The sequence below is a fragment of the Rhinoraja longicauda genome, chromosome 2 (assembly GCF_053455715.1).
Source record: "Rhinoraja longicauda isolate Sanriku21f chromosome 2, sRhiLon1.1, whole genome shotgun sequence".
Classification (NCBI taxonomy): Eukaryota; Metazoa; Chordata; class Chondrichthyes; order Rajiformes; family Arhynchobatidae; genus Rhinoraja; species Rhinoraja longicauda.
This window is the reverse complement of record NC_135954.1, coordinates 111841548-112129905: the sequence shown is the minus strand read 5'-3', so window position 1 is coordinate 112129905 and position 288358 is coordinate 111841548. Positions and strand designations below refer to the sequence as shown.

General features: G+C 45.8%; 1 protein-coding gene across 1 annotated transcript; it reads right to left on the bottom strand.

The window, feature by feature from the left end:
* Positions 1-98006: 98006 nt before the first annotated feature.
* On the bottom strand, positions 98007-208174 carry LOC144610841 (uncharacterized). The gene is made up of 21 exons (XM_078429805.1): positions 208020-208174; positions 205713-205790; positions 201338-201379; positions 198617-198679; positions 171369-171830; positions 167229-167297; positions 164595-164645; positions 162904-162930; positions 153040-153087; positions 150238-150273; positions 147723-147770; positions 146319-146342; positions 146149-146220; positions 136010-136090; positions 127000-127062; positions 118762-118794; positions 112562-112633; positions 108981-109085; positions 107538-107663; positions 103830-103862; positions 98007-99596 (listed from the first exon to the last, which is right to left on the bottom strand). Exons 5-21 carry the CDS (start codon positions 171787-171789, stop codon positions 99160-99162), a joined length of 1746 nt encoding a protein of 581 aa, XP_078285931.1. The 5' UTR covers positions 171790-171830; positions 198617-198679; positions 201338-201379; positions 205713-205790; positions 208020-208174; the 3' UTR covers positions 98007-99159.
* Positions 208175-288358: the final 80184 nt, after the last annotated feature.

The following is a 288358-nucleotide window of genomic DNA, read 5'->3' as shown; positions in this document are numbered from 1 at the left end:
TGTGAAAAGCTTTGTTTTGCATGCTATTTAATCAGATTTGGTACTGTACATGAATCCAATCACGTTACACTCAAGGATAATAAGTAGAACAAACGGAAAGATACAGAGTGCAGAATATAGTTCTCAGTGTTGGAGTGCATCAGCTCCAGAGATAAAGCCCAACGTCCACAATGAGGTAGAGGTGAATTGAACAGTACCCTAACTTATAGTAGTACCATTCAGAAGCCTAATAACAGCAAGGAACAAGCTGTTCCTGAGTCTGGTGGTGAACACTTTCAAGTTTCTGTATCTTCTGCCGAACGGGAGCTGGGAGAATGAGTGACTCTGCTCTTGAGCATTGTTGCAGATGGCCTGTGTAGATGGCATTGGAGCGATGCTTAGCCACACAGAGAGCAGGGGGTCGGCTGGAATATTGATAACTCAATAATTATGATGGCATAGTGGCGTAGTTGGTCGACCCACTGTCTCCCAGCGTCAGTGACCCGAGTTTAATCTGATCTCTCGTCCTATCTCTGTGGTATTTGCATGTTGTCCCTGTGAGCACGTGGACTTGCTATGGGTGCTCTGGTTTCCGCCCACATCCCAAAGACCTGTGGGACTGTAGGTTAATTGGCCTCTGTAAATTGCCCCTAGTGTGTAGGGTGTAGATGCAAAAGTGGGATAACGTAGAACTAGTGTGAATGGGTGATCGACGGTCAGCGTGGGCTTGGTGGGCAGAAGGGCCTGTTTCCATGCTGCATCTCTAAACTAAACTAAACGTGGGCAGCACGGTAGCGCAGCGGTAGAGTTGCTGCTTTACAGCGAATGCAGCGCCGGAGACACAGGTTCGATCCTGACTACGGGTGCTGCACTGTAAGGAGTTTGTACGTTCTCCCCGTGACCTGCGTGGGTTTTCTCCGAGATCTTCGGTTTCCTTCCACACTCCAAAGACGTACAGGTATGTAGGTTAATTGGCTGGGTAAATGTAAAAATTGTCCCTAGTGGGTGTAGGATAGTGTTAATGTACGGGGATCGCTGGGCGGCACGGACTTGGAGGGCCGAATAGCCCTGTTTCCGGCTGTATAGATATGATATGATATGATAAACTCATGGGTAAAAATCAACCAAGTCCTCCACTGGCACACCCAGTCAAGAAATTTTCGAGAACCTTTGACAGGAATGGAAGTTTAGAAATTGGTCTGTGGTTGCTGGGCAAGGTGGGGTCTAAATTAGGATTTTTCAGGAGGGGCTGGACCACTGCGTGCTTGAAGCAGGTTGGAACGGTGCCAGTGGCCAGAGAGCTTTTGATAATAGAAATGATGCTGGGACCGGCTATGTCAAAGACATCCTCCAGGAGGGCAGTGGGGACAATGCCAAGGGAGCAGGTTTGCAGGTTTCATGATTGAAACAAGCTTTGGAAGGGCAGATAGCAAGATGGGTTGGAAACTATCCAATTTAGATGAACACACCAGGGAGACTGATAGGTCACGGGTGGGAGGGGAAATGTTCATTCCAATGTCCACGAGTTGGAGCGATATTGACACTGGATGGTGATATGCAGTAGTTTTTGGTAGGTGGATACCGTGAACCTTAGTCGTTCTCTCTTCTTTCTCAATTGCTTCAGGACACGGAGCCAGAAGAAGCAGCTCCAGGGGAAGTGGATTGTCGACGTCACCACAACCAGGAGTTTGTGCTCTAGGACAGGAGCGCCAGACCGGTACTGCTGTTAGACCCACTTTCCCTCTTAGCTTGTGGATACACAAGGATGGCGGCTTCTGTGGTCATATTCTCTTCCCAGCTCCTTGGGACGTTGGAAATGGGGATCCGTGGCACTAGACTTTGGGCTGAGCACCTCTCTTGGTTTCCGCCTGACTTCAATGTTTAGGATTATATTGTTATGTCAACTGAGGTATTGTGAAAAGCTTTGTTTTGCATGCTATTTAATCAGATTTGGTACTGTACATGAATCCAATCACGTTACACTCAAGGATAATAAGTAGAACAAACGGAAAGATACAGAGTGCAGAATATAGTTCTCAGTGTTGGAGTGCATCAGCTCCAGAGATAAAGCCCAACGTCCACAATGAGGTAGAGGTGAATTGAACAGTACCCTAACTTATAGTATTACCATTCAGAAGCCTAATAACAGCAAGGAACAAGCTGTTCCTGAGTCTGGTGGTGAACACTTTCAAGTTTCTGTATCTTCTGCCGAACGGGAGCTGGGAGAATGAGTGACTCTGCTCTTGAGCATTGTTGCAGATGGCCTGTGTAGATGGCATTGGAGCGATGCTTAGCCACACAGAGAGCAGGGGGTCGGCTGGAATATTGATAACTCAATAATTATGATGGCATAGTGGCGTAGTTGGTCGACCCACTGTCTCCCAGCGTCAGTGACCCGAGTTTAATCTGATCTCTCGTCCTATCTCTGTGGTATTTGCATGTTGTCCCTGTGAGCACGTGGACTTGCTATGGGTGCTCTGGTTTCCGCCCACATCCCAAAGACCTGTGGGACTGTAGGTTAATTGGCCTCTGTAAATTGCCCCTAGTGTGTAGGGTGTAGATGCAAAAGTGGGATAACGTAGAACTAGTGTGAATGGGTGATCGACGGTCAGCGTGGGCTTGGTGGGCAGAAGGGCCTGTTTCCATGCTGCATCTCTAAACTAAACTAAACGTGGGCAGCACGGTAGCGCAGCGGTAGAGTTGCTGCTTTACAGCGAATGCAGCGCCGGAGACACAGGTTCGATCCTGACTACGGGTGCTGCACTGTAAGGAGTTTGTACGTTCTCCCCGTGACCTGCGTGGGTTTTCTCCGAGATCTTCGGTTTCCTTCCACACTCCAAAGACGTACAGGTATGTAGGTTAATTGGCTGGGTAAATGTAAAAATTGTCCCTAGTGGGTGTAGGATAGTGTTAATGTACGGGGATCGCTGGGCGGCACGGACTTGGAGGGCCGAATAGCCCTGTTTCCGGCTGTATAGATATGATATGATATGATAAACTCATGGGTAAAAATCAACCAAGTCCTCCACTGGCACACCCAGTCAAGAAATTTTCGAGAACCTTTGACAGGAATGGAAGTTTAGAAATTGGTCTGTGGTTGCTGGGCAAGGTGGGGTCTAAATTAGGATTTTTCAGGAGGGGCTGGACCACTGCGTGCTTGAAGCAGGTTGGAACGGTGCCAGTGGCCAGAGAGCTTTTGATAATAGAAATGATGCTGGGACCGGCTATGTCAAAGACATCCTCCAGGAGGGCAGTGGGGACAATGCCAAGGGAGCAGGTTTGCAGGTTTCATGATTGAAACAAGCTTTGGAAGGGCAGATAGCAAGATGGGTTGGAAACTATCCAATTTAGATGAACACACCAGGGAGACTGATAGGTCACGGGTGGGAGGGGAAATGTTCATTCCAATGTCCACGAGTTGGAGCGATATTGACACTGGATGGTGATATGCAGTAGTTTTTGGTAGGTGGATACCGTGAACCTTAGTCGTTCTCTCTTCTTTCTCAATTGCTTCAGGACACGGAGCCAGAAGAAGCAGCTCCAGGGGAAGTGGATTGTCGACGTCACCACAACCAGGAGTTTGTGCTCTAGGACAGGAGCGCCAGACCGGTACTGCTGTTAGACCCACTTTCCCTCTTAGCTTGTGGATACACAAGGATGGCGGCTTCTGTGGTCATATTCTCTTCCCAGCTCCTTGGGACGTTGGAAATGGGGATCCGTGGCACTAGACTTTGGGCTGAGCACCTCTCTTGGTTTCCGCCTGACTTCAATGTTTAGGATTATATTGTTATGTCAACTGAGGTATTGTGAAAAGCTTTGTTTTGCATGCTATTTAATCAGATTTGGTACTGTACATGAATCCAATCACGTTACACTCAAGGATAATAAGTAGAACAAACGGAAAGATACAGAGTGCAGAATATAGTTCTCAGTGTTGGAGTGCATCAGCTCCAGAGATAAAGCCCAACGTCCACAATGAGGTAGAGGTGAATTGAACAGTACCCTAACTTATAGTATTACCATTCAGAAGCCTAATAACAGCAAGGAACAAGCTGTTCCTGAGTCTGGTGGTGAACACTTTCAAGTTTCTGTATCTTCTGCCGAACGGGAGCTGGGAGAATGAGTGACTCTGCTCTTGAGCATTGTTGCAGATGGCCTGTGTAGATGGCATTGGAGCGATGCTTAGCCACACAGAGAGCAGGGGGTCGGCTGGAATATTGATAACTCAATAATTATGATGGCATAGTGGCGTAGTTGGTCGACCCACTGTCTCCCAGCGTCAGTGACCCGAGTTTAATCTGATCTCTCGTCCTATCTCTGTGGTATTTGCATGTTGTCCCTGTGAGCACGTGGACTTGCTATGGGTGCTCTGGTTTCCGCCCACATCCCAAAGACCTGTGGGACTGTAGGTTAATTGGCCTCTGTAAATTGCCCCTAGTGTGTAGGGTGTAGATGCAAAAGTGGGATAACGTAGAACTAGTGTGAATGGGTGATCGACGGTCAGCGTGGGCTTGGTGGGCAGAAGGGCCTGTTTCCATGCTGCATCTCTAAACTAAACTAAACGTGGGCAGCACGGTAGCGCAGCGGTAGAGTTGCTGCTTTACAGCGAATGCAGCGCCGGAGACACAGGTTCGATCCTGACTACGGGTGCTGCACTGTAAGGAGTTTGTACGTTCTCCCCGTGACCTGCGTGGGTTTTCTCCGAGATCTTCGGTTTCCTTCCACACTCCAAAGACGTACAGGTATGTAGGTTAATTGGCTGGGTAAATGTAAAAATTGTCCCTAGTGGGTGTAGGATAGTGTTAATGTACGGGGATCGCTGGGCGGCACGGACTTGGAGGGCCGAATAGCCCTGTTTCCGGCTGTATAGATATGATATGATATGATAAACTCATGGGTAAAAATCAACCAAGTCCTCCACTGGCACACCCAGTCAAGAAATTTTCGAGAACCTTTGACAGGAATGGAAGTTTAGAAATTGGTCTGTGGTTGCTGGGCAAGGTGGGGTCTAAATTAGGATTTTTCAGGAGGGGCTGGACCACTGCGTGCTTGAAGCAGGTTGGAACGGTGCCAGTGGCCAGAGAGCTTTTGATAATAGAAATGATGCTGGGACCGGCTATGTCAAAGACATCCTCCAGGAGGGCAGTGGGGACAATGCCAAGGGAGCAGGTTTGCAGGTTTCATGATTGAAACAAGCTTTGGAAGGGCAGATAGCAAGATGGGTTGGAAACTATCCAATTTAGATGAACACACCAGGGAGACTGATAGGTCACGGGTGGGAGGGGAAATGTTCATTCCAATGTCCACGAGTTGGAGCAATATTGACACTGGATAGTGATATGCAGTAGTTTTTGGTAGGTGGATACCGTGAACCTTAGTCGTTCTCTCTTCTTTCTCAATTGCTTCAGGACACGGAGCCAGAAGAAGCAGCTCCAGGGGAAGTGGATTGTCGACGTCACCACAACCAGGAGTTTGTGCTCTAGGACAGGAGCGCCAGACCGGTACTGCTGTTAGACCCACTTTCCCTCTTAGCTTGTGGATACACAAGGATGGCGGCTTCTGTGGTCATATTCTCTTCCCAGCTCCTTGGGACGTTGGAAATGGGGATCCGTGGCACTAGACTTTGGGCTGAGCACCTCTCTTGGTTTCCGCCTGACTTCAATGTTTAGGATTATATTGTTATGTCAACTGAGGTATTGTGAAAAGCTTTGTTTTGCATGCTATTTAATCAGATTTGGTACTGTACATGAATCCAATCACGTTACACTCAAGGATAATAAGTAGAACAAAAGGTAAGATACAGAGTGCAGAATATAGTTCTCAGTGTTGGAGTGCATCAGCTCCAGAGATAAAGCCCAACGTCCACAATGAGGTAGAGGTGAATTGAACAGTACCCTAACTTATAGTAGTACCATTCAGAAGCCTAATAACAGCAAGGAACAAGCTGTTCCTGAGTCTGGTGGTGAACACTTTCAAGTTTCTATATCTTCTGCCGAACGGGAGCGGGGAGAAGGAGTGACTCTGCCCTTGAGCATTGTTGCAGATGGCCTGTGTAGATGGCATTGGAGCGATGCTTAGCCACACAGAGAGCAGGGGGTCGGCTGGAATATTGATAACTCAATAATTATGATGGCATAGTGGCGTAGTTGGTCGACCCACTGTCTCCCAGCGTCAGTGACCCGAGTTTAATCTGATCTCTCGTCCTATCTCTGTGGTGTTTGTATGTTCTCCCTGTGATCACGTGGACTTGCTATGGGTCGTCTGGTTTCCTCCCACATCCCAAAGACCTGTGGGACTGTAGGTTAATTGGCCTCTGTAAATTGCCCCTAGTGTGTAGGGAGTGGATGCAAAAGTGGGATAACATAGAACTAGTGTGAATGGGTGATCGATGGTCAGCGTGGGCTTGGTGGGCAGAAGGGCCTGTTTCCATGTTGCATCTCTAAACTAAACTCATGGGTAAAAATCAACCAAGTCCTCCACTGCCACTCCCAGTCAAGAAATTTTCGAGAACCTTTGACAGGAATGGAAGTTTAGAAATTGGTCTGTGGTTGCTGGGCAAGGTGGGGTCTAAATTAGGATTTTTCAGGAGGGGTTGGACCACTGCGTGCTTGAAGCAGGTTGGAACGGTGCCAGTGGCCAGAGAGCTGTTGATAATAGAAATGATGCTGGGACCGGCTATGTCAAAGACATCCTCCAGGAGGGCAGTGGGGACAATGTCAAGGGAGCAGGTTTGCAGGTTTCATGATGGAAACAAGCTTTGGAAGGGCAGATAGCACGATGGGTTGGAAACTATCCAATTTAGATGAACACACCAGTGAGACTGATAGGTCACGGGTGGGAGGGGAAATGTTCATTCTAATGTCCACGAGTTGGAGCGATATTGACACTGGATGGTGATATGCAGTAGTTTTTGGTAGGTGGATACCGTGAACCTTTGTCGTTCTCTCTTCTTTCTCAATTGCTTCAGGACACGGAGCCAGAAGAAGCAGCTCCAGGGGAAGTGGATTGTCGACGTCACCACAACCAGGAGTTTGTGCTCTAGGACAGGAGCGCCAGACCGGTACTGTTGTTAGACCCACTTTCCCTCTTAGCTTGTGGATACACAAGGATGGCGGCTTCTGTGGTCATATTCTCTTCCCAGCTCCTTGAGACGTTGGGAATGGGATCCGTGGCACCAGACTTTGGGCTGAGCACCTCTCTTGGTTTCCGCCTGACTTCAATGTTTAGGATTATATTGTTATGTCAACTGAGGTATTGTGAAAAGCTTTGTTTTGCATGCTATTTAATCAGATTTGGTACTGTACATGAATCCAATCATGTTACACTCAAGGATAATAAGTAGAACAAAAGGAAAGATACAGAGTGCAGAATGTAGTTCTCAGCGTTGGAGTGCATCAGCTCCAGAGATAAAGCCGAACGTCCACAATGAGGTAGAGGTGAATTGAACAGTACCCTAACTTATAGTAGTACCATTCAGAAGCCTAATAACAGCAAGGAACAAGCTGTTCCTGAGTCTGGTGGTGAACACTTTCAAGTTTCTGTATCTTCTGCCGAACGGGAGCGGGGAGAAGGAGTGACTCTGCCCTTGAGCATTGTTGCAGATGGCCTGTGTAGATGGCATTGGAGCGATGCTTAGCCACACAGAGAGCAGGGGGTCGGCTGGAATATTGATAACTCAATAATTATGATGGCATAGTGGCACAGCCTGTAGTCCCACTGTCTCCCAGCTTCAGGGACTCGAGTTTAATCTGATCTCTCGTCCTATCTCTGTGGTATTTGCATGTTGTCCCTGTGAGCACGTGGACTTGCTATGGGTGCTCTGGTTTCCGCCCACATCCCAAAGACCTGTGGGACTGTAGGTTAATTGGCCTCTGTAAATTGCCTCTAGTGTGTAGGGTGTAGATGCAAAAGTGGGATAACGTAGAACTAGTGTGAATGGGTGATCGACGGTCAGCGTGGGCTTGGTGGGCAGAAGGGCCTGTTTCCATGCTGCATCTCTAAACTAAACTAAACGTGGGCAGCACGGTAGCGCAGCGGTAGAGTTGCTGCTTTACAGCGAATGCAGCGCCGGAGACACAGGTTCGATCCTGACTACGGGTGCTGCACTGTAAGGAGTTTGTACGTTCTCCCCGTGACCTGCGTGGGTTTTCTCCGAGATCTTCGGTTTCCTCCCACACTCCAAAGACGTACAGGTATGTAGGTTAATTGGCTGGGTAAATGTAAAAATTGTCCCTAGTGGGTGTAGGATAGTGTTAATGTACGGGGATCGCTGGGCGGCACGGACTTGGAGGGCCGAATAGGCCTGTTTCCGGCTGTATAGATATGATATGATATGATAAACTCATGGGTAAAAATCAACCAAGTCCTCCACTGGCACACCCAGTCAAGAAATTTTCGAGAACCTTTGACAGGAATGGAAGTTTAGAAATTGGTCTGTGGTTGCTGGGCAAGGTGGGGTCTAAATTAGGATTTTTCAGGAGGGGCTGGACCACTGCGTGCTTGAAGCAGGTTGGAACGGTGCCAGTGGCCAGAGAGCTTTTGATAATAGAAATGATGCTGGGACCAGCTATGTCAAAGACATCCTCCAGGAGGGCAGTGGGGACAATGTCAAGGGGGCAGGTTGCAGGTTTCATGATGGACACAAGCTTTGCAAGGGCAGATAGCAAGATGGGTTGGAAACTATCCAATTTAGATGAACACACCAGGGAGACTGATAGGTCACGGGTGGGAGGGGAAATGTTCATTCCAATGTCCACGAGTTGGAGCGATATTGACACTGGATGGTGATATGCAGTAGTTTTTGGTAGGTGGATACCGTGAACCTTTGTCATTCTCTCTTCTTTCTCAATTGCTTCAGGACACGGAGCCAGAAGAAGCAGCTCCAGGGGAAGTGGATTGTCGACGTCACCACAACCAGGAGTTTGTGCTCTAGGACAGGAGCGCCAGACCGGTACTGCTGTTAGACCCACTTTCCCTCTTAGCTTGTGGATACACAAGGATGGCGGCTTCTGTGGTCATATTCTCTTCCCAGCTCCTTGGGACGTTGGGAATGGGGATCCGTGGCACCAGACTTTGGGCTGAGCACCTCTCTTGGTTTCCGCCTGACTTCAATGTTTAGGATTATATTGTTATGTCAACTGAGGTATTGTGAAAAGCTTTGTTTTGCATGCTATTTAATCAGATTTGGTACTGTACATGAATCCAATCACGTTACACTCAAGGATAATAAGTAGAACAAAAGGAAAGATACAGAGTGCAGAATGTAGTTCTCAGTGTTGGAGTGCATCAGCTCCAGAGATAAAGCCCAACGTCCACAATGAGGTAGAGGTGAATTGAACAGTACCCTAACTTATAGTAGTACCATTCAGAAGCCTAATAACAGCAAGGAACAAGCTGTTCCTGTGTCTGGTGGTGAACACTTTCAAGTTTCTGTATCTTCTGCCGAACGGGAGCGGGAGAAGGAGTGACTCTGCCCTTGAGCATTGTTGCAGATGGCCTGTGTAGATGGCATTGGAGCGATGCTTAGCCACACAGAGAGCAGGGGGTCGGCTGGAATATTGATAACTCAATAATTATGATGGCATAGTGGCACAGCCTGTAGTCCCACTGTCTCCCAGCTTCAGGGACTCGAGTTTAATCTGATCTCTGGTCCTGTCTCTGTGGTGTTTTGTATGTTCTCCCTGTGAGCACGTGGACTTGCTATGGGTGCTCTGGTTTCCTCCCACATCCCAAAGACCTGTGGGAGTGTAGGTTAATTGGCCTCTGTAAATTGCCCCTAGTGTGTAGGGAGTGGATGCAAAAGTGGGATAACATAGAACTAGTGTGAATGGGTGATCGACGGTCAGCGTGGGCTTGGTGGGCAGAAGGGCCTGTTTCCATGTTGCATCTCTAAACTAAACTCATGGGTAAAAATCAACCAAGTCCTCCACTGCCACTCCCAGTCAAGAAATTTTCGAGAACCTTTGACAGGAATGGAAGTTTAGAAATTGGTCTGTGGTTGCTGGGCAAGGTGGGGTCTAAATTAGGATTTTCAGGAGGGGCTGGACCACTGCGTGCTTGAAGCAGGTTGGAACGGTGCCAGTGGCCAGAGAGCTGTTGATAATAGAAATGATGCTGGGACCGGCTATGTCAAAGACATCCTCCAGGAGGGCAGTGGGGACAATGCCAAGGGAGCAGGTTTGCAGGTTTCATGATGGAAACAAGCTTTGGAAGGGCAGATAGCAAGATGGGTTGGAAACTATCCAATTTAGATGAACACACCAGGGAGACTGATAGGTCACGGGTGGGAGGGGAAATGTTCATTCTAATGTCCACGAGTTGGAGCGATATTGACACTGGATGGTGATATGCAGTAGTTTTTGGCAGGTGGATACCGTGAACCTTAGTCGTTCTCTCTTCTTTCTCAATTGCTTCAGGACACGGAGCCAGAAGAAGCAGCTCCAGGGGAAGTGGATTGTCGACGTCACCACAACCAGGAGTTTGTGCTCTAGGACAGGAGCGCCAGACCGGTACTGTTGTTAGACCCACTTTCCCTCTTAGCTTGTGGATACACAAGGATGGCGGCTTCTGTGGTCATATTCTCTTCCCAGCTCCTTGAGACTTTGGGAATGGGATCCGTGGCACCAGACTTTGGGCTGTGCACCTCTCTTGGTTTCCGCCTGACTTCAATGTTTAGGATTATATTGTTATGTCAACTGAGGTATTGTGAAAAGCTTTGTTTTGCATGCTATTTAATCAGATTTGGTACTGTAGATGAATCCAATCACGTTACACTCAAGGACAAAAAGTAGAACAAAAGGAAAGATACAGAGTGCAGAATGTAGTTCTCAGTGTTGGAGTGCATCAGCTCCAGAGATAAAGCCCAACGTCCACAATGAGGTAGAGGTGAATTGAACAGTACCCTAACTTATAGTAGTACCATTCAGAAGCCTAATAACAGCAAGGAACAAGCTGTCCCTGAGTCTGGTGGTGAACACTTTCAAGTTTCTGTATCTTCTGCCGAACGGGAGCGGGGAGAAGGAGTGACTCTGCCCTTGAGCATTGTTGCAGATGGCCTGTGCAGATGGCATTGGAGCGATGCTTAGCCACACAGAGAGCAGGGGGTCGGCTGGAATATTGATAACTCAATAATTATGATGGCATAGTGGCACAGCCTGTAGTCCCACTGTCTCCCAGCTTCAGGGACCCGAGTTTAATCTGATCTCTCGTCCTGTCTCTGTGGTATTTGTATGTTCTCCCTGTGAGCACGTGGACTTGCTATGGGTGCTCTGGTTTCCTCCCACATCCCAAAGACCTGTGGGAGTGTAGGTTAATTGGCCTCTGTAAATTGCCCCTAGTGTGTAGGGAGTGGATGCAAAAGTGGGATAACATAGAACTAGTGTGAATGGGTGATCGATGGTCAGTGTGGGCTTGGTGGGCAGAAGGGCCTGTTTCCATGCTGCATCTCTAAACTAAACTCATGGGTAAAAATCAACCAAGTCCTCCACTGGCACTCCCAGTCAAGAAATTTTCGAGAACCTTTGACAGGAATGGAAGTTTAGAAATTGGTCTGTGGTTGCTGGGCAAGGTGGGGTCTAAATTAGGATTTTTCAGGAGGGGCTGGACCACTGCGTGCTTGAAGCAGGTTGGAACGGTGCCAGTGGCCAGAGAGCTTTTGATAATAGAAATTATGCTGGGACCGGCTATGTCAAAGACATCCTCCAGGAGGGCAGTGGGGACAATGCCAAGGGAGCAGATTTGCAGGTTTCATGATGGAAACAAGCTTTGGAAGGGCAGATAGCAAGATGGGTTGGAAACTATCCAATTTAGATGAACACACCAGGGAGACTGATAGGTCACGGGTGGGAGGGGAAATGTTCATTCCAATGTCCACGAGTTGGAGCGATATTGACACTGGATAGTGATATGCAGTAGTTTTTGGTAGGTGGATACCGTGAACCTTTGTCGTTCTCTCTTCTTTCTCAATTGCTTCAGGACACGGAGCCAGAAGAAGCAGCTCCAGGGGAAGTGGATTGTCGACGTCACCACAACCAGGAGTTTGTGCTCTAGGACAGGAGCGCCAGACCGGTACTGCTGTTAGACCCACTTTCCCTCTTAGCTTGTGGATACACAAGGATGGCGGCTTCTGTGGTCATATTCTCTTCCCAGCTCCTTGGGACGTTGGGAATGGGGATCCGTGGCACCAGACTTTGGGCTGAGCACCTCTCTTGGTTTCCGCCTGACTTCAATGTTTAGGATTATATTGTTATGTCAACTGAGGTATTGTGAAAAGCTTTGTTTTGCATGCTATTTAATCAGATTTGGTACTGTACATGAATCCAATCACGTTACACTCAAGGACAATAAGTAGAACAAAAGGAAAGATACAGAGTGCAGAATGTAGTTCTCAGCGTTGGAGTGCATCAGCTCCAGAGATAAAGCCCAACGTCCACAATGAGGTAGAGGTGAATTGAACAGTACCCTAACTTATAGTAGTACCATTCAGAAGCCTAATAACAGCAAGGAACAAGCTGTTCCTGAGTCTGGTGGTGAACACTTTCAAGTTTCTGTATCTTCTGTCGAACGGGAGCGGGGAGAAGGAGTGACTCTGCCCTTGAGCATTGTTGCAGATGGCCTGTGTAGATGGCATTGGAGCGATGCTTAACCAAACAGAGAGCAGGGGGTCGGCTGGAATATTGATAACTCAATAATTATGATGGCCTAGTGGCGCTGCTGGTCGACCCACTGTCTCCCAGCTTCAGGGACCCGAGTTAAATCTGATCTCTGGTCCTGTCTCTGTGGTGTTTGTATGTTCTCCCTGTGACCACGTGGACTTGCTATGGGTGCTCTGGTTTCCTCCCACATCCCAAAGACCTGTGGGATTGTAGGTTAATTGGCCTCTGTAAATTGCCCCGAGTGTGTAGGGAGTGGATGCAAAAGTGGGATAACATAGAACTAGTGTGAATGGGTGATCGATGGTCAGCGTGGGCTTGGTGGGCAGAAGGGCCTGTTTCCATGCAGTATCTCTAAACTAAACTCATGGGTAAAAATCAACCAAGTCCTCCACTGGCACTCCCAGTCAATCCACACGATTGCATTTGATTCCATGGCATATGACATTATGTTGTATTATATTATATATGATGATGTATTATATCGCATAATGGACCATACACTATGCATGTAGATCACACTTTGATTGATTGACAGTTTAAACTGAATTCCGTTCTTAGTCTACACATATGATAGTCTTCAGAGACTGGGGGCAGGTGAGTGGTGACAAAGGCAGACTGTGGTTTTGGTCAGATTGTAAGGCAGTGTTGGGAAGTGGGTTCCGTAAGTCTCTTTGAATAATCAAGCTTGTTATGGGCAACCAGGATGGGTCAGTGCTGGGTCTGTGGGCTATTTGGATTGGCCTTGGTTCCAGTTCCTTGCTTCTGGCCCGTGGATTATCTTAGGTATCACTTCCCTCTCTAGAGAGAGAGAGAGAGCTGAGAGACTTTCTCAACTGCCTCTATTCACCACTTGGCTTCCCCTTGACCCACCTCCTATCCCATGTGGGGAAGTGGTGAAGGAGGTGGTGTCAGAGCCAGCGAGAGGTCTGGTCATCATCTCCTGTGGTCCAAGGTGGTTCCTGTGGATTGGAGATGTGACTACTCCTTGAACAAAAGACCAGTGAGCGAGAGAGAGGAAGGAGGGATGATACTGGGGTCAAAAATAAAAGATGTGGCAACAGAACATCTGATAAGGACAATGAGATTGAGCAGAATTAGCGTGGAGCCAGGAGAGGACCATGTTGATCAGAGGGATAAAAAGTCTGTTCCCATCCATTGTCTATCCCCGTCTACAGTTCCCCCATCCAGCCCTCCCACCATACACCCGTTATACTGTCCGTCTCCATCCACATCCCAATCCACAGTCCCCCTCACCCACAGTAACCCCCCATCATGCTGCTCGCTAACATCTGTCTCATGAATTGCCGTGGGTTGTTGTTGATTTCCACTCTCTGTCTCACTGGCAGCTGCTCCACCTCTGGACATGTCGTTCTATCCAGCTGTCCCAAGGTGCAGGTGAGTGAGAGACAGATGAGCTTCAGTCCTTGACAGACTCCATGGGCGAGCGGCATCTCTCTCTCTCTCTGCTGTACCAGACCACACTGCGATGCTCTGACTGTGCAACAAAGAGCAGCAAAGGTACGAGGGGCTGAGAATAGGTGAATGTCGTAGACCAGAGATTCCCAGAATTGGTGGCAGTGTTGTATTTGAGGCTTTCAGAACATCATAGTGTGCTGTGCTCGCTTTGCACTGAACCACTGTGTCTCCCCCCACCCCACCTCCATCCGCTACTTTGGGTGGGTGGCGGGTACTGTGACGAAGCCTCAGTGGTGAGACGGAGCCCAACAGTGCACTGACCCTCTCGGGGGTTGGGAGGTCAGCCACAGCTCGATGCATTGGAGTTACCTCAGCACCAACCTGCTTCTGTTCTCGCTCTTCCCATCAGGTGCATCAACGCCACACCCGTTATCCGGACGGCAGCTGACTTCGCCGAGACATCATGCAGGTGAGTGGCTCCTTCCCCTGATGGGGCCGGGGCGGGAGGAGGAGGCGACAACGGGCACGACATCCTGATGACAGGAACCGGAGGGGCAATGTTTTACACATAGGGTAGTGAGTATATGGAATGAGATGCCAGAGGAGGTGCCTGAGGCAGGTACTATTACAACATTTAAAAGACATTTGGACGGGTACATGGATAGGAAAGGATTTGAAAATAATATTTGAAAGAAGCAGTTGCCTTCCTCACACCATGGTCCATTCCACTCTCCTCTTCACCAACCCACCCCCCCCCCCCCCTTCCAGCAACTGCAGGTCATGCCCCATCTGTCCTTTCACCTCTTCCCTTCCCACCATCCCGGGACCCAAATAGACATTCCAAACAAAGAGTGATTCATTGCACCATGGAGTCCTACAGCATGGAAACAGGCCCTTCAGCCCAATCCGCCCAGACCGACCAATATGTCCCATCGAAGCTAGTCCCACCTGCCCCCATTTGTCACATGTGCCTCTAAACCTCTCCTATCCATGTACCTGTCCAAATGTCTTTTAAATGTTGTTATTGTATTTGCCTCAAATATATCCTGGCAGCTTGTTCCAATATATCCACCACCCTCTGTGTAAAAGATTGTCCCTTAGATTCCTTTTAAATCTCATCTTATACTTGGTTGTTTATTCCCCTATCCTGGAAAAATACTGTGCATTCACCCTATCTATTACTCTCATGATTATATACACCACTATATGATCACACCTCATCCTCTTGCACTTCAATTGATAAAGTCCTGGCTTGCCCAACCTCTCCCTACAGCTTAGGCTCTTGAATCCTGACAGCCTTGTAAATTTTTGCTGCACACTTTCCAGCTCAATTACATCCTTCCTATAACAGGGTGACCAGAACTGAACACAATTCCTCAGGTTCGGCCTTACCAATTCCTTGTAAGCTGCCACACAACGTATAATTTAAGTCAAGTCAAATTTATTTATAAAAGCACATTTAAAAACAACCCACGTTGACCAAAGTGCTGTACATTAGACCACGTACTAAAAACACAATCAGAAACAGACATCACAGCACACTGACACAAGAAAAACTGTTCAAAGGGAGCAGCACAAAACAAAAATCAGCCCCATCAGAAGGCTCCAAAACGCTAGAGAATAGATGTATGTTTTGAGCCTGGATTTAAAAGAGCCGATGGAGGGGGCAGATCTGATAGGGAGGGGGATGATGTTCCACAGTCTAGGAGCTGCAACCGCAAAAGCACGGTCAGCCCTGAGCTTAAGCCTAGACCGCGGGACAGCCAGTAGCCCCACGTCAGCCGACCAGAGGGACCTGGAGGTAGAGTAAGGGGTTAGAAGGTTTTTGATATGGGGGGGGGGGACAGCCTGTTTAGGGCTTTATAGACAAACAAGAGAATCTTGAAATCGATTCTGAACCGTACTGGCAGCCAGTGGAGAGAGGCCAGAATAATGGTAATATAGTCCCTCTTTCGGGTACCTGTAAGGAGCCACGCTGCGGTGTTCTGGACCAATTGCAGGCGGGACAGGGATGACTGACTGATCCCAGTATACAAGGAGTTGCAGTAGTCCAAGCGACAGGATATAAAGGCGTGGATGACTTTCTCCAGATGTTGGAATGAAAGGAACAGCTTGATTATAGATATGGTGTGAAGCTGGAAGAAACTGGCTTTTACCCACTGAATTTACTTGCTTGTCAAACTTAAAGGCGGAATCAAATATCGCACCAAGGTTTTTGACATGAAGTTTAACGAGGGTGGATAAGTTACCAAGATTGTTGGTTATCACATTGATGGAGGTCAGGAAGAAACCGGATGGCACAGACACCGGAGTCGATAGAGAGGAGCAGGACATTGTACACTTTCAACAAGGCAAACTCTGTGCTATAGTGAGCCCCAAAAACCTGACTGGAAACTTTCCAAAATGTTATTTTGGTGCAGGTCGGGCAGTAATTGAATGAGAATTACCTTTTCGAGAACCTTTGACAGGAATGGAAGTTTAGAAATTGGTCTGTAGTTACTCGGCAAGGTGGGGTCTAAATTAGGATTTTTCACGAGGGGCTGGACCACTGCGTGCTTGAAGCAGGTTGGAACGGTGCCAGTGGCCAGAGAGCTGTTGATAATAGAAATGATGCTGGGACCGGCTCTATCAAAGACATCCTCCAGGAGGGCAGTGGGGACAATGTCAAGGGGGCAGGTTGCAGGTTTCATGATGGACACAAGCTTTGGAAGGGCAGATAGCAAGATGGGTTGGAAACAATCCAATTTAGATGAACACACCAGTGAGACTGATAGGTCACGGGTGGGAGGGGAAATGTTCATTCTAATGTCCACGAGTTGGAGCGATATTGACACTGGATGGTGATATGCAGTAGTTTTTGGCAGGTGGATACCGTGAACCTTTGTCGTTCTCTCTTCTTTCTCAATTGCTTCAGGACACGGAGCCAGAAGAAGCAGCTCCAGGGGAAGTGGATTGTCGACGTCACCACAACCAGGAGTTTGTGCTCTAGGACAGGAGCGCCAGACCGGTACTGCTGTTAGACCCACTTTCCCTTTTAGCTTGTGGATACACAAGGATGGCGGCTTCTGTGGTCATATTCTCTTCCCAGCTCCTTGGGACGTTGGGAATGGGATCCGTGGCACCATACTTTGGGCTGAGCACCTCTCTTGGTTTCCGCCTGACTTCAATGTTTAGGATTATATTGTTATGTCAACTGAGGTATTGTGAAAAGCTTTGTTTTGCATGCTATTTAATCAGATTTGGTACTGTACATGAATCCAATCATGTTACACTCAAGGACAGTAAGTAGAACAAAAGGAAAGATACAGAGTGCAGAATATAGTTCTCAGCGTTGGAGTGCATCAGCTCCAGAGATAAAGACCAACGTCCACAGTGAGGTAGAGGTGAATTGAACATTACCCTAACTTATAAAATTTAGTAGCCTAATAACAGCAAAGAACAAGCTGTTCCTGTGTCTGGTGGTGAACACTTTCAAGCTTCTGTATCTTCTGCCGAACAGGAGCGGGGAGAAGGAGTGACTCTGCCCTTGAGCATTGTTGCAGATGGCCTGTGTAGATGGCATTGGAGCGATGCTTAGCCACACAGAGAGCAGGGGGTCGGCTGGAATATTGAGAACTCAATAATTATGATGGCATAGTGGCACAGCCTGTAGTCCCACTGTCTCCCAGCGTCAGGGACCCGTGTTTAATCTGATCTCTGGTCCTGTCTCTGTGGTGTTTGTATGTTCTCCCTGTGACCACGTGACTTTCCTCCGGGTGCTCTGGTTTCCTCCCACATCCCAAAGATGAGTGTAATTGGGTGATTGTAAGAAAATAACTGCAGATGCTGGTACAAATCGAAGGTATTTATTTCACAAAATGCTGGACTAACTCAGCAGGTCAGGCAGCGTCTCAGGAAGGAAGGAATGGGTGACGTTTCAGGTTGAGACCCTTCTTCAAACTGATGTCAGGGGGGGCGGGACCAAGGAAGATTAATGGGTGATCGACAGACAGCATAGGCTTGGTGGGCAGAAGGGCCTGTTTCCATGCAGTATCTCTAAACTAAACTCATGGGTAAAAATCAACCAAGTCCTCCACTGGCACTCCCAGCCAATCCACATGATTGCATTTGATTCCATGGCATATGACATTATGTTGTATTATATTATATATGATGATGTATTATTTTGCATAATGGACCATACTCTATGCATGTAGATCACACTTTGATTGATTGCCATAGTTTAAACTGAATTCCGTACTCTGGTCAGATTGTAAGGCAGTGTTGGGAAGTGGGTTCCGTAAGTCTCTTTGAATAATCAAGCTTGTTATGGGAAACCAGGATGGGTCAGTGCTGGGTCTGTGGGCTATTTGGATTGGCCTTGGTTCCAGCTCCTTGCTTCTGGCCCATGGATTATCTTAGGTATCACTTCCCTCTCTAGAGAGAGAGAGAGAGAGCTGAGAGACTTTCTCAACTGCCTCCATTCACCACTTGGCTTCCCCTGACCCACCTCCTATCCCATGTGGGCAAGGTGGTGTCAGAGCCAGCGAGAGGTCTGGTCATCATCTCCTGTGGTCCAAGGTGGTTGGACATGTTTCCTGCCTCTAATGTGTCCAATCCCCTAATTATCTTATATGTTTTAATAAGATCCCCCCTCATCCTTCCAGTGTATACAAGCCTAATTGCTCCAGCCTTTCAACATACGACAGTCCCGCCTTTCCTGGGAATTAACCTAGTGAACCTACGCTGCACGCCCTCAATAGCAAGAATATCCTTCCTCAAATTTGGAGACTAAAACTGCACACAGTACTCCAGGTGCGGTTTCACCAGGGCCCGGTACAACTGTAGAAGGACCTCTTTGTTCCTATACTCAACTCCTCTTGTTATGAAGGCCAACATTCCATTGGCTTTCTTCACTGCCTGCTGTACCTGCATGCTTCCTTTCAGTGACTGATGCACTAGGACACCCAGATCTCGTTGAACATCCCCTCTTCCTAACTTGACACCATTCAGATAATAATCTGCCTTTCTATTCTTACTTCCAAAGTGAATAACCTCACACTTATCTACATTAAACTGCATCTGCCATGTATCCGCCCACTCACACAACCTGTCCAAGTCACCCTGCAGCCTTATTGCATCTTCCTCACAATTCACACTACCCCCCAGCTTAGTATCATCTGCAAATTTGCTAATGATACTTTTAATCCCTTCATCTAAGTCATTAATGTATATCGTAAATAGAATGCCCACACACTTCAAAGAATGCCCACACACTTTTCACAAAAAACCACTGAACCACTTTTAAAATATATATTTTTAATATAGCTATTAGTAAACTGGAAGTAAATCCGGTTTATTCCCTGTTTTTCAAGTAACCCATATAAGGTGTTATAGTTCAAAATTCTCAAGTACTTACCGACTTGTCAGTGATTTCAGCGAAATCCAGGACGCCGGAGAAGCATTGACGGCGTGGGAATTTTTGCGATGTTTCAGAAGACGCTGTAATCTCGGCCTGACTCGGCATTGTCGTGGTCATTGTCGTCGGGTAAAACAAAAATTCGGCGATCTGCTACGACAATGACAGACGGCGGCTGTCGCCAAAAAAATCGCCTAAGTGGGACAGGCCCTTTAACCTCCGATTCCAAAGCACAAGGGGCTGAGAATAGGTGAATGTCGTAGACCAGAGATTCCCAGAATTGGTGGCAGTGTTGTATTTGAGGCTTTCAGAACATCATAGTGTGCTGTGCTCGCTTTGCACTGAACCTCTGTGCCTCCCCCCACCCCACCTCCATCCGCTACTTTGGGTGGGCGGCGGGCACTGTGACGAAGCCTCAGTGGTGAGCCCCACAGTGCACTGACCCTCTCGGGGGTTGGGAGGTCAGCCACAGCTCGATGTCATTGGAGTTACCTCAGCACCAACCAGCGTCTGTTCTCGCTCTTCCCATCAGGCTCAACATGTGGAAACCCGTTATCCGGACGGCAGCCGTCTGCTCCGAGACGTCGTGTAGGTGAGTGGCTCCTTCCCCTGATGGGGCCGGGGTGGGACAATGGGCACGACATCCTGATGACAGGAACCGGAGGGGCAATGTTTTACATATAGCGTAGTGAGTATATGGAATGAGATGCCAGAGGAGGTGCCTGAGGCAGGTACTATTACAAGATTTAAAAGACATTTGTACGGGTACATGGATAGGAAAGGATTTGAAAATAATATTTCAAAGAGGAAGTTGCCTTCCTCACACCATGGTCCATTCCACTCTCCTCTTTACCCCCCCCCCCCCCCTTCCAGCAACTGCAGGTCTTGCCCCATCTGTCCTTTCACCCTTCCCTTCCCACCAATAGACATTCCAAACAAAGAGTGAATCACTTGCACTTAGAGTCACGGAGTCATACAGTATGGAAACAGGCCCTTCAGCACAATCTGCCCTGGTCGATTCATGAATTGCCGTGGGTTGTTGCTGATTTCCACTCTCTGTCTCCCTGGTAGCTGCTCCACCTCTGGACGTAATGTTCGATCCACACCGGCCCCTGCGTTGAGTCATACAGCATGGAAACAGGCCCTTTGGCTCAACTTGTCCATGCTGACCTAAATGCCCCATCTAAGCCAGTGCCATTTCCCCACGTTTGGCCCATATCCCTCTAAATCCTCCCTATCTATGTACCTGTGCAGGTGTCTTCTTGTCTTTTAAATGCTGTTATAGTGGCTGCCTCACCTACCTACTCTTCCATATACCCACCACAAAAGGTTACCCTTCAGGTTGAATACAAATGTTCCCCTCCCACCTGAAACCTATGCCCTCTGGTTCGTGATTTCCCTACACTGGGTAAAAGACCTTGTGTATTCATCCTGTCTATTCCCCTTTCGATGCTTGTGATGGTGGAGTGGGCTGAGCCCACGATGGACTGGGTTGAATCCGCCACTCTTTGCAGCTTCTCACGTTGCTGTGCATTAGAATTGACGCACCAGGTCATGATACAACCTGTCAGTATGGTTTCCACTGTACATCTGTAGCAGTTTGTCAGAGTATTTGGAGACATACCAAATCTCTTGTAACCTCTCAGAAGGCTTGTACACCTTCTTCAGGATTACATGTGTGTCCTGGGTCCAGTGAGATGGTAACGCTCAAGAAGATGAAGCTGCTAACTCTTTCCACCACTGATCCACCAATGAAAACCGGCACCTTGTCAAACGCCTTCCCCTTTCTGAAACCAATGATTAGTTCTTTGGTCTTGTTGACCGTGAGTGAGAGGGTGTTATTGAGGCACCACTCATCTAGGTGGATGCTGACTCTTCATCACCCGTGATTCAGCTGGCAGTAGTGGTGCTGTCAGTGAATGTGTAGATGGCATTAGAGCGATGCTTAACCAAACAGAGAGCAGGGGGTCAGCTGGAATATTGTTAATTCAATAATTATGATGGCCTAGTGGCGCTGCTGGTCGACCCACTGTCTCCCAGCGTCAGGGACCCGAGTTAAATCTGATCTCTGGTCCTGTCTCTGTGGTGTTTGTATGTTCTCCCTGTGACCACGTGGACTTGCTATGGGTGCTCTGGTTTCCTCCCACATCCCAAAGACCTGTGGGATTGTAGGTTAATTGGCCTCTGTAAATTGCCCCGAGTGTGTAGGGAGTGGATGCAAAAGTGGGATAACATAGAACTAGTGTGAATGGGTGATCGATGGTCAGCGTGGGCTTGGTGGGCAGAAGGGCCTGTTTCCATGTTGCATCTCTAAACTAAACTCATGGGTAAAAATCAACCAAGTCCTCCACTGGCACTCCCAGTCAATCCACACGATTGCATTTGATTCCATGGCATTTGACATTATGTTGTATTATATTATATATGATGATGTATTATATCGCATAATGGACCATACACTATGCAAGTGGATCACACTTTGATTGACTGCCATAGTTTAAACTGAATTCCGTTCTCAGTCCACACAGATGATAGTCTTCAGAGACTGGGGGCAGGTGAGTGGTGACAAAGGCAGACTGTGGTTTTGGTCAGATTGTAAGACAGTGTAGTGTTGGGAAGTGGGTTCCGTAAGTCCCTTTGAATAATCAAGCTTGTTATGGGCAACCAGGACGGGTCAGTGCTGGGTCTGTGGGCTATTTGGATTGGCCTTGGTTCCAGTTCCTTGCTTCTGGCCCGTGGATTATCTTAGGTATCACTTCCCTCTCTAGAGAGAGAGAGAGAGCTGAGAGACTTTCTCAACGGCCTCTATTCACCACTTGGCTTCCCCTGACCCACCTCCTATCCCATGTGGGGAAGTGGTGAAGGAGGTGGTGTCAGAGCCAGCGAGAGGTCTGGTCATCATCTCCTGTGGTCCAAGGTGGTTCCTGTGGATTGGAGATGTGACTACTCCTTGAACAAAAGACCAGTGAGCGAAAGAGAGGAAGGAGGGATGATACTGGGGTCAAAAATAAAAGATGTGGCAACAGAACATCTGATAAGGACAATGAGATTGAGCAGAATTAGCGTGGAGCCAGGAGAGGACCATGTTGATCAGAGGGATAAAAAGTCTGTCCCCATCCATTGTCTATCCCCATCTACAGTTCCCCCATCCAGCCCTCCCACCATACACCCGTTATACTGTCCGTCTCCATCCACATCCCAATCCACAGTCCCCCTCACCCACAGTAACCCCCACCATGCTGCTCGCTATCATCTGTCTGATGAATTGCTGTGGGTTGTTGCTGATTTCCACTCTCTGTCTCACTGGCAGCTGCTCCACCTCTGGACACATCATTCGATCCACACCGGCCCCTGCTGTCTCGAGGTATAGGTGAGTGAGCAGACAGGTAAGCTTCAGTCCTTGACAGACTCCATGGGCGAGCGGCATTTCTCTCTCTCTCTGCTGTACCAGACCACACTGCGATGCTCTGACTGTGCAACAAAGAGCAGCAAAGGCAGATTAGCAAGACCAGGTCAGCAGCCTTTGTTGTAACCTCACCTGCATGGTCAGTGTGGTCAAGAGGGAGCACCTGAAACTCTGATGATAACATACAACAAAAGCACCCATCCCAGCTCTCTGCCCTGTCTGTCTCTGTCCAACATTCGGGAAAGGTCTATCACAGGAGTCACGTATTCTAAAGGGCCTGTCCCACTTAGGTGATTTTAAGGCGACTGCCGGTGACTAGGCTGTCGCCGACAGTTCGTCGGGGTGTGGCGGGCATGATCGTGAGGAGTCTTCCAAAGATCGTAGTGGATCATGGCGCGTCAAAAGGTTTGAAATTTCTCGGCGACATCTGGCTTGCCGCCAGGTATCGTTGCTTATTGCGGTCGCTGTCGCACGCTGTCCCCAGGTTTGATAGGTTCTCTTAAAATGCATTTAGAAGCACATAATATTAAAATAAGTAAAGTTTTTTCAAAATACCATAAAATGCTTGTGTTTAACCAATTTATTTACCGTCAGGACATTTGACAGTTAGATTGGAGGCGACAGTTTGACGGTCAAGTAAGCGTGGGAATTTTCACAATGTTTTTGGCTTCAGCCATTACATTTAAAGTGGGCTCCAAACCCAGATATGCAACCCAGAAACCAGATATGCATCTCCCTTACATTTTCAAAGAATTCCCACACACTTTTCACAAAAAACCACTGAACCATTTTTAAAATATATATTTTTAATACAGCTATTAGTAAACTGGAAATCCGGTTTATTCCTTGTTACAGTGAAGCTTGGTTTTTAAGTAACTCATACAAGGTGTTATAGTTCAAAACTCTCAAGTACTTACCGACTTGTTAGTGATTTAAGCGAAAACCAGGACGCCGGAGAAGCATTGACAGCGTGGGAATTTCGCGATGTTTCAGAAGACGCTGTAATCTCGACCTGACTCGGCATTGTCGTGGTCATTGTCGTCGGGTAAAAGAAAAGTTTGGCGATCTGCTACGACTTTGACAGTCACCGGCAGTCGCCAAACAAATCGCATAAGTGGGACAGGCCCTTTAACCTCCGATCCCAAAGCACCTGGGGCTGAGAATAGGTGAATGTCGTAGACCAGAGATTCCCAGAATTGGTGGCAGTGTTGTATTTGAGGCTTTCAGAACATCATAGTGTGCTGTGCTCACTTTGCACTGAACCTCTGTGCCTCCCTCCACCCCACCTCCATCCGCTACTTTGGGTGGGCGGCGGGCACTGTGACGAAGCCTCAGTGGTGAGACGGAGCTCGATGTCATTGGTGTTACCTCAGCTCCAACCTGCATCTGTTCTCGCTCTTCCCATCAGGCTCAACATGGCGAAACCCGTTATCCAGACTGCAGCTGACTTCGCCGAGACGTCATGCAGGTGAGTGGCTCCTTCCCCTGATGGGGCCGGGGCGGGAGGAGGAGGCGACAACGGGCACAACATCCTGATGACAGGAACCGGAGGGGCAATGTTTTACACATAGGGTAGTGAGTATATGGAATGAGATGCCAGAGGAGGTGCCTGAGGCAGGTACTATTACAACATTTAAAAGACATTTGGACGGGTACATGGATAGGAAAGGGTTTGAAAATAATATTTGAAAGAAGTTGCCTTCCTCACACCATGGTCCATTCCACTCTCCTCTTTACCACCCCCCTCCCCCCCTTTACAGCAACTGCAGGTCATGCCCCATCTGTCCTTTCACCTCTTCCCTTCCCACCATCCCGGGACCCAAATAGACATTCCAAACAAAGAGTGATTCATTGCACCATGGAGTCATACAGCATGGAAACAAGCCCTTCAGCCCAATCCGCCCAGACCGACCAATATGTCCCATCGAAGCTAGTCCCACCTGCCCCCGTTTGTCACATGTGCCTCTAAACCTCTCCTATCCATGTACCTGTCCAAATGTCTTTTAAATGTTGTTATTGTATTTGCCTCAAATATATCCTGGCAGCTTGTTCCAAATGCCCTGTGTAAAAGATTGCCCCTTAGATTCCTTTTAAATCTCATCTTAAACTTATGCACCCTGGTTGTTTATTCCCCTATCCTGGAAAAAATATTGTGCATTTCCCCTGTCTTTTCCTCTCATGATTATATACACCACTATATGATCACACCTCATCCTCTTGCACTTCAATTGATAAAGTCCTGGCTTGCCCAACCTCTCCCTACAGTTTAGGCTCTTGAATCCTGACAGCCTTGTAAATTTTTGCTGCACACTTTCCAGCTCAATTACATCCTTCCTATAACAGGGTGACCAGAACTGAACACAATTCCTCAGGTTCGGCCTTACCAATTCCTTGTAAGCTGCCACACAACGTATAATTCAAGTCAAGTCAAATGTATTTATAAAAGCACATTTAAAAACAACCCACGTTGACCAAAGTGCTGTACATTAGACCACGTACTAAAAACACAATCAGAAACAGACATCACAGCACACTGACACAAGAAAAACTGTTCAAAGGGAGCAGCACAAAACAAAAATCAGCCCCATCAGAAGGCTCCAAAACGCTAGAGAATAGAAGTATGTTTTGAGCCTGGACTTAAAAGAGCCGATGGAGGGGGCAGATCTGATAGGGAGGGGGATGATGTTCCACAGTCTAGGAGCTGCAACCGCAAAAGCACGGTCAGCCCTGAGCTTAAGCCTAGACCGCGAGACAGCCAGTAGCCCCAAGTCAGCCGACCAGAGGGACCTGGAGGTAGAGTAAGGGGTTAGAAGGTTTTTGATATGGGGGGGAGGGACAGCCTGTTTAGGGCTTTATAAACAAACAAGAGAATCTTGAAATCGATTCTGAACCGTACTGGCAGCCAGTGGAGAGAGGCCAGAATAATGGTAATATAGTCCCTCTTTCGGGTACCTGTAAGGAGCCACGCTGCGGTGTTCTGGACCAATTGCAGGCGGGACAGGGATGACTGACTGATCCCAGTATACAAGGAGTTGCAGTAGTCCAAGCGACAGGATATAAAGGCGTGGATGACTTTCTCCAGATGTTGGAATGAAAGGGACAGCTTGATTATAGATATGGTGTGAAGCTGGAAGAAGCTGGCTTTTACCCACTGAATTTACTTGCTTGTCAAACTTAAAGGCGGAATCAAATATTACACCAAGGTTTTTGACATGAAGTTTAACGAGGGTGGATAAGTTACCAAGATTGTTGGTTATCACTTTGATGGAGTCAGGGGGGCCAAATAGGATGACTTCAGACTTGCTCTCATTCAGCAGTGGGAGATTCTGTGCCATCCAACATGCTATGTCCTCGAAGCAGTTCATGAGACTGATTAGATTGGACCGGCTGTTTGGTTTCAGGGGGAGATCAAGCTGTGTGTCATCAGCATAGCAGTGGAAGGAAATGTCATTTTTTTGAATGATTTAGCTGAGGGGAAGCATGTACATAGAGAAGAGAATGGGGCCTAGGATGGAACCTTGTGGAACCCAGCAGGAGAGGCTAGCTGGGGAAAAGAAAATGTTGCCTATGTTGTTGGAGAAGCTCCTATTTTTGAGGTGAGATAGGATGTGAATCAGTTCAGGGTAGTGCCATCTACACCAACCCCGTACTGGAGACGGTCAATGAAGATGTTATGATCCACTCTATCGAATGCCGCGCTGATGTCAAGAAGAAACCGGATGGCACAGACACCGGAGTCGATAGAGAGGAGCAGGTCATTGTACACTTTCAACAAGGCAAACTCTGTGCTATTGTGAGCCCTAAAACCTGACTGGAAGCTTTCCAATATGTTATTTTGGTGCAGGTCGGGCAGTAATTGAATGAGAATTACCTTTTCGAGAACCTTTGACAGGAATGGAAGTTTAGAAATTGGTCTGTGGTTGCTGGGCAAGGTGGGGGTCTAAATTAGGATTTTTCAGGAGTGGCTGGACCACTGCGTGCTTGAAGCAGGTTGGAACGGTGCCAGTGGCCAGAGAGCAGTTGATAATAGAAATGATGCTGGGACCGGCTCTGTCAAAGACATCCTCCAGGAGGGCAGTGGGGACAATGTCAAGGGGGCAGGTTGCAGGTTTCATGATGGACACAAGCTTTGGAAGGGCAGATAGCACGATGGGTTGGAAACTATCCAAATTAGATGAACACACCAGTGAGGCAGCTAGGTCACGGGTGGGAGGGGAAATGTTCATTCTAATGTCCACGAGTTGGAGCAATATTGACACTGGATGGCGATATGCAGTAGTTTTTGGCAGGTGGATACTGTGAACCTATGTCGTCCTCCCTTCTTTCTCAATTGCTTCAGGACACGGAGCCAGAAGAAGCAGCTCCATGGCAAGAGTATTGTCGACGTCACCACAACCAGGAGTTTGTGCTCTTAGGCAGGAGCGCCAGACCGATACTGTTGTTAGACCCACTTTCCCTCTTAGCTTGTGGATACACAACGATGGCGGCTTCTGGTGTCATATTCTCTTCCCAGCTCCTCGGGACATTGGGATTGGTGGCACCAGACTTTGGGCTGAGCACCTCTCTTGGATTCCGCCTGACTTCAATGTTTACGTTTATATTGTTAAGTCAATCGTGAGGTATTGTGAAAAGCTTTGTTTTGCATGCTATCCAATCAGATTTGGTACTGAACATGAATCCAATCACGTTACACTCAAGGACAATAAGTAGAACAAAAGGAAAGATACAGAGTGCAGAATATAGATGTGGCAACAGAACATCTGAGAATGACAATGAGATTGAGCAGATTAGCGTGGAGCCAGGAGAGAACCATGTTGATCAGTGGGATAAAATGTCTGTATCCATCCATTGTCTATCCCCATCTACAGTTCCCCCATCCAGCCCTCCCACTAAACACCCGTTATACCGTCCGTCTCCATCCACTTCTCAACCCACAGTCCCCCTCACCCACAGTGACCCCCCACCATCCTGCTCGCTAACATCTATTTGATGAATTGGGAGGAGGAGGCGACAACGGGCACGACATCCCGATGACAGGAACCGGAGGGGCAATGTTTTACACATAGGGTAGTGAGTATATGGAATGAGATGCCAGAGGAGGTGCCTGAGGCAGGTACTATTACAACATTTCAAAGACATTTGGATAGATTCTCTGGATAGGAAAGGATTTGGAAATAGTATTTCAAAAAGAAGCAGTTGCCATCCTCGCACCATGGTCCATTCCACTCTCCTCTTCACCAACCCCCCCCCCCCTTACAGCAACTGCAGGTCATGCCCCATCTGTCCTTTCACCTCTTCCCTTCCTACCATCCCGGGACCCAAATAGACATTCCAAACAAAGAGTGATTCATTGCACCATGGAGTCATACAGCATGGAAACAGGCCCTTCAGCCCAATCCGCCCAGGCTGACCAAGTTGCCCCATCGAAGCGAGTCCCACCTGGCCCCATTGGGCACATATGCCTCTAAACCTTTCCTATCCATGTACCTGTCCAAATGCCTTTTAAATGTTGTTATTGTACTTGCCTCAAAAATATCCTTTGGCAGCTTGTTCCATATACCACCACCCTCTGTGTAAAAGATTGCCCCTTAGATTCCTTTTAAATCTTACCTTAAACCCATACCCCCTGGTTCTTTATTCCCCTATCTTGTCAATAGACTGTGCATTAATCCTGTCTATTCCCCTCATGATTATATACACCACCATATGATCACACCTAATCCTCTTGCACTTCAAGGAAAAAAGCCCTAGCCTGTCCAACTTCTCCCTACAGTTTTGGCCCTTGAATCCTGACAGCCTTGTAAATTTTCTCTGCACTCTTTCCAGCTCAATTACATCCGTCCTATAACAGGATGACCAGAACTGAACACAATGCCTCAGGTTTGGCCTCAACAAAATGCCTTGTAAGCTGCCACACAACGTATAATTGGAGTGATATTGACACTGGATAGGTGATATGCAGTAGTGTTTGATAGGTCGATACCGTGAATCTTTGTCGTTCTCTCTTCTTTCTCGATTACTTCAGGACATAGAGCCAGTAGATGCCGCTCCAGAGGAAGAGGATTGTCGACGCCACCACGACCAGGAATTCATGTGCAAAGACAGGAGCATCAGACCGGTACTGTTGTTACACCCACTGTCCCTCTCAGCTTGAGGATACAGAACGATGGCGGCTTCTGGTGTTATATTCTCTTCACGGCTCCTTAGGACATAGGGAATGGGGATCCGTGGCACCAGACTTTGGGTTGAGCACCTCTCTTGGTTTCCGCCTGACTTCAATGTTTAGGATTATATTGTTATGTCAACTGAGGTATTGTGAAAAGCTTTGTTTTGCATGCTATCTAATCTATACATGAATACTATACATGAATCCAATCACATTACACTCGAGGATAATAAGTAGAACAAAAGGAAAGATACAGAGTGCAGAATATAGTTCTCAGCGTTGGAGTGCATCAGCTCCAGAGATAAAGACCAACGTCCACAATGAGGTAGAGGTGAATTGAGGTAGAGGTACCCTAACTTATAGTAGTACCATTCAGAAGCCTAATAACAGCAAGGAACAAGCTGTTCCTGAGTCTGGTGGTGAACACTTTCAAGTTTCTGTATCTTCTGCCGAACGGGAGCGGGGAGAAGGAGTGACTCTGCCCTTGAGCATTGTTGCAGATGGCCTGTGTAGATGGCATTGGAGCGATGCTTAGCCACACAGAGAGCAGGGGGTCGGCTGGAATATTGATAACTCAATAATTATGATGGCATAGTGGTGTAGTTGGTCGACCCACTGTCTCCCAGCGTCAGGGACCTGAGTTTAATCTGATCTCTCGTCCTGTCTCTGTGGTGTTTGTATGTTCTCCCTGTGATCGCATGGGTTTCCTCCGGGTGCTCTGGTTTCCTCCCACATCCCAAAGACCTGTGGGAGTGTAGGTTAATTGGCCTCTGTAAATTGCCCCGAGTGTGTAGGAAGTGGATGCAAAAATGGGATAACATAGAACTAGTGTGAATGGGTGATCGATGGTCAGCGTGGGCTTGGTGGGCAGAAGGGCCCGTTTCCATGCTGCATCTCTAAACTAAACTCATGGGTAAAAATTAACCAAGTCCTCCACTGGCACTCCCAGTCAATCCACACGATTGCATTTGATTCCATGGCATATGACATTATGTTGTATTATATTATATATGTTGATGTATTATATCGCATAATGGACCATACACTATGCATGTAGATCACACTTTGATTGATTGACATAGTCGAAACTGAATTCCGTTCTCAGTCTACACAGATGATAGTCTTCAGATACTGGGGGCAGGTGAGTGGTGACAAAAGCAGACTGTGGTTTTGGTCAGATTGTAAGGCAGTGTTGGGAAGTGGGTTCCGTAAGTCTCTTTGAATAATCAAGCTTGTTATGGGCAACCAGGACGGGTCAGTGCTGGGTCTGTGGGCTATTTGGATTGGCCTTGGTTCCAGTTCCTTGCTTCTGGTCCATGGATTATCTAGGTATCACTTCCCTCTCTCTCTCGGGAGCCGAGAGACTTTCTCAACATTGCCTCCATTCACCTCTTGGCTTCCCTTTGACCCACCTCCTATCTCCTGTGGACGAGTGGTGAAGGAGGTGGTGTCAGAGACAGCGAGAGGTCTGGTCATCATCTCCTGTGGTCCTGGGTGGTTCCTGTGGATTGGAGATGTGATCATTCCATTACCAAAAGACGACGAAGAGAGACAGAGTAAAGAGGGACGATACTGGGGTCAAAGGTAAAGGACATGGCAATAGAACATCTGAGAAGGACAATGAGATTGAGCAGAATTAGCGTGGAGCCAGGAGAGAACCATGTTGATCAGAGGGATAAACAGTCTGTATCACTGGCAGCTGCTCCACCTATGGACACGTCGTTCGATCCACACCATCCCCAGCTGTCTCAAGGTGCAGGTGAGTGAGCAGACAGGTGAGCTTCAGTCCTTGACAGACTCCATGGGCGAGCGGCATTTCTTTCTCTCTCTGCTGTACCAGACCACACTGCGATGCTCTGACTGTGCAACAAAGAGCAGCAAAGGCAGATTAGCAAGACCAGGTCAGCAGCCTTTGTTGTAACCTCACCTGCATGGTCAGTGTGGTCAAGAGGGAGCACCTGAAACTCTGATGATAACAAACAACAAAAGCACCCATCCCAGCTCTCTGCCCTGTCTGGCACTGTACAACATTTGGGAAAGGTCTATCACAGGAGTCACGTATTCTAAACCTCTGATCCCAAAGGCACGAGGGGCTGAGAATAGGTGAATGTCGTAGACCAGAGATTCCCAGAATTGGTGGCAGTGTTGTATTTGAGGCTTTCAGAACATCATAGTGTGCTGTGCTCGCTTTGCACTGAACCTCTGTGCCTCCCCCCATCCCACCTCCATTCGCTACTTTGGGTGGGCGGCGGGCACTGTGACGAAGCCTCAGTGGTGAGACGGAGCCCCACAGTGCACTGACCCTCTCGGGGGTTGGGAGGTCAGCCACAGCTCGATGTCATTGGAGTTACCTCAGCTCCAACCTGCTTCTGTTCTCGTTCTTCCCATCAGGCTCAACATGGCGAAACCCGTTATCCGGACGGCAGCTGACTTCGCCGAGATGTCATGCAGGTGAGTGGCTCCTTCCCCTGATGGGGCCGGGGCGGGAGGAGGAGGCGACAACGGGCACGACATCCTGATGACAGGAACCGGAGGGGCAATGTTTTACACATAGGGTAGTGAGTATATGGAATGAGATGCCAGAGGAGGTGCCTGAGGCAGGTACTATTACAACATTTAAAAGACATTTGGATGGGTACGCAACGCAACGTATAATTCAAGTCAAGTCAAATGTATTTATAAAAGCACATTTAAAAACAACCCACGTTGACCAAAGTGCTGTACATCAGACCACGTACTAAAAACACAAAAAAGAAACATACATCACAGCACACAGACACAAGAAAAACTGTTCAAAGGGAGCAGCACAAAACAAAAATCAGCCCCATCAGAACATGAATCCAATCACATTACACTCAAGGATAATAAGTAGAACAAAAGGAAAGATACAGAGTGTAGAATATAGTTCTCAACGTTGGAGTGCACCAGCTCCAGAGATAAAGCCCAACGTCCACAATGAGGTAGAGGTGAATTGAACAGTACCCTAACTTATAGTAGTATCATTCAGAAGCTAATAACAGCAAGGAACAAGCTGTTCCTGAGTCTGGTGGTGAACACTTTCAAGCTTTTGTATCTTCTGCTCAATAATTATGATGGCATAGAGGCACAGCCTGTAGACCCACTGTGTCCCAGCGTCAGGGACCCAAGCTTAATCTGATCTCTGCTACTATCTCTGTGGTGTTTGCATGTTCTCCCTGTGATCGCGTTGATTTCCTCCGGGTGCTCTGGTTTCCTCCCACATCCCAAAGCCCTGTGGGATTTTAGGTTAATTGGCCTCTGTAAATTGCCCCTAGTGTGTAGGGAGTGGATGCAAAAGTGGGATGACATAGAACTTTGATTGATTGCCACAGTTTAAACTGAATTCCATTCTCTGTCTACACAGTTGGTAGTCTTCAGAGACTGGGGGCAGGTGAGTGGTGACAAAGGCAGACTGTGGTTTTGGTCAGATTGTAAGGCAGTGTTGGGAAGTGGGTTCCGTAAGTCTCTTTGAATAATCAAGCTTGTTATGGGAAACCAGGATGGGTCAGTGCTGGGTCTGTGGGCTATTTGGATTGGCCTTGGTTCCAGCTCCTTGCATCTGGCCCGTGGATTATCTTAGGTATCACTTCCCTCTCTCTCTCGGGAGCTGAGAGACTTTCTCAACATTGCCTCCATTCACCTCTTGGCTTCCCTTGACCCAACACCTATCTCCTGTGGATGAGTGGTGAAGGAGGTGGTGTCAGAGACAGCGAGAGGTCTAGTCATCATCTCCTGTGGCCCTGGGTGGTTCCTGTGGATTGGAGATGTGACCATTCCATTAACAAAAGACCACGAAGAGAGACAGAGTAAAGAGGGACGATACTGTGGTCACAAGTAAAGGACATGGCAATAGAACATCTGAGAATGACAATGAGATTGAGCAGAATTAGCGTGGAGCCAGGAGAGAACCATGTTGATCAGAGGAACATGGTCTGTCCCCATCCATTGTCTATCCCCATCAACAGTTCCCCCATCCAGCCCTCCCACCAAACACCCAATATACTGTTCGTCTCCATCTACTTCTCAACCCACAGTCCCCCTCACCCACAGTAACCCCCCACCATCCTGCTCGCTAACATCTATTTGATAAATTAGGAGCACGAGGCGACAACGGGCATGACATCCCGATGACAGGAACCGGAGGGGCAATGTTTTACACATAGGGTAGTGAGTATATGGAATGAGATGCCAGAGGAGGTGCCTGAGGCAGGTACTATTACAAGATTTAAAAGACATTTGGCCGGATACATGAATAGGAAAGGATTTGAAAATAGTATTTCAAAGATGAAGTTGCCTTCCTCACACCATGGTCCATTCCACTCTCCTCTTTACCCCCCCCCCCCCCCCCTTTACAGCAACTGCAGGTCATGCCCCATCTGTCCTTTCACCTCTTCCCTTCCCACCATCCCGGGACCCAAATAGACATTCCAAACAAAGAGTGATTCATTGCACCATGGAGTCATACAGCATGAAAACAAGCCCTTCAGCCCAATCTGCCCAGGCCGATTGATGAATTGCTGTGGGTTGTTGCTGATTTCCACTCTCTGTCTCACTGGCAGCTGCTCCACCTCTGGACACGTCGTTCAATCCACACCGGCCCCTGATGTCTCAAGGTGCAGGTGAGTGAGCAGACAGGTGAGCGTCAGTCCTTGACAGACTCCATGGGCGACAAAATGTCCCTCTCCCAACATGCCCAAGTACGTTTGTTCCTGAGACCACGAGCATTGAGGGTTTGCTTAACTTCCCTTTCATCCATTCTATCTCTACCCATCATTATTTTATACACCCTTATCAGGTTTAGTTTTGGGAAAGAGATACAACATGGAAACAGGCCCTTCAATCCACCAAGTCCATGACCAATGATCACCCATTGAACAGCAATTTCTCACAGCTATTTGTCTCATGCTGCCTATATCTTTCTCCCGCCACCCCGTCACCTTGTTCCCTCCTCCTTATGTTATTCTCCTAACCGAAACCGAATCCCCATTTCTCTTTTATCACCCATTCTTTACTCCCCGTCCCCATCCACTTCCACACATTTCCCTCCTTTCGTCTTTACTTTCCATTCCTCCTGTCCTCTCCTTCTCTGACACCCTTTTGTCTCTCCCTTTCACCTCTAGCCTTTGTCACAATCCACCCATCTTCCAATCACCTCTGGTTCTGGGGAGGGGTTCTGACCCAAATGAGTGCCTATCCACATTCTCCAACGATGCTGCCTGACCTGCCAGGTTACTCCAGAACTTTGTATCTTTTTTCGTAAACCAGCATCTGCAGTTCCTTATGACTGCCAATCACCTCTGCTCACCTGAATCCACTTATCACTTCTGCTGCACACAAAGTGCTGGAATATCTCAGCAGGTCATTCCAGATACAGAGTACCCTATGAGTGAAAAAGTCCTTCTTCAATCCCTCCTCCCTCACTGAGCCAATGCCCTATAATTTTAGAATCCTCTCCCCGGGGAAACAACTGTGAGCATTCACTTTACCATGCTCCTCATGCTCTGCACACCTCAGTAAGTTCACCCCTCAGCCTCCTACACTCGAAGGACCAAAGACCTAGCCGAACCAACCTCTTTCTATAATTCAAGCCCACAAACCATACATAAAATGAATATTATATACAAAGGTAATGGACTGTAAATTTCTTCATGATCAATCACGTTACACTCAAGGACAATAAGTAGAACAAAAGGAAAGATACAGAGTGCAGAATATAGTTCTCAGCGTTGGAGTGCACCAGCTCCAGAGATAAAGCCCAACGTCCACAATGAGGTAGAGGTGAATTGAACAGTATAGTATAGTATAGTGAATTGAACTTATAGTAATATCATTCAGAAGCCTAATAACAGCAAGGAACAAGCTGTTCCTGTGTCTGGTGGTGAACACTTTCAAGTTTCTGTATCTTCTGCCGAACGGGAGCGGGGAGAAGGAGTGACTCTGCCCTTGAGCATTGTTGCAGATGGCCTGTGTAGATGGCAATGGAGCGATGCTTAGCCACACAGAGAGCAGGGGGTCGGCTGGAATATTGATAACTCAATAATTATGATGGCATAGTGGCACAGCCTGTAGTCCCACTGTCTCCCAGCGTCAGTGACCCGTGTTTAATCTGATCTCTGGTCCTGTCTCTGTGGTGTTTGTATGTTCTCCCTGTGATCGCCTGGGTTTCCTCCGGGTGCTCTGGTTTCCTCCCACATCCCAAAGACCTGTGAGATTGTTGGTTAATGGGCCTCTGTAAATTGCCCCGAGTGTGTAGGAAGTGGATGCAAAAGTGAGATAACATAGAACTAGTGTGAATGGGTGATCGATGGTCAGCGTGGGCTTGGTGGGCAGAAGGGCCTGTTTCTATGCTGCATCTCTAAACTAAACTCATGGGTAAAAATCAACCAAGTCCTCCACTGGCACTCCCAGTCAATCCACACGATTGCATTTGATTCCATGGCATATGACATTATGTTGTATTATATTATATATGATGATGTATTATATCACATAATGGACCATACACTATGTATGTAGATCACACTTTGATTGATTGCCATAGTTTAAACTGAATTCCGTTCTCAGTCTACACAGATGATAGTCTTCAGAGACTGGGGGCAGGTGAGTGGTGACAAAGGCAGACTGGTTTTGGTCAGATTGTAAGGCAGTGTTGGGAAGTGGGTTCCGTAAGTCCCTTTGAATAATCAAGCTTGAACCAGATCCCGGTCCACCCGGAGGATGTGCCCAAGACGGCAATCATCACGCCGTTCGGACTGTACGAGTTCATACGGATGCCGTTCGGCCTCAAGAACGCCGCGCAGGCATTCCAACGGTTGATGGACGGCGTGTGTCGCGGGCTTGATTTCCTGTTCGTCTACCTCGACGACATCTTGGTAGCCAGCCGCTCGCGGCAGGAGCACTGTGCCCATCTCCGGCAGCTCTTTCAGCGGCTCAGCGAGCATGGGTTGGCTATCAATCTCGCCAAGTGCCACTTTGGTGTGACCAGGATTGACTTTCTCGGCCACCGTGTCTTCGCAAGGCGCAAGGCCGGACAAAGTCGACGCCATCCACCGGTTTCCCCGTCCATCCTCGGTGCGTGGCCTGCTGGAGTTTGTCGGCATGGTGGTGTTTTATCACAGGTTCCTGCCATCCGCGGCCCACATCATGCGGCCGCTATACGAGCTGCTGGCGGGGAAGCGTAAGAACGTCGTGTGGACCGACGAGGCGGTAACAGCCTTCGACGGTGCGAAGGAGGCCCTGGTTCGGGCTGTGCTGTTGGTTCACCCACGGGAGGATGCCCCGACAGCCCTTATGGTGGATGCCTCAGAGTCGGCGATTGGTGCCGTACTGGAGCAACTGACGGACGGGGGTTGGAGCCCCCTGGCCTTCTTCAGCCGGCAGCTCAACAACGCCCAGAGGAAATACAGCGCATTCGACCGCGAGCTCCTAGCTCTGTACCTGGCCGTGCACCATTTCCGCTATTTCCTGGAGGGCCGCCTGTTCACCGCGTACACTGACCACAAGCCCCTCACGTTCGCCCTGGCAAAGGTTTCCGACCCGTGGTCCGCCCGACAGCAGCGCCAATTGGCGTATATTTCAGAGTACACCACCTCCATTCGCTTCGTCGAGGGGAAGGAAAATCGGGTGGCCAACGCATTATCTCGCCCCGCCGTCAATGCCGTTTTCGAAGTGGCGCCCGGCATTGATTATTCTGCCCTGGCGGAGGCCCAGCTAACGGACAGGGAGATGCCCGCCTACCGGACTGCCATCTCAGACCGCCGCCTTGAGGATGTTCCCCTCGGCCCCGGAGGAGCGACGAGATTGTGATGTGTCGTCAGGTCAGCCGTGCCCCATCGTCCCTGCCACCTGGCGCCGGAGGGTTTTCGACGTGGTCCACGGGCTGGCTCACCCATCCATCCGGGCGACGACCGCACTGGTAGCTGCGCGGTTCATGTGGCATGGTCTGCGCAAGCAGGTTGGCCACTGGGCCCGCACCTGCATTCCGTGCCAGACGGCGAAGATCCAACGCCACGTCTAGGCGCCACTCCAGGAGATCGGTCTACCCTGCCGGCATTTCGACCACCTGTACGTGGACATTGTGGGCCTGCTCCCGCCGTCCCGGGGCATCACCCAGCTCCTCACGGTGGTGGACAGCTTCACGCGGTGGCCGGAGGCCATACCGCTGGCCGATACATCTACAGCCACATCTACATGCGCTCGTGCGTTGGCCACACACTGGATTGCTCGCTTTGGGTTGCCGGTGGACATCTCGTCGGACTGGGGGCCACAGTTCACCTCTGAGCTGTGGTCGGCCATGGCCCACCTGTTGGGCGTGCGGCTGCACCACACCACGGCCTATCACCCGCAGGCAAACGGCCTGGTGGAGAGGTTCCACCGGCAGCTGAAGGTAGCGCTGAAGGCGCGACTCTCCTGCCCGGACGAGCTACCATGGGTCTTGCTGGGCATCCGGACTGCGCCCAAGGAGGACCTGGCCTCATCTTCAGCGGAGCTCGTATACGGGTCCCCGTTCATGGTGCCCGGGGAGTTTGTGCCCTCGTTGCCGGGGCGAGAGGAACCACCCTCATCCACCCTACAGCGCCTTCGAGAGCGAGTTGGCAAGCTCGCACCCGTGCCGACGTCCTGCCATGGGACATTCCGCCCTTACGTGCCATCGGCCCTCCGGGACTAAACCTTTGTGTTCCTGCGCCGTGACGCCCACCGGATGCCACTCCAGAGGCCGTATGAGGGCCCGTACCGGGTGCTGGAGCACGGACAAGACAACCTTTGTCTTGGACATGGGGGGCCGGTCGGAGGCCGTGTCAATTGACCGCTTGAAGCCGGCGCACTTAGATATCAACCAACCAGTGCGGGTTGCCCAGCCTCATCCATGAGGTCGCCCCCCTTTGCGGGTCCCTCCACCTGTCCCTCCAACTGTGCCTCCGCCGACCGATTTTCGTACGCGGTCCGGTCGGGTTGTGCGACCACCAGTGCGTTTCGTGCCTCCGGTTCTGGGGGGGGGGGGGTCTTGTGGCGGCTCCCAAGGGTCGGGCCATACCACTACCGACCCCTCGGCATGGGAATGGACCAGTCCAGGGGGGGCGGTCCTTTGCTACGTATATAAGGACGAGGTTTTGGGCGCGAAGTCATTCCAGCAGACCCATTGTCTGATAACTGTGAAATAAAACCGAACGTCCCGAAATACCCGGCTCCTCGCCTTTATTTCGGGCCTCTTTCGACGCGCAACAATGGCATAGTGGCGCAGCCTGTAGTCCCACTGTCTCCCAGCGTCAGGGACCCGAGTTTAATCTGATCTTTGGTCCTGCCTCTGTGGTGTTTGTAAGTTCTCCCTGTGATCACGTGGATTTCCTCCGGTTGCTCTGGTTTCCTCCCACATCCCAAAGACCTGTGGGATTGTAGGTTAATTGGCCTCTGTAAATTGCCCCTAGTGTGTCGGGAGTGGTTGCAAAAGTGGGATAACATAGAACTAGTGTGAATGGGTGATCGATGGTCAGCGTGGGCTTGGTGGGCAGAAGGGCCTGTTTCCATGCAGTATCTCTAAACTAAACTCATGGGTAAAAATCAACCAAGTCCTCCACTGGCACTCCCAGTCAATCCACATGATTGCATTTGATTCCATGGCATATGACATTATGTTGTCTTATATTATATATGATGATGTATTATATCACATAATGGACCATACACTATGCATGTAGATCACATTTTGATTGACTGCCATAGTTTAAACTAAATTCCGTTCTCAGTCTACACAGATGATAGTCTTCAGAGACTGGGGCAGGTGAGTCGTGACAAAGGCAGACTGTGGTTTTGGTCAGATTGTAAGGCAGTGTTGGGAAGTGGGTTCCATAAGTCTTTTCGAATAATCAAGCTTGTTATGGGCAACCAGGACGGGTCAGTGCTGGGTCTGTGGGCTATTTGGATTGGCCTTGGTTCCAGCTCCTTGCATCTGGCCCGTGGATTATCTTAGGTATCACTTCCCTCTCTCTCTCGGGAGCTGAGAGACTTTCTCAACATTGCCTCCATTCACCTCTTGGCTTCCCTTGACCCACCTCCTATCTCCTGTGGACGAGTGGTGAAGGAGGTGGTGTCAGAGACAGCGAGAGGTCTAGTCATCATCTCCAGTGGCCCTGGGTGGTTCCTGTGGATTGGAGATGTGACCATTCCATTAACAAAAGACCAGGAAGAGAGAGAGAGAGTAAAGAGGGACGTGGAGCCAGGAGAGAACCATGTTGATCAGAGGGATAAAAAGTCCGTCCCCATCCATTGTCTATCCCCATCAACAGTTCCCCCATCCAGCCCTCCCACCCCAGCCCAATCACCTATGGTTCTGGGGAGGGGTTCTGACCCAAATTAGTGCCTATCCACGTTCTCCAACAGTGCTGCCTGACCTGCCGAGTTACTCCAGAACTTTGTATCTTTTTTTGTAAACCAGCATCTGCAGTTCCTTATGACTGCCAATCACCTCTGCTCACCTGAATCCACTTATCACTTCTGCAAAACACAAAGTGCTGGGGTAACTAAGCAGGTCATTCCAGATACAGAGTACCCTATGAGTGAAAAAGTCCTTCTTCAATCCCTCCTCCCTCACTTTGAGCCAATGCCCTATAATTTTAGAATCCTCTACCCGGGGAAACAACTGTGAGCATTCACTTTACCATGCTCCTCATGCTCTGCACACCTCAGTAAGTTCACCCCTCAGCATCCTACACTCGAAAGACCAAAGACCTAGCCGAACCAACCTCTTTCTATAATTCAAGCCCACAAACCATACATAAAATGAATATTATATACAAAGGTAATGGACTGTAAATTTCTTCATGACCATAGCTAATGGTTGTGGGAAGAAGCTGTTGTTGAACAGCTTGTTAGACAATAGACAAATGAGGAGGCCATTCGGCCCTTCGAGCCAGCACCACCATTCAATGTGATCATGGTTGATCATTCTCAATTAGTACCCCGATCCTGCCTTCTCCCCATACCCCCTGACTCCGCTATCCTTAATCCATAAACAGAACTGTCCCGGCAGACCCATTGTCTCTGCCTGCTCATGTCCCACCGAGCTTATTTCCACCTACCTCGACTCCATCCTATCCCCCCTGGTTAAATCACTCCCCACCTACGTCCAAGACACCTCACACGCTCTCCATCTCCTCGATAACTTCCGGTTCCCAGGCCCCCACTCCCTCATCTTTACCATGGATGTCCAGTCACTCTACACTTTCATCCCCCACAAGGATAGTCTCGAAGCCCTCCGTTTCTTCCTCGACCGTAGAACCAGCCAATCCCCATCTACTAACACTCTCCTCCGCCTAGCAGAGCTGGTTCTTACCCATAACAACTTCTCCTTTGACTCCTCCCACTTCCTCCAAACCAGAGGCGTAGCTATGGGCACTTGCATGGGCCCTAGCTATGCCTGCCTCTTTGTCGGGTACGTCGAACAATCCCTGTTCCGGGTGTACACCGGTCCCATCCCCGAACTCTACTTGCGCTACATCGACGACTGCATTGGTGCTACCTCTTGTACCCATTGAGAACTCACTGACTTCATACACTTCACTTCCAATTTCCATCCTGCCCTTAAATATACCTGGTCTATCTCCGACATCTCCCTCCCGTTTCTGGACCTCACAATCTCCATCACAGGAGACAGACTAGTGACTGACATCTACTATAAACCCACTGACTCACACAGCTATCTGGACTACACTTCTTCCCACCCGGTCTCCTGCAAAAAGTCTATCCCCTAATCCCAATTCCTCCGTCTATGCCGCATCTGTGCCCGGGATGTGGTGTTTCACACTGGGACATCAGTACAGTACAGTACAGAACTTTATTGTCATTCGGCACAAGTACCGAACGAAATTTCAGCAGTCACAAAACACAACAAAAAAAAGAAAAAAGTACACAGGACACACGACCCCAAGACAAACATCCATCACAGTGAGTGCAAACACGCCCTCACTGTGATGGAAGGCAACAAAACTTCCACTCTCTTCCCCCCCACGCCCACGGACAGGCAGCTCGACCCCTAACGAGGCGACCGACACGCACAGCCCCCGCAAGGGGATGGAAGGCCTCGCGGCCGAGCCGCACCGGACACAAACGTCCCGCGGCTGAGCCGCGCCGGCAATGTTAAGTCCAGCGGCCGAGCCGCACCGGGTGATGGAAGGCCCCGCGGCCGAGACGCACCGAGCGCTGAGACGTCCCGCGGCCGAACCGGGCGATGGAAGGCCATGCGGCCGAGCCGCGCCGGGGACTTTTAGGTCCCGCGGCCGAGCCGCGCCGGCGATGCCAAGTCCAGCGGCCGAGCCACGGCGGGCGATGGAAGGCCCCGCGGGCGATGGAAGGCCCCGCGGCCGAGCTGCGCCCCGGGGAAGAGACCCAATAAAAGAAAGATTTCCTCCACCCCCCGCCCCACCCCTCCACCCCCCGCCCCCCCCACCCCCCCCCACACATACACAGCCAAAAACAGAAACAAAAACCATCCCAACACCGACACAAAACAAAAAAAAAAGAAAAAATACAGACAGACTCCCAGAGAGCCGCAGCCGTTAGGCGCAGCCACACGTGATGTCCTCATTCTTCAGGAAACGGGGCTTACCCTCTTCCATTATAGATGAGGCTCTCACTAGGGTCTCTTAAAATAGACCCAGCTCCGCTATCCTTAAGAGCTCTATTTAGCTCTCTCTTGAATACATTCATAGAATTGGCCTCCACTGCCTTCTGAGGCAGAGAATTCCACAGATTTACAACTCTCTGACTGAAAAAGTTTTTCCTCATCTCCGTTCTAAATGGCCTACCCCTTATTCTTAAGCTGTGGCCCCTGGTTCAGGACTCCCCCAACATTGAGAACCTGTTTCCTGCCTCTAACGTCCAACCCCTTAATAATCTTATATGTTTCAATAAGATGCCCTCTCATCCTTCTAAATTCCAGTGTTTACAAGCCTAGTCGCTCCAGTCTTTCAACATACGACAGTCCCGCCATTCCGGGAATTTACCTAGTAAACCTACGCTGCACACCCTCAATAGCAAGAATTTCCTTCCTCAAATTTAGAGACCAAAACTGCACACAGTACTCCAGGTGTGGTCTCACTAGTGCCTCACTAGAAGGACCTCTTTGCTCCTATACTCAACTCCTCTTGTTATGAAGGCCAACATTCCATTGGCTTTCTTCACTGCCTGCTGTACCTGCATGCTTCCTTTCAGTGACTGATGCATTAGGACAGCCAGATCTCGTTGTACGTCCCCTTTTCCTAACTTGACACCATTCAGACAATAATCTGCCTTCCTATTCTTACCTCCAAAGTGGATAACCTCACACTTATCCACATTAAATTGCATCTGCCATGCATCCGCCCACGCACACAACCTGTCCAAGTCAACCTGCAGCCTCATAGCATCTTCCTCACAGTTCACACTACCACCCACCCAGCTTTGTATCATCTGCAAATTTGCTAATGTTACTTTTAATACCTTCATCCAAGTCATTGATGTATATTGTAAATAGCTGCTGTCCCAGCACCGAGCCTTGCGGTACTCCACTAGTCATTGCCTGCCATTCTGAAAGGGACCCATTTATCCCCACTCTTTGCTTTCTGTCTGACAGCTAATTTTCTAACCATGTCAGTACCCTACCCCCAATACCATGTGCTCTAATTTTGCCCACTAATCTCCTATGTGGGACCTTGTCGAAGGCTTTCTCAATGTCAAGGTACACTACATCCACCGGCTCTCCCCTGTCAATTTTCCTAGTTACATCCTCAAAAAATTCCAGAAGATTAGTCAAGCATGATTTCCCCTTCGTAAATCCATGCGGACTCGGAACGACCCTTTTACTGCCATTCAAATGGTCTGCAATTTCGTCTTTAATAATTGACTCCAGCATCTTCCCCACCACTGATGGCAGACTAACTGGTCTATAATTTCCTGTTTTCTCGCTCCCTCCTTTCTTAAAAAGTGGGATAACATTAGCTACCCTCCAATTCACAGGAACCCATCCTGAATTTATAGAACATCGGAAAATGATCATCAATGCGTCCACGATTTCGAAAGCCACCTCCTTAAGTACCCTGGGATGCAGACCATCAGGCCCAGGGGATTTATCAGCCTTCAGTCCCATCAGTCTACCCAACACCATTTCCTGCCTAATGTAAATTTCCTTCAGTTCCTCTGTCACCCTAGGATCTCTGGCCACTAGAACATCTGGGGGATTGTTTGTATCTTCCTTAGTGAAGACAGATCCAAAGTACCAGTTCAACTCGTCTGCCATTTCCTTGTTCCCCATAATAAATTCCCCTGCTTCTGTCTTCAAGGGACCCACATTTGCCTTAACTATTTTTTTCCTCTTCACATACTTAAAAAAGCTTTTACTATCCTCCTTTACATTATTGGTTAGCTTACCCTCGTACCTCATCTTTTCTCGCCGTATTGCCTTTTTAGTTATCTTCTGTTGCTCTTTAAGAGTCCCCATCCTCTGGCTTCCCGCTCTTCTTTGCTTTGTTGTACTACTTCTCTTTTATTTTTATGCTGTCTTTGACTTCCCTTGTCAGCCACGGGTGCCTCTTACTCCCCTTAGAATCTTTCCTCCTCTTTGGGATGAATTGATCCTGCAACTTCTGCATTAATCCCAAGAATACCTGCCATTGCTGTTCGACCGTCTTCCCTGCTAGGGCCTCCTTCCAGTCAAATCTGGCCAGCTCCTGCCTCATGCCTCTATAATCCCCTTTGCTATACTGTAATACTGACACTTCTGATTTTCCCTTCTCCCTCTCAATTTGTAGATTAAAACATCATATTATGATCACTGCCTCTTAATGGCCCTTCTTCCCACAAGGTCACGGCTCTTAGGATCTTGTACCTTCTTCTCGATGGTAGCAGAGAGATGAGTGCGTGGCCAGGGTGGTGTGGGACTTTGATGATATTGGCTGCTTTTTTGAGGCAGTGCCTCCTGTACTCGCAACAAAATGTTGCCCCTCAAGTTCCTGGAAAAATGCATTCCTCTCACCTTAAACCAAAATCCTACAGTTCTTGATTCCCCCACCCTGGGTAAAAGACCACGTGCATTCACCCTATGTATTCACATGCCTTTCGCTGCTTTCTGTAATGTGGAGGGCTGTTCCCGTGATGAATCGGACCGAGTCCACCATTCTCTGACTCTTGAAGAAGTTCTCTTCCTCTCTCTGATGGGAGTTCTGTGAGAGCCTCTCTGACTGCTCTCCCTCAGTACTAGACAACGCCACCTGACCCGTTGAGTTGCTCCAGCATTTCTTATACATTTTTTTAATCAAACCAGCATCTGCAGTTCCCTCTTTCTACACTTTAATGCTGAGTTTGTTTTTACATCTTGGCAGGTCGAAGATCAGCAACGCCAGCAATGTCCATTGCAAAAGTGCCAAATGTTTTGTCAGCGCCCAACCTGTCGATCTCTCTCCACGCGCTTTCTGAGGAGGAGGAAACGTGTCCAACTGGTATTGGCAGCAGTAATGCAAGGCCCTACAGTGCAGGTGACTCACATAAGGGACTGTGCCCAGGTCAAACTGAAGCGTATAGTGAGGTGGGATAAGAATGGGAGCAGGGAGGATGGGGTGGGGGTTGGTGGGGAGAGGGGGAAGGGAGGGGGAGCATTGTGGAAGCAGGGATTCTCGGAGAGGTCTCCTCTGGTGGCGGTGAGGAGCCAAGGTCCACAGGGAAAGGGGACAAACTCTCACCGGGTCCAGCAGTAGCGGCTGGGGAGAAGCAGAATCAATGCTTCAGGCAGAAGCGCAACGAGAGGTCCAACACCATTGATCCAAAGCCAAAGCTCGAACCATTTAACAAATCCTCATGAAAGCAGCGTCTTGCGTTGAGTCATACAGCATGGAAACAGGCCCTTTGGCTCAACTTGTCCATGCTGACCTAAATGCCCCATCTAAGCCAGTGCCATTTCCCCACGTTTGGCCAATATCCCTCTAAATCCTCCCTACCTATGTACCTGTGCAGGTGTCTTTTAAATGCTGTTATTTGCCTGCCTCAACTACCTACTCTGGCAGCTTGTTCCATATTCCAACCACAAAAGGTTACCCTTCAGGTTGAATAAAAATGTTCCCCTCTCAACTGAAACCTGTGCCCTCTGGTTCGTGATTTGCCTACACTGGGTAAAAGACCTTGTGTATTCATCCTGTCTATTCCCCTTTCGATGCTTGTGATGGTGGAGCGGACTGAGCCCACAATGGACTGGGCTAAATCCACCACTCTTTGCAGCTTCTCACGTTGCTCTACATTAGAATTGATGCACCAGGTCATGATACAACCTGTCAGTATGGTTTCCACTGTACATCTGTAGCAGTTTGTCAGAGTATTTGAAGACATACCAAATCTCTTGTAACCTCTCAGAAGGCTTGTACACCTTCTTCAGGATTACATGTGTGTCCTGGGTCCAGCGAGATTGTAACGCTCAAGAAGATGAAGCTGCTAACTCTTTCCACCACTGATCCACCAATGAAAACCGGCACCTTGTCAAACGCCTTCCCCTTTCTGAAACCAATGATTAGTTCTTTGGTCTTGTTGACCGTGAGTGAGAGGGTGTTATTGAGGCACCACTCATCTAGGTGGATGCTGACTCTTCATCACCCGTGATTCAGCTGGCAGTAGTGGTGCTGTCAGTGAATGTGTAGATGGCATTAGAGCGATGCTTAACCAAACAGAGAGCAGCGGGTCAGCTGGAATATTGATAACTCAATAATTATGATGGCCTAGTGGCGCTGCTGGTCGACCCACTGTCTCCCAGCGTCAGGGACCCGAGTTAAATCTGATCTCTGGTCCTGTCTCTGTGGTGTTTGTATGTTGTCCCTGTGATCGCCTGGGTTTCCTCCGGGTGCTCTGGTTTCCTCCCACATCCCAAAGACCTGTGGGATTGTAGGTTAATTGGCCTCTGTAAATTGCCCCTAGTGTGTAGGGAGTGGATGCAAAAGTGGGATAACATAGAACTAGTGTGAATGGGTGATCGATGGTCAGCGTGGGCTTGGTGGGCAGAAGGGCCCGTTTCCATGCAGTATCTCTAAACTAAACTCATGGGTAAAAATCAACCAAGTCCTCCACTGGCACTCCCAGTCAATCCACACGATTGCATTTGATTCCATGGCATATGACATTATGTTATGTTATATTATATATGATGATGTATTATATCGCATAATGGATCATACACTATGCATGTAGATCACAATTTTCCTAGTTACATCCTCAAAAAATTCCAGAAGATTAGTCAAGCATGATTTCCCCTTCGTAAATCCATGCGGACTCGGAACGACCCTTTTACTGCCATTCAAATGGTCTGCAATTTCGTCTTTAATAATTGACTCCAGCATCTTCCCCACCACTGATGGCAGACTAACTGGTCTATAATTTCCTGTTTTCTCGCTCCCTCCTTTCTTAAAATGTGGGATAACATTAGCTACCCTCCAATTCACAGGAACCCATCCTGAATTTATAGAACATCGGAAAATGATCATCAATGCGTCCACGATTTCGAAAGCCACCTCCTTAAGTACCCTGGGATGCAGACCATCAGGCCCAGGGGATTTATCAGCCTTCAGTCCCATCAGTCTACCCAACACCATTTCCTGCCTAATGTAAATTTCCTTCAGTTCCTCTGTCACCCTAGGATCTCTGGCCACTAGAACATCTGGGGGATTGTTTGTATCTTCCTTAGTGAAGACAGATCCAAAGTACCAGTTCAACTCGTCTGCCATTTCCTTGTTCCCCATAATAAATTCCCCTGCTTCTGTCTTCAAGGGACCCACATTTGCCTTAACTATTTTTTTCCTCTTCACACACTTAAAAAAGCTTTTACTATCCTCCTTTACATTATTGGTTAGCTTACCCTTGTACCTCATCTTTTCTCCCCGTATTGCCTTTTTAGTTATCTTCTGTTGCTCTTTAAGAGTCCCCATCCTCTGGCTTCCCGCTCTTCTTTGCTTTGTTGTACTACTTCTCTTTTATTTTTATGCTGTCTTTGACTTCCCTTGTCAGCCACGGGTGCCTCTTACTCCCCTTAGAATCTTTCCTCCTCTTTGGGATGAATTGATCCTGCAACTTCTGCATTAATCCCAAGAATACCTGCCATTGCTGTTCGACCGTCTTCCCTGCTAGGGCCTCCTTCCAGTCAAATCTGGCCAGCTCCTGCCTCATGCCTCTATAATCCCCTTTGCTATACTGTAATACTGACACTTCTGATTTTCCCTTCTCCCTCTCAATTTGTAGATTAAAACATCATATTATGATCACTGCCTCTTAATGGCCCTTCTTCCCACAAGGTCACGGCTCTTAGGCTCTTGTACCTTCTTCTCGATGGTAGCAGAGAGATGAGTGCGTGGCCAGGGTGGTGTGGGACTTTGATGATATTGGCTGCTTTTTTGAGGCAGTGCCTCCTGTACTCGCAACAAAATGTTGCCCCTCAAGTTCCTGGAAAAATGCATTCCTCTCACCTTAAACCAAATCCTACAGTTCTTGATTCCCCCACCCTGGGTAAAAGACCACGTGCATTCACCCTATGTATTCACATGCCTTTCGCTGCTTTCTGTAATGTGGAGGGCTGTTCCCGTGATGAATCGGACCGAGTCCACCATTCTCTGACTCTTGAAGAAGTTCTCCTCCTCTCTCTGATGGGAGTTCTGTGAGAGCCTCTCTGACTGCTCTCCCTCAGTACTAGACAACGCCACCTGACCCGTTGAGTTGCTCCAGCATTTCTTATACATTTTTTTAATCAAACCAGCATCTGCAGTTCCCTCTTTCTACACTTTAATGCTGAGTTTGTTTTTACATCTTGGCAGGTCGAAGATCAGCAACGCCAGCAATGTCCATTGCAAAAGTGCCAAATGTTTTGTCAGCGCCCAACCTGTCGATCTCTCTCCACGCGCTTTCTGAGGAGGAGGAAACGTGTCCAACTGGTATTGGCAGCAGTAATGCAAGGCCCTACAGTGCAGGTGACTCACATAAGGGACTGTGCCCAGGTCAAACTGAAGCGTATAGTGAGGTGGGATAAGAATGGGAGCAGGGAGGATGGGGTGGGGGTTGGTGGGGAGAGGGGGAAGGGAGGGGGAGCATTGTGGAAGCAGGGATTCTCGGAGAGGTCTCCTCTGGTGGCGGTGAGGAGCCAAGGTCCACAGGGAAAGGGGACAAACTCTCACCGGGTCCAGCAGTAGCGGCTGGGGAGAAGCAGAATCAATGCTTCAGGCAGAAGCGCAACGAGAGGTCCAACACCATTGATCCAAAGCCAGAGCTCGAACCATTTAACACATCCTCATGAAAGCAGCGTCTTGCGTTGAGTCATACAGCATGGAAACAGGCCCTTTGGCTCAACTTGTCCATGCTGACCTAAATGTCCCATCTAAGCCAGTGCCATTTCCCCACGTTTGGCCAATATCCCTCTAAATCCTCCCTACCTATGTACCTGTGCAGGTGTCTTTTAAATGCTGTTATTTGCCTGCCTCAACTACCTACTCTGGCAGCTTGTTCCATATTCCAACCACAAAAGGTTACCCTTCAGGTTGAATAAAAATGTTCCCCTCTCAACTGAAACCTGTGCCCTCTGGTTCGTGATTTGCCTACACTGGGTAAAAGACCTTGTGTATTCATCCTGTCTATTCCCCTTTCGATGCTTGTGATGGTGGAGCGGACTGAGCCCACAATGGACTGGGCTAAATCCACCACTCTTTGCAGCTTCTCACGTTGCTCTACATTAGAATTGATGCACCAGGTCATGATAGAACCTGTCAGTATGGTTTCCACTGTACATCAGTAGCAGTTTGTCAGAGTATTTGAAGACATACCAAATCTCTTGTAACCTCTCAGAAGGCTTGTACACCTTCTTCAGGATTACATGTGTGTCCTGGGTCCAGCGAGATTGTAACGCTCAAGAAGATGAAGCTGCTAACTCTTTCCACCACTGATCCACCAATGAAAACCGGCACCTTGTCAAACGCCTTCCCCTTTCTGAAACCAATGATTAGTTCTTTGGTCTTGTTGACCGTGAGTGAGAGGGTGTTATTGAGGCACCACTCATCTAGGTGGATGCTGACTCTTCATCACCCGTGATTCAGCTGGCAGTAGTGGTGCTGTCAGTGAATGTGTAGATGGCATTAGAGCGATGCTTAACCAAACAGAGAGCAGGGGGTCGGCTGGAATATTGATAACTCAATAATTATGATGGCATAGTGGCGCTGCTGGTCGACCCACTGTCTCCCAGCGTCAGGGACCCGAGTTAAATCTGATCTCTGGTCCTGTCTCTGTGGTGTTTGTATGTTCTCCCTGTGATCGCCTGGGTTTCCTCCGGGTGCTCTGGTTTCCTCCCACATCCCAAAGACCTGTGGGATTGTAGGTTAATTGGCCTCTGTAAATTGCCCCTAGTGTGTAGGGAGTGGATGCAAAAGTGTGATAACATAGAACTAGTGTGAATGGGTGATCGATGGTCAGCGTGGGCTTGGTGGGCAGAAGGGCCTGTTTCCATGCAGTATCTCTAAACTAAACTCATGGGTAAAAATCAACCAAGTCCTCCACTGGCACTCCCAGTCAATCCACACGATTGCATTTGATTCCATGGCATATGACATTATGTTGTATTATATTATATATGATGATGTATTATATCGCATAATGGATCATACACTATGCATGTAGATCACACTTTCATATCATATCATATCATATATATACAGCCGGAAACAGGCCCTTTCGGCCCACCAAGTCCGTGCCGCCCAGCGATCCCCGTACATTAACACTATCCTACATCCACTAGGGACAATTTTTAAAAAAACATTTACCCAGCCAATAAACCTACATACCTGTACGTCTTTGGAGTGTGGGAGGAAACCGAAGATCTCGGAGAAAACCCACGGGGGGAACGTACAAACTCCTTACAGTGCAGCACCCATAGTCAGGATCGAACCTGAGTCTCCGTCGCTGCATTCGCTGTAAAGCAGCAACTCTACTGCTGCGCTACCGTGCTTTGATTGATTGACATAGTTTAAACTGAATTCCGTACTCTGTCTACGCAGTTGATAGTCTTCAGAGACTGGTGGCAGGTGAGTGGTGACAAATTCAGACTGGTTTTGGTCAGATTGTAAGGCAAGATTGTAAATAAAAGCTGTGGCAAGAGAACATCTGAGAACAATGAGATTGAGCAGAATTAGCGTGGAGCCAGGAGAGGATCATGTTGATCAGAGGGATAAAAAGTCTGTCCCCATCCATTGTCTATCCCCATCTACAGTTCCCCCATCCAGCCCTCCCACCATACACCCGTTATACTGTCCGTCTCCATCCACATCCCAATCCACAGTCCCCCTCACCCACAGTAACTCCCACCATGCTGCTCGCTAACATCTGTCTGATGAATGGCCGTGGGATGTTGGTGATTTCCACTCTGTCTCACTGGCCGCTGCTCCACCTATGGACACCATCCCCAGCTGCCTCAAGGTGCAGGTGAGTGAGAGACAGATGAGTTTCAGTCCTTGACAGACTCCATGGGTGAGCGGCATCTCTCTCTCTCTCTCTGCTGTACCAGACCACACTGCGATGCTCTGACTTTGCAACAAAGAGCAAGACCAGGTCAGCAGCCTTTGTTGTAACCTCACCTGCTTGGTCAGTGTGGTCAAGAGGGAGCACCTGAAACTCTGATGATAACAAACAACAAAAGCACCCATCCCAGCTCTCTGCCCTGTCTGGCACTGTACAACATTTGGGAAAGTTCTATCACAGGAGTCACGTAATCTAAATTCCGATCCCAAAGCACAAGGGGCTGAGAATAGGTGAATGTCATAGACCAGAGATTCCCAGAATTGGTGGCAGTGTTGTATTTGAGGCTTTCAGAACATCATAGTGTGCTGTGCTCACTTTGCACTGAACCTCTGTGCCTCCCCCCACCCCACCTCCATCCGCTACTTTGGGTGGGCGGCGGGCACTGTGATGAAGCCTCAGTGGTGAGACGGAGCCCCACAGTGCACTGACCCTCTCGGGGGTTGGGAGGTCAGCCACAGCTCGATGTCATTGGAGTTACCTCAGCTCCAACCTGCTTCTGTTCTCGTCCTTCCCATCAGGTGCATCAACGCCACACCCGTTATCCAGACGGCAGCTGACTTCGCCGAGACATCATGCAGGTGAGTGGCTCCTTCCCCTGATGGGGCCGGGGCGGGAGGAGGAGGCGACAACGGGCACGACATCCTGATGACAGGAACCGGAGGGGCAATGTTTTACACATAGGGTAGTGAGTATATGGAATGAGATGCCAGAGGAGGTGCCTGAGGCAGGTACTATTACAACATTTAAAAGACATTTGGACGGGTACATGGATAGGAAAGGGTTTGAAAATAATATTTCAAAGGGGAAGTTGCCTTCCTCACACCATGGTCCATTCCACTCTCCTCTTTACCACCCCACCCCCCCCCCCCTTCCAGCAACTGCAGGTCATGCCCCATCTGTCCTTTCACCTCTTCCCTTCCCACCATCCCGGGACCCAAATATACATTCCAAACAAAGAGTGATTCATTGCTCCATGGAGTCCTACAGCATGGAAACAGGCCCTTCAGCCCAATCCGCCCAGACCGACCAATATGTCCCATCGAAGCTAGTCCCATCAGCTCCCGTTTGGCACATATGCCTCTAAACCTCTCCTATCCATGTACCTGTCCAAATGTCTTTTAAATGTTGTTATTGTACTTGCCTCAAATATATCCTCTGGCACCTAGTTCCAATATATCCACCACCCTCATTGTAAAAGATTGTCCCTTAGATTCCTTTTAAATCTCATCTTAACCCTCGTTCTTTATTCCCCTATCCTGGAAAAACGACTGCATTCACCCTATCTATTCCTCATGATTTTATACACCACTATATGATCACACATCATCCTCTTGCACTTCAATTGATAAAGTCCTAGCCTGCCGAACTTCTCCCTATAGTTTAGGCCCTTGAATCCTGACAGCCTTGTAAATTTTCTCTGCACTCTTTCCAGCTCAATTACATCCATCCTATAACAGGATGACCAGAACTGAACATACCCCAGGTTTGGCCTCACCAAATCCTTGTAAGCTGCACACAACTTATAATTGGAGCAATATTGACACTGGATGGTGATATGCAGTGGTATACCATGAACCTTTGTTGTTCTCTCTTCTTTCTCGATTGCTTCAGGACAAAGAGCCAGGAGAAGCAGCCCGAGGGGAAGATGCTTATCGAAGTCACCAAAACCAGGAATTCATGCGCAAAAACAGGAGCGCCAGACTGGTACTGTTGTTAGACCCACTCTCCCTCTTAGCTTGTGGATACACAACGATGGCGGTTTCTGGAGTCATATTTTCTTCCCAGCTCCTTGGGACGTTGCGAATGGGGATCCGTGGCACCAGACTTTGGGCTGAGCACCTCTCTTGGTTTCCGCCTGACTTCAATGTTTAGGTTTATATTGTTATGTCAACTGAGGTTCTGTGAAAAGCTTTATTTTGCATGCTATCCAATCAGATTTGGTACTGAACATGAATCAAATCAAGTTAAACTCAAGGACAATAAGTAGAACAAAAGGAAAGATACAGAGTGCAGAATATAGATGTGGCAACAGAACATCTGAGAAAGATAATGAGATTGAGCAGATTAGCGTGGAGCCAGGAGAGAACCATGTTAATCAAAGGGATAAAACGTCTGTATCCATCCATGCTATCCAATCAGATTTCATACCTCAAGTTAAACTGAGGGACCACCTGAGAGTGGTGACACACTACCCCAGGGGGCTGCTCCCCCAGGGAGTGCGTCCGCTGGCTTAGAGGGTGACCAGGGGAAGATTGATGGGGGGGACTTGAGTGTGGGGGTGGGTCCCCAGCCTGTGCTCCCCGTTGAGGCTACGAGTCCTATTGAGGGGTGTGCTGCCCCACCGGCTGATGGAGCAGGGGAGACTCCGGGAACATCGCCCCCTGAAGGCCAGAGCGAGGTGATTCCCCTGGTGGTGGGGGACGGGGACTCTCTGGGTGACGGTGCTGGGGCGGGTGCCCTGGGTGCGAAGGAGGACAGGGTCGTTTCGGATTGTGTCCTTCGGTCGGACTCCAGACGTCCCGCTCACTGCCCGACCCGGAGACGCGGTTAACGCAAGAAGTGACCGTGCTGTTGAACACCATCGATCGGGGGAGTGTGTTTTCCTTGGGGGTGATTTTAATTGTACCCTTGAGGCGAGAGATCGCTCTGGTGTTCAGCGCGATCTGGCAGCGGTAAAGACATTAAGGGAGTTGGTGGACTCTTTTGAGCTAGTAGATGCTTGGAGGAATTTCCATCCCGACTCCGGCGCCTTCTCGTACAGGTTTAAGGGGGGTGGTTCCCGTATTGACCGTGTATACGTGTCTGAGGCCTATGTGTCCTGTGTCTCGGCAGCCTCCATGCGGATGGAGACGTGCTCGGACCACTGCCTGTTGCGAGTGGACTTTATCCCGACGCGCACACGGGCAGGGTCCGCGTACTGGCACTTCAATAACCGGCTGCTGGAGGAGCGCCAGTTCCGGGATTCATTCAAGTAGTTCTGGGCAGAGTGGAGAGAAAGGCAGAGGCGTTTCCCTTCCCTAAGGCAGTGGTGGGATGTAGGGAAGGCTTATGTCCGTCTGTTTTGCCAGGACTACACGAGGGGGTCGACCAAGGGGCGGGACTCTGAGATCGGACGGCTTGAGAGAGAGTTGCTCGACTCGGAGTCTCGCCTGGGTCAGACGGAGGGGGACTCGTGTGAGTGGGAGGAGTACCAGGAGAAGAAAGGGGCACTGAGGGTCTTGCAGCTGAGGAGGTCCCGGGGCGCGTATGTGAGGTCGCGAGTCCAGATGTTGCACGATCTGGACCGCGCCTCCCCCTTTTTCTTCTCCCTGGAGAAGTGCCGAGGTGCCCGCAGGCAGTTTGTCGAGTTGCTTGCGGACGATGGCTCCTCCGTCACGGATCCGGAGAGGATCGGCGCCTCAGTTTGGTCTTTCTATGACACTCTGTTCTCCGAGGGTACATCTAGTGGGGAGGCACAAGGGGTGCTGTGGGAGGGCTTGCCCGTAGTGTGCAGGGAGGTGGCTGAGTGCCTCGATGATCCCCTAACTCTGGAGGAGTTGACTGGTGCCCTGCACCAGCTCAGGAGGGGCAATTCTCCGGGGCTGGATGGGCTGACGGTGGAGTTTCTTCGTGCCTTCTGGGATGTCCTGGGGGGCGACTATGTGAAGGTGTTGGGGGAGAGCCTGGCGACCGGGGAGATGCCCTTCTCGTGGCGCAGGGCAGTCGTCGTCCTGCTGCCCAAGAAGGGCGATCTCCGCCTCTTGAAGAACTGGCGCCCTGTCTCTCTTCTCAGTACGGATTACAAAGTTTTTGCACGAGCATTGGCCAATCGCCTGGGGCACGTGCTGTCCCATGTCATCCACCCTGACCAGTCCTACACAGTCCCGGGCCGGTCCATCCAGGACAATATCCATCTGTTCCGGGACCTGATCCATCTGTGCCAGAGGGCTGGTCAGTCAGTAGTTCCAATATATCCACCACCCTCATTGTAAAAGATTGTCCCTTAGATTCCTTTTAAATCTCATCTTAACCCTCGTTCTTTATTCCCCTATCCTGGAAAAACGACTGCATTCACCCTATCTATTCCTCATGATTTTATACACCACTATATGATCACACATCATCCTCTTGCACTTCAATTGATAAAGTCCTAGCCTGCCGAACTTCTCCCTATAGTTTAGGCCCTTGAATCCTGACAGCCTTGTAAATTTTCTCTGCACTCTTTCCAGCTCAATTACATCCATCCTATAACAGGATGACCAGAACTGATCATACCGCAGGTTTGGCCTCACCAAATCCTTGTAAGCTGCACACAACTTGTAATTGGAGCAATATTGACACTGGATGGTGATATGCAGTGGTATACCATGAACCTTTGTTGTTCTCTCTTCTTTCTCGATTGCTTCAGGACAAAGAGCCAGGAGAAGCAGCCCGAGGGGAAGATGCTTATCGAAGTCACCAAAACCAGGAATTCATGCGCAAAAACAGGAGCGCCAGACTGGTACTGTTGTTAGACCCACTCTCCCTCTTAGCTTGTGGATACACAACGATGGCGGTTTCTGGAGTCATATTTTCTTCCCAGCTCCTTGGGACGTTGCGAATGGGGATCCGTGGCACCAGACTTTGGGCTGAGCACCTCTCTTGGTTTCCGCCTGACTTCAATGTTTAGGTTTATATTGTTATGTCAACTGAGGTTCTGTGAAAAGCTTTATTTTGCATGCTATCCAATCAGATTTGGTACTGAACATGAATCAAATCAAGTTAAACTCAAGGACAATAAGTAGAACAAAAGGAAAGATACAGAGTGCAGAATATAGATGTGGCAACAGAACATCTGAGAAAGATAATGAGATTGAGCAGATTAGCGTGGAGCCAGGAGAGAACCATGTTAATCAAAGGGATAAAACGTCTGTATCCATCCATGCTATCCAATCAGATTTCATACCTCAAGTTAAACTGAGGGACCACCTGAGAGTGGTGACACACTACCCCAGGGGGCTGCTCCCCCAGGGAGTGCGTCCGCTGGCTTAGAGGGTGACCAGGGGAAGATTGATGGGGGGGACTTGAGTGTGGGGGTGGATCCCCAGCCTGTGCTCCCCGTTGAGGCTACGAGTCCTATTGAGGGGTGTGCTGCCCCACCGGCTGATGGAGCAGGGGAGACTCCGGGAACATCGCCCCCTGAAGGCCAGAGCGAGGTGATTCCCCTGGTGGTGGGGGACGGGGACTCTCTGGGTGACGGTGCTGGGGCGGGTGCCCTGGGTGCGAAGGAGGACAGGGTCGTTTCGGATCGTGTCCTTCGGTCGGACTCCAGACGTCCCGCTCACTGCCCGACCCGGAGACGCGGTTAACGCAAGAAGTGACCGCGCTGTTGAACACCATCGATCGGGGGGAGTGTGTTTTCCTTGGGGGTGATTTTAATTGTACCCTTGAGGCGAGAGATCGCTCTGGTGTTCAGCGCGATCTGGCAGCGGTAAAGACATTAAGGGAGTTGGTGGACTCTTTTGAGCTAGTAGATGCTTGGAGGAATTTCCATCCCGACTCCGGCGCCTTCTCGTACAGGTTTAAGGGGGGTGGTTCCCGTATTGACCGTGTATACGTGTCTGAGGCCTATGTGTCCTGTGTCTCGGCAGCCTCCATGCGGATGGAGCCGTGCTCGGACCACTGCCTGTTGCGAGTGGACTTTATCCCGACGCGCACACGGGCAGGGTCCGCGTACTGGCACTTCAATAACCGGCTGCTGGAGGAGCGCCGGTTCCGGGATTCATTCAAGTAATTCTGGGCAGAGTGGAGAGAAAGGCAGAGGCGTTTCCCTTCCCTAAGGCAGTGGTGGGATGTAGGGAAGGCTTATGTCCGTCTGTTTTGCCAGGACTACACGAGGGGGTCGACCAAGGGGCGGGACTCTGAGATCGGACGGCTTGAGAGAGAGTTGCTCGACTCGGAGTCTCGCCTGGGTCAGACGGAGGGGGACTCGTGTGAGTGGGAGGAGTACCAGGAGAAGAAAGGGGCACTGAGGGTCTTGCAGCTGAGGAGGTCCCGGGGCGCGTATGTGAGGTCGCGAGTCCAGATGTTGCACGATCTGGACCGCGCCTCCCCATTTTTCTTCTCCCTGGAGAAGTGCCGAGGTGCCCGCAGGCAGTTTGTCGAGTTGCTTGCGGACGATGGCTCCTCCGTCACGGATCCGGAGAGGATCGGCGCCTCAGTTTGGTCTTTCTATGACACTCTGTTCTCCGAGGGTACATCTAGTGGGGAGGCACAAGGGGTGCTGTGGGAGGGCTTGCCCGTAGTGTGCAGGGAGGTGGCTGAGTGCCTCGATGATCCCCTAACTCTGGAGGAGTTGACTGGTGCCCTGCACCAGCTCAGGAGGGGCAATTCTCCGGGGCTGGATGGGCTGACGGTGGAGTTTCTTCGTGCCTTCTGGGATGTCCTGGGGGGCGACTATGTGAAGGTGTTGGGGGAGAGCCTGGCGACCGGGGAGATGCCCTTCTCGTGGCGCAGGGCAGTCGTCGTCCTGCTGCCCAAGAAGGGCGATCTCCGCCTCTTGAAGAACTGGCGCCCTGTCTCTCTTCTCAGTACGGATTACAAAGTTTTTGCACGAGCATTGGCCAATCGCCTGGGGCCCGTGCTGTCCCATGTCATCCACCCTGACCAGTCCTACACAGTCCCGGGCCGGTCCATCCAGGACAATATCCATCTGGTCCGGGACCTGATCCATCTGTGCCAGAGGGCTGGTCAGTCAGTAGTTCCAATATATCCACCACCCTCATTGTAAAAGATTGTCCCTTAGATTCCTTTTAAATCTCATCTTAACCCTCGTTCTTTATTCCCCTATCCTGGAAAAACGACTGCATTCACCCTATCTGTTCCTCATGATTTTATACACCACTATATGATCACACATCATCCTCTTGCACTTCAATTGATAAAGTCCTAGCCTGCCGAACTTCTCCCTATAACAGTATAACAGAGCTTTATTTGTCATTCGGTACCGAAGTACCGAACGAAACTACATAGCAGTCATAGAAAAAAAGAACACAAGGCACATAGCCCCAACACAAACGTCCATCACAGTGACTCCAAACACCCCTCACTGTGATGGAGGCAACAAAACTTCCACTCTCTTCCCCACGCCCACGGACAGACAGCTCGTCCCCGACCGACCCGCAAAGTCCCCGCAAGGGGATGGAAGTCCCCCCGGCCGAATCGCACCGGGCGCTGAAACGTCTCGCGGCCGAGCTGGGCGATGGAAGGCCCCGCGACCAAGCCTTGCGCAGCTAAGTCCCGTGGTCGAGCCGCACCAGCGATGTTAAGTCCCGCAGCCGAGCCGCACCGGGCAATGTAAAGTCCCGCAGCCGAGCCGCACCGGGCGATGTAAAGTCCCGTGGTCGAGCCGCACCAGCGATGTAAAGTCCCGCAGCCGAGCCGCACCGGGCGATGTAAAGTCCCGCAGCCGAGCCGCACCGGGCGATGTAAAGTCCCATGGTCGAGCCGCACCGGACGATGTTAAGTCCCGCAGCCGAGCCGCACCAGCGATGAAAAGTCCCGTGGTCGAGCTGCACCAGCGATGTAAAGTCCCGCAGCCGAGCCGCACCGGGCGATGTTAAGTGCCGCGGCCGAGCAGCACCGGGCACTGTTAAGTCCAGCGGCCAAGCCGCACCGGGTGATGTAAAGTCCAGCGGCCGAGCCGCGCCGGGCGATGTTAGGCCCCGCAGCCGAGCCGCACCCCGCGCCGTGAGGAAGAGAAAAGTTTCCCCCACCCCCCCCGCCACCCCCCACACATACACAACCAAAAAAAATACAAAAACCATCCCAACACCGACACACAACAAAGAAAAAAGGAAAAAGACGAACAGACTGCTAGCGAGCCGCAGCCGTTAGGCGCCGCCACTTCCGCTTCTTCCTCTGTCTTCCTCTCCCCTGACTCTCAGTCTGAAGAAGGATCTCGATCTGAAACTTCATCCATTCCGTCTCTCCAATTCTCTGTCGCTGTGTTGGGCACAATCAGAGAATCATCCTTGTGAGATAGTTTGAATGCTAGATACTCTAGTTGCTTGGCAGGTAGAATGTTGCACGTCTTTGGTCGATGCTTCCATTGGGGACCTTTGGCAACACCTCCCAGCTCACAATGTCTGTGCATGGGGCTATTACTGGGGTTACTGGCTGTTCGTTTGGCAGTATTTCTTCTCGAGTTGCGTGCCTGTTCCTCTCTCTTGCATCCGTTCTTCTTTCCGACTTTCTTCTTGACTGTGTCCGTCTTAACTTGCCTGCTTGCGTTCCCTGCAGGTTTTCTTCTCGAGTTGCCCTCAGTTCCGACTCCCCTTGAATCCTGACAGCCTTGTAAATTTTCTCTGCACTCTTTCCAGCTCAATTACATCCATCCTATAACAGGATGACCAGAACTGAACATACCGCAGGTTTGGCCTCACCAAATCCTTGTAAGCTGCACACAACTTATAATTGGAGCAATATTGACACTGGATGGTGATATGCAGTGGTATACCATGAACCTTTGTTGTTCTCTCTTCTTTCTCGATTGCTTCAGGACAAAGAGCCAGGAGAAGCAGCCCGAGGGGAAGATGCTTATCGAAGTCACCAAAACCAGGAATTCATGCGCAAAAACAGGAGCGCCAGACTGGTACTGTTGTTAGACCCACTCTCCCTCTTAGCTTGTGGATACACAACGATGGCGGTTTCTGGAGTCATATTTTCTTCCCAGCTCCTTGGGACGTTGCGAATGGGGATCCGTGGCACCAGACTTTGGGCTGAGCACCTCTCTTGGTTTCCGCCTGACTTCAATGTTTAGGTTTATATTGTTATGTCAACTGAGGTTCTGTGAAAAGCTTTATTTTGCATGCTATCCAATCAGATTTGGTACTGAACATGAATCAAATCAAGTTAAACTCAAGGACAATAAGTAGAACAAAAGGAAAGATACAGAGTGCAGAATATAGATGTGGCAACAGAACATCTGAGAAGGATAATGAGATTGAGCAGATTAGCGTGGAGCCAGGAGAGAACCATGTTAATCAAAGGGATAAAACGTCTGTATCCATCCATGCTATCCAATCAGATTTCATACCTCAAGTTAAACTGAGGGACCACCTGAGAGTGGTGACACACTACCCCAGGGGGCTGCTCCCCCAGGGAGTGCGTTCGCTGGCTTAGAGGGTGACCAGGGGAAGATTGATGGGGGGGACTTGAGTGTGGGGGTGGGTCCCCAGCCTGTGCTCCCCGTTGAGGCTACGAGTCCTATTGAGGGGTGTGCTGCCCCACCGGCTGATGGAGCAGGGGAGACTCCGGGAACATCGCCCCCTGAAGGCCAGAGCGAGGTGATTCCCCTGGTGGTGGGGGACGGGGACTCTCTGGGTGACGGTGCTGGGGCGGGTGCCCTGGGTGCGAAGGAGGACAGGGTCGTTTCGGATCGTGTCCTTCGGTCGGACTCCAGACGTCCCGCTCACTGCCCGACCCGGAGACGCGGTTAACGCTAGAAGTGACCGCGCTGTTGAACACCATCGATCGGGGGGAGTGTGTTTCCCTTGAGGCGAGAGATCGCTCTGGCGTTCAGCGCTATCTGGCAGCGGTAAAGACATTAAGGGAGTTGGTGGACTCTTTTGAGCTAGTAGATGCTTGGAGGAATTTCCATCCCGACTCCGGCGCCTTCTCGTACAGGTTTAAGGGGGGTGGTTCCCGTATTGACCGTGTATACGTGTCTAAGGCCTATGTGTCCTGTGTCTCGGCAGCCTCCATGCGGATGGAGCCGTGCTCGGACCACTGCCTGTTACGAGTGGACTTTATCCCGACGTGCACACGGGCAGGGTCCGCGTACTGGCACTTCAATAACCGGCTGCTGGAGGAGCGCCGGTTCCGGGATTCATTCAAGTAGTTCTGGGCGGAGTGGAGAGAAAGGCAGAGGCGTTTCCCTTCCCTAAGGCAGTGGTGGGATGTAGGGAAGGCTTATGTCCGTCTGTTTTGCCAGGACTACACGAGGGGGTCAACCAAGGGGCGGGACTCTTCTCCTCTATCTGGGGATCTACCTGAGTCCCACTGAGGGGGCTTGGCCGGCGAATTGGCAGGAGCTGGAGGCGAAGGTCGTCGCCCGTGTGGGGCGCTGGTCAGGCCTCCTTGGTGTGTTATCATATCGGGGTAGGGCTGTGGTCATGAACCAGCTGGTGGCCTCTCTGCTGTGGTACCGGCTGATCACTCTGGTCCCGTCCTCACGTTTCATCACCATGATACACAGGAGGTTAGTTAACTTCTTCTGGGGTGAGAGGAACCACTGGGTTTCTGCTGGGGTTCTGAGTCTCCCGTTGGAGGAAGGCGGTCAGGCGCTGTTCTGCGTCCGCACTCAGGTGGCGGCCCTCCGAATCAGGACCCTGCAGAGGTACGTGTACTCCGAGTGCCCTCCCAGATGGCACTCGCTGGCCACGTACTTTTTCTGCCGGAGCGCTGCCTCCAGGAGGGATCACGGCTCCCCGTAGCGGGCATAAATCAGCGCGCTAGACGGGAGTTGCCTGGTTTTTACCGTGATCTCCTGAGAGCCAGGAATTTGGTCACCTTCAGCCAGGGCGCTGTTCCTCAGGGGGAGGGGGGTGCTGTGGTTGTGAGGGGGGCTGGTCCTCACCCTGTCACGGTGGGTGTCGAGGAGAGGCGTGTGCTTGGAGCGATTCCGACCGGGCTTACCCCCGCTCCGTCGGAATTGCTCATCGGGCCCACGGCCCGGGTCCTTTCCCAAGAGCCAGCCCCACGCAACATGAGCCGGCTTTCCCAAATGCCCAGCGTGCCGTTCCGTGACGCGGAGAGGCGCGTTTTGTACAGGCTGCTCCTGCACACTCTCCACTTCCTCGCTCTTGTCTTCCGTCCGAACACGCCCTGGTGGTCCGTGTTACCACCTGACGGCGGGAGCGGTCCCCAGTGGAGGTCTCTCTATAAGGGGGTCCTCCCGCTTTACATCGGGGACCTGGGGTGGAGAGTGTTGCATAAGGCTGTGGCCTGTAACAGGTACTTGAGCCGGTTCACGGTCTCGTCTGCCGCCTGTCGCTTCTGCGGTGAGGAGGAGACCGTGTACCATTTATATACAGAGTGCGTGAGGTTACAGCCCCTGTTCCAGTATCTGAAGGGGCTGCTCCTCAAGTTCTGGCTCCATTTTAGCCCTACGCTTTTAATTTTTGGGCACCCGGTACAGAGGGGGGAGGGTCAGGAGGGAGGAGGGGGTCTCCCTGTCGGTCTGCTCCTGGGCCTGGCCAAGATGGCCACCCGCGGGTCCAGGCAGCGGGCAGTTGACGGCCTCACAGAGGTCGGCTGCCTACCCCTGTTCCGGGCTTACGTCCGTGCCCGCGTGTCCCTGGAGAGGGAACACGCACACGCGGTGTCCACGGGGACTCTGGAGGCCTTCCGGGAACGCTGGTCGCCGCGGGGGGTTGAATGTATTGTTGACAGATGGCGGGATTTTAATGTGATAATTGTTTATTTTGTAAATTGCCGATATAGGCGGCTTTTGTTTGATCACATTTTGATTAGTATGTTTGTATGTTTTTCTTTGTAATAAAACTTTTATATCATTAAAAAAAAATGGTCAGGATCAAACCCGGGTCTCAAGCGCAATAAGGCACCAACTCTACCGCCATGCCACTGTGCCATCCTTGTGTTTTATAACAAGGATCCCTGACAACCTCCAGCCAATTGCACCTGTCTGAGGCATGGTCTTACAATGCTGTATCTAAGGTCTGTCAGTCACCAAGGTTGGAAAGGGATGGGCACAGGACAACGGGTGGGAGTGAGTGTCTGCCACTAATCTCACTTGCCTCTGCTTCTGCACTGGTAGTAGTGGAGTAGAGAGGAGGAAACTGCTGTTGGTTTCTAGTATTGTGAAAACTTCCAGTATTAGGACAGGTAAATACAATTTCATCTCACTCACTTGGTGTATAGTGTGCAGTACTGGTCACCAAGCTGTAGGAAGCATGCAAGCATAAGCTGGAAAGAGTGCAGAAGACATTCAGAAGGATGTTCCCAGGACGGCAGGCTTTGGGTTATAAGGAGATGCTGGATGGGCAAGGCTTTTTTCCCTGGAGTTTAGGAGGCTGAGAGGTGATCTTATAGAGAATTGTATAAAATGATAGGGTCATTGTTAAGATGAATGGTCAGAGTTTTTTTACCGCTGGTAGGGAAGTCAAAAACAAGAGGGTATAAGGTGAGAGGGGAGAGATTTAAATCAGACCTGAGGGGTAAGAAGGTGATGAGTATGTGGAATGAGCTACCTGAGGAAGCTGTCGAGATGGGTACAATTACAATGTTTAAAAGGCAAGCTTCCAAAGGAGGTAATTGAGGCTGGGACTATCCCAACATTTAAGAAACAGCTAAACAGGTACATGGATAGGACAGGTGTGGAGGGATATGGACCAAGCACAGGCAGGTGGGACTAGTGTAGTTGGGACATGTGGGCAAGTTGGGCCAAAGGACTTGTTTCCACACTGTATCACTCTATGACATTTAGACCAGTACATGGATAGGAAAGATTTGGAGGGATATGTGGCAAACACAGACAAATGGGACTGGGTGGGCAACGTGGTTGGCATAGATCAGCTGGGTTGAAGGAACTGTTTCTATCCTGTATGGCTAAATGACTTTAGTTACCAGAAACCAGGTTTCAATCCTGACCTCCGGTGCTGTCTGCGTGGAGTTTGCATGTTCTTCCTGCAACCGAATGGGATTCTTCTGGGTGCTCCGGTTTCCTCCCGCATCTCAAAGATGTGCGGATTTGTAGGTTAATTGGCCTCTATAAATTGACCCTAGTATGTAGGGAGTGGATGCTTAAATGGGATAACATAGAACTAGTGTGAACAGGTGATCGAAGGCTGACGTGGACTCGGTGGGCCGAAGGACCTGTTTCCGTGCTGTTTTCAATTATTCAATTTTCATGCAGCAGCGTGAATAATCAAACATAGTGTCAAGTGGAGCTGAGGAACGCGGGCAGGCTGGCCTTTCGCACTTGGTGTGTGGCTCCTGCATGAAATGTGTTGGTGATAGTGAGTATGGTTTACAAATCTGACATAAACTTGAAAGAAACCCTTAACCAGAGCAGTGCATATCGGTGTCCTGGAAGAAGTCAGTTCCCGGTCAACTGAAATGTGACGTTTATTTTTCAGAAAACGACAACCTACAGCAAGTGATGGGAGAAATTGCCTTCCAGTTAGATCGTAGGATCCTGTCATATATCTTCCATACAGGAATCCGGACGTATGGATTCAGAGTGCTGAACATCCCTGACAAAATTATTCAGGTCTGTACATCCAATGCTTTGCATCTTGACCATGGTTCCTCAGGGACGGAGTTTGAAAGGGACAGTGTTCAACCAACTTCCAACAAAAGCAGAATTATGGAAAGATACCGCAAAGGCTGGGAGTTTTCTCTTTGGAGCATAGGAGGTGGAGGGGTTACAAAATCATGACGACCATGGATAATGTGAATGTTCAAAAAGTCCTTTTACCAGGGTAGAGGATTAAAACCTATCCCTCTAGGCTTAAGGTGAGAGTGGAAAGAATTAAGAGGGATCTCAGGGGCAACTTTTTCACTCAGTGGACAGTCTCTATCAGGAATAAGCAGCCAGAGGAAGATATACAAAGAGGAAACAGATACAAATAAAACATTTGGACAGATATATGAATAGGAATGGTTTAGAGGACCATGGGCCAAATGTAGGCAAAAGGGCTAAGCCCAAAATGCCAGCTTAGTTGGCTTGGGTAAGATGGGCCGAAAGGCTTTTTCCCCGTCCTCAATAGGTCTATGATTCTAAGGCTGGACAGTTAATTGCAGAACTATCGCAACTTAAACAAGTGCTCAGGTCACATGTATGATAACCCAACATTATTAAATGTTACACGACTCAGATTGTTGGCACATACACCATGGAATTGAGTACAAAAGTAGGAATCTGTGCAGGGGATCATCTAGGCAAACTCGGAGTAGCCAGCCCAATTGCATCTGATGTTCCCGATGTGGCCTGAACATCGGTGAGACCAAGCTTGGGCTTGGTCACCCTTTCGCCGAACACCTGCCCTTGGTCTGCTAAAGTCTGCTGGATCTCCCGGTTGCTAACCATTTTAAGCCTTCTTCCCATTCCCATACTGGTCTTTCTTTCGTGGGCCTCTCCCATTGTCAGAGTGAGACCACATGCAAGCTGGAAGAAGAGCGCCTTATATTCTGCTTGGAGAGTTTCAACCCAAGAGTACGAACATTGAGACAGGATAGTCAGAACCATTTTCGCTGGGTAGAATTGTCAAATATGAGAGAACATAGCTTTCAGGTGAGAGGAGGAAGGATTAAATGAGATGTGTGGGATAATTTTTTTTTACAGAGTGGTAGGTGACTGCAAGGGGTGGTGGTGGAGGCAGATACAATAGTGGTGTTTGAGGCTTTTAGTTGGACACATGGGTATGCTGGGAATGGAGGGATATAGTGCAGACAGTGGAGATTAGTTAAACTTGCCAACATTTTTAGCATAGAATGTGGGATGAAGGACCTGTACCTGTTGTGTACTGTTCTGTTCTATGCTTTGACCAGTAACAGCAGGAGTGAGAGACAACTGCCATTGGTCCCTTTAAATGGAAAACTCTGTCAGTAGCTGCTGGGAGAACACTTTCATTGAACTTCACATTATGTGGGAGTGAGGGAGGGACAATGATAGACAGTGAATGGGAGGCTACTGAGAGCTGTGGAGGGTCTTGAACACAAGAAAGGAGGAGCAGGAATAGGCCACTTGGCCCCTCAAGTTTGCCCACCATTCAACATGACCATGATTGGTCTACACTGGCCTCAACTCCTTTTCTGTGTCAGTTCCCCATAACCCATGATCTTTTTAATATTTTTTTATTGCCATCTTAAATATATCTAATGTTCCAGCCTCCACCACCCTGGGTGGTAGGGAATTCCAGAGATGCACCACTCCCTGAGCGATCAGCTCACTCAACCCACTTTTAAGAGACTGGCCCCTTATTTTGCAGCTGTCTCCTATTTGAACCTCTTCCATTGGTGAAAATATCTCAACATCTATCCTAAAGAGTCTAAAGAGTCCCAATCTGTGACATTGTCTGTCTATTCTATCCATAGATGCTGCCTGACAGACTGAGTTCCTCCAGCACTTTGTGTTGTGCTCCAGATTTCAGCATCTACAGTTCTTGTGTCTCAACCTACCCTGTCTGCAGAAGTTACCTCTCATTCTTCTAAACTGAAAGGAACTCGTAGGGCTGTACAGTACAGTACTAAAACAGGCCCTTTCAGTTTGAGCCTGTCTATTCCAACTAAATTGGCATTCTGGGGTAGTCCCATTTGCCTGAATTTGCTCATATCCCTCCAAACCCCTATCCATTTACAGATACTGTCTTGCATGATAATCTTCTCCTCCCAGGAGCTAACCTGGCGAATAGCCTTTGGACCACCTTCAATGCTAAAATATTGTTTTCTTTTGGAGTAAGGAACATTAGAGTGTTGAAGGCATTTGTATAGTGAAGGCAGATTTTTGAGCGAAAGCTCACGTGTAATAAAATGTAGTCTGATGGGAGTGTTTCTTCTTTAGATTTCTAAAAACGCTGCGGAGCAGGATGCAATGAACCATCTCTACCAAGAATTAATACAGAACCTGGGAAACCTTGGCTATTCCACCCAAACGCACCCCAAATTAGCAGAGGACGTTGTCAACACCTTTGGAATCCTGAAGGAGAAGCCGCCGTGCCCGTCTATATTAGCCACTTACAATGATGTACAGTATCTGCAGAAAATCATTCATGAGAATGCTCCACCCAATTTGGTCACTGACCTCATGGTGCTACTTAGTTGCTTGGCGAACATGTCGAGGAAAGATGGAAAAACACTCTTCATTTGGTAAAAACTATAGTGCAAGATAACAAGTGGCAGACAGAGCAAAAGAATCACAACCACACATTGTAAAGTCAATAAAACTGGCACATGCTAATCTGTAATCAGACTTGAAAGTCATGTTAAGTTTTATCCTCAAAGTTAATTTTTGTTGATGTTTATTATTGAGAATTGACCTGATAAGATAGGAAAGGTTTAGAGGGATATCAGCCAAATAAGGACAGGTGGGACAAATATAGGTGGACTTCTAGGTCAGCGTGGGCAAGTTGCGCGGAAGGGCCTGTTTTTGTGCTGAATGACTCTATGACACAGTAAAGCCCACCCTTGTGGCAAATAATCCCTTCCCTGCTTCCTATGAAGAGCCCCTCAGCTGCCTCATGGGTGTGCAGAGTTTTTGCCTCCACTTCCTCACCTTTCCCACTACCTCCTGTGCAATGGGCTGGTAACATTCTATATTGCATTCTGCAAGATCCAAGGCAAGGGAATGGTCACCGGGAGTGGCCAAGTTGTCAGCTCTTCTCAAGAAGTACAATGAGGAGATATCACCCCAATGGAAGGGCATTCGGCAGCGGGAATCCTGTTGTCATTCCTGGAAGAGATGGGCGAAAGAAAGGGCTGTCTGCCTGGCAAGTAGCCATCATCTTCACTTAACACACACCTTCTCATCTCCATCTGTGTGAATCTGATGGGGAGAGTTGTCTGACCTCCAAGGGATTCATGTTGCTCATGCAGTGTATTAGAAGGCCCGAGCAGCATTTTGTTGGAAACCTAACTTTGTTGGAGTGGAATTGGAGCTTAAAGACAGCATAGCTTCCAAAATGAAAGCCTGTTTTAGAACTTAGAACATTACAGCACGGGAACAGGCCTTTCGGCCCATGATGTCCATGCCGAACGTGCCAAGTTAAACCATCTCTTCCGATTGCACGTGACCCCAATCTCTCCATTCCATGTATATCCACGTGTGTTCTGTTGTGAAGTTGGTCGTGTCGGCCAGAATAACATTCCTCCACCATTACCCTCTATCTTTTCTAGGTGAGTTAATTCTGAATCCAAACTACCAAGGCACTAGAACCCGTGCATTTTAATCGTCTGGATCAACCAACCATGAGGAACTTTGACAAAAGCCTTGGGAAGTCCATGTAGAGAATGTCGACTGCACTACCCTCATCAATTTTCTTCACAAAATGCTGGAGTAACTCAGCAGGTCAGGCAGCATCTCGGGAGAGAAGGAATGGGTGACGTTTCGGGTCAAGACCCTTCTTCAGACCCTTCAATTTTCTTGGTCATCTTTTCAAGAATTGGTGAAACGTGATCTTCCATGCGCCAAACCATGAGTTTCTCCAGGTGGCCAAAGACAGAGTGGGAGTGGGTGTTGAAAATGAGAGTAGACTGGAAAGTTAAAGCCACAGGCAACTGAAACCTCAGGGTTATCTTTGCAGATTGGAGATATCCTGCTCACCAATCTGTGTTTGGTCTCTTCTATATAGAACTGGATGAAGGACACATGAAACACTGCTTCATCTGAAAAGGGTTTTGGGACCTTCGACAATTGGTTAAACTAAGCAAGCGAGCGATTCTGTTGTGTAACAATATTCTGATTAGCAATGAAAAATACAGCCTTTAGTATTTTTAGCTTAGTAACAAAAATAATTACTTACTCCACATTCTATTTCACCTGCTGAAGATGACTTTCCATACCAATCATTCCCAAATGTCTTTGTTATGCATTGTGATTTCCCTTCCATAGCAGTTGGTAGAGCTCTCGACCATATCCATCTCACTTCCTGTATTTCTGCTTGCTCACTCTCCTCCCAATCAGGGTAAGAATATGCTTCTTCCCTTGTCCTCACCAGCCTCGTTGATGTCAGACTTCCCTTTACTTTCTGAGTTTCCATTTGAATTTCACCTGCAGTTTCTAAACTCTTCTAGGTGTGCCTCTTGTACAAACTCTTCCTGTTCAGCATGAGTTATTTTTAAAATCTTATTCTGTTCTCAGTGAACCCTAACCATCATGTTCTAGATGTGGCAATCCCACCTGTTTTTGTGGCAATGTTTAACGTGAACCTTTTGAGTCTCCATCTTAAATGCTTCTAATTGCTCTGAACCTGATTTCCCTTCAATTTTTCCAGTGTATTTTTGTTCAATTGCTTTCAGATGAGTAAGATAGGTTACCTATTTTCAATGCTTTACTATTTTAGAAGCATAGAAACATAGAAAACAGGTGCAGGAGGAGGCCATTAGGTCCTTCAAGCCAACACCGCCATTCATTGTAATCATGGCTGATCATCCACAATCAGTAACCCGTGCCTGCCTTCTCCCCATATCCCTTGATTCCACTAGCCCCTAGAGCTCTATCTAACTATTTTTTTAATTCATCCAGTGAATTGGGCTCCACTGGCTTCTGTGGCATTGAATTCCACAAATCCACAACTCTGGGTGAAAACGTTTCTTCTCACCTCAGTTTTAAATGGCCTCCCCTTTATTCTTGGACTGTGGCCCCTGGTTCTGGATCCTCCCAACATTGGGAACATTTTTGCAGCATCTAGCTTGTCCAGTCCTTTTATAATTGTATATGTCTCTATAAGATCCCCTCTCATCCTTCTAAGCTCCAGTGAATACAAGCCCAGTCTTTCCAATCTTTCCTCATATGACAGTCCTGCCATCCCGGGGATTAACCTTGCGAACCTACGCTGCACTGCCTCAATAGCAAAGACGTCCTTCCTCAAATTAGGAGACCAAAACTGCACACAATACTCCAGATGTGGTCTCACCAGGGCCCTGTACCATATCTTTTTTCATAACTCCGCTCAATCTAACGGAATAGTGGTGAACACCATAAAATACAATTTAATTTCCAAAACTGAATTGAAAATCACTCCTTTCTGTGGTTTCACTTCTTGGTAGTCTTGTTGGGTCTTGGTTATAAACGTCTCCTGAAGCCGTGTTGGAATTCTGCATTCTTTGTATCTTTTAGATAGACCTTATTCCCATATTCACATCATGGTCATCAAAATATTACTGCCCTAATATTGTTACACGTTAGAAATTTGTCTGTGTGTTTTCAGTGGAAACTAAAAGTTAATTCCATGCATTGCCATGGAAAAGCCAGGAATTAAAAGTGGAGCAGAGGTAGAATTAAGCAGGTTAATAGACAAATATTTAAGTTTAAAATTTAAGTTTAAAGGAGATACATGGAGGATGGTAGATGCCTGGAATGTGCTGTGAGGATGGTGATAGAAGCTAATATAATAGTAGTATTTAACAGAATTTTGCCAGGCCATGACTATGCAGGTAACGGAGAGATATGGATCATGTGCAGACAGCGAAAATGAGTTGAACGGCATCATGTTCGGCATAGACATTTTGGACCAAAGGCCCTGTTTCTGTGTTATTGTAGGGACATACGGATTGGCGGGGGAGTCTCGAACCCTCGGTTGGGCTAACGGGTCACGTGGTGCGGGAGCGCGAGGTATAGTTGTGTCTGGCGCCAAACTGGAGAGATGAGATTAGATTATATTAGTAGTTAAGTAGTGTGTGTCCAAAGTAAGTGCGTTGCGCCTTGTCACGGTTTTTACCAAGAATAAAGTATTTTGATAATAACGCTCGTTTTTGGACTCACTACATTGGTGACCCGAACGTAAGATCTGAAGCGAACACGCAGAATGTCACAGGTGGGAGCGAGCGCGGGCGAGGTTCACCTACCGCCGTTCTGGGCCCATCAGCTGCACCTGTGGTTTGTGCAGGCGGAATCACAGTTCCATATTAAGAAGGTGGAGAGTGACCAGGAGAAGTTCCACCACCTCGTGAGCTGTCTGCAGGCGGAGGTGGCTGCGCGGGTCAGTCAATATTTGACCAGTCCACCCCAAACGGAGCAGTACGTGGGGCTCAAGAGGCTCCTACTGAGGACTTTCGGCTGGAGCCAGAACCAGCGGGCTCTGAAGCTCCTCCATTTACCAGAGCTGGGGCAGCGGCTGCCGTCGGAGTTGATGACTGAGATGCTGACCTTGGTGGGTGACCATCAGCCGTGTATGGTTTTTGAAGCGGCATTTCGGGAGAAGCTACCCGGGGACGTCAGGCTAGTGTTGGCCGACGTCTCGTTTGAAGACCCGGTAGCGTTCGCCGAGAAAGCCGATGCGCTCGTCAGGGAGCGGCACACACTCGGTTAATCGGGTCTCGACGCCCAGCGGCAGTCGGTGGAGCGGCCGAGAGAGCGACGGATCGGCCGCTATTTCGCAGTCAGCCAGCCAAGAAGGGGCTGCGGAACATGTTTATTGGTCGCGGGCACAAGCAACACGGCCGAATAGGCGCGGCTGGTGTTTCTTCCATCGACGGTGGGGCGGTGAAGCCCGAAGCTGCAGAGCCCCGTGTGCGTTTCCGTGAAATGCCTGGGCCGATCGAATGTAGAGGCAGTTTCGATTGGCCGTAATTGCCGCCTCTACGTGACGGACCAAGGTACCGGGATCGTTTTTCTGGTGGATACGGGAGTGGTTGTGAGTATTGTGCCCCCCTACGGCTGTGAAGTTCAAGCGGGGGGGAAGGGGCCGCCCCTCATTACGGTGAACGGTAGCCCCATCCGCACTTACGGTAAAAGGGCTATGTCCCTGTCCTTCGAGTCCAGGACCTACCGTTGGGATTTCATCGTGGCGGATGTGGGTCAGGCCATTTTGGGTGCAGATTTTCTATGGCCGTTTTCGTTGGTCGTAGACGTCCGCGGTAGCGGCCTACAGCCCTCGGCCGGCGTACGGCCCCGAAGTACGGGGCCTGGGGCCCCTCCAAGTGCCGCCCCACCCAGTTCAGCGATCCAGGCCATCACCACGGCCCCCGGTCAGTTCGATGCGGTCCTAGCGGATTTCCCGCAGCTCCTCGTTCAGCGGTTCGATGCACCTTCCGAGAAGCATGGGGTGGTGCATTTCATTCCGACCGAGGGGCCGCCGGTTTTTGCCCGGGCACGGCATCTCCCACCCGAAAAGCTGGCCATGGCTCGAGAGGAGTTCTTGAACTTGGAGAGGCTGGGAATTGTGCGGCCTTCAAGTAGTCCGTGGACCTCCCCCTTGCATATGATTTCCAAAGCATCTGGGGGGTGGAGACCATGTGGGGATTTCCGACGACTTAACACGGCAACGCGGCCGGACCGCTACCCGATTCCGCACATACAGGACTTCTCAGCTAGCCTGGAGGGGGCTACAATTTTTTCAAAGATCGATTTAGTGCAGGGATATCATCAGATCCCGGTCCACCCGCCGGACATCCCAAAGACGGCTACCATTACTCCGTTCGGGTTGTTTGAGTGGTTGCGCATGCCTTTCGGCCTTAAAAACGCAGCTCAGGCATTCCAGCGTCTCATGGACCGTGTGGGTCGAGGTTTGCCGTTCGTGTTTATTTACCTCGATGACATTTTGATTGCCAGCCGTTCGGTCTAGGAGCACTTAGTCCATCTCCGCACTATATTCCAGAGGCTGCAGGACCACGACCTGATTCTGCACCCGGCCAAATGCCAATTCGGCCTGTCGGTGGTAGATTTTTTGGGTCACCGGGTTACATCGGCCGGTGCCACTCCCTTGCCAGCTAAGGTGGAAGCGGTCCGCTCTTTTCCACGCCCTACTACCATCAAGGGTTTGCAGGAATTCGTGGGCATGGTGAACTTTTATCACCGGTTTGTGCCTGCAGCAGCTCGGGTCATGCGCCCCCTTTTTCAATGCCTCGCGGGTAACCCCGCTGAGTTGGCATGGTCCGTACCTGCAGAGACGGCTTTTGTCGCGGTCAAACAGGCCCTCGCCAACGCCACCATGCTGGTGCACCCGCGCTCCTCTGCCCCCACGGCGCTGACGGTGGACGCCTCAGACGTGGCGGTGGGTGGGGTTTTGGAGCAGCAGGTCGAAGGTCAATGGCAGCCCCTGGCCGAGCTCAAATATAGTGCGTTTGATAGGGAACTCCTGGCCCTTTATTTAGCAGTCCGCCACTTCCGTTATTTTTTGGAAGGCCGTTCGTTTGTGGCCTACACGGATCACAAACCTCTGACATTCGCGTTTGCTAAGGTTTCTGATCCGTGGTCGGTTCGCCAGCAGCGGCACCTCACCCTAATTTCGGAGTTTACCACCGATGTCCGTCATATTGCGGGTAGGCTTAATGCTGTTGCTGATGCCCTGTCCCGGCCGGCCATTCCCTCCGTAGCCGTGGTAGGCGGACAGGTGGATTTCCAGGAGCTAGCGGAGGCTCAGCGCCTGGAAAAAACGGCCGGGGTGTACGCCTCCACAGCCTCGGGACTGCGTTTGGAGCAGGTGGCGTGTGGCCCCACAGGTACCAAGTTGTGGTGTGACGTTTCCCTTCCACGCCCTCGCCCGGTGGTGCCTGCCGCCCTGCGGCGTAAGGTTTTTGAGGCCATTCATGGCCAGGCACATCCGTCCATCAGGGCGACTTCGGCCATGGTGGCCGCCCGGTTTGTCTGGCACGGACTGCGAAAGCAGGTGGCGGCCTGGGCACGGGCCTGTATTCCGTGCCAGACTTCCAAAGTTCATCGCCATGTCCAGCCCCCATACCAGAGATTCGAGGTTCCCCCAGTCCGTTTTTTCCACATCCACGAGGATTTGGTGGGTCCATTGCCTTATTCCAGGGGTTATACTCATCTGCTGACGGTGGTGGATCGGTTTACACGTTGGCCGGAGGCGCTCCTATTGTCAGACACCTCGGACACCTCCTGTGCACGAGCCCTGGCGTTGCATTGGGTGGCCCGTTTTGGCGTACCGGCTATCATCACCACAGATCGGGGAGCCCAGTTCACCTCCTCCCTCTGGGCCGCGCTGGCACAGTTGTATGGGTCTCATTTACAGCAGACCACCGCCTACCATCAACAATCCAACGGGATGGTGGATCGTTTCCATCGGCAGCTGAAGGCGTCCCTTTGTGCCCGATTGACCGGCCACGATTGGGCTGACCAGCTGCCTTGGGTCCTCCTCGGAATTCGTACGGCCCCAAAGGTCGAGCTAGGCACTTCCTCGGCCGAGCTCGTCTACGGTTTGCCCCTGCGGGTGCCGGGTGACATTCTCCCTTCCGCCCCCGCCTTGCCGCCGCCCGTTACGTCGGTGTTGGGTTCCCTCCGGGCACGGGTGGGTTCTCTGGCTCCAGTCCTGACCTCCAGGCACGGAAGCACGGCAGTCCACGTCCCGTCGGACTTGCGGGACTGCGATTTCGTGTTCCTTCGGAAAGATTCCCACCGCCCCCTCTTCGGCCGGTTTATCAGGGCCCGTTCCAGGTACTTAAGAGAGGGGCTGTCACTTTCACCTTGCAGGTGGGTAATCGCCAGGAGCTCGTTTCGGTATCCCGGCTCAAGCCGGCCCATTTGGACAAGGACCTCCCTGTGTCGGTGGCCCAGCCGCCGCGCAGGGGTCGGCCTATGGCCGCCCCCCTGGTTCCGCCAGCGGCGCCTTGTTTGCCACCTCTCGGCCCCCCGCCGCCTATGGTTGGGCCCAGGCCGCCGTTCCCAATCAAGCGCTCTCCGTCGCCTCCGCCCTCCGCTTCCGTGGCTCCTCCATTGCCTCCAGCGGCGGCGGCCTCCCCGCCTCCCGTCACATTGACGGTATCGGTTTCCCCCCTCCGTACGCGTTCCGGGAGGGAGGTCCGGGCACCCGTGAGGTATGGTTTCTGGGGGGGGGGTCATGTAGGGACATACGGATTAGTGGGGGGGTCTCGAACCCTCGGTTGGGCTAACGGGTCACGTGGTGCGGGAGCGCGAGGTATAGTTGTGTCTGGCGCCAAACTGGAGAGATGAGATTAAATTATATTAGTAGTTAAGTAGTGTGTGTCCAAAGTAAGTGCGTTGCGCCTTGTCACGGTTTTTACCAAGAATAAAGTATTTTAATAATAACGCTCGTTTTTGGACTCACTACATTGTGTTATTTTTTTATGTTTTAACATAGTTATGGATAAAGTATGGTTGAGAGCATCTATTGGTAATTTGTTACTGAGGGACAGGAAGAAGTCTAAAAAGGCTAATGACAAAAAGAACGTTAGACTTTATCAAAGTCCTTTATTTGCTTCTTGACTCCAGGATTCCCGCTGTCATCCGCTCTGTTGTCTCACTGATCAGAATGCAATAATGTATTTAGGTCTGGCTGCTACCTCAGTGGTGGAGGAGGTCTTCTCAACGCTGAACTCGGGCAAGACAAAGTGGCTGGCTGGGAAATGGTCACATAGCCCCACAACCCACTGTAAGACGGGACAGAGTTAAAATCAGCTTCATGGTTTCAATTTCTTCTATAGCTTTACGTATTGGAAACAAACACAACAAATATATATGTAAAATTACATGTGGATCACTCTGCTGTATTCAAACACAAAACTGTAGGAATATTTTGCTAGTTGGCCATCTTATTAAATGAAATCTGTTATATTTGCTGTGTACCTTCACTTGAAGAGATAGTCTCTTTTTGTACTATCTTTCCATCCATCCATCCATCCATCCATCCATCCATCCATCCATCCATCCATCCATCCATCCATCCATCCATCCATCCATCCATCCATCCATCCATCCATCCATCCATCCATCCATCCATCCATCCATCCATCCATCCATCCATCCATCCATCCATCCATCCATCCATCCATCCATCCATCCATCCATCCATCCATCCATCCATCCATCCATCCATCCATCCATCCATCCATCCATCCATCCATCCATCCATCCATCCATCCATCCATCCATCCATCCATCCATCCATCCATCCATCCATCCATCCATCCATCCATCCATCCATCCATCCATCCATCCATCCATCCATCCATCCATCCATCCATCCATCCATCCATCCATCCATCCATCCATCCATCCATCCATCCATCCATCCATCCATCCATCCATCCATCCATCCATCCATCCATCCATCCATCCATCCATCCATCCATCCATCCATCCATCCATCCATCCATCCATCCATCCATCCATCCATCCATCCATCCATCCATCCATCCATCCATCCATCCATCCATCAAAACTCAGATCTTGAATATATATCTTAATATATGTATGTAGGTATATATTTCTGAAATTTTGAGATTTGGTTGTAGACCTGCAGCCAAAACCGTAATCCATAGCGCCACAATTTTAGGACCACCTTAATCACCACTCTCCTGGCGACTGTTTATAACAAATATTATTCAAATTGGTCGTATATTTTTGCACTCGCACAAACAAGATGGACGCCGTTAGCAGAGCCGTCCGCCCGCAATCAGGGGTTCCCCTCTCCTCTCTCCCCTCGCTTCTCTCCTCTCTCCCCTCGCTTCTCTCCCCTCTCCTCTCTCCCCTCTCCCCTCTCCCCTCGTCTCTCTCCTCTCTCCTCTCTCCCCTCTCCTCTCTCCCTTCCCCACTCTCCCACACCCGCAACCGCCAGCCTCGAGTAATCCCAGCTCGGCCAGGCCGCCGACGCGCTGCCCGCCTCGAGTAGTCCGATGCTCCCTCCTCCTCCCTGCACGCACGGTCAGTGGTAAGTGGCTTTCGCCGCCAACGGGTCCACGGAAGGGAGTGGGCGTGGGGGCCGAGTGGGTGGAGGGGAGGGTGGGGGGTAGGAGGGGGGTGAGGGTGGGGGTGGGGGGGAAAGTGGGTGGGGAGGATGGGGGGAGGAGAGAGTGGGGGTGGTGGTGGGGGAAGGGATGGGGGAAGAGGGATGGGGAGGAGGGCAGAGTGGGGTGGGGAGGAGGGCAGGGTGGGGTGGGGAGGAGTGGGGGAGAATGTTGGTGGGGAGGAGGGAAGATTGGGGTGGGGGGACAGGGGTGTGGGCAGGAAGAGTGGGGGAGGGGGGAATAGGGGTGGGGAGGGGGAATGGGGTTGGAGGCAGGGCTGGGGGGAGTGGGGATGGGGCAGGGGAGGGGAAAGTAGTGGTGTGTAGGGGGGATGGAGTGGGTCAGTGGGGGGGGAGGGGGGGATAAGGGGGATTGAGTGGTGGGGGGGGTTGAGGGTGCTACACCAATACAGAAGAGACTTTGGGTCCAGGGCTCAGTCACATCCTCTCCCCTTCCCTGTCCCCCCCTCTACGAGGAATGGGCCCACTTGGTCTAGTATATTACTAAAACTATCGGTTTGTTTGTTTGTTTGTATGTATGTGTGCACCATGCCCTTGCGATCTGCACGGCCAAAACGGTACACGATAGCGCCACAATTTCTGGCCCACCCTGCTCATCATTCCCCTATGGTGCAAATAAACCCACTTTTGTTACTTTTTAAAAACAATTTACCTTATAAACTTTAATAAATCCGTCCCCCCCTGGAGGACCAGCGGGAGGACCGGCACCCATCCTGGCGTAACCCGCGCCTGACCTTCCTCTCATACTGCAGTGCGCCACAGAGGCTGTGGCAGAGGGTCCAACAAGATGGCCGTTGCCCGCTACTCGCAGCAGGAGAAATGCTGCCGAGGTCAGTGCCTTCTCCCTGCCCACTCTCGCTCACCCACCGCCCTGGGAGACGCTCCCAGCCCGGCAACGGGTCCATGTCGTCCCCCCGTTCCCCGCCGCAGATTGCAGCCAAGCTGCAGGAGACCCTTCGGCTCCGCAGGAGAAACGGGCCGACGTCACTGCTTTTCCCCTCTCCCCCCCTTGGTGGCACACGGCCACGGGGGCATTCCCCACCCGGCAACTGCTCCACGGTTGGGCCGAGGGGAGGAGGGGACGGAGGGAGGGGTGAAGGGGATGGGGGGTTGGGGGAGGGGGCCAGAGGATGGGGAGGGATGGGGGGAAGGGGATGGGGGAGGTGTGAGGTGGAGGAGGGGGTGCTGCACCAATGCAGGAGAGGTTTGGACCCAACGGGTCGACTTATCTATATACCTACGGCACTCAGTGGTGGAAGACAAGCCACAATGGTGATTTACTCCACACTCTTAAAATATTTGCTCCATGCTCTTAAAATACATTATCTCACATCTCATCACTTTGGAAGTCTTTTTTTCTGGTACCAATTAATATTTTAATTAAGAGAACAATTTTTAATTCTTGTCACATCATATCATCACCATATCATCACACCATATCACCATATCATCACCAGCTTAAGAGTGGATAATTTTGGTGAGGAAACTGAACAACTGCAACCTGAAATAAGTTATCAATTTACTCTTCTGTTGCTGAAGATCTTTAATTTTTGCTTCAGCCATTCATAGCATGCGGTGTTGCTGATTTTTAGTTCAGTTTAATTTAGTTTAGTTCAGAAATACAGTGTGGAAACAGGTCCTTCGGCTCACCAAGTCCCCGCTGTCCATCGATCTGTGCACTAGTACTATCCTGCACACTAGCAAAACTTTCAGAAACCAATTAACCTACAAACCTGCACATCTTTAGAATGTGGGAGGAAACCGGAGCACCCGGAGAAAACCCACGCACAGGGAGAACGTACAAACTCTGTATAGACAGACCTGTAGTCAGGATTTGAACCCGGGCCAATGACGCTGTGAGGCAGGAACTCTCACAGTGGAGAGAGTTAGGTGCTTCAAGTATCTAACGTGTTGACATGCTAGTGTCCCTACTTTCTTAGAAGTTTAAAGAGGTCGCTCTATCAACAATTTGGATGAGAACATAAAAGGCATGATTAGAACGTTTGCAGATGACTCTAAAGTGGGTGGTATTGTAGATAGCGAAGACGGTTCTCAAAAATTGCAGCAGGATCTTGATCAGTTGGGCAGGTGGACTGAGGGATAGTTGATGAAATTTAATAGAGAAATGTAAGGTATTACATTTTGGGAGGTCTAACAAGGCCACAAACTACATAGTGAATGGTAGGACTCTGGGACGTGTGTGGAGCATAGGGATCTAGGAGTACGGGTACATAATTCCTTGAAAGTGGCGTCGTGGGTACACATGGTGGTCAAAAGGCTTTCAGCATATTGACCTTCATCAGTCAGAATATTGAGTAAAGATGTTGGGGAGGTTATGTTGCAGTTATATAAGACGTTGATGAGGCCATAGTTATCAGTTTTGGGCACCATGTTATAGGAAAGATGTTGCTAAGCTGGAAAGGGTACAGAAAAGATTTACGAGGACACTGCCAACACTCAAGGGCCTGAGCTATAGGGAGAGGTTGCGTAGGCTACAACTTTATTCCTTAGAGTGCAGGAGGATCTTATAGTGGTGTACAAAATCATGAGAGGAATAAATTTGGTAAATGCAGTCTTTTGCCCAGAATAGGAGAATCGAGAACCTGGGGAGGTAGGTTTAAGGTGAGGGGGGATAGATTTAATAGGAACTTGAGAGGTAACTTGTTTTACCCAAAAGTGGGTGTATTGAACGAGCTGCCAGTTGACGTAGTTGAGACAGGTACTGTTGCAAGAATTAAGAAACATTTAGACAGGTATATGGATAGGATAGGTTTAGAGGGATATGGGCCAAACACAGGCAGGCGTGACTAGTGTAGATGGAGCATCTTGGTCAATTTGGGCGAAGGGCTAATTTCCACACCGTATCACTCTATGACTCTATGTCTCTAAGTATTCTAACAAATTTCTGCGGATGTACCATAGAAACTTGACACAAAATGCTGTAGTAACTCAGCGGGACAGGCAGCATCTCTGGAGAGAAGGAATTGGTGACATTTTGGGTCGAGACCCTTCTGCAGATAACCGTAGAAACTATCCTAACTGGTTGCATTATGACCTGATACTGCAATTCTAATGCACAGGAATGCAAGAAGCTGCAGAGAGTGGTAGACTCAGCCTGCCCCACCCCATCACAGGTACAGCCCCCACCACCTCCAAAAGCACCTAAAGCGGCATCCATTAAGGGTCGCCACCATCACATCACCCTTTCTTTTGCTGCTGTTATCAGGCAAAAGGTACAGATGCCTGAAGTCCCACACCACTGGAAAACCATCAGGAACAATTATTTTCCTACGTATTAATTTCTTGAATTGACCTACACAACCCTAATCCGACCTTAACAACTAACTGAACATTACGGTCTTTCTCTTCCATTATTCCTTTTTGTCATTTATCTTTTTCAAATTATGCTTTGCACAATTTTTTTTAGTAATGTATAATTAGTTTCTGTGCATTTGTCTGAGTCTATGTGCTTGCGATGTTGCTGGAAGCGATATGCTTTATTGTACCTGTCTGTACCTCACTGTACTTGTGCATATGACAATAAACCTGACTTGAAACAATGTTAAGTTTAAAACCTGCTCTGTGTGAAAGGTGGAACTCTGATTTAGACTACAGTGTGGTGATAGAAGACGGAACAATACATCCAATTTACCAAAACAATGTTAATGAAGTATGGTGCCATAAACAAGTAGTGCAAGAATTGTGTATGCAGATGCTGGTTTAAACCGAAGATAGACACAAAAACTGGAATAACTCAGCGGGACAGGTAGCATCACTGGAGAGAAGGAATGGGTGACGTTTCGGGTCAAGACCCTTCTTCCCATTGAGAGTCAGGGAGAGGGAGACATAGAGATATGGAAGAGTAAGTTGTGAAAACAAAAGATCAAAGGGGACGTGATCGAGAAATATGTAGAATGGATCATAGTGTCGCTAGGGGGAAGGTGACAATGAGGCATTTAATCAGGAGGACAGTGAAACTAGTTGGAGAACTAGGATGGGGGAGGGATGGAGAGAAAGGGAAAACAAGGGTTACTTGAAGTCAGAGAAATGAATAATCATACTGTTGGGGTGTAAGCTACCCATGCGAAATATGAGGTGCTGTTCCTCCAATTTGCGCTGGGCCTCACTCTGACAATGGAGAAGGCCCAGGGCAGGAATGTCAGAATGGAATGGGAGCTACCTGTTTAGCAACTGGGAGATTCAGTATGAGAATGGGAGGGGAGGGCAAGAACTTAAGAGATGGAGAATAAAGTACAGGTTGAAATATCCAAAGCCATATTACTGAAGCAAGACACAAAGAGACACAAAAGACTGCAACCTGCTGGAAACATAGAAAACAAGCTGCTGAAGGGACTCAGTGGCTCAGACATCATCTGTGAAGACAAAGGGATGGTCAATATTTCAAGTTGAGACTCTGCATTAGGATTGGGAGTGTAATGGGGACTGAGGGAGACGGGTAGAAAGAAGAGGGTGTCTGTTGGTGCACTTGAGGTACATCAGCGACACCAAACGCAGGCAACCATTTTTCCAAGCATCAATGTACTCTGTCGACAATAGCCATTTTAAGCACCCTGTTGCAAATCATTTTAACTCTCCAACCCATTCCCATCCTGACCAGTCTGTCCTCGGCTTCTACATCCCTCTGGGGAAGAGAATTCCAGAAATTCACTGCCCTATGCATGAAGATAGTGTCATTGTTTTAAACGATTGCCCCCTGATTTTATAACTGTCTCCTTTTTCTTGGGACTCTCCAATTGGTGGAAACATCTCAACATCTATCCTGTCCCACCCCCTTAAGATCTTACCTGTTTTAATAAGATTACCCCTCATTCTTCTAAACTGCAAAAGGAAGTACAGGAGAAAATATTGAGGGCACCAACCATAATCGGCAATGCTCTTTTGATTTGTGATGTGCTTGAAAGTGAAAAGTGGCTTGAAAGTTCATTTTTCAATATAAGGAGTAAGAAAAAAAACAGCAAGTACAGGCCAGAACGATCAGCCTTGGTATTGGAAAAAAGTGGGACAGGATTAATAGTCATCTGCTAGAAGAAAGGGTTAATTAAGGCAAACCAGCACAGACTTGTCAAGGATAAATCATGTGCAAAACACCAAGTGCCGGAGGAACTCAGTGGGTCAGGGAGCATTGGTAATGTTGTGGGCTGGAACTCAATTATGTGTGATAGAATTTTCAAATGTGACTAATGCTGTCAAATGTGGTGTACAATGTGGCTCTTGAAAAGATGCAACATGAGAGCTTTCTCAGCAAAGTAAAAGAGAGGGACATTGATACAATGGATGCAAAACTGGCTCAGTAGCAAACAGCAGAGGGTGGTGGCGAATGATTGTTCATCCGAATGGAAGGTGGTAAGTGCTGGCATTCTCAGTGATCAATATTCTTTGATCCACATTATTGACCTGGATGAGATAAAAGTCATAATTTCTAAATTTGCTGCTGACATAAACATGGCCATCTTTTGATCTCAATATAATGATCAATTGAGGTAGGATATAAACTGGCATAAGGATAGGTGGATGAGTGGGAGATTAAATTTATTGTGGAGAAATGTGAGGTGTTGCATTTTGGTAGAAAGTTCACTCAGAGACGAGTAACATAATCAGACAAAGCCAGCATGGGTTTGTGAAAGGCAAACCATGCTTGAAAGGTCTACTGGAATTTTATCAAGATGTGAGCACTATATAAGGGAAAACCAATGGCTATAGTGTATTTGGACTCTCAGAGAGCTTTTTGTTAAGGTCTCACACAAGAATCACTGTGGAAAATTAAAGCACACTACGGTCAATAAGGGCATGGACAGAAAACAATTGGCCCTCAAAAAGCACCATCTGGGAACGGACAGATCTTTATCTGAACAGTTGAGAGTGATTATTCGGGCTTCATGGAGCCCAATGTTGGTATACCTTCTGCCACTCTTTCACCTAATTTCATTAGAAAATTGTCAAACAATCAAGCAGTGAAGTTGTAAACTTCGAGTATTTTTTTTGCAACTGACAAATGTCAGGAGTGGTATTACATTTAAATGTTCAAACACGGCACGGTAGCGCAGCGGTAGAGTTGCTGCTTTACAGCGAATGCAGCGCCGGAGACTCAGGTTCGATCCTGACTACGGGTGCTGCACTGTAAGGAGTTTGTACGTTCTCCCCGTGACCTGCGTGGGTTTTCTCCGAGATCTTCGGTTTCCTCCCACACTCCAAAGACGTACAGGTATGTAGGTTAATTGGCTGGGTAGATGTAAAAAATTGTCCCTAGTGGGTTTAGGATAGTGTTAATGTACGGGGATCACTGGGCGGCACGGACTTGGAGGGCCGAAAAGGCCTGTTTCCGGCTGTATATATATGATATGATATGGTCAAGAGTCAAGAACATTTAATTGCCATATGCACAGGTACCAGATAATTGAGATTCTTATTTGCTGCAGCTTTGCAGGTACACGTAAATGCAACATCTCAACAAATAAATATACTCTAAGTTTTCAGTTGTAGAGTCATTCATACAGTAAGGAAACAGGCCCTTTGGCCCAGCTTGCCTCTAAACCTTTCATGTCCATATACCTGTCCAAATGTATTTTAAATGTTGGTAAAGTATCTGCATCAGCTACCTCATCTGCAGCTCATTTCATATATACGCAACTCAACTATCTCTTCTGGCAACTACCTCTTCTGGCAGCTTATTCCATACGCTCAACAGCCTCTGCATGAAAAAGTTGCCCCTCAGATTTCCATAAATCTTTCCCCTATCGCCTTAAACCTATGTCCTCTGGTTCTTGATTCCCCTACTCTGGGTAAAAGACTGTGCATCTACTCTAACTATTCCCTTTATAAGATCACCTCTCTAAGATCACCCCTCATCCCCCTAAACTCCAAAATTTCTAGCCTGACAACCTCTCCGTAGCTCAGGCCTCAAGTCCCAGGAACATCCTCATAAATCTTCTCTGCACTCTTTCCAGATTGACAACATCTTTCCTGCAGCAGGAAAGTTGGACTTATAAACCAGACCATAACTGTGCAAGCCATGGTACATAGTATAACCTTATGCAAAATCCATTGTAGTTCAGTGCTGAGATAGGGTGGCTCAAAAGCCTAATGATTTAGGACACTGATCCGCACTTAATAATTCTGCAAAGCATCACCACCCTATACCAGATTATCACCACTCTATAACCAAAGCATCACAACCTCAGCAAACCTTTCATAAGCTATTATACTGTAGCTTGAACACAGAACTTAAATGCATTTCATGTCAAACATTACTTATTTCCACTACTCACATTCTGGTCATTGTGATCTCGCTGACTGATCTGTTGACAGACAAAACATGTTCAGTTGAAGGAGAGGTAGCTGAACTGATCACACTATCAATACAGAATAAGGGCAATTACATTTTATTTTCAGGGAAAATTATTCTGGATGCTAAGGCATGATAATCTCAAATGCTTTTCTGGAGATGAGAATGGTAATGTGGCAAACATTAACTTTAATTGAAATATTATTTGAAAATAATATTTATAAAATAATATTTATAAAATAATATTTATTTGACCATCAGCTTTGATCAATCACCCCAAATGCTCCCCTGAATTATCAATAAGCAGATTTCTGACTAATAATATAAAGAATAAAAAATTGCAGATCTTCACTCATTTTTATTTACTGAAGTCCTACTTGCTTCTGAACCATTCATAAAAGCAAAATGTTTTCCAAAAACTATGGCATTGATATTAAAAGCAAGGGAGGAAGCAGGCAGGGGAGACTCAGAAAAGCCATGGTCACCTTATGAGAGCAGAATTAGGCCATTCGGTCCATCAAATCTACTCCAATCATGGCTGAATAATCTTCTCTGCACCTCTTCCAATGCAACATATCCTTCCTATAACATGAAGAGTTGTATACACTACTCCTGCTGTGGCTTAAATAATGCTTTACATGGTTGCACCAAAATATCCTTACTCTTACATTCCATGCCCTGTTACAAATGCTGTAACCCTTGTTCTTGGATTCAGTCACTCAATATAGATATTCTACAAATTTTAATGATTGGATTGTCCAGTTAATCATTGGGCTGGATTTGCCCAGTTATATCCTTTTCAAATTGAGGTAACTGGCTTTATGTATTTCCATCATTCTCTGTAGAGCTTCCCCATTGTAATGATGGTATTTAATCCTGCCACAATGTACCTTGAACGTTAAATGGTAGTGGACAAATGCCAGATTCTGTTGGTTCTGGGCCACGTGTCATTGTGCTTGGTCCAGCTGTTGGCAATAGACAAAAATAAAAATAGTCATTCATGAAAATAACGGCTTAATATTTTTCTCACTTTAATGATCTAAGCAAGTGTGATTTGCTATAAAGCCAGTGGAGGAGTGGGACAGCACAGAAGAAAGGAGATAAGGACATTCAAGATGGCGGCGCGCACGGACGCAGCGGCTCACAGCTCTCCCTTTCGGTGCGTTTTATGTGTGTTATCTGTGTTATGTCTGTTAGTCAAATTTAGTCATGAAAATCAGGAAAATCAGGCAAATCCTACCTACAACCGAAAGGATCTTCTGTTCATAGGATTCCAGTGCAATCGGGACCTTGTGCGCGAATTTCCACACCCGCGAAATATACCGGAAGAGATAGCCAGGACACTGGGCGCTCCGTGGATAGTTGTCGGCGCGAACAGGCGTCGCAGGTGGAGGAGAAACAGGAAGCAAAAGCGAGGATGCCGGTCCGGTATACTTGCCAAGCTAAAGAGACAGCCACACAAACCACCGCTACCCAGCATGTTTCTCACCAACGCCAGATCCATCATCAACAAAATGGACGAACTAAAACTACAGATATCAGCAAACAAACTCGTGGAGGACTGTTGCATTCTCTTAGTAACAGAGACATGGCTTCATCCACTTATCCCAGACGGAGCCATTGAGCTAGCCGGGCGTACAGCGTTTCGTTGGGACAGAAACATCGACTCCGGTAAGAGCAAGGGGGGGGGGGGGTTATGCATTTACGTGCACAACAGCTGGTGCACTAACATCCAAATCATAGATAGCCACTGTTCTCCTGATCTGGAGTCCCTAACAGTTAAATGCAGGCCTTTTTACCTTCCTCGCGAATTTACAGGGGTTATAGTAACAGCAGTCTACATCCCACCGAATGCTAACGCTAGCACAGCTTTAGGCTACCTGCTCGGTGCAATAAACTCACAACAGAGCACATATCCAGAAGCAGCCCACATCATAGCCGGGGACTTCAACCATGCAGACCTAAAGTCAGTTCTCCTGAAACTTGAACAACACATAAGATGTGCTACCAGGGGGAAAAACACACTAGACAAGGTTTCAGGTCAGCACCACTACCACACCTGGGGCAGTCAGATCACCTGTCCATATTCCTAACTCCAGCATACACCCCACTCAGGAGGAAAGCTCCAGTCACCATAAAGACTGTTAAGACATGGCCTGAAGGAGCTTCCTCGCAGCTGCAGGATTGCTTCGAAAGGACCAACTGGGATATTTTTGAGGATCATGACTTGGAGGAGTACACATCAACTGTACTCTGCTACATCAAAAACTGTGTTGACAATGTCACCGTCGACAAACGCATCCGGTTGTATCCCAATCAAAAACCCTGGATGACAAAGGATGTCAGGTCTCTCCTCAAGGACCGTAACACCGCCTTCAGGTCTAGTGATAGAGCTCTATACAGTGCTGCTAGAACCAACCTGAAGAGAGGCATCAAGGATGCCAAAGCGTCCTACAAGAGGAAGATTGAGGACCACTTTTCCAACAATGACCCACGGCGGGTATGGCAAGGCATCCAGCACATCACCAACTACAAGACCAGCAACCGCACGACTGCCGACGGCGACGCCTCGCTGGCAGAGGAACTTAACTGTTTCTTTGCTCGTTTTGAGGTGAAAGCTACAGTGGCAGACATAACACCCTCTCCAGCACCTGACAGCAACACCTTCACTGTGCAGGAGTATGATGTTAAGCGCGTGCTCAGAGCAGTGAATCCCAGGAAAGCTGCAGGCCCCGATGGTGTGACGGGCAGAGTGCTGAGGGAATGTGCAGACCAATTATCTGAGGTCTTCACAAAAATCTTCAACCTGTCCCTTTTAAAATCCACCATCCCTCCCTGCCTGAAGTCCGCCACAATCATCCCACTGCCGAAAAAGTCTGTCATCAGCGGTCTTAACGACTACCGTCCGGTAGCACTCACACCGGTCATCACAAAGTGCTTCGAGAGACTGGTCCTGCAGCACATCAAAGCCAGCCTCCCACCCACCTTCGACCCACACCAGTTTGCCTACAGAGCAAATAGGTCTACAGGGGATGCCATCGACACTGCTCTTCACACTGCACTGACCCACCTTGAACACCAGGGGAGCTATGTGAGGATGCTCTTCCTCGACTTCAGCTCTGCCTTTAACACGGTCATCCCGAGCAGACTGGTCACCAAACTTTCCGACCTTGGATTTTCCCAAACCATCTGCCAATGGATCAAGGACTTCCTGACCAACCGCCCCCAGACCGTCAAAATAGGCCCTCACCTCTCCTCCACCATTACACTGAGCACCGGCTCACCACAGGGCTGTGTGTTGAGCCCCATCCTTTACTCCCTCTACACTCACGACTGCGCCCCCACCCATCCCACCAACACCATCATCAAGTTCGCGGATGACACGACTGTGGTTGGACTCATCTCAGAAGGAGATGAGACAGCCTATAGGGATGAAATCCAAAGGCTGGCAGCATGGTGTTCAGTGAACAATCTGGTCCTGAACTCCTCCAAAACAAAGGAACTTATAATTGACTTTAGAAAAACCAGTGGAGATTACGACCCACTCTACATCAATGGGGTCTGTGTGGAAAGGGTACCAGCTTTCAGGTTCCTGGGTACGCACATCGCAGAGGATCTTACCTGGTCTACCAACACCATCACCACAGTAAAGAAGGCACAGCAGAGACTCCACTTCCTGAGGATCCTCAGGAAAACCAACCTGCAGGAGAAGCTCATGTTGTCCTTCTATCGCTGCTCCATCGAGAGTGTGCTGGCATACTGTATAACCACATGGTATGCCAGCTGCTCAGAAAAGGACAGGAAGGCCCTTCAGAGGGTCATCACGACGGCCCAGAAGATCATCGGCTGCTCACTGCCCTCCCTGGAGCACCTGTTCAGACTACGCTGCCTCAGTAGAGCAGGCAAAATAATAAAAGATCCATCCCACCCCGGCCACCGTCTGTTTGTTCATCTGCCCTCTGGTCGACGTTTCAGGTCGATCAAATCCCGAACAAACAGACTTAAGAACAGTTTTTACCCCAGGGCCATACGAGAACTGAACACTACCTTTGCACTAGGCAACACCGTTAAAAAATCTTGTACTTAATATAATTGTATTTAATTGTATTTATGTATTTATTTGTTTTTGCATTTATTGCATATATGTTTGTACGCACCGTCAGGATTGGCTATTTTTAAATTTCGTTGTACTCGTTGCAATGACAATAAATGAATATTATTATTATTATTATTATGTATGCAATACAATGTGTATGCTGGAAATATGAAATAAAGAAATAGTGGAAAAACTCAACGTGAACGAGTTGGGCCGAATGGCCTGTTTTCATTGTATGACTCCATCACCCTACGTCGGGTGGCATTGGTGGGAAAAACATGCAGAAATCTGATGTAAATCCCACAGTTGTCTGTGATCAGAGTAAGGTCATAAGGTCATAAGTGATAGGAGCAGAATTAGGCTATTCAGCCTATCAAGTCTGCTCCGTCATTCAATCATGACTGATCTATCTCTCCCTCTTAACCCCATTCTCCTGTCTTCTCCCCATAACTCCTGACACCTGTACTAATCAAGGATCTATCTATCTCTGCTTTAAAAATATCAATTGACTTGGCTTCCATAGCCTTCTGTGGCAAAGAATTCCACAGATTCCCCGCCTTCTGACTAAAGACATTCCTCCTCATCTCCTTCCTAAAGGAACGTACTTTAATTCTGAGGCTGAGCTCTAGTCCTAGACTCTCCCACTAGTGGAAACATCTGCACATCCACTCTATCCAAACCCTTCACTATTCGGGATGTTTCAATGAAGTCCCCCTCATCCTCTAAACTCCCGTGAGTACAGGCACAGTGCTGACAAACACTAATCGTAAGTTAACCCACTCATTCATGGGATCATTATTGTAAACCTCCTTGAGACCCTCTCCAGAGCCAGCACATCCTTCCTCAGATGTGGTGCCCAAAATTGCTCACAATATTCCAAATGCAGCCTGACCAGCGCCTCATAGAGCCTCAGCATTACATCCCTGTTTTTGTATTCTAGCCCTCTTGAAATAAATGCAAGCATTGCATTTGGTTTCCTTACAACCGATAGGAGGAAAAATGTTCCCGATGTTGGGGGAGTCCAGAACCACCAGTCACAATTTAAGAATAATGGGTAGGTCATTTTGGACTGAGATGAGGAAAACCTTTTTCACCTAGAGAGTTGTGAATCTGTGGAATACTCTGCCACACAAGGCAGTGGAGGCCAATTCACTGGATGTTTTCAAGAGGCACTGAGTTAGAGCTCCTAGGGGTACAGGAATCAAGGGATATGGGGGAAAAGCAGCAACAGGGTGTAGATCACTCACTATATTCCTGATCCAGGCCGGGTCTTCAGATTGACATCCTGTGGTATGTGCTTTGCACATGCGTGGACGTAGTTTTATTGATAAGATGTTAGAACAATCGAGATGCTTGAGAACGTGAGACTCTTTCTCTGTGGTCTTCAATGCTTATGGCTAATAAAGAACTTTATACGAAGTTAAACGATTTGTCGTCATTACAACTACTTACATGGTGTCAGAAGTGGCCTTCCTGAACAACGTCAGCTGGAAATCTGTGAGGTTTCTTTTCTCTCTTTTCTTCACGAGAGAGGTCGGGGAGTCCGTTTGCTACTATGGCTGATGCATTTCGGAAGCCAGATCCTCTCGTCTTCAACAACCACATCGGTGAAAGCTGGCGCATTTTTGAGGAAGTTTGATGTCTTCATCGCAGCTGCTCAATATGACAAACCCTGGGCGTCATCACTCCCGCCGGGGAACCAATGGACTGGGTGTCCTCTATGGTTGCTGCTACCAAACAGAACAAACAAGAGATCCACATATGCATCAACCCTAGGGACCTCAACACTGCTCTGAAAAGGCCACACCACCCCATGCGCACAGTGGAGAGAGTGGCTGCCCGCATGGGTAAGCAGCAATATTTTCTCTGCTGGATGCCAAGAGCTGGTTCTGGCAGATCCCCCTCGACCACAAGTCATCTATGCTTACCGCTTTCAGCACTCCGTTTGGCCGATAGATTCCTCCGGATGCCATTCGGAATCAACTCGGCCAGTGAGGTGTTCCAACGCACCATGCAACAAATTTTCAAAGGCTATCCCTGTTCGATCATTGTTGATGACCTTATCGTTGCAGGCAGGGACGTAAAGGAGCAAGACTCCAACCCAAGGAAAGTGCAGGACCGTGCCAGGAGTGTGCACTTAAAACTCAATCCTCCTCAGTGCAAGTGCCAGTTACACCAGGTGAGCTACGTTGGACATATTTTCACAAGCGAAGGCCTCAAAGCCGACCCTTCGAAGACATCGGCCATCAGCGAGATGACGGCACCAACAGATGTCCCCGCCCTGCAGAGATTCCTCGGGATGGTCAATTACCTGGGGAAATTCATTCTGCACTTCAGCGAACTGTCCTCACCCTCTACGCCAGCTCATCCACAAAGACACTGCCTGGACGTGGGACAAGCAGCAGCAGCAACGCGCATTTGATACTCTCAAACAACAGATGTCGTGTCCTCCTACACTGTCCTACTTCGACGTAAATAAGGCTGTCACGCTCACTTGTGATGCTTCTCCGTACGGCCTTGGCACGGCGTGCCTGCAGGAAGGGAAGCCGATCGCATACGCTTCCAGAACAATGACGGACACTGAGACTAGATACGCACAGATCGAAAAGGAGTTGCTGGCAGTGGTCTTTGCATGCGCCAAGTTCAATGACTACATCTTCGGCATGCCAGTGACCATCGAAATGGATCACCAGCCACTGGTAACCACCCTGAACAAGCCCATTCACGGGGCTCCACCACGACTGCAAAGGATGATGTTGAGGCTCCAGAAGTACGACATTACCCTTGTTTACAAACGCGGAATGCTTATGTACCTGGCCGACACTCTGTCTCGGGCTCCCAGTATATTCACGGCCCAGCTCGCGGCTGAGGACACTTTCAACGTCATGGTGGTCAGCCTCATCCAATCGTCTCACATGGAGGAGCAGGTGACACACACAGCTAAGGACGCCACCTTGCTGACACTCACCGCTATCATTAAACGTGGATGGCCCAGCAAGCAGCACATGCTTCCGCCCTCTATTCAGATCTTCTTTCCCGTTAGAGATGAATTAATCATTGATGACGGGGTCGTCATGAAGGGTCACAAAGCAATGATCCCGGTCTTGCTCCAAAGGGAGTACGTCGGCGCCATTCACAGGGCCCATACACAGAGGCCATCCACAGGGCCCGTACACAGGGCCCATCCACAGGGCCCATACACAGGGCCCATCCACAGGGCCCGTACACAGGGCCCATCCACAGGGCCCATACACAGGGCCCATCCACAGGGGCCATACACAGGGCCCATCCACAGGGGCCATACACAGGGCCCATCCACAGAGCCCATACACAGGGCCCATCCACAGAGCCCGTACACAGGCCCCATCCACAGTGTCCATACACAGGGCCCATCCACAGAACCCATACACAGGGCCCATCCACAGGACCCATCCACAGGGGCCATCCACAGGGGCCATACACAGGGCCCATCCACAAGGGCCATCCCGGGACTGCATCCACAGGGGCCATACACAGGGCCCATCCACAGGGGCCATCCCGGGACTGCATCCACAGTGAAAAGGGCCTTTTTTTCTGGCCTGCGATGACGGATAACAATCTCCAGAGGAAACAATCTTGCCCCGTGTGCAACAATACCAAGGCGCATCATTAGAGAGAACCACTTCTGCTGCACCCAGTTCCAGAATTGCCTTGGTCCCTGGTGGCGACGGACATCTTTGATTGGCACAATCAACAGTACCTTGTGCTTGTGGACTCATACTCCGGCTGGTTTGAAATCGATCTACTTCGCACTTCTACTTCTGCTGCAGTGATTCTGAAGCTAAAGAGGCATTTCTCAGTCCATGGGGCACCTTGTCTGACAACGCTGGGTAATTCACGAGCCAGCTCTTCAAGGATTTTGCTGCGCAATGGGACTTCAATCACGTCACCAGCAGTCCGGAGTATCCACAATCGAATGGGCAGGCAGAACGGGCAGTCCGCAGCGCCAAACAGGTCATGGAAAAGCCCCACCGAGCCCGGTCAGACACGTTCCTAGATCTCCTCAATCTCCGGAACATATCACGAGACGCTACTCTTGGCTCTCCTGCTCAGAGACTAATGTCCAAACAGACACGCTTCCCATCTCGGAGCAACTGTTAGAGCCACGCCTGCTCCAGCCACATAGTCCAGGCTCAGCTACTCCACAGAAGGCTGTCACAGAGGGCGTGCCATGATCGTTCAAGTCGTCCCCTCCACCCTGTGCAGGACGGGCGGACTGTCAGGCTCCAAACCCAGAAAGGCTACGATCACATGGGCACGGTCAAAGAGAAGTGCCAGGAACCCAGATCCTATCTTGTTCAGTCAGAAGGCAGCCTCTACGGGAGAAATCGTAGACACCTCTTACCGTAGAGGAGCCGGTACCATCACAGCAAATCCCATACGATCCCTCTGAGTATCCAGATGAAATGATGTGACAGAAGATGGACAGGCTCTTCTAAATGACAAACACATGACAGTGGACCGTGAACAGCTTTAGAATCAGGTGCCCGTGTCTGCACCTGCGAATAACCACTGGTGACGTTGCTGCCGGTGGAGGAACCACCCATGGAAAAGTCACCTGTTAAGCTGGTACCGGTAGAGGAATCGCCTGTGAGGAAATTGCCTGTGAAGCTGGTGCCAGTAGTGGCATCACTGGTGAGAAGTAGCACTGAAGGGCCCTACAAAACTCGGGCGGGAAGGGTGTGCAAGCCGAATCCCAGATACAAGGACTAATGACGTAAAGTTTTTATACACGACCATTGGCGCAGATACTGCTTTGGTTTACACTGTTTTGCTTGCTTTGTTTGCCATAGTTGTTAAGGGTCTGTCCCACTTAGGCGATTTTAAGGTGACTGTGGGCCACTAGGCTGTCGCCACACGTTCGCCGGGGTGTCGCGGGCATGATCGTGAAGAGTCTTCAAAGAATCGTAGCGGATCTCGGCACGTCACGGAAAAAAATTCTAGATAGAAATTTCTCGGCGACAGCTGGCTTGTCGCCAGGTAACGTAGTTTATTGCGGGCGCTGTCGCATGCTGGCCCCAGGTTTGCTAAGTTGTTGCAGATGCATTTAGAAGCACGTAATATTAAACTAAGAAAAGACATTTGAAGATACCAGAAGATGGTTTTGTTTAACCAATTTATTTACCGTCAAGACATTTGAAGGTCAAGATTGGAGGCGACAGTTTGGCAGTCAGGTAATCGAGGGAATTTCGCAATGTTTCCGAAAACGGTGTAATCTCTTAGCCAGGTGCTAGTTTCACAAAAAAAGTAACTTGTATCGACCTGACTTGGCATTGTCGTGGTCATTGTCGTAGGGTAAAATAAAATTTTGGCGATCTGCTACGACTTTGACAATCGCGTAACTGGGACAGGCCCTTTAAATTTTTAACAGTATACTTAGTTTTTTTATAAGCTTCGCTATACTGCTTGCATGCATCTTTGCTTTATTTTATGAGGCATGTGCTAAAGAAGGAGGATGTAGGTCACTCACTATATTCCTGATCCAGGCCGGGTCTTCAGACTGACATCCTGCGGTATGTGCTTTGCACATGCGAGCACGTAGCTTTATTGATAAGATGTTAGAACAATCGAGATGCTTGAGAACGTGAGACTCTTTCTCTGTGGTCTCTAATAAAGAACTTTATACAAAGTTAAACAATTTGTCATCATTACAACCTCTTACACAGGGTTACTGATTTTGGACGATCAGCCATGATCAGATTGAATGGTGGTGCTGCTTAAAGGGCCGAATGGCCTACTCCTGCACCTATTTTTTAATGTTTCTCACTTTCAGTTGGCGCCGACGATGGCTGCCATGGTGTGCTTCTCCTTGCTGTTTTGTATGTGTTTGTTCGTTTGTGTCATCTGTGGAAATCCCACAAAGATCACTTTCATGAGAGAGGTACTCCTCAACATCAGACTTACGGTACCTCCAAACATCGTTCCAAATTTCTCTCAGTCGCTGGATTATTTGGACTTGTCGGCAGGGCTGTGGCTGTGTTCGAGGTCTTGAGACGGAGGAGAACCCCGTGGGAAGTGCTCTGGGGCACTCACCTGACTCCGGCAACCAGGATCACGAGTATATTCCTTGCAAACCTACGTTCTCTCAACAACAGAGTGGACGAACTACAACTCCTGCGCCATACAAACAAGGGCTTCTCTCGAGCCGCTGCCCTGTGCTTCACCAAGACCTGGCTGTGTGAGTCGGCCCCGGACAACACGTAGGCTTTCAACGACGCAGAGTGGACCGTGAAGGGGAGGCAGCGGGAAAATCAAGAGGCGGAAGAATATGCTTCAACACTAGCCAGGACTGGTACAGCGACATCACGGTACTGTCTAACTTCTGTTCTCCCAATCTACAATCTTTCTTTATAAATTGCAAACCCTTTTATTCTTCGAGGGAATTTACCTCTTTTATTCTCGCTGGGGTTTACATCCCACCCCAAGCCTGCATACGTGATGCGCAAACACAACTCGCTAACCAGGTAATGAGGGTAAGAGAGTGACTTCCCTGACTCCATGGTCATTGTTTTGGAGGACTTTAACAAGGCGAACCTCAGCCGAGTGCTTCCAAAGTACAGGCTTCATGTTACCTGCCCCACCAGAGGGGAGAGAATACTCGATCACTGTTACACTTCAATCAAGAACGCATATCGCTCTGGACCCTCTGCAGTTTGCATCCACCAGATCAGTGGATGACACAGTCAACCTAGGCCTGCACTTCATCCTCCAGCACCTGGATCGCCAGGGTCCCTATGCAAGGATTTTGTTTGTGGATTTTAGCTCTGCATTTAACACCATTGTGCCAGAGCGACTACACTCCAAATTCTCCCAGTTGACTGTGCCTGAACCCCTCTGTCAGTGGATCACCAACTTCCTGACAGCAGCATGTGAGGCTGGGAAAGCACATCTCGGACCCGCAGACCCTCAGCATAGGAGCACCGCAAGGCTGCGTATTCTCCCCTCTCCTGTACTCCCTCTACACCAACAACTGCACCTCCACATCTCCTCTGTCAAGCGTCTCAAGTTTGCGGATGACACAACCCTGATTGGACTGATCCAGGATGGGGAGGAATCTGCCTATAGCTGAGAAGTGACACAGCTGGCGTCCTGGTGCCATTGCAACAACCTGGAGCTCAAAGCTCTCAAGACAGTGGAATTGGAATTTAGGAGAACCCCCCCCCCCCCCTCCCCTCCCCCCACTCACCATAAACAACATCACAGTCACATCTGTGGAGTCATTTAAGTTCCTTGGAACCATCATCTCCAGGGACCTTAAGTGGGGGTCACCATTCGACTCCACAGTCAAAAAAGACCAATAGAGGATGTACTTCCTGCGGCAGCTGAGGAAACACAATCTGCCACAGGCAATGATGGTCCAATTCTAAACTGCCATCGCAGTTCTGTCCTCACCTTCTCCATCATGGTCAGGTTTGGCTCAACCACCAAGCACGACATCCGGAGGCTGCAACAGATCGTTCGATCAGCTGAGAAGGTTGTTAGCTGCAATCTTCCCCACATTGACGAACTGTACACTGCAATCGCCAGGAAGCGAGCAGGCAAGATCATCTCTGACCCCTCTCACCCTAGCCACAAACTCTTTGAAACACTTCCCTCTGCACGGCGACTCTGGACTGTCAAAACTGCCACAGCCAGACAAAAAAACAGCATTTTTTCCATGTGCAGGAGCTCTACTCAATAACCAAAGGTCTGTAGACTCCTTTTCCTCTGGTATTTTTTTCTTCTTAATTGTTTACTCTAAGTCGCGTTGTTACTTGTGAGTGGAGCACCAAGGCAAATTCATTGTATGTGTACATACTTGGCCAATAAAACTTATTCTATTTTATTCTTCTATGATTCAACTGGCAAAGTAACCAGCACTCACTCCCAAGTCCCTTTGCACCTACGATTTCTGGAGTCTCTCCCCATTTAGAAAAGTCTGTACCTTTATTCCTACGACCAAAATGCATGACTCCACACTTTGCTACCCTATATTCCATCTGTCACTTCTCTGCACACTCTCCCAACCTGTCCAAGTCCTTCTACAGAGTCCCTGATTTCTCTACACTACCTGCCCCTCCACCTATTTTGTACCATCTGCAAACTTGGCCACAAAACCTTCAAACCCCTCATCCAAATCATTAATATACAACGTGAAGAGCAGAGGCCCCAGCACCGACCCCTGTGGAACTCCGCTAGTCACTGGCAGCCAACCAGAAAAAGCCCCCTTTACTGCCACTGTGCCTTCTGCCATCCAGCCAACCTGTTGCCCATGCCAGTACCTGCCCTTTGATACCCTGGGCTCTCATCTTCCTTAGCAGCCTCACATGTGGCACTTCATCAAAGGCTTTCTGTAAATCTAGGTAAACAACATCCACTGATTCTCCTTTGTCTGTCCTGCTATAATACTTCTTCAGGCAAGACCTTCCCTTCACAAAACCATGCTGACTTTGGCCTATTTTATCATGAATTTCTAAGTACTCCATAACCTCATCCTTTATAACGGACTGTAAAATCTTCCCATCCACTGAAGCCAGACTAACTGGCCTATAGTTCCTACTATTCTGCTTTCCTCGCTTCTTGAACAAAGGGGTAATATTGGCAATTTTACAATCGTCTGCAACCACTCCTGACTATCGATTCTTGAAATATCACTATTAATGCCTCCACAATCTCTAAAGCCACCTCTTTCAGAACCCTAGGGTGTAGTCCATCCGGTCCAGGTGACTTATCCACCTTCAGCCCTTTCAGCTTCCCAAGCACTTTTTCCTTAGCAATAACCACTCCATTAACTTCCACCCCCTGACTCTCTTGAATTTCAGGCACGCTGCTGGTGTCTTCCACTGTGAAGACTGATGCAAAAAGGTTATTCAATTCCTCAGCCATTTCTTTGTTCCCCATTATCACTTCTCCTGCATAATTCTCCAGAGGTCCAATGTCCACTCTTGCCACTTTCTTACCCTTTATATAACTGACGAATAGCAAGAATATCTGAAGTAAGCATATCAACAGTTCAATACTTACCTTGGTTTGAGTATTTCTTTCTTTTTGGTGGGGCTTGAAGGACAAATCCTTCAGGAAGGCGGTCATCACTAGCCCGACTTGTGTCGGGTTTTAAGAGCACTATTAAATAGATAATCAAAGATTATCTGGACATCAAAATAAACCAAATAATAACAAAAGATAAAGAATATAAGGTCGTGCCTGTTATTGAGATTCCTGCAGCAGAGAAAAATCTGATTTATTTAATTACCAGCAGAACAAAAAAAGACAGAAGGTGTGAGACAAAAAGTTTGAAGAGTTGCAAATTGTGAAGCTAGAGGAAGGAATATAGGTGGAGTGGAAGGGAACTAGGTGCAAGTCCAGGCGGGACACAGGGGAAATGAAAGAGGGAGTGTGGGAGCGGAGGAGAAAAAGAGGGAATGGGAGGGGTTGTAGTTACCTATAGTTAGAGAATTGCATGTTCATACTGTTCATACTATTGGGTTGTAAGCTACCCAAATGGAATATGAGTTGCTGTCCCTCAATTTGCATGTGGGGGCCTCACTCTGACAATGAAGGAGGACCTGGACGGAAAGGACAGCATGGGGATGACCCTACCTTCAGTTATGAACCTGGACTTTATTTCTTGGAGCATGGGGTGATCTATAGAGGTATATAAGATCATGATGACCATTGATAAGGTGAAGATACAGGGTCTTATCCAGGCTAGGGGTAAATACATATAATTGCCCAGATCAGTGCTTTAAGATATTTGCACAGTGCACAATAGGAAGAAGCCAAGTAATTAGTGAATATAAGTGATAGGGAAGTTATTTTTTTTTAAATCGAGTCTTTAGAGTACAAAGTGAATTTACAGAAAACTCTGCTTTAAGTGTCGAATAGGTCAGGAGGACACATTATTGGCAACAATGCTGAATAGAAGATTTAAAAAAATTGGACAGGCAGAAATTAATTATAACATGGCTTTATTATGGGGAAATCTTGAAGAGGCAAATAATATATGAAGTAACAAAATTAGGGCATTGTAATTCCTGTAGACTACATGGATTTCATCAAGGTCTCACATGGGAAACTGGTCCAAAGGGTTAGAGGTTATGGGATCCAAGGCAAGTTATTCCAAAATTGGTTTAGTAATAGGAAGCCGAGTGATACTGAAAGGTTGTTTTTGTAATGAAATACAGGGATCGGCGCAAGAGTATTTGCTGCTGTATACATTAATGACTTGAATGTGAAAATAAGAAGTATGATAATAAGTTCACAAATTATACAAAAAATTATACTGTTATTGTCAGTAAGGTGAGTATTCAGGCTGCAGGATGAGTTGGAAAGATGAGCTGGGAGCCTCACAAAATTTAAGAAGTGTTTAGATGACACTTGAATTCTAAGAGTCAATATCACCAACAACTTTTCCTGAACCACTCATATTGAGGCAAAGTACACCAACTTCTACTTCCCTCCACTTCCTTAGAAGGTGTAGGAAGTTCTAACTTAGGACATTGTCCCCAACAACTGTTACCAACTTCGACAGATGAGTCATAAAAATAATTTTATCATATGCATCTCACCCAAGACCGCAAGAAATTGCAGCGAATTGTGAACGCAGACCCCAGACCATCACACGAACCAAACTTCCTTCCATTAACTCAATTAATGCCTCACGCTGCCTCAGCAAGGCCAGCAGCATAATCAAGGACAAGTCGCATCCTGGCCACTCCCTTTTCTCCCCTCTCCCATTCCAAAAGGCAAAGAGTGTAGAAATGCACACCTCCAGATTCAGGGACAGTTTCTTCCAGCTGTTATCAGGCAACTGAATCATCCTACCCCAAGTAGACAACAGTCCTGTACTACTATCTACCATCTACCTCTTTGGTGACCCTCAGACTATCTTTGATTGGACTTTACTGGCTTCACCTTGCACTAAACATTATTCCCTCATCATGCATCTATGCACTGTAAATGGCTTGATTGTAATCATGTATTGTCTTTCCGCTGACTGGTTAGTGCACAACAAAAGCTTTTCACTGTACCTCAGTATACGTGACAATAAACTAAACTGAACTGAGCTGAACTGAGTTGCCAAGACGTAGAGGGCTGTTGGCCAAGTGCTGGTAAATGAAATTAGTATGGATAGGCTCTTGATAGTTGGAATAGACATGGTGTGCTAAGAGTCCTCAAGCTGTGCTGAATAACTCTGACTTTTTGCCTTGTCCTCTTTTACATTCTCATCCAATCCTGAAACATGTGTGTCCTGCAATGATAAACTGACAATTCTGCCCTTCTTGGCAATAGCAACTATCTCATATTCCCATGTGCTGATGAAAACTTTAAATTCATCTGTCCTACCCCTTGCATTAAAATAGACGTGGCTTGGTCTTTATTTCCTAATTATGCCCATGTCTGCTCTACTTACAAGTTTTCTTTCTTTTGTCAACTGTACCATGTCCCAATTGTACTTTGTTCAGTGCAATGCCAAATTAGTTTAAACCCTTTGCAAAGGTTCAAGTGTAATTTGCCCAGCTTGCACCAGTCTGATGTTCCCCAGAAATGGTTCCAAAAATCTGAAGCCCACCTTTCTCCTACACCACTCCATTCCAAGTTGTACATGGTCTGAAATAGGAATTTCAATCCTTAAGAGTCCTAGTCATCCCTGAGTCTATATTTCTACATTGTATCTACAGTTACTTTGATGGCACAGGACAATTGCTGTGGTTCATGATGGTTTAGCTGGGCTCACTCTAGTGTGCAAATCGGTAATTCCGATCTCTTAGGTTTGGCAAATACTGGGCTTTGAAGCATATTTTGATATTTACTTTCACCTGGGTCGTCCTCTGGAATTGGGGGTTGGAATTTTCTTAGAGCCCTCTCTAACTTAGTCACTTCATGTATGTTTCTCTGATGTTGCTCTTGTATCTCTGCTATTTTCCGTGCTATGTCCTTTCGCAATGATGCCGGCAGATCAGGGAATCGCTGATCTTCCTCTAATTTGCGTAATCTATTTTGGCCGCAGACATCCTGGTCCTCAATCTCCTTCATCCGGCCCATCATTCGTTGTAGTTGAAACTGATTCAAATTCTGCTGCTCCTCATCGTCTTGCATTTGCCCCATCAGCTTATCCACTTGCCCTTTTGTTTGGTAGTCAGTAAAATCAAAATGCAGGCCGCCTTGCCCTGTAAACAAAAAATTGAATGACAGAGTTCTCAACAAAACTGTGTCCATAGAAAGTTAAGTATAAGAAAACATGTCCAAAGCATACAAATCTTATAATATACATAATTGAGTAGATGGATAACAATAGGAAAATTCGTGATTTTGTGGCAATTAACTCCACCCTCGTCTGTTTTTCATTTTGTTGACAATGGGAGCAATGGAGTCCAGGAGAGACATTAGAGGGGTAGCGGAATTGAACTGGTCTATTAGTAGGGTAAATTAATGTGTGGTAATTTCAATTTATGGGTGAAATCAGAGGAAGAATAATTTAACAATATATTAGAATGTGCATATAGCAAGTCAATGAATCAGTCATAGTTCTTGCTGTGTCAGTGAATATCGAACCGGAGAGTATTACTTTGATACCAATCAGCTGGTGATCACCACCGGGTGGCGCCGCACGACGACAGCCTCGCCAACAGTCTGTCTCGTCTTTTTCTTCTTTGTGTTTTAGTCTGTTGTTAAATGCATGTTTTAGTGTATCTTTAGTTTTGTATTATGTGGGGGGTGGGGGTTGGGGGAAACTTTTTCATCTCTTTCCTCGACGGAGATGCGGCTTTTTCCATATCGAATCTCCGTCCTCAGTGCGGCCCAACATTGTGGAGCTGGCGATCCCTTTGCTGGGGATCGACTTCGGGAGCTCCAACTGCGGGAGCCTGTGAACTCTTAACATCGTGGAGCTTGCGTTCCCTGGTTAGGCATCGACTTTGGGAGCTCAAATCACGGGAGCTTCGACGGCACCGATCGTGGGAGCTTCGATCGCCCTGATTCGGGGCTTTGATCACCGGCTGCGGGAGCTTCGACCACCCTAACTGCAGATGGTTGACTGCCCCGACCACAGGAGAAAAGGAGGGAAGAAGATACTACGTTATTGCCTTCCAACACAGTGCGCTGCGGATGGATGTTTATGTTAATTTTTATGTGGTTGTGTGCCTTGTTGATTTTTTGGTATGAATGTCAGGCAAATCAAATTCCTTGTATGTTTTTACATACTTGGCTAATAAATTAATTATAATACAATTACAATACAATAAATTTAATGTGGGGAATTGTTAAGTAGTGAAATTTGGGAGGCTAAACAAAACAGGAAAAAACATGGAAAATGTATTGTAGTACAGGGTTGGAGTGTTCATGTCCAAAGACCTTTGGACGACAGGAGAAAAGATAGCGTTATGGGTGAATATAGGATTTCTACTGACTGAGGCAGAGAATTTAAGACTGGGTAGTTGGCAGTACACTCATAAAGAATACTAGCTGAGCTCAGCCAAACTATATGTATATTGTTAATCCTTGGGTTTGGTGTATTGGTGGCAGAGGAATCCCTGGCCAGGAGGGAGAAGTCCTAGGGGCGGGTGTGTTGACATGAGGGGAGGTCCTTGGGGCGGTTGTATTAGACAATAGACAACAGGTGCAGGAGGAGGCCATTCGGTCCTTCGAGCCAGCACCACCATTCAATGTGATCATGGCTGATCATTCTCAATCAGTACCCTTTTCCTGCCTTCTCCCCATAACCCCTGACTCCGCTATCCTTAAGAGCTCTATCTAGCTCTCTCTTGAATGCATTCAGAGAATTGGCCTCCACTGCCTTCTGAGGCAGAGAATTCCACAGATTCACAACTCTGACTAAAAAAGTTTTTCCTCGTCTCAGTTCTAAATGGCCTACCCCTTATTCTTAAACTGTGGCCCCTTGTTCTGGTCTCCCCCAACATTGGAAACATGTTTCCTGCCTCTAACGTGTCCAACCCCTTAATAATCTTATACGTTTCGATAAGATCCCCTCTCATCCTTCTAAATTCCAGTGTATACAAGCCTAGTCGCTCCAGTCTTTCAACATATGACAGTCCCGCCATTCCGGGAATTAACCTAGTAAACCTACACTGCACGCCCTCAATAGCAAGAATATCCTTCCTCAAATTTGGAGACCAAAACTGCACACAGTACTCCAGGTGCAGTCTCACTAGGGCCCTGTACAACTGCAGAAGGACCTCTTTGTTCCTATACTCAACTCCTCTTGTTATGAAGGCCAACATTCCATTGGCTTTCTTCACTGCCTGCTGTACCTGCATGCTTCCTTTCAGTGACTGATGAACTAGGACACCCAGATCTTGACACCATTCAGATAATACTCTGCCTTCCTATTCTTACCACCAAAGTGGATAACCTCACACTTATCCACATTAAACTGCATCTGCCATGCATCCGCCCACTCACACAACCTGTCCAAGTCACCCTGCAACCTCATAGCATCTTCCTCACAGTTCACACTACCACCCAGCTTTGTATCATCTGCAAATTTGCTAATGGTACTTTTAATCCCTTCATCCAAGTCATCCAAGTATTGATGGGAGGGAGGTCCCTGGGGCGGGTGTGTTGACATGAGGGAGGTCCCTGGGTCGGGTGGTCCCTGGGGCGGGAGGTCCCTGGGTCGGGTGGACCTTGGGGCGGGTGGTCCCTGGGTCGGGAGGTCCCTGGGTCGGGTGGTCCCTGGGTCGGGTGGACCCTGGGGCGGGTGGTCCCTGGGGTGGGTGTATTGTTGGGAGGGAGGTCCCTGGGTCGGGCGGTCCCTGGGTCGGGCGGTCCCTGGGGTGGGTGTATTGTTGGGAGGGAGGTCCCTGGGTCGGGTGTGTTGTTGGGAGGGGTTCCCTGGGTCGGGAGTGTTATTGGGAGGGAGTTCCCTGGGGCGGGTGGTCCCTGGGGTGGGTGTATTGTTGGGAGGGAGGTCCCTGGGTCGGGTGTGTTGTTGGGAGGGAGGTCCCTGGGTCGGGAGTGTTGTTGGGAGGGGGTTCCCTGGGGCGGGTGGTCCCTGGGGTGGGTGTATTGTTGGGAGGGAGGTCCCTGGGTCGGGTGTATTGTTGGGAGGGAGGTCCCTGGGTCGGGTGGTCCCTGGGTCGGGTGGTCCCTGGGGAGGGAGGTCCATGGAGAGGGAGGTCCCTGGGTCGGGTGTATTGTTGGGAGGGTGGTCCCTGGGGCGGGTGGTCCCTGGGGAGGGAGGTCCCTGGGTCGGGTGGTCCCTGGGTCGGGTGGTCCCTGGGGAAGGAGGTCCCTGGGGAGGGAGGTCCCTGGCGAGGGTGTATTGTTGGGAGGGTGGTCCCTGGGGCGGGTGTGTTGGCAGGAGTGTGAGGGACATTTAACTGCTCTAATCTCGTGGAATGAAATGATACATTCCCAAAACTCCATTCTCAATGTTTCCTTCGTCCAGACGGCCAGACAGAGAGGCCGGCCACGGGCATTTTCGTTGATTGCAGGCTTCCCTAAGGACATGGTCAAAGACTGTACTAGTACCTGGCAGCTTCTCACCAGGAGGACCCAGCTGTAGCCCAAGAGCGTCTCTGTAATTCACAGCACAACAAACTTACCACTCGTTGGCACCCTTCTTCACAAGCTCATCCAAATCTCCTGACTCTTCGAGGAGGTCATTCCCACGCCCCTCCTGTCACTGCTGCACCCATTCACTTCGCAGCATCGCTCAACAACAGTAGCTGGAAACATGTCACTTGCTGCAAAGGAGGCCCTTGGAGGGGCTGGCTTCAAAGATTGCACCAGCTAGGCTAAATGCCGACAGCTGCAAGAATTTGCAGTACATCCACAGGGATAGATGCATTGCACCATAGTTCTACCCAGTGAAACACAACGTTGCTATTATGTGAATCTTACTGTGAAGTTCTTACTCATTATGCACAATATTAAGATGACATTTCTGTTTTAAAACCATTCAGAAGCAATTTCCAAGGTATTTCCTGCAATTTTTCCTTTATATGTTTTCAGGATATTAACTGAGAGGTAAATGTTGGTCATAATACAAGAAGGAACTTTCTTCCTACTTCATACCATATTATTTGATCTTATAAGTTGACCTGAATAGGCAGACAGTTCTTTGGGCCATCATTTCAAAGATTGTAAAGGGAAATGTTTTTATTTGTTCAAAACTGCATCAGATGCCAGACTATACTCATGCTTATAAATTACACAATGAGTTTTGAATTTAAGGGCATGAGTATCAATGAGTATTGAGTATCGAGCATGAGTATTGTAAATTTCCCCGGTGCGGGATGAATTATTAATATTTAGGCTTTTCTTTGGTTCTATGTGTCTATTCGTCGATGTACTCCTTGAAACTCCATTGTCTCTTTAACTAGATTTCCTTTATAACATTACCTTTACACCTTTTGAACCCTCATTATTCTGGAACTTACCTATTCGTTCATTATACTGTTCCACTTCTTCTTCTGCAAACAGAATAGAAAAGACTGTCAAGCAAACAGGACCTTGTTTCTACATGTATTTTTACTTATTTCTTTTCTGCATCCCTTCCACTATTCCATGTTACAGATCTATGGCAATTAGTGAGATTCAATGCCATTCATGTGGACAATCTTCTTGAATAAACCTTGAAAATGAGAACCAACAGAATCCATAACCTTAGGAGGAATAAATTTGTAATGTCACTTTAAATGGATAAAATAATTCCAACATTACGACAAAGAGGTTGTAAGAGTCTTCGCATTGGTTGCTTGGATGAAATGAAAAGCTTAATTAAATATACAAATCTCAATGAACATTAGTGAAAGAGGAGAAGGTAGGTACAAAATGCTGGACTATCTCAACGGGTCAGGCAGCATCTCTGGAGAGAAGGAATGGGTGCCGTTTTGGGTCGAGAGATGCTTTTCCACAGACGCTGCCTGACCTCTCCACAGATGCTGCCTGTCCCGCCTGAGTTAGTCCAGCATTTTGTGTCTACTTTCGATTTTAACCAGCATCACAGTTTTATTCCTACAGTGAAAGAGGAGACTTGTCTTTGACTCAGTTTAAATCACTTAGGCGATTTTTTAAGCGACAAGCTACAATAACCTAGCACCTAGTCGATGTCAAGCTACGCAAGCTACCGACAACCGGCGACCCAATCGTCGCGACTTAGGACGCCCACCTATGACAGCACCTACGACCACACAGGCGACAACCTATGACAACTGAAGTCAACCTACATCTACCCGCAACAAGCTATGACAAGCTACCACCCTGTCAGTGACAACTGAAGACAACTGAAGACAATTCACGTCATTTTGGCCTCCGGTTTTGACAGTTGTAGTCGCCAATGGAATTCACCAAAGTCAGCACCGGTGACAAGCTATGTCACCTGGCGACAAGCTATGACAGTGCCTACGTCAGGAGACGTCAAGCTACGATCATTGGCATCAAACCAACAGTCGCCGAAAATGTTTAAACATCTCAAAATCCAGCGGCAACCAGAGAAACGCCACGACTCTTTGGAGACTACTCACTACCATACAGGCCAGTCCATACAGACACCCTGGCGGCCGTGTGGCGATAGCCTAGTCGCCTGTAGTCGCCTAAAAAATTGCCTAAGTGAGACAAGGCCCTTAACATTTCAGGTTGAAATTATTTTTGCCCATGTCAACCCCAAGGCTACTTGGTTACTTAATTTCAAAGTGAATCGCCCTGAACCGGCTCCGCACAGGGGTCGGCCGGCTCAATGCCAACATGCATCGTTGGGGGTTGCGTCCATCAGCAGCCTGCGAATGTGGAGCAGACCAGCAAACAGCACAGCACGTCATTTTCGACTGTGCTGTCCTCCGTCCCCCTGGTGGAGGGGTAGACCTCACGGCCCTCGACAACAGCACATTGCACTGGCTACAGCGCCTGGAGGCCGTTACATAACTTCTGTTGCCTCAAACGCAAGAAGAAGAAAGTGAATCGATGTCTTAAGTGTCTCGGATTTGTACAGCTTGATTGTGGAGTGAGTGAGTGAGTGCAGAAGAGCGCTGGTAACTTGTTGAAACAGACATGAGGCAGCCGGGGGAAACAAGTTTGACAGACATGGGAACTAATGTTTAAGAAAGCTAAAGTAAAGTAGAAGAAGAACAGAGCTCCCAGAATAAACAGTATATGCATGATAATACAATGACGAATGCAAAGCTGCAGAATAGTGCAAGATTCTTATGGAAATTCCAAACAGTATCAAAGAATATTAAAGTACAATAACAGAATAACTGAATGAGATAAAGTTAAGAGTAAGAGTACGTGGCAGCACCTCGGGGAATGCGGTGTGATCATGGCGTTTAAGAGGCTTTTAGATCGGCACATGGATATGCAGGGAATGGAGGTGATATAGAGGCAGAGAAGATTAGTTTAACTTGGCATCATGTTTGGGTCATTGTGGGCTGAAGGGCCTGTCCCTGTGCTATGAAAGCCAATCTGCCTTCTGCCACCGAGATATATGGGGCAAAGCCAGTTGGCAATGGATACACCTAGGTGACTGTTCAAAATGGCCATGTCATTGAGCTCATTGGCAGAGATATGTTGTTGCTGAGATCACCCGATTTCAGCCTTTAGATGTAATGGTGTGCAGGCACTGCCACAGTCACCTGGCATCCAATTAATTCAACAGACCCTCAAACTTGTTTTGGAAGACTTTCTTGGCATCCCTGATCGGCCTTGCAGAGATCACACTTAGACCTTATACATGATGCGATCAGCCTCTTTGAAAGCCTTGGCTCTGGACTTTCACAGAGAATGTATAGTATTTCCCTATTCACGCAATGTTTCTGGTTAGGATAGACCGTCATTGCCTTTGTCAGAATGCAGTCATCAATGTATTTCTTGATGAATCCAGTGATGACTGAGGTTCATTCAATCAGGCTGGATGAAGTGGCCTTGAATATGTTCCATTCCTTTTTTTGTAAGAGCCTCACTTTTACGTCACTGTCTGTAAGTCGTCAAGAGAAGCACCAACACATGATCAGACTGACCAAGATGGAGCAATAGGCAGATTTGGCCAAGGTGCAGTAATAGACATATTGGTTGGTGGTCTAGCAGTGATCAAGAGTGTTCATACCTACACGGAGCAGGAGACATGTTGGCGGTAGTTGGGGAGTAATTTTCTGAAATTAGTTTGGTTGAAGTTACCAACAATGAAGAACAGCGCATCAGGTTTTGTTGTTTTGAGGGTGTTACACCTTGGATATGGTGCTAGGTGGTTAGATCATCAATAAGATGGTAGAGGTGAATTCCCTTGACAGATAAAAGGGACAACATTTTATAAACAGGATTACCAGGCCAGAGGAGCAGAATTAAGTTGAGACCTTCTCAAACCTTGACCAAAAAGCAGATGCCGCCATCTTTACCCTTGCTGAAGATTCCGTAGAGGCCATATAATAAATGGAGAAACCTTTGTGTTGTGTAGTGGGGTCTAGTGAGCCAGGGGTGAGGTATGTTTCAGTGGAATAAAGGACACACAGGCCCTGTAACAGCAACATTGCTCTATCTCTCTAAATCTTCAATCTTGCTTGTGAGTGATTAAATGTTAGTGTCCAGGCTGTGCCGGTATCGTTGGTCTAATAAATATCAATAGTTCCTTTGAAATAGCAGTAATTGACAGGAGACTTTCAATGCTGGAACTAATGACTTTCTCAGTGCTGGTACAGAAAGATAGTAAGGAAAAGCGATCATTAATAATACATTTTTTATTTATTTTTATTTTAGATCATTTTTATTTTTATTTTAGATTTATTTTTATTTAGATCATTAGAAACTGTTTAAACTGTTTTAAGGGGAAGCTTCAGGTAAAATGTCACTACTCACCGGCACCATGTCGTTTTAGACATTTTGCTAAAACAGCCAGGACCCCATGAGTTGCTCCACAGAACTGAATGCACAATATTCTTATTTAGAACTGTAAAAACAGTGCAACCAGCAAATGGTAATTATTTGGAGCTATTGGACTCCAGGATAACCTGCCTCCAACATGTTATAAATTAACTCGCTCATTTAGTTTATAAGTTCAGTGTCCTTGGATAGAGCAGATTAAATCCAAATGTTACTTATTTTCAAAAGAAAGCTTAAACCTCTTTTCATCGAGCAACCTTTCTATTGCAAGGACTTACCTGACAAATATGGCTTATTCAACTCTTCAGCTGGCATTGCGCACGCACTTTCGACGAAATCGTCGAGCACATCATCAAGCACATTTTCGACCATATCTTCGACTGCATCATTGACCATAAATGTTTCTGTTCAAGAAATAAAATATAAGCATAAACAAAATGCTACATAACAAAAGACAACGCATTGATCACTCATTGATCACAGCGAGATGTACAAATTCGATACATATCATATCATATACATACAGCCGGAAACAGGCCCTTTCGGCCCTCCAAGTCCGTGCCGCCCAGCGATCCCCGTATATTAACACTATCCTACACCCACTAGGGACAATTTTTACATTTACCCAGCCAATTAACCTACATACCTGTACGTCTTTGGAGTGTGGGAGGAAACCGAAGATCTCGGAGAAAACCCACGCAGGTCACGGGGAGAACGTACAAACTCCTTACAGTGCAGCACCCGTAGTCAGGATCGAACCTGAGTCTCCGGCGCTGCATTCGCTGTAAAGCAGCAACTCTACCGCTGCGCTACCGTGCCGCCCGATACAGGCAGCATCGGAAGTCAGGATCAAACACGGGTAGTTGAAGCTGTGAAGCAATGGCACAGCTGTGACAGATATTGTATCTGGTATGTCCTCCTTTTAAAGGCATATCTTCCAAGTCACCGTTTACTGTCATGTTCATGTGTTTCAATCTACCTGATACATATCATGGAAAAATTTAATATTTCCACTGTTTCCCTATTGTGACCTTGCTTTGGTCTTGTCTGTTCGTTAATTACCTTATTCCCATCTGACCTTCATTTTCCTTTGATGTGCCTTTAAAATATTTTACTATTGTATTCTTTCTGATTGGAAATACATTTAATCCCATAGTTTGTCTTTACCTTCCAAATTGTTATTTTGTGTTCAGTTTTTGTTATCCAGTTCTGTACCTCTTTACACTCTCTTGCCATCAATGTCCTCCATTAAATCCAGGCTGCTTACATTTCTCATAGAACCCACTTTCCAGTTCCCTTTTGTATAGATCAATGCCAATGCTTCCTGCCTGTTTTACTTAATTCTAGGTGTTCGAATCCATAAATGTCCTTGGTGTTTCAGAATGGGTACCTATGTCCCTCAAAAAGAAACCCCGCGTTCCACATCTTTAGATGCTGCAGAAATGAGTTCATTCTCTTGAACGACAATGTCGTACCCTTCCACTTACACGTTTCAGCCACCCGTTCTTGATCTTCTTCTTGTGCAACCTAAGATTTCCCAGTGATTGGATTGCATGCCGGTTGATCATAAATTCCTCAGATTATGGTTTACTCACTTTCAAATCTCAGATTTCACCAATTCTGTCTTTGAAATGAAATAGTTAAGTGCTACTTGTTCGTCAGACCCCTGTGTGTTACTAATCCAGTGAGTTGGTGTCTCATTTAATTATTTTATTAATTACCTTGGATGTTCAGCAGTGGACATTTGTAATTTGTTTCCCCACCTTCAGGACCAAAGTATTCTAGTTTAGACTGGACATGTGGATACGGAATCTTCTGTGATGCGTCTGGATAACAATAAAAAAAGATGAACCTCTAATGTTAAAAAAGATGTTCACTTTATTTTATCATTACAGTATACCTGGCCACAGTATCCTATTAATTTGTGCCACCTCTTGTAAGTCTCTTCAACAGGTCCCAGAGAAAATGGGATACAGCCAGGCAAAGGTGGTTGTACCTCAACAAGATACCATGATGATGATAGAAGAAAATTACTTAGAGAAAGAATTTTGTATGAAATTTAATTGTTCACATATTGAAATGTAATTTATTGATATACATTGTTGCAGCATGCACCCTATGTGAAATTGGGCAAAGGGGCAAGATCTGGGCATAATTCAAGATTCAAGATAGCTTTATTTGTCATCCAATATTGGACGAAATTCAGTCACCCACAGTCCAACAATAAAAGCATTAAATAAGCATTAAAATTACACAACCCCAAAAAACCCCCAAAACACAGTCCAACAATAAAAGCATTAAATAGGCATTCAAATTACACAACCCCAAAAAACCCCAAAACACAGCCCAACAATAAAAGCATTAAATATGCATTCAAATTACACAACCCCAAAACCCCCAAAAACACAGTCCAACAATAAAAGCATTAAATAGGCATTCAAATTACCCAACCCCAAAAATGGAACCTACAGACAAGGTTGGTTGCACGTCAACAGGACTGGGGCCTGATAAGTAGAATTATTTGAGGAGATAACAAGGTGGGTTGTTATTGAAGCATGACTGATTTACATGGATATTAATAACATTTGAGAAAGTGGCAAATAGGAGGAAGAGTGGGTCAGTGGCAGGAATTAAAAGATATTTGTTTATGGGGGCCTCTTTGATTGGAAGGTTATTCCCAGTCGTGTTTAACAGAGCTCAACAGTCAGTCCGTTCGGGAGCATGGTAAGTATTTTGATTAATTTATTAAATGGAAACAGACCTGTCGGCCCATCGTCCATACTAACCATCGATCATCCATTCACTACATTTACAGATTGCAAAATAAAGATTCAAGTGGTTTACTTTGAGAAAGAACGTTGGAGTACATTGGAGGAAGCTATGGATGGTTTGGTCACTTGGGTAGAAAATTGGCAATTGGGGTTCTATCAGGAGAAGTGTGAGACAATGTAGTAGCATAGTAGCAACATGGCTCAAGAATACTGTGTGAATTGAGAAATGTAGAGGTACCTCAAAACGTTGGTGTAGGTTGATTAAGGTATCTCAGTCAACAAACAGGATAATATTCTTCACAAACCAAGTAATACAATTTAAGAGCAGAGAGATATAGTACAAGTAATGGCTTATTATTGTCATGGATACTGAGAAACTAAAAATCTTTCTTTTGCATGCTATCCAGTCAAATTATACCATAAATGAGTCGAATCAAGCTATGCACAAGCACAACAGTAATTCAAAAAGACAACTAACCAGTGTGCAGAATAAAGTTCTACAACTTAACAGTGTTACAGTGCAGGGGCTGTAATGTGGTAGTTTAAGAGAGCAGGACCAAACCCATAGCTTATGAGAGCACTTTTTAGTAGTCTGATAACAGCAGGAGCAAAGCTGTTCCTGAACCTGCTTTCAAGCTTTTGTATTGTCTGCCCGACGGGAGCATTGATTATGTTAGCTGCTTTTGCTTGGCAGAATGGTACAGATGGAGTCAATGGAAAGAAGTAGAAACTATAACTGCAGATGCTGGCTTGCATAAAAAGACACAAAGTGCTAGAGTAACTTAGCGGGTCAGGCAGCATCTCTGGAGAACATGGATTGGTAACGTTTGGGGGGGGGGGGGGTGGGGGCGGGGGAGAAAGCTGGAAGAGATGAGGGGTAGGACAATTCCTGACAAGTGATAGGGGGATACAGGTGACAGGGGTTTTTGATAGGCAGATGACGAAGGCCAGAAATTAAAAGGCAAGGTGTGAAATAATGATTGAAGAGTTGCAAACTGTGAAGCCAGACAAAAGAATGTAGGTGGAGGGGGTGAGGGAGGGAAAATTAGGTGCAAGTCCAGCTAGGGATACGGGGGGGGGGGGGGGGGGGTGGGGGGGAGAATGGAAGGGGGAAAGAAGGTGAGGAGGGGTTGGTTAAGTTACCTAAAATTGGCAAATTCAATGTTCATGCCATTGGGGTGTAGGCTACCAAAGCGGAATATGAGTTGCTGTTCTTTCAGTTTGTGTGTGGCCTCACTCTGGCATTGGAGGAGGCCCAAGACGGAAAGGTCAGTCAGGGAATGTGAAGATACGTTAAAATGGTTAGCAACCGGGAGATCCACTAGGCCTTGGTAGACCGAGCACGTGTTGGGCGAAAAGGATGCCGAGTCTTTCTTGCTTTGGCCGATGTACAGGAGGCCACATCAGGAACACCAGATGTAGATGGAGTTCAAGAGCAAGTGTGAGTGTTGCACTTTGGAAGGTTGAATGTAAGGAGAGAGTATATAGTTTGGGGTCCAAGACCAGAGCTCCTTGAAAGTGGTAACACAGAGTAGTATTGTATGCTTATATAGTATAGTACAGTATAACATAGTATAGTATGTAGTATACAAGTATGATATACTTGGCTTCACAGATGAGGCATTGAGTATGAATCAGGATATTATGTTGCAGCTTTATAGGACTTTGGTTAGGCTACTTTTGGAGTATCATGTACAGTTCTGTTCGTCCCATCACAGGAATGATGTGGAGGCATTGGAGAGGGTGCAGAGGAAGTCTACCAGAATGCTGCCTGGATTAGAAGGTTTCAGCTACAGGAAAGGTTGGATAGAATAGGATTATTTTCTCTGGAACAGCGTAGGTTGAAGGGAGACGATAAAAGTATATAAAGTTATGAGAGGCGTAGACAAAATGGACCGTCAGAACCTTTTACCCAAGGTGGAAATGTCCAACACTCGAGGGCATAGCTAAAAGGTGAGAAGGGGAAAGTTTAACAAAGATGTATGAGGCGGGTTTTTTACACAGAGTAGTGGGGGCCTGGAACGTACTGCCTATATTAGATAAATTAGAATGCCCAAATCTGGTACCAGAACAGCAAGGGGCACTGAGTGATGGAGACAGATACAATAGCAGCTTTAAGAGGCTTTTAGATAGGCATGTGGGTGTGCCGGGAATAGAGGGATATGGATCATCTACAGGCAGATGAGATCACTTTAACTTGGCATCATGTTCAGCACAAACATTATAGGTGGACAGGTCTGTTCCTGCACTGTACTATGTTCTATGTTCTGTGCAGTTGATGAGGTTAGAAGTAGTGTGCTAATTAACCTCTGTCTCACCTGGAAGGTCTGCAAAACTGAATCCAGCTGTATAATAGGAATAGACTGAATCCTCCGGTAAATATCTGATGCAGAGGATGGTGGCTTGAAAAATATCCTCAATCTGGGCATGAGATTCTGAACCAAATTTCCTGATGATGATTGCACAACCTTCTATGCTCAGAGTAGGTGTACTACAAACTGAAATAAGTCGACAGACAATTAAACACTTACCGCACTCTGTTCTTGACCTTATTTGGGTTCCATGGAACCTTGGACGTGGCTCATAACGGTCTTCCATTTGGCCTGCCAACAAATAGATAATAAATGCTATCTGAACATCAGGGTAAACTCAGCATCAAATCATAGCAAAAATAAGCAAGGTTGAAACTTTTTTTTTATTGACATCAATTATTGGCATGCACCCCGCAAAAAAATCAAATATTTTGATAACCAGCAAGCTGTCTACAGCTTCAGTTATTAATCTTGTGTTGAGGCAGAAATTTATCCTCAGCCATTTTCTCTGCATTACCACATGTGATGTGGAAGTATGATCTACTCTGCTTCTGAAATTTGGTTTCTATTGAATTCAATAGAGCTGGGTGTCAAGGTGGAGGGTAATATGCAGATACAGTCTCGCATGCAATAAATAGACTGAGGAACAATTTCTGCCCAAATGACTCTTACAGCTCAGAATGTAGTCATAGAGTATTGCATTGGAAGGAAGTGCAGATGCTGGTTTAACCCGAAGATAGACACAAAAAGCTGGAGTAACTCAGTGGGACACGCAGCATCTCTGGAGAGAAGGAATGAAGAAGAGTCTCAACCCGAAATGTCACCTATTCCTTCTCTCCAGAGATGCTGCCTGTCTCGCTGAGTTACTCCAGCTTTTTGTGTCTGTCATAGAGTGTTGCAAATGAGTTGAAATTTCAAACAGTTATCAAGTTAATGCATTCCTGGCTGCCATTGGAAGAACTAAAGTTTGGAAAATCTCAATAGGTTATTTGTGGAAGATTCCCAATGTGTCCGAAGACATTTGCTGGATCACAAAAATGCCAACAAGTAACAGACAGTTCTATTGTATTCTTTGACATAGTTTCCTCATTGTCCATCACTCACAGAACATAGAACAGTACAGCACAGGACAGGACATTTGGCCCGTGATGTCTGTGCCGAACATGATGCCAAATTAAAATAATCTCCTTTGCCTGAATTTGATTCAGTCATTTAATTTGCTGCATATCCAGTGGCTATCTGAAACCTTCTCAAATGACGCGGTCCGATTTGCTACCATCACCCGCCACTCTGTGTATAAAACATTCCCTCCACATCTCCTTTAAACGTCCCCTCTCTCATCTGAAAGTTATGGCCTCCAGTCTTGATAGTTTCAACCCTGGGAAAAAGGCTCAGATCCTTTGTCGATCCTATCTAACTTTTTTTACCTACTATCAGGTCTCCCCTCACCCTATGATGCTTCAGAAGAAACACTCTAAGTTTGTCCAATATCTCTTTCCAGGCAACATCCTGGTAAACACAAAATGCTGGAGTAACTTGGCCAGACAGACAGGCAGGCAGGCAGCATCTCTGGAGAGATCTCTGGTGACGTTTCGGATCGACACCCTTCTTCAGACTGCTAAACCTCTTTTGCATCCTCTCCAAAGCTTCCACATCCTTCTTGTCATGGGGTGACCAGAATAATACTCCACAATACACATAATACTCCAAAAGTGACCTAAACAAAGTTTGATATAGTTGCCATGCTGGCCTCCATGGCACAGGTGATTGCTATTTAGAAATTAGAGTATTATTGATACAAGGGGAAGTTCATCTATATACTCGTTTGTTTGTTTGTTTGTTCCTGAACTACAGCCAAAATGGTACACGACAGCGTGACAATTTTGACCCACCTTACTCACCGTCGTCCCTTTGGTGCTAATAGAAGAAGTTTCATTGAAATTGGTGTTATATTTTTTAAGTTATTCACATTTTAAAGTTTAAATCTATCTCTTAGGGAGGGAGGGGGAGGGAGGGAGAGGGGTGGAGGGAGGGAGGGGGGAGGAGGGAGGATAAGGTGGGTTGAGGGGGATGGAGTGGGGGGAGGGGAAGGGGGTGGGGAGGGGAAGGGAAGAGGGGGAGGGAGGATGGGACATGGGGGAGGGGAGGGGAAGAGAGTAGGGGGAGAGAGCGGGAGAGGGGGGAAAGAGAGGGGGGAGAGGGGAGTGGGAGGAGGGGGAGGGAGGGGGAAGGAGAGGGCGCTGCACCAATGCGGGAGAGGTTTGGGCCCAACGAGTGCACTTGGTCTAGTATTTTCTAATATCCAATATTGTGGCCTGGTATTAGAAATTTCAGTCCTTAGAATCCTTCATGTTTCCTGCTACCACCTCTGCATGATATCTGCAATTGCATTGATAGCACAGGTCAATTGCTGGGCTTCACTGTTTTGAGGCTGAGCTGACTCATCTGAGCGTAAATTAACTTCTCAGGTTTGTTTGGTTTGGAAACTACAAATAAATTCTGCCGTCAGCAAGAAGAAATATTCTCATTTACAAAAGAAGGTTCAAGTGAACCGAAAGCATATTTTAACATTCATAACTTACGTTGGCCACGTTGTCTTATTGATTTGTCCCGCGCAACCATGAGTTTACTTTGTTTTTGTGTCAACTGCGCTTCCTGGTCTTTTATCCTTTGCCTTTCTTTCTGTAGTTGTTTTAGTTGTCCACTCAGTACCCCTCGCTGTTCTGGTACCAGATTTGGGCATTCTAATTTATCTAATATATTTTTGATTTGGTCTATAACGTCCTGTAACTTGATGTACAACTCGTCGAAGACTAACTTCGTGTCATCTATCTGTTTATTCAGGCACGCTTCTCCCCTCTGCTCTTTGACTGTTAGTTCTTCTTCTCGCTGTTGCTGGGATTTGTAGACAACATTATCGTCAGCTGTTAACAAAAAATAATGACACTTTTGGCAAAACTGCTTTCAAGGAAATGTGAGTACAGGAGGGGCAGAACTGAGAAGCTGTGTCAAAAAGTATATCAGCCTAACAACATTAATGAAAACAATCAATAGGTGGAAGGCTTCAGGAAAATCACATTAGCTAACTTCTCTCCACCATTAGGTCATAATAATTGGCGACACAATCATTAGAAGGATATTCTTGCTATTGAGGGCGTGCAGCGTAGGTTCACTAGGTTAATTCCCGGAATGGCGGGACTGTCGTATGTTGAAAGGCTGGTGCAATTAGGCTTGTATACACTGGAATTTAGAAGGATGAGGGGGGATCTTATTGAAACATATAAGATAATTAGGGGATTGGACACACTAGAGGCAGGAAACATGTTCCCAATGTTAGGGGAGTCCAGAACAAGGGGCCACAGTTTAAGAATAAGGGGTAGGCCATTTAGAACAGAGATGAGGAAGAACTTTTTCAGTCAGAGTGGTGAAGGTGTGGAATTCTCTGCCTCAGAAGGCAGTGGAGGCCAGTTCGTTGGATGCTTTCAAGAGAGAGCTGGATAGAGCTCTTAAGGATAGCGGAGTGAGGGGGTATGGGGAGAAGGCAGGAACGGGGTACTGATTGAGAGTGATCAGCCATGATCGCATTGAATGGCGGTGCTGGCTCGAAGGGCTGAATGGCCTACTCCTGCACCTATTGTCTATAAGACATGAGTTAATGCAGATGCTGGAACCTTGAGCAAACACCAAACTACTGTAGGAATTTAGTAGGTCAGGCCAACATCTGAAGGTAGACAAATCTCCCAGGACTGATCAGATATATCTGAGGACATTGTGGGAAGCTAGAGGAAAGTTATAAGTGCCCTGGCTGAGATTTGGGAGTCGTCAGAAGACTGTGTCAGAAGACTGAAGGGTGGCAAATGTTGTGCCTCTATTCAAGAACGGCTGCAGGGAAAATCTTGGGAACTACAGGCCAGTGAGCCTAACATTGGTGTTCAGACAGTTATGAGAGAGTATTCTGAGGGAAAAGATATACGTGTATTTAGATGGACAAGGGCTGATCAGGGATAGGCAGCATTGTTTTGTACATGGGAAGTCGCATCTCACAAATCTGATTGAGTTTTTTTGACGATGTGACCAAAAATGTTGGAGGGCCGAGCTGTTGGTATACATTGTTAGTATGGACATTAGAGACATTATATAGAAACATAGAAGATAGGTGCAGGAGTAGGCTATTCGAACCTTTGAGCCAGCACCACCATTCAATATCATCATGGCTGATCATCCAAAATCAGTACCCTGTTCCTGCTTTTTCCCCATATCCCTTGATTCCTTTAGCCGTAAAACCTAAATCTAACTTTCTCTTGAAAACATCCAGTGAATTGGCCTCCATTGCCTTCTGTGGCAGAAAATTCCACAGATTCACAACTCTCTGGGTGAAAAACACCACAGATCCTTCTTCCCTGTGGCTATCAAACTGTACAACTCCTTCTCCTTCTGTCGTGGGCTAGACTGACTCCCCTCCAATCACCCTACTCTCCCCAAACTTTGGAGAGTTGGTGAGTGAAAGTCCAACATGGGCAGGACCTACACACTGAATGGTAGGACTCTGGGCAATGTTGTGGGGCAGAGGGAAAAAACAAGATTTTCATAAAACAAAATTATTTTTTGGGTGGCAAAACTCTGATGAGCAGAGGGTCCCAATATGTTTCCAATTGTTATCAGATGCCCCTGTGCATAAATGTAGTATGAACCATGCCAGCACTGTATTAGTAAATACCTATTTGTTTTAATTTTCTTCATGACTATCCCCCATGGCTTGCATGACCATCATTTAATGGCCTGTCCTAATTATTCTGAGGAAGTATTATTGCTACTTATTGAGCTAATGAAATACTTTGAATAAAGATAGCTGTTAGTAAAGGAGTTTCATCATATTCATCCAGCAATAATGAAGGAACAGTCAGGTATTTTCAAGCTAGGAATGTGTGTGACTTGTAAAGGGACTTGCAAGTGGTGTATTTTCCCCATACATTATCTTCCCTCTCCTTTTCAAGTAATGGGTAGCCATGTCAGTAAAGCATTATATCAGTATAGAGATAAAAATCGGACTATGGTGCATAAAAATAAGACCTGCTTACATAAGAAGTAAGTCATGTGTACTGTGAGTAATCTATAGGCCCTCCAACAACTATTACATTATAGGGCAGAGCATATCTATGTGACTTTTTCTTTGGAGGGTATGTGGCTGGCACGGTGGGAGGGGGTGACTTCTTGAAGTAAACAAAATCATGGATAAAATGAATGCTCAGTCTTTATCCCAGAGTAAAAGATTCTAAAACTAGAGGGTATAGGCTTAAGATTGCAGACAAATAAGACTAGCCTAATACACTAACTTGGCAGCATGGACAAGTTGGGCTGAAGGGCAATGACTCCATGATACTGCCTCTTTTGGAACAGCTGTTGGGTCTCTGGATGGGTGGTAAGGGGGTACATGAAGGACAGGTGAAACATCTCCATCAGTTGCTGAGGAAAATGGTGGGGGAGGGGGGGGTTTATGAAAGAGCATATCAAGGAGTCCCAAAGGGAGTAGTTCCTGCAGAAAGCAGAAGGGGAGGGGGGTGGGTGGGGGGTGGGTGGGGGGTGGGGTGGGGGGGGGGGGTGGGATGGAAGAGAGAGAGAGAAAGATATGACTGGTGTTAGAATCGTGTTGTGCCAGGAATTGCTTGAGAGATATTTGGACAGCCACGTACATAGGCATGGTAATAGAAGGAAACAAACCTAATGTGGCAAATGGAACCAGAGTGGATGGGAAACTAGATCAGTGTGGGCCAGAGAGTGGTGCAATCAGGAGTGCACTGCTGAGATGATGGTGACAGCAGAGACTCTCACAGCATTTAAAAAGTGTCTGGATGACAATTACTTGAATCGCCGAGGTAAAGAACATTACAGAGCAAGTTCTGCTAAATGGGACAGGAACTTGATGGTCAGCATATAAAACATAATAGTATTAAGTGTCTGTTTCTGTGATTAATGAATTTATGACTCTATGATTGAAGTAACTCACTTCCTCTAAACCAAAGGTGATGCTGTAGAAGTGACACAAGAGCAAGCTTTGCCTGCCTTTTCACTGTATACTTGGAATGTTTCATATGGACATGAGCCCCATCCCTCACCTTCCTGATGTACATTGTTGACCATGTTGGTGCTGCTTTCTTATTGGTATTAAGCCCAATATTTTTGATTGATTATACTATCTACTGTTGAACAGGATGGAACTGAGGCTGTTTTTGTTTCATTGCCACACCTAACATCCCGGACATGCTCAGAACTGCACGCAGCATCCTTTACAAAGAAATACAGAGTTCTTAAGAAAGGAGTGCACTGACATTGCATTACTCCACAATATCCAAGTAAAAAAACAAAATAAAGTGTGCTCTAATAACCAACCATCAAACAATTTCTACAATGTCAGTACTTACGTATTGGTATGAGTCGTGGTTGTGGTGGTGGTGCTGTCAATAGAAAATACAGTAAATACTTAGTAAAGGCGGGTACATCAAAAGCAATATGGTCTAATGCAAATCTGTTTGAAAGGATATTAATGAAAATATTGATAAGAGCTTAAGGCACCCGCACAGTAGTGAATCATATGGATCAACTAGCCATTCAAAAGGATTCTTACTGATCTTGCACTTTGTCTGCATTTTAACATCTGCAACCCCTTGATTCCACTTGAATTCAAAAATATTTTAATCTTTAAAGATTAAAAGCCTGACCCTCACTCAATCTGAGAGCCGGGCCTCCAGTTATAGAGACCCTTGTTGGCCTCTCAGTATTTAGCTCAGAAACTGAAGCTTTTCAATTAATTTACCACGTTATTTTATATATATATATATATAACTCCACTAAGTACACACCAAACTTCCTAAACCTCTCAGGTTCAGTCGCGTAGTGGTTAAATTACTGCATTAGCATTGATTAAGGACTTAAGTTCAAGTCCCACCATGGCACCTGGGGAAATGTGCTGTGCATTTAGATAAAAAGCCTCCAGTTCTGGTTGTCATAGAACTTGTTGGAAGTTCAGAACATAGTACAGAACATAAAATATGGAATGTCTGTGCCAACCATAATCCCTTCTTCCTGCACGTGATCCGTATCCTTCCACTCCAAACGTATTCATGGTCCATCTAGAAACGTCTTCAACACCACTACCATGTCTGCTTCCACCACCATCCCTGGTCGTGCATTCCAAGCAACCACACATCTCTTTTAAACATTCCCTCTGTGACTTTGAAGTTATACCCTTTAGAACTTGAAATTTCCTCCCTGAAAGAAAAGGTTAGAAACATAGAAAATAGGTGCAGGAGGAGGCCATTCGGCCCTTTGAGCCAGCACTGCCATTCATTGTAATCATGGCTGACCATCCACAATCAGTAACCCGTGCCTGCCTTCTCCCCATATCCCCTGATTCCACTAGCCACTGGAGCTCTGTCTAACGTTCTCTTAAATTCTTGGAGTGACTTGGCCTCCACTGCCCTCCATGGCAGAGAATTCCACAAATTCACAATTCGCTGGGTGAAAAAGTTCCTTCTCACCTCAGTTTTAAATGGCCTCCCCTTTATTCTAAGACTGCAGCCCCTGGTTCTGGACTCCCCCAACATTGGGAACATTTTTAACGGATCTAGCTTGTCCAGTCCTTTTATAATTTTATACGTCTCTATAAGATCCCCTCTCATCCTTCTAAACTCCAGTGAATACAAGCCTAGTCTTTTCAATCTTTCCTCGTATGACAGTCCCGCCATCCCAGGGATCAATCTCGTGAACCTACGCTACACTGCCTTAATTACATGGAAGCCCTTCCTCAAATTAGGAGACCATATCTGTACACAGTGCTCCAGATGTAGTCTTACCAGGACCCTATACAACTGCAGAAGAACCTCTTTACTCATATACTGAAATCCTCTCGTTATGAAGGACAACATGCCATTAGCTTTCTTCACTGCCTGCTGTACCTGCACGCCAACTTTCAATGACTGGTGTACAATGACACCCAGGTCTCGCTGCACTTCCCCCTTACCTAACCTGACACCATTGAGATAATAATCTGCCTCCTTGTTTTTGCTGCCAAAGTGGATAACCTCACATTTATCTACATTATACTGCATCTGCCATGCATCTGCCCACTCACTCAACCTGTCCAGGTCACCCTGCAACCTCCTAACATCCTCTTCGCAGTTCACACTGCCACCCAGGTTTGTGTCATCTGCAAACTTGCTAGTGTTACTTCTAATTCCTTCATCCAAATCATTAATATATATGGTAAATAGTTGCAGCCCCAACACCGACCCTTGCGGCATTCCACTCGCCACTGCCAGCCATTCTGAAAAGGACCCGTTTACTCCTACTCTTTGCTTCCTGTCTGCCAACCAATTCTCTATCCATGTTAACACCCTACCCCCCAATACCATGTGCTCTAATTTTGCTCACCAATGTCTTGTGTGGGACCTTATCAAAGGCTCTCTGAAAGTCTAGATACACTACATCCACTGGCTCCCCTTCATCCATTTTACTTGTCACATTCTCAAAAAATTCCAGAAGATTAGTCAAGCATGATTTCCCTTTCATAAATCCATGCTGACTTGGACATCCTTTTACTGCTATCCAAATGCACCGTTATTACCTCTTTAATAATAGACTCCAGCATCTTCCCCACCATCGATGTCAGGCTAACCGGTCTGTAATTCCCTGTTTTCTCTCTCGCTCCTTTCTTAAAAAGTGGGATAACATTTGCTATCCTCCAATCCACAGGAACTGATCCAGAATCTATTGAACATTGGAAAATGATCACCAATGCTTCCACTATTTCTAGAGCCACCTCCCTGAGTACCCTGGGATGCAGACCATCAGGCCTTGGGGATTTATCAATCTTCAGCCCCATCTGTCTATCCAATACTATTTCTCCCCTAATCCTAATTTCTTTCAGTTCCTCTATCCCCTAGTTCCTCTGTCCTCTAGTACATCTGGGAGATTATTTGTGTCTTCTTTTAGTGAAGACAGATCCAAAGTACCTGTTCAACTCTTCTGCCATTTCCTTGTTACCCATAATAATTTCACCAATGTCTGCCTTCAAGGGACCCATATTTGCCTTTGCTAATCTTTTTCTCTTAACATATCTAAAGAAGCTTTTACTGTCCTTCTTTATATTCTTGGCCAGCTTCCCCTCGTACTTCATCTTTTTAGCCCATATTGCCCGTTTTGTTATCTTCTGTTGTCCTTTGGAAGTTTCCCAATCCCCTGGCTTCCTGCTACTCTTTGCTATGGTATACATCTTCTATTTTAGTTTTTTTTCCCATCCCTAACTTCCCTTGTCAGCCACGGTTGCCTCCTACTCCCTTTAGAATCTTTCTTCTGCTTTGGACTGAAATGATCCTACATCTTCCGGATTATGCCCAGAAATTCCTGCCATTGCTGTTCCACCATCATTCCTGCTGAGATCCCTTTCCAGTCGACCTTGGCCAGCTCCTCTCTCATGCCTTCATAGTCCCCTTTGTTCACTGACACTCTTCCGATTTAACCTTCTCCCTCTCAAATTGCAGATTAAAACTAATGATATTATGATCACTACCTCCAAGCGGCTCCTTTACCTCGAGTTTTGTTATCAAATCTGGTTCATTGGACAACACTAAATCCAGAATTGCCCTTTCTCTGGTAGGCTCCAGCACAAGCTGCTCTAAGAATCCACCTCGGAGGCACTCTACAAACTCTCTTTCTTGGGGTCCAGAACCAACATGATTTTCCCAGTCTACCTGCACATTGAAATCCCCCATCACCACAGCGTTACCTTTGTTACATGCCAGCTTTGTTACACCCTACATCCGGGGTACTATTTGGGTGTCTCCAATTAATGTCTTCTTACCTTTACAATTCCTCAACTCTATCCACAGTGAATCTACCTCGTCAGTCCCTCTGTCATCTCTTTGAAAGGGACTGAATTTCGTCCCTCACCAACAGAGCTACCCCACCTCCTACCTTTCTCCTTTCTATGACTCTTGTACTTTTATGTACTGAGGGTACTTCCCTCAGCTTCCGCCGTTCCAGAGAAAAAAATACATATTTGTCCAACCTCTCTTTATAGTTTAATAATCTCTAATCCAGGTAGCATCCTAGTGAACCTCCTCTCTGCATCCTTTCCAAAGCCTCCACATCCTTCTTGTAGTTGGACGACTGGAACTGCACAAAATATCCCAAATGCAGCCTAACCAAGTTTTATAAAGATGCATCATGACTTACTGACTCTTGCACACAATTCTCTGACTGAAAAAGGCAAGTATACTGCATGCCTTCCTTACCACTCTATTTATGTTTCTACTTAAAAGGGGTGTGGATTTGGACCCCAAGTTCCCACTGAGTCATCATTTATGTTAAGTGTCCTGCCTTTCTCCTTTCATTTGACCTCCTAAAGTGCAACATCTTACATGTGTCAGGATTAAACTCAATCTGCCATTTCTCCACCCCGTAACTGTAACTGACCTTTATCCTGCTGTATCCTTTGACAGCCTTCATCGCTGTCTTGCAATTCCACCAACTTTGGTGTCGTCTGCAGACTTATTAACGAATCCATCTCCATTAAAGTCCACTTCATATATGTCGCAAACAACAGAACGCCCAGCACAGATCTCTGTTGAATACCTCTGGTCACACATCTCCAGCCAGAATAACACCTTTACACAAAGAGAGTGTAAAAACCTATTCTGAATCTAAACTAACAAGTTACCATGGATTCTATGTTCCTTAATTTTCTCGATCAGCTTATAGTCATAGAGTGATACAGTGTGCAAACAGGCCCCTCGGCCCAACTTGCCCACACCGTCCAACAACGCCCAGCTACCCTAGTTCCACTTGCCTGCGCTTGATCCACAACCCTCCAAACCTGTCCCATCCATGTACCTGTCCAACTGTTTCTTAAACTATGGGATAGACCAAGCCTCAATCACATCCTCTGGCAGCTTGTTCCCTACACCCACCACCCTCTGTGTGAAAAAGCCACCCCTCGGATTCCTATGAAATCTTTTCCCCTTCACATTGAACCTATGTCCTCGATTTCCCAACTCTGGGTAAAAAACTCTGTGCATCTAGCCGATCTATTCCTCTCATGATTTTCAACACCTCTATAAGATCTCCCCTCATTCTCCTAGGCTCCATGGAATAGAGACCCAGCCTACTCAAGTTGACAATCGTTCACAACCACCTTCACTATCTGCAAAACCACTAAATTTTTTTATCCTCAGCAAACTTGCTAATCTTGCCCTGTACGTTCCCAAATCATTGAGGTAGATGACAAACAGTAATGGGCCCAGCACCGAACCCTGAGACACACCACTAGTCTCAGGCCTCCAGTCTGAGAAGCAACCTTCCACAATCACCCCCTGCTTCCTTCCATAGAGCCAAATTGCTATCCATTCAGTTATCACTCCTTGGATCCCATGAGATCTAACCTTCCAGAGCAGCTTACCATGCGGCACCTTGTCGAACGCCTCACTAATGTCCATGTACACAACATCTCTGCCCTCATCAATCTTTTTTGTCACGTCTTCAAAAAAGTTAATCAGATTTGTGAGACACGACCTACCACGTACAAAGCATGCTGACTGTCCCTAATCAGCCCTTGCCCATCAAAATGCCTGTATAATCTATCGCTCAGAATACTCTCCAGTAATTTACCAACTACAGATTCAACTATAGGCTCACCGGCCTATAGTTTCCAGCATTTTCCCTGCAGTCCTTCTTGAAAAGATGCACAACATTTGCCACCCTCCAATCCTCTGGCACCTCTCCTGTATTTAAGAATGACTCATGAATTTCAACCAGGGCTCCCGCAATTTCCTCTCTAATTTCTGGAAATGTCCTCGGATATATCTGATCAGGCCCCGGAGATTTGTCTATCTTCAAACAGACAGTACCTTCAGTACTTCTTTGGCGGTAACCCTGACTGCTCTCAAGATTCTTCCAGTGACTGCTCCAATTTCCTCTGCCCTACTGTCTTTCTCCTCAGTAAATATAGAGTAATACTCATTTAGGACCTTGCCCATCTCCTGTGCTTTCACACAGAGGTGACCACTTTTATTCCTGAGAGGTCCCACTCTCTCTCTAGTTACCCTTTTCCTCCTTACGTATTTATAAAATCTTTTGGGATTGGCTTTTTGCTACCCTCCAGAGCTATCTCCTGGCCCATTTTTGCCCTTCCGATCTCCTTTTTTAGTTTGCTCCTTAGTTCCTGAAACTCCTCCAGGGATGCACTTGATCCCAGCTGGCTTTCTTAAGTATCCCATTTGTTTCCTAATGTGAGTAAATCCTATCTCTAAGAGTCAACTCCAATTGATTCTCTACCACTGATATAAGACTGATAGGTGTATAATTTCCTGGATTAACTAGGTTTGTTGCTCTGGAATCACCAGAATCCCTATCCCACATCTACCTAATGACCGTTTAGTTCAAAGCCGCATCTATAACCTCTAGCCATTCATTTCACTTGAATATTGGTCTCAGGCTAATTCTTGAGCCATGCATTAAGTTCTCTGATCTCATTTGCTCATGTTTTAGATATTAATCCAAAAATACTATCTTGGCAAATCTATAATTCAGATAGCACCATTTGACATTTAAGTTCTTCATCTATTCTCGTCTCATTCATATGCTTAACCAAAACCTTGCAAAATGCATCCATATTATCTGTTCCAATCATTTGTAGGGTCGTGTGGTCTACATTGGTATTGGTTCATGGTTGTGACTTGTAATGAGAAAGAGTGAGAAACTTTGCTTGCTATCCAGTGAAATCATGATCTATTAATGAGCACGATCAAGCGGTACACAAATTTTGCTGAATTTCTGTTGGGCTTCTATTCATTCCACAAAATTGTACATTAGCTGGAAAAACCTGATTATATCAGATTGGCTGCTACATTTTTAACAGGCGGTTGCCCTAGCTTTCAGTTTAAAATTGCACATATTGCTTTCATGATAAAATATAGCTAACCCTAACCCTAACCCTAATTCAAATATGAAGCAGGTAATGCTGTATGGATCAGAGACATGGAAAACAACAAAACACACAATAAACAGGCTGCAAACATTCATTAACACCTGCCTCAGGAAAATACTAAACAACTGGAGGAGAGATAAACTAAGCAATATGGGCCCGTGGTAAAGAACAAGACAGGATCCCATTGACTTACAAATTCGAAGGAGAAAATGGAGCTGGATTGGACATACCCTCAGAAAACCTGCCACAAATATCACCCGGCAAGCCCTGAAATGGAACCCCCAAGAAAAAAGGGAAAGAGGTTGCCCTAGGAACAGCTGGAGAAGAGGTGTCCAGGCAGAAATGTCTGGTATTGGGCTCAATTGGGGAGATCTGGAAAGAACCGCCAAAAACCGCGTGATGTGGAGGACATTTGTCAATGGCCTATGCTCCCTCAAGGAGAGAAGAGAAGCAGAAGAAGAAGAAGAAAAATGAAGAAGAAGTAGAAGAAAAAGAAGAAGAAAAAGAAGAAAACGAAGAAGAAAAAAGAGGAAGAAAAAGAAGAAAACAAAGAAAGAAGAAGAAGAAGAAGAAAGAAGAAGAAGAAGAAGAAGTAGAAGAAGAAGAAGAAGAAGAAGAAGAAAGAAGAAGAAAAAGAAAGAAGAAGAAGAAGAAGAAGAAAAAGAAGAAGAGAGAAGAAAAAGAATAAGAAAGAAGAAGAAGAAAGAAGAAAAAGAAGAAGAAAAAGAAGAAGAAGTGGAAAGAAGAAGAAAAAGAAGAAGAAAAAGAAGAAGAAAAGAAGAAGACGAAAAAGAAGAAAGAAGATGAAAAAGAAGAAAGAAGAAGAAAAGGAAAGGAAGAAGAGGAAGAAAAAGAAGAAAAAGAAGAAGGGAGGAGGAGGAGGAGGAGGAGGAGGAGGAGGAGGAGGAGGAGGAGGAGGAGGAGGAGGAGGAGGAGGAGGAGGAGGAGGAGGAGGAGGAGGAGGAGGAGGAGGAGGAGGAGGAGGAGGAGGAGGAGGAGGAGGAGGAGGAGGAGGAGGAGGAGGAGGAGGAGGAGGAGGAGGAGGAGGAGGAGGAGGAGGAGGAGGAGGAGGAGGAGGAGGAGGAGGAGGAGGAGGAGGAGGAGGAGGAGGAGGAGGAGGAGGAGGAGGAGGAGGAGGAGGAGGAGGAGGAGGAGGAGGAGGAGGAGGAGGAGGAGGAGGAGGAGGAGGAGGAGGAGGAGGAGGAGGAGGAGGAGGAGGAGGAGGAGGAGGAGGAGGAGGAGGAGGAGGAGGAGGAGGAGGAGGAGGAGGAGGAGGAGGAGGAGGAGGAGGAGGAGGAGGAGGAGGAGGAGGAGGAGGAGGAGGAGGAGGAGGAGGAGGAGAAGAAGAAGAAGAAGAAGAAGAAGACTACTTAGTAGAAAAAACAAATCTAGTGGCTCTTGGGCTTGCAGTTCTGGTAAAATGTGACCAGTTCATTCTGCACCATTATGCACTTTGAAGTAACATGCGTAAATTTTCATAGTTCTTAAGATCACAACACATTTCTGGTTAATCTTAGAGGAGTAACCTCTCTGGTTATTCTGCAGTTCTTGTGGCTAACGTTTTTGATTGTATTGAGTATGATGGCCCCTTCAGTTGATTCATGATGGGCAGGCAGGTTGGTTGCTTATCAATGGGAGGTTATCCAAAATTCGCCCATTAAACAATTTCTGAACTTACGAGGTCTACGAGGTGGTTGGGTTCTCTGTCTCTCTCTCTGAGCAGCTTCCGCGGCGTCCTCTTCTATGAACAAATAAAATCACACACATCACTCAAAATTAGAGCATACTAAATCATTTTTTAATTACATAACAATCAGAAAACTATTAATCAACGCAGTTACATTTTGGGTCTAATAATAGGGCATATGTCATGAAATTAGAGCCCTAGGGTGTGTTGAGGAACAAGCGAACCATGGTGTACAAATCCAATGATCCCTGGCACTGGTGAACAGAATGGTGAAGAAGGCTTTCTTTCTTTACCTGGGGCTTACATTATAAGAGCAGGAGGTCTTTGTACAATTTTATAAAATGTTAGCTGCGCTGTGAGGAAATAGGGTAGACAGTCATAACCTTTTGCCTCGGATGGAAATGTCCAACACGAGAGGGAATAGCTGTAAGGCGAGAGGGGGAAAGTTTCATGGAGATGTGCAGGCAAGTTTTTTTACAGAGAGTGGTGGAGGCCTGAAACGCGCTGCCAGGGGGTGACGGTGGCGGCAGATGCGATAATGGTGTTTTAAAAGGCTTTTGGATAGGCACGTGGAAGTATAAGGAATAGAGGGATATGGATCATGTTATAGGTAGATGAGATAAGCTTAACTTTGCAACATGTTTGGTACAAACATTGTTTGTACAATTCCTGCACTGTACTGTTCTGTGTACTACACGAATACAACATGCTGTTGCAGCTGCCATGCTACAGAATGGATGTGATTGGATTGGAGTGGGTGAAAAGGAGGTCCTCCAGGATGTAACCTGGGATGGAATTCTTCAGTTACGGTGAGAGACTAGATAGGCTGAGTATATTTTCCTTTGAGCAATGGAGAGGTTGTTGGCAGAGTTCAAGAGTGTTTAATTGCCATATGTACGAATAATAAAACAATGAAATTCTTGCTTGCAACAATATAACAGGCCTTTAACCACATAGATAACATACAATATACACAATGATTCAGCAAATGAACAACCCCAACACTTCTGCAAAAACCTTATTCAAAAATTAAAATGGCATGGATGGGGTACATAGTGAAAAATATCTGGGATCAGCAGCCATAGGTTTAAGATGAGGAGTAAGACTGGAGGCTTATGACTTGTGACTTCAGGGTTCGGTGCTGGGCCCATTACAGTTTTTCATCTATTTCAATGATTTGGATGAGAAAATACACGGCAAGATTAGCAAGTTTGCAGATGATACAGAAGTGGGTGGTTTTGCAGATAGTGAAGATGGTTGTGAAAAATTACAGCAGGATTCTTGATCAATTGGCCAAATGAGCTGAGGAATGGTTGATGGAATTTAATGTGAAGTGAAGTGTTGTATTTTGAGAAGTTTAACATGGGTAGGACCTACACAGTGAATGGTAGGACTCTGGGTAGAGTTGTAGAGTGGAGGGATTTAGGAATGCAGCTGCCCAATTGCTCGAAGGTGGAGTCGCAGTGGTCAAAAAGGATTTTGGCACATTGGCCTTCATCAGCCAGAGTATTGAGTATAGAAGTTTGGAAGTCATGTGGCAGTTGTATAAAAGACATTGGTGAGGCCATATTTAAAGTATTGTGTTCAGTACTGGGTACAATGTTCTAGTCAAGTCAAGTCAATTTATTTGTATAGCACATTTAAAAACAACCCACGTTGACCAAAGTGCTGCACATCTGACCAGGAAAAAAAAGAAACATACAGTGGCAGGCAGCCAAATACAACGGCGCGGCCATCTTGAACGAAATGTTAATTCAATCACCCACAGTCCAACAATAAAAGCACTAAACAGGCACCCAAAATTACCCAACCCCAAAAACCCCCCAAAACACAGTCCAACAATAAAAGCATTAAATAGGCATTCAAATCACACACCCCAAAACCCCCAAAAACACAGTCCAACAATAAAAGCATCAAACAGGCACTCAAACCACCCAACCCCAAAAACACACAAAAAAAGAAACATCCATCCATCAAACATCCATCAAAGAAACATCCATCTAGGACAGATGCTGTCAAGCTGGAAAGGGTGCAGAGAAGATTTATGAGGATGTTGCCAGGATTAGAGGGTCTGAGCTATAGGCAGAGGTTGAGTAGGCTGGGACTCTTTTCCTTCGGGCGCAGGAGGATGAAGGGTTATCTTTAGAGATGTATAAGATCATGAGAGGAATAGATCAGGTAGATGCACACTCTTGCCCAGAGTAGGTTAATTGAGAACCAGAGGACATAGATTTAAGGTGAAGGGGAAAAGATTTCATAGGAATCTGAATTGAGAACCAGAGGACATAGATTTAAGGTGAAGGGGAAAAGATTTAATAGGAATCTTAGGGGTAACCTTTTTCACACAAAGGGTGGTGGCATTATGTAACAAAGTTGCCAGAGGAGATTGTTGAGGCAGGGACTATCCCAACATTTAAGAAGCAATTAGACAGGCACATGGATAGGACAGGTTTGGAGGGATAGGGACCAAACACAGGCAGGTGGGACTGGGGTAGCTGGGACATGTTGGGCTGGTATGGGCAAGTTGGGCAAAAGGGCCCGTTTCCACACCGTATCACTCTAAGACTATGACTCTTGTAGGTTTGCACACAACACCAAAATTGATGGAGTTGGGAACAGTGAGGAAAGTTGTCAAAGGATACAGTGGCATGTAGATCAGTTTAGATATGGGTGGAGAAATGGCAGATGGAGTTTAATCTGGGTTTGTGTGAGGTGTTGCATTCTGGGACAATAAAAACAGCACACTCTACAGCACTGATGTACAGAGGGACCTTGGGTTCCAAATTCCCAGCTCGATGAAAATAGCAAAACAAGTAAATAGAAAAGTAAGAAGACATTTAACTTCATCGGACAGGTCCTTGAGTGTAGAGTTAGGCAGTCAGGTTGTAATTTTACAAAATATTGGTCAGGCCACATTCAGAGTATTGCATGAACTTCTGGTCATCCCATTGCCGGAAGGATATAGAGGCTTTGGAGGAGGTGCAGAAGACTGGATTACAGGGTATTAGGTATAAGGAGAGGTTAGACAAACAAAGATTGTTTTCGCTGGAGCATCTGAGTACGTAGGAAGACCTGAAATATGGTTATAAAATCACAAGAAGCACAGGAGTAGACAGTCAGATTTTTTTTTTCCCCATAAAGAGATGTCAAATACCAAAGGCCAAAGATGAGAAGGGGAAACTTTAAAGGAGATGTGCGGGTCAGGTCTTTCACGTGGAGAGTATCCTTAGATAGCGGTGCCAACTATAGTACTCCCAAATAGGGAGAAGTGACGGCATCACCAGGGGGCCCATGTGACCTCATCCAGCCAGCAGCCACATGCTCCCTCTCCGCCAATGGCGGCTGCCCGGGCTGGGAGGCGGGTTGCTAAGCAACCTCCGTTAGCTGGTGCCCGGGCCTCCGGACCTACACTGTCTGGACCTACACTGTCTAGAAGGTTGGCACCGATTTTAACCAGCATCTGCAGATTTTTTTCCTACTACAATGTCCAAACCTACAGCACCCAGACCTACAGCGCCTAATATGAGATAAGGGCGGTCTCGCACGGGACAAGCCAATTTAGCCCAAAATACAGGATGTCCCGGCTAATAGGGGACAGTTGGCAACCCTAGTCACAGACTAATACAGCACAGAAACAGGCTTTTTGGTCCAATTAGGCCATGCTGGTCAAAATGCCCGAAGATAATCTCATTTTCCCGTATTTGATCTATATCCCACTAAACCTTTCCTATGCATGTACCTATCTAAATGTTGTTATTGTACCTGCCTCAGCCACTTCCTCTGGCATCTCGTTCCACATACCCAACACCCTGTATGTGAAAAGGTTGCCCTTCAGTTATCCTATTAAATCTTCCCACTTTTACCTTAAACCTATGGCCTTTTGATTTTCACTCCCCCACCCTGGGAAAATGAATGTGCATTCACCCTATCTATTCCCCCACATGATTTTGTACAGCTTTATAAAATCAACCCTCAGCCTCTTGTGCTCCTAGGAAAAAATCCTAGCCTGCCCAACCTCTCTCCCTGTAGCTCAGGTTCTAGAGTCCTGGAAACATCCTCGTAAACCTTCTCTGCACGTTTCAGCTTATAGGCATCGTTCCTGTACCAGGGTACCAAAACTGAGCATAATACTACGGCTGAAGAAGGGTATCGACCCGAAACGTCGCCCATTCCTTCTCTCCCAAGATGTTGCCTGACCCGCTGAGTTACTCCAGCATTTTGTGATACCTGCAGGTATGGCCTCACTAACAACTTGTTCAACTGCAACATCATCTGGAGTAGCAGTGGAAAGCTCACTACATGCAGCAGACCTTGTTCTTAATTCCCTGTGCAGCACTGCAGGGTGGATATGTTTGCTTACAGTAGGATGACCAAATCTGAACACAATGTTAAACTGGTAGGTAGACACAAAATGCTGGAGTAACCTAGCGGGACAGGCAGCATCTCTGGAGAGAAGGAATGGGTAACGCTTCTGGTCGAGACCCTTCTTCAGACTGATGTCAGGGGAGAGGGAGATACATAGATAAGGAAGTGTAAGGTGTGAAAACAGGACAAAGGGGATGGAGATCAAGGAAAATGTAGAATAGATCGTTGTTAGTTGGGATAAGGTAACAACAAAGCAAACGAGATAAAATGTAGTTGGAGACAGTCAGACTGGTCAGAGAACTGGGAAGGGGAGGGATAGAGAGAAAGGGAAAGCAAGGGTTACTTGAAGTTAGAGAAGTCAATGTTCATACCGCTGGGGTGTAAGTTGCCGAAGCAAAATATGAGGTGCTGTACCTCCAATTTGCGCTGGGCCTCATTCTAACAATGGAGGAGGCCCAGGACAGTTAGGTCAGTGTAGTAATGGGAGGGGGAGTTGAAGTGTTTAGCAACCGGGAGATCAGTTACGTTTAGTTGGACTGAGCAGAGGTGTTCAGCGAAATGATCGCTGAGCCCGCGCTTGGTCTCGCCGATTATATATGAGTCCACATCTGGAACAGCAGATACAGTAGATGAACTTAGAGGAGGTGCAAGTGAACCTCTGCCTCACCTGAAAAGGCTTTTGAAGTCCTTGGATGGAGTCGAGGGAGGAGGTATAGGGGCAGGTGTTGTATCTCCTGCAGTTGCAAGGGAAAGTACCTGGGGAGGGGATGGTTTGGGTGGGAAGGGATGAGTTGACCAGAGAGTTACTGAGGGTACGGTCTCTGCGGAAAGCGGAAAGGGGTGGAGATGGGAAGATGTGGTTAGTGATGGCATCCCGTTGGAAGTGGCAAAATTGTCGGAGGATTATGTGCTGTATGCGATGGCTGATGGGATGGAAGATGAGGACTAAGGGGACTCTGTCTCTGTCGCGACGGGGAGGAGAGGAAGCAAGAGCGGAGCTGCGGGATATCAAGGAGATTCTAGTAAGGGCCTCATCTATGATGGGAGAGGGGAACCCCTCATTTTGGGCCCAGATGCAGCGTAGGCAGAACTGGGATTAGGGGATAGAGTCTTTGCAGGAAGCAGGGTGCAAAGAAGTGTAGTCTAGATAGATGTGGGTGTCAGTGGGTTTATAATAGATGTCAGCCGACAGTCTGTCTCCTGTGCTTGTGAGGCGGTGAGATCAAGAAATGGTCGAGAGATGTCGGAGATGGTCCAAGTGAATTTGAGTGCAGGATGGAAATTAGTAAAGTTAATGAAGTTAGTGAGTTCTGCATGGGTGCAGGAGGTAGCACCGATGCAGTCGTCAATATAGCAGAGGTAAAGTTCGGGGATGGGGCCAGTGTACGCTTGGAACAGGGATTGTTCGACATACCCTACAAAGAGGCAGGCATAGCTGGGGCTCATATGGGTGCCCATAGCTACGCCTTGGATTTGAAGGAAGTGGGAGGAGTCGAAGGAGAAGTTGTGAAGAGAAAGGACCGGCTCCGCCAGGCAGAGGAGTGTTAGTGGAGGGAAATTGGCTGGTTCTGCGGCCGAGGAAGAAACGAAGGCGCTATAAGACCTTCCTGGTCAGGGATGGAGGTGGAGAGTGACCATACATCCAGAGTAAAGATGAGGGAGTGGGGGCCGGGAAAATCAAAGTCATTGAAGAGACGAAGGGCATGTGAGGTGTCTTGGACATAGGTAGGGAGGGATTGAACCAGGGGGGATAGGATGGAGTCGAGGCCTGTGGAAAATAATTCAGTGGGACAGGAGCAGGCAGAAACAATGGGTCTGCCAGGGCAGTTGTGTTTGTGGATTTTGGGGATAAAACCGGGCCGTGCGGGGCTGGGAGACGATAAGGTTGGAGGCTGTGGAGGGCAGCCAGTCGGAAGTGATAAAATCTGAAATGGTGTGTGAGATTATAGCCTGGTGCTCGTCTGTGGGGTCATGGTCCAAGGATAAGTAGGAGGAGGTGTCCGAGAGTTGTCTGGCCTCAGCCCATATCGCGCCAGACTACCACGGCACCTCCCTTGTCGGCAGGTTTGATTATCATGTTGTGGTTGCTGCAGAGTGAGCGGAGGGCCACCTAGTTAAAAATGGAGGAAGGTGATGACCGAGTGGACCCACCACTGAGGTTCCCTGTAGGGGGGGGGGGGGGGGGGGGACAGTAGGACACCGGAGTCAGGCCACGTGCTGTTGGAGTCTGCATCATGGAGGCTGTGGGCCTATTACTGAGTCTGCATCGTGGAGGCTGTGGGCCTACTACTGAGCCTGGGACCCAGGTGAGGCCACGGCTCCGGCCCGCTGGTGGGTGGTGGAAAGGCGAGGGTCAGCGGACTCACCGGTGGCGGCCCACGGGGGGCTGGAGTAAAGATATGGGTCAGCAGACAAAGCGTTGGTAGCCCTGGTCAGCGGACGGCCAGGGGGGCGGCGAAGGTCGGCGGCAGCGGCGGCGGTGGCCCACCTGATCTCTCGGTTGCTAAACACTTTACCTCCCTCTCCCATTCGTACACTGACCTTTCTGCCCTCCATTGTCAGAGTGAGGCCCAGCGCAAATTGGAGGAATAGTACCTCATATTTCGATTGGGCAGTTTACACCCCAGCGGTATGAACATTGACTTCTCTAACTTCAAGTAAACCTTGCTTTCCCTCTCTCTCCATCCTTCCTCCTTCCCATTTCTCCGACCAGTCTGACTGTCTCCGACTACATTTTATCTCTGTTTGCTTTGTTGTAACCTTTTCCCAGCTAACAATAATCTATTCTACATTCGCCTTGATCACTATCCCCTTTGTTTTATTTTCACACCTTACACTTTCTTATCTATGTATCCCCCTCTCCTCTGACATCAAATTGAAGAAGGGTCTCGACCCGAAACGTTACCCATTCCTTCTCTCCAGAGATGCTGCCTGTCCCACTGAGTTACTCCAGCATTTTGTGTCTATCTTTGGTTTAAACCAGCATCTGCAGTTACTTCCAACATATTTCCATTGGCAGATGCCTGGAAAACACTGCCAGGGGTGGTGATGGAAGTATATATGATAGTGGCATCCAATAGGTTTTTGGATAGGTATATGGATATTGGAGGGGTTTGGAGGACATGGAAAACGTACCGGTGGAGGGGATTTGTTTAATTTGGCATCACGCTCAGCTCAAAAATTAAGTCTAAAGGGATTGTTCCTGTGCTATACTCTGCCATGTGTTCTATGTTTTAAGCGTTACATTACCTTCAAGGTTTTAGGAAAAAATAGATCCCACGTGAAAGAACTGGGACATTTTCAAGTCGAAAGTTGACTCCCTCTGGCCCCTTCCCCTATGGAGAGGGTATAATTGCCAAGCTACACAATCATTCACAAGCAGGCATATCAAAGCAAGCAGCTGGCATCCAATAAGGATAAGATGAATAGCCAATCTTTGAGGCCGTAGGTTTAAGGTTCGTGCGGAAAGATTTCATAGGATCCCGAGGAGTGATTTTTTCACGCAGACACTGATATGTATTTGGAACGAGCTCTGCCAGAAGATGTGGTAAAGGCAGATAGAATTACAATGTTTACAAAGTGTCATCTATCCATGTTTCTGAGGATGCTGACTGATACGTTGAGTTACTCCAGCATTTTGTGTCTTTTTTTTGTAACGCTGCATCTGAAGTTCCTTGTTTCAAAGACATTGGGAGAGGTATATGGATAGGAAAGGTTTAGAGGATAAAGGGCAGGGTGCAGACAATGGGGACTAGATCATCTAGGCAATTTGGTCAGCGTCTCAATTAAAAGCTGACAGCTCAACAAAAGTTCAACAAAGCTCTAAAAGCTCAGTACAAATCAATATGTTGGGTTGAAAGGCCTGTTTCTTTGCGATATAACTCCATAATTTCATCATCACAATCATACCAATTAATTGGTATACCTATAGCTTCAGCCAAAACATTGATATACATTGTGATATTCGGATGATCAATGAGCTAATGTTGGAACACTATTGCCTAGTATCTATGGTGATGTGTTGACTGGTGATCAGGGGCACACTTGTGAGGTTGCTGGGTTTTGGCTAGGACCTGGGGGTTCAGGTGAATAGGACAGGTCTGGATTTTAATAGATGAAGTTCATAATTCCTGAGGTAGGGTTGTAGTTGTGCTGTGCAGATTTCAAGAGCCTGATGGTTCCTGGGAAGATGCGGTTCTTGAACCTGGTGGTCATGGTTTTCAGGATCCTATATCGTCTTCCCCATATTAGCAGCGAAATCAGAGCTGGGCCAGGGTGGTGCAAGATTTTGACGATATTGGCTGCCTTTTTGAGACAGTGCCTCCTTTGATGGTGGGGTGGTCAGATATCTGCGATGGACCAGGCATTGTCTACCACTCTGTTCAGCCTCTTTCATTCCTGGTCATTTGAGTTACCAAATTGGGCCATGCTGCAACCAGTCAGTATGCTCTCTACCAGACCCTGGTAGAAGTTTGATAGCGTATTTGGCAATGTACCAAATTTCCTTAATTTCCTTCTGCACAAACTTCAGTAACTAACGTTTACGTGTGCATGCACAAAAATACAAGCCAGTTGCATGCATCATAATCTGATTCCCTATTCTGTTTATCAAATCTTTCAAACTTATTTTGCTTACCCATTCGTTCAACTATTCTTCTAGGTAATTGAGGACGCTTTTTATGCACAAAATATTTGGCCATCTCATCTTCAGGTACATCTGCAAAAGGACATGTTAGAATTAGGAGTGAGAATAGAACATAGCACCTCACTGCCCAGAAGCCAGGTGCAGCATTCAATAACAAACAGCCTGTTGGAGGAACTCAATGGGTCGAGCAGCAATTGTGGTCAGAAACAGAAGGTCACTGTTTTAGGTTGAAACACTACAGTGATGTCCCCAGTATTCAAAGATTTATGACCAAACTCTCTGGGGTAGAGGATTCTAAAGGTTGGCAACCATTTGAGAGAAGAAATTCCTCCCCATGTTTAGTCTTACATAGGAAACTGTATCCTGAAATTATGTCTCCTATTTACAGATGTACACATACGAATAAATGTCCTCACAATTGATACCAAGTAGGGATTATGAAATATAAATGACAGATAGTTTTAATGTAAATCCAACAGCATTTTATATATATCAAGTTGAAAAATAAATAACCAGGGAAAGATTTATGAGGGGCAACAAGGGTAATCTTGGTGTGGATCCAGAAGATATATTTTCATTGGATTCACAATGGAAATTGACATTGTAGATGGAGAATTCAGTGATGGGGAGGATAAAATTCTCCTGCGTGTCGCCATTATTAAAAATAAGGTATTCAATACCCTAGCAAGTTTAAATGTGGACATGGTAGACTAGTCAGCCTGTTTCAATGCCGTATGACTCTAAATTCTGAGGGCTAGCATTAATTATTATCTGGAAAGGCAGGGACTAATCAGAAAAAGCCTGCTTGGCTTTGTTAAGGGAATATCTTATCTGACCAATCTGAATGAAGTTTTGAGGAGGTAACAAAGAGTATTAATGAGGCCAGAGCAGTAGATGTGATGTACATTGTCTTCAGTTTGGCCTTTGACAAGGGCCCACATAAGAAACGGGTCGAAAAGGTTAAGGCCCATAGAACCCTAGGCATGTTGCAATATAATTCCAAAATTGGCTCTATAACAGGAGACTGTGAGTGATGATTAGTACTGCATTTTTGGCAGCACTAACTATAAGAGGACATATACCATGAATGATAGGCACAGGGAGTACTGAGGAATGGAAAGACCTTGATGTACAAGTCCAAGGATAAAGATGGAATACTTTGGAGGACCTTGCACCTGTATTCGCCAAAAAGTGGGATATGGAGGACAATGAGATCAGGGTAAGGAATACCAATATGCTAGGCCAGTTCTGGATCAAGAAGGAGGTGGAGTAGGAAAAATAACTGCAGATGCTGAGAGAAGATGCGTTCTCTAACTTCAGATAGTCCCTGCTTTCCCTCTCTATCCCCTCCCCCTTTCCAGTTCTCCCTCTAGACTGATGCAGGTAGTCTCCGACTACATCCTAACTTTGTCGCGCCCCTTCCCCTGACATCAGTCTGAAGAAGGGTGTCGACCTGAAACGTCACCCATTCCTTCTCTCCAGAGATGCTGCCTGACCCGTTAAGTTACTCCAGCATTTGGTGTCTATGAAGGAGGTGGTGTGGGTCTCTCGAAGAGCATTGAAGTGAATAAGTCTCCAGGATCTGATGGAATCTATCCTATGTTATTGAGCGAGGCAAGAGAAGAGGTTGCAGAGGGCTTGATGAACATCTTTGGGTTATGTCTGGCCACAGAGGAAGTCACGGAGAATTGGAGAACAGCAACAATTGTTCTTTTGTTTAAGAATGGAAGAGCAGATAATCTAGGAAATTGTAGGCACCTCACATCAGTGGTAGTGAAGCTCCTGGTAAGGATTTTTTTGAGATAGAATTTGCTTGCACTTGGAAGAGAATGGGCTAATTATGAACAGTGTCTTGCTTTGTTCACAGCAGGGCATCTCAATACCATTATGATTTTTTTGAGGTGGTGACAAAGTTTATTGATGCAGTGCATGTTGTCCGCATGGAATTTTGGAGACAGATCCAGAAGATTAAGATGCATGCTATCCATGGTGTCTTGGTAGTTTGGTTTCAGAATTAGCTTATCCAGAGGACATTAATGGAAGGGTGTCATTCTGGCCAGAGGTCTGTGACAAGTAGTGTGCCTCTAGGAATTCTGTTGCTTATGATATATATATATATATATATATATATATATATTCTTCTTCTTCTTAGGCCCTCTCGGTCATGGCTGACCATGGGTGATGCATCCTAGTTGGCTGCTTGCTCCACACCTCGGCTAGAGCAGCGTCGCTTGTGGCTGAAGAGACCAATGCGGGAGTGACAGTCTCTGTGGCAAAGGTCACATTTGTGACTGGTCTCTGGTCTGTTGAAGGTGCTGCGCTCCTTTCTGCGCGCCCGCTTTTCTGCCGCTGCTTTCATCAGTATCTCTTCCCCCGTTTTGAGATGTTGGTTTAGGGTACCTCTCCATCTCATGCGGTCAGCTGCAAGGCTCCCCCAGGACTCCATATCGATGTCGAGCGCCTTCAAATCTCTCTTGCAGACATCCTTGTAATGTAGCTTGTGGCGGCCGATGGTTCTCCTCCCGGATGTCAGCTCTCCATAGAGGATGTCTTTTGGAATACGGCCATCCTCCATGCGATGGACATGGCCCAGCCACCGCAGTCTGTGTTGCCTGAGTAGAGTACATACTCGGAAGGCCAGCGCCAGACAGAATCTCGGCGTTGGACACTCTGTCTTGCCAGGATATACCCAGGATATGGCGGATACTTCCAAGGTGGAAGGTGTTGAGTCATCTCTCCAGTCTGGCATATGTAGTCCATGTCTCACTGCCGTACAGCCGTGTGCTGTTGACACAGGCGTTGTAGACTGCTATCTTTGTCTTCATTGTCAGCTTTAGGTTGGTCCACACTCGAGTTGTGAAACGAACGAGAGTTGTAGCTGCCTTCCCGATCCTCTTGTCCATCTCTGCGTCTAAGGAGAGGTTGTCGGTGATGGTGGAGCCGAGGTACGTGAACTGATGGACGGCATCGAGTTCGTAATCGTCGATAATGATGACAGGCGGTGCCTCTGTATACTGCCCCTGGACGTTCATCTTCTTCAGGCTGATGGTCAGCCTGAAGTCCTTGCAAGCCCGATAGAAGCGGTCCATCAATGACTGTAGTTCCTGCTGGGTGTGGGACACAACTGCTGCGTCATCGGCGAACAACATGTCTCTGATGAGAGCTTCACATACTTTTGTCTTGGCTCTGAGGCAGGTGAGGTTGAAGAGCCTGCCATCTGATCTAGTACGGAGGTAGATCCCCTCTGTTGCGGTGCCGAAGGCATGTTTCAGGCACAGAGCGAAGAAAATCCCAAAGAGTGTGGGAGCGAGGACGCAGCCTTGTTTAATGCCACTGCGGATGTCAAAGGGCTCCGAGAAGCTGCCATTGAACTGCACTGTTCCCTTTGTGTTGATGTGGAAGGATTCTATCATGCTCTGCAGTTTTGGTGGGCAGCAGATCTTTGGAAGAGCCTTGAATAGGCCATCTCTGCTGACAAAGTAGTATGGAAAGCTGTAGCTTTATAAAACTTTGGTTATCCCCTCATTGTATTATTGGGTGCATTTCTGGTCACCTCATTACATGATGTATGTGGAGGCTTTAGAGAGGGTGCAGTGGAGGTTTACCAGAATACTGCCTAGATTAGAGGGTATTAACCGTAAGGAGAGGTTGGACAAACTGGGATTGTTTCCTTTGGTGTTGAGGGAAGATCTGATAGAAGTATGTAATATTATGAGAGCCAGGAAGCGAGCGGGCAAGATCATCTCTGACCCCTCTCACCCTGGCCACAAACTCTTTGAAACACTTCCCTCTGGAAGGCGACTCTGGACTGTCAAAGCAGCCACAGCCAGACATAAAAAGAGCTTTTTTTCCACGAGTGGTAGTTCTACTCAATAACCAAAGTCTGTAGTTTCTTTTTTGCTCTGGTTTATTTTCACCCACATGTTTAGACCGTAATGTTGTATCCTGATTGTTTTGTTGTGTTTATGCTGTATTCTTAATTGTTAACTGTATGTTTGTGTTGTCATTTGTGAGCCAAGGCACATTCTTTGTATATGCACATACTTGGCCAATAAACTTATTTATTCATTCATTCATTCATTCATTCCATAGGTAGGGTAGACAGCTAGAACCTTTTACTCAGGATAGAAACGACAAAGACTAGAGGCCGTAGCTTTCACGTCAGAGGGGAACTTTTAAATGAGGTGTGTGGGGCAAGTTTTTGTATTCAAATAGTGATGGGAGCATCGAATGTGCTGCAGGGGTGATTGTAGACAGGACAGTGGTATTGAAGAGACGCATTGGATCGGCACATGGATATACAGGAAATGGAGGGATACTGTTCATGTACAGTCAGAGGAGATTGACTTGAAATCGTGCTGAGCACAAACATCATGGGTTGAAGGACATGTTCCTGTGCTGTACTGTTCTATGTTCCAAAAGTTTTACATTTAGGTTTATTATTGCCACATGCACCAACTTACAGTGAAAAGCTTGGTTTTGCATGCTACCCAAACAGATCAGATATAACATACATAGATATAACTGAAGGGAAGGAATGGGTGACGTTTGGGGTCTTGACCCGAAACATCACCCATTCCTTCTCTCCAGAGATGCTTCCTGTCCTGCTGACTTACTCCAACTTTTTGTTTCTATCTTTGGTTTAAACCAGCATCTGCAGTTCCTTCCCTTACATAGATATAACTAGTTCAAACTCGTACAATAGATAGAGCAAAGGGAAAGTTATAGAGTGCAGAATATAGTTCTCAGCGTTGTAGTGCATTGTAGCGCATTAGTTTCTTAGACAAAGTTCAATGTCCTCAATGGAGTAGAGGTGATTCGAGCCTAGATTATGGAAGGACTGTTCAGAAGTCTGATAATGGAGGGGAAGAAACTGTTCTCGAGTCTGGTGGTGTGCTGTTTTAAGCCTCTGACGATAACCATATTAGATCACCTCACTTATTATGCGTGCTGCACATTCCACATGTGATCCAGTCCAGATCGTCATCCCTACCTAGACTATGTAAGCTGCCTTACGCTGTCTCACAGCAGACTAGATGCTGGCCGTGGAGACGATAGCATGTAATGTTTCCTCCGCTTGTGTTACAATAAAACTACGAGTTGGTACTCGTGTGTATGGGTTTGATTCCAACAATAGCCTCTGCACCTTCTGCCAGGGAGAAAAAGGAATGACCAGGGTGGCACAAGTCTTTGATTATGTTGGCCGCCTTTCCGAGGCAGCGTAGAATGTAGATGGCTGCACTGTGTGATAGAGTGGGCTACATCCACAGCTTGGTGCAATTTCTTGTGGTCTTGGGCAGAGCTGTTCCCAAATCAAATTGTGATGCAATCTGACAATACGCTTTCTATGGTGCATCTGCAGAAGTTTGTGAGAGTCACTGGAGACATGCCGAATTTCCTCAGTCTCATCAGGAAATAGAGTTGTTAATGTGCCTTCTTGGCTGTCGCAACAATGTAATTCTGAAGAAGGGTCTCGACCCGAAACGTCACCCATTCCTTCTGTCCAGAGATGCTGCCTGTCCCGCTGAGTTACTCCAGCATTTTGTGTCTACCTTCGATTTAAACCAGCATCTGCAGTTCTTTCCTACACAACAATGTAGTTGACAGATTGATAGATCAATGGTAATGTTACCACCAAGGAACCTAAGCTCTCAACCATTTCCACTTGCTTCGTTCTATGAAGGAGGCAGCATGAACACATAATGTGTTAAGAAGACATATACGACACGTTCATTCATGAGCCAGGGCATTGGACATAAAGCCTAGATGCAACATTATACAACATTAGTCAGCCCTCAGTTGGAGTACTGAGTAAAGTGCTAGTTACCATACCATAAGAGGGGTGTGATCATGCTGAAGAGGGAGCAGAGGAGATCACTTGGATGTTGTCTGGGGTGGAACATTTAGTCATGAGAGACTGGAGAGGCTAGGACCGGTTTGGAGTGGAGGCAGTTACGAGGGGATATTTTGACACACAGGAAAACCATTGTTTCATAATGTCTATCCCAATTGAAAAAGAGTTAATCCCATTGTAAAAATCCAGGCGCAGATTATAGTTCTTCAGATCCACATTCCATTATTCCATTCTTTATTATGGCGAATACAATAAAACTCTCAGAATGTAAAAAAAACACTTCTTAGTGAAACTGAAAAGGAAGATTAAAATAGGAAATGATGGTAGAAAAATTGAAGTGATTAAACTACCAAGTTCCAGAATACAGGGCCCTGGTGAGACCGCACCTGGAGTACTGTGTGCAGTTTTGGTTTCCAAATTTGAGGAAGGATATTCTTGCTATTGAGGGCGTGCAGCGTAGGTTTACTAGGTTAATTCCCGGAATAGCGGGACTGTCATATGTTGAAAGACTGGAGCGACTAGGCTTGTATACACTGGAATTTAGAAGAATGAGAGGAGATCTTATCGAAACGTATAAGATTATTAAGGGGTTGGACACGTTAGAGGCAGGAAACATGTTCCCAATTTTGGGGGAGTCCAGAACAAGGGGCCACAGTTTAAGAATAAGGGGTAGGCCATTTAGAACTGAGATGAGGAAAAACTTTTTCAGTCAGAGAGTTGTGAATGGTTGGATTCTCTGCCTCAGAAGGCAGTGGAGGCCAATTCTCTGAATGCATTCAAGAGAGAGCTAGATAGAGCTCTTAAGGATAGCGGAGTCAGGGGGTATGGGGAAAAGGCAGGAACGGGGTACTGATTAAGAATGATCAGCCATGATCACATTGAATGGTGGTGCTGGCTCGAAGGGCCGAATGGCCTACTCCTGCACCTATTGTCTATTGTCTATAATAGTTAAAGAATAGTGGATGCATTGGTGTTCATTTACTGACATTCTTGAGACTCCGGGACAATTCCAATGGATTGGAGTATAGTTGGTATAAAAACAGGGATCATAGGCCAGCTTGCCATATCAGTGATAAAGTGCCACTGTCCATTGTAAAAGATGTAACAACATAACACACAGAGAAGGGTGAAAGCATTAGATAATGTCAACATACAATCACAAAAACGCAAATTCATGCCTGATGAACCCATGGGATTTCCCTTGTGGATGTAACTAATAGAATTGATGAGGGAGAATCAATGGAAGTGGTATGCTTGCATGTGGATGAAGGATTTACATGTGATGTCTCTGGGTTTGTTGATGCCAAGCTGAATGAGAGGGTGACCTTTGACGAGAATATAGAGAAGCTTCAGGTTGACTTGAACAGATTGAGTGGGTTGGCAGATCATGACAGAACAGTACATAGTGGATAAACATGAGGTTACCCATGTTGGTGGCAAAAACTGGAAGTACTTCATCTGAATGGCAATAGATTAGGAAAGGGAGGTGTGCAATAAGATCTGGATGTCACTGAAAATAAGCAGCAGAGTGTGTAGCTTTTGGTCTCCTTATCTGAAGGAGGGTGTTTTTTTTAATATGGAGGGAATTCAGAGACAATTTAGCAGACTAATTTCTGGGATGGCAGAACAGATGGATGAGCACACAACAGTACAACAGGAACAGGCCCTTGTGTCGACCATGATGCCCTTCAAAACAAATCCCTACTACCTCTCCACCTCACTTCCACTCGGATCTGTCTGTGACCTGCTGCACTGATGCGATGAGCCTCAAGGCAAGCTTGAGAAACAGCACCTCATCTTCCAACTACATTGACTATTCAACGGTGAATTTCAGGCAATTCATTGACATTATTATCATTGTAGCCGCTGCAAGGCCAGCAGCATACTCAAGGATGAGACTCACCCCAGCCACTCCCTCTTCTTCTCGCTCCCATCGGGCAAAAAGTGTGAAAAGGCACACCTCCAGATTCAGGGACCGTTTGTTCCCAGCTGTTATCAGGCAACTGAACCATCCTACTGCAACCGGAGATCAGTCCTAAACTACTAACTACCTCATCGGGGACCCTTGGATTATCTTTGATCGGACTTCGCTGGCTTTACTTTGCACTGAACATTATTCTCTTATCATGTATCTGTGCACTGCAAATGGCTCGATCGTAATCACGTATTGTCTCTCCGCTGGCTGGTTAGCACGCAACAAAAGCTTTTCATTGTACCTTATCAAAGGCTTTCTGAAAGTCTAGATACACTACATCCACTGGTTCTCCTGCATACATTTTACTTGTCACATTCTCAAAAAAATCCAGATTAGTTAAGCATAATTTCCCTTTCATAAATCCATGATGGTTTAGACTTATCCTTTTTGCTGCTATCCAAATGCACCGTTATTACCTCTTTAATAATTGACTCCAGCATCTTCCCCACCACCGATGTCAGGCTAACTGGTCTGTAATTCCCCGTTTTCTCTCTCGCTCCTTTCTTGAAAAGTGGGATAACATTAGCTATCCTCCAATGCACAGGAACTGATCCTGAGTCTATTGAACATTGGAAAATGATCACCAATACATCCACTATTTCTAGAGCCACCTCCCTGAGTACCGTGGGATGCAGACCATCAGGCCCTGGGGATTTATCAATCTTCAGTCCCATCAGTCTACCCAATACTATTTCTCACCTAATCCTAATTTCTTTCAGTTCCTCTATCCCCCTAGATCCTCTGTCCTCTTGTACATCTGGGAGATTGTTTGTGTCTTCCTTAGTGAAGACAGATCCAAAGTACCTGTTCAACTCTTCTGCCATTTCCTTGTTATCTATAATAATTTCATCCGTGTCTGCCTTCAAGGGACCCTCATTTGTCTTTGCTAATCTTTTTCTCTTAACATATCTAAAGAAGCTTTTATTGTCCTTCTATATATTCTTAGCCAGCTTCCCCTCGTATTTCATCTTTTCAGCCCATATTGTCCGCTTTGTTACCTTCTGTTGTCCTTTGAAAGTTTCCCAATACTCTGGCTTCCTGCTACTCTTTGCTGTGTTATACATCTTTTCCTTTTAATAATAATAATAATAATCCATTTATTTTATATAGCGCCTTATCGCATGCTCAAAGCGCTTTACAAAAACAATTAACATAGAAACAAACAGACAAACTATCCTGACGGAAAAGCGGCGAATACTCAACGCCAGCGTCCTCTCACGTCAGGGTCCGGCAGTAGACATTAAAAAGCACAAGACACACAGATATAATTTTTTACACAAAACAGCCATCACAGTGATTGCTCTAGGCATACCCTCACTTTGATGGAAGGCAAAGTCTTATCTCCTCCTCATTCTTCTCCCGTGGTGCCACGAGGTGATCGAGGCTCCCAACTTTTTGAAGCCCCCACCGGGCGATGGAAAGTCCCAGGGCCGAGCCGAGCAGGCCGATGAAAGTCCTGAGCCCCCACCGGGCGATGGAAAGTGCTGCGGCCGAGCCACGCAGGGCGATGAAAGTCCTGAGCCCCCACCGGGCGATGTAAAGTGCTGCGGCTGGGCCACGCAGGGTGATGAAGGGCCTGCGGGCGGGTTGATCGTACCTCGCGCTTCGGGGCGGTCGAAGCTGCTACGGCTGGAGCTCCCAAAAACCGGTCGCCAGCCAGGGACCTGCGAACTCCCGATGTTGCGGTCTGCAGGGCCCACGGCCGAAGCCTCCGAGATGGTAAGTCCAGGCCTTGCGACCGGAGTCTTTGAGGTCGATCCCAGCTGGAGGCCGCCGACTCAACAATGTTAGGCCGTAGCGCGAACGGAGATACGACACGGTAAAGGTCGCATCTCCGTTGAGGAGATTTGAAAAAAAGGTTTCCCCCAACCCCCCCACCACCCCCCTACATACACAGAATTAAAAATAAAACAAAACGTACATTTAACAACGACAATGACAAAAAAACCCTAACTTCCCTTGTCAGCCACGGTTGCCTCCTACTCTCCTTAGAATCTTTCTTCCACTTTGGAATGAAATGATCCTGCATCTTCCGGATTATGCCCAGATATTCCTTCCATTGCTGAACCACCGTATCAATATCACCTTAGATATTGACCTGAAGTGTTCACTTTGCTTCTCTTGTACAGATGCTGCCTGACCGCTGAGTGTCTCCTGAAGTTTTATTGTTGGCGGTGACAGTAAACTAGCTCATCTTTTTCAAAGCAGGGAGGATGTATGGAGCCTTTTGTGTCAAATTTGATCAAACATAATACTACTGGAGGACATAAAATGTATTCTGCTAATAACCATATTTCTTACAGCATATGGGTGGTCCTGGCACAGGATCTGGTTCCGGTTCTGCTAGTGCATAATAGTCAGGCTCCTGGATATCTGTTAACAAACAAGAAAAAAGTTTTTTTCAAAATCTTATTGGTCAAAAAATCCAAATGCTATTCACACAGATAAACACAGAATCATATTGTACTTACACTCTCTCAAAGCTCCTGCATGAACTGTAAACACATAATAGAAAACAAGTTGTTAATATCTGGAAAGGCTGCACATCAACTATTGATAGCTGAATAGATACAAACACTTTTGGAGAAATGGAGCTGAGAAGAATAATCTTTTCAGGATTGAGAGCAGTTATGGTCTAAGGAATATCTTTAATGGTGGAGTGACTGAGTGTGGGAGAAAGGACAAAGCGCACCTGAGGAATGAGAAGAATAGAGGTCAAGTGAGATGATTTTGATTATGCATTGGAAGGTGAAGTTAATCTAAGGAGACCAAGGGCTTTTCAGGGATTAAAATAAATTGAAGGCCTAGTGTTTGACTTGCTATCAAAACACGAAGGAAATGATTATCAAACCAATTTTCAACTTATGTTGCACTAAACATTATTTCCTTTATCCTATATTTGTACACTGGCTTGATTGTAATCAAGTGCATGCTTTCCGCTGACTGCATAGCACGCAACAACAAAGCTTTCCACTGTACCTCAGTACACATGACAGCAAGCTAATCTAAACAAAAGATTATTGGCTTTGAGGTCCTGCCTTCTCCCTTACTTCTGACACGCACATTTGAGGTCCTACCTTCTCCCTTACTTACTGGCTGTAGAAGCTTAACACATTCCCACACCATGCAGGACTCACAATGACAGTTACAGAAATGTCTGCTGTCCTCGCTCATAACAACTGCATGCCTGTGCATTACTGTTCTCCCAATACAGTTCTGGGCTGCGCTCCTTCAAAGTGTCATTTCCAACATTTTCAAATGCTGAGTACCAGATTAAGGTTCTGCATTTCCTGCCTCTTCCTACTCTTCCAGATGGTCAACCATTTACAACCTGAATGTGCGGTGGTCAACTCCTTAAATCTTTCTTCCAGGAATCTCACAGTCACATTTACTCCACCTGTTTCTCGAGATGGAAATCAAATAGCTGGAGGCACTTCCTGCAAACATGGTCCTGAGGTTCCAAAGTGGCGCAGGAATTAGAATCTGCCTGTGATCTCATGAGAAAGTCTGCCATCTCTGATAAGCCATATTCTTTCACCTTTTCATCTTTTCCAATGTTTTTGTACCTAAAGAATACAATTAAATGTCCCTGAGGAATAGGTTTCTGCAAGTTGACCTTTAAATGCCTGGATTTTGGAACAATCTAGGTGAATGCCATAATTTATGAGTTTGTTAAATTACCACCTTTTTTTCTGTGCTTGGGACGATGCACTTATGAAATATTATTAAGACCCAGTAAGACCCACTGCGGCATTTGATCCATACGTAATATTATTGGGAGGTAGTGGGGTGGTTCAGTGAAGGAGTTGTGGGTATAAAACTAAAAACTTAATATGTATCACATTGAATTGTTACTGCTAAAAAGTATTACTTACATCCACTGACTGTGGGCTGTTCTACAACTGGAATTACAAACCGTATTGCTGTTGATAAATAAGATAAAGATTCCTTTAAGTTTTCACAGATCAAACAAAAAAATTGCAGAAGTGACAGGGTAGGTTGAAAAAAAAAATTCATAAAGGACATGGAATCCAAAGAACACTGAAGTAAGGAGATTATGTTAAACCACCAGAACATGTTTGTGAAACAAGCAAAACCATGCTATCTCTAATCAACCATTCTTTGCAAATACACGCACATCATATCCCTCAGAATCATCTCTGGTAACATTTCCTAACATTCCTAAGATGTTAGGCTTACTGGTCTATAGTTGTCAAGTTTTAGTTTGCAGCCCTTCTTAAATAGAGGCATCAATAATACCTCCACTCTTCCAGCACCTCACCCCTGTCTAACAAGAATTTATAATTTTCAGCCAGGACTACTGCAATTTCTTCTTGAGCTTCCCACGATGTCCTTGGATACATCTGAGCAGACCTGGGAGATTGACCTATCATCTTGTTATCCTGTACCTATAGACTGTCCTAAAAACTTAGAACATAGAACAGTACAGCACAAGAACAGACCCTTTGGCCCACCGTGTCCGTGCTGAACATGATGCCGTTAAACCAATCTCCTTTTCCTGCACGTGATCCATATCTTTCCATCCCCTGCATACACTTGCCTACCTAAAAGCCTCTTAAATGCCTCAATCGTATCTGCCTCCAACACCACCCTGGCAAAGCATTTCAGGCACTCACCACTCACTGCAAAAAAAATTGCCCTGCGCATGCCCTTTAAATTTTCACCCTCTCACCTTAAAGCTATGCTCTCCAGTATTTGCCTCTTCGGATTGTTCACCTTGTCGTGGTAAAGAGGCTTGCGTGCCCCCATGATTCCGAGAGCGATGCCGTCGGAAGCACTAGCTTCTGGTAGGGCCACCCATGGCAGTAAGGTCAAGGATGAGGCTCCAGACTAAGAACGATCCAACGTACAAGACCTCAACGGCGGACCAGGCGGACGAAGTTATCTTGAACTCAACGACTGTGAAGGCGGATGAAGGCTGCAACAGATCCATCAGCTCCAATCGTCTTGGTTCCCTCGCCATTGGAATTAGTTGATTGATTTGTGACGGGCCGTGTGCTTCTTGGAGTGCCACATCAAGTACACGTTAAACAAACACACGCACAGGCGTCTTTGTTCTGTACGGAACGTAGACCATCATCCTCGACCTCGAGGGATAGCCACAACGACGACGAGGACGAGTATTTGACATTTCCATCCTGGGAAGAAGGTTTAACTGTCTACCCTATTGATACCTCTCATAATTTTAATTACTTCTATTAAATTCTCCCTTTAACCTCCGATGCTCCAGAGAAAACAATCCAAGTTTGTCCAACCTATCATAGCTATACATGCTCTAATCCAGACAGCGTTCTGGTATACCTCTTCTTCACCCTCTCCAAAGTCTCCACATCTTTCCTGTTATGGAGTGACCAGAGCTTATATCTTCTCTATGTACTTGTGCTGCCACTTTCAGGGAACCGAAGGACTTGGAACTCAAGATCCCACTGTACGTCAATGCAGTTAAGGGTCTTGCCATTAACTTTGACCTCCTTATATTTGACCTCCCAAAGAGCAACTCCTCACATTTGCTGGGATTAAGCTCCATCTGCCATTTCTCCAACAATATCAATATTCTGCTGTATGCTTTGGCAGATGTCTCTAAGGACAATTAAAGTCCCTCAGAAAGTTAGGGATTAGATTTCCTGTTGTATAGTAAAATGTCTTATGGTGGGTGCCATTTTGTACTACCCAGGATAAGACCCCCAAACAGAAATTGTCTCACTCCTAACCCTAGCACAGCATACATTTATGTAAGTTCTAAATGTAAATGATCAACCCCTCTGACAGACCTAATACTAATTTCTCTGATTTAATCTCCCATTCTCACTGGAACCTTTCCATTTTATAGATATGACTTTAATGGAACTGAATTTCAATGTGCTGTTACTGTTATCCAGTAATTTAGTGCAACAGGGGATGAAGTTCCGGAAATACTCTCCCCTTCCCTCAAATTCCTTTTCATGCTGCTCCCTTCCTTCTCAGCAAAAATGAAGTTAAAAAAAAAGAAACCATTCACCTCAACATTACAGATAAGTTATGTCGAACCTCCCTCCCCCCCCCCACCCCTCCCACCCCCCACCCCCCCCCAACAACAGTTTCTCTGCTGATTTAGACATTAATATGGCAATCAAAATCAGCTAACACATTATTCATTACTGACTCAGTAGACTCAGTAGAACCTTCCATGTTCTTACAATTACCAAAAGTAGTCCAGTTTGCATTGACCTTAATGGTGTAATTGAAGTATGAAGTTTAGCCTATGCTAAACTGAGGGCATAAGCCGGTGTTTTGAGCTTCTCATTATTGGTTCCTCAATTACTGTATGAAATCCATCCAGTGGCTTTTTCACTAAAAACAAACGTAAATGCTATCCTTAATTATACTTACGTTCTGGTGTTTTTGGACGTGGTGGACATGGTGGATCTAAAAGACAAGATAATGTCTCAATATCCACATTAGGCAAGATAGTGCTCAGTTTGGTTTTAGTTAGTTTAGTTTGGTTTATTATCACATACTGAGGTACAATGAAAACCTTTTTGGTTTTGGTGTATTACAGTGGTTGTGTCTCATTTTGTTGTTCAGTATCTGTGACTCAGTCTCAATTCTATAACTTTTGTTTAGCTTAGTTTAGTTTAGTTTAGAAATACAACGCAGAAACAGGCCCTTCAGCCCACCGAGTCCGCGCCGACCAGCGATCCCCGCACATTAACACTATCCTATGCACACTAGGGATAATTTATATTTACACCAAGCCAATTAACCTACAAATTTGTACGTCAATGGAGTGCGGGAAGAAACCGAAGATCTCGGAGAAAACCTACGCAGGTCACGGGAAGAAGGTACAAACTACGTACAGACAGCACCCGTAGTCAGAATCGAACCCGGATCTCTGGCGCTGTAAGGCAGCAACTCTACTACTGCACCACCATGCCGCCCTAAGGAAGCATCTTTTTAAAGTATGCTTAATAACATTAGGTAAAGACACATATTGCAGCACATTTGCTAAATATTTGTTTAGTCTACTGTGTCAAATTCAAGAAGGTTATGTTCTTGCCGCTCTCTAATGCAGCAATGCATCTGCAGCCTAAAGCAATGTTTTTCCACACAGCACATTCGTTGTCTGGATCACTCAGTGATGAATGCAACTGAATGAGTATTGAGAGCTTATTCAATCATGCAAGGTTCAAGGCTGTTGTAACAAAGTTAGCTATCCCGAGATGACCATGAGAAGATGGTGGAGAAGATTCTGAAGAAGGAGTTGGTAAGCCACCACCTTGAATGCCTTCAAAGAAATTGCAGTGCCTGAATGTCTGCACTTTGGGAATTCTACATTTTCGGCAAATACCCATGCTTTCTGTTGTTGTAGGTCGTAGGAAAAGGAGATGAAGTGGAGCACAGAGACTCAATGACCCCACATAATTTGTGATCAACAAACCATGAAATGTCACTAACATCAGCAGATGCCATCTGGAGTGCTCTAGCAGCTATCCAGACGAGTGTGAGGGACTCCCAGAGATGTCTTTGGTGCCCAAGTGACTAAGGGTCATAGAGTCATACGGCACAAAAGCAGGCCTATCAGTTCAATCTGTCCATGCCAATCAAGATGCCTATCTATGCCAGTCCATGGTATGACCCATATCACTCCAAATATTTCCTATCCAAAAGGACACAAAGTGCTGGAGTAACTCAGCAGGGCAGGCAACATTTCTGGAGAACATGCATAGGTGACGTTTCGGATCAGGATCCTTCTTCGGACTGAAGAAGGGAATCAACCCAAACGTCACCTATCCATGTTCTCCAGAGGTGCAGCTGGAACTGTGAAGTTACTTCAGCACTTTGTGTTCTTTGTGTATTAACAAGCATCTGCACTTCCTTGTTTCCAAACATCTCCTATCCATGTTCCAATCCAAATGCCTTTTATTGTAAATGTAATTCTTGTACATCCCTGTTTGTTTTTTGCCTCTTGGGTTTCTGATTGTGAACTCCAGCCTGCATAGATTCCACATAGCAACACAAAGCTCCTGCGAAGGATGGTACCGATGATGCAATCCTAATATTGATCTCCAGTGATTTTTCACCTTACAGGTCTGAAAAACAACAGTTATCTTTCATGGAGCTACCTGTTCTAACAATCATGTTTCCCTGACAACTTGCTGTTTAAAAAGCTAACACTCTTACTGTACCATTTTCAGGATGTTCCTTAACACAGGAATCACAATGCCTAGTCCACACACTGCGTAATACTGATCCTCCTTGCACTAGTTTACGAGGAGGATTTACTTACACCTATTAGCACCTCACTTGTAGGAGGCGATGCAGATGGATCAAAGGCATGGAGACATTATAGGCAAGGATATGAAATATATAGCCTACTATATATGTTGTCAATTCCATAATTATAACGGGCATCAAAGGTTTCATCATTTAACATCTCACATCAACCAGTTTTTACAGGGATCTATGCTCCAAACTGGATTTCTCTGAGAATCGAAATCCCTCAGGAAGTTAGGGTTTAAATTTCCTGTTGGATAGCATGATGTCTGGAGGTTGGTGCAACTATCTAGGTTAACAGAAATATTCTCACTCTTAACCCTACAACAGGTATCCAATTCCCCAAACGCTGAATGTAAATGCTCAACGACTCCGACACACCTGATAGTTATTTTCCTGTCTTACTCTCCCATTCTCTCCAGAACAACTCCATCTTATAGATAAGTAAGAAGGAACTGCAGATGCTGGTTTACACCTAAGTTAGACTGGCATTTTGTGTCCATCTTATATGTCTTCAATGGAACTGAATTTGAATGTACTGCCACTTTTACCCAGCAGTTCAAGGCAATGGGAGATAAATTTCTCGGAAATTCTCTCTTTCTCCTAAAACCCTTTTTGAGCTACTCCCCCCCCCCACCCCCGCCCTATATTCTTCAATAATGTGAAAGCATTCTCCTCAAAACCACTGATAATCTATGTCCATCCATTCCTACCTTCCTCCCCCCCCAACACCAATACCTTCCCTCTTTCCCTCTCTTTACTAATAGGTCATCTGGTTTGCAATGACGTTAATGGAGAAATTGAAGTGTGAAGTTTAGCAAATGCTAAAGTTCAGGCATAAACCAGTGTTTTGGTCTTTCAATATTGTGCGCTAGTTACAAATTTCTGCATCTGAAATGTATTGTTAATTATACTTACTTTTTCCAGGTTCATATATTCCTTTAGCAATCAATTCTTCTAAGTTGCCTGAAAAAAAAATGTTATCTCAATATCTACATTATGCAAGAAAGAGCACTGTGTATTCAGTGCATTAGCAATAATTGTGTCTTATTCTGTGGATGAATATCTCTGACTTGTTGTCCATTCCATAATTATAACATGTTCATCTGGCAACTTCCTCTACATACCCATCATCCACTGTGTAAAAAGTTGTCTATGTTCTCAAGTTGTTCATTCCCCAACTCGGGAAGAGTGCATTCTGTGGGGAAAAGGTTGATCCCCCATGGTATGGTTTCGAGTTGAGACAAAGCATCAGGACCATTCAATTTCTCTGCTCCTCCAGATGTTACTCAACCCACTGAGTTCATGCAGCAGTTTGTTTTTTTGCTCCAGATCCTAGCAACTGCAGTCTACTGTGTCTCCATTTGTGAAGTCGTCAGCATAAATTCCACCCATCAATATAAATTCCCATCATTTTATTACAACATCTATTACAAACCTACAAATTACCAGTTATAGAGACTACATTTCTTCCCACTCTGCCTCTTGTAAAGACTCTCCCGTGCTTCCAATTCCTCTGTCTCCGCCGCATCTGCTCCTAAGACGAGGTGTTCCATACTAGGGCATCCCCTTTCTTTAGGGAACATGGATTCCTCCCTTCTATCGTAGATGATGCCCTCACAGTTATCTCCTCTCTATCCTGTAGTTCCACTCTTGCTCCCCCCTCCCTCCAGTCGCAACAAGGACAGAAGTGGAAACCGTAGGCCAGTTAGTCTGACTTCAGAGGTTGGTAAAATTTATAAAGGATGAGGTTACAGAGTACTTAGAAGTTCATGATAAAATAGGTTGACGTCAGCATGGTTTTGAGAAGGGGGTAAGTCTTGCGTGATGAATCTGATGGAATTATTTGAAGAACCCAAAACATCATCTCTTCTTTTTCTCCAGAAATGCTGCCTGCCCTGTTGAGTTACTCCAGCATTTTGTGTATATCCCATCAATGATGCAAGCTCAATATTCATATTTCAAGGCTGAAAAACCACAGTTCTTTTTCATGGCACAACATAGTCATACAGTGTGGAAACAGGCCCTTTGGTCCAACTTGCTCACACCAGCCAACATGTCGCAGCTACACTAGTCCCACCTGCCTATTTTTGGTCCATCTCCCTCCAAACCTGTCCTATCCATGTACTTATCTAGCTGTTTCTTAAATGTTGGGTTAAGTCCCTGCCTCAACTATATCCTCTGGCAGCTTGTTCCATACACCCACCACCCTTTGTGTGAAAAGGTTACCCCTCAGATTCCTATTAAATCTTTTCTCCTTCACCTTAAACCAATGTCCTCTGGTCCTCGATTCACCTACTCTTGGCAAGAGACTCTGTGCATCTACCCAAACTATTCCTCTCATGATTTTATACACCTCTATAAGATCACCCCTCATCCTCCTGCACTCCAAGAAATAGTCCCAGGCTACTCAACCCCTGCCCATAGCCCAGACCCTTGAGTCCTGGCAACATCATCATAAATCTTCTCTGAACCCTTTCCTATAACATGGTGCCCAGAACTGAACACAATACTCTAAATGCAAATACTCAATACTCTGACTGATGAAGGCCAATGTGCCAAAAGCATTTTTGACCATCCGACCTACCTGCGACTCCACCTTCAAGGAACCATGCACCTGCACTCCTAGTTCCCTCTGTTCTACAACACTACCCAGAGCCCTACCATTAACTGTGTAGGTTCTGCCCATGTTAGACTTCCCAAAATGCAACATCTCACATTTCACAGTATTCAATTCCATTAACATTTCATCACTCACCTGACCAATCGATCAAGATCCTGCTGCAATTTTTCACAACCATCACTATCTGCAAAACCGCCCACTTTTGTATCATCTGCAAACTTGCTAATCTTGCCATGTATGTTCTCATCCAAATCATTGATGTAGATGACAAACAGTAACGGTCCCAGCACCAAACTCTTAAGCACACCACTGGTCACAGGCCTCCAGTCTGAGAGGCAACCTTCCACCATTACCCTCTGCTTCCTTCCATCAAGCCAATTTTCTGTCCATTCAGCTATCTCTCCTAAGATCTAACCTTCCAGAGCAGCCTACCATGTGGAACCTTGTTGAATGCTTTGCTGGTCCATGTATACAACATCTACAGCGCTGCCTTCATTGACCTCTTTGGTCACATCTTCCCAAAAAACTCAATCAGATTTGTGAGACACGACCTCCCACGTACAAAACCATGCTGACTATCCCTAATCAGCCCTTGCCCGTTCAAATGCCTGTTTATCCTCTGCCTCAGAATACTCTCCAGCAACTTTCCAACCACAGATGTTCAGTTCACTGGCCTATAATTCCCAGCATTTTCCCTTCAGCCCTTATTGAATAGAGGCACAACTTTTGCCACCCTCCAGTCTTCCGGCACCTCTCCTGTATTTAAAGACGACTCGTAAATTTCAACCAGGGCTCCCACAAATTCCTCTCCAGTTTCCCACAATCTCCTCAGATAAATCTGATCAGGCTCTGGAGATTTGTCTACCTTCATACACTATAGTACCTTCAGTACTTCAAGCGAATGGGTAAAAACTGAGAAGAAAGACAAATTGAGGACCTTGCCCATCCCCTGTGGATCCATACAGAGCTGAGTGCTTTGATTCCTGAGGTTTTTCTTTCTTTCTCCCTCTCCCTCTCCCTCTCCCTCTCCCTCTCCCTCTCCCTCTCTCCCCCCCTCTCCCTCTCCCCCTCCCCTCTCTCTCTCTCTCTCTTTTTTTTTTTTTTTTTTTTTTTTTTTTTTCATTTTCAAAGACTTTATTCAGCACATTCACATGATACATCACATCAAAACCACATTCAGGGGTTACAAGTCATCAAATAATCATTATAATACAATGTTGCCTTCATTATTTACAATGCTCTCAACCCCCCGCGGTGACCAGCGCCCACGGAAGGCCTCCATAGTCCCCGTGGTCTCCGCGTGTTCCCTCTCTAGGGTCACGCGCGCACGGACGTAGGCCCGGAAAAGGGGAAGGCAGCCGACTCTGGCAAGACCATCGACCGCCCGCTGCCTGGACCCGCGAATGGCCAACTTGGCCAGGCCCAAGAGCAAACCGACAGGGAGGTCCCACCCCCCCGAAAGACCCTCCCCACCCCCTGCCTTGTGTCCAAACACTAGAATCGTAGGACTAAAGTGTAACCAGAACTTGAGGAACAACCCCTTCAGATATTGGTACAGGGGCAGTAACCTCTCACATTCCATATAGACATGGAACACGGTCTCTTCGTCACCGCAGAAAATACAGGCGGTCGGCGAGCCCGTGAACCGGCTCAACAGTTTATTACACACCACCGCTCTGTGCAGCACTCTCCACCCCAGGTCCCCGATGTAAAGGGGAACAACTCCCTTATAGAGAGCCCCCCACTGAGGACCGTCCCCGTCTTCAGGTGGTAACACAGACCGCCAAGATGTATCAGGGCGGTGTACGAAAACAAGGAGGTGTAGAATGTGCAGGAGCATTCTGTACAGTGTGCGTCTCTTCGCATCACGAAACAGCACGCTGGGCATCTCGGAAAGGCGGCTCAAGTTGTGCGGAGCCGGCGCCCGGGAGAGATCCCGGAGCCTAGGCCCGATGAGCAAATCTGACGGAGCGGGGGTAAGCTCAGTCAGAACTACTCTAGGCACACGCCTCTCCTCGACACCCGCCATGACAGGGTGAGGACCAGCTGCTCCCGCAGCCGCGACGTCCCCCTCCCTTTGTGGAGCAACACGTCGGCTGAAAACAACCAAATTCCTCACTCTAAGCACGTCCCGATAGAAACTAGGCAGACCCCGTAAGGCGGGTCGACTGATGCCCGCCACCGGCAGCCGCGAAACCCCCCGTAGGCAACAACCCCGACGAAAAAAATACGTGGCCAGAGCGTGCCACCTGGGGGGGTTCTCCGTGTACATATACCTCCGCAGAGTCCTGAGACGGAGAGCCGCCACCTGGGTACGCACGCATACCAAGGACTGGCCGCCCTCCTCCAACGGGAGACTCAGGACTGCTGCGGTAACCCAATGCTTCCTATTTCCCCAGAAGAAGTCCACCAGCTTCTTCTGTAAAGTAGTTGCAAAGATGGAGGGCGGGACAAGAGTAGCCAGCCGGTACCACAACATGGAGGCCACCAGCTGGTTTATGACCAGCACCCTCCCCTGAAAGGAAAGGACTCCAAGCAGGCCTGACCAGCGTCCCAGCCGGGCGACGATTTTCATCTCCAGCTCCTGCCAGTTCGCCGGCCAGGCATCCTCAGTGGGACTCAGGTACACCCCCAGATAGAGGAGGTGCGTGGTGCTCCACGCATACATCGCCATCTCCTCCGGCAGGGAGTCTACCTGCCACTGACCCACTAATAGTCCAGAGCATTTACTCCAATTAATCCTGGCGGATGATGCAGCCGAGAAAGTCCTCTGGCAGTCACGCATCCTCCGCAGGTCACCAGGGTCAGTGAACGTAAGGAGCACATCATCGGCATAGGCTGAAAGAACCACTTCCACCCCCGGACCTGGTAGAGCCAGGCCTGTCAGCTTCCTCCGAAGAAGACACAGGAATGGCTCTACACAGACCGAGTACAACTGACCGGACATGGGGCACCCCTGACGAACCCCCCTCCCAAAATGAATGGGAGCCAACAACACCCCATTAACCTTCACAAGACACTCCGCTGCAGCGTACAAGAGCCGGACCCTGGCTACAAAATGAGGTCCAAATCCGAACGCTTGCAGCGTCCCGAGTAGGTAGTCGTGGTCTACCCTGTCAAAAGCCTTCTCCTGATCAAGAGACAGGAAGGTTACTGACTGACCAGTGCCCTGAGATAGATAAATCAGGTCCCTAACCAGGTGGATGTTATCCTGAATGGACCGACCAGGGACTGTATAGGACTGGTCAGGGTGAATCAGTTGAGACAGCACAGAGCCTAGGCGATTTGCCATCGCCCGTGCAAAGATTTTGTACTCTGTACAGAGGAGAGAGACCGGGCGCCAGTTCTTCAACAGGCGGAGTTCACCCTTCTTGGGCAGCAGGACAACGACTGCTCTGCGCCACGAGAGGGGCATCTCCCCGGTCGCCAGGCTCTCCCCCAGAACCTTCATATAATCATCCCCCAGGACATCCCAGAAGGCTCTAACAAATTCTACCGTCAACCCATCCAGCCCAGGGGACTTGCCCCTCCTGAGCTGGTGCAGGGCACGTGTCAACTCCTCCAATGATAAGGAGTCATCCAGAAGATCGGACACTTCCCTATCTACAGTCGGTAGACCCTCCCACAGGACCCGCTGAGCCTCCCCGCTGCAACCATCTGCGGAGAACACCGATAAAAGGACCGGACTAAAGCACTGATCCTCTCTGGATCTGTGACAGAGGAGCCATCATCCGCGAGCAGCTCTACGAGCTGTTTGCGGGCTCCCCGCCCCTTCTCCAGAGAGAAAAAGAAAGGTGACGCTCGGTCCAAATCGTGCAGCATTTGGACCCGCGACCTCACGTAAGCTCCTCGGGACCGCTCAAGCAGCAGGTTCCTCAAGGCTTCCTTCTTCCCCTGAAACTCTCCCCATTCACAGGAGTCCTCACCAATCCGACCCAGGCGAGACTCCGCCCCCGATAGCTCCCTCTCGAGCCTCTCAACCGCTGAGTCCCGCCTTCCGGTCGACCCCCACGTATATTCCTTACAAAAGAGGCGGATGTAAGCTTTCCCCACATCCCACCACTGCCTAAGTGAAGAAAAGCTCCCCTGCCTCTCTCTCCACTTCACCCAACTCCGTCTGAATGACTCCCGGAAGCACCGATCCTCCAGCAGCTTGTTATTGAAATGCCAGTAAGCAGACCCAGCCCGCGTGCGCCCCGGATTGAAGTCCACGCGCACCAGACAGTGGTCCGAGCACGGCACCAGCCGCATTGAGGCCGCTGAGACACGGGAGACAAACGCACCGGAGATATACATTCGATCAATGCGGGAACCGCCCCCCTCAGACCTCCGCGAGAATGCGTTTGAGTCAGGGTGGAGGTTCCGCCATGCATCCACTAGCTCAAAGGAATCAAGCGAGCCTCTCAGTTTCTTTGCTACAGCAGGGGCACACTGAGTACCAGAACGATCTCGCACCTCAAGTGTGCAGTTGAAATCTCCCCCCAGAAAGACACACTCTCCTCTTTCAATAGTGCTCAACAGAGCAGTCACCTCCTGAAGTAGGCAGGCCTGCATCGTGCCACTGCTGGGGGCATACACGTTAATAAAATGCAACGGCATGCCATCCAGACTCACAGCCAGATAGAGCAAACGACCTGGCACCACTTCCTGCACCTTCAGGATCTCTGGCTGAAAAGTCGGGGCCAACAGAAAAGCCACCCCGCTCGAGTTTGTGCTGAGGTGGCTCATGTAAACCCCGCCTTCCCACTCCAGTCGCCAGGTGGGTTCGTCACCGACAACAGTGTGCGTCTCTTGCAGAAAACACACCGCGTATTTCCCCTCTCTCAGGACTTGTAAATGCTGAAATCTGCGAAAGCTCGCTCTACTGCCATTTAAATTTAATGTAACTACTGTGAATTTGCAAACACGTTGGAATTATTTCCTCACATTGCTCTTGGTCACAGAACCATCCTCCTTGAGGAACCTTGAGAAATCCCCAAGCTGATGCCTCACAGACGCAGAAATATCACTATCCTTGCTGCCAAGGATGCTTTCAAGATCCTCAATAAATCCTGGCAGCTCTCCCCACCGCCTCCGCGCTGCTTCAACTTTAGTCTTGTGACTTTTAGATGTTTTGAGAAAGTCCTGAATCTCACGGATAAGGGTTGCGTTAAACACAGCCCTGAAGTCTGGGCGCTCCGCCAACCCACTCACACCTGGAGCAGCAGCCTCCTCTGCACATCGCTCAAGGCCAGTGTCAGAGTCCGTGGGACTACAGCTTGCTGAAAGCTCACTCACCCCACTGCACAGGCCGAGCCCATCGCTCTCCCCCTCCTCCGGCATGACACCACCCCCAGGATCAATGCCGAGGGAGGGTCCCGATGCCTCTGACAGCAACAAGCTGTCCGGTAAAAGGCTAGGCTCCTGCACTCTCCCATCACACCCCACTTCTGGGTCTGGGGAAGGAAAAACAGCAGGCACCCCCGGGGTCCCAGGTGTTCTTGGAGTCTCCCCTACTACCTCAACCGATGAGGCATCACTCCCCTCATCACTTCCACTGGTTCTAATACAGAGCTCAGAGTGGAACGTTTGATCTCCCGCTCCTCCCCCCTCAGGCTGACTCTGCTCATCCCCCATCCCAGGGAGCACATTTCCAGGGGAGTCAAACCCATCAACCGGCGTGCCATCACCCTCAGAAGGCCCCTGAAACGAGGGGACCTCCTCCGACCCAGCGGACACACTCCCAGGGGCATCAACCCCGCTACCCGATGAGATGACTTCCTCGGAAGGCCCCAGAGACGAGGGGGCCGCCACCAACCCAGAGGACACGGTTTCAGGGGAGGCGATCCCAGTAACTGATCTGGTAACACCTGCAGAAGGTCCCTGAACCAGAGGCTCATCCTCCGGCCCACAAGTCACCAGTCCGTGGTCACCGCTCTCGACAGGGGTGGAAGGTCTCGAAATATCCGTCCCCCTTAATTTGGGCCCACGCTCATGCTCTTCCTCGCTTTCCGACAGCCTTCTTTTTGTCCCGGTGGCTATGGGAGGTGCGGTGACCTCCATAGAGGAAGGGTCCTCCACCTCCGCACCACCCGCTGCCCCCTTTCTACTCCCATGTTTGCTCCCACCTGCCCCCTTCCGGTTCACCTCAGCTCCTTGCTGAGCCAAACCAGGTGCGCCCTGGACTTCACTGGGCCCACTGGGCAGGAGCCCATCTGCTGTTGATTGATTCCCTTGGAGGGGCTTATTCTTCTTCTTATCCTTATTCTTAATCTTCCCCTTCTGCGTCACCCAACCTCCCTCCCCCCCTTCACCCTTCCCCTGCGCCTTGCCATCTACCACCTCCACAGGTTCAGGGCATGGGGGGGGGGGCCCTCACTGCTCCGGGTCACCAAGGTAGTACTTGCAGCCTCTGATGGGTTGGCAGTGCCGTCCCGGGTTACCGAGACGGAGCCAGCAGCCCCAGCCGAGTCAGCAGTTCCACCCCGGGCCACCGAGGCTTGGAGGGCCGCCCCGGATGGGCCAGCACTGCATTCCTGGGCCCCTGCATTAGAATTTCTCGCAGTGGCCCGGCTCCTGGGACACTCTCTACGGAGATGTCCAAACTCCTTGCACGCATGACACTGTGCCTCTCCCCAGCTCCAATACACGCGATTGGAGAGACCCTTATGCTCCACAGCGAAACTCCCCTCGGCACCCAACCCCACTTCCACCTTCATAAACACGCGCCTCTTGAAGCTCAGCACCCCTTTCTCATACGGGTCATTCCCGGGGTGCATGAGCCTAGTAAGCTTAGACCGCACCTCCCCAATCTTCATCAAGTGTGGAAGGATTTTTGCATCCCGGAGAAACGTGGGACAATTCCGTAGGAGAACCGATTTTACATTGGACACCCACGGTTCCACCTGTAGATGGACCCCCTCCACCGTGAGCCCCTTCTCCAACACTTGGGCCACATCCTTCCGGGACTTCAGTATCAACTGAACCTTCCCTCCTGCACTCTCGGAAGAGGCAATGACATCCCTCTTGAACAGATCATGCAAGCCCTTTGCAATTGCAGCCCTGCTCCACGTGAACCCGGTTTGAACCGAGATCCCGTAAATATCCCAGTCCAAGTCAACATGAGGCTCATCCACGAGTGGCCTCGAGGCCGCCGTCGAAGCCACCACTGCGTAGCTCTGAACCTTAGGCCGAGCCCCCGCCTTCATGACAGTGGCACACCTCAGCTCCAGGGACAGCAGCACCTCAGCTCAAAAGCGATCCTCAGAGACAGTCACAGTCTGAATGAGCAGCAGAAGCAGTTTCCTCCAGCCAGAGAAAGGAAAGTCCCCAAGCTCACCTCCACAGTCCAGAGCAGCTTTTGGAAGGCTCTTCAAAGCCCTGACAGAAGCAAAAGATACCCTCTTCACGTTAAGCCCAGGCAACAGCACTGTGCAAAACGGTATTGGGGCAGAGAGTCGGTGCTATAAATGTCAAAGACACCGAAATCATTCCTACCCACGATCTCCAGGCACTCTTGGCAATCCGCCAGCCACGGCTGCTCCCACCGCGGTGCAGAGGAACTCAGGAATTCCACACGAAATGGAGAAATCCTTAAACAAAGGAAAGTTTCCACAGTCCGACGTTCGGTCAAACTATGAAATCTCACTGCAACTGTTCCTCCTCCTTCGACAAGAACCTTGAAAGGTTGCTTCAAAACTTCTCAGTCGCCGGAGCAGAGAAAAACACGACCTCTCTCTCTTTTTTTTTTTTTTTTTTTTCAAACTTAAATTCCATATATTTAGTCTTTTCCAAAAACAGGTAAACTTAATTGTTTGCAGACAGGTACACAAAACCAAAACAGGTAGTTAAATCAAAACTGTAGCTTGCTGCCTTCTTACAAAGTATAACTCAAACACTGCTTCTCTCTCTCTCTCTCTCTCTCTCTCTCTCTCTCTCTCTCTCTCTCTCTCTCTCTCTCTCTCTCTCTCTCTCACAAAGTCTCTCTCTCTCTCTCACAAAGTCTCTCACAATGTCTCTCACAATGTCTCTCACAATGTCTCTCACAATGTCTCTCACAATGTCTCTCTCTCTCACAATGTCTCTCTCTCTCACAATGTCTTACAATGTTTTTCCAATGGCTTTTCTAGCATAACAAAACTAAATTTTTGCATCTGAAATGTAATGTTAGTAAAACTTACCATATCCTGGGAATGCCTTAAACATCTCTGAAACGAAAAGATAAAATCTCAATTACCACATTATGCAAGATAGTACATAGTTATGCCTCATTATGTGGATCAATATATCTGACTCATTAGTGGGAAGGAACTGCAGATGCAGAATTGACACCGAAGATAGACACAAAATACTGGAGTTTAGAACGATGAGAGGGGATCTTATCGAGACATATATAGCGCTTTTCCAAGTGCTCAAAGACGCTTTACAAAACAGTCATGACATAAAAACAAACACCTGTCCTGACGGAGAAGCGGCGAACAAATAGCGCCAGCGTCCTCTCACGTCAGGGTCCGGCAGTAGACAATAAAGAACATAAGACACACAATTACAATTTTAACACAAACAGCCATCACAGTGATTGCTCCAGGCACACCCTCACTGTGATGGAAGGCAAAGAAAAGTCTTATCTCCTCCTCATTCTTCTCCCGTGGTGCCACGAGGCGATCGAGGCTCCCGACTTTTGAAGCCCCCACCGGGCGATGGAAAGTCCCAGGGCCGAGCCGAGCAGGCCGATGAAGGTCCTGAGCCCCCACCGGGCGATGGAAAGTGCCGCGGCCAGGCCACGCAGGGCGATGAAAGGCCTGCGAGCGGGTCGATCGATCCTCGCGCTCCGGGGCGGTCGAAGCTGCTACGGCTGGAGCTCCCAAAAACCGGTCGCCAGCCAGGGACCTGCGAACTCCAGATGAAGCCTCCGAGATGGTAAGTCCAGGCCCTGCGACCGGAGTCTTCAAGGTCGATCCCAGCTGGAGGCCCGTGACTCCACGGTGTTAGGCCGTAGCGCGAACGGAGATACGACACGATAAAGGTCGCATCTCCGTTGAGGAGGAGATTGGAAAAAAAGGTTTCCCCCACCCCCCACATATACAGAGTTAAAAATAAATCAAAAGATACATTTAAACGATGACAATAGACAAAAAAAAAGACAGAGAGACTGCCGGTGAGCCGCAGCTGCAGAACGCAGCCACGCCCCCTTATGTAAAATTATAAAAGGACTGGACAAGCTCAATGCAGGAAAAATGTTCCCAATGTTGGGGGAGTCCAGAACCAGGGGCCACAGTCTTAGAATAAAGGGGAGGCCATTTAAAACTGAAAGCCAGAGAGTTGTGAATTTGTGGAATTCTCTGCCACAGAAGGCAGTGGAGGCCAAATCACTGGATGAGTTTAAGAGGGAGTTAGATAGAGCTCTAGGGGCTAGTGGAATCAAGGGATTCTGATCAGGTTACTGATTGCGAATGATCAGCCATGATCACAATGAATGGTGGTGCTGGCTCGAAGGGCCGAATGGCCTCCTCCTGCACCTATTTTCTATGTTTCTATGTTTCTAACTCAGCAACACATGCAGCATCTTTCGATTCCTTCTCTCCAGAGATGCTGCCTGTTCCACTGAGTTACTCCAGCATTGTGTGTCTATCTCTGACTCCTTCTCCAGCCATGCATCCACAGATGCAGCTCAACCCATTGAGTTCCTTCAGCAGTTATTGTTTTATCCTCAAGCAACTGGTGTGAAGTTTATCATATGCTGAACTGACAGCATAAGCTAAATGCTTTGAGTCTTTCAATAGTGGTTCCCCAGTTACAAAATCTTTCCAGCTTTTTTTATCAAATCAAAACTAAATTACTGCATCTGAAACTTAACATTAATTACACTTACCTTTTGTACTTTTTCGACATTTCCTTTGAATTCTCCTTTTTGGACACGCACCTGAAATGAAAAGATAATGTCTCAATATCCACATTATGAAAGAAAATGTTCTTACTGATTTGGTGTGTTAGCAGTAGTTTTTTCTTTCTCATTATGTAGATCAATATACCCTACCCTCGGTGTGAAAACATTGCCCCCCACATTCCTATTAAATCTGTCCCTGGTCACCTTAAACCTTAGCTCCCAAGTTGTTCATTCTCCAACTCTAGGAACGAGAATGTGTGCATTCACCCTATCAATGCCTCTCATGGTTTTACACTTCGTTCATATACTTCACTTGCAACTAGGGTTGCCAACTAGCACTCCCAAATACGGGACAAGGTGACATCCCTGCCCTGCGCCCAACGTGACCTCACCCAGCCAGCGGCCACGTGTTCCCACTCCACCAATGGCAGCCACCTGGGCCGGGATGCGGTTTGTGTAGGAAAAAAAACTGCAGATGCTGGTTTAAATCGAAGGTAGACACAAAAAGTTGGAGTAACTCAGCGGGTCAGGCAGCATCTCTGGAGAGGAGAGAAGGAATGGGTGACATTTCTGGTCTCTCCAGAGATGCTGCCTGACCCGCTGAGTTACTCCAGCTCTTTGTGTCTACCCAGGAGGCGGGGTGCTATGCAACCTCCGTTAGGCGGCGCCGGGGCCACCGGGCCTACACTGTCTGCCACACACCTACACTGTCCGGAAGGTAGGCACAGATTTTAACCAGCATCTGCAGTTTTTTTCACCACACTGTCAGGGACGACAGCACCCCCCAGGCACAATATGGGTCAAGGGCAGTCCTGTATGGGACAAACCAATTTAGCCCAAAATACGAGATGTCCCGGCTAATATGGGACAGTTGGCAACCTTAATTGCAAACCCAAACCATCAAAGAAGACTGTTAAGCCTAGACAAAAGGGCCTTGGAAAATAGTTTTGGTTGCAGCAAAGTATCTGAAGATGTAAGGAAGTGTCAGTCTTCTTTAGAAGGATGAGAGGGGATCTTATAGAAACAAATAAAATTCCTAAGGCTAGATTGGACAGGCTAGATGTACGAAAAATGTTCCCAATGTTGGGAGAGTCCAGAACCAGGGGTCACAGGTTAATAAGGGGTAGGCCATTTAGGACTGAGATTAGGAAAAACGTTTGCACCCAGAGTTGTGAATCTGTGGAATTCTCTGCCACAGAAGGCAGTGGAGGCCAATTCACTAGTTGTTTCAAATGTTCAAAGGTCTGTTTATTGTCACGTGTACCAATTAAGGTACATTGAAACACAAATTACCACACAGCCATACTACAAAAAAGCAACAAGACACACAACAACATAAAAGTTGACATAAACATCCACCACAGCGGATTCCCCACATTCCTCACTGTGATGGAAGGCAATAAAGTCCAAACCTCTTCCTCTTTATTCTCCCGCGGTCGGGACAGTCGAACCGTCCTCAGTCGGGGCGATCAAAGCCCCCATATCGGAGCGATCGTTGTTTTCAAGAGAGAGTTAGATTTTACTCTTCGGGCTAATGGAATCAAGAGATATGGTGAGAAAGCAGGAACGGGGTACTGATTTTGGATGATCAGCAATGATCATATTGAATGGCGGTGCTGGCTCGAGGGGTCGAATGGCCCTACTCCTGCATCTGTTTTCTATGTTTCTAATGTAGCAAAACATTTGCAGTCTCCTGCTATGTTTCTCCACACAGCACATTTGCCGCCTGGATAACCTTAACTAAATGAGTATTGGGAATTTATTTAACCATACAAAGTTATCTATCCCAAGATGATCATGAAAATACTGTGGTGAATTATCCTCCTGATTGGCATCAGTTGCAGTGGTGAAAGTACTCAGAGTGCTGTGAGATAAATTAGCTTTTTTTCTTTTCTTTATTGATTTTTCATAATGAAGGATCTCAGGTATGAAGTTTTCAACCATCTCTACTTCGGCACTGTCAATACAAACCGGGGTATGTGTACCGCTTCACTTCCTGAAGTCAATCACTATTTCCTTTGCCTTGATGTATTAGCAGTAGCTGTGCCTCAATATGTTGCTCAAATGTTATGACTCGTTCTCCATGCTACAACTAAACCACCTATGTGAAAAAGTAGCTTTTCAAGTTACTATTAAATCTGTCCCCTCCCATCTTAAACTCATGTTCCCTAGTTCTTGATTCCCCAACCCTGGGAAATAGTGCGTAGATGTGTGGATTCACCCTGTCAATTTTTCGCAAGGGTTAGTTTTCAGTGTAAGTTGTGAATACAGTAAGTCGTGAGTGTGTAAAGTCATGTGTATGCAAAACATACATGATCCAAAGAGACATTGCAGGTCAGATGTTGAGAATTTTCCAATGACAGTGGAGTCCTGAACGAGCGCACATAATTACAAGCTATAGGGATAGTTATTTAAAACTATGGTGTGTTGAAATTTGTTCTCAATGTGGTGTGATAGCTAATCAAACCTCAGGTTAACGACTATTGTGCCTGAGGAAATAGAATAATTTGCTCAATTTGTACTTTAGGTTCTGAGCCAAAATATGGATCACACAACCTTCTATAGTCAGAGTATGTACACCATCAATCAAAACTGGCAGATCAACATGTCAGTACTAACCTGTTGGCTTGGCCGCTTGTCTTGGTTGAGCTTGTGCTTGTGCTTGTGCTTGTGCTTGCTGCTCTTTCTCTAAATAAATCATCAAAGTTATTTAGATGTCTGAATAAACCAATTACTTAACAGTAACAAAACCTAAGCATTGTTGAAACACATGGCTTTTTTTTGTTAACATTCTGGATGTTCTCTCTGGAGGCAAACGTCAAATGAGATTTGCTGGCTGGCAGCTGTCCACACTGCCAGTTATTAGCATTGTGTTGCATCCAAAATTCATCCTAGTGTTTTCCCTGCACCAGCACACATTGTGGATGCGTGGTCCAGGCTGCTTCTGAAATTTGGTTCTATGAAGTCAATGAAACTAAATGTCAGTGTGGAGGATCATGTGCAGATGTAGCCTCTAACGTAAGAAACAAAAGAGGACTTTCTAACCCCAAAGAGGGGTGGATGTAAGTGTGGGAGAAATGTTTAGCAAGTTTGTGAACAACATAAAAATCATTGTTGTTGTAGATAGTGTGGAAAGTGTCTATAGCTGAAGCTGGATACAGATGAGTTGGAATGATTAGCTGAGCAGTTGCGGATGGAATTTATTGGTTTAACATTATTATTGGTCCCAACAATATTATAATTGGGATCGTAGGAGACGGTGGACCGTGACCTGCAGGGAGTAGCTGCCGAGCCGGCCCATGCGTGGCGGACCCGGCAGACCATGGCTTGGAAGGGGGAGCCCGCCAAGCAGATCCCGGCTTGTCCCCTAAAGACCAAAGACTGGGAGGATGGAGCAGGCGATGACGAACGCAACCAGCGAGGATCGAGATCGGTAGGAGAGAAGATGGATCCGGGGTCTGACCTTCCAAGCCTGCTCTGTCGGCTGCAGGGGTGCCTCTGGGGCACAAAGGAGGGCAGGTGAGGAGGGGACTTTGGTTGCTGGTCGACCAAGGGAGGAGATGGCTGGAGGCCCGAAGCAGCCTGGGACTTGCCTGAATCGGGCCATGCACGCAACAACTAGAGTGTAGACTGGACATGGAAAATGGCTCCTAATCATTTCTGTGTATTTGCTAATCGGGAATGGTATAGCAATACTCGACTGAACTGTAAGAAAATAATTTCACTCTGCATTCACTCGGGGGGTCGAAGTGCCTGTTTCCTAAACTAAACTAAATTACAGAAATTACAGCTACAGCTACAGAGAATCCGCACATAAAAAATGTGCAAAGACTTCAATGAGGTAGATTACATTGGGAGTACACCCTTAGCATATGACAGAATGATTTAATTCCACTAAGTGTGAGGTTATGTATTTCGGAAAATCAAATAGCAGAAGGATGTATACATGGATAGGAAGGGTTCAGAGGGTAGAGACCAAACGCGGGTGCTGGGACTAGAGTAGATGGGGCATCTTGGATGGCAAGTTGGGCCAAAGGGCTTGTTTCTGTGCAGATTGACTCTATTACTTTATAAGGGTGGAGAAAAAGCAGATGAAATTTAATCTGAACAAGTGTGGGGCGTTGCACTTTGGGAGATGGAATGTAAGGGGAAAGTATGCCATTAAGGCCAAAACCCTTAACAGCATTGATATACAGAGGGATATTGGAGTCCAAGTCCTGGTTTAACAACCTGAAAGAGACAACACAAGTAGATAGAGTGATGAAGCTGTGGAATTCTCTGCCTCAGAAGGCAGTGGAGACCAATTCTCTGGATGCTTTCAAGAGAGAGTTAGACAATAGACAATAGACAATAGGTGCAGGTGGAGGCCATTCAGCCCTTCGAGCCAGCACCGCCATTCAATGTGATCATGGCTGATCATTCACAATCAGTACCCCATTCCTGCCTTCTCCTCATACCCCCTGACTCCGCTATTTTAAGAGCTCTATCTAGCTCTCTCTTGAAAGCATCCAGAGAATTGGTCTCCACTGCCTTCAGAGGCAGAGAATTCCACAGATTTACAACTCTCTGACTGAAAGAGTTTTTCCTCATCTCCGTTCTAAATGGCCTACCCCTTATTCTTAAACTGTGGCCCCTGGTTCTGCTCCCCCAACATTGGGGACATGTTTCCTGCCTCTAACGTGTCCAATCCCTTAATAATCTTATATGTTTCAATAAGATCCCCTCTCATCCTTCTAAATTCCAGTGTATACAAGCCTAGTCGCTCCCGTCTTTCAACATATGACAGTCCCGTCATTCTGGGAATTAACCTAGTAAACCTACGCTGCACTTCTTCAATAGCAAGAATGTCCTTCCTTAAATTTGGAGACCAAAACTGCACACAGTCCACCGTGTGGTCTCACTAGGGCCCTGTCCAACTGCAGAAGGACCTCTTTGCTCCTATCCTCAATTCCTCTTGTCATAAAGGCCAACATGCCATTAGCTTTTTTCACTGCCTGCTGCACCTACATGCTAACTTTAAGTGACTGATGAACAAGGACACCCAGATCTCTTTGTACTTCCGCATTTCCTAACTTGACACCATTCAGATAATAATCTGTCTTCCTGTTTTTACCATCAAAGTGGATAACCTCACATTTATCCACATTAAACTGCATCTGCCATGCATCTGCCCACTCACACAACCTGTCCAAGTCACCCTGCATCCTCATAGCATCCTCCTCACAGTTCACACTACTACCCAGCTTTGTGTCATCTGCAAATTTGGTGACGTTACTTTTAATCCCTTCATCTAAATCATTAATGTATATTGTAAATACCTGCGGTCCCAGCACCAAGCCTTGCGGTACCCCACTAGTCACTGCCTGCTATTCTGAAAGGGACTCGTTAATCCCTACCCTTTGTTTCCAGTCTGCCAACCAATTTTCTATCCATGTCACCACCCTACCCCCAATACCATGTGCTCTAATCATGTCCACTAATCTCCTATGTGGGACCTTATTAAAGGCTTTCTGTAAGTCCAACAACGCTACATCCACTGGCTCTCCCTTGTCCATTTTCCAAGTTACATCCTCAATTGTTTTCCCTGATGGAAGTACACAAAATTATGAGAAACATGGAAAGGGTAGACTAGTCCGGACCTTACACTCAGGTTGGAAACTCCAAAGACTATAGGACATAGTTTAGTTTTGTTTAGTTTAATTTAGAGATACAGCGAGGAAACAGGCCCTTCAGCCCACTGGGTCCGCGTCGACCAGCGACCCCCCCCGCATATTAACACTATCCTACACACACTAGGGACAATTTTACATTGACCAAGCCAATTTACCTGCATACCTGTACATCTTCGGTGTGTGGGAGGAAACCAAAGATCTCAGAGAAAACCCACATGGCCACGGGAAGTAACCTGTAAAGCTACTTTTTGACATAGAGGGTTTCCGTGCTGTATCTCTAAAACTAAAACTACAACAAAAAAAACATGTAGAACTATCAAGTATCCCCGCAACCTCCAGCATTCCAGAAAAAAATCCTATAACATACATGTATGGCACCCTTAATTTGTTACTTAGTTCTTGCTCATTTTCACATTCTGAATGCACCTGAAGGTCTTGTTGGACGCACCAGTCTTTAGCCCTTGTCATGCTACTTGGCTCATATGCCTTATTGTATTTATAGCACAAAGTGCTTATTTAAATGAAAATATTAATTACATGTACAGGATGATTTGCAATTACAGATCAAGCTCGATAGAATCCGTATCTTTCTGGTGACAATCATCATCTTGCATCTGGTTCAATGGCACAGGACAATTGATGGGATTCATCATGGTGAAAATGAGCTCACTCAAGAAGGAACACAATGTGAATTAACCTAGACCTCTTGGATTTGTGGAAACTGGCAACTCCAATTGGATACTGACATTAGCAAAAATGCTAATTTTGGTGAGCTAATTGACTGTTATAAATAGTGTGGAGGTGAGAGGGAGAATCTGGAGTGAGTTTATGGGAATAAAATGGGATGAATGTAGGATTAGTGTAAATGGGTGGTTTATGGTTGTCAAGGACTTCTCTAAATCATGTTTTAATATTCATACCTATGTGAGCTTGATACTTTTGTAACTTTGTCGGTGCCAACACGTGGCGACACTTGTATACTGCCTAGCTTGTTCGCAAAACAATGCATTTCACTGTACCCAGGTATCCTAGGTACATGTGACAATAAAGTATCATTCATTCATGCATTTGTCCATTCATAACTCACGTTGAATTTGTTCCACTTCATGCCTTTCTGCCATACGCACCATTTGTTCCATTACATCGATCAAAGTGATCCTTGTTTCCTCATGCACCTGTTGCAATACTTGTAGTTCTTTTGCCAGTTGCTGACGCTTTTCCGTTGAGATATATGGGCATTGTAGTCCCTCCACAAGTAAGCGCGATTTCGCCTCCTGATCATTAAGCAGCCCCTCATACTGATGCTGTACGTCCTTCATTTCCATTATACTTAAGGTTAGTTCACTTGGTGGTGCAGCTTCCTCCGGTGGTCCATTCGTAGGCACTTCCTCCAATTGTGCATCTGTAAGCGTTTCGTCCTGTGATTCGTCTATAGACTCCTCTTCCCTTACTGGTGCATTCAAGTCATCCAGTGGTTTTCCCTTATGCAACCAATCTGGTATTATCATTGGAAAAATCTTAAATGGATCCTCCGGAAACAATTGCTTCACTACGAAAAAAAATATCTCCAGGTTACAAATCCCACTTATGTACACCTTTTACAGATAAACAAGTTCTCATAAATGTTATTAAATTGAAACAGGAACCAAGTTGAACAAACAAAAACTATTTACATGTGAACTCCTCACAATAATCAGACAACTTTGTCTCTTTAGAACGTAGGCTACCTGTTTCCCACTTAAGAGAGTTGCTTTGGAAATTGTCAAGCAATGCTTCTGTTGATAGAAACAAGGAACTGCAGATGCTGGTTTACCAAGGAGAAACACAAAATTCTGGAGTAACTCAGCAGGTCAGGCAACAGCAGTAGAAAACATGGATAGATGATGTTTCGGGTCAGGACCCTCAGGCAGCATCCCAGGAGTACAAGGATAGGTGACGTTTAAGGTCGGAACCCTTCTTGAGACTGAAGATGGTCCCGACCTGAAAAGTCACCTATCCATGTTCTGCAGGGATGCTGTCTGACCCGCTAAGTTACTCCAGCATTGTGTGTCCTTCCTCGCTTGTATTGATACTTGTGTAATAACACTCCATTGAAAAATGTTGCAGTCACTAATACTTCAAACTTGTCAAAACTAGCCATTGAGTGTGGGGATCCTGATCTTCTATCATTGTAACTAAGCAGAGGAAGACATTAAATGTTCATGTTAATTGGCCCTTATCAACACCATTCATTATGATGCCCAAGGACCTTTACAGTCTAAAACAGAACATACACAGAGATATATATATATATCATGTGAAGAATAGATCAGGACGAAAGCGAGAAGAATCATGCCATTGAAATAGTTGACAAAAAAATCAAGCAAGTCCAGTGGGCAGCAATGATTAAAGCAGATTATGGGTGTAGGAGCCATTTATGCTTAATTCAGTTATTGTCATTGTGTTACGGCTATGTTTTAATATTTCTAGTTTATGTCTTTTTTGCCTGCTTGTGGGTGTGACTTAATGCGTAATGGGGAGTGTCTAGATGGGAGGTGGCTAGTGTGTCGACAGAGGTTGTGGGTCAGTTTGGACTCGGAGGATGGTGAGCATACAGTTCTTTACCACGCGCGCTCGTGCTATACGCTTGTATCATCTATATTTGTAAAAACCACACGGTAATAACTGCAAGATTTCTAATTATTGTTTGAAGAAGAAACAGTTGATAAGTACGGAAACTGATGAATTACTCTATGATTTGTGCTACTTTAATAAAACCAATTAATGAAGAAAAGGAGTTTGGAAGATTCGTTTTGTCATATCAGGGTGCGACGTGTGGTTAAGCTATAACTACATTTCATCCCCGAGAAGTAATAGCTATCGAAGTGGGATTTCGAGATGGTATAGAAACTGCCATTACAATGGGGTATGGGAGAGCTGGCAGGCTCAATGGCATTTACTTTAATGCAAGAAGTCCAAGCCGACAATAAAAAATCTGCAGATGCGGGAAAAATAAATAAAGTGCTGGAAAAACTTAGAAAGTCAGGCAGCATCTGTAAAAGATAACACCGTTAATGTCTCAAGTAGAAAACCACTGATCAGAATTGTTTTTTATGCAAAGTAAGAATTGGAAATTCTGTCAAAGATCATGAATCAGTGGATGTAGTGTATCTAGACTTTCAGAAAGCCTTTGATAAGGTCCCACACGGGAGATTGGTGAGCAAAATTAGAGCACATGATATTGGGGGTAGGGTGTTGACATGGATAGAAAATTGGTTGGCAGACAGGAAGCAAAGAGTAGGAGTAAACAGGTCCTTTTCAGAATGGCAGGCAGTGGTGAGTGGAGTGCCGCAAGGCTCAGTATTGGGGCCGTAACTATTTACCATATATAGTATTGATTTGGAAGAGGGAATTAGAAGCCACACTAGCGAGTTTGTGGATGACACAAAGCTGGGTGGCAGTGTGAACCGTGAAGAGGATGTTAGGAGGTTGCAGGAAGACCTGGACAGGTTGAGTGAGTGGGCAGATGTGTGCCAGATGCTGTATAATATAGATAAATGTGAGGTTATTCACTTTGGCGGCAAAAACAAGGAGGCAGGCAGATTATTATCTCAATGGTGTTAGGTTTAGGTAAGGGAGAAGTGCAGCGAGACCTGGGTGTCCTTGCACACCAGTCACTGAAAGTTGGCGTGCCGGTACAGCAGGCAGTGAAGAAAGCTGATGGCATGTGGGCCTTCATAACGAGAGGATTTCAGTATAGGAGTAAAGAGGTTCTTCTGCAGTTGTATAGGGCCCTGGTAAGGCCGCATCTGAAGTATTGTGTACAGTTTTGATCTAATTTGAGAAAGGACATCCTTGTAATTGAAGCAGGGCAATTCATGAGATTGATCCCTGGGATGGCGGGACTGTCATATGAGGAAAGATTGAAAAAACTAGGCTTGTATTCACTGGAGTTTAGAAGGATGAGAGGGGATCTTATAGAAACATATAAAATTATAAAAGGACTGGACAAGCTAGATGCAGGAAAAATGTTCACAATTTTGGGCGAGTCCAGAACCAGGGGCCACATTCTTAGAATAAAGGGGAGGCCATTTAAAACTGAGGCTAGAAGGAACTTTTTCACCCAGAGAGTTGTGAATTTGTGGAATTCTCTGCTACAGAGGGCAGTGGAGGCCCAATCACTGGATGGATTTAAGAGAGAGCTGGATAGAGCTCTAGGGGCTAGTGGAATCAAGGGATATGGGGAGAAGGCAGGCACGGGTTACTGTTTGTGGACGATCAGCCATGATTACAATGAATGGCGGTGTTGGCTGGAAGGGCCGAATGGCCTCCTCCTGCACCTATTTTCTATGTTTCTATCATTCTGGCCTGTTGGAATTCACCGTGCACAGGTGGTCTCTAACAACCATTGCTTAGGCTCACACCAACATTGGAAAAGGGATTTCCATGGAGTAAGCCCTGGTTCAGGTGGTGGCGGTATACCAGAGAATCACCCTATTAATTCAATTTCTCTCTCCATAAATGTTAACTGACCTGCTCCATACATATCTAGTATTTTCTGTTATTTAGTTATTTAATATCTAACTCAATCTTTCGTCAACAGATACATTTCCCATGGTGACAATTTCAAAGACTAGAGTGCATAGCTGTATGGTCAGAGGGAGAAAGTTTAAAGATAATAAATGGGGGAAGGTCTTTACACTGAAAGTGGTTGGTGCCTGGAATGTGCTGCCTGGGGTGGTGGTGGAGGCAAATACAATAGTGGCATTTAAGAGGCTTTTAGATAGGCACGTGGGTACACAGGGGATAGAGGGATACAAATTACAGGCAGAGGTGATTAGATCAACCTGGCATTATGTTCAGCGTGGACATTGGGGGCTGAAGCCCTGTTTCTGTGCTGTAATGTTCTATGGCATAAAGCATGCTTTCTTTTCATCATTCAGGGCACTGTATAAAAATTGGCAAGTCATGTTGCAGCTTGTAAAACTTTAGTTTGGCCACATTTGGAGTGGTATATGCAGTGCTGGTCGCCACACTATAGGAAGGAAGCTTTAGAGAGAGTTCTGAAGAGATTCACCAGGATGTTGCCTGGATTTTAGTGTATTAACTGTAAGCAGAGGTTGGACGAACTTGGACTGTTTTCTCAGGAGTGTGAGAGACTGAAAGACGACTTGATAGAACAAAACAAAATTATGCGAGGCACAGATTGACTAGAGTTTATTTGCCAGGGTGAAAATGTCAAATACTGGAGAGCATAGGTTTAAAGTGAGAGGGGCAAAGTTGAAAGATGATCTGTGAGGCAAGTTTTCTACCTAGAATGGGAAGTGCCTGGGAGATGTTGCCAGGGAAGGTAGTGAAAGCAGATATGATCTTTAAGCAATCCTTTCGAGACAGATTGGCACATGATGAGCCATTCAAAGAAGAGTTCTCCCTGATGTTCTAATTCATCGCTCAACTAAAACTACACCGAAAGTAGCTAGTGTTCTAAAGGACATGATTGTTTGATGGGCCACTTGTTAAACTCTCAGTTTGAACCTATGCCCTCCAAAATTTGACATTTCCACCCTGGATAAAAAATTCTAGTCTATCTGCGCCTCTCATAATTATATATACTTCTATCAAGTTGCCTTTCAGCCTCTAACACACTCCTGCATAAACTGTCCAAGTCCATAGATTTTTTTAAATTCTTTGATCGCATGTGGACATCATTGACAATGCCAGTATTTAGGGAATCCCAACTTGACCTTGGAGAGGTCATTGAGCGAGCTCTTTGATCTCTATTTCTTTTGTGGTGATAGTACTCGCACAATGATATTAGAATGTTCTACAATCTTGGCTAGTGACAATCAAAGTACAGCAATATGTCCATGTTAGCCTGGTATAAGACCAGAAGATATCTTGGAGATTGCAGTGACCCCACTACCTTCTTACTTCTAGCAAATGAAGGACAAGGATTTGGGAAATGCTATTGAAGAAATCTCAATGAATAACTGAACATAGAACACAGAATGCACAGAATAGTACAGCACAAGAATAGGCCCTTCAGCCCACCAAATCTGTGCCGATAAATACCACACAGAAATGAACTACTGACGTTCGGCATATGGACATGTTTCTTCTATTGTCTCTGTTTCTGGAGCAAGAGCTTCATATGTTTTCCTTATCCTACGTTCCCTGTCAAGCTTCTTTTTCTCTGAGGCCAACTTCTCATTGAATTCAGCATCGGCATTTTCATCCATAATTCCCTCCTCCTCTGGCGTCCACGTTGCAAATCTTGATTAAAAGTCCTAACCAACTCTGATATCATCATGTTAACTTCAAAGCTTTATGACATAGGAAGAAAATCAGTGACAACATCACATTGTTTATGATCTCATCAAATTTAAATGAACTCAATTGAAGGTCCTAAATTTAAAGAAACTGATGCTGAAAACGTTTCACTGATATAATTCCAGGGATAAGAGATTTCAGCTGTAAGAAACTGTGTTTACTATTTTTTTCCCTTGGAAGAAAGAAGTTTGAGACCAGATTTGATTGAGATGTACAAGAATGTACAGTGTATGACTAAAATAGGATAAATTACAGGTGCTGATCCTAATAATGAACAGTTCAAGAACAAGGGAACAAGGATTTAAGCTTCTTGCCAGAATATGTGAGGAAATTTTTTCTCAAGCACATTGGATTGATGATTTAGAGCTCACTGCTTCCTGTAAAAATCACAGAATCATAGTTATAGAGGTAGTAAAAGTAGAATTGGTCAGGGCTTTCAAAGGAAGATGGTTAATCACAAGAGATAAATGCAAAGATATGGGAAACATGGGAAGACAAAGAATTTCTCTGCTAGCCACTGACAGAGATAATTAGTTGAAGAGAGTCATAGCATTATATAGCAATGGAACTGTGTTTCTGTGAAGACGTATGCAAGAACATTGATAACAGATTGATGTGCTGACAATATTTAGTAGAAACCACAGGGCTATAAATTGTGGCCTCCTTTCTCTAACTGTCCTCATCAACCTTCTGCTTTCCTGTCTACCAGCATCAAGCTACAGGGAGGGTGGTGTCCAAGCCCCCAATTCCCACTCCAAGTGTCATCAGCTTCCTAACCTTCTGCAAGCACTACATTATTTTCATAGCAATATTAAGGAGTGCAACTATGTGGAGACTGAATTGGTTTTGTGGGCCCAAGGTTTCTCCATACTTAAAATAGGATTTCAAAATACTTGATCTGCTTTATCAACATAGTTGCAGAATCTTTTACATTGATCTTTCTTCAGAACCCACAACTTGGATGGGGAAATCATGACCATTGAGCATCTGTATGAACATGTGGCCATGAGTTTTCCAATACATCCTGAACTGTGTAACCTGATCATGAGGAGACACAAATCACTGCTAATGCTGGAATCTGGAGCAAGGAATCAAATGCTAGAAGAGACAAGCAGCATCTGACAAAGGGATGGTTGAGATTTTGAGTCGAGATCCTCCATGACATCTTTCTGAGCTTTGGGCGCCCACGAACAAGATAAATTGTTGTATGCTACCTCTCATTAAACCAATGAAAATCTTTGTGTTCATGAGCCTGAATTGCCATTTTTGCCTGTAAATAGCAATTGCTTCCAGTATTATTTAATCGCATTAAAAAGAATGAGGGGGGACCTCATTGAAATGTACAGAATAGTGAAAGGCTTGGATAGGGTGGACGTGGAGATGTTTCAACCTGTGGGAGTCTAAGACTACAGGTCATAGCCTCAGAATGAAAGGACGTTCTTTTAGGAAGGAGATGAGGAGGAACTTCTTTAGTCAGAGGGTGATGTATCTGTGGAATTATTTGCGCCAGAGGCTGTGCAAGCTAAGTCAGTGGATATTTTTAAGGCAGAGATAGATTCTTGATTAGTACAAGTGTCAGAGGTTATGGGGAGAAGGCAGGAGAACAGGGTTAGGATGGAGATCAGTCATGATTGAATGGTGGAGTAGACTTGATGGGCCAAATGGCCTAATTCTGCTCCTATCACTTATGAACTTATGACCTTAATGACACTGATCCTATTTCATTATTTTTCCCCTGTAGAGAAGACTGTCTGCATGAACAGGACACAAATTGAACAATGATGAGCTACTGCATGACTAATCTGTCATCAAATTCCACCTGAAAGAGTTCACAGTATGTAATCCATGGTAACGGGAGGCGTTTGAGTTGGTATGAATAAGCCATTCTCTATCACAGTGGCCTGTAGATCTTTATTCAATACAATACAATACAATACAATATATCTTTATTGTCATTGTACCCAGGGGTACAACGAGATTGGGAATGCGCCTCCCATACGATGCAATAATTTAGGTAATTTAGACAGCAGCAACCCAATGAAACGAAACAGTTGTAACAGTTTTGGACAGTACCTTATGTACAGTGCACTCAGAAAGTATTCAGATCCCTTCACGTTTTCCACATTTTGTTACGTTACAGCCTTATTTTAAAATGGATTAAATTCTTTTTTTTAATCATCAATCTACGCACAATACCCCATAATAATAAAGCAAAAACAGGTGTTTAGAAATTTTTGCAAAGTAATTAAAAATAAATAACTGAAATATCACATTTACAGAAATATTCAGACCCTTTACTCAGTACTTTGTTGAGGCACCTTTGGCATCGATTACAGCCTCAAGTCTTCTTGGGTATGATGCTACAAGCTTGGCTCACCTATATTTGGGTAATTTCTCCCATTGTTCTCTGCAGATCCTCTCAAGCTCTGTCAGGTTGGATGGGGAGCATCGATACACAGCTATTTTCAGGTCCCTCCAGAGATGTTTGATCGGGTTCAAGTCCGGGCTCTGACTGAGCCACTCAAGGACATTCACAGAACTTGTCATGAAGCCACTCCTGCGTTGTCTTGGCTGTGTGCTTAGGGTGGTGTCTTGTTGGAAGGTGAACCTCCTCCCCAGTCTGAGGTCCAGAACGCTCTGGAGCAGGTTTTCATCAAGGATCTCTCTGCACTTTGCTCCGTTAATCTTTCCCTCGATCCTGACTAGTCTCCCAGTTCCTGCTGCTGAAAAACATCCCCACAGTATGATGTTGCCACCACCATGCTTCACCGTAGGTACAGTATTGGCCATGTGATGAACAATGCCGCTTGGCATTCAAGCCAAAGAGTTCAATCTCGGTTTCATCAGACCAGAGAATCTTGTTTCTCATGGTCTCAGATTCCTTGAGGTGCCTTTTGGCAAACTCCAAGCGGGCTGTCATGTGCCTTTTACTGAGGAGTGGCTTCCATCTGGCCAATCTACCATAAAGGCCTGATTGGTGGAGAGGTGCGGATATAGTTGTCCTTCTGGAAAGTTATCCCATCTTCACAGAAGGACTCTGGAGCTCTGTCAGTGACCATCGGGTTCTAGGCCACCTCCCTGACCAAGGCCCTTCTCCCTCGATTGCTCAATTTGGCTGGGCGGCCAGCTCTATGAAGAGTCCTGGTGGTTCCAAAGTTCTTCCATTTAAGAATGACAGAGGCCATTGTGCTCTTTGAGACCTGCAATGCTGCAGAAATTGTTTTATACCCTTCCCCAGATCTGTGTCTCAACACAATCCTGTCTCAGAGGTCTACGGACAATTCCTTCGTCTTCATGGCTTGGTTCTTGCTCTGACATGCACTGTCAACTGTGGGACCTTCTTATAGACAAGTGTGTGCCTTTCCAAATCATGTCCAATCAATTTAATTTACCATTGGTGGACTCCAATCAAGTTGTAGAAACATCTCAAGGATAATCAATTGAAACAGGATGAAGATCAGGTCAATTTTGAGTGTCATAGCAAAGGGTCTAATACTTATGTAAATGTGATATTTCAGTTATTTCTTTTTAATTATTTTGCAAAAATTTCTAAACACCTGTTTTCACTTTTTAATTATGGGGTATTGTGTGTAGATTAATGATTAAAAAAAAAGAATTTAATCCATTTTAAAATAAGGCTGTAACGCTGTAAGGTAGCAAATTGTGGAAAAAGTGAAGTGGTCTGAATACTTTCTGAATGCACTGTATATCCTCCAAATGGTTGCAAACAAAGAGTTGGAGCAGAAATGCCATCTCTTGAGGCAGTAAAATGCAGATTTATTTCATCTTAAAATTATTCATCTCTAATTCACAGACCAGAAGAAATAACGTACAAAATAAAGTTACAGTCACACACCATTGAATTCTAGGAATTTACAGCAGAAGAGATCATCATTTGGTCTATAGTGCTCATGCCCTCTTCAGTAATACTGTAGTTATGCTTATTGTTTCAAATACAGTAAAGTCCATTAAGATTTTTAAATGTAGAACATAGAACGATACAGTACAGAAACAGGACCTTCGGCCCACAATGTCTGTACCGAACATGACACCAAATTAAACTAATCCCCTTTGCCCACATGTGATCCATATGACTCAATTCATTACATATCCATGTGAGTATCTACAAGTGTCATACACACCACTATCATATCTGCTTCGACCACCACCTCCAGCAGCATGTTCCAGGCACTCAGCATCTGTGTAAAAAACTTGCTTTGCACTTCTCTATTAAACATTCTCCCTCTCACCTTAAAACTATGCCCTCTAATCTCAGATATTTCCACCATGGGAAATTAGTTCTGACTGTCTACCCTGTCTATGCCTCTCTTTTTATATACTTCTATAGGGTCTCCCAAAAACCTTTGTCGGTCCAGAGAACACAATCCAAGTTTGTCCAACCTCTCCTTATAGCTAACTCTATCTACATATTTGCAGATTACCACTGTGGTAGGCCAGATCATGAACAATAATAACATGGTGCCAGGGTAACAACCTCTCGGTCAATGTCACCAAAACAAAGGAGCTTGTTATTGACATCAGGAAGAGTGGTGCAGTGCATGCCCCAATCAGCATCAATTGTGTCAATGTGGAAATGGTTGAGAGCTTCAATTTCTTTGGTCTTAATATTTCGATCTATCAAGGCGCTGTATCTCTAAATCTAAAAAAAAAATCTAAAACCTATTAAACTCCATCAACCTTTCCTCAGCCCACCTGCCCAATCAAGTTCCTGCTGAAATTTCTGTCAACCATCTTCACTATGCACAATACCACCCACTTTAGTGGGTAGATAAACAGATTGTTTACCCTCTTCCCATCTGGGAGGCGCTACAGGTCTCTCCCTTCCCGGACCTGCAGGTTCAGGAACAGCTTCTTTCCTGCGGTCGTTACCTTACTTAACTCTGCGCTTCGGTGATTGCTGCCATCCCCCCCCCACCCCCCAACCCCCCCTCAGGCACTCCTCCCATCAGAGACTGATCTCGCTCACCGGAATTTCCACTGCCGCTCCTGAATTACTGTATATATTATATGTTTTACTATTCCATCGCATGCACTCTGGTTAAGATGCTAACTGCATTTCGTTGTCTCTGTACTTGTACACTGCACAATGACAATAAAGTTTGTATTGTAATTGTATTGTGTCATTTGCAAACTTGCTCATCATGCCTTGTACGTTCTCATCCAAATCATTGATGTAGATGACAAACAGTCGTGGGCCCAGCACCAAACCCTGAGGCACACCGCTAGTCACAGGCCTCCAGTCCAAAAACAACCTTCCACCATCACCCTCTGCTTCCTTCCATGATGCCAATTTTCTATCTGGTTGGCAATCTTGGATCTCATGCTGTCCTTCCAAGGCAGCCTACCACGCGGAAGCTTGTCAAATGCGTTGCTGAAATCCACACATACAACATCTACAGCTCTGCCCTCATCAACCTCTTTGGTCACATCTTCAATTTTTTTTTTTAAGTTACTAAAATTGTGTTAAAATGTGCTAAAATTGGTAATTATGTAGCATTCCTTTTTAACAAACATTGTTAGCATTTGTATTTTACTTTTTCCTTGTCGTCCAAAGTAACACAGCATTGTAACTCCACGGCCAATTATCAGGCAAAGTGCTGAAGGCTTTTCGTACAGAATACATCTATTTCTTTTCTTGGTACTTGCTTAAACACCAAACGATAGAATTGTGTTGCTAAAGGAACAAATTTAGTTCTGCAGCGATGGCTAAATTCCTATCAGCAGTGACTATGTAGGTGTGGTCTACCTTGCATTCATTTCCCATGTTGCTCATATCCTACCCAGTGGAAGTTCCAGACAGATTTGCAGCCGCCTGCAAGAAGTTATTACTGGCAACATGTGTTCTACGTTCCTGGGTCACTGTTTCTCCCTGGGAGGTGGAGGGGTGTGGGGGAAGAAGAGGAGAAAGAAAAGGAACGCGTTTGTTTTACTGGCGCAGTCACAGTGTTTAAACTTTGCTGACTACAAATCTATCCGTTGCAATGAAGAAGAAAGGAATCGAATATTGCACTGGAAACTTGGTGAAAATGATCACATTCAGCACAATTTCACCTGCCCACCATTTTTTAACGCCTGTTTGTTCCCTCCACAATGCTTCCACTCAGCTCAGCTGTCACTGGCCTGTTGGCTCTGTCTGTATAAGAAAAATGTTCATGCATGTCAGATGTAAATTCTTCCAGTCAGCTGTGCAGACACAGATTCAATTCTTGTGTGTCTGTGTAAGGATTTGGAATGGTTGTGCTACTTCCAATTCCCATTTGGACTTTGCAGGTGTGGAAGATTAATTTGAACTTCAGCAGTGGGGAGTCTCTGCCCAAAGCTGACCAAATCCCTTTAGTAAAACAAATATTCTGTTAAAATGGAAAAGAAAAAATGGGCAATTAAATGGAAAATGCATAATTGCAGCTTGATTCACACTAATGTATCCAGGGTCCTATGAAGGATAGAAATAAACTTTTTTTTTTCAGGAAAGGAAGTATTCTACTTTTAAGAAGGGTCTTGACCCAAAACATCACCCACTCCTTCTCTCCAGAGATGCTGCCAGTCCCGCTGAGTTACTCGAGCATTTTGTGTCTATATTTTACTTTTAAAGCAGAAATGTAACATTTCAGTGGAAGACAAGCATGCTGCTAAAATGGTAACATATTTTTGTGTTTTTGTAATGTAATTTACAATATTGCATTTTAAAAATAGTTGTTCTTGAATGCATTTGCTTTGATTCATTTTTAAGTTTTGCGATTAGTTAAAAATATTTAATTTTTTTATAATGTGTCAATGGCTGGCTTGCTACATCTATACTATTGCTTGCTACATCTAATATCCAGTTGCCAGGATATTATTATTAATATCATTGCCAGTTACATAATTGGTCGGTAATCACGCCATTTTGTTTTTTCTATTTGATTCCCATCATCATCAGCCATATTAATTTGAGAATGGGATAATTTTGGGATATCTTTCCCTCTCGACTCCATTCTCCTACCTTCTCCCCGTAACCTTTGATATCCTTATTAATTAAGAAACTGAATCTCCGCTTTAAAAATACCCAATGACATGGGCTCCTCAGCAGTCAGTGGAAATGAATTCCACAGATTCGCCACACTCTGGCTAAAGAAATTCCTTCTCATCTCCTTTTCTAAACGTACGTACGTCACTTTATTCTGATTCTGTGTCCTCTGGTCCTAGATTCTCCAACAAGTGGAAACATTCTTTCCCCATCCACTCCATCTGGGCCGGCTTTCACTGTTCAGTAAGTTTCAATGAAATCCCTCCTCATCCTTCTAATCTCCAGCAAGTACAGGCCCAGAGCCGTCAAATGCTCATCATACATTCACCCAATCATCCCCGGGATCATTCTCGTAAACCACCTCTGGACCCTCTCCAACGCCAGCACAACCCTCCTCAGATATGTGGCCCACCACTGCTCTCAATACTCCAAATGCCGCCTGACCAACGCCTTTTACTATTCTCTTTTACTCTTTTGATATCTGAAGAAACTTTGTCATGTAGGCACAGGAATAAACTCGAATATTTGTATAGCTGATCTTAGCCCATGTTAGTCTGTATTAGCAATGATTTAGTCAAAAATGCATTGCTGTCAATGGACAATAGACAATAAACAATAGACAATAGGTGCAGGAGGAGGCCATTTGGCCCTTCGAGCCAGCACCGCCATTCAATGTGATCATGGTTGATCATTCTCAATCAGTACCCCGTTCCTGCCTTCTCCCCATACCCCCTGACTCCGTTATCCTTAAGAGCTCTATCTAGCTCTCTCTTGAATGCATTCAGAGAATTGGCCTCGACTGCCTTCTGAGGCAGAGAATTCCAAAGATTCACAACTCTCTGACTGAAAAGGTTTTTCCTCATCTCAGTTCAAGGGCATAATCTCTTCTGTGTAAATAGTGCATTTTGCGTAATCAAATATTGTCTACTTGAGTTGCAAATGGTGTTGCATGTCGAAGCCTCTGCCCAAGTTCTAGATGACACTGGGCGATGTATGAATACTAGTAGGGAATTGAAATGCAATTCTCTATAATTGTCTCATTCTGGAGCAGCCAAATGAGAGCTGCAGTTAAAAGAAAAATCTTTGTTTTCTTTCCTGTTCCTGAAAGATTCTCTTTCTGTCTCACAAAAAAAATAATTTGTAGTCTAATCCAGCTCATCCCTATTTTCTGTGTTGCTTTATGAAATTTAATTATCTGGTAATTGGCCATTTATGCAGGAGGCAGCTCATGTTTCTAAGTCCCATTTGAGCAAAGTAAATTAAGCATTTTTTCTGAACTAAAGGATATAGGCTTTGCTGGCAGGGCCTACCCCTTATTCTTAAACTGTGGCCCCTTGTTCTGGACTCCCCCAACATTGGGAACATGTTTCCTGCCTCTAACGCGTCCAACCCCTTAATAATCTTATACGTTTTGATAAGATCCCCTCTCATCCTTCTAAATTCCAGTGTATACAAGCCTAGTTGCTCCAGTCTTTCAACATATGACAGTCCCGCCATTCCAGGAATTAACCTAGTAAACCTACGCTGCACGCCCTCAATAGCAAGAATATCCTTCCTCAAATTTGGAGAAATGCAAATGCAAATGGAAATATTAACCAAATGCAGACAGGAGTGACTAGTGTAGATGGGACATGTTGGTCAGTGTGGGCAAGTTGGGCCAATGGGCCTGTTTCCACACTGTATGACTATGACTATGACTATGACTATGACCTACACATTGAAATGACAGCCAAGAGGGTATACCCCATCAGGAGACTGAGGAAATTTGACATGTCTCCAATGACCCGTAGAAGCTTCTAAAGATACACATTAAAAGCAGACGGTCATGTTGCATCACAGCTTGATTAGGGAATAGTTCTGCCCAAGATCGCAAGAAATTGCAGAGAATTGTAGATGTAGCCTAGTCCATCACACAGACCAGAGTCCACCACTGACTCCATCTTACTGCTGCCTTGCAAAAACAGCCAACATTATCAAAGACTTGTCCCACCCCAGTAATTCCTTCTTCTCCCTGTTCCCATCTGGCAGAAGGTACAGAAGCATGAAAGCACCCCACCAGATTCAGGAACAACTTCTTCCCACCTGTTATCAGGCTTCTGAACAGTCCTTCCATAAGCTAGGGTCCTGTCTGATTCATCTTTACTCCATCGCGGACATTGGACATCCAGTATATAGACCTAATGTGCGACAATGTTGAGAACTATATTGTGCACTCTGATTCTTCCCCTTTGCTCTTCCTATTGTACTTGTCTTTGTCTTGATTGTGTTTATGCATAGTATTATCTGATCTGATCGGATAGCATGCAAAAGAATGCTTTTCACTTTCCATCGGTACTCTTGACAATAATAAAGCTAACCTAACTTAATTTAACCTAAGTAATACAATCTAATCTAGACAGAATTTTCATTCATCTCTTTCGCACCCTCACCAAAGCTTCCACATCCATCCTGTAATGGGGCATCCAGAACGACATACAATACCCCAGATGTGGTTTAATAAAGTTTTATAAAGTATACCATATGCCTTCTTTACCACTCTACTACTTGTGATGCCAAGTTAATGAACCCCCTCTGCATATTGATACTATTTTAACCACCTTTTACAATCTCTCTCAAATAGCAAAACATTTTAGCAAGAGATTTTGCTCATCCTTACAAATTTTCTTTCAGTTCTTTGGCCAACATTTTGCATATTAAATGAGTGCTGGTTGTATCAGTTTTAAACGTAGACACAAACTGCTGGAGTAAATCAGCGGGACAGGCAGTATCTCTGGAGAGAAGGAATGGGTGACGTTTCGGGTCGAGACCCTTCTTCAGACTGTTTTAAACATGACTGATAATGTTGGCATAACCTCTGAAGAACATGTATGCATTTTTTTCGTCAGTTTTAATCCATTGTCATACTAATGCTAACCACAGCCAGTCATAGGGTCGAATAGCACAGATACAAGCCCTTTGGCCCAACTGGCCCATGTCAATCAGGATACGTCATCTAAGCAAGTCCCATTTACCTGAGTTTGACCCTTACCCCTCTAAATATCTCCTATTTATGTCCCTGTCCAAATGAATTTTGTGTTGTTATTGTACCTACCATAACTACTTCATCTGTTAGCACATCCACATGCATACCACCTTCTGTGTGAAAATGTTATTTCTTAGGTTCCTAGTAAATCTTACCCCTCTCACCTTAAACCTGTACCCTTTCATTCTTGATTCCCAACCCTAGGAAAAAGTCTAAATGCATTCACCCTATCTATGCCCCTCATTATTTATACACCTTAATAAAGTCATCCCTTTGTCTCCTATGCTCCAAGAAATTAAATCCTGGCCTGTCCAATCTCCCCCTAAAACTAAGTCCCTCTAGACCTGGTAACATTCTTGGATTTTATTCTGCACCCTTTCCAGGTTCATGACATCTTTCCTATAAAACAGGAGTGGCCAAAACTGAACAGTGCTCCAAATGCAACCTCAATCTCTGTCCTGGCCCAGAACATTGATGCAATTAAAAATAATTGGTATATCGACAAATACTCTCTTGAACTTCTACACTATACGATAGACAGTATATTGACCGGGACGAAGGAGATTACAAACAGTGGTGAACACCTCCCAGTCCATCACAGGTACTGACTTCCTCATCATTGAAGGGATCTATGGGAGGTAATGCCTCAAAAAGGTAGCTAGCATCATCAAGGACCCAAATCACCCTGGCCACGCTCTCATTTCACTCCTGCCATCGGGAAGAAGGTATAGGAGTGTGAAACCTATAACATCCAGGTTCAGAAACAGCTTCTTCCCAACAACCATCAGTCCGGGAAAAGTTCGGGAGCAGAGCAAGGACGCCCGTTGGCTGAGAAGAAAAGTAAGTGCTAATTACAGTGGAAAAGGCAGTTTAAAAAGAGCGCTAAGAGGACGCTAGTAGTCAGTTTGAAAAGTCCGGGAGCAGAGCAAGGACGCCCGTTGGCTGAGAAGAAAAGTAAGTGCTAATTACAGTGGAAAAGGCAGTTTAAAAAGAGCGCCAAGAGGACGCTAGTAGTCAGTTTGAAAAGTCCGGGAGCAGAGCAAGGACGCCCGTTGGCTGAGAAGAAAAGTAAGTGCTAATTACAGTGGAAAAGGCAGTTTAAAAAGAGCGCCAAGAGGACGCTAGTAGTCAGTTTGAAAAGTCCAGGAGCAGAGCAAGGACGCCCGTTGGCTGAGAAGAAAAGTAAGTGCTAATTACAGTGGAAAAGGCAGTTTAAAAAGAGCGCCAAGAGGACGCTAGTAGTCAGTTTGAAAAGTCCAGGAGCAGAGCAAGGACGCCCGTTGGCTGAGAAGAAAAGTGAGTGCTAATTACAGTGGAAAAGGCAGTTTAAGTGCTAATTTAAGTGAGGTCAGGTAAATTGGACAATCAGGCAATTTAATTGGTGATATAAGCAAGACTTGCAAAAGGGTGCAGCCCCGTTCGGGTGCAGCCCCGAGGTGGGGGGGGGGGGGGGGGGCCCGAGGTGGGGGGGGGGGGGGGCGAGGTGAGAGGGGGGGCCCGAGGTGAGGGGGGGGGCCGAGGTGAGGGGGGGGGCCCGAGGTGAGGGGGGGGGCCCGAGGTGAGGGGGGGGGGCCCGAGGTGAGGGGGGGGGGGGCCCGAGGTGAGGGGGATACAATTGTTTTAAGCCAGAACTGGTTATAGACACAAGGTAATGGCGGAAAAGTTGGTGCAGTGTGTTTCCTGCAGGATGTGGGAAAACAGGGACGTCGCTGGAGCTTCTGGGAGCTACACCTGCAAGAACTGTGTCCAGGTGCAGCTCCTGAAGGGACGTGTGGTGGAGTTGGAGAGGCAGTTGGATGACCTCAGGGCCATCCGGGAATGCGAGAGTTTCCTCGACAGGACCTATTGTGAGGCTGTCACGCCAAGGGTCCAGGTCGAGCGAAGGTGGGAGACTGTTTCAGGGGGGAGTGGACGAGGACTACAGGAGACCCCAGTGGCTGTGCCTATTGCAAATAGGTATACCCTCTTGGGAACTGTCGGGGCAGAAGACGTTTCCAGTCCGAGTGGCGGACCTGTTGGCAAGGATACTCGACAGGGGAGACCGAAGTCAGGAAGAGCCGTAGTGGTCGGTGACTCCATAGTCCGAGGGACGGACAGAAGATTCTGTGGCAGCAGGAGGGACTTGAGGATGGTCTGTTGCCTCCCTGGTGCCAGGGTTCAGCACATCACGGACCGGTTTCAGAAAATCCTAGTGAGGGAAGGCGATCAACCTGAAGTCGTTGTGCACGTGGGCACGAATGACGTCGGGCGGAAGAGGAAGGAGGTGCTACAGTGCGAGTTTAGAGAGTTGGGAAAAACACTGAGAAGTAGGACGTCGAAGGTGGTTATCTCTGGACTGCTACCGGTACCTCGTGCTGGTGAGGCCAGGAACAGAGAGATAGAGGGTATGAATTTATGGCTGAGGGGCTGGTGCAGAGAGCAGGGATTTAGATTTCTGGACCACTGGGATCTCTTCTGGGCTAGGGGTGACTTGTACAAAAGGGAGGGGTTACATCTTAACAGCAGGGGGACAAACATTCTGGCAGGCAGGTTTGCTAGTGTGACACCTGTGGCTTTAAACTAAGTAGTGGGAGGGAGGGGTTAACAAATTGTGAAGATGAAGATGAGGTCAAAGGGAATACAGGAGATATTGCAAAAGACTCTCGGAAGAATGGGAACAGAAGTTCTAGAGGGGAAAAGAAATTAAGGGCAGGGCCAATTGTGACCGATGTGAGAGGGGAGGTAAATACAGAAGTTAAAGTGTTGTACTTAAATGCGCGTAGTATAAAAAATAAAGTGGATGAGCTTGAGGCTCAGTTAGTCATGGGCAAGTATGATGTTGTAGGGATCACTGAGACATGGCTACAAGAGGACCAGGGCTGGGAACTGAATATTCAGGGGTACACAACGTATAGAAAAGACAGACAGGTGGGCAGAGGGGTTGGGGTTGCTCTGATGGTAAGGAATGATATTCATTCCATTGCAAGGGGTGACATAGAATCAGGAGATGTTGAATCAGTATGGATAGAAATGAGAAATTGTAAGGGTAAAAAGACCCTAATGGGAGTTATCTATAGGCCCCCAAACAGTAGCCTCGACATAGGGTGCAAGTTGAATCAGGAGATAAAATTGGCGTGTCAAAAATGTAATGCTACGGTGGTTATGGGAGACTCATAAAAGAGCAACAAAAGTTAACTAAAAAGGCAATACGGGGAGAAAAGATGAGGTACGAGGGTAAACTAGCCAATAATATAAAGGAGGATAGCAAAAGTTTATTTAGGTACGTGAAGAGGAAAAAAATAGTCAAGGCAAATGTGGGTCCCTTGAAAACAGAAGCAGGGGAATTTATTATGGGGAACAAAGAAATGGCAGACGAGTTAAACCGTTACTTTGGATCTGTCTTCACTGAGGAAGCTACACACAATCTCCCAAATGTTCTAGGGGCCGGAGAACCTAGGGTGATGGAGGAACTGAAGGAAATCCACATTAGGCAGGAAATGGTTTTGGGTAGACTGATGGGACTGAAGGCTGATAAATCCCCAGGGCCTGATGGTCTGCATCCCAGGGTACTTAAGGAGGTGGCTCTAGAAATAGTGGAAGCATTGGAGATCATTTTTCAATGTTCTATAGATTCAGGATCAGTTCCTGTGGATTGGAGGATAGCAAATGTTATCCCACTTTTTAAGAAAGGAGGGAGAGAGAAAACGGGTAATTATAGACCAGTTAGTCTGACATCAGTGGTGGGGAAGATGCTGGAGTCAATTATAAAAGACGAAATTGCTGAGCATTTGGATAGCAGTAACAGGATCATTCCGAGTCAGCATGGATTTACGAAGGGGAAATCATGCTTGACAAATCTACTGGAATTTTTTGAGGAAGTAACTAGGAAAATTGACAGGGGAGAGTCAGTGGATGTGGTGTACCTCGACTTTCAGAAAGCCTTCGACAAGGTCCCACATAGGAGATTAGTGGGCAAAATTAGGGCACACTGTATTGGGGGTAGGGTACTGACATGGATAGAAAATTGGTTGACAGACAGAAAGCAAAGAGTGGGGATAAATGGGTCCCTTTCGGAATGGCAGGCAGTGACCAGTGGGGTACCGCAAGGTTCGGTGCTGGGACCCCAGCTATTTACGATATACATTAATGACTTAGACGAAGGGATTAAAAGTACCATTAGCAAATTTGCAGATGATACTAAGCTGGGGGGTAGTGTGAATTGTGAGGAAGATGCAATAAGGCTGCAGGGTGACTTGGACAGGTTGTGTGAGTGGGCGGATACATGGCAGATGCAGTTTAATGTAGATAAGTGTGAGGTTATTCACTTTGGAAGTAAGAATAGAAAGGCAGATTATTATCTGAATGGTGTCAAGTTAGGAAGAGGGGATGTTCAACGAGATCTGGGTGTCCTAGTGCATCAGTCACTGAAAGGAAGCATGCAGGTACAACAGGCAGTGAAGAAAGCCAATGGAATGTTGGCCTTCGTAACAAGAGGAGTTGAGTATAGGAGCAAAGAGGTCCTTCTACAGTTGTACCGGGCCCTGGTGAGACCGCACCTGGAGTACTGTGTGCAGTTTTGGTCTCCAAATTTGAGGAAGGATATTCTTGCTATGGAGGGCGTGCAGCGTAGTAGGTTCACTAGGTTAATTCCCGGAATGGCGGGACTGTCATATGTTGAAAGGCTGGAGCGATTGGGCTTGTATACACTGGAATTTAGAAGGATGAGGGAGGATCTTATTGAAACATATAAGATAATTAGGGGATTGGACACATTAGAGGCAGGAAACATGTTCCCAATGTTGGGGGAGTCCAGAACAAGGGGCCACAGTTTAAGAATAAGGGGTAGGCCATTTAGAACGGAGATGAGGAAGAACTTTTTCAGTCAGAGAGTGGTGAAGGTGTGGAATTCTCTGCCTCAGAAGGCAGTGGAGACCAGTTCGTTGGATGCTTTCAAGAGAGAGCTGGATAGAGCTCTTAAGGATAGCGGAGTGAGGGGGTATGGGGAGAAGGCAGGAACGGGGTACTGATTGAGAGTGATCAGCCATGATCGCATTGAATGGCGGTGCTGGCTCGAAGGGCTGAATGGCCTACTCCTGCACCTATTGTCTATTGTCTATTACAAATTCCAACTAAACTCCAAACTGCCTTAGTTTCACTAGGGATTTCAAGCTGTTTTGTTTTGCATTATATATATATTTTTTAATTTAACTTTTTTTTGTTTATTGTTATCTTTTGTGTACCGTGTTTATAAACCTGTGGTGCTGCTGCATAAGAATTTCATTGTTCCTTTTAGTACAGATGACAATAAAATACTCGTCTCTTGACCCGTGACCAGCATCTGTGACAAAATATTTAAATCTGGTGCAAAAATAACCCAGAAGTTCACAACTTAATGTTAGAAAAGAATCTAACTCCGGGAACACCCTACCGAACAGAGGATCCTCCAGGAGGATTGCAGCAGTTATGGGTAAATGCGGATGGGCAATAATTGCTTGATGTCCCAGTGCTACCCGGATCCTGAATGAATATGTATAGGTATGATGTAATGAGGGGTGTGTTGTGAAATTTTGTGGTACGATCTTGTGTTAGGGTCTTGTCACAATTTATCAAATTGATTTGGATGAGGCTCCACAGATATGGTTGCTAAATTGGTTGATGGCCCATCGGTGGGTAGACAATACTGGTGGAGAGTATTCCATCACTCTGATTTCTTTGAAAGAACATGTCAAGTCAGGAGTGAGTTCCTTGTTGCACAATACCTAGCCTCTTGCAGCTGCCTGTTCTTATGTAGTTGGCCCAGATGTGTTTCTAGTCAACGGTGACCAGCGGGATATTGGCGGTGGGAGACATAGTTGTAATATTACCATTGCATGACAAGAGTAGGTGTTAGATTCTCTGATACATTTGTGGCATGAATATGTTTTGAGATTTATCAAACCTGAATGATGTCTTACTCTCTTTCCAAGCAGGCATGAGCTACCTCATTTGCCGATGAATTGCAAATCGAATTAAACATTGTTCAACAAGCAAATAATCCCCTTTTTTTGATGGTGAGGACTTTACGAAGAGGCTGCAAATGAAATTTTCTTCAGCGCTTCTAGCTGAACATGTGTTCTGAATGTTTCACACTTTTCTTTACAACTCACATATCATTACTAATGATGCATAAACACTTCAGGAATTATATGAACAAATTAAGTGATTGGGGAACAACATGGCCAATGGTGTATAATGTGAAAAATATTAGATTATCCACATTAGTTAAAATATAGCACTCTTTTCTCAGTGTTTATTTAAATGGTGGAAATGTCATGTTCAATCGATGACTTTGTAGACAAGTTATTGAAAGCAAACATGTAAGTTCAAGAGGTAATTAGAAGCCTCTATTATCAGCACAGGAGTAACGATGCCTTAGTACAGCAATATAAAAAAAACACACATACAAATTAGGAGCAGGATTAAATTGCTCAATCCTTCAAACGTTTTATAAAATCATTTAAAAAAATCATTTTATAAAATCCTGGCTGGTCTGTTTGCAATCTCAACTCCACGAGAATCGAACCCCTGCATCAGAACTGAAGGCGTAGAGCGAGGGTAGTCTGTACATAGAGGTAAGAGGGTGAAGTGAAACAGTAGGGAGGACCCATAATGTTAACCATTTCTTTGCCTTCATATTTTGGTCTCCTAATTTGAGGAAGGATCTCCTTGCTATTGAGGCAGTGCAGCGTAGGTTCACGAGGTTAATCCCCGGGATGGCGGGACTGTCATACGAGGAAAGATTGGAAAGACTGGGCTTGTATTCACTGGAGTTTAGAAGGATGGGAGGGGATCTTATAGAGACGTATAAAATTATGAAAGGACTGGACAAGCTAGATGCAGGAAAAATGTTCCCAATGTTGGGATATCCAGAACAAGGGGCCACAGTCTAAGAATAAAGGGGAGGCCATTTAAAGCTGAGGTGAGAAAAAAACGTTTTCACCCAGAGAGTTGTGTATTTGTGGAATTCTCTGCCACAGAAGGGAGTGGAGGCCGATTCACTGGATGAATTTAAAAGTGAGTTGGATAGAGCTCTAGGGGCTAGTGGAATCAAGGGATATGGGGAGAAGGCAGGCTCAGGTTACTGATGATCAGCCATGATCACAATGAATGCCGGTGCTGGCTCGAAGGGCCAAATGGCCCCCTCCTGCACCTATTTTCTATTTCTATATATGTTGCTTTACCATTGAATCTTTCCAGCTTTTTGTTTCTTTGGTATGCTATGGAGTTTGGTATGCTAGGGTGGTTTGTAACTTTACCATTCTTCAGGTATCAGCCTGCACAGTGATCACTAATATGTAGCTGACGGCTTAGGTTGAGGCTTCATAGCAGTATGAATTCCACAAAATTTGGACTTCCAGCAGGATCAATAGCTGATGATCAGGAATGGGGTCTTGTTTAGCAAGGATTTTTTGTTTATCTATTTTGGTTATACATTGAAATAAATTGATCCACTTACACAACTGTTATCAAACAACTCCAATAAAGATGCAGGTGATGGCCCTGACTATTCTTTCCAGATTTCTGAGATTACTCTGGTATGTGCTGCTGAAGTTATAGTCATCCTTCAGAATGAAAATTACACATCTAAGCATTGAGAAATTAAAGAATGTTTTCTCTACCCTTAAAACTGGAATGAAAGACCCTTTATTGCCATTGCTAATCAAACACAGTCCAAATAATGAAGGTGTGTTGTGATGACTTTTTGTCAATTTGTTGACTTTTCTTCACTCATGTGCCCTTTCACCACTGCAGGGAATTTCCACATGCATTAACTATTGGATGGTTGAGGTTGTTTTCACATTATTGGATTCTGAGTTGAGAATCCTTTCAGGATTCTCTGTGATTGAAGATGATTCTCCATGATCTTCAGATGTTCCCTTTCTGTGTGTAGCATGAATGTCTTTCCACTTTCTAAAGCCTAAAGAAGAAATTGATATATCCATCAAAAATATTCTAAGGAAAGGTCATTAAACTGAAATATTAACTATGTTTATCCCTCTACGGTTATTGCTTGACCTACTGAATAATTCAAATGTTTATTTTTTTTTTTCAGGTTTGCATTATCAGCAGTATATGATGGTGGAGACCAAATTTTTTGATGTTAACAATCCGGATAACCTGTCCTGGTCCCAGCACATAGATGTAATTGTGAAGAAGATATTAGCACCTCTATATTTTATAAGTTTAAAGAGGTTCAGTATATCTCCAAATACCCCAACAAACATTTACTGATGTATTGCAGAAAGTATCCTGACTGGTTACATATTGGTTGTGTATTCCAATTCACAGGAATACAAGTAACTACAGAGAATGCTGGATTCAGCCCAGTCAACCATGGGCACGGCCCTCACCAATACTGTAAGCATCTGATGATATGATATATGGGGTGCTGCCACAAGAAGATGGCATCTATCATCAAAGATCCTCACCATGTGGGCCATGCCTTCTTCTCATAGTTATCATGTATTAGGGTTAGAGTTCAGGTTACCATCTGGTGGGAGGTAGTCCTACATCACTAGATTCAGGAACACTACCAACTTCCTGAAGTTTCACATCATCAGGTTCAGACACAGGTTCAGCCACAGCAACTTTTCTACAACCATCAGCTTCTATAAATGTACCCAAATCCTCCCTTGATAATGGAATGCTATGGTAATATAATACACTACGTTGAACCTTTAGCTTTTTTTCTCCAATTATGTTTTAGCACATGTGTTTTTTCTGCAATCATTTTTCTTTTAGAAATTCCATGTGCAATTTTTGTATAATTTATGTATAATTTGTTTTGTTTTTATTTGTCTGAGTCTATGTACTCACCTTACCTGTCTGTTCAGCTGACAATAAAATCAACTTGACTTGAGGTTTACTCTGTCTTATTGTTTCCTTTTCCATAATTTTGTTCAATCAGACTGACTAAGATTTCTCGCATTGCAACCAATTTCTTCCAATTCTTGATTATTTCCTAAAATTAACCAGAATTGTGCCCTCTCTTGTTGGACTCTGTGGATATTCTGGCTCTTTAAGCATAAACATTAATCTATTTCAAGACCTCCCTGTGACGCTTTAATAATCTGTGTGCACGTGCCATGGTTTATTTGGTCTTTACTGTTCCTAGATTTACACTATTTAGGAGGTACTAGTTTTTAGGTCTAAAGTGAATGACCTTAATCCATTGTATCCCATTTGTCATGCTTTTCCCATTCACTTAATACATTGATATCTTTTTGTAATTTAAGGTTTCCGTCTATACTGGTAACTATAAATCTTCGTGCCATCAGTAAACTTTGTATCGTAGTTTTTTTTAACCAAATTAGGGTTATAGAGTCATACAAAAACAGACCTTTTTATGGTATCAAGCATTTTGCACATTGTATTGCACATTTTCAATTGTCTCTAAACTGAATGGTTTGCTTGATCATTTTAAGGGTCAGTAGCAGTTAAACATTTTACCATGGGTCTGCAGTATTTAATTGGCCAGAATAGGTAAGAACTGGGGAAGGGTAGCATGTTTTCCTTGTCTAAAGAACATTAGTAAAGATCCTGGAGGATGAAGGCAGTTCCTTGCAAGAAATCACCAGTTGTTAACTATCAAATAAAGTCCTATCCTTTATCCCTACTCATGCTTGGTTGCAATTTAGCCAGATTTTTAACTTGAGATTCCAGTAATTTCCAGACAACATATGTTGATATAACTGCCTGCAAATCCTTGCCTTCCATTCTCAAAGTTCTAAAGTAATGGAGGACACGCATCAATACTCTAGTCTAAAGGAAGATTTCAAAATCAAAAAGCTTTGCAAAACGGAGATAAAAGGAACTGCAGATGCTGGTAACTGGAACGTAAACAAACTATTGTAAGAACTCAAGATAAACACAAAATGCTGGAGTAACTCAGCGTGACAGGCAGCATCTCTGGAGAGAAGGAATGGGTGACGTTTCGGGCCGAGACCCTTCTTCAGACTAAAAGTCACGGGAAAGGGAAACAAGAGATATAGAAGATGGTGTAGAGAGATATAGAACAAATGAATGAAAGATATGCAAAAATGTAACAATGATAAAAGAATCGGGTCAATGATAAAAGAAAGACTGACCTTTCTGTCCTAGGCCTCCTCCATTGTCAGACTGAGGCTAAACACAAATTGAAGGAACAGCATCTCATATTTCGCTTGGGCAGTTTCCTCAGTCAATATGTAGAGGGAGAAGGCAAAGCTTGATTTACTCAAATTAGGAAGGTTGTGACTGGTGTCCATGGGCGAGCCTTTTGGGACCAGCAACCACTGTTCTATTAGCTTTAAAATAGTTATGGATAAAGATAGGACAGGCACACAAGTTAAAATTCTGAATTGGGCAAGACTAACTTTGATAGTAATAGACAGAAACATGATCAAGTTGATATGTAGTAGGTTGCTTGTGGGCAAAGGGACATACAGAAAGTGGGATGCTTTAGAAAGTGTGATGACAAGCGTGAAGGGCAAGGCAGGTGGGAGTAAGGAAACTCAACTGACAACAGAAAAAGAAGTGAGCATGGGACAGGTATAGGCAGCTGGGATCAAGTGTATCACTGAAGGAGTTTCAGGAACTGAGGAGTATACTTAAGAGGAAATCAGGAGGCAACAGGGAGTTGGAGATAGAACTGGCAGGTAATAATAAGGAAAATCCAAATATATTTTATGTATATTAAGGGAAACAGGGCAATTTGAGGGAGAATAGGGTCCCATCAGAAACCAAAGTGGCCATCTGTGCATGGAGTCGCAGGAGATGGACAAGGTTCTCAATGAGTATTTCTCCTCTGTTTTTACCATAGAGAAAGACATGACTGGGGTACTTGGGACAGTTAATGTCAATGACTTGAGGACAGTCTGTATTAGTCAATTTATTCACAAAATGCTGGAGTAACTCAGCAGGTCAGGCAGCATCTCGGGAGAGAAGGAATGGGTGACGTTTCGGGTCGAGACCCTTCTCGAAGGGTCTCGACCCGAAACGTCACCAATTCCTTCTCTCCCGAGATGCTGCCTGACCTGCTGAGTTACTCCAGCATTTTGTGAATAAATCGATTTGTACCAGCATCTGCAGTTATTTTCTTATACTGTATTACAGTCAAGCAGGTGTTGAATATCCTAAGGCATATGAAGGTAGAATCATCACCCAGGCATGATCAGATATATCTGAGGATATTGCAGAAATATAGAGAAGAAATTGCAAAAACCCTGGCTGAGATATATGAATCATCATTAGACAAGGGTGCAATGCCAGGTGGTTAACGCTGTGTGTCTATTTAAGGGCTACCAGAAGTCTGAAAACAGTAGCTCAGTTAGCCCAAAATCTGTGGTAGGCAAGTTACTGGAGAGTATTCTGAGGGGTACTAGTACATTAAAAGCATGCTGAGTGTCTTCCTGAGTACTTACTGTGCCTGCAAGCTAATCCTTCTTTCTTATGTAATTAATGGTTTCCAGCAAGATGGGTTACATGCAGGCAAGTGAGAGTGGTTCAAAAGGTAACTTGGTCAGTACAGATGGGCTGGCCCAAAAAGTTATTTTTCTTGCGATATAATACTGCAGCTCAGTGCACGAGTACTCCCAGATTTCTTTGTACCATAACATTGTGTAGATACACTCCATTTAAATAATGCATTGCTTTTTCAATCTACCTTCCAGAAAGGCTACCTTTACATTTTCACAATTTCTATTCCATCTGAAACCTCCCTGCCCATTCATACAATTCTTGCCTCTTGATAGTGGTACTTTTTAAAATTGTCATAATAAATTCTTACATTCTCACTTTGTATTGATATGCTGTAGTTTTACCCATTTACAGATCTGGCTAATTTACAGTGAGGGTCTATTTCATTGTGTTCATGCGATTCCTATTACTCAGTGAAAAGAGACCTTGCTGCAACAGCACAGTCACTGTGAAGGCTGAGTCCAATTTTCCTAATGAATGGTTTTACATTATTAAAACCTACCTAATTCAGTGTAATAGTGGTGGGCTTCATATCTTGGTGGCTATTCCATACGTCATCATGGTCCTATTGTGAATGAGAACAACATTTTTTAGTAAACCATCTCCAATAAAATCATTATTCCAGATGTATGAAGAGGGTGTGTGGGCAAAAGAGGTAATATTCTAGTTAAAACTGATGAAGTAGTGAAATGAAAATTTTAGCTGATGCTTTTAAAGCGATCTAATATAGAAAACAATATATTATGAATGGCACATTTTTTTAAACTATAAATAATAAAAAAGCCATTATTATCAGTGCAGATAGCTTTAAGGTGCAGAGCACGTTGATAAAGCATTAAAAGGAAATTTTGCTTTATTGATGAATCACAGAACAATTACAGCACAGATGGAGTCTCTACCAATTCTACACGACAGCAAAGTTTAAAAGGCACTTGAACAGGTACATGAATGGGTAGAAAATAGAAATACACGGGCCATGTGTAGGTAGAAGGGATTAGTTTGATTTGACATCATAGTTGACACAGATATGGTGAGCCAAAGGGCGTGTTCGTGTGCTGTAATGTTCTATGTTCTAAAGGTAAACTTGTTAGTTCCACACCTCTGCCTTGCAAACAAGTATGTGAATGTGTAATTCAGGAACAGTATTTGGTCACGCAGCCCCTGCCATTTAATAAGATCACCACTGATCTGATTGCAACCTCAACTGCATTTTCTTGTCAGCCTGCAGTAATTCTCACCCTGATGCTTACTTATCTTCTTCTACCATGAAAATATTCAAAGCCTCTGCTTTTCGTTCTTTGAGAATGAAGGATCCAATGACTCATGACTTTCTGAGAAAAAAAACACGTTTTTAACTCTTCCTTAAATGGATGACTCCTATTTTTAAATGATGACCCCCTGCTTCCAGATTCTCCCATGACAGAAAATATCTTGTCCACGTCCATAGTGTTAAAAGTCTTTGGGATCTCATATCTTTCAATCCTCGCGCATTATACTCCATTCACCAGATGTTTCCCCATTTACTTAACCTATCTACATCTCTTTGTTGCTTCCTTATGTCCTGTTCATCAGCAGATATAGCAATGATACCTTTGATGCCTTCATCCATGTCATTTTCAAAGTCAATTAAAATGGTGTGCCCTTGACCTGCTACATAAAATTAGCATGTTATATCTCCAAACTCCATGGCAAAGACTGTTGTTGAAACAATGTTTTTCATCCATAATCCATCGTAGAATCACAGAAATTGGCCCTTGCAGCCCATATAGAGCATGATGCCTATCCTCACTAATCCCATTGGCCTACATTAGGCCTGAATCCCTGTCAGCTTTTCCTATCGTAGAACTAGTCTTAATACCTTTTAAACATTGTTATTGTACCTGCCTCACTGCCTCCTCTGGCAGCTCATTCCAAATTGATATCACCCTCTGTGTCAAACACCTATCTCCCCCACCCCCCATCTCCCCTTTAATCACCTTTATATTCCCCCATGTCACCTTAAAGCAGTATCCTCTAGTTATAAATCCCCCTGACCTTGGAAACAGATTCTGACTGTCTATGTTATCTGCGGTCTTCACCATTTGTGCAGTTTCTACTGTGTGCAGTTCTGGTCACCCAACTAGAGAAGGAACACCTACATAAGGTTCCTATTTATTGACACCTATGCCAGACTCCTATTTATTAACAAGCTCATCTCCAAACTCCTGGACCTAGGAGTCAGCATACCCCTCTGTCGACATCACTGTGGTGGGTTGAAATCGAACAATGACAAACAAATTACCAGGAGGAGATGGTTTAGTAACATGGTGTCAAAACAACAACCTCTTCCTCAATGTCAGCAAGCCATCAGTATTGACTTCAGGAAACAAAGTTATGTACATGCCCCAAATCAGCAATGTGCCAAAGTGGAAATAGATGAAAGTTTCAAGTTATTAAGCATAAATATAGACTAAATTATAGAGAGACATGGACGTAACACTATAACACTGTAAGGCTACATTCTACGCACTGGTATTTTTCTATTTCCACTACCTATTGTATGTGTGTTTGGCTTGATTATACTCATGCATACTATGATTTGTCTGGATAGCATGTAAAGATAGCTTTTCACAGTATCTCGGTACAAGCGACAAAAATAAACCAATACCAATACCAATAACCAGCTTTCCCTCTCTTTTCATCCCCTCCGACTTCCCAGTTCTCCTACCAGCCTTACTGTCTCCGACTACATTTTATCTCTGTGTCTCCCTCTCCCCTGACATCAGTCTGAAGAAGGGTCTCGATCCGAAATGTCACCCATTCCTTCTCTCCAGAGATACTGCCTGTCCCGCTGAGTTACTCCAGCAGTTTATGTCTACCATTAACCAGATTTTTGTATAATGCAACATAGCATTCCAAGTCTTAAACCCAATGCCCCTGTCTATGAAGACAAGCATACCAAATACATTTTTTAGACTATCTGCCGGTGTCAACACTTTTCAGGGAGCTTGCACCCAAAAATCTCTGTAAATTAATACTCCTTAGATCCTGCTACTTACAGAAAATGTCCCAACAGAATTTGACCTCCCAGCGGGCATTACCTCACACTTGTTTGCACTGCATCTGCCAATGCCATGCTTGTATTTTCAGACAATCTTTTTTTGCTATCATAACTCCATGTATTGTCATACTTCAGTTTAACAATATGCATATTTCAGTTAAAATAAAATTCGCCAGAACATACCTCAGCTGCATGTATGCATTTTAGCTGCTTTCCGTTCTCTGCCTGTTATTGAACACAGAAAATAATTATTAGAGATTTAGAGTTATATACAAGAAGGAAACAGGCCCTTTCGGCCCAACTTGCCCTTGCAGATTAAGTTGCATAACTGAGTCCCTCTCGCCTATGTTTGCCCATATTTACATGTACCTGTCCCAGGGTCTCGTAACTGTAATCATACCTGCCTCTACCACTTCCACTTGCTGCTTGTTCCAGATGCTATCTTGGCAGGGAGGCAGGATCCAATGCAGGGCTGAGGCAGGTATGGAAGGTGATGAAAGAAAGTTCAGTGGACGGAATATGCAGGGGCATGGGAGTGATCAAGGAAGGATTGTTGGATTGAATTGCATTTAGTTTAATGCAAGAAGCCTTACAGGTAAGGCAGATGAGGGTGTGGATAGGTACGTGCGACTGGGATGATGTAGCCATTATGGACACCTGGCTAAGGAGAGGGATAGGACTGGCAGCTTAATGTTCCAAGGTATAGGTGCTGCAGGAGAGATAGAGGTGGGGATGAAAGAGGATACGGTATTGGTTTATTGATTAAAGAGAATGTCACGCCAGTAGTTCGAGATGACATCACTGATGGTTCATCCAGTGAGCCTACATGGGTGGAGCTAAGAAATAAAAAGGGGATGATCCCTTATTGGGAGTGTACTATAGGCCCCAAATAGTCGAATGGAATTAAAAGAGAAAATATGCCAGGAGATTACATACAGCTGCAAGACTAATAAAGTTGTCATAGAGGGGATTTTAACTTGCACAATATAGATTGAGACTGTCATTGTGCCATGAGGTTAAACAGGGTTGAATTTGTCAAATGTGTTCAGAAAAGTTTCCTCAGTCAATATGTAGAGGGAGAAGGCAAAGCTTGATTTACTCAAATTAGGAAGGTTGTGACTGGTGTCCATGTCATCTCGGGAGAGAAGGAATGGGTGACGTTTCGGGTCGAGACCCTTCTCGAAGGGAGATCCTTTTGGGACCAGCAACCACTGTTCTATTAGCTTTAAAATAGTTATGGATAAAGATAGGACAGGCACACAAGTTAAAATTCTGAATTGGGCAAGACTAACTTTGATAGTAATAGACAGAAACATGATCAAGTTGATATGTAGTAGGTTGCTTGTGGGCAAAGGGACATACAGAAAGTGGGATGCTTTAGAAAGTGTGATGACAAGCGTGAAGGGCAAGGCAGGTGGGAGTAAGGAAACTCAACTGACAACAGAAAAAGAAGTGAGCATGGGACAGGTATAGGCAGCTGGGATCAAGTGTATCACTGAAGGAGTTTCAGGAACTGAGGAGTATACTTAAGAGGAAATAAGGAGGCAACAGGGAGTTGGAGATAGAACTGGCAGGTAATAATAAGGAAAATCCAAATATATTTTATGTACATTAAGGGAAACAGGGCAATTTGAGGGAGAATAGGGTCCCTCAGAAACCAAAGTGGCCATCTGTGCATGGAGTCGCAGGAGATGGACAAGGTTCTCAATGAGTATTTCTCCTCTGTTTTTACCATAGAGAAAGACATGACTGGGGTACTTGGGACAGTTAATGTCAATGACTTGAGGACAGTCTGTATTACAGTCAATTTATTCACAAAATGCTGGAGTAACTCAGCAGGTCAGGCAGCATCTCGGGAGAGAAGGAATGGGTGACGTTTCGGGTCGAGACCCTTCTCGAAGGGAGACCCTTCTCGAAGGGTCTCGACCCGAAACGTCACCAATTCCTTCTCTCCCGAGATGCTGCCTGACCTGCTGAGTTACTCCAGCATTTTGTGAATAAATCGATTTGTACCAGCATCTGCAGTTATTTTCTTATACTGTATTACAGTCAAGCAGGTGTTGAATATCCTAAGGCATATGAAGGTAGAATCATCACCCAGGCATGATCAGATATATCTGAGGATATTGCAGAAATATAGAGAAGAAATTGCAAAAACCCTGGCTGAGATATATGAATCATCATTAGACAAGGGTGCAATGCCAGGGGGAGGGGAAAGAGAGGGACAGAGGAGCTATCTGAAGTTAGAGAAATCAATGTTCATACCACTGGGGTGTAAGCTGCCCAAGCGAAATATGAGATGCTGTTCCTTCAATTTGCAGTGGGCTTCAATATGGCACTGGAGGAGGCCCATGACAGAAAGGTCAGACTCGGAGCAGGAGGGAGTTGAAGTGCTCAGCCACCGGGAGATCAGGTTAGTTAAGGCGGACTGAGCGAAGGTCGTAAGCGAAACGATCGCCGAGCCTGCGTTTGGTCTCGCCGATGTAGAGAAGTTGACATCCGGCGAGACCAAACGCAGGCTCGGCGATCGTTTCACTCAACACCTTCGCTCAGTCCGCCTTAACCAACCTGATTTCCCGGTAGCTGAGCACTTTAACTCCGCCTCCCACTCCCTGTCTGACATTTATCTCAAGGGCCTCCTCCAGTGCCATAGTGAGGCCCACTGGAAATTAGAGGAACAGCACCTCATATTTCGCCTGGGCAGCTTACAGCCCAGCGGTATGAACATTGACTTCTCTAACTTTAGATAGTTCCTCTGTCCCTCTCTTCCCCTCCCTCTTGCCAGTTCTCCCACTGTCTTCTTGTCTCCACCTATATCCTTTCTTTGTCCCGCCCCCCTGACATCAGTCTGAAGAAGGGTCTTGACCCGAAATGTCACCCATTCCTTCTCTCCCAGATGCTGCCTGACCTGCTGAGTTACTCCAGCATTTTGTTATGCCTGCCAGAGGAGGTAGATGAGGCAGGTACTATCACAACATTTAAAAGACATGTGAACAGATTCATGGATAGAAAATGTTAGAGGGTTATAGAGGGTGTAGATGGAATCTTGGTCGGCCTGGGCAATTTGGGCCGAAGAGCCTGTTTCCGTGCTGTGTGACTCTATGACCCTCTGTCTGTAAAACCTGGGTTTCAGGTCCTTTAAATCTATGTCATCTAGTTTTAGACTTCCCTACTTTGGTAAAAGACTGGCCATTCATTTTATCTACGTGTCTCATGGTTTTATAAACAGCTACAAGGTCACCCCTCAGCCTCCTATTCTCCAGGGAAAAATAGACCGATTATCCAACTTCTTATTATAACTCAAACCGTCCATATCCAGTAAGATACTCTTAATCTTTTTTCCACTTTTCCAGTTTGGTTAAAGTATTTAAATTATTATTCAGTTATTTTTATACAGGTATAATTACGTTCATAATTACAGAGCTCTCCTTGGGAGGTCTCAAGTAATTTTTTCTTGTGTGCCATGAACAAGACTAGTACTTCTTGACTGCCCTGAAAAGATGACACTTGATCAGACATATCTAATCAGAATGACTATTCCAAGGATTCGAAAATTATCTGCATAGTATCGAGCTTGGGATGTGTTTCAGGATGATTTAAAGCAAACTTCTTTCCCAAAGCACACTGGTCAACTAATATATGTCAATTTGGCTGACTTTCATGACTACCTTTACCGGTTTAGCTTTCAAATCACTTCTGTTCCCACGGTTTTACATCATGGGTACATGTAGATCACTGGTTAGTTGCAATACCATTATTCCTGAGGTACTCCTTCGAAGCACAGAATGCAAATTTGAACATTTTAATTTAATTCTTCAATCAAATGTTTTAAAAAGCTAATCTCAATATGGCGAAGCATAAATTTCTGGATAGCTGTAAAAAATGTTTAGTTTTAACTGCCTCCCAAGTCCAGAGGCAATTAGAACTGGACAATAAGTGCTGGCATTGATAGTGACAGAAACATCCTGTTAATAAATAATTAAAAAAGGAAGCCAGACCTCAAATCAAATAATATGACTATTATGTGTAAGAAGGAACTGCAGATGCTGGTTAAAACCAAAGATAGACACAAAAAGCCAAAAAAGCTGGAGTTACTCAGCAGGACAGCAGCATCTCTGGAGAGAAGGAATGGGTGATGTTTCGGGGTGAGATCCTTCTTCAGACTTTTCACCTCCTTCTCCTCAGGCTCCAACATCATGGTCTACCAGTAATTTCATTGATATGGATTGCTATCCTTCACTATCTGACCAACTATCAAAGGTATTGTGAAGTTTGTAAGTTCATGCCCTTGCTCGTGCACATATATATTTGCCAGGTGGCTGTTTAACACAGATGCTTTCTTTCCCATACGCATTTCCAAATTTGCCATCAAAATCCACTTTTATAAAAGATTATCATTGACATTAAAAACTCTCATAAAATTATAGCTTCATATGGGGATTTGGGATTATGCAATTCTTAGAGGGGTTACATGTGCCCAGTCTCTATGCACTTTACATCAGTAATGCCATGAGGTTGAACTTAAACTGCTACATCATCTCATTGAGAGATAACTTACATGGGGGGCATGGAATCAGCTTTCTTTTTGGGTTGGATTGCCTTGGGCTTTTCATCTGATGACCACATGTTGCTGAGGCTAGAAAGAGATTAAAGGATGAATTGCAGCACCTACACTTGCACCTCTCACATTAATATGTGAATGGAAGAACATCTTCCTCAAGAGCCCTGGTGAGTGCATCTAGAATAGTGTATACAAGGTTTTGTTCTCTTCCTGAGGAAGGATATACATAAATGTGGAATAAAGTGAAAGATCGCCAGATTGATCCTTGGGATGTTAAATTTGTCATATGAAAAGAGGTTAAGCAGACTGGGCCAACTGCATTTAAAAGAATGAGGGGTTATCTAATTGAAAACGACAACATTTTTGTGGGACTTGACCTTTTAGATAAATTTGGAGATGATAGTTGGGCCCAAACCTCTCCTACATTGGTGCAGCACCCTCTCCTCCCGCCCCCCCCCACTCCCCCTCCCCGTACCCTCTCCTCTTCCTCTCTTCCCCTCCCACCTTCCCCCTCCCTCCTTTCCCCATCCCCCTCCTCCCCTTCCCCCATTCCATCCCCCTCAACCTCCCTCCTCCCCCACACTCCCTCCCTCCCTCCCCCCTCCCTCCACCCACTCCCTCCCTCCACCCCCCTCCCTCCCTCCCTTAGAGATAGATTTAAACTTTAAAATGTGAATAACTTTAAAAATATAACACCGATTTCAATTCAACTTCTTCCATTAGCACCAAAGGGACGACGGTGAGTAAGGTGGGCCTAAAATTATCGTGCTATCGTGTACCGTTTTGGCTGTAGATCAAGAACAAACAAACAAACGAGTGTTTTAGTATATAGATGGTCTTCGTCCCAAAATAAGGGAGTGGTCATTCGGAACAGAGATAGGATGAAATCTCTTCATTGAGAAGATAGAGATTCTTTGGAATTATCTATGGAAAAAGGCTGTGGGTGCACAGTCACTAAATATATTCAAGTAGTAGAGGGATCGATTTTCAGATTTGGGGACTCAAAAAATATAATGAAGATAAAGAAAAATGGAACCTATATAGGAGCCATTTACACTTAAATTAGTTACTGTCATTGTATTATGGCTATGTTTAATATTTCTAGTTTCTGTCTTTTTTGCATGCTTGTGGGTGTGATTTGATACGTAATGGGGAGTGTCTACATCTGAGGAGGCTAGTGTAGCCACAGAGATTGTGGGTCAGTTTAGTCTCAGAGGATGGAGAGAATACAGATTTTTACCACAACCACACACGTCTGCCACACTCACGCCAACCACAACCACCACGACCACACGGTAATGACTACACGATCTTTACTGTATTGTTTGAAGAAACAGTTGATATGAACAAAAAGTTATGAATTACTCTTTTGATTTGTGCTACTTTAATAAAGAAACAGCGTTTAGAAGATTAGTTTTTGTTATCTCAGAGTGCGGTGTGTGCGTAAGCTATACCTCCATTCCATCCCGAGCAGTAATGGCTATCGAAGTTGGACATTGAGAAGGTAGAGAAATTGCCATTACATTTATTAGTAAATGAGTCAAAAATCAAAAATATTTAATTGCCATATGCACCAGGACCATAAAAAATTAAATTCCTACAGTAATACAATAAACAATAATGCAATAAATGATGTTGTGGCACCTCCCAAGGGACAGGCCACTCCCAATTCGAACCCCTCGGCACTATGATGGACAGGTCCTGGAACGGGCTACGGGGTTTCCTTCAGGGGTTTGTTTTCAGTCTTCAGGCTCTCGCGGAGAGTAGTATGCTGTGTGTACAAGACTCTACGGAATTTGCCTGGCTCCTTGCCTTCTTTCCGGGCCCTATTGCAGACTGCCACACTGATGATCCACGACGCTCCATTACCGGATGACGGTTCCGAACAAGAAGCCCGCCGGACCGTCCACCGCGCTGCCTGCCCTGCCAGCTGACGAGGCCCAGCTCAACATGGTCGCGTTGAAATTGCCCACATTCTGGACTCCCAGCCTCGTGTCTGGTTCCTACAGGCGGAGGCCCAATTTCAACTGCGGGGCATTACCGTGGACGCCACCTGGTATTATTATGTGTTCAGCGCCCTGGACCAGGAAAAGGCCGGCTGCATCATCTCTTACCTGGCGGACGCCAAGTACCGCTGCCTGCAGGAGCTCCTGCTCCATATTTACAGGCACACCTGGATGGAGTGCACAGCCAGGATCCTCCGGATGGACGGCCTTGTGACAGGCTGCCTTCAGCCTTGCTAAACGAAAAATGGTCGCGCTGATGGAATGGCACGCGCTGTGCATTTTGTTCCAATACACTTACCTGCAGCAGCTGCCAAATGACATCCGCCTGCAGCTCGCCAAGGCCTCCTTCGTTAACCGGCAGGCGCGCCGACATGCTATGGTTAGCGCGCTGGAGAGACGTGAATGCGCTGGCCGCTAGCCCTGCGGCGTCCGAGATCCTTCATCAGGGCGGGGGAGACGTGGACGGAGTTACGGACGCGCCCGAAGGGCCGTGCGACCGCTCTTCGCCTCTGCCGCACATTCGCCCTCCGCAGCCCCGCCCCGCCCCAGCAGGCTCCGGGGGGGCACTGGTGCTTTTTCCACCAGCGCTGGGCGCGCTGCAGTGAACGGCAACCCAATCAAGACCTACGGGGTTCGTATGGTCCCACTCATCCTCGGGACCTGCCATTTCACCTGGCCATTTATCATCGCGGACATGTTCCAACCATTGTTGGGCGCGGACTTCCTCCAGGCTCGCTCACTCCCTCCTTGTCGATGTCCAGCGGGAGTGCCTCATACAACTTGTACGCACAGGAACTGGCCGAGTTCCGCATTCTGACTCCCCAGTTCCGCACCACGAGTCCCAAGCACGGGGTGAGTAATAGTATTCAGACCACCGGCCCCCCAATCCATGTCCGTGTGCGCCGACTCCCGCCCGACTGACTCCGCATCGCCCATGGAGGCCCTGGGGATCGTCCGGTGTTCCGACAGCCCATTGGCTTCCCCACTTCACATGGTCCCCAAGGCCAGCGCGGTTGGCTGCCTTGTGGTAACTACCAGCAGCTTAACGACGTGACCACCGCGGACCAGTATCCTGTACTCCATATTCAGGACTTCAACGCACATGTGGCTGGGGCCAAGTTCTTCTCGAAGGTGGACCTGGTGCGGGGGTACCATCAAATCCCGGTGCACCCAGATGACAACCCCAAAACGGCTGTAATCACACCGTACGGCCTTTTTGAATTCCTGCGGATGCCGTATGGCCTCAAAAACGCCGCGCAGGCCTTTAAACGCCTATTGGACTGGGTGTGCCGCGGGCTCTATTTCGTCTTTGTGTATCTCGACCTGCTCCGGACAGGAGCACTGCTCACATCTCCAGCAGCTCTGTCAGCGGCTCGAGGAACACGGCCTGGCAAGCAACCTGGAGAAGTGCCGATTCGGCCTCACCTCCATCGACTTCCTCGGGCATCGCGAGACCCCGCATGGTGCAGTTCCACTCCCGGAGAACATCAAGACCATCCGCCATTTCCAGCTTTCTTCAACAGTGCGTGGCCTGCAGGAGGTTGTGGAGATGGTTGCCTTTTATCACCGGTCCGTGCCCGGTGCGGCCCGAATCATGCCACCGTTGTTCCAGCTCCTGGCGGGTAGGCGGAAGGAGGAGCAGTGGCACGACGAGGCCGTGTCCGCTTTCAACGGGGCGAAGGAAGCCCTCGCACGGGCAACAATGTTGGTCCACCTGCAAGAGGGTGCTCCAACCGCCCCGACAGTCGATGCATCAGAGAAGCCGGTTGGTGCAATACTAGAGCAGTTGACGACCGGGTGCTGGCGCCCTCTGGCCTTTTTCAGAAGGCAGTTAACCAATGCCCAGACAAAATACAGCACGTTCGACCGTGAACTTCTCGCCATGTACCTGGCATTTTGTCATTTCCGCTATTTCCTGGAAGGGCGTTCATTTACTGCCCACACCAACCATGAGACCCTCGCTTTAGCCTTTGTGAAGGTGTCCAACCCGTGGTCCGCCCGGCAGCAGCACCAGCTGGCATTCGTGTCGGAATTCACCACCTCAATCCGCTTTGTCGAGGGGAAGGAGAACCGGGTGGCCGATGCACTGTCCCGCCCCACCATCAACGCCGTCCTGGAAGTGGCCCCAGGCATTGATTACATCGCCCTGGCATAGGCCCAGCGGGAGGACAGCGAGATGTTCGCCTACAGGACTGCCACCTCTGGCCTTCAACTGGAGTACGTGGCGTTCGGTCCTGTCTCGTCTGGCCAGCCGTGGCCCATCGTCCCTGCTGCCTGGCGCCGGGAAGTATTCAACTTCATTCGCGGCCTGGTCCACCCGTCCAGCCGGGCGACATCGTTGGTGGCCGCCATTTCATGTGGCACGGCCTGTGCAAGCAGGTCGGCCACTGGGCACGGTCCTGCATCCCTTGCCAGACTGCGAAAATACAAGGCCTCGTCAGGGCACCTCTCCAGCCACTCTGCGTACTTCACCGGCGGTTCGACCGTGCACACGTGGACATCGTGTGCCCTTTTCCACCCTCTCGCGGTGTCACCCACCTCCTCATGGTGGTGGACCATTTCATGCGGAGTCCATTCCGCTGGCCGATACCTCGATGGCGATGTGCGCTCATGCACTGTCCGCGCACTGGATTGCCCGCTTCCAGATGCCAGTGGACATCTCCAACCGAGGGCCACAGTTCACCTCGGAGCTTTGGTCGGCGATGGCCCACCTGTGCGTGTGCAGCTACACCGCACCACGGCCTGGTGGAGAGATTTCACCGGCAACTCAAGGCCGCACTGAAGGCGCGACTCACCGGCCCGGACTGGCTAGGCGCTCTACCGTGGGTCCTATTGGGCATTCAGATCGCCGCTAAAGAGGACGGGCTCATCCTCGGCGTAACTCGTGTACGGATCGCCGCTCACGGTGCCCGGGGAGATCGTACCATCGCCGCCAGGGCAAACGGAGCCGCCCTCATCCACCCTACAGCGACTCCACGAGCGAGTAGGCAAGCTTACGCCCGTGCCGACGTCTCATCACGGGGATTTCCCCGCACGTGCCATCGGCTCTCCGTGACTGCCCCTATGTCTTCCTGCGCCGTGATGCACACCGGACGCCGCTCCAGAGGCCATATGAAGGCCCGTTCCGGGTGTTGGAGCACGGACTAACCACCTTTGTGCTCGACATGTGGGGCCAGCGGGAGACTGTATCGGTCGATCCGTTGAAGGCAGCACATCTGGTCATTGACCAGCAGGTGCAGGTTGCCCAGCTTCGGCCACGGGGACGTCCTCCTTCTCAGCTCCCTCCATCTTCGCCTTCGCCGGCCCCTGCGTCGGCTGACCTCCATATGCGATCCGGTCAGCTTGTGCGCCCGCCGGTCCGTTTCGGGCCTCCGGTTCTAGGGGGCGGGAGGTCCTGTGGCGGCTCCAAAGGGTCAGGCCACTCCCACATTGAACCCCTCGGCACTGTGATGGACAGGCCCAGGCTACGGGGTTTCCTTCAAGGGCTACTGGGTTTCCTTCAGGGGTTAGTTTTCAGTCTTCAGGCTCTCACTGAAGCGGTGAGTAGTGTGCTGTGGGTAATAAAAGCCTCTATGGAATTTGCCTGGGTCCTCACCTTCTTTCTGGGCCCTATTGCACACCTGCCACAATGTTATACTAGGTAATCAGACAATAATAGTGCAAGCTGAAGTATGTAGTGCAACTTTTTACAAAGTCCATTGTAGTTTGGTGCTGAGGTAGGGTAGTTATTATGGTTGTGCAGGGTGATTCAAGACCCTGGTGAATGATGGGGAAAAAGCTATGCTTTAACCCAGAAGTCACGGTTCTGGTACATTTTTCCCAATGGTATTAGCAAGATGAGAGCATAACCAGGGTGGTGCGGGCCTTTGGAGATTTTAGCTGCCTTCTTGAGGCAGAGCTTCCTGTAGATCAATACTACACATGACGTACCGGGCCATGTCCACCACTTTCTGCAGCCTCCTCCTTCTTTCTTCGGCATTTGAGTTACTGAAGCACGCTCTGGTGCAACCAGTCAGCAGGCTCTCCACTGTACATATGTAGAAGTTTGAAAGCATTTTTGGTGATATGCTGAACTTCTGAGAAAGTAGAGGTGTTGATGAGTTTTCTTTGTGCAGCAATGCACTGGAATTAGGGTAGATATTAACAAAATGTTGCTATAGAAAATAATGGGACTGAAAGCCTTGAAATGCCCAGAAACTGACAAGTTGTATCCTAGAATACTAATGGAGGTAAATGAAAACCTATGTACATAGTTCACTGAAAATGGCATTGCCAATAGAAAAGGCTATTGGCACACTGGCTGTCATCAAACAGGGAAATGAGTACAGAAATGGGGACTTCATGTTACAGATTTTCAAAATGTTGGTGAGGCCACATTTAGGGTATTGTATTCAGTTTTGGTCACACCGTGATAGGAAAGATGACATTAAGCTGAATTAAATGCAGAGAATATTTACAAGGATGTTGCCAGAACTCAAGGGCATGAGTTATAGTGAGAGGTTTGGCAGGTTAGAACTTTATTTCTTTAGTTCAGTAGCCTGAGTCGTGATCTTGTAGAGATGTATGAAATCATGGAATAGATAGGGTGAATGCACAAAGTCTTTTTCCTAGGGTAGAGGAATCAAGAACTGGCGAGCATAGGTTTAAGATGAGGGAAAAAATGTTATAGGAACTGGAGGTACGACTTTTTCACATAGAGGGTGGTGGGTATATGGAACGAATTGCCCGAGTAAATAGCTGAGCCAGGTACAAGAACAACATTTAAAATACATTTGGACAGATACATGGATAGCAAAGGTTTAGAAGGATGTGCACCAGGCATGGACATATGGGACTGGTGTGAATCTGTGATCTTGGTTGGCATGGACATGCTTGGATTGAAGGGACTGGTTCTGTGTTTTATGGCTGTACAATTCTGACTGCGACTATGACTCTATGAAGCCTCTTCCCCTTGAGCACAGTGTTTGGGACATCTACCTCATACTGTATTGGGCATCAAATTATAAGAAGTAGCAGAGATCATCAGCAACAGATAGGTGCTATCCTGAGGTCTGAAAGCTAGAAGTGACCATGCTATAATAAATGGAGAATAGAAATTGCATTGATAATTCAAGGATTATCTACTTAACAAACATTGTGGTGATTAGAAAAGTCCCAAAAAGATTTTATTACAAATTAGTAAGATTTTCAACTGCAGATCACCTTTTCACTGGGGTCAAGTTATGATTTGGTTGTTATTTTGTTGATCTTTGCTCAGCAGAAATTAGCTACTACAATACAATGGTGGCTTCTTTTGACAAGAGTTTTATTTATTTTTAATGTGTTTTATGATATGCTGAGCGTGTGAAGTATTTTGCTGTTATGGCCTTCCTCTGATCCTGGGCATTTTATTACAACAATGCCAGCGGATGAATGAACAGAATAACTTCCTGCAATGGGCTCTGGTGCAAACTATCCCAGCCCCATTTCACCATCCTCCCACCAATCCCGGAATATACATGCTTGATCAGACCAAGTAGCCGATTTCCAGTTCACTTTATCCATGGCCCTCATGATCTTGAAAACTTCAGTAAGATCACACCTCAGCATCCTATGCTCCAATGCTACCTCATGATCTGCTCCTCTCCTTATCATCAAGGTATCCCAAAATGCTTGTCAGAGTCATAGAATATGTATATGCTGACCATCAAGTAAACACTTTGAGGATATTGGTCCAAAAATAACAAAGAAAGATGGTATGCTTCTAAGGATGATGTCACCTGGAGAATAACATACAAACACGCTGCCCCTGTATACTTGAAGCCCTTATCCTTGTCCATGGAAGAGGATGCAGGGTTTGGAGTTGATACCGGAGTCTCCGAAGTATGTAACTGCTATAGCCACTATAAATCCTTAGTGGAAGAATTCAATGTTTAAGGAGATGGATGGGATGCTGGTCAAATGGGCAGCTCTGCCTTGGATGGCGGGAGGTTTCATACGTGCAGTTGAAGCTGAACTCATCCGGACATATGGGATATTCTTCATTTGTGCCGTAGGCAATGCAAATGCTAATCAAGAAGATACCTGGCCTCTAACCTGCTGACCTGATCCTGTAGACACAGTATTTATTTGACTGGTCTAGTTGTTAATGATGATTCCCAGGATGTTGATGTTGGAGAACTTGGCACTGGTAATGTCACTGGACATTAAGCATAGTTAGTTACGTTTTATTTTGTCAGAAATGATTGTTGCCTGCCATTGTTGTAGTATGGATAATGATACTTAACATTTCACTTCTCTTCTTTCCTTACCTTTCGTATCCTTTTCACCTCTAGCCTTTGTTACTTCCTCCACCCATCTGCTAATCAACCCCTCTCACCTGTATCCACCTATCATTTGTCAAGTTTTGCCCCATCCCTGCCTCTCTTTCCAGCTTTCTGCCCCCCATTCCAATCAGCCTGAAGAAGGGTCTTGACCTAAAATGCTGTGTCCATTTCCTTCCACAGATGCTGCATGACACGCTGAGTTCCTCCAGCACTCTGTTTTTTGCTCAAGGTAGGGCAAGTGACTGAAGTGACTGGAGGGCGTGCGGCGTAGGTTCACTAGGTTAATTCCCGGAATGGCGGGACTGTCGTATGTTGAAAGGCTGGAGCGATTGGGCTTGTATACACTGGAATTTAGAAGGATGAGGGGGGATCTTATTGAAACATATAAGATAATTAGGGGATTGGACACATTAGAGGCAGATAACATGTTCCCAATGTTGGGGGAGTCCAGAACAAGGGGCCACAGTTTGAGAATAAGGGGTAGGCCATTTAGAACGGAGATGAGGAAGAACTTTTTCAGTCAGAGGGTGATGAAGGTGTGGAATTCTCAGCCTCAGAAGGCAGTGGAGGCCAGTTCGTTGGATGCTTTCAAGAGAGAGCTGGATAGAGCTCTTAAGGATAGCGGAGTGAGGGGGTATGGGGAGAAGGCAGGAACGGGGTACTGATTGAGAGTGATCAGCCATGATCGCATTGAATGACAGTGCTGGCTCGAAGGGCTGAATGGCCTACTCCTGCACCTATTGTCTATTGTCTATTGACTGTGGGAAAGCACTTTGGAACCAGTGACCATAATTACATTCGTTTTAAAGTAAGTATGGAGAAAGATCGGACTGTTACATAAATTAGGGTCCAAAACTAAAGGCAAGGCCAATTTGGAGGCATCAGACAGGAACTTTCTCAAGTAGTCTGGATGAGACTGTTTGCAGCTGAAGGGATATCTGGCAAGTGGAAGATTTTTAAAAGTATAATAACAAAACTTCAGGCACAACATTTTCCATTTAAGTAGAAGGGTAAAGTCAGCAGGTTCAGGAAACCCTGGTTGACAGGAAATATTGAGGCTCTGGTCAGGGAAGAAAATGAGGCATACCAGATTTAGGCAGTCAGAGTCGAGTGAGTCCTCTGAAGGGTATTTGAAATGTTAGAGTACTTTTAAGAGGGAAATCAGGAGGGCAAAAAAAGGTCATGAGATGGATCTGGCAAGTAAAGTAAAGAAAAATCCTAAGATATTCTGCAGATATTTTAAGGTGAATGACAGGGGACAATTGGTGTGGTTGTCTATGGGTGGAGCAAAAGGAGAAGGGTGAAATGTTTAATCATTATTTCTCATCAGTTTTTACTGTGAAGAAGATCATGGAAGCTTAGGATTTGAAGGAAATGTGTCGTGTAGGAAATGTGTCGTGTAGATATCTTGGCCCATACCCAAATTATTGAACTTGAGGTAATGGCGGTCATAAGGTGCATTAAGAATGATAATGCAGCCTTTGCACTTTAAAAAAAATACACTTTCTCTGTACTGACTGTAGATTGTGCATGCTAGTTCACCTTCACTATATATATATAGCATCATATTCACTATGCATGCTGCACATTCCACACACGATCCAGTCCGGATCTTCACTCCCACCTTGACTATGTACGCTGCCGGTCGCTGCCTTCCAGGCGGACCGCAACCAGACTGTGAAGACGATAGCACTTATTGTTACCTCCGCTTAAGTACAAATAAAACTATGAGTTGCAACACTTGTGTATTGGCATGAATACACAACATGGTGTCAGAAGTTTCTCGACCCACTACTTCAGTTTTGTTTTTTTTGCTTAGTTTGTTTTGATTTACTGTCTCACTATGGCTGGAGCGTTTCGCAAGCCTGACCCACTCGTATTTGATGGCGACCTCGCTGAACGCTGGCGCATCTTCGAGGAGGATTTCAGGATCTATATTCAGGCAGCACATCATGCTGCACCTCCAGCTACTCGTGCTGCTATTCTCCTCAATCTGGCGGGCAGTGAGGCCATTCGCCGTGCTCACCGGTTCCACTACGCACCGGCCCGGATAACTCCGGCGGGCGTTCAGGTCCCGGCGGAATCTATGGAGGACCCAGACTGCCTCCTGACAAATTTCCGACAGCTTTGCGAGCTGTGCTCGAATCTCGTTATGGAGCGCCACAGATTTTTTACTCGCAACCAGAAGCAAGGTGAGCCTGTTGAAGCTTACATTAGCTCCCTGAGATATATTGCCAGCTGGTGCGCGTTCGACAATTTGTGTGACAGTCTCGTTCGGGACAGACTGGTCTGTGGCATCCTTGATGACAAGGTGCGTGATGAACTACTACGTGATGCTGACCTCACCCTAGAGGTGGCTGAGTATCGTTGTCGAGTTGCTGAGCTAACTGCCTCACACACTAAATCCTTGGGGCCGGGACCCCACTCTGCGTTTGATGTGAATGTTGCCGGCACATATTACCGTGCTCAACGCCCACTTTCTGAAGTGCCCGGCAGATCCTGTGCCGGTCACATCAACAACTGTAGTAACTGTGGGGGCTCACACGCTGGGATTCAGGAGCAGTGCCCTGCATTTGGGAAAGTCTGTAATTACTGCAAACGCAGAAACCATTTTGTCCGCTGCTGTCGTTCGCGTGGGAACAGAGTCGGGACAAAACAGTCGGTTCATCTGCTACAGCCAGAGCCGTCCCACGCAGCACCTGCATCACTCCCTGTGTTTAATGAGCATGACCTAGATGCTATCGACGGACTGAATATCAATATACATTCCTTATCAGACCCATCTGCAAAACATCTCGATCCCATGGTCACCCTCCTCATTAACGGAGTGCCTGTTACTGCAAAGCTCGACACAGGGGCTCGCTGCAACGTTATCACCTTATCAGAGCTCCACAGGATTCGTAATGCCAAGCACAACAAGCCAACCATGGCCTCACTGCTTCCCTTTGGAGGGGGCTCAATCAAGCCCGTCGGAACTGTTGAGCTGCAGTGCCAGCTAGCGTCCCGGGTTCACAAACTGTCTTTCTTGGTTGTCCGGGAAAACACTCCTTCCCTGCTAGGCATTGCTGCCTACATCGACTTAGGCTTGGTTGCCTTCGACTTGGTGGTCCATCAACTGGCTTCCGCACATGCCCCCGCCCAGCGATTCCTCTCGCAGTACGGTGAGCTCATTAACGACAAGCTCGGCAAGCTTCCGGTCACGTACAAGATCACGATCAACCCAGAGGTCTTACCGGTCGTCCGTCCCGCCCACCGGATTCCCCATGCTATGCGGGATCGCGTGCTGAGTGAACTCAACAGGATGGTGGATCTGGGAGTGATTGCCCCTGTCACAGACCCGTCAGACTGGGTCTCTACCATGGTGGTTGCCTCTTAAAAAAAACACGGAGGAGATACGGATTTGCATTAAACCCAGGGATTTAAACACCGCCATTAAACGGCCACACTATCCCATGCGCACGGTGGAAGATGTCGCAGCGCAACTGGGCAAGGCGACAGTTTTCTCCGTCCTCGACGCAAAAAGCTCCTTCTGGCAGATTCCGCTAGATGGCAACTCCTCCAACCTGACCACTTTTTGTACACCGTTTGGACGTTTCAAATTTTTACGTATGCCCTTCGGCATAAACTCAGCTAGCGAGGTGTTTCAACGCACCGTGGAACAGCTATTTGCCGGATACCCCTGCTCGATTGTGGTTGACGACATCCTCGTCGCCGGTCAGAATGTCGAGGACCACGACGCGAATCTGAAGAAAGTCCTCGACCGCGCCAAAGAGATCAATCTCAAGCTCAACCCGCTTAAGTGTAAATTCCGGGTGAGCGAAGTCAACTACGTGGGCCACATATTCACGAGCGCCGGTCTCAAACCCGATCCATCTAAAACGATCGCGATCAACGAACTGCCAGCGCCCTCCGATGTGACCGGTCTGCAGCGCTTTCTCGGAATGGTCAACTACCTGGGAAAATTCATCCCGAAGTTTAGTGAAATATCTGCCCCTTTACGCCTACTAACTCACAAAGACACTGTTTGGGGCTGGCATGAACAGCAACAGAGAGCGTTCGACACTCTGAAACAACAGATGTCTTGTGCCCCCACTCTCGCGTACTACGATGTCAAGCTGCCTGTCACGCTGTCCTGTGATGCCTCGCAGTATGGGCTGGGTGCCGTCTGCCTTCAAAACAGCAGTGACGGGCACAGACCTGTTGCCTACGCCTCTCGTACTATGACAGACACCGAACAACGATATGCGCAAATCGAAAAAGAGCTGCTAGCGGTCGTCTTCGCTTGCAGAAAATTCAATGATTTTATCTTCGGCAAGAAGGTCACGATCGAAACAGACCACCAGCCACTCATTAGCATTGTAAGCAAGCCAATACACGCCGCCCCTGCGCGGCTCCAGCGGATGATGCTGCAGCTTCAGAGGTACGACATCTCTCTAGTCTACAAGCGGGGCAAGGACATGCACCTGGCGGACACCCTTGCTCGAGCTCCGCGGGCAACCTGCGGCTCTCCTTCGTCAGGAGATGAGTTTGCCGTCATGATGGTCTCCTACGTCCCCTCGTCCTGCCTGGAGGACCTGGCAGCCCAGACTGCCGCCGACGACACCCTCCTAGCACTATCCTCTGTCATAAGACATGGGTGGCCGGTCAAGCAGAACAGACTGCCGGCTGCCTTACAGCCCTTCTCCGTCCGCGACGAGCTCGTCCTGCAGGATGGTATTATCGTAAAGGGCCACAAACCTGTGATTCCTGCCTCCTTACATGGCAAGTACTTCGACAGCATCCATGGGGGACACCCAGGCACAGAAGCAACGATCTCGAGAGCTAAGAGCATGTTCTTCTGGCCTGGAATGTCTGACTATATTCATCAAACAGTAGAGTCCTGTGCGGTGTGCAACAGCCTGGCGCCGCACCAGCAGAAACAGCCGCTCCTTCCACACCCGGTTCCTGACCTCCCGTGGTCCATCGTGGCAACTGACATTTTTGAGTGGAACGGGAAGCGGTACTTAGTCATAGTCGACTCGTACTCCGGGTGGTTCGAGATCGATCTGCTCCCGAGCCTCACCTCCGCGGCAGTGATCCAGAAGCTTGCACGCCATTTCTCCGTCCACGGGGCTCCTCATCGCCTACTCTCCGACAACGACAGCCAATTCTCCAGCCTCCAATTCAAAGAATTTGCTGCACGCTGGGACTTTTGCCACATCACTAGTAGCCCCGAGTACCCTCAGTCTAATGGGCTAGCGGAGCGTGCCGTCCGGAGTGCCAAGCAGGTAATGGAACGTTCCCGCAGAGCGGGATCAGACGTTTTCCTCGACTTACTAAACCTGCGGAACATCTCCCGCGATCCGATCCTTGGTTCACCCGCGCAACGCCTAATGTCCAGGCAGACAAGAACCACTTTACCCATTGCTAAACATACACTGGAGCCACAAGTTCGCTTTCCATCTGATGTTCAGTCCCAGCTGCAACGGAAATGTGACATCAAAAAACGCTGGTACGACAAGATGAGCAGGCCTCTGCCACCACTGGCTAACGGTCAGGTGGTCCGCCTACGAACGGAAAAGGGTCACGACCACCTGGGGGTGATATCTCGGCCAGCGCCCGAGCCTCGTTCGTATTTAGTCGAAGCCGACGGCGGAATTTACAGACACAACCGACAGCACATCCTGCCAGTGTGCGAACCGGCACCACATCTGTTCCTCCCCGACCACTCAAGTTTAACCGCACCCTTCTGGGGACACCGGCCTGTCTATGCCTCCGCTGCCCGGTCTGTCAGCCCTTCCGGCCTCGCCTGTGGCCTCACCACCTCACCTCCCGCCATCGTCTCCCGTCCCATCGGCAGCAATGTCACCGCACTCTCTGGGGCCGGTTCCACCGGTCTCGTCTCCAGCGGGACTGTACCGTACACGTGCAGGTCGTGCCTGCCGGCCCACCGTGAAGTACCAGGCCTAACACTTGAACTTTGAGTGACATTCAACAGGCTACGTTTGGACTGCCTTTGTCAATATCAGTTTACCTGTACTTATGTTAGTCGCACATGATATATATTATAAGATCCACGGCGACTACTGTATCTTTATTTTATTATGTATTCTTTCCTTGAGAGGAAGGATGTAGATTGTGCATGCTAGTTCACCTTCACTATATATATATATATATATATATATATATATATATATATATATATATATATAGCATCACATTCACTATGCATGCTGCACATTCCACACACGATCCAGTCTGGATTTTCACTCCCACCTTGACTATGTACGCTGCCGGTCGCTGCCTTCCAGGCGGACCGCAACCAGACTGTGAAGACGATAGCACTTATTGTTACCTCCGCTTAAGTACAAATAAAACTATGAGTTGCAACACTTGTGTATTGGCATGAATACACAACACTGACCAAGTGCATCTTCGGACCTTGTGGGAAGCAAAGTAAAAAATTACAAGGCGCCTGCAGAGAAATTTGCTTCATCTTTAGCCACAGGTAAAGTTCCAGAAGACTGGAGGATGGCTAATGTGGTACGATAATTTATGAAGGGCAGCAAAGAGGAACCAGAGAACTATAGGCTGGTGACCCTGGCATCTGTCGTGGATAAGTCACTGGAGAGAATTCTAAGGGACAAGACTAACCAACATCCAGATAGACAAGGTCACATTAGGGGTAGTCAACATGGATCTCTGCATGGGAAATAGTGTCTCACACACCTGTTGGAAAGTTTTGAACAGGTAATCAAGAGGATTCATTGTGCAGGGTGTTGGGCATTATCTATATGGACTTTAGCAAAGCCTTTGGCTAGATGGATAGTGTGGTGAAAAAGACATTTGATATGATTGCATTAATTGGCCATGGCATTGAGAATAAGAGTTGGGACATCATGTTGCAACTGTACATATCACTGGTTAGGCCATGCTTGGAGTATTGTGCACAGTTCAGTAGTTCATTTCACCACACTATGGAAGATTGTGGTAGAGTGAGTGCAGAAGAGATTCATCAGTTGTTGAATGGAATGGAGGGCTGCAGTCGTAAGGATAGATTGCAAAGCCGACTGGAGGCTGAGGGGCGATTTTATGGAGGTTGAAAGCATTGATAAATAAAGGTAAGGGGAGTCCAGAAGTAGAGGATACAGGTTTAAGGTGAGAGGGGAGGTTTAATGGAGATGTGGGGTATGCAGGCAAATTGGATTAGTGTGGATCGGCATCATGGTCAGCATGGACAAGGTGGGACAAGAGGGCCTGTTTCTGTGGTGCATAAAGCTATGATTCTATGAATTTAATCAAATATTTTTGATTTTCAATTCAGAAATAAATACTCCACAGAAAAAAGAAGTTACATTCTTTATCCACTGATATCAGATTGAAAGAAATGACTTGCAGAGGCTTATAATAAAAATGGAAAATGCTGGAAAAACTCAAAAGCTCAGACATAGTCTGTGGATGGAAAAACAGCATTAATATTTCAGATCAAAGATCTTTTATCTTAGCTGAGAAAGAGGAAGAATTAGAAACCTTTAAGCTAATGTTGCCTGATAGCTCTCAGGAACAGAAAGCCTTGAGAACTGTGAACATCGATAAATGTGACAAGTTGAGAAGATTGTTATGAGATCCTTGAATTTCTAATGGATTATCAGATGGATTATATGATGACCAATCCCTTCAAATTTTACATCAGCTGTGACTTAATACCACAAGGCCATGTATAAATAGTGACATCACAAATTAAGAGATAACTTACTTGAGCCATGTTTCGCATCTCTTCGTGGTGAACTTTGACGGGTAAATGTCCTTGTAGTGCTGGTCTGACAAATGTTGTAGGTTGTTGGAGCTTTCATTTCTGGAGAGGTAATTTAAAAAAAAATGACAATACCTACACTTTTACTTCTCAGTCAATGCAGCAAATTGTAGGTCTGTCAAACAGCAGTATCGGTGTCGTGTGGTCATGCGGCTCAAGGTTCTCGTAGGTTCTTAAGGTTCAGACATAGTCTGAAGAAGGGTCTCGACACGAAACGTCACCCAATCCTTCTCTCCAGAGGTACTGCCTGTCCCGCTGAGTTACTCCAGTTTTTTGTCTATCAAGGTTCTCATACTTGACGAATGGAACAATTCCAGACAGCCCTACTGCTGTAATTTCATTAAAGCGAGGTATAGGCCTACCAAAAATACATAATCTTCTCTGCGTCATGATTGAGAAGTACTGGATAAACATCAAGCCATGTGGAGAACGACTTGCAAAGTTATGGTCTGACAAATGAATGTTAGTTCCACAAAATGAGAAGTTCCAACCCTTCCCAGTGCATTTGATGGTTCTTGTGGAAAGTTAGCCCCATATGTTTATGGAGGTTTATTCAAATTCTCCAATCTTAATGATGTTACACAGACAATTGAGGAAAGGATAATGAAACAGTTCATGATGATGTTAATAAGTTAATTGAACAATGAAGAGGAAATTAAAAAATAAAACATTGAAGAAAATATAAAAAGTTGACATTTATATAAGTAGTGTATTTATTCAATTGAGGTTAAGGGATAAGGATACAAAGGAATGATTGAAATAAACTAATGCAAAATGTGATGAAATACCAGGAATACTGAAGTGATACTTTGCCTCAATATTAGGTGAAAAGATGGCAGAAGAAATTTAACAGTTTCAAAATGACCAGCCTGAACCATTCATGATCTTCCTATACAAAACCATGCCAAGTGCCCCTAATCACATCCTGCCTTTCCAAGTGAATATAAATCATGTCCATCAGAATCTCCTCCAGAATATTGCTAATCACTGATCCATTTCTTCTAAGAAAAGTTCAAACGTGAACCATCAACACAAATCTTTTTCCGTTTAAACCATCTCCCACAAACCTCCTGTATAGAAGGCTCATGTTACCTATGCAAACCATGATATCAATCTACACTAGTTCCATTTGCTTACATTGGGACTATGTCACTCTAAATCTATCCTATCCCCAATGACAGGAAGATGGCAAATGTGGTTCCCACCTTTAAGAAAGGCAACAAGAAAAAAAAAAATTATAATTACAGACCTGTGAGTTTAATGTTAACAGAAAGGCAGTTATTGGAAAAAAATCTGTTGGACAGGATTAAAGGCAGGGAATAATCAGAGACAGTCTGATTATTTTTATTTAAAAGGAAATTAGATTATTGATATGTATAGTGCAGTCAATATGGTTTACATGCAGGAACAAGAAACTGCAGATGCTGATTTACAAAGCAACACACAAAGTGCTGGAGTAACTCAGCTGGTCAGGCAACATCCCTAGAGAACATGGATAAGGTGACGTTTCAGGTCTGAAGAAGGGTCCCAAACCGAAACATCACCTATCCATGTACTTCAGGGATGAAGCCTGACATGCTAAGTTACTCTAGCACTTTGTATCCTTTGGTTTACATGGAGTTTAGTAAGGCCTTTAAAAAGGTTCATCATGGGAAACTAGTGCAAGAGCCCGTGGGATCCAGGGCAAGTTGTCAAATTTGATCCAAAATTGGTTTGGCAATAGGACACAAAGGGTGATGGACAGCATTGCATTTGTGAATGGATGCCTGTGATTAGAGGTGTTCCACAGGGATTCGTACTGGGACGAATTTGTAATATGCATGAATGATTTAGATGCGGACATGGGAGGCATAATCAGTAAGCTCTTAGATGACATGGAGATTGGTAGAGTTCTTGACAATATGGAGATAATCTGCAGCTTTAGGCTACAGTGATATCGGTGCGTTGGTGAAATGGGCTAAGAAATGGCAGGTGGAATTTAATCCAGATAATTTATATATGTCAACCACGTCTCTTAATCTCTTTTGCTCCAAGGAAAACAGACCCAGGATCTTCAATCTCTTCTCATAACTAAAAGCCTCTATGCCAGGCAACATCCTGGTTAATTTCCTTTGCACCCTCTCCAGCATTATTAATGTTTCTTACAGTTTGATGACCAGAATTGTACACAGAACTCCAGTTGAGATCTGACCAATTGTTTAAAAAAGTTTGGGCATAAACTTCCTATTCTATTCCCTATTTTATTCCCTAACTAGTGAAGGTCAGTATTCCCTTATGCTTTCTTAAACACGTCATCTACCTTTGCTGTGACCTTCACACCTTCAAGGCTCTGTGGACTTTCATTTGTTCCTCCACACTCTGTGGGCTATAGACAGGGTATATTGTAGGGAACCTTTCCCTTTATCAGATAAAGATAAAATTAGAGGACATAGATTTAAGGTGTTGAGTAAAAGATGCAGTGGGATCTCAACAGATGCATGGATAGAAAGAGGTTAGAGGGATTTAGGCCAAATGCAGGCAAATGGGATTAGCTCAGTATGCAACTTGGTTGGCATGGACAAGATGGACCCATGGGCCTGCTTCCATACTGTGTAGCTCAATGACTCTATCTAAAGGAGACATTTTCAACCAGACAGTGACCAGTATGACAAGAACTGGAACACACTAACCTAGAGAATGTGGACACAAAATGATAGAGTAACTCAGCGAAACAGGCAGCATCTCTGGAGAGAAGGAATGGGTGACATTGCGGGTCAAGACCCTTCTTCAGACTGAGAGAACTGAGAGAATGGTAGGCCTAATGACCTGTTTCCATGCTGTACAATTTAAAGAGTCTGTGACACAGAGTCACTGACAGCATTTAAATCTCCAGACTCGTGCTCAAATTGCTTAGAAATAGAAGGCTATGGGCTCAGTGCTGGAAGACTGATCAGTGTAGACTTGCTTGGCCAAATGGCCTGTTTCCATGTTGTAAGGCTCTGTGACCTATGCAAATGCCTTTCGAAAATTGTCATTGTATAGGAAAAGAACAACACATCTCTTCAGCCATGTGTCAACCATGATACGATTACCTCGTGCTAGTGAGGGCAGGAACAGGGAGATATGGGGATATGAATGTATGGCTGAGAGGCTGGTGCAGCGAGCAGGGATTTAGATTTATCGACCACTGGGATCTCTTCTGGGGTAGGGGTGACCTGTACAAAAGGGACGGGTTACACCTTAACTGGAGGGGAACCAACGTTCTGGCAGGCAGGTTTGCTGGTGCTACACGTGCGGGTTTAAACTAAGTAGTTGACAAATTGTGAGTATAAAGATGAAGTTAAAGGGGAAGCGATTGCAGGAAAAATCGCAAAAGACTCCCAAATTAATGGGAAGGAAAGTTCGAGAAGGGATAAGAGGGTAAGGTCACGGCCAATAGTGACCGGCGTGAGAGGGGATGTGAATACCGAAGTTAACGTGTTGTATTTGAATGCGCGAAATATAAAAAATAAAGTGGAAGAGTTTGAGGCTCAGTTAGATATTGGCAAGTATGATGTTGTGGGAATTACAGAGATATGGCTGCAAGAGGACCAGGGCTGGGAGTTGAATATTCAGGGGTATACGACCTATCGCAAAGACAGACAGGTGGGCAGAGGGGGTGGGGTCGCTCTGTTGGTAAGGAATGATATTCAGTCCCTTACACGGGGTGACATAGAATCAAGAGGTGTAGAATCAGTATGGACAGAACTGAGGAATTGTAAGGGTAAAAAGAACTTAATGGGAGTTATCTACAGACCCCCAAACAGTAGCCGAGATATAGGATGCAAGTTGAATCAAGAGTTAAAATTGGCATGTCGCAAAGGTCATGCAGCAGTGGTTTTGGGAGATTTCAACATGCAGGTAGACTGGGAAAATCAACTTGGTAATGGACCCCAAGAAAGGAAGTTTGTGGAGTGCCTCCAAGATAGATTCTTGGAGCAACTTGTACTGGAGCCTACCAGGGAGAAGGCTATTCTGGATTTAGTGTTGTGTAATGAACTGGATTTGATAAGGGAACTCAAGGTTCAAGAGCCATTAGGAGGTAATGATCATAATACAAGTTTTAATCTACAATTTGAGAGGGAGAAGGGAAAATCAGAAGTGTCAGTATTGCAGTTGAGCAAGGAGGACTATGGAGGCATGAGGGAGGAGCCGTCCAGAGTTGACTGGAAAGTGACCCTAGCAGGGAAGATGGTGGAACAACAATGGCAAATATTTCTGGGAATAATACAGAAGGTGCAGGATCAGTTCATTCCAAAGAGGAAGAAAGATTCTAAGGGGAGTAAGAGGCAACCGAGGCTGACAAGGGAAGTCAAGGACAATTTAAAAATAAAAGAGAAGTATAAGATAACAAAGATGAGCGGCAAGCCAGAGGATTGGGGCTCTTTTAAAGAGCATCAGAAGATAACTAAAAAAGCAATACGGGGAGAAAAGATGAGGTACGAAGGTAAGCTAGCCAAGAATATTAAGGGAATATTAAGGAATATTAATATTAAGCTTTTTTAGGTTTGTGACGAAGAAATAAATAGTTAAGAAAAATGTGGGTCCCTTGAAGACAGAAGCAGGGGAATTTATTATGGGGAACAAGGAAATGGCAGACGAGTTGAACAGGTACTTTGGATCTGTCTTCACTGAGGAAGACAGAAACAATCTCCCAGATGTACTAGTGGACAGAGGTCCTAGGGTAACGGAGGAACTGAAGGAAATTCACATTAGGCAGCAAATGGTGTTGGGTAGACTGATGGGACTGAAGGCTGATAAATCCCCAGGGCCTGATGGTCTGCATCACAGGGTACTTAAGGAAGTGGCTCGAGAAATCAGGGACGCATTGGTGATCATTTTCCAATGTTCTATAGATTCAGGATCAGTTCCTGTGGATTGGAGAGTAGCTAATGTTATCCCACTTTTTAAGAAAGGAGGGAGAGAAAATGAAAAATTATAGACTAGTTAGCCTGACATCAGTGGTGGGGAAGATGCTGGAGTCAATTATAAAAGAAGAAATTGCGGAACATTTGGATAGCAGTGACAGAATGGTTCCAAGTCAGCATAGATTTACAAAGGGGAAATCATGCTTGACTAATCTTCTGAAATTTTTTGAGGATGCAACTAGGAAAATGGACGAGGGAGAGCCAGTGGATGTAGTGTACGTGGACTTTCAGAAAGCCTTTGATAAGGTCCCACGTAGGTCAGTGGGCTAAATTAGAGCACATGATACTGGGGGTAGGGTACTGACATGGATAGAAAATTGGTTGGCTAGGAAACTAAGAGTAGGGATTACCGGGTCCCTTTCAGAATGGCAGGCAATGACTAGTGGGGTACCGCAAGGCTCGGTGCTGGGACCGCAGCTATTTACAATATACAATAATGACTTAGATGAAGGGATTAAAAGTAACATTAGCAAATTTGCAGATGACACAAAGCTGGGTGGCAGTGTGAACTGTGAGAAGGATCCTATGAGGATACAGGGCGAGTGGGACAGGTTGTGTGAGTGGGCAGATGCATGGCAGATGCAGTTTAATGTGGATAAATGTGAGGTTATCCACTTTGGTGGTAAGAACAGGAAGGCAGATTATTATCTGAATGGTGTCAAGTTAGGAAAAGGGGAAGTACAAAGTGTTCTGGGTGGCCTTGTTCATCAGTCACTGAAAGTAAGCATGCAGGTTCAACAGGCAGTGAAGAAGGTTAATGGCATGTTGGCTTTCATGACAAGAGGAGTTGAGTATCGGAGCAAAGAGGTCCTTCTGCAGTTGGACAGGGCCCTAGTGAGACCACACCTGGAGTACTGTGTGCAGTTTTGGTCACCAAATTTGAGGAAGGACATTCTTGCTATTGAGGGAGTGCAAAGTAGGTTCACAAGGTTAATTCCCGGAATGGCGGGACTGTCGTATGTTGAAAGACTAGAGCGACTGGGCTTGTATACACTGGAATTTAGAAGGATGAGAGGGAATCTTATTGAAACATATAAGATTATTAAGGGATTGGACACACTAGAGGCAGAAACCATGTTCCCAATGTTCGGGGAGTCCAGAACCAGGGGCCACGGTTTAAGAATAAGGGGTAGGCCATTTAGAACAGAGATCAGGAAACACTTTTTCACTCAGAGTTGTAAATCTGTCGAATTCTCTGCCTCGGAAGGCAGTGGAGGCCAATTCTCTGGATGCTTTCAAGAGAGAGTTAGATAGAGCTCTTAATGATAGCGGAGTCAGGGGGTATGGAGAGAGGGCAGGAACGGGGTACTGATTGTGAATGATCAGCCATGATCACTTTGAATGGTGGTGCTGGCTCAAAGGGCAGAAAGACCTACTCCTGCACCTATTGTCTATTGATACCAATTTTACCTAACCTCATCTGCCTGCACATGGTCTATTTCCTCCATTCTTTGTCTGTTCATACGTCAGTCTAAACGCTGTTAAATATTACTAATGTATCTAATCAACCTCTTCCTCTGGTCTCATGTTACAGGCATCTACCAGTAGTATAAATAAAATGGCTAGTAAATCTCCTTGATAATGTCATATCGTCATAGAATTATACAGAGGCACTGTGGCGCAGCACTAAAGTTGCTGCCATACAGAACCAGAGACCCGGGTTCGATCCTGACTACGGGTGCTGCCTGTATGGAGTTTTATGTTCTCCCTGTGACCACATGAGTTTTCTTCAGGTGTTTTTCCATATTCCAAAGACATGCAGGTTTGCAGGTTAATTGGCTTCTGTAAATTGTGCCTAGTGGGTAGGATAGAACTAGGGTACGAGTAATATCTGGTCACCGTGTACTCGGTGGGGCCGTTTCCACACACTTTCTCTAGACTAAACTAACCCAAACACAGAAATAGGCCCTTAAGCCCAACATATTGATTTATACCAACTACTTGTTGAGCTTTTAAATGGGATGGAGCTGCAGCCATCTGACATACAGATGTTTAAGGAAAAGATGTCTCAATGTCCAAATTGTATATCAATGTAAGTGTAAAAAGCACTTAAATGATATTAACATTAAAATGTTCCTCATCATGTTTACATGGAGAGTACAATTTGGGATTTGGGTTTCTCTTGAAAAATTTGCATTTACGTCATGTTCCTAATTGCTCTTGAGAAGGCTATTTTATTGTACATGGCAGATATTTCAGTAAAGGTACTTCCACAATGCTGATGGATTTGGGATTTAAATCCAGTGATGATGAAAGAACAGCAATATAAATCAGCATGTTGCATCTGGATTATACTCTCATAATGGTGGAGACACATTCAATTGTCACATACAAAAGGGAGCCGTATAAGTTTCTGAATGGAAAGAATTTGCAAGACAGGGTAAGGAATGGAGGCTAACTGGATTTATCTTCCACAGAACTGGTAGAGGTTTATCAGGCTCCCTCCATGGTGGAACTATTGGTGTCATTCAGCAAAGACCATATTTATATATACTTACTCCGTGCTGCAGGTTTCATCCGGGGTGAAGGGCGAGGTGGGGCAGCAGTCCTTTGACATGGAGCAGCTAAATAAAAGAGAGTCTGAATGTTCACTTTATATATCAATGAAAGTACTAAAAGTACTTAACTTGTATCCACAATAAATGTGCTTCATAATAATGACAGGCATCGTCTGGATCTGTGAGTCAATCCACCTTTTTGGGTTGTACGGAACACATATAATTTTTCAGTTATATATTATAACTACCCCAGGAGTTTCGACGGCTCCGATGCAGGAGCTTCGATCACTGGATGCGGATCGCCCTGACTGCGGATGGTTTGACTGCCCCGACCATGGGAGATAAGGAGGAAAGAAGATAAGACTTTGCCTTCCATCACAGTGGGGAATGTGGTGGAGCCGCTGTGGTGGATGTTTATGTTAATTTTTATGTAGTCGTGTGTCTTGTTGCTTTTTTTGGTAGGATTGTATGATAAAATTAAATTCTTTGTAAGTTGCAAAGCAGGCTTGGTTAATACATTAATAACAATTACGATTCTGATTGTTATTGGTATACCATGAGCAAAAGTGCTTGAGCTCCAGATAGTCAGTCTGTATCAAATGACCAAGTCGCCATGAATCCCATACATCTCAGATACCAACCAATTTCTGTTGCTGAAACAAATTTCAATAGAATATACAGCTTACCACGTGGTGGTGAAATCCGTGCTCGATGTGTATCCTTTGGAACTGATGCTGTTAAAGGAAGGAATAGGTTTCAGTCCTCACATTTGACATCAATCAAAACGCTGAAGATAATTCTCTGCTCTCTAACAGTAAAATATGGTTTAAGATATTGACTATGTAAAAATGGGCTTATGACATTGACAATGTCTATTTCTTGCAGTGAATAATTCGTAAATGTAAAGTATTAACAAACAAAATATTGAAAAAGAAAAAAAAACAATGGAAATCAAACATCCAAAGCTGCAGGAAAAACATAATTGATCCAGCAGCATCTGTGGTGACAAAGACATTCATCTAAATCTTAATTTTCTCTTTTTTCATAGATGCTGCCTGACAGCGAATTTTATAAGAACATAACAAATGTTAGAATGTATGAATTAGACACAGTAGCAGCACCATAAAAGTTTGACGCTTTCTACTAAATTCACGTATCAATCTTATCTTCACCTCAAAATAAAACAGCACCCCAGAAATTGATCAATCAATTCAGCTTTTTCTGTTTCGATTTCCCTTACACACTTGTGCATGTGTACACTCACACACTCCTTTTCTGCCTGAGCAGTTATTATACCAAGAACATTCTTTCACTAAACACAGATAAGCGAAAAACAATCTTCTGTATTTGCAGGTATGAGTCAGGCTGAGAATCTCATGACGGCAATCGTCTGTGAAACTCACAGAATGATAACTTTTGTATAACTATTATTTTTCACCTTGGTCATTTCCTCGTCTCCCTTCTCCCTTTGGGCAGAAGATATAAAAACTAGAAAGCAAGCACCACCAGATTCAGGAACTGCTTCTTCCCTGCTGTTATCAGACTACTGAACGGTCCCGCCCATAAGCTAAGGTGCAGTCCAGATCTTCCAAACTACCCCAGTTCAGACTTGAAGTTTTTTACTGTAACAATAAAGCTATAACGCTGTAATACTATATTCAACATTTTGGGTATTTGTCTCTTTGCGCTATCTATTGTATGTGCAGTGGCTTGATTGTACTCATTTATAGTGTGATTTGACTGGATGGCACGCAAAGCTTAACACTTAACACTGTAGACATGACAATAATAAGCTAAACCAAAAATAACTCAAAAATATCTCACTGATAACTAAGAACTGCCTCTGAATGTTTGCTCAACTTCTTGCTGAGTAGTTTTGGTATTGACAACTGACTTTGAATGTTGCAAAACCTGAGACAATCCATTTTACATTTACTTTTTTAAATATTTTGCAGAACTAGACATCATAAACACCTTTAATTGACAATTTCTAAATGTCTCAGGTCTGTTTGCTTTTTGGCCTACTAAAGTCCTTTTGCTATTTAGATTTATTCCTTGTACTGATAAAAGAATAGCAATATATTTCAATGTCAACGTCTATCTAAATATTACTAAAACTCTCATCTTGTTTGTTTCCCACTTCCTGTATGTTTGTTCCCCCGTTTGTTTGTTTGTCCTGTGTTTCTTCGTGCAGTTTTCAACCAGCAAAAAACGTTACACGATAGCGCAACAATTTTAGGCTCACCCGACTCACCATTCCCCTGCGGTCTGAATAAATCGACTTTTATTATTTTTTAAAAACAAATTAGCTAATAAATTTTAATACATGCGCTCCCCCACCCCACCCCCGCCCCTCTCCTCTCCCCCACCCTGGAAGACCAGCGGGAGAATGGGCGCCCGTCCATGCAAGCCCCGCACCTCACCTTCCTTCCGTGGTGCAGCGCGGCGGCAGAGGGTCCAACACGGTCCAACAAGATAGCCCTCGCTGCCGACCACTGCAGGAGAGGTTTTGGGTCCACGGCTCGCTCTTCCCGATGCGATGAATGCCCGGGGCCAACGTGAGTGCCTCCTCTACCCTTCCCTGTTCCCCCTCACCCGCCCACGGGGGACGCTCCCCGCCCGCCAACAGATCCACGGATCAGTACGGTTGCTGGGCCTGGCACGGCCCTGGGCGACACTCCGGACCCAGCACCGGATCCTGCCCAAGGCCCTGGAGGACGCTCCCCACCCACCAACGGGTGCATGGATCGGTAGGGTTGCTGGGCCCAGCACAGCCCCGGGGGACACTCCCTACCCGGCAATGGGTCCAAGGATCGGAAGGGTTGCTGGGCCTGAAGGAGAGCTTTCCACCCAACGGTTCCGGTCCACGGCTCGCTCTGCCCGCACCACTGGCCGATGGCCGTCCCCGCCGAGCTGCAGCAGATGTATTGGCTCCACTGCTCGCTCTGCATATCGTTTCTCCGTCTGCACTACGGGCGAACATCGTGGAGCTGGCAGCCTCTTGCTGGGGATCGACCTCGGGAGCTCCAAATGCGGGTGCCTGTGGACATAACATCATGGAGCTGGCGTTCCCTTTGTCAGGGACTGACTTCAGGAGCTCCAACCACAGGAGCTTCAACTGCCCCAACATGGGAGATTCAATCGCCCCGACGCGGGAGTTTCGAACACTGGCTGCAGGAGCATCGATCGCCCTGACTGCAGATGGTTCGACTGCCCCGACCGCGGGAGAAAAGGAGGAAAGAAGATAAGACTTTATTGCCTTCCATCACAGTGGGGAATGTGGTGGAGCCACTGTGTGGATGTTTCAGTTAATTTGTATGTAGTTGTGTGTCTTGTTGCTTCTTTTGGTATGACTATATGGCAAAATCAAATTCTTTGTATGCTGCAAAACATACGTGGCTAATAAATTAATTCCGATTCCGATTCCGATTCCAATTCCAATTGTAACTCAGCGGGTCAGGCAGCATCTCGGGAGAGAAGGAATGGGTGACGTTTCGAGTCAAGACCCTTCTTCAGAATGATGTCAGGGGACGGGGCGGGACAAAGGATGTAGTTGGAGACAGGAAGACAGTGGGAGAACTGGGAAGGGGGAGGGGAAGAGAGGGACAGAGGAGCTATCTAAAGTTAGAGAGGTCAATCAGTCTGAAGAAGGGTCTCGACCCGAAACGTCACCCATTCCTTCTCTCGTGAGATGCTGCCTGACCCGCTGAGTTACTCCAGCTTTTTGTGATGCCTTTGATTTGTACCAGCATCTGCAGTTATTTTCCTACACCAATTCTGATTGTTATTGGAATACCATGAGCAAAGTGCTTGAGCTCCAGCTATTCACAGTCTATATCAAATGACCAAGTCGCCATGGATCCCATACATCTCAGATACCAACCAATTTCTGTTGCTGAAATAAATTTCAATAGAATATACAGCTTACCACGAGGTGGTGAAATCCGTGCTCGATGTGTATCCTTTAGAACTGATGCTGTTAAAGGAAGAAATAGGTTTCAGTCCTCACATTTGACATCAATCAAAACGCTGAAGATAATTCTCTGCTCTCTAACAGTAAAATATGGTTTAAGATATTGACTATGTAAAAATGGGCTTATGACATTAACAATGTCTATTTCCTGCAGTGAATAATTCGTAAATGTAAAGTATTCACATACAAAATATTGAAAAAGAAAAAAAGACAATGGAAATCAAACATCCAAAGCTGCTAGAAAAACATAATAGATCCAGCAGCATCTGTGGTGACAAAGACATTCTACTTAATGTTAATTTTCTCTTTTTTACACATGTGCTGCCTGACATACAGAGATTTTTTATAAGAACACTAGACCAAGTGGACTCGTTGAGCTCAAACCACTCCTGCATTGGTGCAGCACTCTCTCCTCCCCCACTCCCCTCTCCGCCCCACTCCCCACTCCGCCCTCCCACTCCCTCCCTCCCCTCCCCTCCCACCCTCCCACCCCCTCCCACCCTCCCCTCCCCTCCCCTCTCCCTCCCCTCCCCCTCCTTCGCCCTCCCTCCCATCCCCTCCCTCCCTCCCGCCTATTTTTAACCTTGGTCATTCCCTCGTCTCCCTTCTTCCTTTGGGCAGAAGATATAAAAACTTGAAAGCAAGCACCACCAGCTTCAGGAACTGCTTCTTCCCTGCTGTTATCAGACTAAGCTAAGGTGCAGTCCAGATCTTCCAAACTACCTCAGTGCAGACTTTGGAGTTTTTTGCTGTAACAATAAAGCTATAATGCTGTAATCCTCTTGGGTATTTGGGTATTTGTCTCTTTGGGTATTTGTCTCTTTGCGCTATCTATTGTATGTGCAGGGCTTGATTTTACTCATTTATAGTATGATTTGATTGGATGGCATGCAAACAAAGCTTTACACTGTATCTTGATAGACATGACAATAAAAAGCTAAATTTAATTTCTATGCAGGATATAAATCGAATATTTCAAAAACTCAAATCCTCCTATTTAATTGTGCTCCTCCAGAAGAAGTCAAGCAAAGGTATAATATTAAGTGGGATTCAAAATCAATCAAATAACTAGGGGTATATATAACAAAAAATATATCAATGTTGTATGGGGCCAATTATAATCACATCAACCAAAATATAAGAAAGGATATAGAAAGATGGTCCACCTACCCAATGGATTTTAGTAGTAAGATAAATGTGGTGAAAATGAATATTTTGCCAAGGCTATTGTTCTTGTTTCAATCACTACCAATAGAGGTACCACTAAAACAATTCACAGAATGGGATAAATTAATATCTAGATTTATTTGGGGAGGAAAGAAGGCCAGAGCTACACTATACTCCAGTTGCCAAAGGACAAAGGTGGAATGGCACTTCCAAATTTTAGGATATATTTCTATGCAGCCCAACTTCGACCACTAATTAATTGGTGTGAGGATAGCTACATAGCTAGGTGGAAAGAGATTGAGACATATATCCCTGACTTCCACATCCAAACACTCTTGGGAAAAAAAGCGCTTCTTGGACATATCAGAAGTATAATCGATCCAATAACGATATTTACTTTAGAAACCTGGTTCTTACCAGACAACTTAAATTGAATAAAGGACAAAAAGTGTTAAGCAATTCATTGGTGTGAGGATAGCTTTGGATAGTGAATTTAAACCAGGGATGAATGACTCAACATTTAAAGAGTGGATGAAAAAAAAGGAATGACTGCATTTTGTACTGTTACTGAAAATGAAGACCTAAGAAGTTTCCTGTACTATGTCTAACCATTGTCTAAGTCTGGGTGTGTCCGCTACAAGCCATTTTCTTATAATGGCCAGTATAAGAAAATAACTGCAGATGCTGGTACAAATCGATTTATTCACAAAATGCTGGAGTAACTCAGCAGGTCAGGCAGCATCTCGGGAGAGAAGGAATGGGTGATGTTTCGGGTCGAGACCCTTCTTCAGACTGATGTCAGGGGGGCGGGACAAAGGAAGGATATAGGTGGAGACAGGAAGATAGAGGGAGATCTGGGAAGGAGGAAGGGAAGGGAGGGACAGAGGAACTATCTAAAGTTGGAGAAGTCGATGTTCATACCACTGGGCTGCAAACTGCCCAGGCGAAATATGAGGTGCTGTTCCTCCAATTTCCGGTGGGCCTCACTATGGCACTGGAGGAGCCCCATGACACTTCCATCCCCCACAAGGATGGTCTCGAAGCCCTCCGTTTCTTCCTCGACCATAGAACCAGCCAATCCCCATCGACCAACACTCTCCTCCGCCTAGCTGAGCTGGTTCTTACCCTCAACAACTTCTCCTTTGACTCCTCCCACTTCCTCCAAACCAGAGGCGTAGCTATGGGCACTCGCATGGGCCCTAGCTACGCCTGCCTCTTTGTCGGGTACGTCGAACAATCCCTGTTCCAGACGTACACTGGCCCCATCCCCGAACTCTACCTCCGCTACATCGACGACTGCATTGGTGCTACCTCTTGCACCCATGCAGAACTCACTGACTTCATACACTTCACCTCCAATTTCCATCCTGCCCTTAAATATACCTGGATTATCTCCGACATCTCCCTCCCGTTTCTGGACCTCACCATCTCCATCACAGGAGACAGACTAGTGACGGACATTTACTATAAACCCACTGACTCGCACAGCTATCTGGACTACGCCTCTTCCCACCCGGTCCCCTGCAAAAGGTCTATCCCCTACTCCCAATTCCTCCGTCTACGCCGCATCTGCGCCCGGGATGAGGTGTTTCACACTAGGGCTTCTGAGATGTCCTCGTTCTTCAGAAAACGGTGCTTCCCTTCCTCCATTATAGATGAGGCTCTCACTAGGGACTCTTCTACATCCCGCAGCTCCGCTCTTGCTCCCCCTCCCCCCACTCGCAACAAAGACAGAATCCCCCTCGTTCTCACCTTCCACCCCACCAGCCAGCAGATCCAACATATCATCCACCAACATTTCCGTCACCTACAACGGGACCCCCACCACTGGCCATATCTTCCCATCCCCTCCCCTCTCTGCGTTCCGCAGAGACCGTTCCCTCCGTAACTCTCTGGTCCACTCGTCCCTTCCTACCCAAACCACCCCAACCCCGGGCACTTTCCCCTGCAACCGCACGAGATGCAACACCTGTCCCTTTACCTCCCCCCTCAACTCCATCCAAGGACCCAAACAGTCTTTCCAGGTGAGACAAAGGTTCACCTGCACCTCCTCCAACCTCATCTATTGCATCCGCTGCTCTAGATGTCAACTTATTTACATCGGCGAAACCAAGCGCAGGCTCGGCAATCGCTTCGCTGAACACCTGCGCTCGGTCCGCATTAACCAAACTGATCTCCCGGTGGCCGAGCACTTCAACTCACCCTCCCATTCCCAGTCTGACCTTTCTGTCATGGGCCTCCTCCAGTGCCATAGTGAGGCCCACCGGAAATTGGAGGAACAGCACCTCATATTTCGCCTGGGCAGTTTGCAGCCCAGTGGTATGAACATCGACTTCTCCAACTTTAGATAGTTCCTCTGTCCCTCCCTTCCCCTCCTCCTTCCCAGATCTCTCTCTATCTTCCTGTCTCCACCTATATCCTTCCTTTGTCCCGCCCCCCTGACATCAGTCAGAAGAAGGGTCTCGACCCGAAACATCACCCATTCCTTCTCTCCCGAGATGCTGCCTGACCTGCTGAGTTACTCCAGCATTTTGTGAATAAATAAATTCTTATAATGGCCTTTCTGCCAGCTGTAAGGATTTTAACCAAAGCAAGCACCACCAGATTCAGGAACTGCTTCTTCCCTGCTGTTATCAGACTACTGAACGGTCCCGCCCATAAGCTAAGGTGCAGTCCAGATCTTCCAAACTACCTCAGTGCAGACTTTGGAGTTTTTTGTTGTAACAATAAAGCTATAATGCTGTAATACTATATTACTTGGGTATTTGGGTATTTGTCTCTTTGGGTATTTGTCTCTTTGCGCTATCTATTGTATGTGCAGGGCTTGACTTTACTCATTTATAGTATGATTTGACTGGATGGCATGCAAACAAAGCTTAACACTGTATCTCGGTAGACATGACAATAAAAAGCTAAACCAAAAATAACTCAAATATAACTCACTGATAACTAAGAACTGCCTCTGAATGTTTGCTCAACGTCTTGCCGAGTAGTTTTGCTATTAACAACTGTTAGACCTATGCTTTGCATGTTGCAATACCTGATACGATCCATTTTACAATTTCCTCTTTTAATATTTTGCAGAACTAGAATTCATAAACACCTTTAATTGACCATTTCTAAATGTTCCAGGTCTGAGTGTTTTTTGGGCTACTAAAGTCCCTTTGCTATTTAGATTTATCCCTTTTAATGATTTTTTTAAAAAAGCAATATATTTCAATGTCAACATGAACTAATTAAAGGAAATTAATGTTTGACAATCTATTGTGGTTCTTTGAGGATGTAATTTTCAGAATAGTGGGTGTAGTATACCATATTTGGATTATCATAAGGCCTCACCCAAGAGGTTGGTCAACAAAATCAAACAAGGAATTGGTACAAAACACTGACATGGATTTGGAATAGGATATTATGCAGAAAGGAAAAAGAAGGAATAAATGGATTTCTCTCATGTTGGCAGGCTACAACTATTCACCAACAGGTGGCGCCGAACAATGGCTGCCTCTGCCAATGGTCTGTCTCGTTTTTTTCTTCTTTGTGTTTTTATAGTCTGTTGTTAAATGTATGTTTCAGTGTACCTTTAGTTTTGTATTATGTGGGGGGGTGAGGGAAACTTTTTTTATCTCTTTCCTTGACGGAGATGCGACTTTATCTGCCTAACATCGTGGAGCTGACGGCCTCTTGCTGGGGATCAATCTCGGGATCTCCAACTGCAGGAGCCTGCGGATTTACCATCGTGGAGCTGGCGTTCCCTTTTACAGGGATCGACTTTGGGAGCAACCGCAGGAGCCAGCGGACTTAACATCGTGGAGCCTGCAGTCTCTGGGTAGGGACCCACCTCAGGAGCTCCAACCATAGGAGCTTCAACGTCCCGACGTGGGAGCTTCAATCGCCCTGACTGCGGATGGTTCAACTGCCCCGACCGCGGGAGGAAAGGAGGAAAGAAGACAAGATTTTATTGCCTTCCATCACAGTGGGGAATGTGGTGGAGCCACTGTGGTGGATGTTTATCTTAATTTTTATGTAGTTGTGTGTCTTGTTGCTTTTTTTGGTATGACTGTATGGCAAAATCAAATTCTTTGCATGTTGCAAAACATATTCGGCTAATAAATTATTTATGATTCCGATTCCGATTCCAATTCGGATTGTTATTGGAATACCATGAACAAAGTGCTTGAGCTCCAGCTAGTCAGTCTGTATCAAATGACCAAGTCGCCATGGATCTCATACATCTCAGATACCAACCAATTTCTGTTGCTGAAACAAATTTCAATAGAATATACAGCTTACCACGAGGTGATGAAATCCGTGCTCGATGTGTATCCTTTGGAACTGATGCTGTTAAAGGAAGAAATAGGTTTCAGTCCTCACATTTGACATCAATCAAAACGCTGAAGATAATTCTCTGCTCTCTAACAGTAAAATATGGTTTAAGATATTGACTATGTAAAAATGGGCTTATATTGACAATGCCTATTTCTTGCAGTGTATAACTAGTAAATGTAAAGTATTCACATACAAAATATTGAAAAAGAAAAAAGGCAATAGAAATCAAACATCCAAAGCTGCTAGAAAAACATAATAGATCCAGCAGCATCTGCAGAGACAAAACCATTCGTCTAAATGTTAATTTTCTTTTCTAAACATAGATGCTACAGAGAATTTTATAACATAACAAATGTAAGAATGTATGAATTAGACACATGAGCAGCACCATAAAAGTTTGACGCTTTGTACTAAATTCACTTATCAGTCTTATCTTCACCCCAAAATAAAACAGCACCCCAGAAATTGATTAATCAATCCAGATTTTTCTATTTTGATTTATCTTACACACACGAAAACGTATACACACACACACACACACACACACACACACACACACCTTTTCTGCCTGAACAGTTATTATACCCAGAACATTCTTTCACTAAATACAGTATAAGTGACAAACAATTTTCTGTATTTGCAGATATGAGTCAGGCTGAGAATCCCATGACACTAAATGGCTAAATTTGGATATCACATTTTGTATCATTGCCCAATTAGGGTCATCAAACAAATCTTCATATTGGTTGAAAAATTACTGCAGCCAACAGTACCATTTAAGAGAACATTCCACGACAGCTTATATCAACAATCACCTCACAAAATGGGCCAATTTAAACCAATAAGAGGCATTTAGTGATGGTTTCAACGAAGAATAACCATCTGCAACAACTGCAACAGTTTGACTCACAGGATTTTGTTACAATCTGGCACACATCTTTGATTCAGACAATGTTTCATATTAATATTTAGTATAAACTGGTCAAATAGACGCTGAAGGAAGTTATGTTGAACAACAGAATGAGCCCAGATCGCTCAATGGTTCATCAGCCAACATCATTTATGGTTGAACTTACTGAACATATATTGGATTTTCATGGGGCAAACAACACTCAGGAAAGGAGCAAGAGAGCTGATCACTGATATAAAATATGCACAAACAAACTAAAGCTCTACTTACAGCGTGAACACACTGGGTCATTTAATGAGTCGGCACTCATATCAAGCGAATCTGCACTCATGTCACGCTGTGCTATTGAAGAAAGGAGATCATCTTAATGTTCTCTATCTTTCCATCAATATAACCTTGTAATATTGTGTTCACATTGTAGCTTTATTATAGGTAGACACAAAATGCTGGAGTAACTGAGCGGAACAGGCAGCATCTCTGGAGAGAAGGAATGGGTGACTTTTTGGGTCGAGACCCTTCTCCAGTCTGCAAAAGGGTCTTGACCCGAAACGTCACCCATTCCATCAGTCCAGAGATGCTGCCTGACCCACTGTTACTCCAACATTTTGTGTCTACCTTCGATTTTAACTAGCATCTGCAGTTTTTTTCTTACTCCGTAGCATTATTATGTTATTTTATTGTTATATTTAATTTTCAAGTATTACCTATTAAAGATTATACATTGTTCTGAGCATTCCATTATCTCAGGTATTGGAAAAAAGAAAGCAGTCGTTGTATGCAATGTGATTAACATGGGTCTGTATCATTAGTATACAATGTGATTAACATGGGTCTGTATCATTAGTCGCATACACAATGACTTAGCAATAACTGAGACAGATTTTACTGGCAACAGAAAATCGAGGAACAAAATTACAGTGTTAACTTGATCACTTTGCAGCCATAAGTACCATCCTATGGCGAGTCTGAAGGCTTGTAACTTTGTCAAAGAAGTTTATTGCGGTAGCAATATTCAATTACAAAGATAACAACCGAGATCGCAGATGACCATTAACTCAAACTATTCACATCGAAGTCCTCTTCCCACTGACTGGTTTTGGGCGCCAAAACCACCACGTGACATTGCTGGCCAATCCGAGGGTTCGACTCTCAGGACCAATCCCTATGGTCGCTACATGACCCCCCCCCCCCCCCCCCCCCCCAGAACCCGAGGTACGGAATCTAGCAGGGAGCCGGATTTCGCGACCAGAACGAGTCAGGAGAGGGGCTGCAGGAACCACAGGAGCAGGGGGTCCCGGATCAGGGGGAATTGCAGGAGGACGGCCCCGTCGAGGCGGTTAACCGACCAGGACAGGGCGGTCCTGATCCAAGTGGGCAGGTTTGAGCCTGGGCACAGAGACAAGCTCTCTCCTGCCCCCAACATCTAAGGTGAAAGTGACCGTCCCTTTACGCAACACGCGGAACGGACCTTCATAGACCCTCTGCAACCTGGAATGATAGGCATCCCTACGCAGAAACACAAATTCACAGTCCTTCAAGGCTGGCGGTTCATGCACCATGGAACACCCGTGACACGAAGTAGGAACCAGAGCCAGGGAACCCACTCGCGCCCGGAGTGATGCTAAAACCGACGGAACCGAGGGCTGATGACCAGAAGACCGGAAGGAAATCCCCGAGCACCCCGAGTGGCGAGCCATATACCAGTTCCGCGGACGAAGTTCCGAGATCCTGCTTAGGAGCAGTACGGATGCCTAAAAGAACACAGGGCAGCTGATCCACCCAATCAGGGCCGTCCAGCCGCGCACTGAGGGCAGACTTAAGTTGTCAGTGAAACCTCTCCACGAGCCCATTAGCCTGTGGGTGATACGCCGTGGTCTGCTGCAACCTGGAACCATACAGCTCCGCTAGCGTAGCCCAAAGGGCAGAGGTGAACTGGGACCCCCGATCGGTGGTGATGACGGACGGAACACCGAAACGGGCCATCCAATGCAGGGCCAGGGCCCGGGCACAAGAGGCGGCGGAGATGTCGGACAACAGGAAGGCCTCCGGCCAACGGGTAAATCTGTCAACCAGGTGAGTGTAGCCCCTAGAGGAAGGTAAAGGCCCAACCAAATCCACATGAATGTGGAAAAAACAGACCTCAGGAACCACAAACTCCTGCACAGGAGGTTGGACATGCGGTGAACTTTAGAGGTCTGGCAGGGAACACAGGATCAGACCCAAGCGGCTACTTGCTTCCGCAGGCCATGCCAAACAAATCTAGCGGCTACTAAGGCGGAGGTGGACGGGTGCGCCAGCCCATGAATGGCATCAAACACCCGACGCTGAAGGGCGGCCGGCACCACCGGCCTGGGGCGGGGGAGGGAAGCATCACACCAGACTTTTGTACCCGCCGGCCCACAAGCCACTTGGGCCAACTTCAACCCCGAAGTGGTAGATTGATATGCTGAGGCAGTGTCTGCCAGGCGCTGTGCCTCCGCAAGCTTCTGGAAATCTACCTCGCATTCCACCGCTGAAATTGGGGAAACGGCTGGCCTGGACAGGGCATCAGCAACGGCATTAAGCTTACCAGCGACGTGGCGAACATCCGTGGTAAACTCTGAGATGCAAGTCAGGTGCCGCTGCTGGCGGGCCGACCATGGGTCAGACACTTGAAAAAGCGAAAGTCAGCGATTTATGATCAGTAAAGGCCACGAACGGGCGGCCTTCTAGAAAATACCTAAAGTGGCGGACAGCTAAATAGAGCCAGAAGCTCCCGGTCAAAGGCACTATATTTCAGCTCAGCGTGATTAAGCTGTCGGCTGAAAAACGCCAAGGGCTGCCAACTGCCATCAACATGCTGTTCCAAGACCCCTCCCACCGCCACGCATCGACCGTCAGGGCCGTGGTGCTCGGGTGGACGAGCATTGTGGCGTCTGCCAGAGCCATTTTAGCTGCCTCAAAGGCCGTCTCAGCCGCAGAGGACCACTCCAACTCGACAGGTTTGCCCGCGAGACACTGGAAGAGCGGACGCATGATCCGTGCTGCTGCCGGCACGAACCTGTGGTAGAAATTCACCATCCCTACAAACTCCTGCAACCCCTTTACCATGGTGGGTCGCAGAAAGGCACGAACTGCCTCCACTTTTTCCGGCAAAGGAGTGGCACCGGCTGAAGTGATCCGGTGACCTAGGAAATCAATAGAGGAGACCAAATTGACACCTTGAAGGGTGAATGATTAGCCCGTGGTCTTGAAGCCACTGGAACACAGTCCGTAAATGGACCAGATGTTCTAGCTCCGAGCGACTGGCGACCAGGATATCATCCAAATAAATAAAAACAAAAGACAATTCCCGACCGACATGGTCCATAAGCCTCTGGAAAGCCTGCGCCACATTTTTCAAACCGAAAGGCATACGCAACCATTCGAACATCCCGAACGGAGTGATCGTGGCAGTCTTTGGTACGTCTTCCAGATGCACAGGTATCTGGTGGTACCCTCGCACCAAATCAATTTTGGAAAACACCGTAGCACCTTCCAGACTAGACGAGAAGTCCTGGATGTGCGGTATGAGGTAGCGGTCTGCAGTGGTGACGGCGTTAAGACGCCGGTAATCTCCACATGGTCTCCACTCCCCAGATGTTTTGGAGACCATATGCAACGGAGAGGCCCATAGGCTGTCGGAACGACGGACAATGCCCATTTGTTCCATCTTCTGGAATTCTTCACGCGCAACCATTAGTTTGTCCGGCGGCAATCTCCGGGCCCGAGCGAAAACGTGGGGCCCCTCGGTGGAAATATAATGGACAACGCCGTGCTTTGCAGATGGATCGTCAAAACGCTGAATGAGCAGCACCGGAAACTCAGCCAGGACCTCAGCATACGGGCCGGAGGCCGCGACGACGGCCTGGACAGTCGGTCTCGGCGGTGTGGCCGGCAATGGAGCAGCGGGCTCATCGCTGCTAGAGGAGGATCGAAGGCCTTTACCTCGGACATCGGCCACTAGCGAAAAGGCCCAGAGAAAATCTGCGCCCAGGATCGCCTGACCGACTTCCGCGATGATAAACGACCATTCGTAAGTGCAGGTACCGAAAGACAGATTGCCCGCGTACCATAAGTGCGGATGGTGCTACCGTTGACCGCGATGAGGGTAGGCCCTCTCTTACCCGATCGAGCTTCGAGATCGGTCGGCGATACGATGCTTACTATGGCTCCCGTATCGACTAAGAACTCTGTGTCTGTGAATCGATCCACGACGTAGAGGCGTCGGTTCTGGCCAATCGCAACTGCCTCTATGTACGATCGACCGAGGCATTTCCCGAGAAAGTGCAAGGTGAGCGGCAGTTGCAGGCTTCTCCACCCCATCGCAGATGATAATAACACCAGCCGCGCTTGTGCGGATCCTTTTGGCGGGGTTTCGGAGAAATGGCGGGAGTCGCGGCGCCATGTTGGTCTCGCGGCGGGCTGCCCGATGGTGCCGAGACTCTGTTGATCGAACTGTACTTTCTCGATTTCGACGCCATGAGCGCATCGGCTTTCTCCGCGTATACCACGGGATCTTCGAAAGAACAATCCGTGAGCAAAAGCCTAACGTTTTCTGGAAGTTGCTCCCGGAATGCCTGCTCAAACATGAGGCAATCCTTGTGCCCGCCTGCCAGCGCCAACATTTCGGCCATGAGGACGGACGGCAGCCGATCTCCGAGATCTCGTAGATGCATAAGCCTATCGGCAGGATATTATCGGGATTGGAAGACTTTATTATGACAGGGAAAGATTGGTCCGGCTATGATTGTTTTGCATGGAGTGAAGGGGATATAAAACGAAGAAAGTCAGTGATAGCGCAGACAGGGTCAGAATCTTTTTCCCTTTGGAGAGTCTGTCAAAACTAAGGGGGCACAATTTTAACGGGTGAGGGAGGAGTATTAAAAGAGAACTGAGGGGAAGATTTTTACACAGAAAGTTATATCAGGAACATGCTGCCAGAAGAGGTGGTGAAGTTAGATACAATCATTATGTTTCTTATGCTTAAGAAACCTTTCGAAAGACACTCATTAGGCAAGGCACAGAACAAATGCCAAGAGTCTTTGACATATTCACCGATAAGAACCGGAACAATTAAATTCTTACTTGCAGGCTAAGAATCCAGAGCATAGTAGACACCACAACAACAGCAAATAGATAATAAATGTGTGTGAAGGAAATGGACTGGCGACATTAAACTTACTGCTAAACTGTGGGAATCGAACTCCACGTGTCCCTGATGGAGTCGGTGCTGTTAAAAGAAGAAAACAATATATAATAAAATTTAAATAAAAACAAGTGTGACAATTTAATGCTTTGCAATGAGTTAATCTCTCATTCTTCTAAATTTAAGAATGGATTGGGTTGGTCTTAATCTCTCCTCATGCAACAAACCCAACAACCCAGGAATCATTCAATCAGTCAGCATTTTCTGTTGTTATTTCATACCCAGACATTTAGTGCATGGGGAGTTAATATTGCCCACAACATTCTCCCATTTATTAAATCTAGAAACAACTTTTTGTGGCTGCAACCACTAGTCTGAGAAATGCAAGGATGGCAAGGATGGATGAACCTCACGAGAATGGGGGAAGTCCATAGACTCTAGCCCTTCAGCCCAATACACCCATGTCAAACAATGTGCCTATTAGAACTAGTCCCATTTTCCTGTATTTGGCCCTTATCCCTCCAAACTATTCCTGTCCATATAACCCCACTCATACACAAAGTATTGAAAAAGAAAAAAAGTACAGATAAAATCAAATATCAAAACAAAATTACTGGAAACATACAGTAGATCCAGTAACATCTGTGAAGACAATGCCACTAACCTATAGTATTAATCCTGTTCCTCTTTACTCATATTTAACAGTAAGTGCACATCCAATTTCCCAAAACATGGCACTTCTACCCCAAACTATTGCAACGCCTCAAAACAATTTGATTGAAAGCAATTCAATTTTCATGCTGTTTACAAATTTAAAAAAAAAGACACACCTGAATAATTTCCATATCCAATTTATTGGGTGAGGGACCATCAAAGAGAAGAAAGGGGTACAGAGGGAAAGAAGTGCGCAGAGGAAATCAGGAGAATCAAAGAGACAGAGAAAAGCATGAAAACAGACACAGTCAATTCTCAACAGATGTTCATGGTATATGAGTGAGTGCTGATCTTTCTGTTCAGTACTTAGGTGGGAATAAAACTTAGGTTTTATTCAATTATTTACTGTGTGTTATGTTGTTACTTGTGAGCAAATCACCGAGGCAAATTCCTTGCATATATACATATCATATCATATCATATCATATACATACAGCCGGAAACAGGCCTTTTCGGCCCTCCAAGTCCGTGCCGCCCAGTGATCCCCGTACATTAACACTATCCTACACCCACTAGGGACAATTTTTACATTTACCCAGCCAATTAACCTACATACCTGTACGTCTTTGGAGTGTGGGAGGAAACCGAAGATCTCGGAGAAAACCCACGCAGGTCACGGGGAGAACGTACAAACTCCTTACACTGCAGCACCCGTAGTCAGGATCGAACCTGAGTCTCCGGCGCTGCATTCGCTGTAAAGCAGCAACTCTACCGCTGCGCTACCGTGCCTACATACTTGGCTAATAAAAATTATTCAATTCAATTCAATATGTGTACAATCAATTATAATCCAACATCTGTACCAGTTTACCTCACGGAATATTACTATAATCTAGAACACTTATCTTTGATATTACTTTGCACTATTTACAATAATTTGCACTATTGGTGATCTTTCTGTCGAACAACCTGGTGATAATGTGCACGTTAAAATTTAACATCCACAACAGCTTGAAACATGAAATTACTGAACATATATTGGATTTTCATGGGGCAAACAACACTCAGGAAAGGAGCAAGAGAGCTGGTCACTGTTATAAAAATGCACAAACAAACTAAAGCTATACTTACAGCGTGAACACACTGGGTCATCTAAGGAGTCAGCACTCATATCAAGCAAATCTGCACTCACGTCACGCTGTGCTATTGACGCAAGGAGATCATATTAATGTCCCCAATCTTTCCATCAATATAAGCATAATATAGTGTTCAGATGGTAGCATTATCACGTTATTTTATTGTTATATTATGTTTAATTTTCAAGTATTTCTTCTTAAAGATTGTACATTGTTCTGGGCATTGCATTATCTCAGGTATTGGAATAATAAGCAGTCGTTGTAAACAAAGTGATTAACAATGGGTCCGTATCATTAGTCGTATTCACAATGACTTAGCCATGACTGGCAACAGAAAATCGAGGAATAAAATTACAGTGATCAAATTACTGTTAACTTGATCACTTTGTAGCCATAGGTACCATCCAATATATACCTTTGCTGTTGATTATTAATCCTTTATAACCACCAGGATATTGCCAGAATTGGAAGACTTTATAATGACAGGGAAAGATTGGTCCGGCTATGATTGTTTTGCATGGAGTGAAGGGGATATAAAACGAAGAAAGTCAGTGATAGAGCAGACAGGGTCAGAATCTTTTTCCCTTTGGAGAGTCTGTCAAAACTAAGGGGGCACAATTTTAAAGGGTGAGGGAGGAGTATTAAAAGAGAACTGAGGGGAAGATTTTTACACAGAAAGTTATATCGGGAACATACTGCCAGAAGAGGTGGTGAAGTTAGATACAATCATTATGTTTCTTATGCTTAAGAAACCTTTAGAAAGACACTCATTAGGCAAGGCACAGAACAAATGCCAAGAGTCTTTGACATATTCACCGATAAGAACCGGAACAATTAAATTCTTACTTGCAGGCTAAGAACTTAAGCATAGTAGACACCACAACATCAGCAAATATACAATAAATATGTGTGAAAGGAATGTAATAGTGACATTAAACTTACTGTTAAACCGTGCAGATCGAGCTCCATGTGTCCTTGAGGGAGCTGATGCTGATAAAAGAAGAAAACAATGATAATGTATACGAGTGAGTGCTGATCTTTCTTTTCTGTACTTAGGTGGTAATATGTGTACAATCAATTATCATCCAACATCTGTACCAGCTTGCCTCACGGAATATTACTATAATGTAGAACACTTATCTTTGATATTACTTTGCACTATTTACAATAATTTGCACTATTGGTGATCTTTCTGTCGAACAACCTGGTGATAATGTGTATAAGTTAGAATTTAACATCCGCAACAGCTTGAAACACAGGATTTTGCAATAATCTGGTACACGTCTTTAATTCAGTAACGTTTTGCATTAAAATTTAGTATTAACTGGACAAATAGATGCTGCAGGAAATTATATTGAATAATAGAATGAGCCCAGATCGCTGAATGGTTGATCAGCCAACATCATTTATGGATGAACTTACTGAACATATATTGGATTTTCATGGGGCAAACAACACTCAGGAAAGGAGCAAGAGAGCTGGTCACTGTTATAAAAATGCACAAACAAACTAAAGCTATACTTACAGCGTGAACACACTTTGTCATCTAAGGAATCAGCACTCATATCAAGCAAATCTGCACTCACGTCACGCTGTGCTATTGACGTAAGGAGATCATATTAATGTCCCCAATCTTTCCATCAATATAAGCATAATATAGTGTTCAGATAGTAGCATTATCACGTTATTTTATTGTTATATTATATTTAATTTTCAAGTATTTCTTCTTAAAGATTGTACATTGTTCTGGGCATTGCATTATCTCAGGTATTGGAATAATAAGCAGTCGTTGTAAACAAAGTGATTAACAATGGGTCCGTATCATTAGTCGTATTCACAATGACTTAGCCATGACTGGCAACAGAAAATCTAGGAATAAAATTACAGTGATCAAATTACTGTTAACTTGATCACTTTGTAGCCACAGGTACCATCCAATATATACCTTTGCTGTTGATTATTAATCCTTTATAACCACCAGGATATTGCCAGAATTGGAAGACTTTATAATGACAGGGAAAGATTGGTCCGGCTATGATTGTTTTGCATGGAGTGAAGGGGATATAAAACGAAGAAAGTCAGTGATAGAGCAGACAGGGTCAGAATCTTTTTCCCTTTGGAGAGTCTGTCAAAACTAAGGGGGCACAATTTTAAAGGGTGAGGGAGGAGTATTAAAAGAGAACTGAGGGGAAGATTTTTACACAGAAAGGTATATCGGGAACATACTGCCAGAAGAGGTGGTGAAGTTAGATACAATCATTATGTTTCTTATGCTTAAGAAACCTTTAGAAAGACACTCATTAGGCAAGGCACAGAACAAATGCCAAGAGTCTTTGACATATTCACCGATAAGAACCGGAACAATTAAATTCTTACTTGCAGGCTAAGAACTTAAGCATAGTAGACACCACAACATCAGCAAATATACAATAAATATGTGTGAAAGGAATGTAATAGTGACATTAAACTTACTGTTAAACCGTGCAGATCGAGCTCCATGTGTCCTTGAGGGAGCTGATGCTGATAAAAGAAGAAAACAATGATAATGTATACGAGTGAGTGCTGATCTTTCTTTTCTGTACTTAGGTGGTAATATGTGTACAATCAATTATCATCCAACATCTGTACCAGCTTGCCTCACGGAATATTACTATAATGTAGAACACTTATCTTTGATATTACTTTGCACTATTTACAATAATTTGCACTATTGGTGATCTTTCTGTCGAACAACCTGGTGATAATGTGTATAAGTTAGAATTTAACATCCGCAACAGCTTGAAACACAGGATTTTGCAATAATCTGGTACACGTCTTTAATTCAGTAACGTTTTGCATTAAAATTTAGTATTAACTGGACAAATAGATGCTGCAGGAAATTATATTGAATAATAGAATGAGCCCAGATCGCTGAATGGTTGATCAGCCAACATCATTTATGGATGAACTTACTGAACATATATTGGATTTTCATGAGGCAAACAACACTCACGAAAGGAGCAAGAGAGCTGGTCACTGTTATAAAAATGCACAAACAAACTAAAGCTATACTTACAGCGTGAACACACTGGGTCATCTAAGGAATCAGCACTCATATCAAGCAAATCTGCACTCACGTCACGCTGTGCTATTGACGTAAGGAGATCATATTAATTTCCCCAATCTTTCCATCAATATAAGCATAATATAGTGTTCAGATGGTAGCATTATCACGTTATTTTATTGTTATATTATATTTAATTTTCAAGTATTTCTTCTTAAAGATTGTACATTGTTCTGGGCATTGCATTATCTCAGGTATTGGAATAATAAGCAGTCGTTGTAAACAAAGTGATTAACAATGGGTCCGTATCATTAGTCGTATTCACAATGACTTAGCCATGACTGGCAACAGAAAATCGAGGAATAAAATTACAGTGATCAAATTACTGTTAACTTGATCACTTTGTAGCCATAGGTACCATCCAATATATACCTTTGCTGTTGATTATTAATCCTTTATAACCACCAGGATATTGCCAGAATTGGAAGACTTTATAATGACAGGGAAAGATTGGTCCGGCTATGATTGTTTTGCATGGAGTGAAGGGGATATAAAACGAAGAAAGTCAGTGATAGAGCAGACAGGGTCAGAATCTTTTTCCCTTTGGAGAGTCTGTCAAAACTAAGGGGGCACAATTTTAAAGGGTGAGGGAGGAGTATTAAAAGAGAACTGAGGGGAAGATTTTTACACAGAAAGTTATATCGGGAACATACTGCCAGAAGAGGTGGTGAAGTTAGATACAATCATTATGTTTCTTATGCTTAAGAAACCTTTAGAAAGACACTCATTAGGCAAGGCACAGAACAAATGCCAAGAGTCTTTGACATATTCACCGATAAGAACCGGAACAATTAAATTCTTACTTGCAGGCTAAGAACTTAAGCATAGTAGACACCACAACATCAGCAAATATACAATAAATATGTGTGAAAGGAATGTAATAGCGACATTAAACTTACTGTTAAACCGTGCAGATCGAGCTCCATGTGTCCCTGAGGGAGCTGATGCTGATAAAAGAAGAAAACAATGATAATGTATACGAGTGAGTGCTGATCTTTCTTTTCTGTACTTAGGTGGTAATATGTGTACAATCAATTATCATCCAACATCTGTACCAGCTTGCCTCACGGAATATTACTATAATGTAGAACACTTATCTTTGATATTACTTTGCACTATTTACAATAATTTGCACTATTGGTGATCTTTCTGTCGAACAACCTGGTGATAATGTGTATAAGTTAGAATTTAACATCCGCAACAGCTTGAAACACAGGATTTTGCAATAATCTGGTACACGTCTTTAATTCAGTAACGTTTTGCATTAAAATTTAGTATTAACTGGACAAATAGATGCTGCAGGAAATTATATTGAATAATAGAATGAGCCCAGATCGCTGAATGGTTGATCAGCCAACATCATTTATGGATGAACTTACTGAACATATATTGGATTTTCATGGGGCAAACAACACTCAGGAAAGGAGCAAGAGAGCTGGTCACTGTTATAAAAATGCACAAACAAACTAAAGCTATACTTACAGCGTGAACACACTGGGTCATCTAAGGAGTCAGCACTCATATCAAGCAAATCTGCACTCACGTCACGCTGTGCTATTGACGCAAGGAGATCATATTAATGTCCCCAATCTTTCCATCAATATAAGCATAATATAGTGTTCAGATGGTAGCATTATCACGTTATTTTATTGTTATATTATGTTTAATTTTCAAGTATTTCTTCTTAAAGATTGTACATTGTTCTGGGCATTGCATTATCTCAGGTATTGGAATAATAAGCAGTCGTTGTAAACAAAGTGATTAACAATGGGTCCGTATCATTAGTCGTATTCACAATGACTTAGCCATGACTGGCAACAGAAAATCGAGGAATAAAATTACAGTGATCAAATTACTGTTAACTTGATCACTTTGTAGCCATAGGTACCATCCAATATATACCTTTGCTGTTGATTATTAATCCTTTATAACCACCAGGATATTGCCAGAATTGGAAGACTTTATAATGACAGGGAAAGATTGGTCCGGCTATGATTGTTTTGCATGGAGTGAAGGGGATATAAAACGAAGAAAGTCAGTGATAGAGCAGACAGGGTCAGAATCTTTTTCCCTTTGGAGAGTCTGTCAAAACTAAGGGGGCACAATTTTAAAGGGTGAGGGAGGAGTATTAAAAGAGAACTGAGGGGAAGATTTTTACACAGAAAGTTATATCGGGAACATACTGCCAGAAGAGGTGGTGAAGTTAGATACAATCATTATGTTTCTTATGCTTAAGAAACCTTTAGAAAGACACTCATTAGGCAAGGCACAGAACAAATGCCAAGAGTCTTTGACATATTCACCGATAAGAACCGGAACAATTAAATTCTTACTTGCAGGCTAAGAACTTAAGCATTGTAGACACCACAACATCAGCAAATATACAATAAATATGTGTGAAAGGAATGTAATAGTGACATTAAACTTACTGTTAAACCGTGCAGATCGAGCTCCATGTGTCCTTGAGGGAGCTGATGCTGATAAAAGAAGAAAACAATGATAATGTATACGAGTGAGTGCTGATCTTTCTTTTCTGTACTTAGGTGGTAATATGTGTACAATCAATTATCATCCAACATCTGTACCAGCTTGCCTCACGGAATATTACTATAATGTAGAACACTTATCTTTGATATTACTTTGCACTATTTACAATAATTTGCACTATTGGTGATCTTTCTGTCGAACAACCTGGTGATAATGTGTATAAGTTAGAATTTAACATCCGCAACAGCTTGAAACACAGGATTTTGCAATAATCTGGTACACGTCTTTAATTCAGTAACGTTTTGCATTAAAATTTAGTATTAACTGGACAAATAGATGCTGCAGGAAATTATATTGAATAATAGAATGAGCCCAGATCGCTGAATGGTTGATCAGCCAACATCATTTATGGATGAACTTACTGAACATATATTGGATTTTCATGGGGCAAACAACACTCAGGAAAGGAGCAAGAGAGCTGGTCACTGTTATAAAAATGCACAAACAAACTAAAGCTATACTTACAGCGTGAACACACTTTGTCATCTAAGGGATCAGCACTCATATCAAGCAAATCTGCACTCACGTCACGCTGTGCTATTGACGTAAGGAGATCATATTAATGTCCCCAATCTTTCCATCAATATAAGCATAATATAGTGTTCAGATAGTAGCATTATCACGTTATTTTATTGTTATATTATATTTAATTTTCAAGTATTTCTTCTTAAAGATTGTACATTGTTCTGGGCATTGCATTATCTCAGGTATTGGAATAATAAGCAGTCGTTGTAAACAAAGTGATTAACAATGGGTCCGTATCATTAGTCGTATTCACAATGACTTAGCCATGACTGGCAACAGAAAATCTAGGAATAAAATTACAGTGATCAAATTACTGTTAACTTGATCACTTTGTAGCCATAGGTACCATCCAATATATACCTTTGCTGTTGATTATTAATCCTTTATAACCACCAGGATATTGCCAGAATTGGAAGACTTTATAATGACAGGGAAAGATTGGTCCGGCTATGATTGTTTTGCATGGAGTGAAGGGGATATAAAACGAAGAAAGTCAGTGATAGAGCAGACAGGGTCAGAATCTTTTTCCCTTGGAGAGTCTGTCAAAAACAAGGGGGGACAATTTTAAAGGATGAGGGAGGAGTATTAAAAGAGAACTGAGGGGAAGATTTTTACACAGAAAGTTATATCGGGAACATACTGCCAGAAGAGATGGTGAAGTTAGATACAATCATTATGTTTCTTATGCTTAGGAAACCTTTAGAAAGACACTCATTAGGCAAGGCACAGAACAAATGCCAAGAGTCTTTGACATATTCACCGATAAGAACCGGAACAATTAAATTCTTACTTGCAGTCTAAGAACTTAAGCATAGTAGACACCACAACATCAGCAAATATGCAATAAACATGTGTGAAAGGAATGTAATAGTGACATTAAACTTACTGTTAAACCGTGCAGATCGAGCTCCATGTGTCCCTGATGGAGCTGATGCTGATAAAAGAAGAAAACAATGATAATGTATATGAGTAAGTGCTGATCTTTCTTTTCTGTACTTAGGTGGTAATATGTGTACAATCAATTATCATCCAACATCTGTACCAGCTTGCCTCACGGAATATTACTATAATGTAGAACACTTATCTTTGATATTACTTTGCACCATTTACAATAATTTTCACTATTAGTGTATGTTTGTTTTTATGTGTGTGTATTGTGTGTATCTATTTATATAAACATATTTTTAATGCTCAGTTTTCTATTTAAAAACTGAGAATAGTGATATTTGTATATATATATATATGAACTTTTTTTTGTTTATTATATTGCTTACATAGTACTATGTTTACATAATTTAATGTTATGGCTTACAGGCCTGTAGCACTGACCTCTGTAATCATGACGACCCTTGAAAGACATATTGGCTCACCTGAAAAAATATCACAAACCCCCTGCTGGACTCCCTGCAATTTGCATACCGGGCCAATAGATTAGTGGATGACACAGTCAACCTAGACCTGCACTTCATCCTCCAGCACCTAGATCGCCATGGGACCTAAGTAAGGATTTTGTTTATGGATTTTTAGCTCTGCATTCAACACCATTGTGCCAGAGCTACTACACTCCAAAATCTCCCAGTTGACTGTGCCTGAACCGCTCTGCCAATGGATCACCAACTGCCTGACAGATAGGAAGCAGCATGTGAGGCTGGGAAAGCGCACCTCGGACCTGCTGACCCTTAGCATAGAAGCACCGCAAGGCTGCGTACTCTCCCCTCTCCTTTACTGTCTCTACACCAACGACTGCATCTCCACAGACTCCTCTGTCAAGCTTCTCAAGATTGCAGATGACACATACTTGATTGGACTGATCCAGGATGGGGAGGAATCTGCCTACAGATGGGAAGTGGCACAGCTGGCGTCCTGGTGCCATCGCAACAACCTGGAGCTAAATGCTCTTAAGACAGTGGAATTGATTGTTGACTTTATGAGAGCCCCACTCCCCTCCCCCCACTCACCATAAACAACACCACTGTCACATCTGGGGAGTCATTTAAGTTCCTTGGAACCATCATTTCCAGGGACCTTAAATGGGGGGCCACCATCTCTACTTCACAGTCAAAAATGCCCAACAGAGGATGTACTTCCTGCGGCATCTGCCAAATGCAATTATGGTCCAGTTTTATACTGCCATCATAGAGTCTGTCCTCACCTTCTCCATCATGGTCTGGTTTGGCTCAGCCACCAAGCATGATATCCGGAGGCTGCAATGCATCGTTCGATCAGCCGAAAAGGTTGTTGCCTGCAACCTTCCTCCCATCAACGAACTGTACATTGCAAGGGCCAGGAAGTGATTGGGTAAGATCATCTCTGACCCCTCTGACCCTGGCCACAAACTCTGACGCACTTCCCTCTGGAAGGCGATTCCGGACTGTCAAAGCTGCTACAGCCAGACATAAAAACAACTTTTTTTCATGAGCAGTAGCTCTACTCAACAGCCAAAGGTCTGTAGCCTCCTTTTGTTCTGGTATTTTATTTCATTTGTCACATGTTTAAATTATAATGTTTTATTTTTAATTGTCTACTGTATACTGTGTTGTTACTTGCAAGCAAAGCACCAAGGCAAATTCCTTGTATGTATACATACTTGGCTAATAAAAATGTATTCAATTATAGGAATGGTTGGTCAAATGGAATCCTGAATTAAGCTATGTTAACAACAGAATGAGACCAAATCCCTGAATGGTTAATTAGCTTACAACAGTTACAGATAAGCTCACTGAATATATATGGGGTTTTCATCGGGGCAAACAACACTCAAGAAAGGAGCAAGAGACCAGGTCACTGAAAGAAAATGTTCACAAACAAACTAGAGCTCTACTTACAGTGTAAATCTGGTGGGTCATCTAATAAGTCAGCAGGCATACCAAGTGTATCTGCACTCATGTCACACTGTGCTATTGAAGAATGGGGATAATCTTAATGTTGCCAATCCTTCCATCAATATAAGCTTGAAATATTGTGCTCAGAATGAGGTGGTATAATGTTATTTTATTGTTATGCTATGACATTATATTTCATTTTCAAGTATTATCTCTTAAAGACTGTACACTGCTATGAGCATTCCCTTTATCTCAGGTAAGGCACCAAATAAAGTAGTTATTGTCCACACTATGATTTTATTTCGGAGTCACGTGAGTGACTACGTGAAGACCCCGTCCAGCACGCATGCGCGACATTAGCGTTCATGCAGTGCACCCGCGACGAACGGGAGTTCAAGGTGCTCCCGCTACAAATTAAAAAGTCGGGCCGACAGGTAAGTTCTACCGTGGCCGTGAGTATTTTCTCTGTGGTCTGCTTTAGGTTCCAAGATGAGCAAGACCAGAGGGAAGAAATTTGCAGCTCGCCCCCGTTCGTCTTCCGTTGAGGAACGTTCTTTGGAGGGGGGGCAAGAGGCGGCAGCATTAACTACCGAGCCGAGCCCAGCACCGCTAGCGCAGCCTGAGCAGCGAGCTGGAGGTACCTGCAGCCAGAACCGGGCGGTAGTATCCGACGATTCGGATGAAGATGCCACACCGCTCGAGAGCGGCACTGGCAGCCGCCTAAGCCGAATGGAACGGCTTATGGAGCAAATGCTCCAGCGAGATCTGCTGAGAGAGCAGCAGCAGACTCGCCAAGGGAGCCCAGGTACTCCCGCAGTGCCCTTTACGGCACTGGCCATTGCCTCACCTTCTTTTGAAGGCAGCATTGGTGACCAGGTCTGGGCTGGTCAAGAAGAGGGGTTGTTGGCTGAAGATGTCCGGAGTACGCAGAGTGTACAGGATCAGGAAGAGCTGCTGGGTGTGGTCAACCGCTACGTGGTCATTCCACGAGGGGGTCGGCCTTTAGAGCCGAAACTTGCAGCCAGCATTGACCACCTGTCCTCAAAACCCCTACAAGAACAGGTGGTCAATGAGGCTCTTGAGCTATATACAGCCCCAGAAAACTGTACATCATTGAATGTACCAGCTGTAAACAGCCAAATTTGGGGACATTTGGGGCAGAACATCAGGAACCTGGAGTTGAAGCTCCAGAAAATCCTTAAACTCCTGACTGCAGGGATGACATCATATGCTCGGTCCATTGATGGTGTGGACATCTCCACAAATCAGCAAGATACATTAGCTCTGCTGTGCACCACTCAATACCAGATAAACATTTTACGGAAGGAAATCATCAAGCCTGCCCTCAACCCTAAGTTTGCGGGACTTTGCAAAACACCGGGTTCAGAACCTCCAATTCTGCTTTTTGGAAAGGACCTTCCAAAAAAGGTGAAAGACCTAGAGGAAGAATCCAAGACCTTTGGTCTCGTGAGGGCAGGTTTGGGACCGAGCAGACCTAACAAACCCAGGCGGCAGTACCTCACGGCGTCCACCAGTCATAGACCACCATATGGGACTGGTGAAAGCTCGGGGTCCGCAACCATTCCCCGTAAGCCTTTTTTAGGCCAGGGCCCAGAGCGGACCCCATGGAAAATGCGCCACCCCCAACAACATCAACGTCAACAGCAGCCCTCTACAGCCCAGCAGACACCTCATCGTCCAGCGAAGAGGCAGAAGAAAAATTAACACCAGTAACCATGGAGGTAGGTGGGTCTGGTACCTCTCGGCATATGAGCAGTAGGGACTCTATACTATCAGGGGGGAGATTGCACTTGTTTTTGGATGCATGGGAAACCATCACTAATGACAAGTACATACTAAGCTGCATTCATGGCTATAAAATTGACTTTGTTCATGAAAACATTCCGCCAGTTCAGCACATACCCCAAAGGGTATTCACCCTCTCAGTCAAAGAGAAACAAGAGGGTCAAGCTGAACTTGTGAGGCTACTAGCAAAAGGTGTCATTGAAAGAACAAAACATGAACCTTTGGAATTTGTGTCTAATATTTTCACTAAAACTAAAAAAGATGGTGGATGTCGCATCATCATTGACTTAACTACGTTAAACGAGTCAGTTAAGTATACACATTTTAAGATGGAAACTTTTGAAACCGCCAGACTTTTGATTTCTACAGGGTACTTTCTAGCAGGCATTGATTTAAAAGATGCCTACTACTCAGTACCCATACACAAGGAGCACCGTAAATACTTAAAATTTATCTGGATGAAACAGCTATGGCAATTTAAAGCCTTACCAAATGGACTAACCTCCGCTCCAAGGTTGTTCACTAAAATCTTAAAACCCGCCTTGGCATTATTGAGAAAACAAAAGCATATAGTCATGGCGTACTTAGACGACATTTTAATAGTAGGGAAAACCTTGGAGACAGCTATTTTGGCAGTAGCAGCCACCAAACGTTTGTTTGAAACTTTGGGGTTTGTCATACATCCAGATAAATCCAATTTTACACCGTCCACTACCATGGACTATCTTGGATTTACGATTGATACTGTTCGCATGGTTGTAACTCTGCCAAAGGGGAAAGCATCACAATTGGCACTATCATGCCACGAACTAATGCATAAACGTCAGCCAACCATACGGCAGGTAGCTAGAGTTATTGGTAAAATGGTAGCAGCTTTTCCAGCTGTACAATTTGGGCCTTTGCACTACCAAAATTTACAAAGAGCAAAAGTGCACGCACTAAAGCAAAACTCAGGTCACTTTGACCGAGCTATGTATTTAACTGCTGAATCCATTCCAGAGTTACAATGGTGGACAAGGAACATTAGGCTCAGTTCCAGTCCCATAATAATCACCAACCCAGTATTAACCATTCAAACGGATGCCAGTGCTTTGGGCTGGGGAGCAACTAACATGCAATCCAGCACAGGGGGCAGATGGACTAATTCTGAATCATCTTGCCTACAGACACGGGGTATCAACTATTTAGAAATGTTGGGTGCGTTTTATGGTTTAAAAGCATATTCATCTAATACGCATCATGCACATGTCCGGTTGCAATTAGATAATACCACGGTGGTGGCTTATATCAACCACATGGGTGGTATAAAGTCGATATCGTGTGACAAATTGGTCAACCTAATCTGGCAATGGTGTGTCGAAAGACATACTTGGTTATCAGCAACTTACCTACCAGGTAAGCAAAATACAGTGGCAGACACCAGGTCACGCAAATTTAACGATAACATCGAATGGATGTTAAATCCCAAAGTATTTGCCGAAATTACAAAGCAATATGGCACACCAGATATCGATCTATTTGCATCCAGGCTGAATCACCAGGTACCAACGTATGTCGCTTGGGAACCAGACCCTGAGGCAGCAGCAGTTGATGCATTCACGCTGTATTGGGGGAAAATGTTCTTTTATGCTTTTCCTCCCTTCTGCCTCATCAGTCGGGTATTACGCAAGATTCAATTGGATTCCGCTTCAGGAATCTTGATAACACCCGACTGGCCTACACAGCCATGGTTCCCAGTGGCCCTCGACATGGCTGTCGAAACACCGTTGGAATTCCCCAGCAGTCCGGAATTATTAATCCACCCAGTGTCAGGCATTAGTCACCCGTGCCATGACAGAGTCAATCTCCTGGCTTGCAGATTCTAAAAAGACCTCTACTGGGCCTGGGACTGTCTGAGGACGCCATCAACATGATGACCGCATCCCACCGGGAGTCCACCAGGAGACAATACCTGACCAACATAAGAAAATGGGAACGGTATTGCTCCAAAACAGGAACTACCTACACTACAGCAACACCCACCAGTGTTGTGGAGTTCCTGGTTGGATTACATCGGGAAGGACTCAGCTACAGCGCCATAAATACAGCCAGGAGTGCGTTGTCAGCTTATTTGGTTCCAGCAGCAGGACAACTGGCTTTGGGGTCCCATCCACTAGTAATCAAAATCATGAGGGGCATTTTTAACACTAACTCCCCCAGACCAAGGTACACTCAGATCTGGGATGTCAGCATTGTGCTGACGTACCTTAGGGGATGGCCACCGCCCAGGGCACTCACGCTGGAACAACTTACACTGAAATCAGTCATGCTCATGGCACTAGTGTCAGCTCAAAGGGTACAATCCCTCCACCTTCTGAGGCTGGACAGCATGACAGAGTCATTGGACTGTTTCACATTCCATATTCAGGGACTGGTCAAACAAACTAGACCAGGTACCACGCCTCCAGTCATGGAGTTCTGGGCATATTCATCTGACCCACGGCTGTGTGCCAAGACCCATCTCGCCAATTACATAGACACAACATACAACTTAAGAGGGAGAGAAAAAGCCTTATGGATAAGCCACAAGAAGCCTCATGGTCAGGTGACGAGCCAAACCATTTCAAGGTGGCTCAAGCAGGTGCTTAAGTCCGCGGGAGTCAATACCAATGTTTACAAATCTCACTCCACCAGGGCTGCATCTATGTCGGCGGCTAGTCGAATGGACGTGCCTATGGACCATATTCTGGCCAGAGCAGGATGGTCCTCGGAAAGAACTTTCCAAAGGTTTTATAATAAACCGCTGGCGCAACCTGCTACATTTGCAGACAGAATTTTACAGTCTGCAGATAATATTTAATTTGAGCCCTGGGGAGCTCTCTGTTTTTTGTTGTCATTAATAAACCTTTTTTGTTCACAAACAGGCTCTTTATTGCGATAACATACTTCCTCCCTCTAAGGTCTTCAGACAGTGAGTGAAGCATGAGCTGGTACACGGTTCGGAATCACAGAGCTTTGAAGTCTTCACGTAGTCACTCACGTGACTCCGAAATAAAATAGTAAGATTAAATGAGAACTTACCAGTTCGAAGTTTGATCTGTATTTTATGAGGAGTTACGATGAGGGATTACGTGCCCTCCGCTCCCACCCTCTTTTATACAGATCAACTGGTAATTAAGTTCTTATTTTTTCTTTACTATATTTATTTCAATCGTTGTGTTTTTTCTGTGAATCCACACCGCTGCTTTGAAGAATGTCGCGCATGCGTGCTGGACGGGGTCTTCACGTAATCCCTCATCGTAACTCCTCATAAAATACAGATCAAACTTCGAACTGGTAAGTTCTCATTTAATCTTACTATTCTACATTGTGACAAATATAACAGGATTTGTTCATTAGTCACATACGCAAAGAATTAGCAATCTCAGTTGTTACTGGAATAAAAAAATCTAGGAATTAAATTACTGGCAAATGAATCATTTTGTTGCCAGATATACTATCTAAATATACTTTTGTTGGTGGACACAAAGTGCTGGAATTCAGCATCTCTTGAGATAATGGATGGGCGATGTTTCAGATCAAGACCCTTCTTTTGAAGATGGGTTTTGACCCAAAACGTCACCTATCCATGTTCTCCAGGGATGCTGCCTGACTTCCTGAGTTATTCTAGCACTCTGTATCATTTTGTGTAACCAGCATCTGCAGCTTTTTGTTTCTATACTTTTCTTGTTGATTATTAATCCAATTATATTGGATTGGTTATATTTGTGTCCCTAACTGTGTCTGTCATTTAATCCTGCATTCTAGAGGTAATGGGAGGCAAACTGGCCTTGAAATCAAGGAAGCACTTCACCCATTGGTTAAAGTCATATCTTGATTTTTTAAATGATTTGTTGTTCTTAATCACCTCAGGCCCATCATGTCTCTTTCATAGTTTTTCAAATCATTCTCCTGTGCCTGACCATCATCAGTTACTTCATAAATGACAACAAGTCAACAGCAGATGTTATCTTCACTTTGCTCTGGAGCATCTGGATAATAGGAACAGATGCGCCAGGCAGCAAACCTTGGGCTCCGTACCTCCTTTTGCAACAGGATCTCCGACTTCCGCATCGGCAGACCTCAATCTGTGCAGACCAATGACAATATCTCCTCACTAACCATGAACAGAGTTGCACCTCAGGATTGTAGGCTGAACCTCCTGTTCTACTCCTTTTCCACCCATGACTGCGTGGGGAAGCACGGACCCAATGCCAACTACAAAATCGCCGTGACACCCCTGTTGTTGGCCGAATCACGGGTGGTGAAGAGTCAGTGTACAAGAGTGAAATTATTATTATAAATACCTGGTGTAGTGACACCACAACAATGGCCTCCATGTCAACAAAACCAAAGAACTAATCATTTATTTCAAAAATGGGAAGTTGTGAGGCCACATACCAGTTTTCATTGGTGGGTCTGCAGTGAGGAGATATAGCAGCTTCAAATTCCTTGGTGTTAACACCTCGGACGACCCTCCCTGGACCCTGCACATAGATATAATCATGAAGAAGGCTCGCCCTTTCTTTAAAAGATTGAGGAACTGAAGGAACTGGCGCAGAAGAGGTGTTGCAATCAGCATAGTTCAACCATAATAATATTGAATGGCAGGGCTGGTTTCAGGGGCAGAATCATCTACTCAGTTTCTCATGTTTTTGTAAAGGAGCATGTGAATAGGACTGACAAATTTGTTCTCCACATGTCAGCAAGGATTTGATAGGCTGCAAACCTCTCAAGACCCTTAAAAATTAATCAAAATTCGAAATTTGTTTCACCACGATTAAAATAGTTTACCTTGTTAGGATGTTATCATCGCGAGTGAGACTTATACAACAATTAACTGTCCCATATCCCAGAGAGCAACACTGACATTGGCTTATTGCTTTCCCCTTCTACTGCTGATGAGGTATTTATTCACAAAGTGCTGGAGTAACTCAGCAGGTCGGGCAGCATCTCGGGAGAGAAGGACTGGGTGATGTTTCGGGTCGAGACCCTTCTTCAGGTCTGAAGAAGGGTCTCGACCCGAAACGTCACCCATTCCTTCTCTCCCGAGATGCTGCCCGACCTGCTGAGTTACTCCAGCACTTTGTGAATAAATACCTTCGATTTGTACCAGCATCTGCAGTTATTTTCTTATATTATTCTACTGCTGATGAGCATCATTTTGCCTTAAATCGGTATTCACCTGATTTCACGAATTACACGACCTCTGCTTATATCTCAATCACATCTGTGCCAAACTACCGTAAAGCTGCAGGAGTAGACAAATTCACATTGTTTCTAAAGAACGTTACCCTGAAAACTTTAGACATTTTAGAGAAAATGTTGTTTCTGTTGTCTAATTTTGGATTATCTCATGTGGAAAGATCTTTCCATGCCTGGACATTTCCATTTCCTTGAAGTTACGTAACCAATGGACACCACTAACAATGGTAGACACAAAGCACTGGAGTAACTCAGCAGGTCAGGCCCCCCTGACATCAGTCTGAAGAAGGGTCTCGACCCGAAACGTCACCCATTCCTTCTCTCCCGAGATGCTGCCTGACCTGCTGAGTTACTCCAGCATTTTGTGAATAGGTCAGGCTGTATCTCTGGAGAAAAAGGGATAGGTGGCGTTTCGAGTCGGGACCTTCTTCAGACCGAGGTAGGGGGTGCAGGGAAGGGATTGAAGAACTGGAGGCGAGTAAATATCAGGAATGGCCACAAATGACTTTAGACAGGGTAGTGGCCTGGTAGGCCATTGTTGGCTAGAGAAAGTATGATCTCAAGAGGGATTCATGTGGTGAAAAGTTTAAAGGATTAAAGTGGAGGAAGGGGACAAGGTGGAAGCGGAGGGGAGAGAAGGTGGAAGTAACTTAAAATTAAAGAATTCAACATTCATTCCACAGGGTTGTAAGCTAAATATGAGGTGCTGTTTCTCCTATTCGCTCATGGACACATTCTGGCAATGGAGAAGGCCCAGGACAGAATGGTCAGTATAGGAATGGGAAGAGGAGTTGAAATGGTTGGTAACTGGGAGATGTAGTAGACCTCGGCAGACAGAATATGTGTTCAGCGAAATGGTCGCCGACTGTATGTTTAGTGTCACCGTCTACAGGAGCTCACATCGGGAACACCGGATGCACTTGATGAGGTTAGAGGAGGTACATGTGAACCTCTGCCTGACTTGAAAGGACTGTCGGGGTCACGATCCATGTTCTCTAAAGATGTTGCCTGACCCATGAGTTACTTCAGTACTCTGTATCTTTATGAGTACACCAGCAGCTGCAGTTCTTTGTTTCTACGCAGAGACTGCTTCAAGCTAGCTTGGTTGAAGTCCGTAGCGATGATAAGGAAAGTATGCACTTTAGTGCTTATTGATTGCAGTGCTCAATTCCTCAGAAATAGAGCTGCTAGTCCTCCCCTTCCCACTCCCATTTATTGCAACAAAATTATAATCCGGTGTACTTACTGTATCTATACTCATCCATTTTACCTGGGAGGCTTTTATATTAAAATAAATACAGTTAAGCCTTCCGGACCTCCCATGATCCCCTCTTGTCTCTGGCCATGCTTCTTCCCTCTAAACATGCCTTTCTATTTTCTACATGTGAGTCAGCCTCCCCACCTTCTGTACTATCTTTCTGCATCCTAATCCCACCCTTTCCTGCTTCACTCGTTTAAACTCTACTGAGTAACTCCAGAAAACCCTTGTGATGAAATAGGCCCTTGTTCAGTTCAGGTGCCAACAATCATGGTCCACAAGAGTTCCAAAACCTTGAAGCCCTTCACCCTCGCCAGCTCTTTAGCCACTCATTCATCTGTCCCATAAATTACTTTTATACTCAGTGTAAGAAAATAACTGCAGATGCTGGTACAAATCGCAGATATTTATTCACAAAATGCTGGAGTAACTCAGCAGGTCAGGCAGCATCTCAGGAGAGAAGGAATGGGTGATGTTTCGGGTCGAGACCCTTCTTCAGACCATTCTTCTTTATACTCACATACATATAGCACAGTGAATAATCTCGAGATAACAAGTGGTCCTGCTTTTAACTTTCTATCCAAATCCCTGAATTCCCTCTAAATCAGTCTGTAGGGTCCCGATCTGAAATGTCACCTATCCATGTTTTCCAGTTATGATTCCTGCCTCGCTGAGTTACTCCAGCACTTTTTATCCCTTTTTGTAAACCAGCATCTGCAGGGGTTTTTTCTACCATAAATTTTCTTTGGAGGTAACATTTCCCTTTTTACCTATGTCGTTCGTATCCTTATATATCTTATAACATCTAACTGCTTGCCATCCTTCTTCAGAATTTTCCATACCCTCTCCAAGACATCTTTGATCCTGGCACTTGGTAAGCAACAGGGTGCCAGGTATATCACTCATGGCCATAGAATTGCCGATCTGTCCCCCGCTCTAATGAATTTATCACTACTGCTCATCCACACTTGGACCTGCTTGACTTCACGAGAAACAGCATAGATTCAATGTGTTGCGAGACCTCCAATGACCCAGAAAAATTCTACAATTTCATGATGACCTAGAATACCTGAGTACTTAGAAGTTCAAGATAAAATAGGCCAAAGTCAGCATGGTTTTATGAAGGGGAGGTCTTGCTTCACAAATTTGCTGGAACTCTTTGAAGAAGTAAATAGCAGGACAGACAAAAAAGAGTCAATAGATGTTGTTTACTTAGATTTTCAGAAAGCCTTTGATAAGATGCCACACATTAGGCTGCAAAGGAACATGAGAGCCCATGGTATCAAAGGCCAGATACTAGCATGGAGAACAGGTTGGCTGGATGGCAGAAGGCAAAGAGTGGCAATAAAGGGGGCTTTTTCTGGTTGGCTGCCAGTGACTAGCGGAATTTGCAAGGGTTGATGCTGGGGCCACCACTCTTCACGTTGTATTTGAATGATTTGGACGAAGGGATTGACGACTTTGTGGCCAAGTTTGTGGATGATCCAAAAATAGGTGGAGGGGCAGGTAATGAAGAGAAAGCAGAGACTCTGCAGAAGGACTTGGATAGGCTGGGAGAGTGGGGAGAGAAGTGGCAGATGGAATATAGTGTAGCAAAGTGTGGAGTCATTCATTATGGTAGTAGGAATAAAGGTGCAGACTATTTTCTAAATGGGGAGAGAATCCAGAAATCGGAGCTGCAAAGGGACTTGCGAGTGCTAGTGCAGGATTCCCAAAAAGGTATTCTGCAGTCGAAACAGTAGCAAAGAAAGCAAACTCAATGCTAGCATTTATTTCAAGAGGGCTTATATCCAAAAACAGGGATGTAATGTTGAGGCTCTATTAGGCGCTGGTAAGGCCACGTTTGGAATATTGTGAGCAATTTAGGACATTACATCTGAGGAAGGATGTGCTGGCCCTGGAGAGGGTCCAGAGGAGGTTTACAAGAATACTCCCAAGAATGATTAGGTTAACTATGATGAATGTTTGTCAGAACTGGGCCTGTACTAGCTGGAGTTTAGAAGAATGAGAGGGGACCTCATCGAAACATACAGAATAGTGAAAGACTTGGATAGAGTGGATGTGGAGAGAATGTTTCTACTAGTGGGAGAGTCTAAGACTTGTGGTCATAGCCTCCGAATTAAATGACGTTCTATTAGGAAGAAAATGAGGAGAAATTTATTTAATCAGAGGGTGGTGAACCTGTGGAATTATTTGCCGCAGAAAGCTGTGGAGGCCAAGTCAGTGGATATTTTTAATGCAGAGATAGATAGACTCTTGATTAGTACAGATGTCAGAGGTTATGGGGAGGAGAATAAAAATAGAATAGGATCTAGAAAGAGATAGATCAATCATGATTGAATGGCGGATAGACTTGATGGGCTGAATTGCCTAATTCTACTCCTATCCCTTATGATTTCTTTCCACAATTGGCATATTTATTTAGCATGGTTTACACCTTATGATATTATTCCTATTAATGATGCTTTGCACACAAACTGGTGTCTTATTCCCTGAAGATTAACAATGACATAACCAGGTCTATAGTTTACCCATCCCCTGTAGATGAATATTGTTTTACCTTATTCTGCTATTCAGCATGTGTTAACTGGCTTCTGTTTCTAAATTAATTGCATCTGCCAAGCCACGATAGTAATGCAGAAGTAGACAATTCATTCTGTTTCAGAAGAGGTTTCACCTAAATTCCTAAGACTCCTTGAAGAAAATCTTATACTTCCACTGTCTACGTTTAGATGTTTTAGTTCATACGATACCAAGTGGACCCATTGGGCCCAAACCTTTCCTGCATTGGTGCAGCACCCTCTCCCCCCCTTCACGCTCCCCCGCTCCCTCCCCTCCTCCTCCTTCCTCCTCCCCACTCCCTCCCCCTCCACCCCCTCCCCTCCTTCTCCCCATCACTCCATCCCCTCAATCCCCCTTATCCTCCCTCCCTAGGAGATAGATTTAAGCTATAAAATATTTAAAGAATAACTTTAAAAATGTAAGACGATTTCAATGAAACTTCTTCCACTACCACCAAAGGGACGACGATGAGTAAGGTGGGCCTAAAATTGTCGTGCTATTGTGTAGCATTTTGGCTGTAGTTCAGGAACAAACAAACAAACAAACAAACAAACGAGAGTTTTAGTATATAGATGGAAACATGTTTTATTTTGGCCTGGAGACAGAAGTAAGCAATGCAGTAAGGAATTTGGCACCCATATACTGTTGGACTCCACTGATGTACAAGGTGAGAAGTTCACAATTTCTTCGACAAGAACTAGTACCATGCTGATACACAAAATCTCAAATGCAGCCCAATAAGTTGCTGAAGCAAATGTGAATGTCTTTCAATATAAGGACACTTATAACTTACCGTAAGCCGGTGAAATCCGTGCTCCAATTGTATCACTTGGAACTAATGCTGTTAAAGGAAGGAGGTGGTTTCAGTGCTCACATTCAGTGCTCAATCTCCCACACAGGAGATTGGTGAGCAAAATTAAAGCACACGGTATTGGGGGTAGAGTGTTGACATGGATAGAGAATTGGTTGGCAGACAGGAAGCAAAGAGTAAGAGTAAACGGGTCCTTTTCAGAATGGCAGGCAGTGGCAAGTGGAGTGCCGCAAGGGTCGGTGTTGGGGCCGCAACTGTTTGCCATATATATTAATGATTTGGATGAAGGAATTAGAAGTAACAGTAGCAAGTTTGCAGATGACACAAACCTGGGTGGCAGTGTGAACTGCGAAGAGGACGTTAGGAGGTTGCAGGGTGACCTGGACAGGTTGAGTGAGTGGGCAGATGCATGGCAGGTGCAGTATAATGTAGATAAATGTGAGGTTATCCACTTTGGCGGCAAAAACAAGGAGGCAGATTATTATCTCAATGGTGTCAGGTTAGGTAAGGGGGAAGTGCAGCGAGACCTGGGTGTCCTTGTACACCAGTCACTGATGGTTGGCGTGCAGGTACAGCAGGCAGTGAAGAAAGCTAATGGCATGTTGGCCTTCATAACGAGAGGATTTTAGTATAGGATAAAGAGGTTCTTCTGCAGTTATATAGGGTTCTGGTAAGACCACATCTGGAGTATTGTGTACAGTTTTGGGCTCCTAATTTGAGGAAGGACATCCGTGTAATTGGTGCAGTGCAGCATAGGTTCACGAGATTGATCCCTGGGATGGCGGGACTGTCATATGAGGAAAGATTGAAAAGACTAGGCTTGTATTCACTGGAGTTTAGAAGGATGAGAGGGGATCTCATAGACATATTAAATGATAAAAGGACTGGACAAGCTAGATGCAGGAAAAATGTTCCCAATGTTGGGCGAGTCCAGAACTAGGGGCCACAGTCTTAGAATAAAGGGGAGGCCATTTAAAACTGAGATGAGAAGGAACTTTTTCACCCAGAGAGTTGTGAATTTGTAGAATTCTCCGCCACAGAGGGCAGTGGAGGCCAAATCACTGGATGAATTTAAGAGGGAGTTAGATAGCTCTGAGGGCTAGTGGGATCAAGGGATATGGGGAGAAGTTGGGCACAGGTTACTGATTGTGGATGATCAGCCATGATCATAATGAATGGCGCTGCTGGCTTGAAGGGCTGAATGGCCTTCTCCTGCACCTATTTTCTATGTTTCCATTCAACATCAATTAGTCTCTGCTCTCTAACAATAAAATATGATTTATAATATAATGTAAAAATTGGCTGATGATAATTTAACAATTTCAATATCTTGCAATGAATGATTTAAATATGTAAAACATACACAAATAAAATATTGTAAAATAAAGAAGTGCAGAAAATGGAAATCAAATATCAAGCAAAAATTGCTGTAAATACACAATTAACCCAGCAAGATATGTGGAGACAAATTCAGTAATCTAAAATGTTATCTTTGTAGCAGAAGAACACCATCTTTTTCTATTTAACATACACAAATCTTGCCTGAAGAGTTTATATCCACAACGTTCTCTTTTTAAAATCCTGTTAAGCCACAAACGCCCTTCTGCAGTGTTAGGTATGACTCAGGCTGTGAATCTTGTGAACAACAATCATCTGTGAAACTCACAGAATGTAACTACAGGATATAGGGGAATTATGTTCCCAAGGTTGAGGCCTAAATTATTCACAGTAATTGACCTACAATTAGTTGAACAATTACTATCTCTTTTGAAAGTAGCAGTCGTGGACATCTTGTAGATGTAATGTCCCGTCATATCTGTTAGTCTTGTGTCATGTTCTGTGTTTAGATTCTTTTCAGGTCCCTTGACTTCCTGCCATTGTAATTGTCAGCCCCGCCTTGATTGTTTCCACCTGTGTGCCCTTACCTCATGTATATATAGTCCACGCCTCCCTTTGTCCTGTGCCAGTTTGTATTGTGATTCATGTGCTCTCGGTCGTAGTATAGCTAGTAAGTAATTTTTGTAACTAATGTTTTTGTAGCTGAGTAAGTTTAGAGTTTTTGGTTCGAATCGCAGTGTTCTTTAATGTGAAAATTAAAGAACGCCTTTATTTTCTCCAAATTGACTCTTGTGTGTGAGTCGTGCGTTTGAGTCCAGTTCCTGTGTGCCCCAGAGCATAACAGAACGAACTGGCCATAATATGGACTCAGCCGACTCTAAGATTTGGAAATCAGCCCTTGCCAACCAGGGCACTAAGATCCAGCACCAGGAGGAGCAGCTGCGCTCAGTCAGTCATGGGGTGCGCGAGCTGAACGATAGACAAGGCGAGTTCCAGTCATCAGTGACGACCCAGATTAACCACCTCGCTGTACAACTCCATCAGGTTCTGGCTCGTCTCGACCCAACCTCGGCAGCTTCTCCACTGGCTCACGTTGAACCTTCAGCCGGCCATCCGCCTGCTGTTCCGGCCACGCCTGCGAACCCCACGCTGATTCTACGCCTGGCTTCACCAGATAAGTTCTCTGGAGACTCGGAGAATTGTAGATCATTCCTTGTACAATGTGATCTCCACTTCAAGCATAACCCTGCACACTTCCCCACAGACCAGGCCAGGGTAGCATTTATTGTGTCCCATTTGACGGGACGAGCCGCAGCATGGGCCACTGCGGAGTGGTCTCGGGGCTCCACAGTCTGTCAGGATCTAGACCTCTTCCAAAGAACATTTAGCAGTATTTTTGATCACACTTCCTCTGCTAAGGAAGCTTCCCGAGTCTTACTGCAGCTAAAACAGAACACTCGCCCAGTGATCGACTATGCCATTGACTTCCGAACCCTTGCAACAGACAGTGGGTGGAATATGCCTGCACAAGTGGATGCATTCATGAATGGGTTGTCGGAGGCTATAAAGGACAGACTTTCACCTTTTGAGTTACCCAGTGATCTAAGACATTAATTACCAGGGCTATTCGTGTCGATAACAGGATAAAGGAAAAGGAAAGACACCAGGCTGCTGATCGTCCTCCCAATCACCAGGGGCGCTCCTCCGGGTCCTTCACACCGAAGAAGTCATCGTTCCCTGTCCATCGCTGGCCGGAGAAAACAGCGTCCTCTCAGCCGTCGGAGGAACCCATGCAGCTAGGACGAACCAGGCTGACTCCGGAGCAGCGACAGCGCCGCCTGAAGGACGGAGCCTGCTTTTACTGCGGTCAACAAGGACACCGTCTGGCCGACTGCTCGGTAAAAGGGGTGGCTCACCAGTGAAAAGGAGGACACTGGTGAGCCAATTCCCCGTTTCGGACTTACCTCCTCGACCTCTGACACAGGCCACCCTCACTCTGAATCAGCAAATTGTGACTCGGGGGGTTTTGATCGACTCCGGAGCCGACGAGAGTCTCATGGACTGGACTCTAGCTCGATCGTGTAAGGTTAAATCTGTGCCCTTGTTGCAACCTATTGTGGCGAGCGCTTTAGATGGACGTCAGTTGTTTGAGATAACTCATCGTACAGAACCTGTCAAAGTCATGTTCAATGCTAACCATGTGGAGATAATGTCTATTCACTTGTTTGACTCAGCTCAACATCCCTTGGTCTTTGGTTTCCCTTGGCTGCAGAAACACAATCCTCAGATTGTTTGGCGATCTGGTAAGATCAGACGATGGGGGGTTGAGTGCACACAATCATGTCTTGTTGAACCAGTGAACAAAGGGGTGAGTTACGGGAAGATCGGGGCGGTTTTGGGAATAAATGTTCATAAATCTGAAGAAATAAAGATTTCTAATGATGATGATGATGACTATCCCGATCTGTCGTAGGTTCCACCATGTTACCATGAACTGAAGGAGGTGTTCAACAAGTCCAGGGCCACCACCCTACCTCCTCATCGACCTTTCGACTGCGCTATCAACCTGCTGCCGGGGGCCCCTATTCCCAAGGGGCGACTGTACTCCATATCCGGCCCCGAGAGGAAGGCGATGGATGAGTACATTGAGTCCTCCCTGAGGACGGGCATTATTCGCCCGTCCTCCTCGGCAGCAGGCGCGGGGTTTTTCTTTGTGGGCAAGAAAGATGGGTCACTTCGTCCCTGCATAGATTACAGCTTCCTAAACGAGATTACGATCAAGAATCGTTACCCACTTCCTTTGATGTCTTCTGCTTTTGAACTGTTGCACAAAGCCAAAGTATTCACTAAACTAGACTTAAGGAATGCATACCATCTAGTGAGAATCAGAGAGGGGGATGAGTGGAAAACTGGGTTTAACACCCCTAACGGGCACTACGAGTATTTGGTGATGCTGTTCGGGTTAACCAATGCCCCTGCAGTCTTCCAAGCTTTTATGAACGAGGTCCTCAGGGAATTTCTCAATGAGTGTGTTTTTGTCTACCTTAATGACATTCTTATCTTCTCTCCAGACATACAGTCTCATGAGCGTCATGTCAAGTGTGTGTTGCAGAAGCTCTTAGCTAACCGTCTGTATGTGAAGGCCGAGAAGTGTGACTTCCACGGAAACACAATGTCCTTTCTGGGCTACATTATATCGGCCGACCACATCCAGATGGACCCTGGTAAGGTCAGTGCGGTGGCCAATTGGCCCACCCCCACTAACAGAAAGAAGGTGCAACAGTTTCTCGGATTTGCAAACTTTTACAGACGTTTTATTAGAGACTTCAGTGCTGTTGCTGCTCCTCTGCACTCTCTCACGTCTTCCAAGACCCAGTTCCAGTGGAATCCTCAAGCCGAAGCCGCCTTCCAGCGCCTCAAAACATTGTTCACCAACGCTCCTGTTCTGACCATCCCAGATCCCCAGAGACAGTTCATTGTGGAGGTGGATGCCTCCAACGAGGGGATTGGGGCGGTACTTTCCCAGAGAGCGGAGGACAACCGGATTCATCCCTGCGCCTACCTGTCACGTAAGTTGACCCCCGCAGAAAAAAATTACCATGTCGGAAACAAAGAACTGCTGGCGGTCAGAGCCGCATTGGGGGAGTGGAGGCACTGGCTGGAGGGGGCCGAGCAGCCTTTTCTGGTATGGACAGATCACAAGAACCTGGAATACATCCGTAAAGCCAAGAGACTCAACTCACGTCAGGCCAGATGGACTCTGTTTTTTAGTAGGTTCAACTTTTCTCTGTCTTACAGGCCCGGTTCCCAGAACACAAAACCAGACGCCCTGTCCCGACTTTATGACCCTGAACCTGATACCAGAGAACCGGAACCCATCCTGCCACTTAACCGTGTGGTAGGAGCGGTGTCTTGGCAGATCGAAACAGATGTGAAGCAGGCTAATGATGAGACTCCAGCACCGAGTGGCTGTCCTACTAACTGTTTGTTTGTTCCTGTGACATTACGCCCCCAGGTAATCCACTGGGCTCACACGTCCCTGCTCACATGCCATCCAGGTGCCAAGAGAACTGTTTTTGTGGTTAAACAGCGTTTTTGGTGGCCTTCACTTGAGAAGGATGTAGCTGAATATGTGGCCGCCTGCCCTGTCTGTGCAAGGAGCAAGCCCTCCAGACAAGCCCAAGCGGGCCTGCTGCACCCACTTTCAGTCCCTCAGAGGCCCTGGTCCCACATCTCCATTGACTTTGTTACTGGGTTGCCGGCCTCCAAAGGTAACACAACTATCCTGACGGTGGTAGACCGATTTTCAAAGATGGTACATTTTATCGCTGTGGCCAAGCTCCCCTCTGCCAAAGAGACGGCAGAGGTAATGATGTCTCACGTTTTCCGTATCCATGGTTTCCCTACAGACATTGTCTCGGACCGAGGTCCTCAGTTTGTGTCCAAGTTTTGGAGTGAGTTTTGTTCCCTCATAGGTGCCACCGTCAGCCTGTCTTCTGGTTACCATCCGCAATCCAATGGCCAGACTGAGCGGATGAACCAGGAGCTCGAGACCCGCTTGCGCTGTCTGATCGCGCAGAACCAGACCACCTGGAGCGACCATCTCATCTGGGTCGAGTACGCACGCAACACGCTTCCTACGGCTGCCACGGGACTCACACCCTTCCAGTGTGCCTACGGCTATCAGCCCCCCTTGTTCTCGGCTTATGAGGGTGAGGTGACGGTGCCTTCTGCCCACGCCATGATCCGACGCTGTCGCCGAATCTGGGACGGAGCTCGGAGGGTTCTACTCCGGGGTCAGTCCCGGATGAAAGCGGCAGCCGACCGCCACCGCAGATCCGCTCCGCATTATCGCCCAGGCCAGAAGGTATGGCTGTCTACAAAGGACTTGCCACTTCACGTCCACGCCAGAAAGCTGGCTCCAAGGTTCGTGGGTCCATTTCCCATTTCGAAAGTCATTAACTCTGTTTCGGTCCGTCTACAACTCCCCAGGTCATTAAGGGTTCACCCTACATTCCACGTCAGCAAAATAAAACCGGTCAAGGAAAGTGCACTCGTGCCCGCCTCCAAGCCCCCTCCACCCCCCCGGCTCGTCGACGGTGGTCCGGTCTACACAGTTAAGGCACTTCTTGCAGTCCGCAAGAGAGGTCGCGGTCGCCAGTTTCTGGTCGACTGGGAAGGCTACGGTCCTGAGGAGAGGTGCTGGATTCCTGCCAGCTTCATTTTGGACAAAACTTTGATCAAGGACTTTGACAAGACTCACCCTGACCAGCCTGGACCGTCAGGAGTCGGTCCTAAAGGGGGGGGGGGGGGGGGGGGGTGTACTGTAATGTCCCGTCATATCTGTTAGTCTTGTGTCATGTTCTGTGTTTAGATTCTTTTCAGGTCCCTTGACTTCCTGCCATTGTAATTGTCAGCCCCGCCTTGATTGTTTCCACCTGTGTGCCCTTACCTCATGTATATATAGTCCACGCCTCCCTTTGTCCTGTGCCAGTTCGTATTGTGATTCATGTGCTCTCGGTCGTAGTATAGCTAGTAAGTAATTTTTGTAACTAATGTTTTTGTAGCTGAGTAAGTTTAGAGTTTTTGGTTCGAATCGCAGTGTTCTTTAATGTGAAAATTAAAGAACGCCTTTATTTTCTCCAAATTGACTCTTGTGTGTGAGTCGTGCGTTTGAGTCCAGTTCCTGTGTGCCCCAGAGCATAACAGTAGAATCTTGTAGAATTACTAAATCCAACTGACTAAGTTTACAAGTGCTATCTCAGTTTCAGCTGAGTTAAGTTTATCGATACAGCATGGAAGTTGCCCTCTGCCTACTGGAAATTGGGTCCGTAATGTTGAAGTGAAATCTCTCAATGGTAGCCACCATGTCGCAAAATAGGCCATTGAAATCAATTAGGGGTGTTAAGTAATTGCAACATCAAGAACAAACCAATCAAATCACAAATACATTCAAACTTGCTGCATTGCTTGCACAATTTGAGTCAAAAGCCAAGGTCAGTGGTGTAAACATTTCATCTCTCTAGCAGTGACCTAGAAATGTGCACCATCATAGGCACATAATAAAACTGACATGCGAGTTTTGATAGGAAATGCACAGTCCAATTTCCCAACAAGAGACGGAAGGTCACTGAAGGACAGGCAAAAGTTAAATTTCTTGGGGTCATGACTAGTGCTACAGAAAGGGCACTCACCCCTGCTAGGGTAGATCCCATTGTCAGGCACTCAAAGCCCGAGACCCCTAAACAGATGAGACCCCTAAACAGAGGGATCCTATCCAATTTCTGTTGTCAATGGATCCCTGATATAGCACTCTATACCAAGCACCTGTCACCGTTGGCCTCCGTGAACACCGCACGCCAGTTTACACTCACTGAGGAACAATCCAAGACTTTCGCAGCCTTAAACAGGCACTGGCTTCAGCACCCGCTGTAGGACGACTATTGTATGATCGGCCCTTCCAGCTTTATGTTACCATCATCCAAGATTGTGCATCTGCTGTGCTCACACAATGCCATGGTAATGTTAAACGACTAGTAGCTTATTTCTCCGTTAAACTCAATGCTGTCGCCCGCGGATACCCACCGTGCACGCAAATCTTGCCTGGCATCCACGATGCTGTTGCTGCCGCAGCAAACATTATCATGCATCAACCAGTAATTATCTTCATGAATCATTGTCTTGCAGCATTAATGAATGCGGGACAAACCAAATACCTGTCTCTCCCGGTCGCCGCACACCTCCCTGGGTGTCGGTCTCCCCCGGTCGCCGCACACCTCCGTGGGTGTCGGTCTCCTCCGGGTCTCCCCCGGTCGCCGCACACCTCCCTGGGTGTCGGTCTCCTCCGGGTCTCCCCCGGTCGCCGCACACCTCCCTGGGTGTCGGTCTTACCGGTCGCCGCACACCTCCGTGGGTGTCGGTCTTACCGGTCGCCGCACACCTCCGTGGGTGGCGGTCTTACCGGTCACCGCACACCTCCGTGGGTGTGGGGTCTCCCGGTCACCTCCAGTCGCCGCACACCTCCGTGGGTGTCGGTCTCCACTGGTCGCCGCACACCTCCGTGAGTGTCGGTCTTCCCCGGTCATCGCACACCTCCGTGGGTGTCGGGTCTCCCGGCCGCCTCCGGTCTCTCCCCCGCAAAGCAGTCGCAGGCTCCTAATCTCGGGCCTGCACAGGTGCTGGGGCGTGATGTGGGCCTTCACACACTGCCCTCAGCAGCTTGCAGCGTCACGTCGGCAGCTCGCCGCTGACTACTGAGCAGGTAAGTATACCTACATATATTGGCCCCTTACCGAGCGGGAAACTTTTTTCGATCTTTAGTGCTCTATCTTTTCTTCCTGTTAACCTTTTTGCTGGGTTTCTTTTCGTTAACCTTCTTACTTTTTTTTTTTTTTTAATGCACTTGTTAACCTTTTTTCTTGGGGTTTTTGTTGTTTTCCTTTTCTAGGCTAAATACCCAAACCGCTGCCACCATGTTGTACTTTGTGGTCCGGTACCTGTTGTACCTTTGTTGTGACTCTGGAAGGACCACGAGTACACATGTTTAAGATGTTATCATGGTGGAGCTTAACTCCAGGCTGTTTATTCCAAGGCCGCCTGGATCCAGAGTGACCGCCTAATTACACCAATCACTTATATACACCTTGTCTTATATATTACTAGTGTTGGAGGAAGGACGATTCCAAAACCCCATGTCTGCTCAGCAGGCAGAACTGCTGGCCCTCACCAGAGCCTGCATTTTGGCACAAGATAAGTGCATTAACATTTACACTGACTCTCGCTATGTTTTCAAAGTAGCACACGACTTTGGTGCATTATGACAACATCGAGGCTTTCTCACCTCCGCTGGTACACCTATTAAAAATGCAGTCTATGTTAGTAACCTTTTATCTGCTCTCAAGCTCCCCAAACAACTCACCATCATCAAATGTGAAGCTCACACGAGAAAAAACGACCCGATTTCTAAAGGCAATGCACACGCCGATCGGGTTGCTAGAAATGCCGCTCAGTTCTCCCTCACCACAGATCCCCACGGTAACGCAGTCCGAGCAAACAGAACGATCTTGCCAGACATGGGAGAGGTATGTATCTTACAGAGGGATGCCTCTGATGCCCCAAAACAACTATGGAAACGAGAGGGCTGTGCCATTGATTCCACCGCGGGACTCTGGCTCACCCCTCTCGGACAAGTTTGTGTACCTGATGCATTTTTACCTGTCTTACTAACATATATTCACTCCCTTACCCATGCTGGTAAGGAGGGAATGATTAGGATGACGAAGGAAACGTGGTGGCACCCGAAAATCCAGCAAAAGGCGCTGAAGCAGGCCTCTGAATGTAAAATTTGCCAACAAAGTAATCTAGGCAAACGAATTAAGGTACTCTCAATGCCATCACGAACATTTGAATGCATACAAATTGATTTCATTGAAATGCCAAGGGCCCATTGCTATAAATATTGCTTAGTGATTTTAGATTTATTTAGCAGGTGGATTGAAGCTCTACCAACCACTAATAATACTGCTGAAACTACGGTAACATTGTTATTCCCAGGTTTGGCCTACCTTCAATCATAAGCTCTGACAATGGTCCCCATTTTATTGCCACTATTAATAAGGAACTATGTGCACATTTTAATATCCGACCTCAATTTCACTGTGTACACCACCCACAGGCATCCGGGATGGTGGAAAGAGCCAATGGGGTGTTGAAAAACAAGATTACCAAGCTAATGGGAGAAATAGGACAGACATGGATCAAAGTATTACCCTTAGCATTATTTGAAAGGAGGGTAACACCCCATAGTGCTACGAAGCTATCCCCGGCAGAAATTATCTATGGTAAACCTCTACGAACCCCCTGGGGAGCAAGCATCACTTATGAAGGACCATTGATTTACACGCATTAAACAATGAAATGATAACCTATGTTCAGCGGCTCACCCAGATTTTGTCAGCATTACATCTACAGGTAAAGGAGTCCCAGAGGCCGCTACCTGACGGTGACCAGATCGAAATAGTCCATCCAGGGGACTAGGTACTTATTTTGTATTTCTTATAAATCGGGATCGCAAGAAACACGACCCCCGCTGGGATGGACCATACCAGGTGCTGCTGACTACTCCGACAGCAGTGAAGGTTGAAAACCACCCGTGTTGGATACATCTCTCCGACTGCAAGAAGATTGGACGCAAGAATGGCACGAATGTTGCTCGTTCTGCTGACGGTCCTAACCATGGCCCAAGTAGCATGGACAAATACCTATCTGTCTATGAGCCATGAGTTTGCTGTACAGGCACATGGGACTGAATGTTGGGTATGCACCTGGGTTCCGACTAGCAGCAAGGAAGGAATTCCCTTGGTCCCCATTCCACTAAACCTTACCGAGATACTAGCACTGAGGTGCTTCAGTAACTCCACTAAAAAATCGTCCTGCCTAAAAATCATATGGATAAAAAATAACAAAAATGAAACAATAAAGATCACCTCCGGAGGAGACCCGAGCTACAGTAACTTTAAGGGATGTTACACCCCTCCCTTTAAACGAGATTGGAAATTAAACGCAGCAGAGATACCCTGACTGCAGGTAGTAAGAGATCCACACAGGCCAGTTAATACTACTTGTTTTTGCCATGATCAAGGCACCGGTATATTTTTGGGAAAAAGTACGTGTATGATAACCCAGTCAGCCACCATTGTCGGCCCATCCAAACCGGTTAATGACACATATTTTGTATGTGGATCCTGGGCCTACCCATGGTTACCAGGAATGTCGCTGGCAGACGAGGCAAATTGGGAATGACTAAAAGAATCCCATCACTGGACAGGGTGTTGTTATGTTGCATATGTGATCCCACACATGAGAAGCATGAACCAGTTACACCAGCACTCGGGGATTTCTAAGCGAAGCCTAACGAAGGTTGAGCAATTTTTTATGATCCTCTTCCCGTCCTATGGTAGTCTGGTAGCATCACGGGAACTCATTAATATGGCCTCCACTTTGGAAACGCCTGCTAATGCCACTGCCGCCTCCTTGAGTGCAACCCAGAAGGAAATAGAAGGGATAACAGCTGAGATGGTAGCTATGAGAAATGTAGTATTACAGAACAGAATGGCCCTAGATTTTATCCTAGCAGAAAAAGGAGGGACGTGCGTCATAATTGGCCGAGAATGTTGTACTTTTATCCCCAATACTTCCTCCAACATTACTGAATTGGCCGCCCACATCAGAATAGAAGTGGCTAAAATAAAGGTAGGAGCTGAATTCCATGATTATAGCTCCGGGGGAGGTTGGTGGCCATTTAATATGTTTGGAGGGACTTGGGGAATTATTGTCCACTATGGATTGACTATATTACTAATGGTACTCTTAATTTGTCTGTTGCAAGGCTTATAGCCTTTCTTATGTACTCGGTGAGGATTGTAATTGTTATCATCAAAATGATAAGAGGAGGGAATGAAAGGGTTAAATGCTTTAAATACATAATAAATGCATGAGGGGATACAGGATTATCTTTTGTAGCTTCGTAATTCTTCTTTAGCAGGCTTTCTCTAGAGGGAAGGTGCTAAAACTGATAAGAAGAGACAAACCCAGACTGCTGGGCTTGGGCTGCTGTATATTGGAATCAGGGCTAATGCCTTTAGAAATGTATCCTTCCTGTTCTTCCCTTGATGTACTATCAACTCATTGCTCTTGATTTACACAGTAGTGCTAACTGATAAGAAGAGTCCTGGGAGAGCCTTGCAGCTGACCGTACGAGGTGGTGAGGTACCCTGAACCAACATCTCAAAATGGGGGAAGAGAAACTGATGAACGCAGCGGCAGGCAAGCGGGCACGGAGAAAGGAGCGCAGCAATTTCAACAGACCAGAGAACACATACAAATGTGACCTTCGCGACAGAGACTGTCACTCCCGCATTGGTCTCTTCAGCCACAAGCGACGCTACTCTAGCCGAGGTGTGGAGCAAGCAGCCAACTAGGATGCATCACCCATGGTCAGCCATGACCGAGGGGGGGCGAAGAACATACAGGAAAGTACACCAACGGCTCTACTTACTCAGAAGACTAAGGAAGTTCGGCATGTCTTACTCTGAGTTCTACAATGCACCAGATGCACTGTAGAAAGCATCCTCTCAGGATCCATCACAGCTTCGTTTGGCAACAATACTGTCCAAGACCAAAACAAAATTGCAGAGAGTGGTGGATATAGTTGTGGGCTAGTCCATCACATAGACCAACCTCTCCACCATCAACTCCATCTACATTTCACGCTGTTTCCGGAAAGCAGCTAACATAATCAAGGATCTTTCTCCTCAGTCATTCCCTCATCCCCCCTCTCCCATCAAGCAGACGATATAAAATCCTGAAGGCACATGCCACCAGATTCTGCAACAGCATATTATCCATCAGACTGCTGAACAGTCCTCCCATTAGTTAGTGTAGCCTTGATCTTCCAACCTACCTCATTGCAGACATTGAGCTTTTTCTTTTAAATGTTGTACTATAATACTGTAACACAATATTCTACATTTTTCTCTTTGCACTACATGTTGTACTTGTGTATGATTCAATTGTACTCATATATTGTATAATTTCACTGGATAGTGTGCAAATAAAGCTTTTTACTCTAGCTTGGTGCATGTGACAATAATAAACTAATGCCAATACAACCTTCATGTTAATCTCTCCATGAATAGAGGCTTGTAAAATTGTGATTAGTGTGTGATATTATTATATCACTGTTCTTAAGCTTTGACATTATATTTCATTTTCAGAAATTACCTCTGAAAGATTGTATATAGTTCTGACCATGCTTATTATTGATGACATGTCAACAAGGAACGTCGAAATTATCTGCACTATGATTAATGATGGGTCTGTTTCATTAATCACATACACAAGGAGTTAGCAATAACAGTTGTCACTGGAACAGAAAAAATGGGAATTAAATTATCTGTTGAATTGAACACTTTGTACCAGAAGTACAATCCAAAATATACCCGTGTCTGTTATTTAACCTTGCATTTTGGAGGTTATGGGAGAACGAATAGGCTTGACATCAAGGCAGCTTTTGACCCAATGGTTAAAGTCACAACTTCACCAAATAAAATGGTTGTTATTGTCAATCACCTCAGGCCGAAGATATCACTACAAGAGTTTGTCAGGGCATTGTCCTGTACCTGACCATCACCGTTGCGTCGTAAATTACAACAGGTCAAAAATATTATCCCACTGGCTCTCCACTATGGTCTGTACATCAGGAACATTTCATTTCATTTCATTTCATTTTATTTTATTTCGAACATGTTAAAAGACATCAATTAAAAAACAAAATAAACAAAAAAACAGAAAAAATACAAGGAATTTCATCCATTACTTAACATGTGCGAAAAGGAGTAGGAAGAAGTGTGAACTTATTTAATCCTACCCCCATTCCCTAATCAATATTTATCAAGTATCAGATATTAATACAAAATTACTCATGCACCCTTATATGTTCATATAGATATACTTATTTAAATAATGATGTGTTATTATATGTAGACCCCTGGTGACTGTTAATCCCCCTCCTCACTGTACCTAGAAAAAATCATGTGTTTATATTTGTTTTTAAACTGGATGATGTTTGAACATTGTTTTAATTCCGCATTCATTCTGTTCCATAGCTTTATTCCACTGATTGATATAGAAAATCTTTTCATTGTTGTTCGAGTATTGCGAATCTTGAAATTTAATGTTCCCCTTAAATTATACCCCCCCCCCCCCCCCCTCTCTTTCATAAAACATTTCCTGTAAGTTACTTGGTAGCAAATTGTTTCTCACTTTGTACATGAATTGAGCTGTTTGATATTCCACAATGTCATAAAATTTGATTATTTTAGACTTTATAAATAATGAGTTGGTGTGTTCACAAAAACCGACATTATGAATTATTCTAATGGCTCTTTTTTGCAGTATGAATAGTGGTTGTAGTGAACTTATATATTTACTTCCCCACACCTCTATACAGTAACTTAAATAAGGTGAAGCTAGTGAACAGAACAGAATGCGAAGTGATTTGTTATCTAGGAAATGTTTTGCTTTGGCCAGAACTGAAATGCTTCTAGATACTTTACTGTGGATATGTTTAATGTGAGATTTCCAGCAAATTTTTTCATCTATTATCACCCCAAGGAATTTAGTTTCATTTACTCTTTCTATGTTAACACCCTCTATCTGTACCTGTGCTTGATTGTTTATTTTACTGTTCCCAAATATCATAATTTTTGTTTTGCTCAAGTTTAGTGATAATTTGTTAATGTCAAACCATTTTTTAATTTTGCAAAATTCTGAGGTGATACTGTCCAAAAGTTGCTGTAAATTTTCACCAGAACCAAGAATGTTAGTGTCATCAGCAAATAGGATGAATTTCAATATTTTTGATAATTTACATATATCATTGATGTAGATGATGAAGAGTTTAGGACCCAACACTGACCCCTGGGGGACTCCACACACAATGTCCAAACATCCAGACTGATATTCTCCCATCTTCTCGAATTGTTTCCTGTTCTTTAAATAACTTCTAACCCACTCTAAAGCCAACCCCCTAATCCCATATAGTTCCAATTTATTGATTAATATTTCATGATTTATTGTATCGAATGCTTTTTTTAGATCAATGAATACCCCAACAGCATATTTCTTTTTATCTATAGAATTTGTGATTTGTTCAATGAGTTCAGTTAAAGCTAGTGATGTTGACCGGTTACTTCTGAATCCATATTGACTATTAGAGAGTAAATTGTGCTTATCTATGAAATTGTCTAATCTGTTGACGAAAAGTTTTTCCAGAATTTTAGAGAACTGTGGGAGAAGAGAAACAGGTCTGTAATTTGTGAAGTGGTGTTTATCTCCAGTTTTATACAGCGGAATAACTTTAGCTATTTTCATATTATTGGGAAATTGACCGGTTTGTAATGATAAGTTAAAAATGTGTGTTAGTGGTTTAGAAATCCCATCAATTACCTTTTTTTACTATTTTCATATCTGTCTCATTATAATCAGTGGATGTTTTATTCTTGCATTTATTAACAATATCTACAATCTCCATTTCTTCTACCGGTTTAAGAAACATTGTACTTGGATTCGTTTCTATAAGATTATTATTAGATGTCACCGGATCTGGGATTTTTTCTGCTAAATTAGGTCCAACACTTACAAAAAAATTATTAAATTTATTAACCACGTCATCCATGTTATTTATTGTCTTATCATTTTCTATAAAATACTGCGGGTAATTAATCTGTCTAGAGTTATTTCTAATTATGCTGTTTAATATATTCCATATACCCTTAATGTTGTGTTTATTGTTTTCTAATAGTTTATTATAATATTCTTTCTTACAATTTCTCATGATATTAGTTAACTTGTTTTTATATTTCTTATATTTATTTTCTGCTTCTATAGTTCTATGTTTAATGAATTCTCTGTATAGTGTGTTTTTCTTTTTGCAGGCATTTAGCAATCCTTTTGACATCCAATGATTATCTTTATACTTTATTTCTCTACAATATTGTTTCATTGGACAATTTTTATCATATAGTATTTTAAATATTCTTAAAAATTCGTCATAAGCTTTATCAATATCATTTTCTTTATATATTAATTCCCAGTTTTGTGCAAGTAAATCATTTTTAAGTGCAACCATGGACTCTTCTGTCCTAACCCTTCGGTATTCTTGTTTATTGTCCTGCTTATTTTTTCCGTAGTTGCTGTTATAAACTGTAAAAACTGGAAGGTGGTCACTGATGTCATTTACTAATAATCCTCCTACTGTATTGTTATCTATATCATTAGTAAATATATTATCAATTAATGTAGCACAATGGGAAGTAATCCGACTGGGTCTGGTGATTTTGGGATATAGGCTGATACTGTACAATGTATTGATAAATTCCTCAGCCATTTTATGATTAATCGGATTTAGCAAATCAATATTGAAGTCGCCGCAGATAAACATAACTTTATGATTTGTTTTTGTAAAATGTTCCTCCATCCAGTCTTTAAATGTGTCTATATTAGACCCTGATGTTCTATATATACAACTTACAATTACATTTTTTTCTTTCCCATACATATTTCTATTGTAACACATTCAAGTACATTATCTACCACAGTTGAGATTTCTTCCACCACCTTATAATTATAATTCATGTCTACATAAAGAGCTACACCACCACCATTTTTGTTTTTTCTGTTCATACAAATCAGTTCATATCCTTCAAGTTCAAAATCCATGCCCCTTACACTGTTGATCCAAGTTTCTGATATTGCAATTATGTTAAAGGGCTGTGTAAATTGATTTAAATAATCCTTGATGTCATGGAAATTAGCATACAGGCTTCTACTGTTGAAGTGGATTATTGAAATATTGTTTTTGGTTTTGAATGTGCTATTGTACTGTTCATCAGTATAATAGTGACAGTCGTTGTTAATGTTCAAGAAAAAATTGTTTTCTGGATCAATGTCATTTTCGATATCCTGTGGCTTATGATTAGTGTATAGATGAGTAGTTAACTCCAGATCATCCAGTTCAGCAATCCGTGTTAGCATGTGATTAGCTTCAGGATATGGGTGAATTGTGTTTGTAGTCATATGCGAGTTTTATGGTTCAGCATACCTGTTGTGGATTAGATGTCTCATGGTAGTTTTGGTGTGCTGGTACGTGGATGAATAATCAGTTTGTCATGGCGTAGAAAAGCGATATGCCCCCTCCCTCTGGCAGCTCTCAGCTCCGGCATCAGTTCTTTCCTCCTTCGTCTGACAGCGTCCGTGAAGTCCTCGTTAATGTATATTTTAGATCCCTTGAGAGACTTGGTGCGTTGTAGTATGGTTTCTCTGTCCTTATACCTTAGGACTTTCACCATTATGGACCTCGGTCGGTCGCCACCGGGTTTCCCTGCCCGGTACGCCCGTTCAACCTCCACCTCTCGCTGGAGCTGGAGCTTCTCAGCCAGAACTTTCTGGACTTTCTCCTCCGTCTCGGTCCAGGTTTCTCCCGGTGACTCCACTATCCCATCGAATACCAGGTTGTTGCGTCTGGTCTGCCCCTCCAGATACTCCATCTTGTCTGTGATAGTCAGTAAACCATCACAGACTTTGAAAATGTCCGACTGCATTGTGTTGCAGCACTCAGCTAGTTTGTTGTGGTCGGCCTTCAAATCGTCCACATCCTTTTGTGTGAACTGCAGACTCGTTTTGATATCTTGTAAGTCCCGGGTTATTGCATCCAGTCTGGTGTTTGTAGAATCCACAATGATTTGGACGAAACCTTTGAAGTTTTCCTGTTGTTGTTGAAGTAGCGCCGAGAACATGTCCTTCTGCTGTTGCAAAAGTTCTGTTACCTGAGTGAGTGACACGTACTCCTCGTCCAGTTTAATTTCGGCTTTTGACCCTTTTGGTGGCATTTTAAGGCAATGTTTTCCCTCCGTTTCTCCTCCCACTCTTGTGCTGCTCGCCGCCTTTAGAATTTCTTTCTAATCCGTCAAGTTTTCTTTTGACTTCTAGTTGTCGCTCCCACACTCATTCCAATACAGAATAGTGCGATTTATGTGGCAATTACTTGCTATCAGGAGCTCAAGATTAAGCAGCCATCTGAAGCTCTGTTTTAAGGAAACATATTAAGAAGCTGCACCAGGGCAAGACTTGCTTCTCAGTGCCCTGAATAAGATGCATCTAGCCAAACACAACCCAATTTCCACACAATCATCCACTCTAACCTCATCACCAAGCTCCTAGACCTGGGTCTCTGTACTATGCTTTGCAACTGGATTCTTGGTGTCTTCGTTAGTGGTCCTGAATCAGTATGGATCAGTTACAACATTTTCTCCTCACTGATATAGATGTATCTCAGGGCTGTGGTCCAACCCCTATTCTTCTATAATTGTGGTTGGCTGAACCATGCATGGTGATAAGTCAGTGTTTAGGAGCGAGATAGAAAACCTGGTTGAGTGGTGCTGCAACAACCAACTTTCATACAAAGTAAATAAAACCAAGGAACTAACTGTTGATTTCAGAAAGAGGAAGTGGGGAGACCAAATGCCAATTTTCACTGGTGGTTCGGTTGTGGAGAGAGTTAGCAGCTTCAAATTCCTGGGTGTTATAATCCTGGGCCCAGTTCATAGATGGAATCACAGACAACATGCAAGTGCCTCTGCTTTCTTATGAGTTTAAAGAGATTTGCATTTCACTAAATCCTCTTATAAAATTATACATATATATTGTTGAAAGAATCCTGATTAGTTTTATCTTGGCTTAATACAGCAATCCCAATGCATAAGAATGTAAGAGGCAGCAGACACTAATGGACTCAGCCCAGTCTATCACAGGCAAAGCTCTCACCATCATAGGTGCTGTCTCAAGGTGGTGACATCTATCATCAAGGATTCCATGATGTCAGCCATGTCCTCGTCTTCCTGCTACCATTGAGCAGGAGGTACAAAAGCCTGAAGATCCACACTACCAGGTTCAAGAATAGCTACTTTCCCGCAACCATCAGGTTATTAAACAGACCTACTGAAGCCTAACTACTTCGGCACTGGACAACTATTCAACCTTTGGCATTATAATTGTCCTATTTTCTTATTGTGTTTTGCACCACTGTCTTGTTCTTTTGCACAAGCTCTTTCTTTTCCCTATCTTGTAAAATCTCTATGTAATTTTTGTATAATTTATCTATAATTTATGTTTTTGTGTTATCTGCCTCTACATGCCTGTAATACTGCTGCAAGCAAGTTTTGCATTATACCTGTATCTCACTGTGCTTGGCAGCAGTATTTAATGTATATAAAATGCACCACAGTTAGTCATGCAAGTCACTACAAGAGCACCACATGCAGCAGCCACTGCCGCCCCAATAAGAGAGACGAGAGCAGCATGTGGGTATGCTACACCTACAGATTCCCTTCCATTGCTTGGCCTTGAATGTCACAGGGTCTAAATCTAGGAAATCACTACTCAACAGCATGGTAAGAATACTTGCACTAGAATGATTGCAACGGGTCAAGAAAATGGCCTTGACAGTGATGCCTTAATCCCATAACGTGAATGAAAAAGATACCTGGTTATGATCATACATATATTTGCTCCATGTAAATCGATTGTGATATTTCAAAACTTGCATAAGTGGTTTCCATTCATTGGCTGTAAATCATGTGGGTGTCCAAGTGAAGTTCCAGAAGAATGGGAGTGGTGGAAGCCAGCAAACTACAGTTTAATGATCATGACATCAATGGTGGACTGATGGAACCAGCTTAAATTGGCATCTTGGTCGCATGAAGGAGTCAGGCCAAATAGCCTCTTGCCAAGCTGTAATACTCTCTGACGCTATGCTCTGTGACCCCATATTTTCTAACATTATTCTCATATCCTTTGATTCCTATAATATCCAGAAATCTATCCATTTCTGTTTTGAAAAAAAGACAATAGTACAGATAGGAATAAATCGATACATTTTGAACTGAACATTCTGCAATCAACATCAAATATCAACATTTCTGATCTCATAATGGCGGCAGTTTTTGGAACAGTTGGCAACTTGGTGAGTGACAACTGACTCTACCAGTCTGCTTATCTTCTGACCAGAGATGATAGTAAGTAGGGACAATTACAATGGGTCTAAGCACCATTTCTTCTTCTGAACAGACACATTACAGTCCTTGGGATTAAACATTAAATTCATAACCAGTCTTTTCCTAAAGTGAACCTGCTCTGACTATATTTCATATTTTTTATGACATATTAGCAGGCCATTTAGCCCATCAATCATCCAGAACTGAGTAATTCCATCAGAGTTCTCTACTTATGTCCCTGAAAAGAAACACATTTACAGTCAGTAGAGCTACTGCCTCAGAGCTCCAACAACCCTGTTTCAATCCCATTTCTAGTGCTTCCTGTGTAAAATTTGCATGTTCTCTCTATGATTACGTGGATTTCCACTGGATGCTCCAGTTTTCTCACACATTCCAAAAACCTGCAGATTGGTAAGTTAATTGTTCCGAGTGTGCAGCTGAGTGATTTAAATCTGTGAGCAATAGGTTGATAGGAACGTGGGAAGGATAAAAAGTGGGTAAGTGGGTGATTGATGGTCACCATGGTCTTGTTGGGCAAAAGGGCCTGTTTCAGTGCTCTCACACCACTCTTTTGCACTGAAACTTTTGCATCAACTCTCAGTTGATTCTCTTGGCACGACTAACACCAGGGGTAATTTATAGGTCAACTAATCTCCCAACTATGTGTAGGAAAGTCTGAAGAAGGGTCTCGACCCAAAAGGTCACCCTTTCCTTCTCTCCAGGGACGCTGAGTTACTCCAGCATTTTGTGTCTACCTTTAATCTACCAACTAAATGGATCAAGGACAAGGGGGCAATGTAAATTGTTGAGTAAAGCAACAAAATACAAAAAGTAGTTCAGGTCTGGAAATTACCACCTGAAGAAATGATGACAACAAAATGAATCATGAGCTTCAAAAGAGATAGTAACTTAGTAACATTATAACATACGATAGTAATATCGATGATGAAAGGCATTGACAAGTTGTTACATAGGAGGCTGCTCATAAATGAAGAAATCTAGGTATCGGAGGAAGTGCATAATCATGATTGATAACTGTCTGTTACATAGACTGATTTATTCCAACTCTGTTTTCTATGTTTCTGCTGTCTAATTTTGGATTGGCCCATGTGGAAAAATCTTTTCTGTGCCGAGACCTTTAGCTTTCCATGATGTTA

Coding starts and splice junctions, on each gene's coding strand:
- LOC144610841 (XM_078429805.1), bottom strand. CDS start 171,789: ATGATAATACCAGATTGGTTGCATAAGGGAAAACCACTGGATGACTTG. Junction 162,931..164,594: donor ATGTCGAAAAAGTACAAAAG/GTAAGTGTAATT, acceptor TTTTCGTTTCAG/AGATGTTTAAGGCATTCCCA. Junction 146,343..147,722: donor ACAGCCCACAGTCAGTGGAT/GTAAGTAATACT, acceptor ATGTGTTTACAG/TTCATGCAGGAGCTTTGAGA.